The sequence below is a fragment of the Trachurus trachurus genome (genome assembly GCF_905171665.1).
Source record: "Trachurus trachurus genome assembly, chromosome: 13".
In the NCBI taxonomy this organism is placed as follows: domain Eukaryota; kingdom Metazoa; phylum Chordata; class Actinopteri; order Carangiformes; family Carangidae; genus Trachurus; species Trachurus trachurus.
Window position 1 is genome coordinate 24,352,052 of NC_139892.1, and position 260,515 is coordinate 24,612,566.

General features: G+C 42.4%; 15 protein-coding genes and 1 pseudogene across 22 annotated transcripts; 7 read left to right on the top strand and 9 right to left on the bottom strand.

The window, feature by feature from the left end:
• Positions 1 to 2,934: 2,934 nt before the first annotated feature.
• On the top strand, positions 2,935 to 3,603 carry LOC310996002 (claudin-4; the record flags this gene model as incomplete). Its single annotated transcript, XM_083985249.1, has 1 exon — positions 2,935 to 3,603. The coding sequence occupies one exon, from the start codon at positions 2,935 to 2,937 to the stop codon at positions 3,601 to 3,603; it is 669 nt and encodes a 222-aa protein (XP_083841375.1).
• A 2,752-nt stretch (positions 3,604 to 6,355) lies between these two features.
• Positions 6,356 to 7,455, top strand: LOC310996003 (claudin-3-like). The gene has a single exon (XM_083985250.1). The coding sequence runs from the start codon at positions 6,401 to 6,403 to the stop codon at positions 7,055 to 7,057; it is 657 nt and encodes a 218-aa protein (XP_083841376.1). The 5' UTR covers positions 6,356 to 6,400; the 3' UTR covers positions 7,058 to 7,455.
• A 1,467-nt stretch (positions 7,456 to 8,922) lies between these two features.
• Positions 8,923 to 9,570, top strand: LOC310996004 (claudin-3-like; the record flags this gene model as incomplete). Its single annotated transcript, XM_083985251.1, has 1 exon — positions 8,923 to 9,570. The coding sequence occupies one exon, from the start codon at positions 8,923 to 8,925 to the stop codon at positions 9,568 to 9,570; it is 648 nt and encodes a 215-aa protein (XP_083841377.1).
• Positions 9,571 to 16,161: 6,591 nt separating this feature from the next.
• On the bottom strand, positions 16,162 to 21,638 carry LOC310995997 (THAP domain-containing protein 5-like). The gene is made up of 5 exons (XM_083985242.1): positions 21,478 to 21,638; positions 18,550 to 18,733; positions 17,336 to 18,135; positions 16,934 to 17,120; positions 16,162 to 16,833 (listed from the first exon to the last, which is right to left on the bottom strand). The coding sequence occupies exons 1-5, from the start codon at positions 21,549 to 21,551 to the stop codon at positions 16,714 to 16,716; spliced, it is 1,365 nt and encodes a 454-aa protein (XP_083841368.1). The 5' UTR covers positions 21,552 to 21,638; the 3' UTR covers positions 16,162 to 16,713.
• Positions 21,639 to 22,011: 373 nt separating this feature from the next.
• ppp5c (protein phosphatase 5, catalytic subunit) lies at positions 22,012 to 29,180 on the bottom strand (the record flags this gene model as incomplete). The annotated part of the gene is made up of 13 exons (XM_083985241.1): positions 22,012 to 23,126; positions 23,360 to 23,441; positions 23,538 to 23,716; positions 23,850 to 23,890; positions 23,994 to 24,081; positions 24,773 to 24,915; positions 25,127 to 25,232; positions 25,393 to 25,491; positions 25,668 to 25,733; positions 25,824 to 25,945; positions 26,107 to 26,254; positions 27,009 to 27,250; positions 29,084 to 29,180. 13 exons carry the CDS (start codon positions 29,178 to 29,180, stop codon positions 23,064 to 23,066), a joined length of 1,476 nt encoding a protein of 491 aa, XP_083841367.1. The 3' UTR covers positions 22,012 to 23,063.
• A 12,609-nt stretch (positions 29,181 to 41,789) lies between these two features.
• tgfb1a (transforming growth factor, beta 1a) lies at positions 41,790 to 52,043 on the bottom strand. Its single transcript, XM_083985243.1, has 6 exons — positions 49,929 to 52,043; positions 45,407 to 45,691; positions 45,054 to 45,291; positions 44,246 to 44,396; positions 43,042 to 43,152; positions 41,790 to 42,943 (listed from the first exon to the last, which is right to left on the bottom strand). Exons 1-6 carry the CDS (start codon positions 50,254 to 50,256, stop codon positions 42,896 to 42,898), a joined length of 1,161 nt encoding a protein of 386 aa, XP_083841369.1. The 5' UTR covers positions 50,257 to 52,043; the 3' UTR covers positions 41,790 to 42,895.
• Positions 52,044 to 55,069: 3,026 nt separating this feature from the next.
• Positions 55,070 to 59,325, top strand: LOC310995999 (cyclin-dependent kinase-like 1; the record flags this gene model as incomplete). Of its 2 annotated transcripts, none has more annotated exons than XM_083985244.1 (9): positions 55,070 to 55,237; positions 55,499 to 55,620; positions 56,570 to 56,642; positions 57,309 to 57,399; positions 57,754 to 57,954; positions 58,157 to 58,239; positions 58,338 to 58,394; positions 58,596 to 58,751; positions 59,230 to 59,325. In XM_083985244.1, 9 exons carry the CDS (start codon positions 55,070 to 55,072, stop codon positions 59,323 to 59,325), a joined length of 1,047 nt encoding a protein of 348 aa, XP_083841370.1. The 2 variants fall into 2 exon arrangements, with proteins under 2 accessions (XP_083841370.1, XP_083841371.1); XM_083985245.1 differs by having other exon boundaries at positions 58,599 to 58,751.
• A 1,613-nt stretch (positions 59,326 to 60,938) lies between these two features.
• LOC310996290 lies at positions 60,939 to 71,357 on the bottom strand (annotated as a pseudogene). The gene is made up of 17 exons (XR_014596510.1): positions 71,136 to 71,357; positions 70,842 to 71,004; positions 70,576 to 70,725; positions 69,587 to 69,747; positions 69,230 to 69,406; positions 68,856 to 68,997; positions 68,301 to 68,718; positions 67,945 to 68,124; positions 65,234 to 65,448; positions 64,640 to 64,802; positions 64,110 to 64,259; positions 63,075 to 63,235; positions 62,396 to 62,572; positions 62,076 to 62,217; positions 61,505 to 61,692; positions 61,284 to 61,425; positions 60,939 to 61,120 (listed from the first exon to the last, which is right to left on the bottom strand). The product of XR_014596510.1 is annotated as an uncharacterized misc_RNA (transcript).
• A 1,926-nt stretch (positions 71,358 to 73,283) lies between these two features.
• LOC310996009 (uncharacterized protein) lies at positions 73,284 to 75,328 on the bottom strand. Its single transcript, XM_083985257.1, has 3 exons — positions 75,280 to 75,328; positions 74,969 to 75,155; positions 73,284 to 74,047 (listed from the first exon to the last, which is right to left on the bottom strand). The coding sequence occupies exons 2-3, from the start codon at positions 75,147 to 75,149 to the stop codon at positions 73,692 to 73,694; spliced, it is 537 nt and encodes a 178-aa protein (XP_083841383.1). The 5' UTR covers positions 75,150 to 75,155; positions 75,280 to 75,328; the 3' UTR covers positions 73,284 to 73,691.
• Positions 75,329 to 84,245: 8,917 nt separating this feature from the next.
• On the top strand, positions 84,246 to 111,514 carry axl (AXL receptor tyrosine kinase). Its single transcript, XM_083985239.1, has 20 exons — positions 84,246 to 84,843; positions 88,535 to 88,745; positions 89,148 to 89,248; positions 89,358 to 89,540; positions 93,210 to 93,290; positions 93,405 to 93,520; positions 95,570 to 95,765; positions 100,549 to 100,688; positions 100,777 to 100,921; positions 101,247 to 101,264; positions 102,201 to 102,330; positions 102,599 to 102,690; positions 104,616 to 104,711; positions 105,075 to 105,152; positions 105,679 to 105,771; positions 106,192 to 106,313; positions 106,891 to 107,000; positions 107,415 to 107,574; positions 108,263 to 108,399; positions 108,732 to 111,514. The coding sequence occupies exons 1-20, from the start codon at positions 84,681 to 84,683 to the stop codon at positions 109,189 to 109,191; spliced, it is 2,832 nt and encodes a 943-aa protein (XP_083841365.1). The 5' UTR covers positions 84,246 to 84,680; the 3' UTR covers positions 109,192 to 111,514.
• A 107-nt stretch (positions 111,515 to 111,621) lies between these two features.
• LOC310996291 (galectin-4-like) lies at positions 111,622 to 116,532 on the bottom strand (the record flags this gene model as incomplete). The annotated part of the gene is made up of 14 exons (XM_083985667.1): positions 111,622 to 111,765; positions 111,811 to 112,012; positions 112,109 to 112,274; positions 112,372 to 112,460; positions 112,777 to 112,806; positions 112,918 to 112,944; positions 113,058 to 113,093; positions 113,217 to 113,246; positions 113,644 to 113,679; positions 114,098 to 114,139; positions 114,261 to 114,374; positions 114,754 to 114,958; positions 115,447 to 115,535; positions 116,488 to 116,532. 13 exons carry the CDS (start codon positions 116,530 to 116,532, stop codon positions 111,866 to 111,868), a joined length of 1,056 nt encoding a protein of 351 aa, XP_083841793.1. The 3' UTR covers positions 111,622 to 111,765; positions 111,811 to 111,865.
• Positions 116,533 to 117,985: 1,453 nt separating this feature from the next.
• On the bottom strand, positions 117,986 to 183,334 carry ryr1b (ryanodine receptor 1b (skeletal)). Of its 3 annotated transcripts, XM_083984344.1 has the most exons (105): positions 182,970 to 183,334; positions 169,804 to 169,923; positions 169,605 to 169,706; positions 165,527 to 165,601; positions 165,340 to 165,418; positions 165,051 to 165,163; positions 164,841 to 164,940; positions 164,541 to 164,637; positions 164,375 to 164,449; positions 164,123 to 164,279; positions 163,815 to 163,979; positions 163,533 to 163,654; positions 163,174 to 163,360; positions 162,572 to 162,707; positions 162,366 to 162,461; positions 161,568 to 161,686; positions 161,210 to 161,343; positions 160,416 to 160,657; positions 160,124 to 160,316; positions 158,866 to 159,082; positions 158,676 to 158,780; positions 158,208 to 158,311; positions 158,009 to 158,092; positions 157,758 to 157,917; positions 157,230 to 157,377; positions 156,909 to 157,114; positions 156,348 to 156,522; positions 155,999 to 156,207; positions 155,575 to 155,921; positions 154,963 to 155,101; positions 154,652 to 154,812; positions 154,304 to 154,466; positions 154,106 to 154,192; positions 153,352 to 153,578; positions 152,784 to 153,228; positions 152,128 to 152,697; positions 151,823 to 152,023; positions 151,579 to 151,690; positions 151,320 to 151,463; positions 150,388 to 150,661; positions 150,052 to 150,169; positions 149,802 to 149,934; positions 149,495 to 149,589; positions 149,268 to 149,403; positions 148,981 to 149,164; positions 148,685 to 148,796; positions 148,441 to 148,561; positions 148,177 to 148,346; positions 147,848 to 148,068; positions 147,616 to 147,706; positions 147,262 to 147,402; positions 147,000 to 147,163; positions 146,477 to 146,555; positions 146,279 to 146,368; positions 145,981 to 146,133; positions 145,640 to 145,717; positions 145,476 to 145,551; positions 145,262 to 145,385; positions 144,835 to 144,950; positions 144,665 to 144,732; positions 144,265 to 144,386; positions 143,952 to 144,001; positions 143,001 to 143,061; positions 142,748 to 142,874; positions 142,545 to 142,653; positions 142,377 to 142,458; positions 141,964 to 142,094; positions 141,517 to 141,837; positions 141,123 to 141,363; positions 140,377 to 140,464; positions 140,178 to 140,270; positions 139,781 to 139,795; positions 137,865 to 138,035; positions 137,646 to 137,705; positions 137,420 to 137,554; positions 137,192 to 137,304; positions 137,009 to 137,105; positions 136,800 to 136,906; positions 136,664 to 136,715; positions 136,318 to 136,398; positions 133,536 to 133,635; positions 132,960 to 133,039; positions 132,750 to 132,826; positions 132,508 to 132,581; positions 129,847 to 129,927; positions 129,415 to 129,503; positions 128,897 to 129,025; positions 128,681 to 128,785; positions 125,790 to 125,871; positions 124,388 to 125,697; positions 124,218 to 124,300; positions 123,766 to 123,952; positions 123,368 to 123,454; positions 122,970 to 123,224; positions 122,741 to 122,871; positions 122,059 to 122,101; positions 121,839 to 121,972; positions 121,687 to 121,747; positions 121,453 to 121,599; positions 121,216 to 121,350; positions 120,922 to 121,078; positions 120,427 to 120,491; positions 120,207 to 120,307; positions 119,869 to 119,920; positions 117,986 to 119,748 (listed from the first exon to the last, which is right to left on the bottom strand). In XM_083984344.1, exons 1-105 carry the CDS (start codon positions 183,015 to 183,017, stop codon positions 119,653 to 119,655), a joined length of 15,225 nt encoding a protein of 5,074 aa, XP_083840470.1. In that variant the 5' UTR covers positions 183,018 to 183,334; the 3' UTR covers positions 117,986 to 119,652. The 3 variants fall into 3 exon arrangements, with proteins under 3 accessions (XP_083840470.1, XP_083840471.1, XP_083840469.1); XM_083984345.1 differs by lacking the exon at positions 139,781 to 139,795 and having other exon boundaries at positions 136,336 to 136,398; positions 140,163 to 140,270; XM_083984343.1 differs by lacking the exon at positions 139,781 to 139,795 and having other exon boundaries at positions 140,163 to 140,270.
• Positions 183,335 to 187,297: 3,963 nt separating this feature from the next.
• rasgrp4 (RAS guanyl releasing protein 4) lies at positions 187,298 to 201,644 on the top strand. Of its 2 annotated transcripts, none has more exons than XM_083984605.1 (17): positions 187,298 to 187,765; positions 192,746 to 192,942; positions 194,063 to 194,174; positions 194,386 to 194,448; positions 194,562 to 194,693; positions 194,808 to 194,949; positions 195,396 to 195,569; positions 195,732 to 195,848; positions 196,405 to 196,680; positions 196,778 to 196,858; positions 197,147 to 197,251; positions 197,379 to 197,488; positions 197,651 to 197,801; positions 197,899 to 197,935; positions 198,237 to 198,368; positions 198,477 to 198,679; positions 201,392 to 201,644. In XM_083984605.1, exons 1-17 carry the CDS (start codon positions 187,749 to 187,751, stop codon positions 201,500 to 201,502), a joined length of 2,160 nt encoding a protein of 719 aa, XP_083840731.1. In that variant the 5' UTR covers positions 187,298 to 187,748; the 3' UTR covers positions 201,503 to 201,644. The 2 variants fall into 2 exon arrangements, with proteins under 2 accessions (XP_083840731.1, XP_083840732.1); XM_083984606.1 differs by having other exon boundaries at positions 198,237 to 198,350.
• A 1,922-nt stretch (positions 201,645 to 203,566) lies between these two features.
• On the bottom strand, positions 203,567 to 215,514 carry hnrnpul1 (heterogeneous nuclear ribonucleoprotein U-like 1). Its single transcript, XM_083984604.1, has 16 exons — positions 215,440 to 215,514; positions 214,624 to 214,939; positions 213,943 to 214,287; positions 212,619 to 212,838; positions 212,425 to 212,498; positions 212,096 to 212,235; positions 211,827 to 211,926; positions 211,594 to 211,706; positions 211,186 to 211,452; positions 209,112 to 209,234; positions 208,897 to 209,025; positions 206,565 to 206,733; positions 205,546 to 205,809; positions 205,181 to 205,350; positions 204,804 to 205,082; positions 203,567 to 204,427 (listed from the first exon to the last, which is right to left on the bottom strand). The coding sequence occupies exons 2-16, from the start codon at positions 214,901 to 214,903 to the stop codon at positions 204,311 to 204,313; spliced, it is 2,790 nt and encodes a 929-aa protein (XP_083840730.1). The 5' UTR covers positions 214,904 to 214,939; positions 215,440 to 215,514; the 3' UTR covers positions 203,567 to 204,310.
• A 226-nt stretch (positions 215,515 to 215,740) lies between these two features.
• Positions 215,741 to 217,700, bottom strand: opa3 (outer mitochondrial membrane lipid metabolism regulator OPA3). Its single transcript, XM_083985374.1, has 2 exons — positions 217,421 to 217,700; positions 215,741 to 216,678 (listed from the first exon to the last, which is right to left on the bottom strand). The coding sequence occupies exons 1-2, from the start codon at positions 217,560 to 217,562 to the stop codon at positions 216,350 to 216,352; spliced, it is 471 nt and encodes a 156-aa protein (XP_083841500.1). The 5' UTR covers positions 217,563 to 217,700; the 3' UTR covers positions 215,741 to 216,349.
• ppp1r13l (protein phosphatase 1, regulatory subunit 13 like) lies at positions 217,674 to 232,013 on the top strand. Of its 3 annotated transcripts, none has more exons than XM_083985369.1 (13): positions 217,674 to 217,789; positions 224,809 to 224,871; positions 224,983 to 225,104; positions 225,585 to 226,146; positions 226,592 to 226,681; positions 226,810 to 226,895; positions 227,409 to 227,778; positions 227,876 to 228,342; positions 228,482 to 228,619; positions 229,398 to 229,531; positions 229,757 to 229,923; positions 230,435 to 230,628; positions 230,751 to 232,013. In XM_083985369.1, exons 1-13 carry the CDS (start codon positions 217,684 to 217,686, stop codon positions 230,784 to 230,786), a joined length of 2,535 nt encoding a protein of 844 aa, XP_083841495.1. In that variant the 5' UTR covers positions 217,674 to 217,683; the 3' UTR covers positions 230,787 to 232,013. The 3 variants fall into 3 exon arrangements, with proteins under 3 accessions (XP_083841495.1, XP_083841496.1, XP_083841497.1); XM_083985370.1 differs by having other exon boundaries at positions 225,588 to 226,146; XM_083985371.1 differs by lacking the exon at positions 217,674 to 217,789 and adding an exon at positions 218,342 to 218,505.
• Positions 232,014 to 260,515: the final 28,502 nt, after the last annotated feature.

Sequence of the window (260,515 nt, forward strand, 5' to 3'; positions counted from 1 at the left end):
TTACATTAAGGAACCTCCCAATACTTTTTACTGCAGGTAAATCTAATGTCATAAAGTCACATGAGCATCCTGACAGACAATAATGAAATGATAATAAAGCTTAAAAGTCCAACCTTACAGCCACACAAGGTGCAACACAAATCTAGGTGTAATATTTAAAGTTTGTGTGAAAAATCTCATAGTGAAGTATGTGTGGAGCGTTTCAGTCTTTGAACCTAAAGTGAATCACTCTGTCTGTGCCATTCAAAAGAGTAAATGTCAGATTATCAGTGTTTTTGTAATTATTATTTTTCCATTGCAACATCCAAACTTCTGAGCTCAGGCTGAGCTGAACAACACACTAATTGTTTTGCACATAGAATATTTGTATTAAATGTATCATGTATGTGAGGTTTACTACTACTTCTGCCTGCTTTATTTAAAATTCTCCTCCGGTCCATACTGTGTTTACTGCTTTACATTTCTTACCATTCACAGCAGGATATTTGCTTTTGCATTCGTATTTAAGTAGTGGAAACGCTATCAGGGTGAGAAAATGCATGTTCAGTTAACCACTCCTGCAAAAAAAAAAAAAAAAACAGTGTATGCTTGTAGAAACACCAAGTCAGTCACTCATGTGGACTCAAGCTCTATTTTCTTTCTGGTTGTATCTGGTTCTCCATAGAGTTACACCATGCTCCACCGGGAGGGCTGCCAAATATTTTTCCTAGGAAGTAGTAACTCCCAAACACTAACACTTGCACTCCTTGTACAGGGACTACTGCCAGATTCAAATAGGTAGAAAACAACATTTAATTTATTTCACATATAACTGAAGAAATTAATAGAATTTGAAAAGTCAACAGAAGCCTGGCATGTGTAAAATGGCTTTGAAAATGATATCCCCTTAAGTATTAGTTCAACTGTTAATGCTTACTAGCTGTAATAGCACTTAATAATAGTTTATCAATTGTGCACTTTTCAAAAGGTAATAATAAATAAACTGAACTGATAAACAAACTTTTGTAGTGATTTAAAGTGCTGTAAAAATCTGACATACTGATCAACACTAAGGTGCAGAAGATGTGTTAAAATCCTGATGCAGGGCGTTTCCCTCAAATCGAAACAAACATGATCAACACAACGAAGATGTGATGCAATTGTGGCTCCCCCTGCCTGTAAAAACATACATTTACAGTACACACACATAAACGGTGGCATCATCCTATGACACAATTGTTTGAAGTCTAATCTAGCGTGTTTCTGAACAGATGTGTAATTTTTTTCTTTCCACTTCTTCAACTAAGCTATATTTTTCTTCTTCATTGGTTTAATCTAACATTGAATCCTCATGTTGGGTATTTATCTGTGACACAACCACATTCTCTGAACTTAGTTTTTCATACTGAAACTAATTATCATCATGTGTTTTGCAACTTAAATGATCCATGATGCTTCAGTTCCTTTCATGTGTGTGTTTGTGTGTCTACATTTGTGTGTACAAGTCTGTGGAAGAGGTCAACCACAAGATAGCAGAGATGTTCACTCTGACCACTGACCCCAGGTGACCTCTGTTAATTAGAGAAAAGCCTGTAATGACAGTGAGTTCACCTCAATGGCCATGTTGTCTAACAAAAGAACTATCCTTGATACATTCACTGGCATGACTGTCTTTTTTAAATTTGTGTGTTTTATTTTTCCTTTTAACAGGGCTGGAGTTTAAATATTAAAGTTTACTATTTCCACCTGCTGAGGCATCTTTTTGATTCATCAAGTAGTCATTGTGATAATGGGCTGCTAAGGATGCAGATGCAGACAAAATAATTGTGATATACTGATATGTGAATGCTGAAGAGACAATGCACACATATTCTTTTCAAAGAGCTGCTTTTTGATTACGTTTTCAGTCAAGTTCTTTTAATTGACACACTCAAAAAGAATTGTCTTAGCCTAAAACTAAATGTGCTTTTTGTGTGTTACAGCCCCACGATAACTGATCATACACCAAGGGGATATTTACTGAGGGGATTAGTTCCACACATGACACACTGTTAGGTCACAGGTATGTAGGCTATTTATGGTTTAACGTTAGCCACAGTGTTTCTCATGGAGATTCAAAACAGTATTACCTGCTCTTGAGGCCAGAGACTATTGACTTTTCAGTGCTTTTAGCTTTTTGAATAAAAACGTATCCCCTCAGTTTTCAGAAAAACTCCTCAAGCATGCAGACTGATAACGAGTCCTGTTAACTCATACCCAGTGCCCCCCCTCCCAGGTATATAGCTGACCACCAAAAACAAGGCCTGTCATTGTTGCCTTTTCTTCCTGAATGGAGATCTCATTCAGATGGTGATTCAGCATTTTTTTCTTCCCCCCAATGTTGTCACGTGTCACAGATACAGAGATACATACTTTCTCAAATTCAAAGGATATGAAAGGGATGCTGGTCAATTAGTGATTATAATCAGAACTGAATACATTGACAATTTTTGTGAGCATTATATTGTTGAGTGTGGTTTGGATTAAACACACACAACACTTTTATTTTTTTAAAAACATATTCATTTAAGATTTCTTTGTTGTCTAAAGCTCCACAGGAACTTGAAAATAAATTTTCAGCAAGAAACGTGATTTTCATGAATTTTCAGTCCGACTCAATTTCATTTTAATGCATTTTACTAAAAATCAAAGTCAAAGTACCCCCATATGCAGGAGTCATTTGAAGGTAAACAGTCACTTTAAGCTGACTCCACCTTCAGTCGTCTAAGCTCTATAAAGAAGGTAGAATCTGTTTCCCCCTCTCTCTTTCTCTCTCGCTAAAAGTCTTACGCAGGACTTTTGAGACAACGAGATCCGATATCACCTTCATCTCAGGAGGGTTGAGCCTGCGGACACAGAAGGCCTTCTATCCACACAGAGTCTTGCTCAGCTCCCTCTTCATCCCCTGCACCAGCCATGTACTCTGCAGGCGTGGAGATCCTTGGGATGATCCTGGCCGTGGCTGGATGGCTGGGGGTGATGGTGGCCTGCGGCCTGCCCATGTGGCGAGTGGCTGCCTACATCGGTCAGAACATTGTCATCTCCCAGGTGATCTGGGAAGGCTTGTGGATGAACTGTTCGGTGCAGAGCACGGGTCAGATGCACTGCAAGGTGCACGACTCCATGCTGGGGCTACCAGTAGACCTGCAGGCGGCTCGTGCCTTGGTCATCGTCTCCATGGTGCTGTGCATTGTGGGCATCGGTCTGTCGGTGGCTGGTGCCAAGTGCACCAACTGTAGCGGGGATGTGAGCAGTAAACCACGGCTGGTGGTGGCTGCTGGAGTGACCTTTGTGGTGGCTGGACTGATGCTGCTGGTGGCTGTGTCCTGGACAGCTCACGCCATCGTCCTGGGCTTCTACGACCCGATGCTGGAGGAGACAGGGAAGAGGGAGTTTGGTAATGCTCTGTATTTCGGCTGGGCTGCCTCTTGTCTACTGATTCTAGGGGGAATCCTGCTCTGTTGCTCCTGTCCCCCAAGATCAGCTACAGCACCCAGTGCTGGTGGCTCTGTGCCACACCGGGCCGACTACTCAGCTGTCAAAACCATGTCAGTCAATGGATACACCAGGAGAGACTATGTATGAACATGTGACATGCAAGTATGGATGGAGATACACAGACCAGCGTTAATAATTTTGTGGTCAGAGGATGACATGGATTTACTGCAGCATATTGGACTTGTACATTGAGTATGCATGCTTATAATGATATGTTTTTACTATGACTGTTTTTCTGTAGTGGTGGACTATTGCTTTTAATGTTTCATTTCAAATATTATTACATTTTTATTTGTAGATTTAGGCTTTTTGTAAATTAAGATGTATTTGATGTTGAGAAATCCACATGTCTATCTGGGTCATTCCAGACTAAAGAAAGTTTTTAAATAAAAATCAAACTTTCAAGCCTTCTTTGTAGAGGAAATGTTATTTGTAACTCAGCCTTTCAATGCCACAGCGTCAGAAACTGATGCATTAATTAAATGTAACACAACCACCATCTCTGTTCAAGCTCTTCAGTATGCAGAAACAGTTGCGTAAGCCAGCTGTAGGGCTTAGCAGAGTCTGACCAATAAGAGCTGTACTGGTGCTCACTGAAATTAGGTATTTAATTTCAATGTGAGGGGAGGGTGGGAACAATGCAGGGCTTGTTTTAGAAGAGCACCTTATGCTTCCCCTCCATTGTAGCCTGTCCTCCATTTGAGAGAGTGAAACTGAGTCAGAGATAAAAGACTCTGTCTGCAAAGGGGATCTGGACTGGAACTGAGTCCAAACTGAGACACAATGACCCTGTTAAAAAGGCTCTGGTTTGCAACTGTTTACTTTGCTTCCCAAATAGGATTCACCAGAGAACGTGTTTCAAAATGCTTTACTGGAGTTACTGCAGAATCTAAACAAAGGCAGGTACCAAGAAAAAGTATGTCACATGATTGAAACCAAAAATGATAAAGGTTTGCTAGACGCTTGTGCTATTCACCTTGTCATGTCAATATTTTGTCAGTCTGGTTGATTCTATTTTAGCAACTTAGTTACACAACATTGATAATGACAAAGGGAGCTTGTTCAAGACTTCTCAAAATATTTTGTTCGGCTAGCATTTTACCAGGTACAACCACTTTCACATCCATATAAAGTTATTGTATAAAGACAATGACTAGTTCATAAAGAAAAGGAACAATCTCTAACATATTTAATTACAAGTGTGTATGTGTGATATACTGTTGTTGTGTGTGGGGCTTCAGTTTGTCTGCCCTACAAAGGGAAGTTTAACAAACTCACAGCAGCACTGTCAAATGTTACAGTCTTTTGGGGTTAGAAGTTTTTATCCTAAAAGGTTCACATTTTGACTTTGAGTAACTATCAGAAACTTTACAGTATGAGAAATCTTGAGTTATTTATACCATCATTAAATACTCAACAGATGATTACAGGCTAAAGTTTTTGACTACAATCACCGCGTGATGTTGTTTAGGTAATTTCCTGTGTAGATGCTGTGGAGGATTCAAAATGTGAAAATAGGAAGAGGGAATCTGGTTCAGCTGCAGGAGGCCAGAGTGTATATTTAGTAGCATCTTTTTTTTCCTGCGGCACGTGCAGCAGTTAAGCTAAGGTTGAAACCCTTGATGCACTATGTGACCTTCAGAACAAGGACACTGATAACACCCCCCTCCCCATTCATCCACTCCCCTATCCATGTGTACACGCACTCAGACAATTGTTCCAGCTTCCAACACACTGGTCCACCCTCACTTTGTGTTAGATATGCCCGTTTCCTGAATGAATGAATGAAAAATACATACTGTGTGTTATCTGTCCTGTGTACCTTCCACATATTTCAAGGGGGTTTGTTTTATCTGTTCTGCAGTTCCTGCTTGTATACCCTACTATGGTAACCAGTGAGACGGATTAATCAACTGAAAATACAGTGTCGATGCAACGGAGTGAAGCTGTTTGTCATCACAGCTCAGCACACACTCCAACATTATGACATAATATTTAATCATGTATGTTGCTCTAAGATCTGCACCATCTGTTTGGCCCAAGACGGAAAAGAAAAAAAAAGTTTTACTGGAAACTATCTCTATTTAAGGATAGTGTATCAAAAAAATGCTAAAACGGTTGGTCAGGAATTGGTACTGAAAACATTTTGGGCAGAACTGCTTATCTGGAAGAACTTCTCTGTAACTCCTCATCATCACTCTTCAACATTTCCCCTACAAATCTGCAGAAAAAACACACACACTGGTGTAAGCTAATTACAGTAAATGAGAACGTACTGGCCAAGTTTGATCAAATTTGTTGGAAGGATACACAGGACAGATATGACCGCTCCCACTGGTTTCTAAAGAGCTTTCACCACCTCCACTATGCCCTCGCTCTCCTCAGCTTCAGCTTCAGTTAATGTAGTTCATACAAACAAGGCATAATTAAAGCACAATATAATTCACAGCCATTTAATTTTACACACCGACTCATCTGCCACACACAAGCACAATGAGAAACCTGCAGCAGTTGATATAGTGTCGTCCACTTTCATCATTCATCTACAGATCTTTACCATGTCTGTTATCCTTTAACTACTCCGGGCCTAAGATACAAACCCCCTGTTTACTCTCCCCTCACCCAAACAGGTGGGAGCGCTACCGGGGGCCGAGCAAGTTGAATGATTAATCTGAGGCCGTTTGCATGCCAAGGCTGGGTTTTGGTCATTCAAACGAGGTGGGATAGAAGATGATTTGAACACCTCTGTAACCAAGTAACTCCACCTCCTGCTCGATAAATGCACTGTATAAATATGAGCAATCAGCTCACCAGTGCACACTCACTCAATCAGCTTCCATCTAGAGAGGACGTCTGTGCACACGGACTCATACACAGCTCAGTCATGCCTTCAGTGGGACTGGAGATACTTGGAGTGACTCTGGCCGTTCTGGGATGGATCTCGGCCATCGTGTCCTGTGCCTTGCCCATGTGGAAAGTATCGGCTTTCATTGGGGTGAACATAGTCACGGCAGAGACCACCTGGGAGGGCATCTGGATGAGCTGTGTGGTCCGGAGCACAGGTCAGATGCAGTGTAAAATCTACGACTCCATGTTGGCTCTAAGCGCTGACATTCAGGCCGCGCGCGCCCTCACCATCATCACCATCGTGGTTGGCATCGTGGGAGTCCTGGTGGCTATCATGGGGGCCAAGTGCACCAACTGCGTGGACGAAGAGACGGCCAAGGCTCGGGTGATGATAGCTGCTGGGCTAGCCTTTATCTTGGCTTCTCTGACCCAGCTGATTCCTGTCTCATGGTCTGCTAATACTATCGTCATGGAGTTCTACAATCCAATCATCCCTGAGGCCCAGAAGAGGGAGATCGGTGGAGCTCTCTACCTGGGCTGGGCTGCAGCAGCGTTTCTGCTCATTGGTGGGTGCATCCTTTGTTCCAGTTGCCCCCCACAACCTGAAAAAAGGTACGGGCCTCCGTCAAAGATGATGTACTCACCAACCAGGTCAGCTGCACCAAGTGGCTACAACCAGAGAGACTATGTCTGAACTTGCACCTGCTGTTTTCTCACACCCTCTGCTACCATGGAAAAGACTGATCAAAGAGAACAAGAGACAATAGTCGTTTTTTTTAAAAGAACATGGAGGAAAAGCTGATGTTCATGTCACCATATGTTCTTTTAAACATAGCCTACATTAAACTTCCTTTGTTAATTTTATTGTGTGAAACTTTGTCACTGCTGGAAGCCCTGAGGTGTGTAACTGTATGTCATGTTGTTCTTTACATTTTATACCAAACCAAATTATTTGTAGCCTATACATTGTTGTTGTTGTTGTTGTTTTATTTTTATTTTTACAAAACTTAAAGAATAAGTGATTCTGCAAACTGTACTTTTTTGTAAGTTGACTGTGTATGTGTTTCATAAAGAACCTTCATATTTGATTAAGAGGTTTACCACATGACGTTTTGTTTGTTATACATTTGACGCTTGATTAGGGTTAGGGTCCATTTGTAAATTACTTATAGTTGAGAGGCTGAAATTTTATTAATATCAAATTCGGAAGAAAAAAAATCAAATTAGGTCATGCATATAAGTCACTTTTTAGATACAGGCTACATAGTGCCTATAAATGAAACCAAACCACTGCTCCACGCTGTACGTGTTAAAGAAGATCAGATTTTCATAACAAAACTAAGCTAGCTAATAGAGAAGTTGAAGCAAACAAAAACCACACCCACGACGATGTTTGATCTTCATATGAACAGGAGAAAGAAAATGTCTGGATACCCTGCATACCCGGCCATTAGTGTGAGACAATTGGAGCACCTATTCACCTGGCTGTCTCCCATATGTCTGTTGGGGCTATGATAACAAGAACCATTGCTTTGTCAGCTTCCCCACACTCAACTATCTGCACTGCCCTCTCAAACAATGGACCCATTTCATGTCAGAGGGGGAGACTGGGTGGGGTGAGTGGTAGAGAGGGGGGGTGGGGTGTCAACACTGGGGCCACAGAATGCTAAAGGAGGCAGGGGCATTTCAAGGGAGACAGTCGCAGCCTCAAAGAATTTCAAGGGCATTCTGCAGACAGAGTCATTAGGGCCTATCAGTGTGTAACAGGTCAGGTGTATGCTGGGAGCCTTATAACCCCATATGTTAAGTTTGACTCCGTGAAGAGGAGTTTGTTTTCCTGTGGAGTTTAAGAGAGTTCCCTTATCCTTTTATGTATTTTGGAGATGCAACGTTAGCACCACACAGCACTGATAACACAGTGAGGAGGCTCTCTTACTGATAAATGGAGGATACATTCTTCATTTATTAGTCATTAGAAAAAGAAACATCATCAGAGTCCTGAGCTCATTACGAGGGAGTGGATGAGCACTGCACCACAGGTTACTTTAGTTTTTCAGCGATTACCGTAATACGTTCTGGTCCTGATGAGGAGATTCCATGTACACCCGTTTAACTAGCAGGACGAACAAAAAAGTTTACGTGAAATAAACAAAGATAAAGCATAAACACAACATCCATGTTTTTTTAATCACACAATAAGAGAATTGTTGGTTTTGGTACAACAACACATGCAGAGCTCGGTGCCTCCTCAGCCGTACAGGGCCTCTTTGTGGCCAGGCCCATTGTGAAGCTGACCATGTAAGCTGATAGCAGAGACTTCAGAGAGTGTCCTGGTCCTTCCTCCCCTGTGGTGATGTCAGCTCCTTCAAGGACTCCACCCCCACACCTGATCTGCCTTATAAAGCATACTGGTGAAGTCCAGGCAACAGATCATCAAACTCTCACAGGTACGAAGCCTGAAATTAACTTAATTAGTAGTCTCTGGTTGACTCTTCCGCTCAGCAGGTCTCCTCACAGGTCTGACACACATTCAGCAGCAGAGGAGGAAGACGTGTCAGTATGTCTATAGGGCTGGAGTTAATAGGCATCTCTCTGTGCATTTTGGGATGGATTATTGCCATCGTGGCGTGCGCCCTCCCCATGTGGAGGGTGACGGCCTTCATTGGGAGCAACATTGTGACAGCTCAGATCATCTGGGAGGGTTTGTGGATGACCTGCGTGGTCCAGAGCACGGGCCAGATGCAGTGTAAGGTCTACGACTCCATGCTTGCTCTCTCCCAGGACCTCCAGGCCGCCCGCGCCCTCACCGTCATCTCCATCCTGCTAGCCATCCTGGCTGTGCTCATCGCCATCGCCGGGGCCAAGTGCACCAACTGCATTGATGACGAGGCATCCAAGGCCAAGGTGGTGATCATCTCTGGGGTTTTCTTCATTGTGTCCGGGGTCATGCAGCTCATTCCTGTCTCCTGGTCAGCCAACACCATCATCAGGGACTTCTACAACCCTTTACTTCCCGACGCCCAACGGAGAGAGCTGGGGGCCGCACTGTACATCGGCTGGGCAGCTGCAGCTCTCCTGGTGCTTGGTGGCGGACTCCTCTGCTGCTCCTGTCCACCACGTGAGGCAAGATACAACCCTTCAAGAATGGCCTACTCTGCCCCACGGTCTGCAGGTGGGCCAGGGTTGGAAAGGAAAGACTATGTATGATCAAAGAGGGAAAGACAATGACTGAATCTCAAAACTGCTCTACACCAAACTGAAGGTGAACTGAGAAAAAAACAAGACTCCACAATGAAGGATGTGTTTGAATTTTCCTTTAACGTTAAGTATCTGAATTAGGCTCCTTGCTTTATGGAGACTGAAAAAGACATTTCGCATTTGAGTGGATTTTTTGTTGTTGTTGTTGTTTAGTAACGAAAAACAAAAAATGTCCTCAGTGCTCTGACTTTTTTTTAGATTAACATACTAAATGTAATGGTCATTGTACAATCATATATTTTTATACAGTCATTGCTTCTCAATGTTTACAAGTTAAAAAAACGCCATCACTGCTTCCTGTGTCACCTTCATGATAAGGCACTTCTATGTTATGTGTTAAATGGAACAACAGCATTACCATTAGGTCTATGTGCTGTAATACTGTATTTAATATCGGTGGTCACCTTCCACATTCAAAACAGATAGTAACTGTATGTAACGCAGCTTTTGGTGCAGTGTGTTAAGGGGCGGTGGTGAAGTGGCAGTGTGTGCTGAGGAAGCACAACAATGATTATCTTTGTGTCTTATATACAACTGCTGTACATGTATTTCACAAATGTTTTTAATAAACATGATTTTTTTTTAAAGATACTGCATTATTTGTTTTTTCTTTTCTTTTCAACAGTAAATTATCCCTTAATTCTCCCCTGCTTTAAAATAATGGTCTGACTCCTGTTTTATAACAGTGTAGTCGACCACAGAATGAGTCAGTAAACCAGTAACAAAAATGACGGAGTGTGTTCTAGCCAGGTGCCTTTGTAAGATTACCCTGACATTTAAGCCGGCTATGTTACCTCCAACTGGCAATTAGGCCACACACGCGCTGAGCAATTAGCCACAGGATCGGTTAACGGGCAGAGGTGATAAGTGTGAAGGCCTAGGAGCAGAAGTCCTGCCAGGAAGTTACATGATTTATTTGTATGTGCAGCCTTCAGACTTTGGTTATCATTGTATGCTTGGCTGAGCTCTTTAACACCCTGCCACATACACACACATTAATTTGCAGAAGCTCCTCTATATCAACACACATCCTGCTGTTGACTGAACAGGATGTATGTGCTAGTGAAGCATTTCCAATCCAAATGATCCCAACCCAAAGCCTACTGGCATATTCCCAGATGTTATGTCCCTCTACTTTTCCACTGTCCCATTGTACATACTTCCTTTGATGAGGAGTTGCAGCCAGGCAGCACATTACCTAGAATATTAAAAGAAAAAAACAGCCAGAGTCTCCACGACAGACGTGAGTCAGGCTTTTCCGTCTTGTTTCGAAAACCTATGCGGTCACACCTGATGAAGGCAGCAACTTAAAAAATTCATGACCATCTCATAGTAAATATGGGAGTGGTCCCTCTGTGCTGTATCACATTACTTTCCAACAGTTGTCTCTTACTCCAATATCAGTGTCATCTCTCACAAAGGACAAGGAACTGCTTGACATCTGGTAATGATTACTGTAACTACAGAGCAGAGCTCATTTAAAATTATCATGAGCATTCAACAAGTTTACATTTTAGGCATATATTGCCAAGCATTACAGGATTTAGAAAGACATTTTAGGACAATATCACAAGTGAGGAAACAGCCTTAATTTTGGTCATTTGACAAAGCAAGCACATGTTAGATTTATGTTCAGGTGAAGCTAAAATGTATGCCATGGTAAATGCATGCAATGATGAGAGTGTGACTTTGCTGAAGAATGAAATGAATTAAATTACAGCATCCTTTAAATGTATTACTAGTCTACAATGGCAATTATCTACCAACTGACTGAAATGCAACTTTACTAAAATGATGGGAATTAATCAATGCTTCCTTCCAAATGTTTTTCTGTTGTCTTTGTTGGGAGTGTTCAGATTTTCATGTTTTGAAAAGAATTGTCAATCATGTACCAACAAAACTATTTAGTAACCTAGAAGACCCTGAGGCTACGATGATACTCAATCTCATCAAATACCTAAACCTGGGTGACTGAGGAAAAAGGCTTTCTGTGAGTCTCTCTGGTCATGCTCCACTGGCTTTGGCCAACTCTGGTCACATGACCGATACTGGGGAATGTGAAGGGCAGAGAGGTTGGCTGGCACCTGAAGTCAGAAAGAAAAAGCCCCCACTCACCTTCCCTCCCCACCTCCCTGAAAATAACACAGGCTCACTGTTTTCACTCAGTGGGAACTGAGGGTTCTTACCTGTGACGGCAAGAAACCTGAATCCAAATCTAAACAGATACAAAGACGACCTGATCCAACAAATTCAACAAGAATGCTTCTGCAAGCATGTTATTTTACATGGTCTCACACACACACACACACACACACACACACACACACACACACACACACACACACACACACACACACACACACACACACACACAACACACACACACACACACACACACACACACACACACACACACCTGCATCACTCAAATTGTTCTCTTGAAAATACTTCTGATGAAAAACAACTGTTCTTTTTTTATTTAAGTTGTTTAGTGGAATACATTTAATCCTACATTTGATAAAATTATTAATAAAAATAATACAATTATTCATGAAACAGACAGGAATGTCAGATTATCAATTGGTATGTTTTTTTAGTCATTTTAAGATGTCAAATTAAGATGTGTTTTTCTAGAGCTTCAAAATACACAATTTGCGAATGACTGCAACAACTACACAACAACTGAAAATGGACACTTTTGAACAAAGGTGGAACTGTATTACTCTCTATTTGGAGGACTAATGGAGGAATATGGGTTATTATAAGGCTGTCATGTATCTCTAGGATTGATATTGTACTGCTGTTACTCCCTTTGGTGCAAATATCTATTCTCCGTGCGATTTCTCTTTATGGTATTTTTACTGCATTTTATTTACTTGTGTTTCAATTCATAGGGTCCTATAACAGTGAATGTTTTGTTTTCTTTTGTGGAAAAAGTAAAAAAAAAAAAAAAAAAATACACAATTTGAAAGTGTAAGCCCATTAAAGTAACCATGATTAAATTTTATCAAGATACTTTGATGAAGTTAGGGGCTGTTCAGGGAGGTGTGTGCCATAGTATTAGGTCAGGTTGTGCTGGCAAAATCTGCGTGTGTGTCAGCCTATTAGCTCATGGCAGAAGCGAGCAAATGTACTTGCTAATAAATCCAGCTCCCTCCCTTACATTCCAGCAGAGTGTTTGTCCAGCTGTGCATAGATAAGAAATACTCACTCTCACCACTGCTCAGGTTTGTGGTACAGTAAATAAGGTCACAGCTTGTTTGGTGAGGCAGTAGCTTAACGAGAAAACAGGTGAATACATAAGGTTGTTGGAGAAAACTCTACCATAACACGCTCAGAGAGAGGGGACTGAAAGATCAATATGAGTTTCGACTCAGCTTCACTGGCCAAGAGGATTTGAGTGAGGGAGCTGAAAATGAAATTATTATTGTGACTATTGTATCAAAAGATAGACATGATCCAAATAATACACGCTTCAATCAATGGAGGTTGATCAAAAAACTCCTCCTCAATCAGATTTGAAGGTGATCGAGTTACAATTCAAAGGAGCAACTTTAAATCATCTTGAATTGAAAAATTATCAAAACAGGAAAATGTATAATAAAACCTTTACCTGTCATAGTAATGCACGTGAGAGATACAGTATTTGCCCAGAAACAGAAACATTATTCTGCCGCCCTCAGGTGGTCACACTAAAGATCTGCGATAGGATTCAATGTGCCGATCATGATGCATCAGGGACACAGAGCCGACGTTAACACTTGTGATGTCCATCTTGGTATATCAAACTATACATTTACCAGTGTTGTAGAGTCTTCATAGGTAATGTTGACATAGTTGAAAATACTGTACAGATCATGATATGGCCATATAAAGGAAAACGGCTGTACGTTCACATTACACACAGGCAATAATACACTTGCAGACAACCGCTGTATCTTACTTAATTTCAGATAGCCTACACTATTTTAAAGTGAGACACTTTTTACATTTGCTCCCCTCTAAGCGAGCTAAATTGATTTATCAGTAAAATTTACACATTTCCCATTAATTCAGGATGTTTCCTAGCAATGGAAATTATCAGAATGTATTTAGGACAAAGGGCAGTGAAAATATGATAGTTTAAAAAAAAAAGTGGTCTCAGCTCAGGGGTAAACTGAGACAAACCAGAGAAATCAATGGGGTAAACTGATACACTTACTTTTCCCACTCTGAAACTACCATAACAACACATGTTGTAACAGTTAGAATCCTGACAGCTAGCTTGACAACCACACTTTCCAGAACTAATGTCGGACTAGTAGCAGAATCATGGGGATTGGACAATTAAGCACTTTTTTTTCCTCAACACAAAGTGACGCAAGAACAAAATCAAATACAACACAAAATGTTTTAATTAACATTCAAATGACAGATAGAACCAGTTAGTCTGGGGTCAGATTGTAGGCCCCGACAATCGTGACCATTTTGATCAAAAGTCCTCTTGTGTGTCGGGGAGCCGACAAAGTGGAATAGGACTAAAATTGAATTGAAATTGAATATTAAGCGAGCTGACTGAAGAGCACATCATAACAAAGCAGTTTGGCTACAGATCATGTTTGATCACGCGAGATTTCTGGCTTGGGGGACGAGATTCTAGTGTAAATCTTTGTGTATGGTGTGCTCACAGTGTCTCACTCATGGATTTATTATAATACATCCATGGCCTCACTTTACCCCGCAGCATTTCTCTCACTTAACCCCAACACCCCCATTTTAGAAAAAACGACCTCTCTTAGAAATTCAGGCAAATTTTCAGCCAGCATCATCACATGGTTTTATGTGTTGGTAGTTCATCATCATGTATCATATACGTTTTTCTACCTGAATCAATTTGCTTTGGCACAACAGTTGATTAAGTTGACAGCAAGAAAATTTACTTTTACATGCAAAAATTATATTTTTGTGAAAAAAAACATGCTTTCCACAGCATCATGAGGTCCTCTACTTCATAGCCATGGGGAAATGGAAGGGGCTTGAAAACATAATGGTCACATGACCAAAAATGTGTTCCGTTTTCTAGATACAGGGGGCATCTCACATTACCCGGTGTCTCACATTACCCCACTCTCCCCTACTATTTATTATTTTTTCTGTGACTAAAAATTGTTGTTTTTTAATCAGTGGTGTCAGGGATTTGCAGGAACTGGACCCAAATGCCGAGTTAGACAAGGGCAGGGATGGTGGAGTAACGAAAAAATATTTATTGCCTTACAAAAGAAACGCGGGAACTCACTGGGGAACACGGAAGAAACAGGAACACTCAGCACGAGGTAAGAGCACAGATTGACCATATAAGGGCAAAGGGACACAGGTGGGGCAATCAAACACAGGTGAGACACATGCGGTAATCACAGGAGGGCGAGCACAGGAAGACAGGACATGGAACTTCAAAATAAAACAGGACATGAACAGGTAACAGGAAACAAACCATGACAAATGGCCTGTAAATAAAGGGATAATTAGGTAGTATTTCTTTATATTGAATCAATAATTAATTATATATTCCTAATATACTATGAATATTCTACAAATAGATATTGCACAATAGACTGGATGCAACTGAGCCTATCATCACCCAGGTAGCCTATATCAATTTACTGTATCATCAACTATAGTCTCTCTCACAGGCACACACACGTCAGTAAAAGTCATGGCAACAGAGCAGTGACGCCTGACCGAGGTGACGTCAGTGCTGCAGTCCTGTGCAGTTTCTCTGTATGTTCTGTTACACCCCAGAACTTTGTTGGCCCGGAGGGGCATAACAATGGACCCAACCAATGACCCCAAACCAAACACAAAGACGCTAATTTAACTAAAAGAGGATTTAATCCACAACATAAAGGTACAAACAAGATAAACACACGCTAACACAAACAAAAGCCATGATGGGAGGCAGGCAAGCCCAGCAGTCCCCAGCACTGCCCCCCCTCTTCCAGTGTCAGCGGCAGGGTATTTAGCTCAGTGGACCAGGTGAGCCTCGTTTCGCTGATTGGGACCTGGGTGGAGCTGTGGGGGAACAAGGAGGGGGAGACACACACAAGGCCGAACCCCTTCCGGCCGTAACAGTTCTCACTAACCATTTATTATTGCCTCTGTCTACTAGGTGACTCTGAGACAGAGAGTGACTCGGTCTACTGTGATTACAGTCTTCTCCTGTTGTCACATGAGATTTACCGGGTGACGCAGCCACTTTTCCTGCCACTCAGTGGAGAAACAGAAACAAGCATCAGAGGAAAGGCATCTGATCTAAGGAATCAATAAGCATGTGTAATTTTGGACAAATTTGCTGAGTCCAGAACCAACGCAGTGAACGACAAATTAACCAAGAAATTTGGTCTTAGACCTCAAAGCCATTCTTACTCCTTTCTTTGAACAGAATAAATTCTGGAGCCAGTTGTACCACTATGCAGATTGCATCATTGCTGAAACACCTCACAAATTCCTCAGCACACAGTGAACCTGATGAGCATGAATCTGTACTGACAGCTGCACTGAAAGTGTCTCCACCCTGTCACCGTTGAACCAAACCATTATGCCCAAATGATGATGCATTTACCTTCACGACAAAGTTAGGAGTTAGGAAGTTGTCAGTAATTAGATCAAACTGTTTCTCATGCACCTGTGCTTGGTTGTATTATCTTTTTCTCTTTTAATAACTACAGCATTTCATAGCAGAAATAGAAACGAGGCACAAACCTAACAGATTATTTTAAAAGTTATTTTTTTAATTTGGTATGTTCATTATCACAAACAAAAATACTTTAATAAGTCAAACATAAATTGGAAGAGGCATATCCCTTACAAAACACATTCAACTTTGTCCCACATATGTGCATAGCTGAAAACAGAGCCAAACCTACCACCACATTTCATACACAGATCTCGGTTTGTTGAGAGAAAACTACAGAGCAAAACAAACAAAAATGCACACACAGACACAGACACACAATTAGGTAGCACTTTGTTTTCAATAGCATTGGCCACGTCATTTCATTTTTGGCACATGGTCAGCAGACAGAGAGAGGTGGGAGGCCCACAGTCACCTGGGCTTCACAGCTTTTCCTCTGTGTTATTCAGTGGAGTGTACAAGTACGCAGCATCGTCCTCCTCATAGATGATGGCCACAGTCTCGCCAGCATCTGTCACTGCCACACTCGTCTGTATGTAGGCCTATGGGAAGGGGTTGATGAACAGAGACTCTGATATTATTCAACATATCCAGTGAAGTAATAGAATTCAGCAACAGCTAAAAAGAAAATCTTATCAGTACCCTCTCGAGCAGTTGTAGTCGCTCTTCATTCAGCAGGTTGCTTTGCCTCAGCTGGCTAACTGTGTTCTCCAGACCCAGAAGCTTCTCCAGGTGCCGACGGTGTCGCTGCTGCAGCACTTTGACCTTCTTCTGCAGCTCGGCCACAATCGCCTCCAGCTGCTCCTTGCTCAGGCTGTTCCTATGGTAGCTGTTTGTGCAAACAAGGTAAACAAACTGTCAAAGGGGCAGTGAGATAGATAAGCATCGATATTTGAACTTTTCTTCAACAAAAATGTTAATAATCTTTTGTTGAGATTTAGTTGTGACTCTGCTCTTATTTTAAACCCTACACCACTTTGCCATCAACAAAAACACAATTTGGGTCAAATCTTCACAGCCTTGAAACTGAGAGTCAGTGCTCACCAGTGCTCCTCCAGCTGGTGATCCTGCCGCTCAAGGCTATCCTCCTCCGACTTGCCGTCATCTACCTCTCCATCTGTGTCCAATCTTTCCATAGTGAGAACCAGTGAAGTGGGGGAAGGTGGCACGTGTTTGGACACTATAGGAAGTGTAGATGGGATGGGCTTGGAGCTCAGAGCAGACGACAGCACCGTATCCGGGGAGAAGGTGAACTGTGTGGAGGTTTCACAGGGGAAAACGTTTGGTATCGTCTCAAAGTAGGCGATGACTTGAGTTTCCTGGCCTTCTTGGACATCCAGGAAGTCCTCTGTGGTACAAGTCACATCTTCAACACTGAGGGAGGCGACGACCTCATCTGTGCAGCCAAGTGTGGACTCGCTAGCGACCAGCCCGTGGCCCTGAGTTAAAATGGCAGCAGCGATTCCATTGACAAGCTCATCTTGGCTTTCATCAGCAGTGCACTCAGACATCACTACCACCTCTGTATCCTCTCCACCATTACTTAGATCATCTACTGTCTGGAATAAAGTTAAAGGGAAATTTGCCCCCGTTTCAGATCCGTCCACCGACGCCAGCGCAGTCACATCTGTCCTGAGGGAAGAATCGGATTCTACAGCGTCGCTCGACGCCACCAGACTGGTGTCGCCCTGCTGCAACGGGTCGACGGTGATCTCAAACAAGTGTACTGTGTGCAATGTACTTTCCATCTCGACCATCCTATCATCTGATGCCATTGTGCTGTGATTAGTGTTAGCGCGAAGGCGTTTTGGCTTCTTCTCACTTTGATCCGTGGCTTTCCGTTTCTAGAAAGAAGCAGAAATGCGTGTCAAAAACAACATGATAGTGTTTATGGCGTAGCCTGGAGGGACGCTTTCTAGGCTTCATAGAATTTATTTTATACATGTAAATATCATTTTATGTGCCTAGTAGTAAATACACTTGACAACAGGCAGCCAATTTACTGTTATTTTTTTCCATGCTGCATGAAGCTTCAAATACATCAGACAGGTAATTTCTGATCCTCTGGCCAATAAATTAAAGACAAGATAAGATAGGATAAGATAAAATAATCCTTTAATTGTCCCACAAGGGAAATTTACAAACATTTAACTTTAAATGAAATTAAACTTTAAAAAAAACAACTTTTTCATTCAGCATAATAACAGCAACATAATTACTTGCAAATGTGGTAGTGCCCTAATATTTCCGTGTTTTACCTGAGCCTCCAGAAAGACTGTGGGCACAGCATCGCTCTCCAGGTAACGAATCCCCCATCGCACCTTGAAGCACGAAGGTGCAAAGTGTTCGTGGCAAATGTACTGATGTCGAGAGGGAGTCCAGTTCTCACGTCCCATGTTCCTCAGCCACTGCTGCAGTCGGACCGGGTCCTGTAGAGGGAACCTAAAGTATGATAAAGACAACAAAATGTGATACACTGGTCCCACTTCAGCCCCCTCCACTGAAATATGGTGAAATGTTTGGAAAACTGAGCGTTACAACTGATCAGGACACTGACTGACTCTGTGGACTCATCGCATTTTGGCTTGTGATATTACACCACAGCGTGTAACACAATCCAACTCTTGTAGTTTTTGAGGCAGCTGCACTTTTTTTTTTTTTAAGTATATTTTTTGGCTTTTTACCTTTATTTGATAGCCCACAGTAGAGATAGACAGGAAAGGGGGAGGCAGAGAGAGGGGGTATGACCGTTACAATGTTTGTCATGTTTGTCGTTCATGCAGTGCTTTGTTACTCTGTTGCTTTTTATTTAATTGAATTACCGTCCTAGACGATTGGTGAAGTCCATGTTGTCCTGCTGACAAGATTACTGTAACACTTTCTGATAAGCACTCCATCTCTGTGTCCCTCTGCTTGCATATTCCCACAACAAAATGAGTGGCTGTAATCCACTGTACAATTCACTTTTGTGATCTACTGTATCCTGTGCACACATCATGAGCATCTGTCCTGTACTGGATCGCTCCCCCTGAGGTTTCCTCCATTTGACACTGTAAAGAGTTGTGGGAAGCTATTCCTGATTCGAGGGAGAACAGAAGGGTTTGTGTGACGCTCTATAAATTGTTTCACTTGAGGCCAATTTGTGATATTAGCCTATATAGGTACATTTCACCTGGTTTTGGATGTTGTCAACAGGCAGAGATGGGGACTCGAGTCACTGTGACTTGGACTCGAGTCGACTCGAGTCGCTATTTTGACGCGACTTGACTTGACTTGACAAAAAATAAAAGACTTGCGACTTGACTCGGACTTGGAGGTTAAAGACTCGGGACTTGACTTGACTTGAGACACGATGACTTGAATGACTTGAATGACCAGCCGCCACCGCTGAATTTTTCACCGGCACGGCACCAGCTCAGTCGGTGTGTTTTTTTTTTTTCCCCCTCCGGACTTTTTATGCACTTATTTTGAAAGGACCGCTGGAGAGAGAGAGGGAGGGGGAGAGAGTGAGAGGGGGGTTTGATACGGAGGGGCCTCCAGGGTCACTGCAGCGGGCGTGCTACATGGATCTAGGCTATAATATAATACATCCATGGCGTGCTATGACGCTCGCAGCTCAGTGTTTTATTTCGGAGATTTCATCCGGAGTTTTAGTGACGGTGAGCGGCCTGACGCTGCTTCATTAACGCCGCATCGCCGCCGCTGTTCAGAGACGGGCCAGACTCACAGTAACCAATATTAACAGTCACCTGTTACCAGCGTTACCATAGCGAGGAGCTAACGTGTCCTTTTTTTTTTTTTTTTTTAATTTTTTTTTATAAATCTCCTCTCCTTCAGCCTCACGTTCTCACTGCTGCAGAATCTGCAGTGACTACACAGCTGTTTGCCTGTCACTCATAGCATCCAGGAATGTTTCAATGGTACACATTCTTTGACTTTTGAATATAAAATATCAAATTAATATCTAAAACTACTCTGTATTGCAGGCTGAGAATGGTGTTGTCATGATAGAGTAGAACAGATTTTCTATTCTATTCTATTGATGTAGTTGGAGTTGACCTTTTGTGATCAGATCAGGTATGAAGAGGCTCATTAATGCATTAAGACATGCTAGATTTTCTATTCTATTCTATTATAATATATTGTCTTCACTTTATTTAGATTAGATTCTGCGGGTGAAATTGCAATAATAAGGTGACTTGACTTGGACTTGACTTGACCTATGCAGGACTTGACTTGGACTTGACTTGACATAACCTGTGACTTGACTTGACTTGACTTGCCCAAAGTGAAATGACTTGGGACTTACTTGAGACTTGAAGGTTAAGACTTGAGACTTACTTGAGACTTGCACATGTGTGACTTGGTCCCATCTCTGTCAACAGGACACTTTGATTAAAGTTTTAAAGGGTTTCCAGTGTTTAGAAATAAAGCAATTTGTTGTGTTGTCGCCTAACTTCCAGCTTCCAGCTCCAGGATTAAATGATGACATCATTGCAGTCTGTCTCCTGATCGATAAACAGGCTCAGGTGACCCCTGTGGCGTGTCATGAGGTAAACCCTGATAGTCACTTTGTGTTGAAGAGATTTAGCTGTCATATGTTGTGAACTGTGGAGCTGTTCAGGTGTAAAACATTACAGAGGTGTTGGATTTCGCCAAATTGGGGTGGACATAATAATAAATTGTACTTCAAGGTAACTGGACTTCTGTTCACTTCCAAACGATTTCGAGAGGTGAAAAGAAGTCCAGTTGCCTGCCATGACATCGATGACTCATTAGCTACACAGGTAAAAAGATAAATCCCTGCCGAATCCCAGCTGAACCAACACATTTCTAAAGCAGTTTCAGAAAAACCTGACAATGTGAAGATGTAGCCCGTAGCCGGGCTAATGAACAGCCACCCAAAGCGTTTTTATCTACAGGTGAATTAGACTACAGTCGTGATTCAATCAAGACTCTAAAAGACCTAAACCTGAGCGATATATCCATGCACACATGATATGCACTCTCCTCTCTCTACAATGACTCATATCTTCGCTTCAACCAGCGGACATATTGTCCGAGGCGACGCTGTGACAGTTTCTTAAAGTTAGATGACGCGCCCAGCGGCAGCACCTGAGCAGCAGATCTAGCTGTAGCTCCAACACTCGTCTTCCTATTTTATATTTTAAACTCGGTGATCTTACTTGTAGAAGCTCCTCCTGTCGCCGCCGCTCCCGGAGTCATTCTTACAGTTTGGCACCGAACAATATTTCGGCATCTCAGGTCGGTGTCGCTCCGTGTCCAGCTGGGTTCACAACAAGGTGAAACTCGTGCTGTGTTGTCAACTCGTGGCGCATGGTTGACGACTGACGATCAGCTGTTCAGACCCGTGACGTCAAATACATGCGTCTAAAAGGCAACGCGGTTCCGACAATAATACATCCATGTAATACATCCATGCGCGGTTCTCGCTGTTTCAGTAACATGCTCAGTTTTTAAAGTATAATTTGTTTTTGAAATTATTCTGTTTGTAAGACTTGGATTACTAATAAGGAATTTAAAAAGGGGAAAGTAACATGCAGTAAACTATGGTATCATTTTAAAATGATTTTCATTGGTGGGGGGGGGGGGGAGAAACCCCAAAAGGACAATATTGACTGACACAAAGAAAGAAATCATCTTATTTCTAAAATCACAGGACTTGTTTTTTTTTTTAATTCAATAATTTTCTCCAAACATTACACGGAATCTTTAAATGATACAGTATATATATACATACACGTCAGTGTATTATTTCATTTTTTTTATCTAAAAAGTTGAGGGCCGTTGGACAATGCAGCTGTGCGTTTCAAGACGGGTTGCATTTGGACGTTTGTGTACTGAAGACATCCACATGGGGGGGAGAGAGGGGGTAATAAGTCACCAGTAATCAAGTGCCATCAGTGTTTGCCTTACACCAAAGCTAGTTTGGAGAGTAGACTGTGCGGGAGCTGCCGGGTAAGTGGCACAATGACGGTCAAGGATGAAAACATGGAGAGCAGCAGCGTCTTCCCTGACAGGAAGCAGTGCAGCAGTGCAAAATAAATGTTACCAGCTACATGAATGAACCAGCTAAATACACCACTAATGGCAAACAGCACCTTGGAGTGTACCCAGAGACAATCCGCCTCTTTTTTTTGGACTGGGGTCATAACATGTAATCGTATTTTGTATTCCTGCAAAATGAACAAATCGACTGATATACTAGGATGGTTTGAGAAACACTGTTTAGACATGCTGCTCTTAACCCAGTTAACAATGCTCTTCGCTGTGTACACAAGCCAACAGTACAATGCTAGGTTTCAGAGTCACAAGATGCAACTTGTAAAAACTGAACAATCATTTTCATCACAGATCTTTGGTACATACCATCTGCTGAGTATAACAAACATTTAAAAAACCAAGCAGCTCCGAGGAGACTTGTCTGAAATTCTCAGGGTTGGTTTCTTTACCCAGTGATGGAACACATGAGCGGGCAACAGGAGAATAGAAATGGGATTTTTTTTTCCAGTTTTAACTGATAATATGGAAGGATGTGTCCAGTTTTAAACTGGGCTGGTCTGGTCTAGGTGATCTCTTCCCATTTCAACTACACCACCCGTTTCCTGCATACAGCTAGTGGAAGTTGGTCGGGGGAGAGGGATCCCTTAGGGTAAGCGTGAATGAAAGCATGTCCAAGCGCTGGAGGGAGTGAGGTGGCGGGATGGTTCAGGTCAGATGGGAGGTCATCAGTGTCAGATTAGCGTGGCCTCTACATCATCCCCAGCTGCATTAGCGTGTTCGCATATGCCATGGGTTTGACATTCGGATGAGGCTGTAAAGGAAAATGTAAAGGAGAAACATTAGATCACACTTCAACATGCCTTTTAAAGATTTATTGGTCGAGCCCATGTTTCAAATCTGCACAACTAAACTCTGGGATAAATCTGACACAAATCATGCAAGGGGTTAGGGTTAGAAGTAAAGGTAGCAAAGGTAGTTTTTTAAATCAGAAATTTCAAATTGCCAAACATTGTGCACTACACACAACGAGAAGAGCATACTGACCACAGCAGTGAACTGGTGAAATTCTGGCTTGAGATCTGATGCCCTGAGGTGAATATACGCTCCTTTGTTCCCCATCTGATCACTGGGGGGAGGCAGAATACAGCACACAACAGTTAGAGTGAATAGCCACAGAAACAGCCGGCTCAGCGCTTTTAAGTTAGCGTGCATGATCACATACCAGTAGTTGGGTGCTGAGAACACGGTGATGCACTTCCCTGAGTGAGTGACCTCGTAGCCCTCAGCTTTGACCTCATGACTACGCACGATGAAGTCCAGCTTGTTCTGTTCCAGGAAGCGCTCTGTCACATCTGGCCCGAACTGACAACTCACGCCTCGCTTGCTGATCGACCGGCCGTTCTGCAGGAGGGAGAGAGAAGTGAACGAGCGAAAACAAGATAGAGGGCGGACTCAGTGTTGGTCTAACATCAACTACTGAACACTCTCAATCACATCTAAAACCAAAATATATATTGGGTGGGTGAGAACTGACCTGCGGCTGTGGATCTGACCAGAGAAGGTCACACATGGGACCTGAGGAAAAAGTGGACAAGGATGTTGAACTGTGCCTGTTTTCCTTTCTTGAGATGATTTCTTTAAAGTTTCTACTAATGATTCCTTTGGAGTCTGACCCTACCTGAGTCCGGAGGCTGTCTGTTCCTGTCAATCTTCCTGAGGTCCTCCAATGTGACACCATCTTCACTGAACAGCCCTCCGTGCATTACCTGAAATGAATATTGCAATAGGATCATGTGTGCAACAGAAAATATCAAACCACTACTGCAAAAAGCAAATAACAGCTTCAGGTAAATCCATTATACAAAAAGTAGCTCACACTGAAATTTAATTTAAGGGTGATTGTAATTGAAGATAAGAATGGTCAGTCTCCATCTTTCCTACAACAAATAGAAAGATGAATCCTCTGGCTTTACACTATTCTGGGATCTTTACTTAAAAACAACTGCAGCTCAACTAGCTCCCGACTTCTAGTGTCAATCAGAGCCTCGACAGGAGTCTTGTTCAAACGTGGCTGAACTGCTTCAGGCTTATGTGCTGTTAACAGGCTTCAAGTTCATTCTAATCCAGTTAAATTGCTTATTTGATAAGGGCTGATTTGTTGAACCTGGATTAAGTTATCTAGTGATCAAAAAATGTTTCCACACTTCACATCACTAACAGTATGAACTTACTTTGAAAATGAAAACTTTCTAAAATCTTAAAAGTAGTTGTCCCAAATTACCATTTTAATGGGGAAAAAAGTGATCTGAACCTTTTGTTCTTAGTTTTTCTTTCTTTTCAACTGGCTCTCCAAATTAATATGGACACATATTTTGTTAAACTGTACATTTTATCACATAAAATCTAGGTAATTCAATTGTGATCTTTATAGCAACAAGTAACAGTGACATTGCTTACCAGTACTTTGCTATTAATACACTGTGCTAGAGGCAGCCACTGGAAGACCTCACTGAACAGCTGGAACATCTGGGCTGTGTACTTGGCCTTGACCTCCCCTTCAAATCCATACATCTGGTTCATGTTGTCTGTCTCATGGTTGCCTGCAGCGAAAAGCTTGGTTATTATAAATCACATAATCTCGTTTAAACAATTTGGTTAATACAGAAATCTGTATGTAATCTGGAAAAAAACAAATAGCCAACGAATCACCGTCAGGACTGTTCTTAGTGACTGCACCAATGTATTAAGTGTCACACATTATGACACACACGGCAACATCTGCCCTCACAGGCACACAGTGAGTGTTCTCACCCCTCAGCAAGTGGAAGTTGTCGGGGCAGAGCAGCTTGAAGCCAAAGAGGGTAAGGATGACTTCAACAGAGAAAGAGCCGCGATCCACAAAGTCACCATTGAAGAGCTGAATTCTGTGGTTAAGCACTATGACGCACAAGTTCTGCAATTGAGGCTTTTGGCTGTTGTTGTCGTATTAGAAACAGAAGAGCTCAAACAAGTGGGGTCACAACATTCAGCACCGACTTAAAACCTGATGTGTGACCATCTGCAAGGACAAAGGATACATAAGGGTTGGTCTCCGAGGGTAAGCCGTTCAACTTGAAGATGTTGAGGAGATCGTAGTACTGCCCATGGGTGTCACCACAAATTGTTATTTTTTCTGTCTGTAGCAAAGAAAGGCAGAAGACGTTAAATTAATCTCAAGCAGAGAATAAATGAGAAATAATTTCACATGGATGTTCTACTTTATTCACTGTTGTTCGGTTTCTGTAGTCCTATTAGAGACTGAACACTATGTAATCAAGTTCTACTACTAATTCACTAGTGATGAAGTCTTTACCTCTTTTAATGTGATCTCAACGAGACTTGGTAGTTTCGATAGAAGATCTTTGACTTGCACCAAAATCTGAAAAAGTACAGGAACACATTTGATTACAGATACAATCAGATTTCCCACAGTGAGGGTGCTGTGTTTCACTTGAGTGAGCATGTTTACCTGATAAGCACACTTTCTGTGCAGCTTATTCTGGTCTTTGAACCAATCCATCATCTCATTCATGAACTTCAATGTGACCTTTCCATCTTCAAGTTGGGGGCCATCGTAGTCATCCTCAATCGCTGCAATACAAGATTTGTTTTTTTAATCAGATGCATTATCACAAAGTAACAAATCAATCAGTGCATGTTTTGTTTGTTATCCTTAGCTACTGCTTTCAATCACTGTCATTACAGGGGGCAAAATTATTTGTAAATTTTCCCAATAAAAAAATTCAACTCACTCATGTTTTCAATGTCCAGTGAGTCAACAACAGATTTTTTTATCTCGTCGCTGGCGATGGCTCTCTCAAAAGCCTTCTGTTTCACAATCTTGTTACATTCCTGATACTTCATCCTTGCATCCTTGTCATTTGGTCGAACTCTTACTACCTATTACCAGAACAGAGAGGAGACAAGAAAAATAAAAGACACTGGCTCATTATGAACAGGCTTTCAAGCAGACATAAAAACATTCACTCAATGCAGAGAACAAACGTTAATGGTAACAAAACTAAATCAAGCATTCAACTTCTTAATTATGCAAACTGTTTCTTCTGGTTGAATAAAAAAATTGCTGAGTGGTACAGTCACTGTGCAACAATTAAACTACCCACAGTCACACACTGTTACTCCCTGTACGTTTAAGAATGTATGGAATCTATATTGCATTCTTAGTTTCAGTGACAGTCTATAAATACATATAAATCTAGTTCCAACCTCTCGCAGCTTCATGAGGATTAACACTCTGTTGTCATGGTGCGCTGTCTAGTTGGTACAATAAATTGCTGCGGGTATGGCTGAGCTTTAGAGGTCTTTGTTGTCTCAGCCCTGGTATACATTTACATTGCTTGTTATGAGCAACACAAACAACAATAGGCACTAAATTAGCAGTGTCTTTACACTGGATCTAATTGGCATCATGACTGGATTAAAGGATAATCCCTATTTTGGGCTGTTAAGGTAACAGGAAGAGCCTAACTCAAGGTGACAGATCAACAGATGGAACTCGATAGCTCTTTCTTTTGGGAAAATTTAGCAAAAAAACAGTTATGTATATGTGTGAATATGCTTCGTGTCCTGTATATTCAGTTCACATTGCAAGGCAGCTGCAAGTCTGATCCTAACAGTCGAGGATGCTCCTTACCGTCTCGTAGTCCTTAAGTGCAGCCTTGAATTTGCCCAGTGCCATGTTGGAGGTGGCACGGCGATAATACCCCTTAATGTAGTTTTTGTCTATCTCCAGGGCCTTCGTGGCATCTGCCAGGGCATAGCCATAGCACTCTGTGCGTAGGTATGCCAGGCTTCGGTTGCTGAAGTAGATGGCATTGGATGGGTTGAGCTCCAGGGCCTCTGTGTAGTACTTGATAGCATTTTCATAGTCTTTCTCTGAAAAACAAATGTCACATCTTCAGTGGACAAGCACTGAGTTTGTGGCTCTGCAAAGTCCCAGTAGAAATATCAGACACACTGGGAATGTTACACATTTTTACTTCCTATACTACTGGAGTGAGAACACTGCTGAACAAAAGTGTCAAAATAAAACTGGTCAAATGATTAGTTAACCAACAGATAATTGAAAACACAGACATTCAGGCTGTTAATTGTTCATTTTTTGCTTTTTTATCTTTTCCAACTACAATTTGGGTGGGGTTGGGTTTTGGTAAATTAAACACAATGACAGTTTGGGCTCTGGTAATTTGTGTCCAGCATTCTATGTTTGATCACATGAACATCAATGCAACAACAGAGGGGAAGTTATGAGACACAAAATCATCCTTTAATCCAATTAGTGAGCATACTGTAAGGAGGTCTACTGCTGCTAGTGCTAACCCAGTGCACTTGTGCTAAACAGCCACATGCAGTAGTCTGTTGCGTGACCTGCTGTAGCTATGTGAAGACAATATCACCCCCATGATACATGCTATTCTTCTTCCCACTGAGTATTGGCCACGACTCCATGGCAAACTTAATCACTAAACATAACAATTGCTCTTGTGTACACGATTCAGAATGAGACTTTTATTGGTTCAAGAGCATGTTTGTAAAGTCATCACACAGCTAATATGATAAAGCACTTATCTCAGTGAAGTGTCACTGTCTGAAAAACATTTGCAAAGCTTGTTTCTACCTTCTTGGCCATGCTTGATTGTACTTGTTAATCTAATCTTGCTACAATAACTTTACAGACAGGTAATAAACCCGATTTTAACATTAGAGGACAAACTACATCAGGTTTTTTATAATATTTGAAAACGAGCAAGCACCACGTGACTGGCACATTTCTTTTTTAGCTTGGCATGATAATCTGGAGGTTATAGGTTTTATACTGGGATGGGTAATAGCACACGATCTGCAATGCCTCGGCGTGATTATGACTTCATATCTAACCTGATCCTGTTTATTCTTTTATGAAATAGGCATTAATCGCGGCCATCCTACAACAGACAGACTACATCTGCTCTGACTCATCACGATGTCAGCCCTGGTAATGCCCGGGCCTCTGGAAACCGCAAACAAAGGAAGTTTGCACTGTCAAAAAAGGCAGACAGTATAACATAACACGGCATGGAGTCTCCAGTATACTACCACGGATGAGTACAGCTCAGTAACAGAGCACAAACGACAGAAGTTGACTTTCATTTTCGATGCTGCTCCGTCAAACTAAACAGTTTCTTGCCCGACCACCAGACTCCATCCTAGCTATTCGTATTCAATACCTCATCTAAATCAACTAAGAATAGATAAATCTAAGTTTTAACGTTGAAATAGATTTTTAAAAAGAAAAAAGGCAGCCATTCAACACCGAAAGCATTGCTGCCTTGCTGCCTGCTGCTGCGGATCACATGCGTTGCTAGCGAACAGAAAATTCAAGTTGTTGTATCTGAACCTAGGATAAAACTACATAACAATCAGATAACACGGCTGGATGAAAACACAAGGCGGTCATTGTCGTGCACAACGTGGAAGATAACAAATCTCAGCAAGTGACACAAGTGTGAGACACGGGTGCTTTAGCCTTTAGCTGAACCGGCTAATCCAATGAATGGGGTTTACAACTAGCATGCTTTCTGAGCGACGTTAGCTTAGCTTCACGTTAGCCACCGGCTCCGCTTGGAGCGTGTTGCAGCACATTGGTGTCTTCCTGTTTTTAATAGTGACACCTTGATCTGTTACAAACCGCACAAAGCAGCCACCGACTTGCCAGGTCTGCCAAATTACCTTTGAAGTGCTTATTCGCCTTCTCCTTGAGTAGCTCTGCATCATTACCTCCCTCCGCCATCTTCTCCTCACTGCCGTAAACTGACTCGTGCGCCATTGAGTCAACAGTCGCAAAGGTCGCAAACTGTGAGTTTAACTCATGGATGAATCTATTCCATGGTTTAACTTTACCGGATTAAAAAAAACGGTATGTGCCTGGTGGAGGAAACCCCCCAATATATGGTGGACACAAAGGTATTTTTTATCCTTAAGAAAATTGTATATTGTATGTTATATCCTAACATTATTTCATTGTAGCCTTCTGCTAGTGATAACCAGTAATTCATTGCAACGGTGAGTTTTATTGTTTTAAAAAATAGACTTTAGCCAAATTCATTTTAATACGACGACAAAAAACGAAGACAGCTGAGTGTTTCTCACTGAGTGAGCATTTTTGCAAAAGTAGCCTACCGTAGGCTAATAACACCAGTTTAAATTAGGCTACATCTTCCTGTGTAGTGTCTGAAACTGCTGTAGGGGTTTTCCATTTTGACTGTGGCTATATTTTATCCAATAATTAGCCTATTTTGTGTCTCATCCAGCCAATATGATGTATGAGAGAGACACTGACAATGCCATCTGAAAACTAAAAGTAAAGCAGTAGGCCTAATCCTCATGAATTCTCTCAATCAACCAGCAGGGGTCAGTGTAGACCTTCCCTGAACCAGTAAAGAGACCGGGCACCATATCCATTTGGATTTGTAAGCAACAATGAGGCTGTTGATAGAGGGATCTGTGCTCATGTTAAGTTAACCAAAAATATGCAGATCATGCGTAATGAGTAACAAATCAGTCATTAGTTGAAGATTAGATAAACCACCCAGGAGGCCAGAGTTGTGGCTTGTATGGAATTATGATTTAAATTTTTAGAAAGAGCCTGTCCTCAAGTCTCTGCCTCTCTCACAGCAGAAATAAATTTCCATAAAATTAAAATGTTGGCTTGTCTGACAGAAACCTAATACAGATTCTTATTGGTCCTTCTCCAGATGCCTCCAGGCAAGTTTCCTGCCATCTGAGAAAAGCAGCGTCGGCCCCCGGAAAACCACAGCTACAGCAGCGAGGGGACAAATGTGGCACAGGTGCACATCTCCACAACTTTACTCACTCACACATGGCATCTGACGCACCCCAGCATCACATAACTGGTTTGCAAAAACATCACGCAACCTTAAGCGAAAACATCCAAGCTGAAACACCTTTCCTGTACCAGAGTCTCTGCTCTGTCTGTGGTCAAAAAGGGCAGTCAGGAGAGTGACCTTGTGTCTTGTGTACCAGAAAGGAAAAGTCCACCCTTTGAGAAACTGGTTTGTGGTTCGGTCTGTTTGGGTTTTAGATGATTAGGGTTAGAAGTTCAACAGAATAAGAGACGCTCAAGGGAAGCATGTGACATAGAGGATACAGCCCAGTCCAGTCTGCTGCCCTGACTCACAAACGACATCCCGCGGTGAAGAGTAAGAGGCCAACCAGCCGGGTGACTCACCATGACCCCTGTCGAGCACTTACTAACCCCAGAGTGTGAGTTCACTTTCTCTTAGCAAGATTACCTATGACTCGCCTCTTTGTCTGCACCGTAACACGTCTTCCTCCTGATGATTTTAGTAGTGCTGGTGGGAGGGGAAAAAAAGAAAATAAAACTATGAGATTGACTGAGAACGAGCTGACGTTACAGCCTCAGCCCCACATGAGAGTAAACGCAGACAGTGAGTGGGAGAGACAGTGTAGGAGGGAGAGAGGCAGAGAAAATCTGGCTGGCTAGGAGGACGGAGGAGGGAAATTGCTGTCCTCTTGGGTGTACGATGCATGAGCGTGGGCTCTGAAGGGGTCCTGAGAAAGTTAAAACAAACACAAATGGAGGAGCGCAGAGATATACGAGCAACCAGAGAAAGAGACAGATGAAGGTCAGGGAGAATGTGAGTGACATTCCAGGGCCGTGAGCCAATGAATGATGAGGCCTCAGCGTGAGTGGAGTATATGTTACATAGGCCTGATCCAGGCCCTCTTACTATTTATCATCCTGTAGCATGTAAGACCATTGCACAGTGATTTGAACATCCCCTTTCAGTCTTTTCCTCCACCCCTTTAACTGTCATGCTAGTGTTTTGTGGACGACGAAATTGCAACAGATTCTCGTTTCCCCTCCCCTCCGCTGCTCTGTCCAAATAATTCACTAATGAGAGCTTGACTTCAGGGGGTCTGTGGGGGGTCGCACTTATATGAACCACATGTTTTTCTAGTGGGCAGGGCAAAGGACTTCAAGCAAAATTAAAGATAAATTAAGAAAAAAACTCATCCTCTCGAGCTCCACCCTTCCTCCTTTCTCTTATTTCCCATTATCTCGTTCATTCTCGGTTTAGATCTGGTTCCAGTGTAAGCTGGCATTTTGTTTCTGATTGTCTTTGAGTCATGTACAAATCGAAAGGATTGCTCACGTTATATGGAATCTGCATCCCAGTGGAACCTCCTGTTGATCGGTATAGCCATCTGCCAGTGTGTAAATCAACATCCTGTAATGACACATCACATGTTCACTAAAGTTATTTGCGCTACAGGGGAATGAGAAGTCGGAAATTTCATGTAAATGGAAAAAGAAATGTGATGCATACCTGCTTAAAAAGTCTTCTGCTGGATTTACCTTTCCACATTAAAACTCCCTCTGTTTCCTCTTGTGTTTCTTGGACTTGTAACCAGGGTGGTAAGGGGTGGGGACTGGAGGAGGGTATAGAAAGCAATTGTGTTTATGTTTTGCTGAGCATCTGTTTACATTTCTCGTAGGGCTGCTTCAAGTTTATAGCAAGGCTTTTACCGTCATGCTTTCCCTGAAAAGTGAAAGTCCTGGTGAACAGATATGATATACAGTATAAGACTCCAGATATACAAAATATAATTTTATATTAGCTTTTAAAATTTCCCCCCCAATTTTCTAATTTACACATTTTAGACAACTATGAAGTTATTCAGTACAACCCTAAATAACCTTGCCCATAAGTAGAGAAGAAGACTATTTATTATCAGTGAGTGGCAATGTTCTGTTTGTTCTAAGATAAAAACCCGACACACTGCTGGAATATTTGTGCACGCTGCCACTGTCTACTAGAGTAGATCCTGAATAACAGGTCCTATAATGACAAAAAAATACAAGTTTTGCTGATACTTATCTATTTCTTGATAAAACTGTGGCTGTTGCAGAGGGCCTGTTTCTGTTGACCTGTTGTTTCTCCTGTAAAACTAGGAAAAAGTGATGCTTGTTTTTATAAAGACAAACTTGATTGTTTATTCCACTCATAAAAACCTTTTGGCTATTAACAATGGAGCAAATTTGTACTTTTTAATTACCTGTCTCAAATGACTCCCATCATTATTTATCTTGCTTTTAATTTTAGCACAGTCACTTCAATAACTAAAAGCAGCATTCCTTTTTGCCACATTTGCTAGTAGACCAGACTGTGAGTGTGCACTGGCATAATGACTTATTTATAGAGGATTTTCCAATCAAATAGGAAGTTTTGACTCATGAACTAATACAATAAGAATAGTCACATTAGCCACTGAAACGACGGCTCCATACCTGAGTACGAGCCCGCGCACAGCATGAGTGGAGTCAATTGTTGATGTTGGAAATGTGAGGCAGACTATGAGTTGTTGTGATTTTTTTATGGCACATACCAAGCAGCCCCCTCCTGATGGACTGGCACCACAGCCTTGTTAAAGGGAATTTAGAAAATGACCGACTAAACAGATAATTAGAATAAATAAAAACAAATTGCTATGGGAAGTGCGAAAAGGTCCAGATAACTAACTTGAATAAGATTAGGAGGAAAAACCATTTTGCAGTATGAACTCAGTGTTTGGCATGAGTGTGGCCTTATTTGGCTATATCTGTGGACATTATTATAATTAACCACTTTGTATTTCCTACTTTGTTTTCCTCTGGTTTTCACTGTGTCATCAGTCAGGATTTTCCCTTCCACTGTCCTCACATGTTCAGCCCGACTGTCCCCACACACACACACCTTTACCCCAGCCATTCGTGTCTTCTCTTCCCATCATTCATTCCCTCAGTTGTACGTTTCTCTGTGCATCCTCCTGTCTGTCTCCATTTCTCATTTCATTTTGAGCAGCGCTAGTGTTTGATGTTTGCTGGGCACGAGAACAAGGGATCGGATACACACCCCAAACAGGAAATGAGAAATTCAAGCAAATAGACCCATGTCTGTGTGCCTCGGAGAGAAAGACAGAAACTCGCAGGGAAGAATGTGAATAGATAGAGCAGAGCAGACGATGGAGGATGTCAAATAGACACAGAAGTGTCTGTACATTTTCAAGGTGAAAAGGTTGTTTCATGTTATGTGTGAGCAGGAGGGAGGAGAGAGGAGCACCCCGGGTATATTTATAGACAGTGACCACCCTAGACAGTGTCCTACTACATCACCCTATGACATCAACCATCCTACTGAACCACCTAGAGTGACAAACACTTCCTTTTAACGCTACGTGTGATTCATAGTATTTATTTATTTATTTTTCAGCTACTTTTCAGTGCTAATTTCAGGCTGGGGAGGACACTTGGAATCACACAGTGCAGCATTAGTTTTCTCATCCGGTGACACCATTGTGACAGATAGGTTCGACATCATCAGAAGCCAGTGTGCACGGCAGCAGCCAAGAAGAAGAAGAACGAACGAAGACTATCTATCAAAGTGACTGTGGTGCACAAACAGAGCAGCTGTGTGAGTTTGCTGAAGCCCTTTCATCTGGATGTGTGGTTGTTGTTGTTGTCACACTAGTTAACGGTAGCGACGACATGTTTTGGCGGGCTGGTTTATTTTACACAGTCTACACTCCTACTGTTTATGAGCAACGAGCGACCGAGCACCAGCGACACATGGTCAAGATTTCCCACAGAGAGGAACCCACATCATGAGTGACTCAGGATGTCTGGGTGCACACACTCTGACCATGAGATGACTATAAGACTTGAAAGGGAAGTCAGACATAAGGCTGAAAAGAGGGAAAGCTTGTTGAGAAAACTGGCCCAGCTTCTTCCAGCGGCACCGATTTATCTCGAGTAGCATGGGATAGCTGAGATCTGATGTGGCAAGACAACAATAACAAACAAGCAAAAGCAGCAGACAGACCGTCATGTCTTTGTTCAAGACAAACTGTAAATATCTGTCACTGTTACAACATTGCTTTCCCAACCGCTGCGTATAGTAGATGGATTCACACAAGCTGGAACGCAGATGCTTCTTAACGTTTCTAATGAGACACTTAAACTTTGCCATGTCAGTACCAGCTGTGGAGCACAAACACAGACTCAGATACCCTGTGCAGAGTCTGAAAATATCCAGTCACACATAGGCAGGCCATCCAGGATGTTGTGGGGGAGAGTTTCCTCATCCTGTTGCTCTTACTGTTGGACTTTCCTGTCAGTTAGCATTAACTACTGACAGACCTTTGGGTGCCTTCCAGACTCATCTCCGAGTTTTTTTTTTTTTTTTTTTTTTTTTTTTATCTCTAGGGAGTAAAAATTCCTTACTGTAAAGTATTAGTTCACATCCTGTACACTTGGGTGGCCAGGCAGAAGAGGCAGCGTCAGATCTAGGTGCTCTGTGGAGCAGCCAGCCTCTTTGCACCTCTTTGCAGTGCAGAGACCAGAGGGTATATCTTAGGAGGAGAAAATAAGGACCACACTCTGCAGCAAAGTCACACATGTTCATCAGGTGGTGTGAACCAAAAAAACAGATATACTAAACTCCAAGCTCTCACTGGAGCTCAGTGGAAGGTGGTAGACTTTTCCTTATCATCGCTGTGGTCACAAAACATTGACATGGGATTGCTCAGATGCCACTAGGGAAAGCGTTTGTGCGTGGAGCTGTCTGCAGTTCCACTCAAATGGACTTAAGCCTTTGTGATTCAGCAAGTGTCAGTGGCATGGACTCTGCTTCAGATGCAGAGATAGACTGCCTTGACTTACTGCCCAGTTCTGAAGTCTGATTTCTGTTATACCTGCCCGCCACTTTCCTTTTTTGTCCATGTCGAGCATATGCTACCATTTATAAGTGTGTGTATGCGTGAGCGTGTTTGCCAAGTCTAATTTATTTATTTGGCACCTTAAAACAGAAGGCAGGGGGTGCAGGAAGAGAAGCAGAGACATCAGGATTACAAGCAGTGCTGGAAAAAGTGTTTAGATGCTTTAAGTACGATTTTAAGTGAAAGTAGGAATACCACAAAGTCAGAGTACTCCCATTACCATTACAGAAATCAATTTAACTGTCAAAGTAGTGGTCATTGTACTGTGTTATTAATGGGTTAACATTTTACTGTTGCATTAATGAAGAAACATCATTTTAATGTAGCTGGTTAAGACGGAGATAGTATTACTCAATATTGTTTTACTGTTTAAAATCCTCAAACTTTAGTTTAGTTTAGATCATATACAGTATATGAAGTATATTCTTGATATAGAATGCTCTACGTGAAGTGTAGATACCTCTATCTGTGTTATACATCGTTTTCTTGTCTGTATACAACATCTATTGCACGTCTGTCCGTCCTGGGTGAGGGGTCCCTCCTCTGTTGCTCACCCTGAGGTTTCTCCAAATTGTTCCCTGTTAAGAGGGTTTTCCTGGGAGTTTTTCCTCAGTCGATGTGAGGGTCTAAGGGCAGAGGATGTTGTTATGACGCTGTGTGAAGCCCTTTGAGACATACTGTTTGTAAAAATGGGATATACAAATAAAATTGCCTTGCCTTGCCTCAACAATGTACAACATAATATGGATGAAGTGCTAGGGTGTAGAGACAGCACAGTTTGAAAATCCACTCAAAGTTCATATTCTCCCCCTCTTCAAATGTATAGGTGCCATTATAGGTATGAGCTCATGTATATGCATGATCATGTGTGTGCATATATAAACTGAACATTTATGCAAGAGTGTGTTTCAATCGTGGGTGTACATGTATAATGTGATAGCGTGTGAGAGTGCACTGAATGGGAGGAGAAATGAGGAAGCATTGCATAAACCAAACACATAATTTCACAGTGCTGCCCACTCCCAAAGTGCCCCAATCACAGGAAATGGGTGTAAAGGAATGACTCAGCTGGCTTTGACCTCCACCAACCCCCCGGCTCCCTAACACCCCCACCCTCTCCTTCAGGGCTGCTTTAATTAGAAAAAGCAACTTGTTTGTTTTTCTTTGTCTCAACACCAAGTCTAGCCCCTCTCGATCTCTGCCTTTTAAAATGAGCGCATCCCAAGTTTGGTGATGACTCATAGCTTTCTCCTCCACCCATCGCTCTCATGCTCTCTGCCTGTCTCTGCGTAATTCGATTGGCCTAGATTCCACGTTTGGTGCAGGGATGTGAAAAACAGCTGTCACACAGATGTATGGCCTTATCATACCTGTTCAGGTGCGTCCGATCTCCAGAGTGCTCACAACACACACACACACCAACTTTGACAGTGTCATGCTGAAGTGTTTATGTATTCACCACGCTCAGTTGCTCAAGGCCAATGCTCACACACACATTTGTGCAATCCTGCACACACACATACACAACACTCACCATGCTGCTTCAAAGGATGGCGTGTCATAAACAGAGGGACTGGGGAGGAGGAATGTGTTGTTCATTGGGGAATTCAGAGTCAGTGGGGAGAGGGAGGAGGGGTGGGGGCACGCTGACCTAATGTCCCTCTTCAGTGGAGGCAATGAAGGAGCTGGCTGCCGAGTGTTTCTCTCTGCTGTCATAACCCTTGTACAGCCATCAATACAACCGAGAGCCCCAGTGACACAAGAGGCCACAGATCATGGCTGACTAATCTGAAACAGGCCCAGTACCTAGCTACCCTTGAAAACTTAACACCTCCCTAACCTCCCATTCATCCAAGAAGAAGAGTCGGGTTACCATGTGATACATGTGACAGGCTGTGTGTGCGTGTAGTTTTGGGAATAGGAAGATGATATTTCTTTCTGTCCACTGTGTCAGTTTAACACCGATGTGTGTGCGTGATTTGTGACTTTAGTCACACCTCTCTTAATTTGAGTCAGCAGCCTTGCCCCTGTTTTTTTTTTACTATGTGTGTGTGTGTGTGTGTGTGTGTGTGTGGCTGTGGGATGAGTGATAGAGTGTGATTAAACTTAAGATTCAGTTCAGTTCAGCTAAACTCAGTAAGGAGTTTACAGGGCTGAAGCCCCGCCCCCTCTCCCAGCGGCTCCTGTAACTCCGCAGCCTTGTCCAAAATAATTCGCCAGCTGCATAGTGCACTATACAGTGTACACTATAGTTCACTGTGTATCCCATTACATTCTGGGTAAAATGTGATTGAATTAATGATTTTCCTACATTGGACATTTCGACATGGAGAGGCCAGGATCGAACCCACTCTGCCTGCTGAGCCACAGCAGCAAACATGTAGCTAAATAGTGGGATATTATTCCCATCAACTGGTGAAGTACAACACATAGTAGAGCCAGCAGGATAGTGGATGTTAAACGTTTATAAACAGGCTTTAAGACTTGAAGAATGACTCTCTACCCAAGATACCAAAGCAAAAGCAAATTCTGCACATTTATTCTTTTACTGGTGTATAACAGTAGATAGACATTTAGGTTTTATATGGACATAAAACCCTACAAAGATATCCAGAGTCTACAAAAAGAAAGAAACTCTTATTGAGTTACAGATGTTAATGTAATATAGACCAGTGAGGGTCTGTATAGGGCTAACCAATCTCTAACCTCAACCCCTACCAATGCTCCCCTCCCACCATCAGCATCACCCACTGGGGTTTGTTCCCATGGGATTAAATGGCTATTTTGGGGGTTGACTCTCCTCTGGGTGAATAGGTCCTATGGAGGTTGTTGTCTTAACGGACCCCAGAGTAAGCTCTATCCCTCTGTTTATTACCCAGGGAGATAGTGGCTGTTTATAGTGGCTGATTTGTCCCTCTGCACCCAGAGAGAGAGGGAGAGAGAGAGAGTCTAAGAAGGAAGGAAATGGAGGGGCGGTACCGTGAGAAGGAGCCAGTCCAGAGATGTAATTGGTACCTTTCCTTTTTTAGAAAACATTTCTTACTTACTGAGGTCCAGCAAATGAGTCAGGGCGCAGCGTGCTTTATAGCCACACTCAGTCTCTCTCACATGGTTTATCATACTTTCCCTTTGTAGTCCTCTCTTTGAAGAGGGTTTGAGTTTCCCCTCTGTCTTTGATCCTCTGTGTATTACTCTATGATGTTAGCTACTGGTTATGTGTATGGCAATAGAGCACATCTGGTGAGCAGGAAAAGAAAGATTCGCACTTGTAAATTTCTTGTTTTTCCCCAAGTTGATTTTTATTTCAGAGTAATTTATGCCAAAACATTTTTATCTGAATGCCTAACAAACAGAACAGTGTGTGGTCTTTTCTTCTACCTCTCCCTCATTCATTCACTCGCTCAGGCACATCAGTTTTCTTCCCCTATCACATGCCACGTTGTTTAGTTCAGGTGATACCTCAAAACGACCAGGGGAGTCTTCAAAGAGCTGACAGGGAGTTAACAAAAAGATGAGAGAGGAAACGAGAGAAAAGAGGCTGAGTCAGACTGCGATAACCATCTTGGCTTGACATGCAGGTGTGAAGGGAGAGAGATGGCAGTAAAGACAGGACAGGTGGAGAGAGGGGAACCTGTCAACTCACCACCAACTCTTTGTGTATTCAGCAGCGCTGCCTTCCTGAAATCATTTCGGTTCATCTGCAGATGCTGTACTGATTTTCTCTGACCTTGACAGTGTGGACGTTTTTACTACTCCTTGGCCCGCAAAATGTCAGAGTGTTAGAATAGAAAAATGTGAGACCACAGTTGATTTTACTTTTCAATGTGGTTATGGCTCCCACTGAAACAAATTCAGATGGAATTAGATAATATAAAGTAAACCTATGAATTAAGTACAATAACAGATAAGGAGCTATTTGTATGTTATTGGGTATGTTATCAGGTTAGCATTATCTCAGGTGGGAGAGAAGGAGCTCTTGGTGAGGAAATGAATTAAGTTTGATTGTGAAATTTCAGCATTTGTCCTACCAGTAAGAAACATGTATAGTTAGTGAACGCATATTGTAATAATGTAAGATAATGAAGATGTGATTAAAGAAAATTCTCTAATTGAAATAATGAAAAAAATCTTAATGTAAGGTGAAATGACAGCCTTTCATCAACATTTAAATTAAGACAGAAAACAATAAAATCAAAACACTGTTATAACTGGGAGTAGGAAGGCATGTTTGTTGATGTGTGTGTATTTGTGTGTGCATGTTCACACAGATTCGGCACCTGGAGCAACAATGGCTTTGAGCAGCTGTGTGTTTGTGAAACAGAGCTGAGCAGCAGCAGGACACCAGGGTGTGTTATTAAGGTCATAGTCAGCTCCGTCTGAGTCCACAAGAATTACACCAGGCCGCTTCACTGCCCCACTTTTAATGACCAGTTGTTGTGGCAAAAGATCAGTGGATGTATAATTGCAAATGTCATAGATGTTGTAATAAGACAGGACCCAAAATAACATTTCTAGACCGACGTCGTGGCAAATCAGCTTACATCGAGCAAATCCATCAGTTTTCGCCGTGAACTTGTAAAAGTGGCACAAAGAGAAAAATGTACATGAAAATACGGGGACTTTCATTTTTGCAGATTAAAGACGGTGAAGCACAGCACATGGGTGCAATTAAAGGGCCAATTATGTTAAAATGGAATGACTTACTTGATCTGATAAAGTGCAACAGCAGAGCAATTTTCTGGTTACTCATGCAGTCGTATAAATGCGGCACGTGGGTTGCGTTAGTGGTAAAGAACACCTGCTTGACCTGGAAATGCCGCAGGCATCCATCTTCAAGCTTTCTCTTGCATAACATTCATATGAATTCAAGTGCCCCCCCTGTTTTGTTTTGTTTTTCTCTGTGGATGGAGCGTTTCTCGGATGTGCTCCGGTCGGTGGCAGGAGGTGTCAGCAGTTTGTTTCAGTCCCGTAAAAAGCCTGAGGGCTCAAGAGGAAGCAGCTGCTGAGAAATGAACATTGGTTAGAAGGACAAGCCTACTTGAGTTTGACTTCCCTCTGGGACTGTTCCATTAACACCATGATAGATTTATGGGCCTCTTGACATTCATACCCTTTCTTTGGTCATTACAGGGAAAGTAAAACAGGTGGAAGTGCTGGCATTTTAGAAAGACATTTTAATGATCTTGTCTCCTCCAACGAATCTCATGTTTTGCTTGTTTATTTTCAGTAATGGTTGTGTTTTCTAGGAGAGAAAAAACCTTTTAACATTCCAATTATATTTGCACTGCCAAGACAACACAGGACATATTGTGCTTGAGCAGCATTAAAAATGAATACCTGGCATGAGATCTGTCTGAATCATTTCGAGAGGTGAGACAAAGGGGGATTTAATTATGCTGATCATGTTTCATTTTACTTTGTTTATGTGCCTTTGATGAGCACTTCTCAAACAAGCATTCTCTGTGTTGGCTTGCAGGAGAAAAATTCCTGCACTTTCCAAAGGAACCCTGGGTAACATGACCAGCTTTGGAACAAGACAGCACAGATCACTGTCACCTTGTTAGCAGCACAAGCATCCCCCTACTCTCAAGCACAAAGCTTATGTAAGGCATTTGACGTTGATGTGCGAGCCATGGCTGTGTGTCAGTGGGTTCAGTGTTTTCATGTGCATGTGTACAGTATGTGTGTTTAATTTTCCATGTAGTCACTGCCCTTAAGTCTGGGACTTACCAACGGGTCTGGACCTGCTCTCCTCATTCCCAATTCAGCCTCATGGGCTGCCAGTAATCCCCTGAGTACTGAAGGAGAGGGGTGTGGCTGGCAGAGTGGGGGTGGATGAGGTGCACACAGATAGTAAAGAAAACATGGTGTGCATCCCTCCAGGTGAAGGCAGTACCACGACGGGGCCGTGCGCCTGGGATTTCTGGTGTTGGCTCAGCAGGATCTGTGAAGCCCAGCAGGGTTTGCTGCTCGTCTTCAGTCAGTCTACAGTCGTCCAGTGTAAACAGGCATCCGGTGGTTGCCCAGAAATAGACCACACACACCTGGCATACGCCACGCTTTTCCACTGGTAGGTCTCTCCTCTGACGCTGGACAGTCAGTGCTAACGGCACAACCTGCTTTTGTAAAAATGTAGCATCATGTGTGTTCTGTGCATGCTGGGAGAGGTAATGAGAGACATCTCAGTAGAAATGACTTTATACTGAAAAAGTGGAACAGGAGGTGTGTGCATGCAGGTGGGGGCCCCACTCTGCAGCAAAGGCTGGTGTAGGCTGAACAACAGCCAACTCTCAGTTTCCATGTCTCATGCTCATTTCTCAATTTTATACATATTAAAGTTACATTATGAGCAAAGGTTTTTTACCTAGGCTAATCATAATGCACTGTAAATCAGTTTCCGGGTATTATTCACAATTTTATGTGCGTGCTCATTTCGTCAAATGACAACAACACACACATTATGCATGAACTGACAAGTGCAATACACACACATACTTACTCAACACAGTCCTCCGACAAGTGGAAACATAGCTTGCGGTTTTATATTGCTCACAAAATCTTCCACTCTGACATGATAATTTAACATCAATGTTTATTTCAGATTTTGAAAATATTTACAGTTACAAATTTTAAAAGGTAAGTGCACTATAAAATATGGTAAACTGAAAAAAGGGGTTGGTTTCATTGCTAAAACAAATCAAGCGAAAATTAATTTGTTGTGCAAAAAGCATTACACTTCAGATAAAAGTAAACACTTGTCCTGAAATACAAGGCACTAGATTGCCCCTAATTCACTATGGTAAAAAAAAAAAAAAAGAGAGAGGGAAAAGAACAGCAAACATGTGTAAAACCAACACCACAACCACATCCCCTGACCCTCACCATCTAAAGGCTGGCTGTAAATCCCAAGACGGAGAAAAACATGGTGTCATCGCTTTTACAACCACTAATATTACTCATGGCTTTAACAGCTCGAGGACAAGCTGACATTCAATTATGATGAACACAAACACAGGCATTGTAAAATATCGTGTGGGTTGAACAAACAAACAAAGCAAGTGAAACTGATGGACGGTTCCTGTGATATGTTCGTCAGCTGGAGGGCAGTTCCAGCCTCAACGTCAGAGGGAATTTCCCCAGGTCGGACTGTCCCTGTGATTTTCTGCTGTCCTTATAGGTGGAGCTCTCTCCAAAAACACCTGCAGCATTATTGTCCAGGAAAACCCCACAGCCTCTGTTTTCATTCCTGGGATTTAGCACCGTTGACTATGACCTCTCTAGGAAGATGATGTGGTAAGCAGAAATGTCCCAGACATTCATCTGTAAAAACACATATGTTCTTCCATCGAAGTCATTTTGGTCCTCATGTCCTTTTCCATTGTCAAACTGACACACTTTTACATGTGTATCACCTCTTTAGATATCTGTCCATCCAACAAATAAATTAATTCATTTCAAGACAGATTTTAATACAAGGAAAAATTATATACACATAAAATTATTATCTGTCTATATAAAGAAGTCAATGGTTGGATGCACCTCCAACGTTATAATGGCAGAGTTCACTGGGGGAAAGCTCGACCACAAAGATCATAAAAACGTTGAATATTTTGTTCCCCTCGTCCACATGAATTGTCGTCCTCTGTATCTCTTTCAAATGCTCCTCTCTGTGGTCTCAAATATGACTTCTTCCATCTCTGTGCATGTTTGAGGGGAGGCAGAGCAGTGTGCCGTGTTGTATCTTTAGCTACACTTGCAGGACTTCACAATCATATTGGACAGCTGCTCCACCTGAAGTAAAAAAAGCATCTGTGAGTGTTGCCGTCACGTAAAATGTTGTGTAAACATTTCACCTCACGGTAGAGGTTACTTGGCTGCAGTGTAGGTACCTTGTGTTGCCTGCCCACGTAGTAGAGGATTGGCAGTGGCTCCAGTGCCTCTGGGACACAGCAGGGTTGGGCAGAAGCTCCTGGATTGTGATGCTTGTACAGCGCCAAAATCTGTAAACCATTAATATGAAGGGAAATACAAGAAAACAAAAAAGTTAGCTTAGAATTTCAACACCAACATGACACATGCCAAAGCAACTGTGGACCACCAGTTTGATAAAAATCCGGACGGTAGCCATTTTATTATTTATATTATTATTTAATTGATTATTAACATTGTTAACACTAACATGCACACTGTTTACCAGAGTTTCTCTTACAGATGAATAGTTGCTGTGAATAGTTTTGCCAAGTGATACTTAAAAGGCCATTCCACTGCAATAAGACTAACAATCCAAGATAAGCATGTATTCCAGTAAAACTGTCAAATACATGATATTAATGTATGACTTCAACTGAACAACCACCGACTTCACACTAGCGGCCACTGTGAGGCTTTTGAGCTAAATTCAGTTAGTGCCGATATTTCTCTGGTATATTTATCATGTTAATTCCTTTTGTTAGCAAGCTAACAGCAGACTGGTAAGTGTCACTAAACACTTACGTAGTGCAGCTGAGGCTGCTGGGAAATTTTCATTAGTTGTGCAAGTTTTGGTCATAAACCAAAGTGATAGACAAGTTAACATTTTGACCTGATCGTAGCAATAAAACAGAAAGTTAAGGGGCTCATCAAGGTGATTATAATTATCCCTGAGGGGGATATGACTGTTTGATGTTATAGTAATCCATCCATTCTTGATAGCTAGCGTCGCGCCTGAAATTAATCATGTGATACTAAATATGCCATTATTGAGATACTTTTCTGGTATAATCAATTGTTACATCTATTTAAGTTCCAGGAAACTGAACAATTCTAATCTCAATTCCCAAGAGCCCAAGGTCTTCCAGTTGTGACTGACTAACAGATTGATGTTTCAGCACTAGTTTAAATGCACTTAACAAGCCCTCACTCTCCCATTCAACACAGACATCACCACTTGATGTTTTCCAAGAGTGAATCAAAACAGTCAGTTCAGTAAGCAGAGAACCCGAGCAAATCAATTTGAGAGAGGGCTTTTGATCTGAGCTGAAAAACCACTCTTCTTATCCAGCCATGTAATCAGATGTAGATCATTGCACACTGCACTGAGGTGTTGCACTTTACCTGAGAGTATTTGTTTTCAGCATTCCAGATGTAGGTGCAGGATCCCATGCAGTAGTTGGCATGGTATCCTGTGGGCTTATGTATCCACTTCCAACCCAGATCTTTCCTGAAGTCAATGTACAAGCTCCGCACACAGCAGGTCTCCGTCTGGCTGCATAGGAGAAAACAGCAGAACGTCTTCTGTTAAATGTGATATGTGACGAGATGCTGTTGAGAATTTAAGAGCCTGGCCGCTGTAGGAGGTGCAATTTCGAAATCAGTTTGCCTTGAGGATAGTTTTTATGTACGAACTCACACAACCCGTCAGTGTGCTCATTTCAGCTGCACTGGAGAAGTCTTCCCATCCTACACAAGGCCACTGAGAGTTAGGTATTCACTTAAATGAAAGTTTGTTCGAGCCCAGCCACCTCTTTGTCTGAGGAAAGTGACCGATCAAAGATTCAAGTGTCAGTCCAGCACTGGTGCTCCAGTGCAGCTGTTGGAGTTTAAACCCCCTGATCCTCCTGTCCTGTCCATTTGAGTAAGTAAGATCCTGATGGCCTGGTCATCTGCTTTGCATTGCGGCTTTGGTTTGTGCTAGTGTGTTGGGAGGCCAATTGCAATATGTTTTGTCCCACTAAGGTTAGGGTTAGGGTAGTATGTAATATTATGTAGTTTTTAAAATTATTTCATGGGGATAAACTCGATTTTGCTTGTCACTGCCAATGATGGTGAATCATGGCAATGAGCTATGTTGCCAGGTGCAGCTTTAAAAGTACCAGTGAAATAAAATACAACAGAACAATATGGTATGTGTCGGATCTCTTACGCTGTACACACGTCCGCTGTCACGGAGCGTCTTTTGCGTGTGGTGTGGTGGCTGCTGAAGTTCTGAGGGATGGACATGGTCAGGATGTAGGGTGGCTGCTGCGTCATGAGTTCCATCGGCCCTCCGTCTCCCCTGCCATTTTGGAACCCAGAGATTTCAAAACTGAAGCCGGCGGCGTCAACAATTGGGTCATTCCTGCATCCACAGAACAGACGCAGTTCGAAACCCTGTTCGTCCTCTGGTGAGACAGAAATGTACAACTTACAACAATGGCTCCTTTAGATGTGAAGGTAAATATCATTTGAATTTGGGATGGGTCAAAGTAAATACGAAGAGAAGTCATTATTACTCACCAGGCCCTTGAATCCATTTCTGCAGGGTCTCAGTGACATCAAAGGACAACCACTTGTCTTTCAACTTGTTTTCAACAAAGCGGGAAGCGAGGTACTTGGCCGAGGTCCCCAGACCCTGGTACAGCTCCACCCTCTGCTCACCATTTATTGCGGGTTTCTTGATGAGCATCCGCAGCTCTGCACTGGTCAGCAGGCGGTAATTCCCCACTTTCTGCCGCATCTCAGAGATGTTGAAGAGCATGGTGGCGTTTTTGGAATTTTTGATATTGCCTGTGCCATTGTTAACTGTGTGAGAAAAAACAACTATTTTAGACAAGCGTGTTGTATAAATGCATAAAGGAGAGACACATGGAAAACATACTTGTTCTATGAGCTGATCTGCCTGTTAATTATAATTAATATATTATATCTAATCACTTCCTGATCATTTGTGTACTCCACACTGGCTGTCAATCCATTTTTCTCAAACCAACCTTGAAAAAAAGATGAGGAACCACTTTTACAGAGCAATTGTGATTCAAATGTTCATTGTAGTGTGAACATACTGGTCTGTGGTCCAGTTTTTCAGAATTTCTTGTTTTGTTCTCTAAGCTGTAGAAAGATTATGTCAGAAAATAAAGACACTGGATCAGGACTCTACATGTTACACTCAAACAAACTTCACTTGACTATGCTGTTTCTCTCCTCTCCCTTTATTCTCTGATTTCATGAAAACAATATGAGAGGGACAGAATTTTTTTTTTTTTTTTCTGTGGCCATGCTAGGGCGGTGGAGCTTGTGATCATGGAGCTCTGGTGTGTTTTTGATCGTTGGAAAACCACAATTATAGTCTATACTGTAAACTTACCCTTCACACTAAAACATACTCTTGGCAAAAGAGAGTAGGACTTTTTTAACTAATGAAACATGGAAGTGGGACAAATGGGGAATAGTTCATGAAAACGGGAGTCAACGAGTTTTTTAAACCAGTTAAGATTCTTTTAGCTATTTCTATAATAGGCTACACTTACTTATAGTCTTTATGTTTGCATACTTGGTACACACTACACTGTAATTCATTACACAAAGTACTACTTTTTTGAAAGTTAACTACATGAGAAGATATGAAAATCTTTCAAACTTGATTTTCATATTGCATTACACTGCATACACATAAATGAAATGGAACAGCCATGTTCACAGGGTTACTCAATAATCTCAACTGCAGCCAAACATTCATGTATTCCAGCTGCTGTAAAGTTGACCATAGAGAGTGTTTTGTGTTCTTTCAGTATTGCTGCCCATATTTGCAACTTTTATTCCTCAGCCTGCCCATATCAAGACAGCAGGAACATTCCCCACGCAGAGCTCGACAGAACGCAGAGCCGAGCTACTGAAGGCTTTAACACCATAAATCTAGCAGCGCTACATTACAAAGGATTAAGTCAGGCGGAGACGTGCAGAGATAAGCACAGGAAGGTGGATGATCGAGAGTGAAACACTCTGTAGAAAGGGAGACCGAGAGAAGGTGGGGGGTGTAACTGGGCAAATGCAAAGAAAACAGCAAAGTGAATACAACTTGCAGTTGTGAGGGGTGGAGGAGGAAGGGGTAGAGTGAGTGGGGGTGCAAAGAAATTGGAGATGTGTATCAACAGAGCCTGGGGTCCACTGACAGTCTACTGTGCCTGAGCCTGCCAAAGCCACTCTCAAGTCCAGGAATTACTCTTTGACAGCAGCTCCAACCCTGCCTCACATACTTGTGTTGTATAGAGGATCCCGGCTGTGTCAGGATCATCCATGTCATGGCTGCTTGTGTATCATTTACCACTATGACCATCTGTGTTGTTGCTTAGGTAGTGTTTCACCCCTTGTATTGAAGCCAAAGTGAAACTGAAAAGAGCTGGTGTCGAGTGCAAGGGGAAATGAGATGACATTTTAGTGGTCCCACCCAGAGCAGAGTCAAATGTTTGGGTGTAAGAGCATGAATGGAAACACAGGGAGTCACAAATGTGTATAGTATGTGGAGAACAGTGAAGTGGCACTGATGTACCAAGCAACAACAAGCACGGAAAGTCACCGTCTCCAGCTAGTTTAAGTGAACTCAGATAAATGTGTGAAGGGTTATAGAGAAGTGTTTACGAAACAGGAAATGATGTCACTTCCCCTAAGAAGTATATTGGCTGTAGCACCACAATTACTCTGAAGCTTTATCCTCATTTCTACTTTCCAATTAAGACAGCTTGTATCGTCTCTGGCAGATGATTTCTGAACTGTTCATGTGACTGAATTACAAAAAAAAGTGTGAAAATCTCTTCAAAAGAAGATAAGGTCTCGCTCTTCCAGACAGGGGTAAAGGTAGCACCCTAGTTTGGTGTACTAACATGGGTGTGGGTTGGATTTGTGTGTTGAATCAGGGCCTATCTGCAGGTAAGCTGGGGACAGCTGTTGTGACAGGTAGAGAGACAGCCCTGTAATTACCAGTGGGAGGAACCAGATTCCAGCAACAGGCTAAATACCTGCCTCCTTCATATGCTCAGCTCCACCTTCCAACATCCCACTTGTTCGATGTCTTGTTTCCCCACCTTACCCTGTTCTACACATGGTCTCTGACCCATGATGCTACTCTTCTTCTCCAGAGATATAGCAGCTTCATTACCATGTGAATATGATATCTGGCGTAGCTTCCAAAGGAGCAATGACTTCCCTCTATAAAACAAGCTAAACCATGTTTAATGCAAGAGGTGAATCTGTGTGGGCTTTACTGCTAACCAGCTCAAGGAATTTAGCCTAATGCCCCACACAATTACCATAATGGAGACTGAAACTATTAAGTTATAAATGCTCTGCACACAAATATGCATCCCTGTAGGCTAAAGAGGGGAATCAGTAAAGTCTGAGTCATGCAGTAAAAAGAACCACAAACTAAAACGACCAATAGGATTGTTATTAATTATTGAAAAAAGACATGGGATTCTATTTTAATTACTTCGTTCAAACATGGAGCATCTAACACACACCCTTACATGACTGTGTTTGCAAAACAGTTTGAGCGTAGGCTAGGCCTCCACATGTCCACTTGACATTCACCTTCGTGTGGTGGTTGGCCCTTTTTTCAAGGAGCTACACTGCGGGTTAAGACAGTGGTGTTCTCTGGCATACCACAGAGGTAGGAAACACATGCTCCCCATGGGCACCGCTTGTACCGGACCTGAGTCACTCAAGATCTCAGTGGCCATCAGTCTGTCTTCCTTCCTGCTAAGCTGCCCTGTCACAAACATGCTGCAAACACACTGATAATAGGCTCAGGAAACCCAGCAGAGAGAAGCAAGAGGGGAGGAGAGAGAGAGAGAGAGAGAAAGAGAGAGAGAGACAGATAATCAAGGGCAGAGTCATGAAAATTGAATGGGAAATGATGAGGACGAAAGAGAAAGAGACATGGAGAACAGGTGACAAAATTAGCAACGGGAGAATCCAATGCTCAAGTTACAGGAACCCTCCAGTCCCTGTGACAGACAGACAGAGAGAGAGAGAGAGAGAAATAGAAAATGAAAGAGAGAAGGAAACAGGGTGAGGGTGAAGGAGTATACATTGCATGTCTTCTCTAATCTCATTTTTCTATTTTCCCTCCTGTTCTTTGGTTTTCATCTAAGCAGAACAAAATCATGCCCTTCATTCCCAAAGTTCTTTTGTTCTCCCTGTGCTGTTGCAGTCTCCTGAGCAGGGTCCATCCACTCAAGTCCTCCTTTTGAAGTGCGGGATAAAAGAGGGATAGTGTGGATGCCTGCCTGATGGGGTGAGGAGTATGGGCATGTAGAGAACAATGGAGTAAAGAAACAAAACCCAGAAAATATGTTTATCATAATAGTTTGAGAGTCATTGCATAATTAAAGCCAAAAAACTATTTGGCTGAACAAGCAGCTTTTGCACGCTAGCCAAACAAACAGCGCTAATAAAGCTGTAAAAATGCCGTAGATACCACGAAAGCAACATAGAGCATTAGACCAGATGCAACTCACAGTGCTGCTAACTTGTAACGCCTGTGATCTCTGAACTCTCAAGCTGCCTGAAGATGTTGGGTGGAGATCAGAAGAGGTACACATGTTGAGGGAATTTATGGACAAGATTGGAATTGACACCAGCCATCGGGCAAATGGTGATTAATTTGGGCAGGAGCCGCCAGGTTGGTGCATATCAGCGACTAAGATAGGGCTAACTTATGGACAATATGGGCCAACAAAATGATGTTGTTACCAAGTGGATTAAAACAACACTATCTCAGATGTTTTGTTTTTGATACAATTATGTTTCAGAGTTCTCATTCAAAAGGACACCTGTTGATGTGTGTGTGTGTGTGTGTGTGTGTGTCTTGAGCAGTGTGCCTTACGTGCCTGTATATGTAGGAGCGTAAATCAGTCATACCATTACTTAACATTCTTAGTGCTGTAGTAAAGCCATCAGCAGCTGCCTCTGTTCTTGACAATGAGTGTTCATGTGTGTACAGTGCATGACTTATTGCTGCTCTAAGTCTGAGTCCGGTACTCACAAATGCTGAACTTGTGCAGCACCTTGGCGAAGTACTCCTCCTCCTCTTGTTCTGTGACGAAGTCAGTCTGGACCTCAGTCTGCTGCTCCTTTAGCATCTCCTTTGTGCTGTTGTAGAGGGACAACAGAGTGGAAGGGATGTCCTCGTCGTCCCCAGTCTGATCAGGCTGAGGCTCTTTTGGCAAGCGCAGTTTGCTGAGGATCTGGCTCCTGATCGCCTCAATGCGCTTTTTCTTCACCATCTCCAAGTCCACTGTCTTACATGTAGACATACCACTTACGTTGCCTACCAGGTACCAAACCATAAGCGTCAGCAGTGCCAGCTTCATGGTACCAAACTGACTGTAACCACTTCTGTGCTTTGGTTTTCGGCAAATCCTCACCTCACTTCGTCTTTCACTGCCTGACTCCAGCCAGGGATGCTTAGCAAATAATGATTCACTCTGGGAAGAGTTGTGACTGACGCAAGGTATTAACACACCACAGAACAATTAAAGCAATGTGGAAAGTCCTGAAGCTTCTGGACTATGTGCGCCACTGCTGTCACTACTGCTGTGAAAACCACCTACGTTTTCTGACTTCCTTACATAGAAGCAGGTGGAGAGACAAACAGTGGGCAGACAGACATCGAGTGATGAACCAGCCTCTGACTCAGCCACACAGGTAACACAATGATGTCTCAGACACTGAAGTTACTCCACAGCAGAGCTGTCAAATCCTCATCCAAACCGGCACACAGACAGGGCCTCCAAGACTCAGAAGACCTCTCCGGTACCCATCAGTCCAAAACAAGCTGCCAACAGTAAAACAACAATACTACACAGAGCTGGTTCTGTACTCACAGACCCACTTGTGATTGATATTTACCAGCCTCTACTTGCAATATTGACATGAAACCAGTCTAACTGTATGCAAGTTTACCTCCACTTATCAGCTCAGTGCCGTACTGGTCAGCAGGCAGTCTCTCTCTACATGTCCCCTGAGACAAGATAATCTGAAGCAAGTTGTTCAACAGTAAATTAATGAGTGGTGTTGGCAACTTGTTTACATCCGAAACTAAAGCTTTACAATGGACACGGCTTCCTGTCCTCTTTGACCCACAAGGGCTCTTCAAAGGTCTTTCAGGACTATTCTGTAAATATATAGTGTCTAATGCCTCTGTTAATGTCTCTACAGAAGGCACACTAGCAATTATATGTCCTCTGCTGAAAGTGTAAAAATGGCCTTCCTATTTCTCTGTTTTTGAAGTTTGATCAGATGACCTCTGGCTTCCTTCACAGCCCAGATAAAACTCTCAGGGGCTTTGAGTGAACTCAGCGCTGATCAACTACCCACAGTGAGGGAAAAGAAAGTATAATGTACTATTTAAACTTCTCACTTACATCAACTTTCTACAGCAGTTAGAAATCTATATAGCCAAGCCATTAAAATTATTCCCTACAGAAAACATTTAACAAACTTGTATCGCTCTCTTCTGACTACCTCTTTTTAGCACTAATAGCATGTGATCTGTGTACAGCTGCAGTTCACCAGAAATTGCTTTCAACGCCTCCGACTCATGCCTACTTCACAGAGAGAGCAGCTGTCTCTGTGTCTTCACTCTCAAACAAATTTCAAAGGAGGTTAAATCGAAAGCCTACGCTCAAACAAAATAATACGACAGTGTAACGGCTACTATGACATAAAACAGCGAAACTCTCTGCCTGTCAGTGACAAACTGTCCTCCTGTAACATAAGATTAAGTTTGACAAACCTCCTCTTTAAATGAGTGTACCATCCAGACACAGCAGCAGTACCGACAGCAGTAGCAAATGTAACAGTCCTTCTAAGCTCACGCTGTGTTGGGAATCAGATTGCTGTCTCGCCTGGGTCCTCTCTCCTCTCTATCCATCCATCGGTATCACCTCGTTTATGCCCTCTACAGCTCCTTCACACCTCCCCTCTCGAGCCTCCTCTGACACAACTCCCTATTCACACCTTTGTATAACTCCCTGCCTCTCTCCTCGTGAGCTCCCTCTTTCCTAGTGCTTGTCAGAGCTTGCTGGTGACAAAGTGATTTGTGGGAGCTCTGAGCTCAGCTAACTTTTCTCTGCCTCTTTCTCTCTCTCGCTCTCTCTCTCCCTCTAACTCTTCTTTTTTTCAGGTTCCTGTTACTCGTCTATTAGAGCGAGGAGCTCTCCGCCCAGGAAATGAGGGTAACGGCCGCAGTGTAAAACATCTGCTGTTTAACAGAGTTGTGTTGCCTGCCTCTTGTCCACATCAGGAAGCCATGAGCTGAACACACTGAATTACAGATTTTTAGAAGGACCAGCTCTCTCTCTCTCACACACACACACACACTCTCTGGCCTGTCTGAGATCGGGGCAATGATGACTGACAATGTCAACAAGCCCTGCATGGCACTAGTGTCTCGCCAACCGACCGCCACATTTACCTGGTGGCTGTGAAGGTGAATGTCTGCCAGGCCGAAGAACTGAGGCACTTATGGGACAAGCTGGTCTAAAAGTAGAAGGGTGAATTTCAAGGGATGGAAAGCCAACAGGGCAGGACCGTGTGGTGCACTGCCCTTGGTCTGAATGTTTTTTAGAGGTTGGATTGTGTATTTTCAAAGGGAAGGCAGACTAAAACAAACCGGTGATGGTTTCAATCATCTTGTTTCTGTCTGAAGGATGATTCAAAGGGAAGAAATAAAGATAGTAAATTGCCATTGTAGTCTTTGGTCTTGTTTTTTTTTAGATTTTCCCCAAATGTCTTTCCCATGGATGTCTATTGTCCTCCATTCACTGGTACAGTTATAAAGAATGAGCTATTCATCTATCAGTGGAAATACAGGGTGACATTTGACATGAGGAAACTCAAGGCAAAAATCCCCTAGAACAACAGCTAACCTGTAATAAGAAACAGAAAACAATGTACTGTTCAACAGTGAGAACTGCACTTTATCTCTGATTACCACCATGACAATATTGACATTAAAATGAGGGTAGCGATCAAATGTCAACAGCCAGTACTGTAACTTGACTTGTTGTATGGCTCCATAGGATCTTTGATTGGTAAGTACTGCCACCTGATGGTCAAAGATGATATGGTATTTATAGAAGCACAAATGCTTTACCTTTTGTGGTTGACATCTGTCTTCAACCTCAAGACTTATGTTAAATATTTTGTTTATTTTTTTTTATCTGTGTTTATATTTCCATCTATATGTATTTTTTTCTTACATTAACTAAATGTGTGGTATCATTGCATTGATGGGGGAGATAACTGTCATAACAAACAGATCATAACATACAGATCTTCTCCTTGCATCATCTGAGAAATAAAATGACCACAGTAAAAAAGAAAAAAAGAAAAGAAAAATGTTGACCCCCCCCCCCAGATCAAAGCTGTATTAGCTTAGTATTGTGAACTGTTACATTCTTTTTTAACAACATATTTCAAGTAGCTACATAGTCTGACCCCTTTCTACAGGTCTTTTAACAGCAGTCTCTGAACATAACAACCACCACCATGCCTTACTGACTCTGTATAACCAACAGGTCTCACCAGTCTGCCATGGGGCATTTCATACCCTTCACCACAAGGCCTTGATGCCAGCATCTCGAGGTGTCTGTGAGTCTCCGAGCACAAAAGTGCAACAAGGGCTGCTTTCCCATCATTCACTGTGAAGTCCTAAATCGTGTGATTCTGCAGAGGATCCCACAGAGCTGTGGCAAGCCCCAAAGTCTTGGAGCCAGACGGGCCGAGGGAGGATGCTGGGAGAAAAAATATTCACAGTCAACAGAGAGATCAGTAACAGTCTATAACTCCTGTCACCACATGAGAGCACCACACATTTCACATGGCTCAAAGCAGGAATAAACACTCCAAAAGTAAAAGTTCTACATTGAAAAGCTTATAAAAGTAAAAGTGCAGATGTGTTATAGGATTGTCATCAGTGGTAATATGATCATATAATCTTGGATTATGTTTGCTTTTTAATTAACGCTGACTCATTATATCAGTAGGCTAGTAGGCTAAAAGCGACCGCTCTCTGGCCTGTCAGGCATCTGAAGAATCAAATGAATCCTTTTTGTCCCCTTTTTGCTGCTGTAACTTCCTCACTGTAGTGTAGTAGCCTATTAGAAATTATCTGAATGTATAGGCCAAACAATTGAGTGTCTTAAAAAATATAAGAAAATACGTTTTCACACAAACAGCACTGTACCGGTGTAATTTCTAACATAGTCTGTTATTTAGTTTATCTTACTAGTACTTAATACACTAGTCAGTAGAAATAGAAAACGGTCGGTCTGTTTAACCACCTCACCTGTCCCCCCATGGTCGGCCCCCCTGTCTCCATGGATACCACGCACGTGTACTCGCCTGCGTGTTTTAACAAACGTAGCCAGCTCTGTGAATTGGTGTCCTGCGCCGCATCGCGTCGTGTCGTGTCGTTGTTGCCCTTCTCTGCTTAATTTGTAAAGGGTAAGTTAAACAAGGTTATTGCGCAGAGGATTGTTTTTGTGTTTGTGAATGTAGGAGACAGGCTCAAAACAGAAGTAAGATAGAAATGAAGAGTTAAGAGTGAGTGGACTGTGGTGGAGGTAAATCGTTGCTAAGGGAGTGACGTGACAACGCACAGGACGAGGAGACAGCGGAGGGAGCGAGTAAAACAGAGACAGTGGGGGACCTCGGCAACAATAATCCCCACTGAAGTTTTTTGTTTTTTGCTGCGATATGTAGCTATGCGGACTTTTGGTGTACTTAAATCATCCGCAGAGTCGATGCTGACTTGTCCATGAAGACCCTGTCCGTTTCTGGTGGACAGGTGAGTGAGCGCCTCAGCCTGTAGGTTGTGGTTGTGGCACACAAAAAGAAAACTGCTCCTGTAGATTTTTTCTGTATAACAACACAGGTCCTTTGGACTTTGGTATTACCTATAGGTTAAGACCTTTCTAAGGTGATTCATGATAAATAAATAAAAAATCCTTGAACCACTTTTGAAAGATGAAGGAAATACCATAGATGTGCATGATGTTGCTCTATTTGGGTAGTGATGAAAATCAACAGAGAGAACTCATGTGTTCACTTGAGGTAGTGACGTAATAACCTTAAAGAGCTGATTTTGTCTTTTGACAGGTGACAAATGCTGATTGCCCAATGGAGAAATATGAAAAGCAGGGCAAAATTGGTGAGGGCTCCTATGGCGTGGTGTTCAAATGCAGACATAGAGATACTGGCCAGATCGTGGCCATCAAGAAGTTTGTGGAATCTGAAGACGACCCGGTCATCAAGAAGATAGCACTGAGAGAAATACGTATGCTGAAGGTGAGAGGAGATTAGGATCACCCACTAGTATCAAGTTTAATCAGACTGCAGGTGGATTTGCACAGACACACATGCACTCAATAAGTTATATGAGGTGTATTTTAAAACGATTCAAATAAAAGGAAATTGTGCTAAAAGAAAAGATAAAAGCCATAAGCACTATGTTCTGTGTAATTAAACATTTAATTAAAGAATGTGTCCATATTTTGGGCTGTGAAGTGCTGACACCTATTCTCTCCATATTCTGTGTTTGTCCTGCAGCAGCTGAAACATGTGAATTTGGTCAACCTGCTGGAGGTCTTCAGGAGGAAAAGACGGCTCCACTTGGTGTTTGAGTTCTGTGAACAGACGGTCCTCAATGAGCTGGACAAACACCCTCGAGGGTAGGTCAGGGGCAGCACTGTGGCTCAGACATCCAACAAACTGTCTTCAGAGGTCTTTTGTGTAACCACTTTTAGGATCCATGACAAAATTGCAGAGGCAGAGAGTAAGTAAGTGCGTTTCCACAAGGTCTGTGATACATTTCTGAGGTATCTGTGTTTATTATAAGATAACTATCCAGAAATCTGTTTTGAAAAAAATGTCATTATATGAACAACGAGTAGAATTAGAATTTACTAAAGCAGTTTTTCCCCCTCCTTCCTTTAATCATTCCTTATCTGTACAGAAGCGCCGTTTGAACACATGATTTTAGTTTTAATGTTGTTTCTTTTACATTGTGGTATGGTCACTTGCTTACAAAAGGTCAAGGACCTACTGTAAACAATTCTGCAAAAGGTGGGAGACATTTGTTTACCATGCAGTTTAGGTTATACCACAGTGTGTGAATTTATTTATTAAGAGCACTGCTTTAGAGAGTGGAGGTAGAAAGGAGCATGACAAATTACAAAGAGGGAGTGAATACTGTTGCCAAGAGATTTCAGACGTAGAAATGCCAGCAGCAAAGTCTGGGAGGAGTAGTTTAGACTAAAGCAAAAGATTAAAGTATTTAGGGTTCTTCCCTTCTCTCCGTGCTTTGAGCACTCCTCATTCCATCTATGGCCACATCATAAAATTGTAGTTTCATTTTTTCATGTCCAAGTTTAAGCTACAATAGCTGCTGTCTGTCCATTTCTCCTTTTCTCACAAGGCTGTGCAGCAGAAACTCTAGCTGCTCCTGAAAACAAAGGCCCTGTTGCTGTAGAGACAGGCCTAAGGTTACCCGGGTGACAAGAGGGCCATGAGAAGCACCTCTTCTTTTCTTAAATTGTGGAAGTAATAGATGAAGAAAACTTGTGTTTGTTTCTCTGAGTCTACAACAATCAGTATTCCTTTGTCTGTTGCTGTCTGCAGGGTGCCTGAAGCTCAGCTGAAAAGTATAGTGTGGCAGACTCTGCAGGCTGTCAACTTCTGCCACAAACACAATGTCAGTACATATTTCATTTAATAACCTGTGTAGCTTTCATATGTTTTCTTTCAGTGTTTGTGTTTGTGTAGTAAAGGATTAGTTGTAGCGTTTTCAAGACTGATGATACTTTAATGCCATTTGTGCCATTTGTGCGTTAACGGCCTCTGCAATCACTTCCTTCTCTCCATACTGTTATCCACAAAGTTATCCATTCCTAGTGTGACTACAGGGTAAAAGAAAGGAGACAAAGTCCACAACTTCATGTTAGCTCAGGTTGATTGTAAAATGTATCCATAGTAAAACACACACTGGGTTTTTTGTCCCATGTATCAGTTGTTCATATGGCATCTGATTATTGTTTTGGTGAATCGACTCATCAGCTGAATCAATCAAGCTATTATTTCATGTAAATTCTTTGGTTAAGTAGTTAAGTTGCTTGAAATATATTTCCCTGTGATAAAATTTTACTCAATTCCTGAATATTTGCATGGAAAGCCTCTGAGAACTGATTGAAGCTGCCCATAGGTTTCAGCATTACAATTAGTATAGTTTTATCATCTCTTGCTATTGTTCCTCCACACTAATTCCTATTCTGTCGACCTTAATATAAGCCTCTTTCAGTGTCACAAGGAGTCTGTGTATCATGTTGCCTAAATCCCTGATCCCTGTGCGTTTATGTTCCAGTGCATCCACCGTGATGTGAAGCCAGAGAACATCCTCCTGACCAAAACCGGAGTCATCAAGCTCTGCGACTTTGGCTTCGCCCGCATTCTGAGTACGTCATCCAGACAGCCAGTGCTTTTATGTGCATTTAGTGTTACTGCACCTCTACTGACTTATTCAGCACCAAACCTTTATCATCTCCTCCTCACTTTCAGTGTTTCAATAAATGCATTGCAAAGGGGGAGCATCAGGCCAGTTAGTTCGTCTTTGTGCACTGTGTCTCTGTTTACCCTTCCTGCCTAAGGTTTCAGTGTCAAGTTACCATACATTAACATGCAGTCCATCAGCATGCCTTGTAATCCCTGCCTCTACAATGTACGTGTTATTTAGTGTTCATTATTCAGTATCTTAAGTGTGTTTCTATTCAAGTCATCTACATCTCTGTGTGTGTTGCTGCTACACTCAGCGGGACCAGAGGATGACTACACGGACTACGTAGCGACCCGCTGGTACCGGGCCCCTGAACTGCTTGTTGGAGACACTCAGTACGGACCTCCTGTCGATGTGTGGGCTCTGGGCTGTGTCTTCGCTGAGCTGCTTCATGGGAATCCACTCTGGCCGGGGAAGTCTGACGTTGACCAGCTCTACCTCATCCGAAAAACCCTAGGTACACTGTGAAGGGGTCATATCATCTGTACAGATGCTTAAAGAAAATTATCTATCTCAAGATATACTAAAACTTGCTTGCATAAAACCTGACGCTCACTATGTTTTGCTTCAGCATCTGCCTAACCATTTACCCAATGCAACCACTGATGTGAATTTGGGAAGCGGATGAAGATTGATGATTATCTTGTTTCTGATCTCAGGTGACCTGATCCCTCGTCACCAGCAGGTCTTCCGCTCTAACGTTTTCTTCAGTGGAGTCAGTATTCCTGAACCTGACACAATGGTACAAACCCCACTGTTAGCATGTTGAAGGCATATGTTGTTAATGTGATGGCGTTAGTGGTTTAGGTGTAGTTTTTCACCATTTATTTGTGCTCCTAGGAGCCCTTGGAAAAGCGCTTCCATGGAGTGCCCCCTCATGCCCTCCAGGTTATGAAGGTATGTTTGCAGGTATACATTACAATACTGTATGTTGGCCAATAAGTAGCAAGCACAGAAATGCTGCAGCATGTTTGAGGTAGACACTGTCCGTCACAATTCTTTAATCAACCAAATGAAGTTATCCTTTTTGAAAAATATTGAAGTTATAATTTTAGGTTGATAAATGGATATCTGAATATTGTATCATCTCTGTGTGAGCAGTTATGCCTGGTGATGGACCCTTCTCTCCGGTTGTCATGTGAAGAGCTGCTTGAGCTGCCCTACTTCCAGGAAGAAGGAGGAGTCAACTGGGGCCGCGAGAGTGAGCGCCCAGGAAGACGACATGATAAAGGGACCCGACGGAGACAGGCAGGGGTTAGTATGGAGCATGGTGTCTTATGGTGGAATAAATTCTATCCATCTGATCTTGAAAGAAATAATTCCCATAACCCTGAACATCTGACTGTGCTACCCTGCTACGGCCAAGCACCTAACCTCTACCTCCTGTAAATCTGGACCATCCCGTTAGAGTCCACCAAAACTGTGTCAATACTAAAAATATGATAAAATATGATATAGAGCTTATATTTTCCTGTCCATATGAGGGCTGCTTCCAGCAAATTACTTATTTGCCATAGATTGTCACTTGTATGAATTTAGAATGACCACAGATGCTGATTTCCAAAGGAATAAACTAGCAGTTTTAAACACCCACAAGGACAAAGACAATCCCTCTTACCTTACACTATGAGCCACCCTGTTGAAGCATCATCTTAATAATTAAAAATGTTTGAGTTGTGTACAGGAGATAGTGGGGTTTACTCGGAGGATCTCTCTCTCTCTCTCTCTCTAGGCACAGTACCTGCCTCAGTTACCAAACAGCAACATCTCACCAGCACCAGATGTCAAGAAACAGGTGAAGCATAAATATCACCTGCCCAACATTTAGCCAAGCCACAAAGTGCTTCATAAGTTTGTGGCTGAACTGGGAAACATGGAACATGGACCTGTGCAATTATCTGAATACAGTTCAATTTTAAAATATGTGCATTCGTGGTATGTGAGAAAGACTATTTTTTACTTCTGTGACCACTTTCACTCACCCTCGGACATTATCTGATAATTCTTTGTTGGTTAGGGCATTTGTATCAGTTGCAGGTTAGGCAACACACCTATGTTACCATCACCAAAGAATGCACACTCCATGTGTCAATGCTGAAGACACTTTGCACACAATGGGCACTGCATTTTAACAGCTCTATAAAATCACATTAAATGTCTTAGTAAAATCACTGGTGTGCCATCATCATCATCACTTGGACATAAGTATCAAGGTGTTCTTGTTTTCTCTTACTACACATTGGGTTAATCTATTTAACGAGTTAGTCAATAAAGCAGGAGCATTCAGTTGTATGCTGATATATTTTATTAGAAAAATACAATTTACAATTTTACAATTTTCTTTTGGTTCATGAAGCATGTTGTACATTTTATATTATAAAACAGCCTGATGTGTAATTTCCTGACACAGTCTTTTTAAGGTTTAAAAAAAGCTGCCAGGACAGCTGATACCCTCAGTCATTTAATTGATTCTTAACATATTTCAGCCTGAGTCTTTGCCGCGTTTCCACTACATGGTACCGGCTCGACTCGGCTCGGCTCTGGTACCAGGTACTATTCTAGAGAAGAGCGGAAAAGCGACCAGACTTGCATAGTTTGTTCATTTTAAAACATTTATTTATTGAAATGTGGTGATATCTGATGACCCGCGGCCGCTGGTGACGACTCTCTGACCACTCTCTGACCAATCAGCGGTCCGCAATGTTTACACGTCACATTTTAGTACCGCTTCAGCTGTTTTGGAACCGCGGCCGAGCAGGTACTAAAAAAATAGTACCGGGTACCAGATTCCAGGTACTTTTACGTAGTGGAAACGCAAAAAGGCCGAGTCGAGTCGAGCTGGTACCATGTAGTGGAAACACGATCCCCAAAGTCTGACAAGGACCTTCACCTTTCTCAGACACAAGACAGCGATACACTGAAACATGCATTGACACACTGACAGCCTGACACACTGCTTGACTGATCACCTGACCTTGAACTTATCAAATTACTGACCCAACTCCTTGTTATACCTCGCTGTGCTAAGGGGCTGTAAACCAGCAGGTTATAGGGGCCCTACAACTGGTCTCAACATAATCTCTGGAACTGAAATAGAACATGAAGTATTTCCCCTTTAAAATAAATAACTGTAGAGTTATCTGCATGTTAATAGCAATTCAGGAAGTAACTATTCAAGAAAAACAGTCAAGTCCATGAGCCCTGTGTGTTCTGGGGGGGAACTGCCCTTATGACATTATGCAAGGTGTGTGAGGTAACTTTTGCTTAAAAAAAAAAAAATGGTAAAGCTTTTTAATAATATAACATGGTCAGATAAGACCATTTTGGCAAAGTCTCTGCAAATGTGAATATAACAGGCACAGAAGAATTAGGTCATGGCATGGAATTAGGTCACTTGATACACTTTTTTGAGTTTTAGGGTCAGCTGAAAAGACTGTGCCGTCATCGAGGTGTGGCAATTATGTTGTACCTGCGAGGCAAATTGGCAAAGCCGCTGCACTCAGGAGTGAGGTCCACACTCTCAGGTCCACCAGGGCAAGAAAAAGTGAAACGCTGCAGAAGTGATACCATGAAGAGGAAGAGCTCCATGCGAGCAAGGGATTCTCCGACACAAGATCTCTTTCCTGAGAGATAACCACAAACAAGTATAAATACATGTATCCAAGATAAATTAAAAATAACTGCTGGAACTGGGTTTATACAGTAATTGGCCTTTTAAACTCAGAAAGGAGCATGACACCACTAAAACAAGTAAAAACCCAAGAACATTTACTTAAGATAATTTACCTGCTGAAAATGGGAGAAATGCAGGATTTTTCTTAAAATTGCCATTTTGGTCCAGGAAGTGCTGGGGGTTGAAGGACCAGGGGGTTTCCCATTGTTTTTCCTCTTTGAGGACAGAGTGCAGCAAGGCAATAATCACTGTATCCTGTTGAGACAAGACATTATATCAGATGGAACATTTTGTATTTTCTGTATCAATAACACTAGTGATGAAACCAGAATACCTTGGGAATTGTGTAACCCCTGAAAGAGATGTCCTGGAGGGTGTAGCGAGGGGCACCCAAGGGAACAATATCCATTAGACGCTGAATTTCATGGAGAACTGCATCTGTAAAGGGGAGGGACTTCCTGTCCTCCATAAAAGGATAACGCTCCCATCCGATCACAGTGTCAATCTCCTGCTGCATGTCCTCTTCAGAAAGAGGAAACCACAGCTTTTTTAACTAGGGAAGAAACACTTGCCAAATGGATCAGTCAGCAAATATTGTATGTTCTCATTAATTTTTCAAGTGATTCATACAGAAAGAAATTTACTGATTCCAGCTTTTAGATTTTACTCATGCTTGACATTAATTTCTAATGCACAGTGAAATTAGCATTAATCAACATTACCAATTGCAACCAATGACAAGGCACCAGGCAGGAGCTACAGTGCCCTGAGTCTGCTGAAGAATATATATTATAATGTATAATCCAGATGTGTGCAAAAGAAATGTAAAAATGTATTTAATGTAGACGTCATTAGACTAGTTTCTAGATTTTCTTTTTGGCAGGTTTCCACCTGTCGAGACTTACCCTGTATTTTGGGGTATTTGACCAGTACAGTGAGTGCAAATCTGATGGTGGAGCTGCTGGTTTCTGTCCCTGCCATGTACAAATTCAGCACTGTCGACACCAAGTTGTCATAGTGAAACTCGGTTGTGGGAATGTTCTTTTCCTTTAAGGACAAAACAACTCACTGTTACAACAATACATTCTGCAGGACCAAAATTCAGGATGTTAAAAGACACTTGAGTTCATCTACAGTATTACTCAAAATAAGTTAGTATCCTGAACATGGTCAGAGTAAACAAAACAACCTTGTAATTCACAGACACGAATGAACTCTGTCGTACCTGACTGAGTCTCATGAGGAAACAGTCGATGTAATCTCTGGGTGAGCTGGGGTCCAGTGTGTCCTCGTGTTCTTGGATCTTTTTCATGATAAACTCTCTCACCTCTTCAGCTCTGGCAAACACCTTGTGATGTCGACCCGGCACCCATTCCATCAGCCGAGGGAAGATATTATACATCTGTGATGGGGGGGTGGAGAGGACTCACTGAGCAATGTGTTGGCTGAGAAAAAGTACCTGCCAACCTTTGGTATTTGAGGTGTTAGGCAGATATGCACTGACCTTCACTGCATGCAAACCTCAAATTATTCCCTATAGGTCTAACTGAAAATACATCTACACTAAAAAAAAAAAAAGGATAGTTTCCGAACGATGGCAACTATACTTTTGCACGTGAAAATGAACTTAACAAGGGGTTAAAGAAACAGACAGACAGAACATAACCAAATGAAGCAAGCAAGTTAAATCACATAGTTGCACATTTGGGCTTCATTCTGCATGTTCTTTTCCACTGCAACAATAGAGAAGTGAACAGTGGATAAATTCAAACAGATTCACATAGAGATCGTTTATTGCTCATATCATGCTGGAAGATCCTGCTCAAAAGCCTTCAGCTGAGCAAGGATCTTTCCCTGATCAACCAACCACAGTGCTTCCGGTTTTCTGCACCTCCTCCTCTTACCTGACCCCAGGGACTGCCGATGAATTTCAGGAGGTCTGAGATTGTCTGCAGAAGGTACAGGAAGTGGTCATCTTCATAACTGAAGCGCTGACCAAACACCATGCAGCAAATGACATTGGACACGGTACAGCTCAAGAAGTAGGTTGGGTCAAAAGGAGTGGCTGGGGAGAAGAAAAAAAGGATTAGAAAAGAGCATCATCAAAATCATTTTACTGCCGATGAACACATTTTGAAATCAATGTCATATTGTTAACATAGCAGATACGTTAGACTTAATGTTATGAGTACTGACATCGTTAGGAAGAAAATCTATTGCAACTGATTTGATTATTCAGTCTTACCCTATATTATAGAAAATTGACAGCTAATTGACACATATTGAATATGTTCATGTGTTCTACACACTTTCAGTCGGAATATCACATGTCACTATCAGCATCCCAGAATGAATGTGTGTTTCACTTTACAATGTAATGACATCAGCTTGGAAAACATCAAACCATCAACCATCAAAATACTTTATACTTTTAATTATTGCTTGAAAGCTATGGGACTGATACTAAATGGACTTTAACAAATTAAATTTCAGTCCCAGCTAAATGAAAGTTGCTCTCAATACAAAATTTTGTAAATATAACAATTTAGTATGACTCAGCATCTATCACTAAGCCCAATTCACCTCGCCTTATCACAACATGCAAATCAGTTTGATTTGATTTAGAGGTATTCCTTCAGATTTCTGTTGGCACTTCAGTACAGAGCGAGTGAATAAAATGTTGTGTTTCCTTTTAAAACAAATCTCCTTAGGATAATGCGCCAACCTCTCGGTGAGCAGTTTTTAGTTTGAATGACTTTCCTTTAAATTGAAGGTCACAGAGTTTGAGCAACATGAGCTTGTTCGCAGTTCAGTTTTGGGCGTTAAAATAGAGAGATATTTGTTATTGCATTTTAAAATCTGTATTTCCAGGTTAAAAAAATACACAAAAAGGCAAACACATGGAGGCACTCTTGTCATTCTCACACATTCACACATACCGTTGGTACCGTTTATGCGAGATACCAGATGTTTGCTTTCTTCCTGGATCCACTTTTCCATCCCCTTACGGCCCATTCCAAAATCTCTAAGGGTTGTGAGGGTGAAACGTCTCAACTGCTGCCAACGCTCTCCATTACTGATTGCCAGACCTTTGAAAAGTTTAAAACTTGTGATAAATCTGGCCTCCACCTCCAAGAGAAACAAGATGGAAGCTTCTGAGGTGCACTAAAACAGCAAAGTGAAAAGTTTGTGGTAATAAAAAAAGGGAAGAGAAAATTGAAAATTAAAACGTGGCTTAAATACATGAAGTTTTTCAAAAAAGTGCAGGAGATATTGTAGATAATTTCACATAAGCAGTTGGGATTGTTTCAATAGTTAAGGACACTAAGTCAGAGTCAGAGTCTGCTCTGATATACAAACACTTATACTGGCCAGAGATCAAGGATTTGCAGCTTGGTGTTAATGACAGTGACATTCCTACTCCAGCACTCAACACAGTACGCCTATCATAACAGAAATCCCATATTACCATAGCCCTTGGTGATTCTGATCAGGAAAGGAAGAGGTACTCTGCCAGTGAAGTCATCTGCCTGGTCCACCAGTGCCTCCTTCACAGCATCATAGCCCACCAGGACCACAGCCCGCTGTGGGCCCATGTATACAGTCATCACAGGGCCATAGGTTTCACTGAGCTGGAGATAAACAAAGCAATGGACATGGGCTGCATTGTTGACCAGGCATGTCAGGAGCAACACAAAGGCTACAACACACCCAGGCTACACTGCAGAGAGCAAAGTTTTTAGCAAACACAAAAACACTGACATGCAGTGTCATTCAACGATGCAACTGTAGTAAGAGCTAGTGAGGAGGGAAAAATAGAAAATGTGAGTTGGCAAAACTGTTTCCAAGATTTCATTGAGAATTAAAGGTACGTAGGCCTATGCAGTCAGGGCAGTGCAATTGCATTTGCAGTGGCCAGCATAAACATAGGCTACAGGACGTAACACATTCAACATACTCAAGCCAATCCAGGGGCAGAAAAGCCTGACATCACAATGTGCAGTGCAGACAAATGGGTCAGAGCACAGAGTGCAAAAAAAAGTTATTGTCAAGTGGCTCTCACCTTCAGCAGAGTTTTAAACGGAGCACTTTTGTCCAGCTGTGGCAGGTTTCCTATGACAGGCAGGCCTGAAGGTCCAGGGGGTAAAAACAGCTGTCTGCGGCTCTTCAGGCTCAGCAGCCACAGCAAAGCAATGATCAGCCCTGCTAAGACCAACGTGCCTGCAGACAGCTCCATAATATCACAGTCAGGCTGTGTCCCCAAACAGGAAGCTCTGACTTGTGGAGATCAACACATTGCGTAACTGCTGCTGCAGCCAAACCTTCACCCAATGCAACAAAAACACACAAGTAGGCCAAGTTTTTTTTTTTTTGAAAACTTTATTTACACAATGGAACTGCCAACAGGTTTACAATTCCAGCAACAAATTACAATGCAGATCATCATAAGAATATTAAGAAAAAACAATCCAAAAATCATTAAGTGAAATCATAGAAAATAAAAATCTAATTCATTATGCTGTCATTTTCACTTTGTTAATGTTTTGTTTGTGTGTTCAGATTTGCACCTGTTTACACTTAAAACATTTTCGAACACACATTTTAGAAACTTGAAGTTATTTCCCTGAGCCCTTTCACTTTCTACCATGTTTAGGTGGGCTACTCATTTACTAGGTTATTAGTATAACAGAACAGGGAGGCTCAGTAGAGTGTATGATGGCACTCCCATGAATGGACAAGTTCAGATAAGACTACTGCCAGTTATTTAAACAGATACCAGGGAACAAGGACTGATACAGAGGGTACTGACTGGATAATTAGAAACTTAGAGGTGTAAATGCACAGTGAAGCAGGTGATTAGGAAAATGGGAAAGAGGATATACTGTCCTGACAGACAGAAGTCTGACATCTGGTGGGCAGATGGAGTATGACAGGTGACTATATCAGAGGGAAAGGGAGTAGAAAAGGGGACAAGTCATGACAGTGGTCCTAGTTTTTGGGGATATTAAAAATGGTTAAATTAAAAAGAATTCAATTTAAACATTTGCCCCCTTTCTTTAGTCCTATTTTGACAACATATATTCAATATATCAATACAATGGCTTTATGGTCTGTCATGATTCATAGATTAACCAGAAACCTACTCCAGTCACACATGTTTTACAAGGTAAACTCCAGAGTTTCTCTCATTAAGATACATGAGAATGCAGAGTCTATTATCCATCTTGAGTGAGGATGATTCTCAGCGAATTTTTATGCTTTTGCCTAGTGTTTCCATGAAAATTCCTCTCCAGCTGTGATTGTAGTCCTCATCAGTCCTCATTGTAATGGTAAACCTTGAGAATTAATTGAATACGGGCCTGCAACTCTAACCCTCATTAAATAGAACTGTCAATAAAACATGAAAGCTGCTGTAGCTGAACTTATAGCTGAATCAGGTGGTGTCTCTTCTTGTTATTCTCAAAGGCTCTATCTGTCTCTCAATTTTCACACAGTTCTCTGGAGTAACATCCTCCTTGAGATTTCTTTGCTAGTATCCAGTGCTTCCTGACCACGTCAGAAAAGTGTCTCGTACACTGAGGGATGACATTGCAGACTTGTGCTTTGGCTGGCTGCCAAACCTGAGCATACAAAAATCACTCCCAGATTTCTCTTTATAGAGCCATGTTTTGACATTTAAAGGTCGGGATTTCTCGCCTCCTCTTCTTAAGACAGACCACATGGGCACAGATCCCAACTTTTAGCATGCCAACTCCAAAACTTTGTTTTCCAGACTTACTCTTTTCTTTGGCATCCCATTCTTTCCAGTGTGTGTTGTACTGTGCCTTTCATGTAAGTAGAGAAAGTTCATGTTAGCTTTGAGCCTTTCAGTAGATGATAGTTAGCTTGATGCCCTTTAATGACATTTCAGTTCCAAACTGTGAGGAATAAAGAAGCCAATGACATAGTTGAGATCATCACTTTGTCGTGATATATTATCACCCAGTGCAAAAACTATATAAAAGATTGGAGGGGGAAAAAGATATAAAGTTCTTCACTGACTCATTTCACCCTTATAAGTTATTTTACTATTTAGGTGATTCCTGTGATCCCTGAATGATCTGCTTTGCCAGACATTACAGGGAATGAAGCAGACCCCTGCAGGGGATCATAGAGACAGAGCCCACAAGTGGATGCTGTGGAGGAGGTGGGTTTCCAAAACCTCATGGGCAGCAGCAGCAGCAACATGATGTATGCAGAAGCAGCAGCAGCAAAGGCAGCAGAGCAGAAAATAACAGCAGCAGCATAGCCAGGGATGAGCAGGTAAGCTGGGGGGTTTAAGTAGCCCACCCTATTTGAATGAGGAGGGCATGTGACTGATCAGCTGATCGGGAAAGGCACCGCTTGAGTTGAGTTGTCTGCCTGAACTCACTCCGCAGGCTTTGCAGCATAAAGATGTATTTGTGGGTAATACAAGCAGTAACAAGAAAGGGAAAAAACAATACATTCTTATAGAATTCATATTTTTATTTTTGTTGTGTGCAAAAAAAACTGTTTAAACCACCTTTCAAAATTCCCCTTGCTGAGATTCAAACCTTATGTTCTAAGTCTAATATCACAGAGGTGCCTACAAATATTGACATCACAGTATCACAATAGACTAGAGCCATGTGGTTTTATTTATTTAGCGAATGCAAAGTCTTTCAGCCAAGCATGTATGTGGTATAGAGATTCTTATGAATGACACAGGGTGCTTAAGTATTGATAGATGCTCTGAGTAGAGCTCCTCTTCTCACCGCGGCGTGGCGATTATCTCATACCTGCGAGGCAAATTGGCGAAGCTGCTGAACTCTGGGACGAGGTTTATGCTGTCCGGGCCCTCAGAGCAGGATAAGGTGAAATTCTGCAGCAGTGACACTATGAAGATAAAGAGCTCCATACGAGCCAGAGACTCACCAACACAGGCTCTCTTCCCTGTGAAGACACAGTCACAAATAAAGCTGGCTATAAAAAAAAAACATTCCTTGTGATTGTGAAGGATCAGTGAGTGAAACACTATGCAGCACAAGATAACTAGGTCAACATGGTTGTTAACATGCTTGACCAGTCTGTTGACTGGTGATTTATCAGCAAACTGTACTTTGTTTTACCTGCAGAAAAGGGCATGAATGCAGGATGTTTCTTGAAGTTGCCATTCTGGTCCAGGAAGTGCTCGGGGTTAAAGGACCCAGGAGTTGTCCATTGCTTTTTCTCTTTCAGCACAGAGTGCAACAAGGGAATGATCACGGTGTCCTGTAGAGACAAAATACCAAGCATTTCATCTAATCTGTGTCATGTTAATCCATGCTGTGCTGCGGGATATAGACATTGATGCCTATACCTTGGGAATTGTGTAACCCCTAAAGGTGATGTCGTGGAGTGCGTAGTGAGGGAGGCTGAAGGGGACGATGTCCAGACAACGCTGCACCTCATGAATGACAGCATCTGTGAAAGGGAGGGATTTCCTGTCCTCCATGTTGGGGCAGCGTTCTCGTCCAACCACATTCTCAATCTCCTGCTGCATTTTCTCTAGACATGGCAAAGCAAACATGTGATCTCTGCTCAAGTGTTACAAATGCTAGATTTTGAGCAGGTTTATCCAGCTCCTGACCACAGTGTGTTTACTGTCAGAATAGGACTTCTGTGTGTGCTGTGTGGGAACCTACCTTGTATTTTGGGATATTTTATCAACACACTCATGGCATATCTGATGGTGGAGCTGGTGGTTTCGGTTCCTGCCAGGAACAGATTCAACACTGTTGACACCAAGTTGTCGTACTGGAACTCAGTTGTGGGAAGGTGCTTCTCCTGGGAGGACAAAGTGGTAACAGAGTTATGAGCCAAAGCTGAGAATACTAAAATGTAGTTCAAGCAGCAGGCAACAGAAACCCACTTGAGCTTTTGTTTTCTTGAAATTGGATCGTTTGAATAATTAAACAGTGAAATCACTCACAGCTACACCAAGAAAACAACTGTTAGTGCCCAAGATAATATTAATGGATACAGAAATTTTTTGAATGATCCTCAAGTTCTTTCCAACCTGATCCATTCGGGTGAGGAAGCAGTCAATGAAATCTCGTGGGGAGTTGGGGTCCAGTGTTTCCTTGTGCTCCTGAATCTTAGTCTCGATAAACTCCCTCACCTCCTCAATCTGAGCAAAAACTGTGTGCTGGTGGCCGGGTAGACGCTCCATTAGCCAGGGAAAGATGTTGTACATCTGTGAGGGGGAGGTCCACAGCACACTTCAGCTTTTTTTGTCAGGAAATAATGATGTAAGATTGGCCATAACTAATTTAATTTTGGAAAGTATCACAGAACGCTCTACCAGTATATCATGAGGATGCCATATGCATACTAGAACCGAAGCACTGGAAATGAAGGACATTCAACTGCTTACCTGACCCAGAGGGCTACTACCAAACTTTAAAATCCCAGATATGATGTCGAGGAGGTGTAGGAACTGCTTGTCTTCATAACTGAAGCGTTGGCTGAACACCAGGCAACAGATCACATTGGATACAGTCCGGCTCAACAAAAATGTCGGGTCAAATGGTGTGGCTGGTGTGTGGGGGGGTGGGGGGGGATACAAAATTCAATGAAAGCATCATGGACATGTTTTTCAAATGCTAAAGGCTTTTCTGTCACAGTAGCAGTCCCAAACCTCCAGATGTCCTCCCAGCTCACTGAACATTTTAACAACCGGCTGTAATCAGTTTCACAGCTATCTGTGAACTGGGAGGAAATTTTGCATCTAAATTATAAAATATGTTTTTTTTTTCTCCAGTTAAACTTGGATTTGCCAGGTCAAAGTCTCTCAAAGCATTTAACTTGAAAGCACAAGAACTGGCCTGCTTGTGATTGCTCTGTGGCTGCCTTTCAATTTTTACTCATTTTTTTCAGTCATTAACCCTTATTGATTAATATTAAACTCCAAACTTAAAAACATCAATAAAGTGTGTAAACTCAATTTACCACATGTCCCTGTTTGTTGTCTTTGTAAATCAAGGCTTTGACTGAAGCCTCAATGGTTTAGCTGGTTATGTAACATACTCAGTGCTTACTTTGCTCAGATACAAGGATTAAAGAGTGCAGAGAGAAAAATACTCAGGACAGCCCAACAAAGCTTGCACACTCTCAGTTGTTGACCAATTATTTAATGTGTCATCTACTTTTCTTTTTTTTTCTTTTTTTGCCTGTTTCAGCTTTTCAGCAGATCTGTTTTGCCAATAGATATAAACACTTTCATTCATTCATCAACTATTTTTTGTGTTGTCACTTAGACTTTAGTTTACAAAAGAAATTGTGCTTGATGGATTATGCAATAATCATCCTCCCAATCAGTCCTGTATGAAATGTTTGCTTTTGCACCAACAGCTGAACACACACCTTTGAATGTTTCTATGCGAGCTGTCATGTGTTTGCTCTCTTCTTGGATCCACTCCTCCATGCCCTTGCGTCCCATCCCAAAATCTCTCAGGGTTGTCAGTGTGAAACGGCGCAGCTGGCGCCAACGTTCCCCGTTACTGATCCCCAAACCTGACAGAAGGAAATGTGTGTGATGTCCAACTGGAGCCATGGCAGTGACATGTAGGCATGACATCACTGATAAGCCGCCGGGACAGAGACAACAGATTTGAAGTGTCATGTGTTACCGTAGCCCCTGGTAGCTTTCATCAGAAATGGCAGCGGCCCTCTGCCTGTGAAGTCATCTGCGTGGTCCACCAGAGCTTCCTTCACTGCATCATATCCCACCAGAACAACCGTGCGCTGCCAGCCCAGGTACAGCGTGATCACAGGACCATATGTTTCACTGAACTAGACAAAGGTGTGATTTATGAGGTCAGTAAACACTTATCCAAACTGATCGTTTCCATGCAAGTCAAAAGTCAGATTCAGTAATTACTCAGCATCTGCTCTGTTAATCAAAGTGAAGAAAGCTGCCTCACCTTGAGAAAGCTTTTGAAGGGAGCATGTTTGTCCAGTTGTGGCAGGTTTCCTATGAGAGGAAGAGCAGTGGGTCCTGGAGGCAAACGATACTTTCTACTGTTTTTTACACTAGTAATCCACAATAGAGCTAAAATCAGCCCTGCCAGTATCAGTGTTGAAGTCCAGTCCATAATGTTCTGCTTCTGTCCCTTCAGCAGATCTCCTACTCTGTCGCTCTGTGACCGTCTCGGTTGAATGTTTGTCTTTATACATGACAGGAAGCTGGGAGGAATGCTGCATTGCGCCACAGGTGAACCGTGAGTCCTGAGTACACTTTAGTACACTTTCACCTGGTAGTTGTTTTTCACTGGCTCAAAGCCAGAGAGCAGGCAACCTGACAAAGCAGAGAGTTTCAACATTTGACCTAGAACTGAATTGATTTACTTGAATTGTCCAGAAGCCTCAAGTTGTCATGCTGACATTATTTCACAAATAAGAAACTTGCAATGTTAAGACTAAACACACAACACACACACACACTTGATTTTATTATGTAAAGTAAATAGTCTTTAGGTTGAACCTCTGCATGTTAAAATCAGCAGACTGTGATCCAGTTGGTTTATGGGTGAAACTAGACGTCTGCATGTCCTCCTGGTTCTGTTTATTAGAAAATCTAGCAAATGACTGCACTTGGCCAATTACAGCTCTTAGAGAGATATTGATCCTATAATCTGTTCTTCAAAAGCAGATGTGTGTGACAATGTTTGTTATATTTGTCCTGGCTAACAGGCAGAAACTTAATTTCCCTGTCATATATGTGTTGGTAAATTTATCATGAACAGGCATTGAGCTGCTAACTAAAGCCAAAAGCTCACGCCTGCAGCTGTGTTGCTTGTGGCTGCACGTGCATGTGCATGTGAGGGATGAGCTGCAGGAGAGTGGCTGTGTTGTCAAATTCTGGCATTTTTTGTTTGTTTTATTTTTGTTTCATCTTGTTTTGTTTTTGTTTATATATATATATATATACCTACTATTATCATTATTACACAACCCTTTTTGAAGTGCTTGTAAGAGACAACCTCTGACCCTTGTGTATGGTTAATGTTTTTCAGAGTCATTTGTCTGTTTTTAACAACCACAACAAAACTAACTTCACTCCTCCGCACTCCCTGGTAATTACAGAAAATTCCCTCCATGCACTATATGTATTCTTGTGCTCTCCTATCAGTCTACCCTTTGTTTATATTTAACAGGAAATTGGCAGGAGCACAGCATTTTGCGGTGAGAGGTGAATTGACGTGAAATAGTAATAGCATGTCTCTTAATCAAAATTAGATTTTAAAAAAATATACAGACTACCAACTTTAAAAAAAAAAAAAAAAAAAAAAAAAGCTCTTAAAGCTTAATTTAAAGTATTATGCCCAACAGCTGATACTGTGCTCCAGTAGTAGTGCATTTATATGAACATGTAACTATAAACTATATAAACCAACAGTCTGTTACTGTCAGGGGCAGGGCACCAGAGTAGTTGACTGTTTTGTCTGGTTGGCAGTCATGTAAATATTGAGCAATAAGGCTTTGGGGTATTGTATAACATTCATAATAAGAAAAATGTGTGCTGTGTGTGTTTACAAGGGGGAAGGAAGAAAGACTCATATTTTACCAATTATTTATTTTCATCCGAGTGAAAAATTAACATCATGACATCAGTCAATTGAGTCCCTCTTATACAGTATGTGACAAAAGAAACATTATGCTGTTGTTCCATAAGGCTTTCCGGTGCTAGATGTTGATCTCAGCACATAGAGCCCATCCTAGTGCAAACACAGTCCACATCCAGCTCATGAGCTTATTTTAGCTGTGAGACAGAATCTCAGATAAGCACACACGGCCATTCACACTCAGCATTTCCCCCCATCATTTCCAAATCTGCTCCTTTCCCTCCTCTTTCATCCTTGGCCTGCTGTCTGCACTGCTGCTCCATGCCAGCCAACAAAACAGCAGATGGATCTAGAGAGAAAGACGCACAGTCATGGTGACAGCAGGATTTATTTTAGGAGTTCACCTCTGGACTGCATTTCACCTAGTGTATCCAGATGTTTGATGATGGGGCGATTTCTGAAAGCAGGGCAAAAGGAAATCAAGCAACAAAAGTGACATGGGGACAATGTGGACGGGGAGAAAATATTCATAGAGATCAACTTTTTAAAAAAGTATAAAATGAACACAGTGATGAGACAAACAGTTGAGAAGCGCTACTGTCATAATTTAGAGACTAGTTTCCTCATGTCTACATGACTGTGTGGAACTATTATACTCGTCAACCCTCACAAGCCCAAGGGCATGGAAAGAGTGATACAACATAGAGTGATCAGAGGAGTCAGGATCATGAATGATTTACCTGAGGAACATGGGCATATAGCCAGGAAGAACACCTTCATTCATTTATAAATTAGACGTATAGATAGCCCAACAAGTGATTACTTAATAACAATGCCTTTATATTATAAAGGAGCAGGCTACCAACACAGGGATCTTGATTAGAATAAAACATCTGTGACCGTTTCTTGTCACAACTAAAAAGCAAATCCCCCACAGTCAAACGCATCAAAGTCAGAGTCCCCTTCAAAGTCGAAGCTGTTGAAGTGTGGAGAGTCCACATCCTGGCTGCAGGCGTGGAAGGAGCCTCCTGCAGAAAGGTCAGAGAAGCCTCCTGCGCCGTGAGCAAGTTCTGGGGCTCTGCTGGCCAGAGGAGAGGAGGGGGAGCAGGAGCTGAGGTAGCCCAGGGCGGAGGAGGCAGCTGCCCCTCCCATCAGCAGGCACACCGCCCTCACCGCCCGGGCGTCGCTGCTGTTGCCGTGGCGAAGACAATCCGAGACCCGATGAGGGGGGGCCACAGAAGCACTACGTAGAGGCTGGCGAGGTCCGCCGGCTGCAGAGGCCAGATGAATAACAATATAAACAATATGAAACAATATAGGATGATAATATAAGGTAGCCCACATACAAAATGTATTATTTAGGTTACATTAAGCATCTATGCTAATTTGTTTAAAACTCCACCATTATTTTCAAAATAAACCATTGAATGTATTTGTAGGTTAAAGGACAATTCTGGGCAAATTCAACTTGGGGCTGTATTTTCCTGTCCCCGCATCGCCACGGCAGCGATGAATGGGAGCAGATGGAAGTTCCGCTGCTTAGGCTGTTTACATCCCTCAAAGCCGCTGCCATGGCGATGCCGGGACAGACTGGGACAGACACAACTACCGCAAAACAGGAGCAATTAAACCGAAAATCTTCAGATTCCTTCTTTTAGACTTAAGATATTAGGAAAATACAGCCCCGAGTTGAATTTGCCTGGAATTGTCAAGTTTGTGAAGCAGTTTGTGTGTGTGTGTGTGTGTGTGTGTGTGTGTGTGTGTGTGTGTGTGTGTGTGTGTGTGTGTGTGTGTGTGTGTGTGTGTGTGTGTGTGTGTGTGTGTGTGTGTGTGTGTGTGTGTGAGAGAGAGAGAGAGAGAGAGAGAGAGAGAGAGAGAGAGAGAGAGAGAGAGAGAGCAGACAGCTGCTTGCTAATACGTTTATATCCAGCCTTGATTCTGGGTCTTTATACTTATCATCTCACTACGCTGAAACCTTATGACAACACAAACAAGATTAAGTGAGTGTGGTGAACAACTGTGATCCACATCACTGATTAGGGGAAAGGGGCACTGCCACAAGTGCCTGAAAATCACCAGATGTCTTTGTTTGTCGCTGCTCTCAGCCGTCATATTAGCCTATATTCCCTGATGCTGTTCAGCTTGGGACTTGCTACATCCCTCACGTAACTACAGATGACCTGATAGCTGACCTTGGTTCTGGCCTCTGTCTCTGAAGGAGCCTCCCCGTTCAATGACTTGAGACATAGGAGGAGTGCCCTCACTGATCCTGGGTGACCCTGGGTCTTTGTCACTGGAGGAATCGGGCAGGGGGTCTCTGTCGGTGATGCAGGGAGTGATGCTGCGCTGTCTCTGAAGGGTCAGGGGTGACATAACACCCTAAATAATGAGACAAGGATATCACAGAGGTTAAGTGTTGTTATATTTTTCATGTTTGCAGATGATCTTGCCTCTACAAGATGAGGACATGGAAACAGGCCTGAGCACAACAAGAGTGACTCACCTCTCTCACTTTTCTGATCAACTTCAGCCAAAGACTGAAAGATAAACATGACAAGGGATTATATTTGACAGATGCAGACTTACACGCACCTAAAACAACATGAAAAAAAAAGCACAGTACACTGTCCAAATCTGATTCCCTAAAAACCTGTTACTGTAAACAAGCCTGATAGTATGTGGGACAAAGGCGACCTAAATTCACCATGTGTAGTGAACATCTGATAAAGAGTGGGCCAAAGGACATTTGAAACCCGCTGTGTGTATGTGTGTGTGTGTGTGCATGTGAGAGAGAGAGAGATGCACCTGCAGTCATCAGGATTGTCTGTCAGTAACAGCAGGAACTTGTTCTGGGGTAGGATGAGGGCAAAGCAGCAGTCCCTCCTGCCCCCTGGAGGCAACTTGGGTAGGTCGAGGATTTCTCTCCCCTCCACAATGGACTCGCAGTTGGTCTGTAGAGCTACCACCTGATCGGGAGGGGACTCTGCATCACGACACACCAGCAGGCTTCCCTCCATGGTCAGCACAAGGTACTTCTCCTTCCACTGTTTGAACATGAAGCCCCCTGCAGACACACAGAGGCACGTAGGTAGGAGGTGGTCCAGTGGTTCATTTGTATAATAGAATATAATTGTAGAATAACTTAGCTGGAGAAAACACTAGTAAATGAAATGAGAGCATATGAATCCAAAAATTGAGAAAATTAGGACAATGATGGGGGAGTTTCTTTTGTTTAGTTAAGACCAACAATCTTGATTTTACATCAGTCTGTATTGTTTCAGCACAGTGGAGGGCAACTGTTTCCACTTCACACTGAATGTGAAGCTTGTCACCCTTTCTGCTCTATTAATATTTAAATCCACTGTGTCATCTCCCATTAATCATCACAGTGAAGTGACCAAAAAAAACATGTTGAAATGATAAGTCACCCTCCAACAACACTCCACTGAAATGTGTTTTCATTTCAGTATTGTGTCCAACTTGGTGACTTAATCTGATTAATATTATCATTAAATATTATTACAAACATACAAAGTGCATCAATGCAATGTTATTCACTACATCAGCAACAAACTACAGCCTTGAGAAATCACTTCTCTGTCAACTACAATAAGTGATACACACTGCAAATATAATCTATAGCAGCTGAACTGAAGGTTGAATGGCATAGCCCAAGAGGAAATTCTCTCCCAGCAAACCAGCAGTACTAGACATGTCTCTTGAAATGTAATTTCTAATCCATGTCCCTTAAGAGGACATCATATGAACTCAGGGCTGTACTAAAGCTGCATATAACACAATGCCAAAAACAGTAGGAAAACAGTTACATTACAACAACAGTTACAACGATTACCTATGGTCTAAAAATCACTAGAAAAATATTAACTAGATGTGTGAACCTAACCCATACCTCTACATGTCTGCCCAAATCAACATTAACCTTTGACTTGTAGAAAAAAAAGCAAAAGCTCCTGTTTGTGGAGCAAACTCAGAGTTTTTCGGGACAGGGCACGCATGACAGCACTAGACTGTAAGTGTCCCAGACAGCCGTCCATTGTGTAATAATGATAATAGATGCAGATCACATGTTGATGGATGGTGAAGACTTGCTCTATTTCTCCATACAGAGGATTAAAGATGAACAGGTGGATTTTGCCGTGGAGAGAGAGAGAGAGAGAGAGAGAGAGAGAGAGAGAGAGAGAGAGAGAGAGAGAGATAGGTATGGCAGTTTAGATGGACTACCTGGTCATGGGAGCATTGATGTGCTCATTACTGTACAGACTGGACTTAATATAGTTCTTAGTTCACACAGTCAAGAGAGAAACTAAAGCAGCAACTGAATGTGATGTGCTGACATTGCTAGTTAATGGTGTCCTCTGCCTCGTTCCCCTGGGCTACTATCAAATAAAATCGATGGAGATACAAAACAGATGTAACATAAGCACAAAGACATGAGATATTGGCTGAGTCCTCAGCGATGGCTTGGCAAGTAGAAAGTGAACATCTCATCATTCTGTAAAAACACATCTGGCAGCAATTATATCACACAGAGTGACTCTCAGATTGATGTCACTCATCTTGGAGTTGGATTGCTGATCTCTGCAGCTTCAGCAGTGCTTCTGCTCTTAGAGGAATAAATATTCAGACTTTATCATACCGCAAACAGGAGGGCATCACTTGGTCAAATAAGTTCAAATGATGTGCTCTCATTCGTATTTTTCTGTCATTTTCAAAACATTTTTGTTTTTCTGCACAGCTCGAATGGTCAGCATTCTTCACACGGACTAAAGAACAACAACAACTCTGCTCAGACACACAAACAGCATGGCATAAACTAATGACAGATTGCACTGTAGTCAAACACAGGAGAGCAAATAACAGTGCATCAACATCAAACAACCTACATTTGCTGCAAAGAAATCTCCATAATGCCCTCCCTGGCCCCTGACATAAACTATGTACCCGACCTTTGATTTATCCACACAAATAGATACATATCTGATATTTTGCATACTGATGAGGAAGCCCAAGCAGGCCTACCATATTTCCTGAGGAAGCCTCTGTGAATGCCCGCGGTGCTCATGCCTGTGGTCATCACAGCAACAGTGACTGAAATGAGACGTAGGGTGTCTGATACAGAAAAATAGGGTAAGAGAGATTGATAGAGAGAGAGGGAGAGAGAGAGAGAGAGAGAGAGAGAGAGAGAGAGAGAGAGAGAGAGAGAGAGAGAGAGAGAGAGAGAGAGAATAATCCGTACGATTTAGGCCTTCCTTCCTTAAACCCATGCTGTCATGAGTGGAATTGGAGCCTAGTCGCTGCTTATGTGCAGAAACATCATATGAGCGTAAGAGGCCCAAATAATCATAACGGTGATGGATAAATCCCACCAGACATATCCTATGATTTTCATCATGACCATCACCAGATGTCATACTGGACTTTCCCATACTGCTCCTCTCCTGGGAACACGAACACAGATTTAAGCCTCTGTGTGCAGCGCTGCACACAGCATATGGGCAATTCATAATAGCTTATCATTAAACTGTCATCAAACCAGTTCCTCGTGTATCTCTGCATCCTTGGATGGCCTGCGAGCCAGGGCTTGGGTCACCTCCCGCTCACGCAGATTAAAACAGAGGGATTATTATTCTTGCACAGCTGGAAGCCTGTTGATGCAGTGCTGTATAGGCCCAACCAAGATTTCAATCTGCACAGACCTGGGATACCCCCCTCCACCCCTTCTCAAAGCGACAACCTCCAAGATATTTTCTGTTTTTCAATGTCATATATCCTCGCAGGATTAAAGACCAGCCATTGTCCCACCAGAGCAAGCTTATCACAATTACAACGACATTATATAACAGGATGGATCTCTGAGACACAGCTGCACCAAATAAACACATCCCATATACAGTACACATAGATGGTGACGGCCTGAAAGACAGAGGGAGTCAAGTACAGTAGTATTCAGCCGGAGGGGTGAAGTCACATATACTCAACAGAGACAAAAGGGTAAGAAATACACACATTAATATGCATAAGCAGTTATTTATAGAAAGCTCCATTTCACTTTGCCCTTAATCAGGGAGGTCAAAGGTCATGCTGAACATAAAGATCCATCGTCCAGCTAGAATCAGTTCAGTGACTTGTAGCGTGTGGCCAAGGAAAGTTTTGGTTTTCTTTTCACGCCCATGTTCACAGGTTGGAGCAGATACACTGGCTGCATGATCGTTTCACACCTTGCAGCTGCATCATGTGATCGACTGTAGAGATTCAGCATCTCACCTACTTTTCACACTAGGCAGAAAAAAGACCTGCTAATGTCATATAACATCACACCAATCTGAACTGACACCTTCCACTGTGGGTGTGGCTGAGTCTGAATAAAACTATACACGCATTTATGTGTTTTTAACCATTTTAGCAGTTACATTTGGAGACAGTGACATTTTCAGTAAAAAAATGAACAAGAAGTAAATTTATAGTGACAAGAAATCCAACTTCTGGCTGTAGCAGAGATGCAGCTGGTGTCAATACACACGTGTGCAACAACAACACCGCACACGCTACCACAGCCAGGGCGTTCCCAGTGCTAGGTTATGGCGGGCAGTGGAGGCATAGCATTCAGTTTTACACTATGGGATGGGCGCTTACCACCACTGTTATAAGCATAACAACTGAGTCAGTCCTGGCCAATTCAGGAGTGGAAAACATCTTAGAGGAGAGGTTTCTGAAAAACATGCTAACATCCCATAATAAGCCTCTGTGCTCTGTGCTCTATCATTGCACTTCCAAACAGGTCATCTGTTGGACAGAGTGGTGTGGTGACAGTCTGGGATATCTTAACAGGAAAGGCCATGGTGCAGTTTAAGGTCACTCTGGCTCAGCATGTTGGGCTCTGTGCCATCACTTGATGAAACACAGTTCAGTGTCCCAGGATGAGAAAGTGAGGTGGCGGAGCTTAAATGGTGGAGCAGACAGTCACAAGAGTCGCTCTTCTTGTGACTGTGCCAAGAGAGATGACAGGTTTCATCTGCATAAACACCAGGATGTTTGCCTCAGGAAGAAACTCCAAGCTCACGTTCAACCTTGATTTGGATTGAACATTCGTGGGAAAAACAATTCTCTGATTCAAATAAAATCTTTATTTGAATAATGTGATTTTGATTCATCAAATCCCATTTTTCAATACATCTTTTATAGGCCCCCGCTGATGTTTCAAGCTGTAACCTTGTCCGTCTTCCATGGCCAGCCCTCTCATGCAACGAGATCTCATCAAGCGAGAGACAAATCGAGGACAGACATAGCTCAGTTCATGGTACCAGCAGACTAAAGGCAGATGTGTTGTTGCATTTCAATGAGGTTGTGCCTTATAAAGATGGCGAAGAGCTGGACTAAAGCAAAGCTACATGAGAGAGGAGGGTGACTGAATAAGACACCTTGTTTACCTCCTCATACACACTGTTGTCAGTGCACTGGAGTCCTTTGGCAACATATATTACTTACTGACCTATTATGTCTTGAGATATGTGTTCAAACTACTCAATGAATGTACCTGCTTTGATGTCCATAGAGGTTTTATATACCTGCCAGTGCATTGTGGATGAAAAATGACATTTGTTTTTCTTTTCTTCATGCATCATTCCAAATGTGTATACAATTTAAAAATCTATATACAGCATTACAATCTCAGTCATATGAAAGCCAAATTGATACTGTAATTAAAATATTTCTAACATAATTTACATTATGAAGAACACTGATTTGAATTATACTAGGATTTATAATTCCCAGGACTATTCTATTCAATGTTGACAGGGTTTGAACTTGATTTTTTTTTTTTTTTTTAATGTTCAATTGACAGAGTTGCTATTATCAAATTCAGTTTGCTATTATCAAATTCAAACTCTGTCAATCAGAAATTGACCTACTCGGGCAATCAGTGACAATACCCAGCCCTAGAAACAACATCTTTCCCACATGGATGTGCGTGATGACTGGTTGATGACACTGGTTACCATCTCTAGTAATAGAAATATGGTTATCTTGGGCATCTCTACTGGCTTGATGCCAATGAGGGTCCTTGAACAAACATGCAGATAAACATGCTTGAAGCCGGACTGAGAGTCTGGTTGTTCAGAAGATGTCAGCAAGTGTCTGAGACTCAGAGAAGTCTGACTGAGAAATATATGTGATGTGATTATCAGTCCCTTAATAAGGGAGGTTTGTTCAGGGCTGTGACTGACACCATGTCAGTAGATGTAAATCAACAGATGGTGAACAGCACCAGAGGGATTATTTGTGGGACAGTCAGGGATTTAGGTTTAAAAACAGGTGAACAATGAGCCATAAAGAGTCATTTTAGGACACAAAGTGTGCCAATGTGTCCACCTCCACTGTTGGGAAGTGGGTGCTGAGTGTTGTACATGATCCTGATCAATTGTGCCCAATTGTGACTTTTAAACACTTCCTGGGCCACAGGATATTAAGATGGCCTTAACTTAATTATGAAATAATATTGGAACAACTTGCTGTGTGAGTGTGCAGTACTGTTCCTTCTTAATGGCCCAGAACACCCTCAAGTTATAAATGTCTAACATTGGTGAATAAAAAATAAAAAATAAAAAAACATTTTTCCAAGGGGGGCTTTGCCTTGAGCAATGTTGACTCAGATCCTATGGTATTTGTTTACGCAACACAAACTATAATTATGAATATCTGGTGCATATTTGTGTATAATTAGAAAGAATTTAAAAAATGATAATGTGCAGCAGGAGAGATTGTTGTTGTCCTTGTGGAGAAGATGGCTAGCATAGCTGGTACTTAGTTTGCCCATGTGGATAACATTAATGTTAATTCTTGGACTCTGCATTTTTGCCCCCTTAATCCTGTTGAATATTAAAAAATACATTTTTTCAAAGATTCAAAAGGACAACCAATTCAAGTTGTCCTCAGTTCAACTTCTCTAAGTCAGGGCTTGTCCCAATGAGGCACAAAGACCGACTGGGCACCTAGAAACATACACACACTCAGGAACAGTCCGACCGGTGTGATTATCCAAAAGCTGTCCAAGTAATTTGTGTAGAATAATTCCAAGCTACAACCTGAGCTGCTCTGTCAGATGATGAAGAGAGGATGTTGTGTGTGTGTGTGTGTGTGGGGGGGGGGGGGGGGGGGGGGGGGCTACAAATGTTTGTCCTACCCCAGTCCATATTACAGTAACTAATGCCCAGCCTGAGCACCCAGTACACATATCTACATGCATTTCCAACAATTTATACACTAGGCTTAATTGGTTTTAATCTAATATCTTACCATCACACTCTGCATTTACTTTAAATTAAATTACTGAAATTTCTCAACAACATGTATTTGTTGTTCCCATTAACAGATTGAGGTCATTGCGTTAAGTATCAGCAGGGGGCAGTAGAGTCTATGCAAACTTCAAGCAGTCACGTGTTACTCAGCCCCTGTTGATGTATGATCAGGTTGGGGGAAGCACTTTATCTTTGGTTGCATCCAGGCTGAAGAAAGAGGATGAACTAAGAGAAAGAAAAGGCTAGCTCAGCCCCGGGTGGCCCTGTAGCTGCGGCCAAGCGGTAGAAAGGTGTTTCCCATGTCTTGCAGCCAATATGCACTCTCCTTTGAAACAGGAGCCCAGCGAGGATATTAGTGCTGTGCTGTAGTGGTGCTGTGTAGTGAATGCCTTTGTTAGGGAACATAATAACTGGTATCCATGTAACTTATTTTGCTTGTGCAAGTGGCTTTGGAGCTGGAAGTATGTGCTTTCATCTCTGTTAATCCGCTTCATCTAACATTCCCTAAATCTATAAGTCTTGGTGTTTGGTGAATCAGGTTTGCAGGATTTTGGTGTTGCTTAAACCCAAACACTGCTTCCTGGACCTAATGCCCACCCCCTCGGAAACTAAACATTCACTCCTTCCAGGTCCATCCAGCCCCCAAACCTTGTGTTTTTGAGTAGAACACCCCTCTTTCTTGTACAGGACCCCCTCAGTGACCCTCCACCCTCCCCTCCCTGCCTCTCTCTCTGTGCTTCTATCTGGGAGCAGTGAGAGCACCATTGCTCAAGCTCCTATTGAAAAGAAAGCATATACAATGGGGTCTTTCTCAGTCCCTCTCTGTCTCCATTAAAGACCCTGGGAACACAACACTGTCCACAGAGCCACTCTTAAAGGGCCAGTGGGACGCAGGTCTCCGCAACCTGAGTCCCAGCACCTCCCATCATTTTCATGGGAAAAGAGGGGAAAAAAAGAAATCTATGCAGCAAATCAATTATTCATGAATGGTATGTGAACTCTGCGGGGCCATCTCTCAGGCAGGGAGCACCAGCATCACCTCTCCAAATCAACACTCCACCTCAGACACTGCAGTCTACAACAACACAATAAAGCTGCTCTGAAGCTCCCCCATACGTCTGATGAGAATCAGGGACAGCAGCATTTGTTTAGACTGCAGCTGATGATGCTCTCTTCTGTTTTGACTGAAACGGTATGTTCAAGCAAATTCCCAGACCCAGACACTCTGATGACATAACCCTGGTTATGTGGAGTAGAAATAGACACACAAACACAATAATAAACACTCAATGTTATTACTGTTGCTTTGCTACATTTTTATCCTCATGGCTGGTTGTCATTATAAATAAGACTTTACTGTAATATGTCTTATAAATATCTGAAACACTGAGCAGAAAGCTAATGAAATTCACATTGTAATGTGACCAATGACAAAACTAATCAGAGGGTTTTTCAAGAAGATTTATTGAAGACTAAATGTTTACATAAATAATGAATAGAAATGAATGACTTGTAGCGTTATTGGGGCTGTGTGAGTTTAACTTTGCTGGCCTAAGATTTTGTTAAGAATACCACAAAAGCAGGGAAATCATGCAAAAGAACATTTATGAGCATCAAGATTAAAAAAAAAAAAAAATCAAACATGTGTTTAAACACACTATAGTATGAGAGCAGGCAAGTAAAACTGACATTACGTAATGTAACTAATGTGAGAACTGATTTAATAACCAAGCAAAGTAAGTTACAGCTCTTCTCTTCTACAACAATGAAGTCATGTTTTAATTCTCTGTGTCGCATGTATGTATCTATAAGTAAACACACCGACCATCTGTGCGCTGTCTGAGCGCTGCACAGCTCGGGTCTGTTGTTCGCCACAGACTGTCAGTGTTTCAAGCGGGAAACGGATAATTTACTGGGCTATTTACAACTTCTGGTGATCGGTGTGTAATTAAAAAGCGAATGGGGGATTGTGTTAAGACAATCAGCATGCCGCAGGGTTTCTCACATCCTCTGAGAAAAGGGGGGAGACTCGGGGGGAGGAGGTGGACGAGGAGGAGGAGGAGGAGGAGGAGGGTGGAAAAAAGTTGAGTTGAGGAATTTGAATCCTGTTTGAAGGGGGAGAGAGGGAGAAGAAAAAGCAGTGGGGGGAATGTCTGAGTGAGTCTGAGGAACCGGTGAGCAGGAGCTCGGGAGACTTTGGACGACAGGCTGCAGGAAACACTGGTGTAAAAATACTCCCCCTGTCTCTAGAAATAGACTCCGCTTTGGACAACTTAATCTGCTGCGTAAAAGTCTGGAGCGGCTTTTCGCTGTGCGCTCTCTCTGCTGACTAAAAAAGTTTGGCGGCCACTTCTCCGTGCTGCGATCGACCAAAACAACAGCACAAGAGGAAAAGGCAACAAGAGTTTTTTTTTCTCTCTCCCTCTTGACGGTCTGTCTCCTTAAAAAAAAGGGAACTGAAACGATCGGATTCGCTTTGCTTTGGTCCCATCTGCGGATAATCACTTTTTCACTGTATCTGCTGGAGCAGAACTTTCCCCCCCCAGTGCACAACAACTTTGGATGTGTGGGCAGTTGAGATGCGGTGATGGAGTCCGGTGATGTTTCCGAGATGACTGCTCCTCTCCCGAAGCTGGTTCTCAGAGGTGATCTCAGTTCAACAACAGCCATGAGTGGCTTTAAATGGTCACTTGTGCTGCTCATCGTTGTTTTCTCTGCGTGGAGGCCGGTAACCGCCGGCACGCTCACAGGTAAGACCCGCAGGCAGCCGAGAAGCAGCGGCTGGTTAATCCAATCTCACTGTTGTTTGCCAACTTCACTGCGAGGAAAACATCGTAATGAGCAATTAGCCCAGTCAGCTCTCTGCTTCTAACTCATTACATTAATTTGCTCTGGAGAAGAGAGTGTAACCACAGCTGCAAGTGCCTCCAACATCTGGCCAACATGAAGGAATTCATTACACCCATAAAAAGGGCCTTTAAAACGAGATTATCAAAGAAAACAAATAAAAGAGCACTTTTATTGGTTCTATCAGACTGAGGATTTTAGTACTGAGGATTAAAATTCTGCTGATGGGCAGACAGTGACAGCAGGTAAACTGTGCTGGAGGCCTGCTCTACATTTGTTCCACAGAGCTGTTTTCCTACACTGGCATTCAAGAGTTAGGAATAATCATGTTTGAGATCAGGTGCAGCAACAACAACCTTTCTGCCCACCTTCTCCAGAGCAGATATCCAGACTAAGATCACAAACAGTCATGGTCATTTCAGGAAAGTGGGAGATGGTGGTGATGATACCAGGCAGGCAGGCAGGGAAAGAGTAAGTCAATAACTCCTGTCTGGACGAGAGAGAAAATTACTTAAAGCATAAAGCAGAGGATAAAAATAGAAGTCGTTCAGGGGTTCTTATCTCTTTGAAAAATCAACGTAAGATTTCTGACTCCATTAGCCACTGCAGCCAGTGGATAAAAACATGGAGTCCCTGCAGTGGCCTCCACCTGTCAGCTCATGTGTTTTGACCATTATGGTTACGCTGTGTCTCTGGGAGCTGTACTCTGGCCTCAGTAGATGTATGAGCAGGAGGGACAGAGATTACTAGACACTGCTGTGATTTATAAGCTCAGACTGATGGTTTCAAAGGAGAATTTTTCCCGATGTCTCAGTTCCTATTTGGATGTAGGTATGGCTGGGGCCCAGGAGTAAGGGGATGTGAGGGATGAGGAGGGGTTCACAGGGCCGAATGCTTTGGTTTATGAGTCAGAGTCTGACTCAGACTCCAGCAGTGGGATGATGGATGGGGTAGGGGGCAAGAGTGGAGGAGAAAGAGTTTGGAGGGGAGGTGGCAAAATGTGTAGCGATGAATCCAAAGAATGGCATGAAAAGGAAGCTAAATGAGAGAAGGGCAGAGGCGCAGCAGTGAATGGAGGGGCTGAATTATGTAGCGTTGAAAAAGGCAGAAAGATAATGGGGGGAGTGAGAAGGAGGATAAATGCAGGGACTGTGTTGGGTATTTTTGGTATGTGCATGTCCACTGACATTTAACATCTGAGCGCTTTCTAGAGAGAGAGTAGGAGTAGAGAGTGTGGAACAGAGGCAGAAAGGCAAAAAGTGTGGGACCTCGAGCGAATTTAGGGGCAAATAGGGAGGAGATAAGCACAAATGAATCCGTGGAGACAGGCCACACACACAGGACACAGTTTGACCGTGGCCTGCTCTCTCTGTCTACCTCTGTGTTCTCATAAAAGGTTTACGAGGGTATTATTTCATGAATGCAGCACAAAGAGACAGAGAAAGAAAGTAGGGCTGTTTTTGTCCAATATGACACTTAAAAAAAAACAAGTCAAGGCCATGTAGATTCTTGAAAAGGTTCAGCCAAGCTTAAAAATAAAGGGAGGGATGACTTTTAACGCCAAAAAGCACACAGAGACAGAGAGGCAGTGGAGCAGAGACCCAGCGGGGCCCTTCATTTATTGCACACTCCCAGAACACGCTACTTGGATGCTGTGTTTGTGTGTGTGTGTGTGTGTGTGTGTGTGTGTGTGTGTGTGTGTGTGTGTGTGTGTGTGTGTGTGTGTGTGTGTGTGTGTGTGTGTGTGGATTACATACGTTCAAAGAATCAAGGGCACGTTCTACATATGAGTAAAATTAGATCTGCCAGTTTGAGCCTCTTGACTTTACAGATGTGTTTTCAGTAGCTGAATGATGTGCGTTGTGTGAGGCGGGTTGCAGTGGAGTCCTCTGGGGTCACAGTGAAAGGGTCAAAGGTTGAAGGTTCGCCGTGAAGTAGACGAGGAGGGCGGGTTGACAAGCTTGAGAAAATCTTTACGTGCATCACTCAGTGAAACAAGTGTGATTTATTCTTGAGTCCTGAGATTCAACAACCCCAGGCTGAGTTGGAACATTGTCAGATGATTTCATCTCTTATCTCTTTTATCAAGTGCAGGAGTGAGCGCTCCTGCCTCACCATGGCCAGCTCCATGCATGGTTAGCATTTTTATTCGATGCCTCAGAAGAAAGGAAAGGAATCCATGTGCCCACTGCATGCCTGCGTCCTCGCCAGCTTTGGGTTTTAATGGAGCTCAAGGAGCGTCCTCCTATCTTTCAAATAGCATTACTTTCCCTTAGCATCATCAGAAGGGAGTCGTCATCTCATGTCTGTTGAATGTCTTGAAAGTAAGAACAGCCAGAGAAGTTTATAATCATCATATTTATGGTGATTCTCCCTGTGTCACTTTTTTGGATGTTGAACAGATTCACAGAGATCTTGGCAGACTAACTGCAGGCCTATCATTGCAGTTTGAGAGAAACCCTGAATATGTTTAATGTTTGTGTTGAGCTCTCTGTGCTCTGTCGGAGCAGCCGTCCTCTAACAAGGACTCTTTTGTTCAGTATCAGCTCTGTCCTTCTCAGGTCAACTCATCTATCAGTGAGAGAGACAAGATAACCAGACTGACTGAGAAGCCGGTGCAGTGGAGAAGCCCTGACTTTACCTGATATGATCATATCTCAGCATTGGCAAAATCAAGCACATCCAGCATAAAGGAACATATTTATTATAGCTGGCTCACGGCCAAATAAAGCTTTAAGTGGTGAAAAAATTAGCTGATTAATTGATATGTCATTTGTGATTAAGTGTATTAAGTAAATTTATTAAACCAAACATTGCTGGTTTGTTAATCCTTCTTTATTATTCAGTAATGAAAGTAATCATTTGTTTATGAGTCATTAACATAATAGGGCTGTAGGTAGATTGAGCTTGACTTTTCTTTATTTGCCTTTATGTAATGATACTTTCAGTTTTTGTTGAGTTTACAAGAGCAGTGTTGAATAATTTAGTTTTTTAAGGCATTTCTATTCCTATTTATGATACGGAAATATAACCAAAATAATTAATTTTAGTTAGTCACTTTGACCTTTAAAGGTTGCATACATTTTCCTGTTTTACTTGAAACTGATGTGATCCTCTCTTCTGATTGGCTGACTGTTCTCTGAGTGATCCAATAAAATATAGCAGATTTCAGATAAACACACAGTGACACCAATTACTGCTCTGTTGGATGAGCTCAAGGGTGGTAACTGCTTTTTGTGACATTACAAAGTTACAGAGGTTCTGACAGCTGGTTTTAAGGCTCAGTTTCTGAATACAGTCTGTGTGCATTTCTCTATGGACTGAGGCTTTGATATTTCCACAGAATTGATACAGAACCTAAACCTGATTAATAATCAAAAAGGACACAAGGCTCTCATAATGCATAATAACAGATTTAAACCATTTTAAAGCTGGTATAATGTATACTTGTTTCATTTTCTGGAGAGCATAACACAGAGAAGCTTGAGTTTTCAGTTTTCTTGTTGCGAAAAACTTTATTGTGTTGTAAATCTGTGTTAGGTGTTACGTGTGATAGAAACACTGACTCTTGGTTCCTCCCTCTCTTAATCAAAGAATTGGAGTTTGAGCGGAGTCCTGCCACTATCATCTCCTCCCTGGGCAAACCTGTCACGATGCAGTGCACCCTGAAGGGCACGGGGGGCGAGGAGGAAGACCCCCCTGATGTGCTCTGGCTGAGAGACGGTGTGCCTCTCCAGTACGCCGACACCAACCAGTTTCAGGTTCACACTGGCAGCAACAGTTGGACGATTATGAGCACATTGAGGTAAGCTCCAGTCTTTTCTGTGACACATATCAGTTGCTTTTGTTGAGTTATTGCATTCGATAATAATAAGAATAATGAAGAATATTGTGAGGCGGCCACACCTGGCCTAAATATGTCAGTTGTGATTGTATTTTGTTTCCTTGTTCTCCTCGTCATCCTCTCACCTAGCCTAACCAGTTATGTTGCTGTATTACGTCACCATGTTTACTCTCAGCGACAGTGGAGCACTTTGAAATTAAGTTGTAATAGTAAATGATATAGCCCAAGCAAAATCCCATGTGCCTCTCCTGCTGTTTAATCCCAGTGTGATTGGATGGCAAAACCTGCCTTTCTGTCTCCATGTGTTTGTCGTTGGTTGATCTTTATAAATCCTGTCAAATCTTATCATTTCATGCACAACAGTATCGAGAAGGTCCAGCTTCCTGACATGGGCTCCTATCGATGTGCTGTTCTATCAGAGAGCCACCAGATTTTGTCTGATGAGGGGAGCATTCAGCTAGAGGGTGAGTGCGTCTCCAGCTCCCTGACAGACCAAAATACAATCACACTTCATCTGAGCTTTACAGTCTGTTTTAGTTGGTTTAGGTCTAATTGATCTGATTTCTTTCTCAGGCCTTCCTCATTTCTCTGTGGAGCCCCATCACATGTCTGTAGTGGCCAATTTGTCCCTGAGCCTGAGCTGTGTGGCCCACGGACCTCCAGAGCCGGTCAGCGTCATCTGGCTGCAGGATGGCGTGCCTCTCAACAAACTGACCGACCCAGTGGCCCTGTCACCCTCTACGCTGAACCTCACAGGTATCACCTATGATGAAAACTTAGTGAGACCCATTATGGTTTCGTCCTTAACCTTGTATTTATGTGACCGGTGTTAGCGGGTTTCAACCACACAGACAAAACACATAAGTCAAACACATAAGACAAACAGTGTGCAGTGATTTAAGTTGAGTTTAGTGTAGAACGGTCACTGAGAAAGACAATTAGAAACAGAACATCTTTCTTCTTCAGCTTCTGTCTGGTGCTCCACCTACCTGCCACTTATTGAACAGAGTAGGCGCCAGAGAGAGCACATAACTGGGGACTCTCTTCTAAGTAGCCAAGGTTTGTCCAAAGAATTTGTCACTAGATCTGTCACTGGGTGTTTTTTTTAACCTACAGGGTTCCTACGCAAGTATGGAAAGTATGGAAAGTATGGAATTTGATTTTATACATTTCCAGGTCTGGAAAAGTATGGAAAATGGAAATTATTGTATGGAAATATATTTATATATTTATCTTATCTGGGTTTGGTCTTATCTGAAGTTATCTGGGTTAATTATTTTTGTATGTGCTACCTATAGCTAAAATATCCTGGAAATTATTTGGTTACATAATGGCATACACATTCAGAATACAAATGAAAACAAATGATTAATTGCATAATGGCATACACATTAAGAATACAAATGAAAACAAATGATTAATTGCATGATTTTTTTTTATATAATGCACAACTATTTACTCAAATATCACAAATTATTTGAATTTTTTACCAAGAAATCTGGAAATTAGGGTCTGGAAAAAGTATGGAATTTGGAAATTTCAAATGTGTAGGAACCCTGAACCTAAATCAAGTGACAAATGTGCTAAGTTGGCAACAGTGCAGTGTGTAAAGACCCTGAAACCTGAGAAACGATCAGTGGATAAACTCCATTTTAGTCACTTGGCATTTGATTGATCAATGGTGGAACTATGACCACTCAACTCTATTACTCAGTCAGTCAGTCATGGACATAGAGCTGTTGTAGTCCAGCCAACAAAATAGCAACTCTTCTCATTTGAAAAGCTTGAAACCAGAAAATGCCTGGCGTCGCTGACCAGCTGACTGGTAAATCGACTTTTTCCTCACTTTTCAGCTCTGTATTAGTCAAGGAAGAAGTTGCTTTCAGTCTGTGACTCAAGTAGCAACGTTTTAAATGACTATAAACAAGACAATTTGAAAATCCTCGGTTTTCATTTAATCCATTTAGGCTGATTATAGCGCACTCCTTCCAAAGCTACACAGCAACCATCTTCTATAGTTTCAAAGACCAACCCCCCCCCTTCATGGCTTAAACAAAACCACCAAATAACCACCCTCCCCAGTGAGAGCAGGCTGCCTGGCACGGTGCCAGTGGACCCATTGAGGATGTACTGTCCCTTGTGGTTGTGTGGGTTTGATGGGTAGAGGCAGAGCAGCATGCACAAGATGGACTACTGGGAGATGGAAAATAAATGGGCAGAGGGCATAGAGAGATAAAAGAAAAGAGTATAAAAAGGGGGAGGGGTCTGTTACTGCCTGAATGCAAACCACAGCTGCGTGCCAGATAGCTGGCCTGTATTAAGGCCAGTAGTAGGAGGACAGGCAGAGCAGGCTGAGTCAGACTGAAGGAGGGAGAGACGGGCGGCAGTGGTTGGTTGAAAGGATCTGGTTTGAATCATCAGAGCAGACAGCTTGGTGCTGACCAGCACCCGTTTGACGGTAACCTACACTCACATCTCTGGAATGGACAGCTGCTCTGGCAGACCACAGGTCCGAACCAAGGAGAGCACAAATAATCCTTCAATAGGCCCGTAAGAAGAAATGGCATGAACCAGTGAGGAATTGAGAACAACACTTGTCCTTATAACTTCATGTTTAGTTTCTATCCTATTATTCCTAGTTCCAGTTTTAGGGAGGGAAGTTATGGACATAAACCTAAAGAGAGTCGTCATAAACTGTTTCAGATTTTTTCCTTTTGGCCGCAAAATCCCCGAGATCCAGTTTGACTGCACGTTTACGATCACTGTCCGACTGAAGTCAGCACTTTTAACCTCATAGTTTCATTTCAAGTCCAATGAGTGCTGAAATGTTTGCGTCATTCGTCAAACAGAATGTGGAAACATTCACTGACTCCTTCTCTTATCGGACGATTTGATACATGTCTCTGTCTCATATCTTGAAAACTGAATATCTTTGCAAGCACTGTTTGAAAACGTAACCTCCTGAACATTTGAATGGGTATTTTTCACCACTTTGTGACATGTACCAGCTTAATGTTTATTGAAGATATCATGAAATTAGCACCTTAATCAGTGAAAGCAAAACTTAAATCCACTGGAACACATGAACAGCTATGAAAAGCAAAGGCTGAATACCTTCTGACTGCATGGCGCATGTGAGCCAGGAGAGAAAGCTTTAGCACAGCACTGTGTCACTCCCAGCTGTCAGTTACAGTTTTGGTCGGTGCTGTGATGCCCGTGAGCTCAGGAGTTCTTCCTGTTGACCGACATTTTCAGCCATTCAGGGGATGTTGTGATGCAGTTCGCCGATGGGGAAGGAAAGAGACGGAGGGGTGTGTGGCGCAATCTCGAGATGGCCTGATGAGCAGTTCATTCACCCAACACAGCCAGCGATCATCCCTCCCTCCCTCCCTCCTTTTCCTCTCTCACAACCCACTGCTTCACCCAGCGAGGATCGTACCCCCTGTTCTTTTTCCGGCCGCAGCACAATGGAAGCATGGTGCCGTCAGTGCAGGGCAACACACTGCGTGATTCTGTGTTTGTGGCCGATGGACAATGTTGGGGTGTTAGATAACAGTGATAAAACTTGAATGTCACATGTTTCAGTGTGAGTGTGTGTATGTAAGCCTGTGTTGTCCTGTGGAAAGACTTGAGTGTGTGAGCACACTGTGAGTCACTCTGTGTGAGGAGGACGCATTCACTGTTGAATGTCAGAATGTGTCACAGTGTTTTGCACTCTTCAGAGGAGCCTCGGCTCCTTGAAGGCAGCAGCTCGGCCCTTTACACCTGGACCTCCACAGGTGTAAAAGATTTTTCTTCTGCGTCACTATCGACACACCTTGCTGTAGCTTGACTGAGAAATGTTATCGGTATGTGTCTATCGGAAATCTAAAAATTGTAGACAGTTGGTTTCATTTCAACACAATGGGATGTTTGCAAGTATTGTTCTTGTTTGACAAGGAGCTGTAATCAAAAGTCAAGTGTGTCTAAGTCTGACACGTTGTGGGATTTTAACAAGATGAATTTGTGTTGGATGGACTGGCACTGAACTTTACCTTTATATGGCCACAGCTGTTCGTCTGATTTAGAGAAATGTAGCAGAAAGATGCTTGACTCCGATTGTCAAGAGGCTTTTGTTCTCATTTCTCTGAGACCCGTTTTTATTTCTTTGGCAAAAACTATGATTTTCACTTCACTTAAAAACTCACACTCTCATCAACAAGCACACACGAAACCCAAAAACCAATCATGATTTTGTTGTTGACAAAGTGATCACGTTACCTTATGGAAAATGTTACCCTCACACTTCTCACACTTTGTTCTCACTTCACTTTGAACTTTCACAACATTTCACACATCAACATTATATCCCAGTCAGCATGCTGAGCCCTTGGTTTCAGAAAGTTCCTGCTTTACACATACGTGTGGTTCCTTTTGTCTTCCCAGGTCTGAACAGGACCAGCACCTTTTCCTGTGAGGCTCATAACCGCAAAGGTGTGGCCACGTCCGGATCTGGTACCATCACAGGTAGGTGTCACATTTTTTGCAAAACAGCCCTCGTCATTCGATTTGGATGTACTGTTCTGTTTTTAAAAAATGCATTCACCCTTTCTTTTTTGTGTCTTTCTTTATTGTCTTCAGTTCTTCCATCACAGCCTTACAATCTGAATGCTGTGGAGATCACTCAGACCAGTCTTCGTGTATCATGGCAGCCTGGTTTCGGGGGCGACTACCCAATAATCCGCTGCTCTGTTCAGGTGAGACAATGTTGGATACACGTGAGAGGAGATTATCACAACTAGCTGAGAAAACTGGCCTGGAAAAATCAATGTGCAACACTTGACCTGCATGTTAAACAAACCTACCACTCGCTCTCTGTTTGTGGGACTGTGTAGAGCAGTCTTACCTTTCCTAAGCCTGATTTAAAAGAAAAGAGAACTTGCTTTTCTTTTCTTCTCTTAACTCATCCTCTACCCCTCCCTGCTTTATTCATGTACCCGTGGATCAGGTTTCACTCTGGGAAAGTGGCCTCCTGGACCAGTCTTATGCAGCACCACTCCCTCCCTCTCTCTCTCTCTTTCTCTCTCTGTCAGTGCCTCTCCACCACTACCCTGCTCTGTGGCCATTACAGCTCCAAGCTGAGAGGAGGAACATTTTCTCCTGGAGAAGGGAGTAGTGCAGCACCACCCCTAAACGTCTGGTTCTAATAAAGCTGCCCCTCATACCTCTTGCTGTTCTTGCCCCCACCCCTCTCCTCAGTCCTCGCTCCCCCCCCCCCCCCCCCCCCCCCCCCCACCCCCTCTCCCCCACAAGGGAACAAGGCGAGGGGCCGGCCTCAGCAGAATGGGGCAAAAATCTGAATTCAACGGTTAATTTGTGAAGCGAAGAGAAACATGAAAACGGAGCTACAGTGTAGAGAGCGGAAAGAAAGAAAGAAACAACTGGAAAGAAATACAGTAGAAAGTCAGCTTAAGAAAACAGGAAGAGGCAGTGACAGCAGGTATTGTGTGTGTGAGACATGCGAGGAGAATGCAGGCTGAAGTGTGACTCAGGGCTGAGTCGTACAATTAGATTAAATACACTTGTTTACAGGCTGGACGATGATTCATCCTGACAGCACTGACTCTCTCTCTCTCTGACTCACTCACAAGCATTTACACACTCCTCATTCATACCACTTAATATTCCTTGAAATCAAACCACCAAGGGGAAAAACAATCCACCCAGCTTCTTATAAGAAATCTGAATGCTCCTCTTGTTTTTAAACCCATACGTTCATAACAGTGCCTACACACAGGCACAGATCCAATCTTTTTAGCAGCTCATCTAATTATTATTGTCAGGATTGATGCATCTTCAGCTCTGACTGTACAGTTTACTGTGTGAACTGCAGCCAGTAGCCTGAAGGAGTCACTTGATAATGAGCAACGCAGCAGAGAACAATAGTCTAGAGGACCAACTTTAATGTGGTTTTAAAGATTGCTGCAATGAAGGATTTTTCTGCCTTGTGTTCCTCTTTAAATGTGTTTACCACAGTGGGTTTGCAGAGACAGCAGGTTTCTGCCTGTGATTTTTGGTTAATGACTTCTGCTTTCAGTGCACCTTGCTGAGCCCTGGTTACAGTCAAAAACACCAATGAAGCTCATTTTGAACCATTTTTGATCATTTGCACATGATGATCCTCCCACCAGCATCACCACCACCCACAGACTCTGACCTCCTGACTTATTTTACACAATAACCCAACCATCTGTGACATTTACTGTGAGAGAGAAATAACTGTAGAAAAACAACTTAACAAATATAACTATGTTGTATAAACTTAAATGACTTCTATTTAGAAGCTGTAGCATAGTTTCTTTTACAGAAGAAATCACTCAGAGTAACAGAAACTTTGTAAAAAAAAAAAAAACATTACAGATTGGTTGTAAATGCATTTTCCTTGTTTTAGTCTTCTTCTTGTGTTATTAAGAGTTACTTCACGAGTATCGGCCTGTTGGTAATTTCATAAAGAGTATATTTGCCATTTGCTGTCACAAGACTCAGATGGTTGTTTTTAGCTCGATTTGAAATTATGAATGTCAGAGGCAACTTCTCCATCAGGTTTTCAGTTCTTCTTCTATTCTACCATTGCAAAAAAAACTTTGGCTTTTGTTGTGTTTGCGGTGGAGGAGCGGCGTCCTCTTCCTGTTTGTGCCATAAAACACACTGCACACAGATGTGACCGGACAACTGGAAATCCACTGTAAAAGCACAAAAAGCACGAGGATGTAGCAAATAAAAAGTTTGGTATCTTTATGTTCCAGGCCAAACATTCAGGAGAGTCCTTCACAGCTGGCCCAGACAAAATGATCCACAACCAGAACGTGAACATCCCACCCGCCACGCACCTCATCGGGGACCTGGAGCCCCACAGCCGCTACACTGTGAGGGTGGCCTGTCACAGCAGCCAGGGCCCGTCTGACTGGTCACCCTGGGTGGAGCTGCGCACCAAAGAAGGAGGTGAGTCTTTCAAGTGAGGAGATGTTTGTTTTCACCCTGTCTTGTGTGTGTGGGGTCGCCTCCTCTGAAGTGAGTCAAGGTCAGGGCCGTGTTATCTGGCTACTGACTGAGGTTCAAGTCCAAGTCCCCTCCCATTCCCGCTGTGCGCTGTAGCAGTGCGTAACAAGTGCTACACAACAGCAGGCAGTCAGGTGTTTTGTTCTGTGTTATTTGGTTCAGAAGAAGCTCCCACACACTGTCTCACTCTCAATTACTTTATTAAAGCAACGTTTCGGTCAGGAATATGACCTTCATCAGGCATAGGCCTATATCATATATCATATAGCTTCTTCTGAACTCTGTAATTTGGGTTATGCCCTCCTCCTACGCACCTGCATCTTCAGGTGTGCTGAGACCCTTCACTTGCTCTTGGGTTCTGTGTTATTTAAAATATTTCAAATAACCAAGTCAAGACAAGTCCAGGTTATGTCAAAAGTCTTTCAGGCCACTGACAGTTGGAAGGATGCAGCTTTTGAAGATTAATATAATTACAGGTTTGATATTTGATATTGAACTATTTTTGCTCAGGATATTTAATGTCTCTCTGTGTGTGTATGAGAGAGAGAGAGAGAGAGCTGTGTTCTGGTGTCATGCTTTGGGCCGTCCCCTGAGGGACTGAGCAGTGGATTAGACAGTTTAAAGAAAGGTGAAATGTTTAAAGGGATACTCTTAATTATCAGAGTAACTTGGAGCCTCTGTTGTTCGCCCCATGACACATTTGTTTGAGCTTGTTTTTATCTCAATTTAATTCACTGCGGGTCTGTTGACTATTCTGTTTTATTCTGAGTGAGTCAAGACGGGGAACATAATGTATGATAACAAGGAGTCAGAGAATCAAGTTACGGTGAACTGTTAGTCATAATATCCCTTCCTGTGCCCCCCTAACTGAGTCTGTGTTTATGGAGAACAGCAGACTCGAGGCCCTGCACCTCTGTGAACCCTGCTCCAAATGTAAACTGTTGAGGTAGGAGGCAGACTGGTATTGAAGGGACAGAGTAGGTGGGGACGGAGACGGTGGAAAAGGGAGGGAGGCTGGACGTTAAATTCTGCTGAAAGGCTTCAGTTAGAATCGCAGCGATCCGTCCAGACTGTAATGTTAGGCTGGTGTGTGTGTGTGTTTGAGTTTAAACGGAGGTGGGATTTTCCATGCCAGCTCATGCTGCATCTATCCCTGCATGAAAAGGAGTGGAAATAGCGCACACTAGGAGGAGAGATATGCCACAAGAGGAAAGATGGGGGCTTTCCGTGATGGAAGCTGTTCACAGGCTGAAAACTCTGTAGTGCAGCATTTCTCATGAACACAAGAAGAGAGAAGTAGCACTTTGTGAAACGCCACAGTAATGGAGAAGGATGAAGAGTGTTTTTTAGATGCCTTCATTGGATTTCTCAAGTTTCAATTCTTCATTTAACAGAGTTTGTGTCTTTGTTTCGTTTCAATGGAAAAATCCTCTGTTTTGCCAAATTATATAATTTCCCTTTGGATGAAATCTTTCTTTTTCTCTCTACACGCCTCGCGAGGCAGAGCATGAAAAAACAACAACCAGAAAACAAGATTCAGCTGGTGGTCAAATATAGTCCAGTAAGGCATCACAGGTCAAAGAGTGAATGAAGGGGAGCGGTCGACTGCTCTGTGATAAATCTCCCATGAAGCTTTGTTGTTGTAGAGTCTTTGTTTGAGTCTCTCTCTTCCATTTGTTTCTCATTATTAAGTTGTGCGAATACAGTATGTGTGACACTACAGTATGTCATGTGTCATCCAGCCACATATGCTCCCACACGCTGCTCCTCTGCCTCCTCATTAACTCTTCCATTTCTCAGCTCATTACAGACTCTCCACCCTCTCCTCCAGCATCGAGCTAACTCGCTTTCATTTTGTTACAATTCTCTTTTCCTGCCTCCAATCTTACAAACACTGCAGAGGAATTTATTTCCTGCATTTCAACCAAGCTGAACAAGTTTTTTCCTCTCTGATTCCAGTCTTTCAACTTCTCTCCTTCATCTCTCATTTCCCCCCTTTTTTTGACCTCGGACGACCTGTGACTTCTCTCGGCAGAGCACACAGCTAGGCACTGTGGGAAAAATCTAAAAAAAAAAAAAAAAAAGGGTTGCTGATGGGAGTAGGCAAAGGATGGATGGAAGAGCAGGGAAACGGGGGAAGGGGGCGCTTTGAGAAAACACTAATTTTGCTATTTTCCCAAAGCCCACTTTTTTCCCCGGAGGATGAGAGCACAGAAAGAGAGGGGGGAGGGGATTGGTCGGTGGGAGAGGAAGCGGGGCGACCCTTGTGTCACCCTCCTAAACCTAAAGTTGCTATGAGATTATGTTTTACATCCATTCTGTAAATGCATTTTCCTTGTGCTTCCTCCAGCAATGCTTTTTTCCAAAATAAACTGAATAAACTATGAATGAGTGTAACAATGGGGTTTTAAAATACATACAAAAAAAATGTTAGGCTAGTAGAGGTATGAGACACCAAAACTAGTCGAGGTGAGTGCTGATGATATGGCATAGTTTATACTTCTGTTTAACACTACCGCTAGTACTGTAAATATGCCATTTCTTTTTAAAGTTTTGATTTCCGTAAAAAGTTAGACACCAAGCTCTGAGCCTCTCCTCTGATTGGCTGTCTGTTAGTTAAATAAAAATAGGCTACAGCAGATTTCAGGTAAACACTCAGAGAAACTGAACCCTGAAAGGTTGGACAGTGGGTGCAGGTGTTCAGGTTCTTGGGACATGGCTGACTGCTTTGTTGTGACATCAACAAGTTACATTAACCCTGGTGGCTTGTTCCTCAGCACAGTTCATGAATACAGGCAGAGCGCATCTTGATAATCTAGAAACTAGATCTGCTTAATAATATTAAAAAGTATAGTAAGTAAGTTAAAGTATAATATTAGACTCAGTTTGTTGAAAATAGAAAACAGCCTTTTCCTCTACAAAAACTGACATGAGTCGGATGTCAATAAAAGTTTTGAAATTTCTGATGACACAAACATTTGTCTGGGAAACATGTTTCCTGTGAAGAGCTGTGTTTGTTTTCATTTATGGGGAACAGACTCCAGATCCCAGGGTTGTGAGTCAGTATTTGGCTGGAGGATGACCCTTTTCCATCCCCGTGCTGACCCATGCAGAGGCTAAGCAGACTGAGGGGACGAGATGTAGCAGCAGTAACAGCCGTGCCCCGTTGATTATCCAACACTACCTCCCCAATAACAGCATGCAGCACGATGTGAAACGGTAGTCTGCCATGGGTGCAGATGTGAACCTTTACTGTTGTGAACTAATTGTGGCTCAGAAGTGTTTGTTTCTCGGCCTATTGCCGAGCCAGGGCTGCTTTCATGTGGAAAACAAAGAAACAACACGAGGCATTTTTTTTCAGTTGTGTAGTTTCAGCATTTCAGAAAACAACACCAGCTCACAGCTGCTTTTGTTCCTTCAGAGGCTTTCCAAATTAAGCAACTAAAGTTATTTTTTATTTTTTCAACTGAGACTATTTTTTTTTCTCCTCCAGAAAGTTTTACATCAACAATTAACATCTCTGTTCACTTGAACTTGAACTGAAAGAGAGAGGCATTACCACAGAGAGGGCAATGAGGGAGAAGAAAACTTGGAAAGAAGGAGATGGAATCATGTTGGATGGGAGACAGGGAGAGAGAAAGAAATGATGATGGGGGAGGGGGAGAAAAAAGATGAGTGGGTAGGCAACTGAGAGGCGGAGAAGGAGGCAGAGAAGATGACGGAGCATAGGTGGAGACCGAGTGCTGGAACAAACTTGACTTGAAGGTTGTTTTTGTTGCCGCTGGAAGGCAGAACAGGGACCACATGTGGAAACAATCACCCGCCAAACGCTTCCTGATAACATCATCCATAGGCCGGGCCATGTTTCCCAAACTCACACTGACTTGGTGCATGAGTCTGTGTGTGAGTCTGTGTGTGTGTGTGTGTGTGTGTGTGTGTGTGTGTGTGTGCGCGCTAGTGTGGGCGTGTGTGTGGGTGTCCAGGCATTTTGTGTGACTGTAAGCCTGAAGACTGAGTGAGAAGCAAAGACAAAGAACCTCAATTCAGACACCAAAAAAGAAAATAAGCACCATCACCTCCTAGTGAAAAGGTTCTTCGATTTCTGTGCTATGAAGAGCGTCACACACACACACACACACACACACACACACACATACATGCACAAATTCCTCATACTATTTCTAGCATGTTATTCAGCTAGATTTTCTCTCCATTGGGTATTTTCTTTTCACTCTGTGCTTCAGAGAGCCAGGAAAGAAAAAGACAGGCAAGAGGGAACAAAGCAGAAACTTGGATGGAGTTGGGACAGCATGAAGGAAGGAGACACAGGCCTCAGCATGTGTCCATCTGAGTCCGTCCAACCATGCTGACACAGAGAGAGCACACTGGCTTCTGAAAACAGCTAATCGCCCCTGTCTGTGGTGCCCTTAGCCTTTTTTAGTCCTAATAAAGCTGAATTCTCCACATTCTCTGACATCTTCTTCTCCTTCCAGCTGTTGTAGTCATCCACACCCTAGAGGCTCCAGCCTGTCAAAACAACACACGCCTGGCTAAACCCCCGGCCTACACTGAGCCAATGCTGACACTCCTCATTCATAACCCCCCTCCCAAAAAAAAAAATCTTGTGGTTTTTGCTCTCCTAACCTTTCAACCTCTCTGTAGATAAAGATGTAACTGTGTGAGGAGTGAAACAAGTCGTCATGTCCTGCTTTGGTTTGCGTTTCAGTGCCAGAAAACCCGCCTGTGAACGTGACGGCGGTGCTGAACGGGACAGAGGTGCTGATGACGTGGGAGGGGCCTGTGGGGAAGCTGAACGGAGACCTACAGGGCTACATGGTGGAGTACAGCACGCCTGCCAGCCAGCAGGTCAGTCAGGGACACACACACACACACTGTGGTACAGAAGAAAACCTGCTTCATCACACCGACACTGTCCCGCTTCTTCTGTCAACAGTTGGTTGTGGACACTGGATTGGACAATGAGCTCTCGATCAATCTGTCTGTCCCACTGTCCAATGTGTCGTTTCGAGTGTGTGCCTACACAGGAGCAGGGCAAGGACCATGGACCCCCACACAGACCCTGACTCTTATTGCTCCTGGTGAGTGAAACTCATAACTACTAATATATATATATATATTATATACATTACTATTAAAACAACATTTCAACATTGAAATTCTAGCTTGGACTTAAGTAAAACACTATTCTCCTCAACACCTCTGTCATTTTGTAAATAGTTTTCTTCAGGTGAATTTCATGACAATCCCAAACCATTTTTACAAGAAGTCTCAGATGTTCCAAAATAAAGACATTCTTTAAGCAGAACCATGTGTTATTTTCCGTTTCACGGAACAAATGGGGATGTTTTTCTCCTGAAAGCCAAAATATTGACACAGGCTCTGTTGTTTTTTTTGTTCCCACAGAAATGGAGGAATTCAGAGGTGAGTAATGAGCAGCTTTACACATGCAAACCTATCAGCACGCTCTACTGTGACCTCTCGCAGTGGCACGTAATGACACAGTGACTGTAGAAGTGAGCTCATGGTGTTTGTTCTGCCACTGCACTTCTCTCTCTCATTCTCTGTCACTGGGTTCCTTCATCACAGTTCCTTCCTGTGAGTTTCAGAGAAAAAAGGAAGGAAGAGAAAAAAAGGAGAAGAGAGGATCTCAGAAGGATGGGAAAGGGGAAGAGGGGTGTTGGGAGGGGGGTGAATGGGGAGACGCATCATAAATATTTATAACAGGCAGGAACAGTGTAGCATCTCTGTTTGCTTAGTCTAATAGAGCCAGACAGACAATTCAAACAACAAGAATGGCAGATTAAAAAAAAAAAAAAAAAAGACAAGAAAGAGGCAGGGAAAGTTGGGGGAGGATGAGTGTGAATGGGAGGAAAAGCTGAAAACAGTGGGAGGGTGGAGGTTGGGAGTGTTTGCAGGGGAGGTTGGGAGTGAATTTCATGTGAAAGATGGGACAGAAAGACAGAAAGAACTTATATTGAGTAAGAGAATAAATATTTAGCTTTAGCTCAACAAATACAGAGGCAGGACTGAGGTGAAACATACGTATTTTTACCCATAATACCTATGTTTGGGTATGAGCTTAACTTTCACTGTGGGACAATGCAAAAGGAAAAACTATAGAAAAGCAGTGAAATGTAATGCCATAATTGTACATTTGTATACATGTATAATTATATTATACACAGCATGTCCATTACGACAACACACCCCAAAGCAGTAATGAGTTATTTGGCCAGTGTAACTACAGCTGACATGGTCTAAAACTAAATGACGCCATAATCTCTAAATGTTAACTTCACGGTAAAAGACTCACATTAGTGAACTCTCCTTTGTCTGTGTCCACACCCCTTCCCTCAGGTCCGTCGTCGCCCCCGGCCTTTTCTTGGCACTGGTGGTATGTGGTGATGGCGATCGCCGGCGCCGTGTCCATAGCTGTGCTCATGGCTGTTTACGTGGCCAAGCTGCGGCGCAAGGAGACGCGCTTTGGGTGCGTAGGCTCGTGGGCAGAAGGGAGGAACTTGGTAGCTTTGCCAAACCCAAAAAGGATTTTTCCCCCCACTGTCTTGACTTGGTTAAGTCACTTGTGCATGTATTCTGAAGTATTTGGATGGAGTAGAAGGACATCTGTTAAAAAAAATAAAAACAGTCATTCTCAGTGACTTATGGAGCCATGCCAGGGTTTCAGCTGTGTTTACGTATCCACTGCACCGACCTCTCACTGTGTTCTGCTCTGTGTTTTGTGTGTGCATGTACAGAGAGGCGTTTGAACCCATGATGGAGAGCGGGGAGCTGGTGGTCAGGTACCGTGCCCGCCGCACCTACAGCCGCAGGACTACCGAAGCAACATGTGAGTTCCTCTCTCTGCCCCAGCACGCCCCTCAACAAAGACAACACTCGACTTTACACTGCACCTATAGCAGGAGGGGATGCTGTAAATAGCATGCCCAAACCTGCCTCTGTCCTCAGGATAGATAACAACACCCAATATAGCATAATAGCACCTCCCCTCATGTCCTGGGACAGAAATCCTCGGCTGTCAAGACGCACTGTTGACAGCCATTCTCCGCAATCACCTCCTTGGATTGTTTGGTTGATAAAAGGCAGGACAGCGAACGAGAACGGGTTAATGACAGCCGAGGAAAGATCAGTCAGCTGACAGAGCCCACAACAACACTGTGTGCCCTATACTACTTGATAAAATCTTTTTCTAACAGTATCGATTAGGTGTGTGGTGAATCTGCCCGTGAAGTCATTCCCCGTGCAGTCATGTAAACAGCAGAATGAATTGACTTCATTTAAGGTATTTAAGTGACAAGGCAAAGGGGGAAGTGACATGGCAGGTGATACCTAAAGATGTAGGGAAGGGAATAGTTACATCAGGAAATGAGGGACTTGATGAACCTGTGCTGTGACTTCAGAGTTGAGATGAAAGCAGCCTGCAACAGCTGACGAGGTGTCACTCAACATGTCTGAGGAGGTTATTTTGCCTTAGGGGAATAAATAGGTGTTTGTGGTTTCATCCAGGCGGAGTGATGACCTCGTAGTGGAGGCGCACAAAGCGGTGGTTTGCAGTTTCCTCTGAGTGTCCTCGTGATTACAGACGGAGATACGTACCTGTAAACACAGCATACGGACTCAAATTTCACACAGCTGGGTCTCATTCAAACCCTTACATTGTCCCTGGCGTACGCACAACATTTGTGTAGAGTTCATACACAAGTCTCAGCTTGCCACATGCACAGAGGCCAGGGGAAAGGTACAGAGCCAAAAAATGGATTCAGTGAGTAAAACGAGAGGAGCCAAGAGAAAGAGATGTGGAGATAATGTGCACTGAGTGAATGGTGGAACGCGTTATGGGAATAAAGGAAGGGGTCAGATTGGAGGGATTTGGGCGGGATTTACATCGCTGATGTTGACTTGTAATTTTGGCCAATTCTCAGGACAAAGTCAGACCCCGGGGCTGTGGATATTGCATGCATTGGTTAATAGCTGGTCACAGCAGCATGTGTTGCAACATGCCTGTGGACTGAGCACATTGTTGTCTGACGGAGACAGCAGATTGATAGTGTAGTAGCAGCTGGAGGGGGATCTCTGAGCGTGTCGCAGCCTTGTCGTATCCTGGCCCAGATGTGAAAGCGGAGCTAACGTCTGTGGCACAGTCTGCTCACTAGCGTGCACCTTAGTGACAGCCAGCTGGTCCAAAGGGACTCGGAAAGGCTAAAACCAGCTTAAATCCTCTGACCTCATCTTCTCACCCCAACCTGATCCCTGCAGGATCACATGGTCCCACCTGAAAAAATGGCCTGAGAGGACAGAGAGTATCAGATTCTTTCTGCATAGTGGGCTGCACATGTTCTAGTTTTGTTTTTGTATATGAAACTTTTCCATTTTGTAAAATGTTAAATTCATTCAAGGTGTAATGACAGACATGTGGAACAATGGTTTAGAATATTTTTGTGTATAAAAACAGATCCCAAATATTTATTGCATGAACAACTTTAATAATGTAACACTAAGGCAGCTTAGAATGTTTCTTTTTCGATTCATGTCCTTTTTTTTTTTTACGAGTTTTACACGTAGACAGGGGTTGTTTTAGTTCAGTTTCAGTCAAACACTGTTTATTAACACTTTGTTTTTGGCTCAGTGTTGTTAATTGTGGTTTTGGAAAGGGGAGGCTGCTGGGTACAATCTGCCTGTTTTTCTCTCTTTACTGTTCATTAAAGTGCTTTAGGCTCCAAACATCATTAAAATGCCATGTTTTTTCCTCCTCAGTGAACAGCCTGGGCATCAGTGACGAGCTGAAGCAGAAGCTCCAGGATGTGATGGTGGACAGACATAAACTAACCCTGGGGAAAACCCTGGGAGAAGGTACTGCACTGTTTTCTTTTTTCTTTTCTGACAGCCTGTTAATAATCACAGGGGGGAAAGCGTGACAAATGGCAAGGTGAAACGGGCATCTGCAAACACTTTCCTATCAGGGCTGGTACACGGTACAAAGACACTTATCACTTACCACTGCTTGTTGGTCACTTATCTCCAGACATCTCCTGTGACATGAATACGTTTTGACCCAGTATTATAACAGTTTGCAGTGTGATCTGCTTACAGTTCAGTCAACTGCACACTCAGGAAAATCACCACTCTTCACTGCTGAATAAGACATGTAATGTATTTGCAACGAAAACTGCATCTGAACTGGGCGTTTGTTTGTGTTTTAATTTCTTTCTTCAGGGGAGTTTGGCTCGGTGATGGAGGGGCTGCTGACTCAGGAGGAGTCTGTTCTCAAAGTTGCTGTCAAGACTATGAAGAGTGAGTAGACAGTAAAAGTACTCAGCTATCACCACAATGAATCCCTTCATGTTGGGAACACAGGCCATTTGATCGACAGTCCCCCCCCCTCCGGGTCAAAAAGTTGTGTTGGATGCAAAAAATCTCACGTTTTGATCAGAAAATGGACAAAGACACAGCTTGTAAAAAATATTGGCAGAAGAGAAAGTTGACCCCAAACATACTGTAGTGCCAAAGTAAAGACAATTGTATGAAAGCTCCAAAGTTGAGGGGAAAAGATGAATTTTGGACAGACTAAGAATTAGGGGAAAAACAGCACCATCCATTTCTGTCAGATTTCTGTTTCAAACTGTGGTGAAGTAGTTCAAACAAACATAGTGGTAAAAACTGCTACCATGTATAAATTCAGAGTTTAATAAACCCATGAGCCAACACGTCCTCTTACCCTGGCAACCTCTCAACCTGGCAGTGTCAGTGCCACTGTATGTGTTTCCCACTTAACTACACAAAACCACTTTGTCTCACCTCTGTACCATCTCCTCTCCAGTTGCCATCTGTACCCGCTCAGAGATGGAAGATTTTCTCCGTGAGGCTGCCTGCATGAAGGAGTTTGACCACCCCAATGTCATGAGGCTTCTAGGTGAGGGTCAGCCTGTTCGGATTACCAAAAAGTTGTTTGTCTCTTACTCCTCACTCATGAGTTTCTTTTGATATAGAAACAGTAGAGGTGAATAAATACAAGATTAGAAACTATATTTAAATAATCAAAACAGCACAGTTCAAGTATATTAGGACAATCCTCAAATCAGTTTTCGTTAGAACTACTTATGACCAAACAAACAGTTCCTGCATTCCCTGATAAAACTAGATGGTTTTGTGGTGAACGCAAAAATTCCTGAAGTCTAATGTCTCAAAACAATTTCCATGTCTGAATAACACTAAAACTAAGTGAGGACGGAAAAGTCACTGAGTTTTGAGGAGATATTGTATGTGCGCCGTTGAGTACATTCAACGTGCACACAGTCTATGTGTTCAATACTGAGCCGAGGTGTTTTCACAGGTGTGTGTCTGCAGACTGTGGAGAGTGAAGGCTACCCCTCCCCTGTGGTTATCCTGCCCTATATGAAACACGGGGATCTGCACAGCTATCTGCTGTACTCCAGGCTGGGAGACTGTCCAGTGGTTAGTATGATTGCGAAAAAATGAAATCACCAAGTCAGGCGCTCCATACGCACACATGCAGTCCTACACATTTTAACAGCTTAATAGGTTCGGGGTTAAGAGGTTCACATGAGTGTCTGTCAGCAAAACAGGATCCAAAGTTCAGCAGAGATTTGAAATAACTCAGTCCCCACCCACACTGTATTGGCAGCATGTGGATTCTGAGATCATGAAAACACAAGATAAGAGTCAATCGTTACTCTGTGCAGTTTTATTTATTAATGGATGAAGCGGTTTTTGGATTTGTTGACTGAATACGCAATAAGTCCCTGTAGATCATCAGGAGCCTAATCAAAACAAGATCTCCACAGAATGTTGAAATATCCATGAGTTCAGCAAACACTCAAAAAACAGTGGTGCTGAATCCTTTTTTTTTTTCCAGAGGAGGCTGTTAGTATGTGGAGCAGGGAGCACTCAGTTCAGACCATCACACGTCTTTAAAGAGATGAACTCTACTGCCCCCTACTGTGCAGAAAATAAACATCGTCTTTGTTGGATGTGCGAGTGAAACAGTTTATCCCCCTCTTATGTCCTGCAGTACCTCCCGTCTCAGATGCTGGTGAAGTTCATGACTGACATTGCCCGAGGGATGGAGTACCTCAGCAGCAAGAACTTCATCCACAGAGACCTCGCCGCCCGCAACTGCATGTAAGCACAATTTCTGCTTCTGTTTTTTACTCTCTCGGTTCCTGTATGTGTCCTCCTTCCCCCTGCGTCCATCCGTTCGCTTTCCTTTTTTAACCTGCCTGCAATGCTGAGGACAATCTGTAAGAAGAACTAAGAGTAGACCAAAAGGTTGTTTGGAAGAGGCGAAGCCCAAAATATGTGCAGAAGTTAAAAAAAAAAACAATAACAAAAAAAACAGATCAACCTGATGCAAGAAAAGCGTGACAGATACAGAAACAACTGAAAAATGTAGACACATTGCATCTCAGCCTATTGTTTGTTTTGCATGAAATATAAAAAAAAACAAATACTCAAGTTAAGTAAATGCGCCTGTGAACTATACAACATTAATGCAAGACTACACAGCATCACATTAACACTGTTTCTGTGCCTCAGGCTCAATGAGAACATGAACGTGTGCGTTGCTGACTTCGGCCTCTCCAAAAAGATCTACAATGGCGACTACTACAGACAGGGCCGGATCTCAAAGATGCCGGTCAAATGGATCGCCATCGAAAGCTTGGCGGACCGGGTGTACACCACAAAAAGCGACGTGGTAAGTGCGCTTATCTTTGAGCTGACTCTCCTCTCTTCCAGGGGCAAAACAGTGGTCTCCAGGGCAACACAGTATTTTAAGGTTAAGACTTGAGGCTTTTGCTTTAGATTAAATAAGTGAGAACCCACCAGAATCTGTATTTTAGAAAGCAAGAGACTTAAAAAGACACTCAAGTATCATAACTTCAACAAAAACCTCTTGGAGCAGTATAATCCTGTTTGTTACTGAATATTTTTATTTGTTGGCCCAGTTTTTTCACTATCAAACTGCTTTTGAGAGTTTTGATTTTATTCTAATTGTTCTCTACTAAGGAATAAAATAGTGCAAGCTCTAAATAATGGTAAAGCAAAGGAAGGCCCAAAGTTAGTTATGTTGCGTATAATGTAAATTTAGAAAGTGAATGTTAATCACTACAATGTCGTCACAAGTCAAGTTTAATGTATTGACCTACATGTCTAATACAGTTTGTCATATCAGTGATGTGTATTCTTTAGTACCTAACTTGTGCATGACATACAGGAACAAACACTTTGTTACCTCTAGAGACCGTGTTTGATAAGAACACACATCCATGTTTGAGCAGTGTGTGACCAGGTGTGTGAGACCTGAAGGAATTCATATAACACTTCCCTCCTCTCTGTCTATCTGTGTGTGTCTCTGTCTCTCTCTGTCTCTCTCTCTCTCTCAGTGGTCATTTGGGGTCACCATGTGGGAGATCGCCACGCGGGGCCAGACTCCGTACCCTGGGGTTGAAAACAGTGAGATTTATGATTACTTAAGGCAGGGAAACCGTCTCAAACAACCTCCAGACTGCCTGGACAGCATGTGAGTGTTGCCTCCTTCGCTGCACATTCCTCACAAAACACACTCAGCTGATGATCAAGTACCTATTGAAACATTTCCCTCCTGATTGCAAATGCCTGTTTTCCATAAAGCAATCAGGACTAGAGGCTAAAAACAGTCCCAGTCAATCAGCTTTTCAAGCGGCACAGTTGATGCTTTGAATCTCTTCCACATTTCTTGAAGAATCCCTGATAAACACATTATCAATGACCCATTTTGTTCCACGATTTAAAAATCCCCAATTTGTAAAGCTGGCTCACTTCCTGGTGTGTATTTTTAGGTTTTTTCTCATTACACTCGTTTGCTCTCTCCAGCTATTCCCTGATGTTCTCCTGCTGGCTGCTGAGTCCCAAGGATCGTCCGTCCTTTGAGTCCCTGCGCTGCGAGCTGGAAAAAGCCCTCGAGGACCTGCCAGACCCCCAGGACCCTGACGAGATCCTGTACGTCAACATGGACGAGTCGTCAATGGAGCTTGGGGCCGTCGGAGGCCGTGACCCCATTGGGGGGCCGTCCCCTCTGTGCCTGAAGGGCCTTGACTCTGTGACCACAGTGGAGGTCCATCAGCCCAACCGCTACGTCCTCTGTCCCCAACATGAGACAAACCGAGCCCTCTCTGACTCCATGGAGAGCCTGGACATGCCGGTGTCGTCTTCCACTGCCACGTTGCCTCTACAGCCGTCCTGCCACTCCACCCCCAACGCCACCCCGGCTCCCACACCAACTGTGGAGCTGCTGGAGGACAGGGAAGCGTCCAGAAAAATGCCCTGGCAGTGATGGCTTCACTCTAAAATAAAGACTAGTCACTGCCATAGTGTGCCATCCTTTTAGCCCCGTCCAAGAACGAGATAAAGCCTCTTGCTACTGACTGTAAGAAACCTTATGTGGCCCTACAAATACGTTTTGCACAGATACACACACAGCCGAAGGCATTCCAAGGATGTCAAAGATCAGGATTATTTCCTTTGCTGACTCCCCTCTTTTCTAAAATGAGCACAATTCCAAGTGAGTGCAAACATCAACATGTGATCGCTGAGGAACACTGTTAACACCTGTAAACAGTGGATGAACAAGTTCAGAGCACATGTTGTTGCCCACACGCACTGCAGCACAATCAGAGAAATCCATTTACAGGAAACAAAGCAATAAAATACCAGACCTACACAACTACCTGTACAGAGCAGAGCGATCTCCTCCACCTGATTAAGCTAAAAAAATAAAAATAAAATAAAAAAAGTAAGCGTCTCCTTGAAACCAGCTCAGACACTGCCAGACTGAATCTACAACTGAACAAACTCAGGAGCTTCAACTTTCCGGCTAGTAAGCACCAACATGGAGGACTCGCATCAACCCGAGAAAACTGTTCCTCTGATGGAGAGAAACCTCAGCCATTCCTGCTCCTGAGGAGGATCAGAGGGGAAACAGAGGAAGCAGCAGGTGTCTCGCTCATCTACTGTCTGCTTTAAGGTTATATCAAGAGTTTTAGCTTCAAATCAGCATCAGTGTTGTTGTGGAGTGAATCTGTGTTCGATGGACATCGCAGCTTCACGTGTCATAGCTCACACATGACGCCTCTTACCCAACAGCAACAAATATGAGTTTGAAAAAATCTAATTTGAAAAAAGAGAAAATGAATTCCACTGTGTTCTTTAGAGACTTGTATGTGAAGCTGCATCGTATACACCAGAAAACCTGCAGTAGTTTGTATTGCAGCCTAATGTAGCGCGCTAACAAACCCCTGCTTCTTCTCACAGGGTTTTACTGCTAGTTGTGCACTCAGCACTGTGAGCCGTGTGTAGTTCACACTCTCTCCTCACTGACAAGGCCTGATTCAACTCGTCTACACATCTATGTAATAACTCAGGAACCTGAGACTTGGCTCTACAGGGACAGAGGTACTAGTCAAATCAAGAGGGTACAGACAATAAAAAAGAGTGCGGTCTGAGGGTACTAGGTAGGTACAGACATGGTGGAGATACCCGAGGCAAATGGCAGGATAAGCTTCTCACCTTTGCTTTAGGCACAAGCACAGTGTTATTACACTTTTTTTTTTTGATGCTGATCTTTGTTTTTCTACAACTTTGCACTAATGTTTTTGTATGTATGTCCATGATTTGTATATCTTTTAAGCCTTTTTTTATTTTAATTACTTTTTGTATATTCTCAGTCCTTCTGTAGATACTTCTCATCCATTCTCTTCACATATAACAACCTGAGGGCAGAGAAGAGGCCCAGTGAAAGCGTTACGGTGCTGGACTCCCATAAGCGGAGTTGTTTTCTGTAAATGAGCACAGACTGGGAAACATGACTAACCTCGTCATCTGACATCACGCTGCCTCTCTTTTATTTGGGGGTATTTTTGGTTCTCGAGGTTTAGCACTGTAAATAGAAGTCTGTTACCAGCAGGGAGGAAGAGGAGGAGGAGGAGGAGGAGGAGGAGGAGACAGAAAGCAGCAGCTCAGAACTGAATGGAAGTAAAGGTCTCATCCAAACCTCGGCTTTAAGGACGTTCAGCTGCAACTTGGCATCATGCATGCACTTATTTTTTTATACGCTTTAGTCCATTATTCTGTCAGTGGAACAGACTTGACCATATTCCAACACACATTTCGGGAGAACAGTCAAAGGTACTTATATATGGGACAGTATACAGCAGAATCTATACCTGTAGCATTACTGAACTCCTTGAGAAAGTGTACATTTCTCATGTGTATTTCCTTTGGTACTGTATACTTAGTGAGCAATAGTCCTACTTTGTTTGTGAAGCAGAGAAAGTACTAAGAGTGCTAAAACTGAGGCACTGGTCTAATTGGGTCTGTATGAAGATTTCACCAATTTGAATGCAGGTACACCCACTGTTTTAAAAGTGTCTGTGGACAGAAAGAATATGTTTGGGTTTTGGTAACTTAAACTCTTGCTTTGTGATCACACAACTTTACCAAGTGCCTTCACAGAGCCAGTATTTGAATTTCTGTGTGGATTGTGATTCTGCTGGTGTGTTGAATTGGGAGAAGACTGTACTATAATTGCCTTTATTTTGTTACTGTCCCGATTTGTTAACAAATTTTTATACAGTACATACAGTATTTTGTATAAGAAATAAATGTGTCCATTTATGAATGTTGTCGTTAATCGCTCTCACATCAAAAGTGTTAGTGACATACTTATCAAATCAGTTGACAGTACAGCAGATGATGAGGTAACTTCGTCTTAGATTTATTGTTACACAGCAGGAATGATGGGATGAACAACATGATCGCTCATGTGTCCAACAGTTGAGAGAAAGATTTACTCCTGAAGTGCTAGATTTGAAGGCAGCTGGACTTCTTTCCTGTTCTTGAAGATTTTCACCTCTCTTCTTGAGTCCAGGTCATGACTACCATGACTTACCAAGACCTTGATCACTGAGATCCTACACAGACGTCTAGGATTTAAAGCTCAGCGTGTGGGCTCAGAAGTGGATGTAGGAGATCTGCACGTTGCCATCGATCTCAAGCTTGTCGATCTCACTGAAGGACTGCATGCGGTGGAAGAAGTCGAACAAGTGCTGCCCGTTCACAAACACCTTAAACCTCTGGTTCCCACAGCGAATGGACATCTGAGGAAGACAGACAGTAGAGAATCACGTCAAACACAATTGGATCACATTATTATTGACGCCTATTATACAGAATAAACAATAGACACTACTTACATCAAAGTACTGTCCCTCCATGAAAGGGTTCAGGCTGAGCTCTCTTTCCTCCTTGCCCCAACTGCCTCCGATCATGCTGTTTCTCACAACAACCCCGTCCCTCACCCGGGGGTTCATGTGGAAAGCGATGTCCCGGGATCTGCTCACCACGAAGTTGATGCTAATGCTACAGCACACAGAGCCAGGGGGAGAATTAGCGTCTATGAACATTCACGTAGTGCACTGTTGCCACCTTTACAGGTTGAGCACTCACAAACACACACCTGCTTGCTCCATAGGGCACCATGCCTCTGATGATGACGGTCCTCTTAGGAAACATCCCTCCTGGGATCACGTTGGAGAAGGGCACAGGCTTGAAACATACAAACAAGTTTTAGTGATGGTGTGGGGTTTTATGTTGTTAAATAACACTATCTTCATTGCTATGATTGTCTTTATTCATATACCTAAAGATTATGAACAATCAGTATTAGCCACTGCATCTATTTCAGTAAGAAATGCAGGGTCTGACTGTGACTGCCGAGGATCAATTATCACGATCATGATCAAATTTGTAGGTGACTCGCATCAAAGTGGAAAAAACAAATGACCAATGCAGAAGATATCACATCCAGAAGCTGCTTCATTCTGAGTGTAAAGCTCATGAGTGTGAAATGACTTTGACTTACAGGGTTGTAGACTGGTTGCCCACCCATACTCTACAATCAGATCAACAGAGACATAATTTTAACATTGCATCAGCATCATCAACAAAAGTAAGAGAATGTAATAATAAAGCACATGTTGACTTTATGATGCAGTTTTCTTACCGGCAGGTGTGATCCTGGACATTCTCCCTGACAGAAGACAAAGATCACTAAATGCAGTCCACTAGTTTACAATAAATTAATAACATGTGAAAATAACACTGAAGGAAAACAGAATTTATTATAATACGATTATTTCCTACCCCCATACCACCGCCCGGGCCTCCTGGGTATCCACCCTGTGTAAAAACGTATTGAGTGATTTACTATTTATATTTGACACCTTTATTACAAACACTACATTCATCCATTCATTTCAATGTGAGGATTGATGAGGATTATAAATCAAAGTATTTATTCACCCCCATGCCACCTCCTGGGTATCCTCCCTGCTGAAAAGAAAATGTTAAAACTGTTCAGTGCTGTATTTAGTTACATCTTCATAAAAATGTCCATCATCCTATCTCAAATAAAGGCCTAATAAATATACTTACATCCACGCATCCACCCATTCCTCCTGGGTATCCACCCTGGATATCAATAAGAAGAAGCAAAGGTTATAATTTCAACATATATAATGTAGACTGTCTAATACTACTACTACTACTACTACTACTACTACTACTACTACTACTAATAATAATAATAATAACAATAATAATAATAATAATAATAATAATAATAATAATAATAATAATAATAATAATAATAATAATAATAATATATAAATATATTTATATACAAATATTGAATTTAATTTTTACACTTGATTAGTGACCAGACACTTACTCCCATTCCTCCACCCATGCCTCCTCCCATTCCTCCCTGAAAGACCAAATAAAATGTAAAACTGAGCAGGCAACAAACAGTTGTTTGATATGCTAAAGAAGCTGCAAATGTACAGTGAGTGTTGTATTAAGGACACCAGTCATTTACCACAGCACAGCAGATGATGTTGTTTATATACACTTAATAAAATCATAGCTAATGCCACTATGTTCTGCGACTGGTAGCAGCACAGTGTATTGAGAGATGTGTAACAACAACATCACAGTAATACTATGTGTAATGAAAACTGAATAACAGGTAATCCAGCAGTAACAAGGAGATATGCTTGGAGACAATTAAGGCAAATTAAAAATCTGTTACTTCATTTTATCTTAGGCTAAAACAGTTAAATGCAGCAAACAAAGCAAGCGCCAGCACTTTCTACATGCAATACAACATTTACAATTTTACTCACTCCCATTCCTCCAGGATACCTATTCATTCCACCTCCAGCACCCTGGCACAGAAGCAGACGGCATTAGCTGTTCATGATCTATTATTTGAAATTCTGTATAATTCCTTTGCCCCAGCAAAGCCCAAAGCATTAAGCTGAAAGCCTCAGGGACTGGCGGTCTCACCCCTATGACATTAATCGTCTGGATAGAAACATCTCCTGCAATCTGCATCGCACACACTCTCTCCACAGGCATACGGTGCTCGAAGGTGTGGAAGTCATTTCCATTCACTTTGATCTGCAACAGAAAATGACAGTGTCAAATCATCATATATGTCATAGGCCATTATGGTAATAAATAATGAAAATCTCTATAATTTAATCATCCCGAATTGAATAGCCCTCCTCTGGTAGAAGAAAAGACATCTAAGAAGGGGGAGCAACATGATGATGTCATTAAAAGAGCACCATTCAAACCGCAAAAAGACATAGTGATGGAAACATTGCTGTTAGTTTCATCCAGCTGTTTTTATACAGATGAATAGAACCAGTTCTAACGATTATGCAACTAATTGTGGTCAGCTCAAATCATTTCAATTATGTAATAATTGTGGCAGGCCTAGTAGTGATTACGATGTTGAATATCTGGGATTAAAGAAGTGTGTGTGGACTTCTACCTGGAAGCCTTGTGAAGTGACCATGATGACCATCTCAAAGGACTGACCCTTGCAGAAGGGCATACTACGAATCTTCTCCTCCGACCCCCAGGAGCCATTCTGACAGGTGTTGAAGACCACTTTGTCCCAACCGTCGAATCGAGGGTTGAAGTGCAGGGCGATGTCGCTGGACTCAGACTCTCCACAGAACAGGTTCACAAAGAATCTGCCAAAAGCAACAGCCAAGAGTCATAAGACACATCACAGAGTGACTGTTCAGTTAGTTTAGTGAAGGAAACACAGAAGAAGTGCAAACAGTGCAGGTGGGGCAGAGTTAAGAAAAACCCAGGGATCTCCCCTCACAGGTATGCACAGTGTTTACTCTGCCTGCTAATGGGCTGTAAAGGTACTATTGAGAAGTCACATATTATTTTGAAATGGGAGGGGCCACATGATAAAGGTTTTGCTGTATGACATGTGTGCTTTGATATCCCACAATGCAAAGAAACCTGCTCCACCCATTAGACAAGCTGTTACCCCAGTTTGTGTTAGAGATTAAAAAGTGGATGTAACACAGTTACCTACTTGGAAACTTGTTTTGTAGTATGAATTGATCCTACACCTAAGGATTTCACTCATAGGCAGACACTGATGCTCTTCAAGATCAACAATGAAATGTTAGAGATGTTACAGATTCGTGCTTTCTGAAGTCACCTGGTAATTTCTTCAGGAACAGACCCCTGCAGGTAGATAGACGACCCCTCCCTCAGGCCTCCATAGATGGGCCCCATGTAGGGGATTCTCTGTCCAGTGCAAAAAAAAACAAAAAAAAAACACTCAACATCCTCAAGTGCTGGTTATAGTAAACATCATTCAGCAAATGTGGCAGCCTCCACAAACAGTAAAGCAATGTTTTAATTCCATTATTTGTTGTGTGAAGATGGAATGGAAAGTGTTGCACAAGTTTTATACCGACATATATAGTACTTTTTTTTTTTTTTTACATTATTTGACAGGTATTAGTTAGTTTGTATTTGTCACTGATTAAGCGAATATTAAACTTTATGACTGTGTCTTGTTGTCCTCTACTGATTTCTAAACATCTCACACTGTTTTGTTTTTAACTCTTTGCGGAAACTTTTTCACAAAAAGAGCAAACAAAAGAAACTTGGATTGAAAATGAATTCTGTTTTGTTTGTTAAAGTAGTATAAACTATTAGTTTTACACCAGGCACTGATGCATCATTGTTAGCATTGTGTAACAAATGATAATATCTCAAATGAAAGGTCAGTTTTCTGTGTCCCTTTCTTTTCATATACGGTATTTAGCTGATTATATTGTCTTCTAATTCTTTAATTAGTGTAGCATCTAAAATCTAAAATATTATCTTGTTCTGCTTCCTTCACCAGTCGGATGTTATTATATTAACAAAAAAAAATCATTATAGCTCATATTGCCCTGACATCATATTGAAACTCCTAGGAAAAACAAAACAAACAAAAAATAACACAAGATGTAAATCACAATATGAGCCCACAGTCCAGTCCAAAATCTTTAAGTTCAAAGAAACATGAAACCCACTTGAGATAATTGTCCAGTCTGTAATATGATAACATATGTCACACTCACATATTTTTTTAGCATAGGTGGTTTTACTGGTTATTAATCCGCTTAGTGCATAACACACCAAGGGACACATACACACGTGAACGTCATTCCTTAATAGTTGAGCAGCAGCCAGTGTAGATACTCACAGGACCATAGATGGGCTGATAGCCAGGAGGAGCAACAAACGTCATGGTAGCGGTCAGTGAGGAGCACAGGCGGATGCAAAACAAGAACGTTTCGCCAGACACTGATCCGTGCTGGAAGCCTGGTTTTATACGAGTGATGAGGGAGGGGCAGAGCAGGGTACCAAACCCAGGCCTGCATCACCATGTTTACTTTGCACATGAACCTTTGACCGAGCTGAGGAGTGGTACATTATAACAAAAGAAAAAAAGAGTGTGTATGCATAATAATAAGAAAAAGAAACATAACTGAAAAATGTAGCTGCATTTTAAAACTTCTAATATCTATTCTACTGAGGGGGAGGGCTCAGATTCTTCATGTAAGTCCTGCAGACAAAATCATTTCAGAATTAAAAAAAATATATTTTACTTTTATATCACTGGATATTTGTTGCTGATGCATTCAAGTATAAGAAGCATTTTATTGTTGTAAGTGGTCGGATAGGGGTGGTTTTATCAATTTTATATAATTCTGTTCCATTCATATTCAGGATACATGATCTCAATATTGAATGAAACTGCTGTGCTACAACATTAAAATGGAAATTGTCCTTTTGGTTTCTAGAAAACACAGCAAAGTCAAAATCTACATCATGATCTCAGATCACCACATAACAATTTTAAGTTTTATATCACCAGAGATTAGAAGAAACAAGGGTGTGTGTACATGATTCAACATTTTCAGACAAGCCTGTCTGCCAAAGGCAAACACAAGTAACTCTTATCTACCACTCTGGTCACTCTGGTATAGTAACAACGTAAACATACAAGCTGCTCACATGCACACACACATTAATGTACAGACACACACAGAACAAAAGCTGTTATAGTGACACATGGGTGTTTCCAGACAAGTCTAATGTGCAACCATGCCATTTTGGATATCTGATCTGAAAGCCACCATGAAACTCAAACACAGTCAATCAAGAGGGAAACTTTTATTTCATTAACTATAAAATAAGCGCCAGGAGTCCCCTACAAAGAATAAAGCCCAATAATATCTCAATAATCAACTAAAAGCCTAAAAGAAATAATCTTGATACAGGTGTTATAAAGAGAAAGTAATACATCATAATCTGCTCAGAGCTCATTATGCATCATGCATCCTAACCTCTCAGCTGGGTCACATCAAACTGTATCTCAAGTCTCAATTTCCAACACTAGGCACTTGATTTGTCTTGTATGTCATCATGATCTCCATGACAACACACCTCTAGGTTGTTTCATTAAATTTAAGAAGTAAATATGTTATAGATTAGTGCAGAAATGCATCAAAATCAAATCAGATCATACAGTAGACTCCATATGTGAACCAGTATGATGACAGGACATCCAGCACAAACAGTCCTCACAAGAAATAGTCCTCACAGAAGTAGAGCAACAGCGTGCACACACAGACACACATAGACACGCACACACACACATTAAGCAGATTGCATGTAAATGAGGACACACGTTGGAGTTCTCCTTAAAATAATCTGTTTATTCTGTATTGAAACACAGGGTTCAGTCAGAGGACACTCAGTCCAGTGGAAAGTAGTGATCTCCATTCAGCTCCATACCATCAACCGCCTCACTGAGGACCACAGCAGCAAATGCACACATCAGAGTCGTCAGCAAACAAAAACACTGCTCTGTCTCTGACCAAGTGAGTTGTAACATTGAACACAAGATGGAGAGATCGTGAGTTGGCACGTGTTCTGAAAGAGGCGAAGTGATACAGAACTGTCTGAGATCAACGCATCACACATGACTTTTCTTTGATTGAGAAAAATAACTGATATGCTGGATTCCTAAAAATATCTATCATAAAAACCTAACTAGCAAAAACAAAAGCTGATTGTTCTCTTCTGACTGGAAACTGGGCGTTTACTTCAGCATGAGACACATTTTCTTCACCATCGTGGATTTCACAAACAGGATGCATGACAATGTTCATGTCCAACAAAGTAGCATGGATTGTTGAAATTCTTCAAAGCCCTAAAGAAAAATAAATATATGTATCTATGATTTATGTAAAATATGTCTCTTCATCAAAAGGCCTTTACGCATCCTAGTCCTTCCTCAGTTATACAGATGTCACTTTGGCCAAAATGTATACACTAAATACATTCATTACTTATTTTAATGCACTGACAAAAACTTATTTGTGCATAAAGTGTCATAAAACAGACTGTTGGCCAGAAATACAGACGGGCTAAAACGGTCGTCTTCAGAAGATTTGATCTGCATATAAACAATAAATAAATACCCTTGGCATCCTCTTGTATGTGAGTGTACATCACCACTACCTTATATGGCACAGAGACACCAGTGGGGATATGGGACCACATACATCTCAGGGACGCGTTGTAAGACTTCAGAGTGCAAACTGGGTTTGTGTATGCAGCTGATTCACACTGTTAGGTGTCACATACGCAGGCGATAACCTGCCTATTACTTTGATGAGTCGGTTCAACAGGAGTTTTCCGTACATGATCGCTTGTTTGAAGTCAAGTCTGTGAGTCTTAGGGAAGGAAGAAAAGGAGTGAGGGGGGTGGGCTAAAATGTTCACAGCTCCCTCAGGGATCTCAGAGGTACGACTGTGAGCTGCTGAATCATTTCTTTCCAACACGCTCTCTCACTGAAACACCAGAAACCTGAAATCAAATACTAGATGGCAGCGGCCACATACAAAAAAATCCTCAACCTTACAAACAATATAAATAAAACATATACACTCTACGTGTTAAAGCTAAAAATCTAAACTATTTGATCGCTAAAGCAGTGACATTGGTATAGGCACTGTAATGTTTACAGCAGTAGCGACTGAAACAGCCCATTGTGTATATTCTACACAAAGAAAGGCCATGTAGTGTATTCATAGCGGAATAAAAAGGCCCCTGGCTTCTTGTGTCTTTTTATGCCTCTCTGATATAATTATTCTGATCTTCACAAATCTAACCCATCGACATTCTGCAGGTGGTACAATAGTGCAGTCAAAGTGTGCATAGCTTCAACGGAGGAGAGAAATGTGCAGATAAAGGACAAAACTAAGACGTAGATGTGTTCGATCTCTCTAATCTCTCCTCACTCTGAATTTCCCTCTCCTCTTTTTCTCCATCAGATGCGCGTTCACAATGCAGGAAGTTATCCGAGCTGATCCTCATACTGCTTCCTGAAGCAGTCTCCAGCAGGGTAGAAGTCCCAGCATCGCTCTTGATACATCTTCCACACATACGACTCCTGACAGACAGAAGAGAAGATGGTTGAAGAGGAACCATTTTGGATATAATTGAAGACAGAAAGGTCTTTATATGTTGTATGTGACACTCAATCATGACAATAAAACAAACTGCTACTGACCTGTCCTGTGTGTTCTGTTTCATCTTTATTGATGAGATACATCAGGAAGAACCTGAATGGGAAAAGGGAATTAGAGTAAAAAAAAATGAAACGACATAATAACAGTGAATCTTGTTTGATGAAATTCAATTCATTCAAACCTGCTACAGTAAGGATAAGGAAAATCATTCTTTCTAATCACAAATTAAAGCTGAATGTTAACAGTGCAGATATCTGAGATGAGAGGTGACATACTCAATGATTAACAACATAAGCATAATGAAACAATCACAATAAATGAACACATACAGTAGTGCCTTTAATGAATTGTCACATCTGTGCTTTAAAATGTCACTCACATGTAGTTGGCTAAGTTATGTTCTTCTAAGGTGTGCGTCTCGAAGCCGTGCGGCGTCGTGTCAAAGTAGTCACTTCCTATTCCACAGATGAAGCACTTTGTCTAGCGGGAGGAAGGACAGCTCAGATTAAACACGTCGTTCTTGTTTTGGGAGTGAAGGAGAACTGAAGGTGGATTACATAAAGTGTCCAGTTAAATCTCTTAGAAACTCATTATCCTACCTCCATGTCCTCTCTGACCTGCTCCTGCTGGTCTCTCAGCTCTCCAAAGGCATCAATGATCAAACCTGAAACACAGACATAGCATTATTATTCTCACTAGACTGAAGCCCAGAGCGATTCACAACAGAGTTATTGTTGGTTGAGGAAGTTGAAGGTGATTTCTTTGACAGCTTTTCCCAGCTGGTCTAGAATTCAAAACTGCAACCTTTTTCTTTCTGACCTTTAAAATGTCTTCCTCTATTATTCCTATCTCCCTTTTGTTCCCTCAAGTGTTTATCCACTTAATTGCTCACTTAATTCTATATAGTGTTGCACTTTGTATTATCATTGCAGTAATGTTTGTATAATTAGCTGCTGAATTTGCGCTGCATAGTGCCAGATGTGAAATTACCACTTTAAATTACAAGCAGTTTTCTGACTTGTGACTTGTATCTACGGGCATTTTTACACAATGCAAGTGCATAGTAATGGTCTGATGGTCAGGACTGTTCATACCCTGGATGATGGCCAACAGGATGACAATGACAAAGAAGAAGAAGGTGATGTCAAAGACGACTCGGTAGAGTTCATATTCATCCCCGGCTGGGTCCTCAATTTCATCTCCTATGCCACCGCCAGCACGCACACCGACGTACATGTGGAACAGATAACACTGTGGGAGGAAGTGGGCACAGAGGTCAGCTTAGAGAAATATGTTTTACCACACATTACAATAATCAGCCCAAAGGAAAGTCGACCTTCCCTCAATCATGCTCCGTAAGTGTGAACATGCATTTGCCCTCCACTCACAGTCATCATGTCATCACACTTCATATCTGGCTCGTCCTCGTCCTCACTCATGTTGTAAAACTTGCGGAAGAAGTTGAAGGCCACCACGGTATACAGGTACACCACTACAGCCAGCAATCCCACTGTCATCATCAGCTGCAAGACACAGACAGGTGGGTCATTGGCACAAGGTCAGTTCTCAAGAAACAGGTGTGCATAAAGACTTGTGACGCATCACTGACGTGGAAATGTGCAGACCTGTTTGCCGTTGTGAGTAACGGAGGACAGGATAGTGCGCAGGGTTTTGACACCCATGGCGATGTCCAGGAGATGAGCAGCGAAGAAGAAGTTGTTGTAGTGTCCGAGCAGAGACATCAACATGTACCAAACCAGGTAGAGGAAGGTCTAAAAGATGGAACACTGCTGTTAGTAACACCATACATGGATTCTTTTACTGTGAAAATGATACCACAAACTGTTTCCTTAACTCACATTGTCAGTGAACACAACACCAAACTTCCAGATCTGGTACTTGATGTCAATAGATGTTATCCTACAGACAGAGGGACAAGTTTGTTCTGGAGTATTTTGGATAATAAACGTCTTAATGAAATTTGCTGATGCAAAGAATAAATAGTGCATACCAGCTGAACATTGAGGTGTCTGGTTCAGGCTTCTTTTCATGCGTCATGGCACTGACATCTAGAGAAGCCAGGTCCATACCTAGCAACTCTGCAATCCTCTCTCTGCCATAGATGTCACCGTACTTATCCAGCACCTGTATATCACACACAGATATCGTTTTACTGCGAGATATATAAAACATGGCTGACATTTTGAACCAAAGCTCTCTGAATAACTTACCTTTCTCTTCACAAACTTGTCCCAGTAATTGTTGGGGAAAGAGCTGTATTAAAAGAGGAACATTTCACTGACAGTTATTCTCCATTTCTCATGCTATAAATTAGAGGTCTGCAGTATGATTAGCAAGTTCAAGCCTAATTCTCATATGGATACTATGGGTTATAGGGTCAGGGTCAGGTCTAACATTAAATATTCAATTAATATCAATATTAAAATGATGAAGATTTGAATTATGGAAGGATAAGATGTAGGCCTACCATATGCACCACTCTGACGCACATGCCACCTGATTCATTTCAAGACATCATGATTTTCCACAATTACCATTAGTTATTATTGAACAGCGAATATTTAAGGAACTCTATTGCTACATAGCTAACATTAGCATAACATGAGGGCTCTAATTTCGTACTAGGTGCCTCGCTTGCGCCTTAGGGAATTAGAGCCCTAGCAATCTACAAGAAACATTGCAAGTTCAGCATCAAACTTAATTCCTTTACTTGTTAAGAGCTATCTCAATGATATGAGTGGTAGGCAACGACAATGCTGTCCCAGTGTTTTGCTTCTGTTGCTATCGCATAATCAAGTTAGCATGCTACATAGCTAGCTCTGGCCAGGTTCATCAATGAAACAATGGATTTTCAGGCCTGTTCCTCCTGTGATAATTTAACGTGAGGCTTACGGAGTGTTGAGCACCAGTCTGTCCCATTGGCCCTTGATGTCGTCGTCCTCTGGCTGCTCAGTGACATAGAGTCCATCAAACTCCAGCTTTCTGGCCAGCTCCTTCTCCCTCTTGAAGATAACCAGAGGGACCTGAAAATACAGGGATCACAAAGGTTTCAGACCATCAGCATGAAACTTCTTTTGTGCAGCAAAACACAGCAAACACCACATAGCCTACTGTACAGTACCTTGAGGCAGTTGTAGCCGATGATGCAAAGGAACGAAATGATGGTGTGGACAATTCCGAAGAAAGCCATGGCTGGTTCCATGTAACCCGTGCTCTCCTCTAAGAAGTAGTACATTGGACCCTCCTCCTCCTCATCTTCTCCTCCGTCATCTAATCCAGACCCATCCTCCTCAGCACCAGAGCCTTCAAATAAGCCAGAGCCCTCGAACAGACCAGAACCTTCAAAGTCCTCCTCGCCTGGAGGACTGTCAGACACCTGGACACATCAGACACAACATAAATCCTGAGAATCTTGTTCTGACATTTGTGAAAAGTTTATTATTGAGGCATAAAACCAAATTCCAGAGTTGATACTGTACCGTATGTGTATGTTTTATCAAAGGGTACAAATGCACAAACCTTGTAGAAGAGCAGGATGAAATTGAGAGCGAAGGCGATGAACAGGGCCAAGAAACGAAGGTTGTAGAAGTTACGAGAAAGGTAGTTCTGGTAGGTAAGAATTAGAGAAGTCAGTACAGCTTGAGGATCACTGCAGCAGAGTACAAAAGCCCCATTTTACAACTCTGTGAAACTTTAAATTGATTAGGTAAGAAACAGCACTGTGTTAGGCAGATGCTGATTATATTTCTTGCTGCCATGTAGTTTCCGAATAACTATGCTGTTATCCCAGCATAGTATATAATAAGGCCATTGTAACAGAGAATTTTACAACAACAGTGTTGCATGTAACTAACACTATTTCCAGTTAACTGACAACATACATTCATTAATTTGTGCTGTAACAGTGAACTGCTTACCATGAATTTAATCCTCTGAATCTCCAGCTCATTCCACAGCTCAAAGCCCTGCCCAGGTTTCTTATCCTTCTTCGCCTTGGCCTTCACCTTCTTTTCCTCAAACACCACCTCCTCTTCCTCCACTGGTTCAGGTTCAGGTTCAGGTTCAGGTTTCTCTGCCTTCTCTGCTTTCTCTCCATTCTCGGCACTGGAAAAGACAGAAAAGGAGAGAAACGTGTGCTTTATCTCTCTGAAAACATAAAAGACATTCTCTGGATGCTGTAATCAGCAAAGTATAAACACATTTTTGTATCATTTAAATATCCAACTTACGTTTAAGTCAGCAAATGATGATTCATAATCACTTGTGTATAAATTGAGCTGAGAGGGGTTCACTATGAAACTTGAGGACAATTTGACTTTATCAGAGGCTGCTCAGTTTTGATGTTGATCCCAACAGGCAGACAACTTACTCTGCTTTCTCAGTCTCCTGAGGAGCCTCTTCTGCAGGTTCAGCAATTGCTTCCTCCCCTGGTCCTTCCCCTGCAGCCTCCAACTGTTTTGATGACAGTTTGCAGTTAACTAATTCATGAATGGAGAGCATGTTACACAACAATCCAACACTATGAAATCAACATCTCACCAGTTTCCTCTTCAGCAGTGGCGTGCCCTCTGGAGTTGGAGGCTCTTCAGTTGTCGTCTCACCAAAGTCTCCAAGGCCCCCAGGAGTATTGAAACCAGGCAGTCGTCCACCTTCCCTGTCCTCACCGTCCTCCTCTTCCTCCTCTCCACCGATGGCATCTAAATGTTCTGCTGATCCATCCGCATCTTGATCCTCTCGAGCTCCCGGTTCAGGTGGAAGGTCCCCGTGAACTTCATCTTGTGTTGGATCTGGCATACTTGCAAGGATCTCCGTCACGGTTATCTTCTTGGCGCCCTCCACTAAGCCTCCACCAAACAGCACCTTCCATATGAACGTGAAGAAGCCCTTGCATATGCTATAGACAAACATCAGGATACCCATTACGACAGTGTATATAAACGTAGCTAGGCCGACCACCATCTCCTTCACTGTCATTTTTCTAAATTTGCGGTAGCGCCGCCGCAGGTTACGGAAGGTGAACATGTTGAAGAAGTTAAGCACGCTCTTCAGGAAGTCTGCAAAGGCTGAGGTTGACTCTGGAGCTTCGCCCCCATTGCCCTCCTCACCGTCTCCAGACTCGATTGCTTCGTCTCCTCCACCCTCCTCTTCTTCCTCATCGTCTTCCTCTTCTCCACCATCTCCCTCAGGCTCAGAGATAGATGCGGCAATGTTCATCTCAAAGATGGTGTCCTCACAGAAGTTCACAAACATCTCCATCTTCTCACTTTCCCCACCCTCATTGACCACATCAAAGATGAACTGGCGTTTGGACTCCCTAACTTGTGGCATTTCCCATTGGTTGCGGTTCTCCTCACTGATCTCAAAGTAAATGCGCTCAATCTTCCGGCTAGCTCCCATGATCTCGATGCGGCCAAGGAAAGGGCGGAAGTAGTTGAGCACACTTTCGGCCTGTTCCAGGAAGTTCTGCAGGCGAGTATCATGAGGTACGTGCTCTGACAAGTTTGTGAGCAGAACAGCGATATTGAAACCGATGTCTTTAGCGGGCTCCTGGAAACGACTCGCAAATTCCTCAAAATTGATCATCTCATTCTCATCAGCCTCTGAGCAGGAGAGGAGGAATTGGATTTCTGAGGGGGAGTATTGCTTCTGGCTGTCCATTGCCTTGGAGAAGTCTTTCTTGGAGATAAGCCCGCGGGGGTCGGTCACATAATCCCGGAAGGCATCAGATGCCACGATGTCCTTAAGCTTGAGGAACATATCGAAGAATTTAAGGATCATCTCCACGTTGCTGGAGGACTCCACCAGCATGTCAACCATCTGCCTCGCAATAGTACCGTTCACCACATTGCCTAGAGAAGAACATAGTGATGGGGTTGAGGAAAATATAGAAAGTATGTGACAGGAAGAGCTGCGCATGACAAGACCGAGGAGGAAATCATACCTTCAAGCAAGGACAGAAGCATCACTACCATGTCTTTCTGTAGATCCAACAGTTCCTTCAACAGTCCAATTTGACTGGAGTCCTGCAACAAGACCAAACACAGCAAGACACAAACAGACAGTAGAGAAGACAATATTCTTAAAATGTGTGCTGACATAAAATTTAAATTCATAACATCACAGTTAAATTTGAGAGGATATTTACTTCTTTCTGAGACATAAAACGTGGGAGACGCTACCTCAGAGTGTGCTCTACTCCAAAAATGATCCTGGGTTTGCATTTTTAAATAAAGAATATGCATTTTTAACATCAGAAATAGTACACACAGTTTGATGGAAAGCAAGACAGACACTGGGAGACAGGTATAAGAGAAACACCGCCTTTCCCCTTTATCTGAGAGAGTGGCTGCAGCATGGAAGCAAGAAAGACATAGTATTTAAATACGCTGCTCTTAGCATTCCTGAAGACCTGCACCAGCAGATAAAGAGAGCCACAAATATTACAGACGGTCTAAAGTGGTTGTTAGGCTGGTGGAGATCGAGAGGAAAAGGATGTCAGGATAGGAAAACACCAACCACCAGTGAAATCACAGTGGTACTGGTACCTTCTAATACCTCAACAACACAAGTATACAAACACACAAAATACAGCTAAACAAACAAAAGCAAAGCAAGATATTCAGAAGCGTTGGGGGATAGCATTAAAAAATCAATAGATAATCTTTTGAGTAAAAAGTGAAAGTCCAGCAGTTCAACTGTATTAAATCTTCAGATACTGTACGTATTCACAGAGGACTTGATGTAAAATAGAAGACAAAATGTCATTTGATTTTTTTTTCACATTTAATAGAATAGTTAAGAATAGACAATAGAAGAATAAGAACTAGATGAAATAGAGGAAAATGTCACAAATTCTGCAGTTTCATACTCGAATTATCTTTTCCTTGTCACCATTTACTTTTAAGCTCTGAGTGGACAGGAGGTGTCTGTCCCAGCTCTACACTGTCTCTGTATTCCAGGACAACATAGAGAAAGCATAGAGAAAAGAAAAACATTAATTGCTGCAGATGGAGTTACACAAAAAGCAGAATGACGCATGTTGTTAAACGCATAATAAAAAAATGTGGTGAAGCGTGGGATCTTTAAAAAAAGCATGGGGGGCGAGTATATGAAATGGCATTCGCAGAGAGACACAGATTCTTACGCCATTCCGTTGTCCGGGATCAGGGTGCATCTAACAGGGTTACACATGGAAATAAAAATGTTATCAATCAACATTTTTACTTCATTTTTGTATCTGTTTTGTACTTGCGGTAAATATTACTTTGATAATTTAAGTGTAAGCTACAGCTGCTGACATAAATTATAATTATCAGACGTATACCTACTAATGTTTTTCTTTTAAGATTTTTGAATTAATAGGCATTGATTTTTATTATCCAGTAAAAAACATATGACAGATAGAAGATAGATATTTTAAAAGCATATATGATTTATGCTTTTTGTAAATGTATGTTTTTTGTATTTTGTTATTATTTGTGTGAAACTTGGACGTCATGGGACGCAAGACAAATTTCAGAGTGATCTGACAATAAAGTATAATCTTATCTTATCTTATCTTATGTAAGATTAAATTCTTTGTGTAAACACAGGGTGTCTGGAAGCCTAAATGTGACCATAATGTATCTTTGAGTACCACTGCAAAACCTATCGTGTCTCGCTTTGTTAAAACAGGACAAACAAACCCTGATCATCCCTGATAACATCAAAAAGATAAATACAAAAATGCATTTTATACAGCAGCGTCAGTAACACTCAACACTGTCACACAGAGTTAGGCTGGGTAGGAAACACTGCAGCTCCTTGTTAGCTCAAAGCAGACACATTATTCAAAGCAGACACACACACGTTTGTCTAAAGCACAATCAAACTCTAAGCACTGGTCAGTATGAAATGAATAAAGAGTCAGATTAGACAAGGTGGATTAACTGTATTATACAGAATCAGCAAATGTAACGTGAGAGAGAACATCAAAGGAAGTGAAAGGAAAAGTCAAAGGAACAGTTTGTTCTCAAATTATTTCTGCCATCCTTACTTAGGCTCATGTTGACAAACTGCATCATAACTCAACGACTGACTGGTAAATTGATTCAATTAGCTTTTGTGCTACTGTGTAACAGTAACCAAAAAAGACCTCTCTGAATGTTGTCTGGGAATCTGAAATCTAAAAAGTCAAAATAGATTTAAAATCAATTGTAAAAGTCTAAAAAAAAACATCTGATTATAGTATATACATATATTTCTATATGTATATACAAATTGCACAACTCTATTATTAATTACTTGATAATTACTATGAGATTTAATTGAAATGTGAAATATGGTTGAATATGGTCTAATCTAAATGATCTAACAGAGGAACATAACCCATAGACAGTCACAGGATATTTAAACTTCAAACTGTACAAGATATCGTGATCTTTGTAAAACTGAATGCTATAAACCCCAATACTGTGAAGTGGCTCAGTAAAGAGGCGGAAACAATCTGACAAAGAAAGTGGGGGAAAGCTGGTTAAGATTTAAGAACAGTTGATTAACAAGAGTATAATCAAATAAATACATACTTTACTCTGCAGGAACCATGAGAGAGACAGTTCACAAAATTAGTATACTCAAAGTGGACTTTTTTTTTTTCAATGGTTCATTTTATTTCAAAATTGTATTGACATTTTGATCAGCTGCACAACAATACTGAGAAAATGTTTAATTAATATTACAGCTTTCTATGTTCTCCACAGAAATGATCCCTGAGATCAAATAAGCAAATAAATGGGGAAATAAATTCTCAGTATGGCTAGGGTTAATGAATATATGGATGAGGAGACCTCTTACCTGAGCAAGCTTCATCATCATATGAGCAAAGACGTGCAGGAAGCCAACAACAGCGTCCCACAACCTGCTGTGGGCCAGAGACTGCTGGTTACCAGTACAGGGACCCTGACAGAGACACAAAGAGGAAAATTACAATAACAGCCAACAGAAATCAAGCCTTGTATTCAAGATACAAAAATTCACATTTAGTGTGTCTTTCTGTCTGTCCATTCTTACCTGGATGTACTCTGTCAAGCTGTTGAAGACCTGCTTGGCCACAGTCATTGCTTTGGAGAAATTCCTTTTACCAGGCTCATCAATGATGTCTTTTCCTGAGTAGTACCAGTAAAAGTCACTGATCGACTCCTGCAAACAGAGAGAAGGTGAAACACTACAGTATAATGTTATTGTAATGTGTTTCTCCCATTGTGCTATTGCATTGCCTCAAGTAAAAGATTTGAAATTTTACCGTACAGACTTATATCTATGACTTTTGTTCTTCTTCCATGTACTTTCATACATGAAACTTCATATATTTAACGATAAATGTTTACATTTCTGAGAGAATGTTGTGCTGGTTGACTTAACTAAAAACAATCACACTATTGCTTGGCGACTATTTCAAATCTGTTTTGTCTTTACAGGTGTCTGCCGTGGGGATTACAATCAAATGCTAAATCTGTGCAGAAAGGGCAATAGGGTCTGAGGTCAGTGTGAGAAGGACCAGAGTAACAGGATCAGTAAATCAGAGGGACCTGCAGACGAAGCAGGTAGTCCACAGTGCAGATGATGATGTTGATGGTAGTGGTGCTGCCTGTCTGAGTTCTCAGGTAGTTCTGGAAATCTAAACAAAGGAAACAAAACAAGTTACATTTTTATTGTGTTTTTTGACCTTTGAAATTCCATATATTCTTCCAATCTACTCTTGTCCCAAAACTGTCAAAATCTACCGTTTGGCAAACCAGGTGGAGGATAATGAATGAGGTGTTTGTACAGAGGAACTGTACCTCATTAGATTGTACAAAAAGCGCTGAGCTGACAATTTTATGTACAGTGTAATAATATCAAAGACAGTTTAGTGCAGTCAGCAGGACATTGTAAAGGGGTGAATGAGCACTGTCATTGCAGGAGATTCAGCTGGAAACAAGCCCAAAGTTTGGAGAAGACACAGTTCTTCATTGACTTACCGTTATTATGGCCCTCACACAGAAGTTGCAAGAAGCGGAAGAGGTCACATGTAAACTCATCGTCTGCCATCACTTTCTCATCTGGGCAAAAGAAGAAAGGAAATGCAAATTAATCTGTTTCAACATCCCAGTGCACAAAATAAGACAACTTTTTAATTTGGCAGTGTTACTTTATTAGAACTGGAAATTGATTAAATATATTACAGGAAAATACCAGTGTATTTTTAACACAACTCTTCATTCCATTCCTATTTAATATTTTCTCTTGCACCACGGTGCTCATGAAATCTGAGCGTTGGTTTCTTATTATCATGGAAGATAACTTTATTATGTTATTAACTAACATTACCTTGTAGGAATGAATTATCATTTACAATTCCTGAAAATGGAATATAATACACTGGTACCAATCATAGTAATCTTAACAAGTCATCAATCTATAGAGTCATCAAATTAGATCAACTGTGTTAATTAAGAATAAGTATTGGTGAAATAGTGATAATGATAAACCAGTCTCACATTACACATACAATACTAACACAATTAACACAGTAAACACTGCAAAATGCTCCTGTGCAGAGCCAGATTTAGTGGTAAATATAAATGATGAGCAAAGATGTGTAGATTAGAGTGAAGCACCATGTGTGTGTGTTGTTGTTGTGTATTATTATTGGATGTATGTTATTTAAGCATGTCCACATGAAAAGTCCAGAAAGAGTAAGTAATAGTGAGTAAAAACACTTCATACCACTCACTGCTGTCATTAGAACATGTTAGTGAAAACCACAAACACCTCTGAGTCCCTGTCCATCTGTCTGAAAGACAGGGAGGCCGAGGCTCCACTCTGTTTTACCTTTGTCTACTTCTCCAAATACAGTGAAACATGTATTCAATAAAACTCAAATAGGCTGTGGGTCACATCACATTCATATGGGCATGAAACACATAGATAAATGAAGACAGGATACCATCAAACAACAGATACATTCAAACACAACTGAGGAAACACTTGTGACACAAATGTGAGAGTGAACACAAAAATAAAGCGACAACTTCATGGCACACTGTCATGCAGGACAGATCTACTGAACTCTGCAAACTCTAATAAGCTATGAGTATGAATGTTGAGGGGGGAAGGGGCGACACTCAATCCACATTAATGTACTGTATATCTTATGCTGGAAAGTGCAGAATTGGCAAGTTAGTGCCTGTAGTTGTCAAACTGGAGCTAATCCTCTCACAGGAAGCTCCTCTCACTTTGTCATATTTCGAATCCCAACAAAATGCACAGTTCATGTATCTCTATTAGCATTCCATCAGAGAGTGGCTACTTTAAACACATGTCAAAATTGCACAAGCATGCTCAAATTTAATCAGGGCGGTACATGAACAAGAAAAGAAATAGAACCAAGGGTGAAAAACTGTAACTGTAGCGACTACTGTTAATAATCCCATATCTGTGGCAAGCAAAGAGGTGGGACCACATACAACAGAGTTGACATGTTATGAGTACAGAATACATAGTTACAGTGTAAGTGATTTAGCCACAGCTATTGGTGGGAAAGCTTGTGTTCTCATTATACTTTTAGCAGTTTGCTCTACTATGTCGCACATTATGAGAAGGGAACATTTTACAGAATGTCAGAATTTATATGCAGTGGCTTTCCAGATGGTCTCAGTGAGCGGATCGATCACTTGACGGTTTGCTAATAAGAGACATGCGGAGCTGAGAGAGTTCCAACTCCCGCTGCAATTCATTTCAGAGTTTCTAGGACACAGGGTCAGCACGGTTCTCTATGATCTACTTGAGCAAAATAAGTGGGAGAGGAAGAAGGAGGCTATTGCCTTTCCTTCCCATCGGTCAGTCACAAGACCGAGCTGTCAGAGTTACAGTAGATCTGTGGTAAAACACTCAAGGGTGAAAAGTAAACTTCACAATCACTTCAAGAGGAAATGTCACGAGACACGCTGCATCAGTATGGCTACAGCTGCATGTGTGTCATCGTGAGCTTTCCATTATAATGTGAGAAAGTGACAGTAAAGCTTAATTTCACTGATTCTTTGAGTGTGAAATGAAATGCATATTAAGGTCACAGCAAAGGAAAAAAGACTAGTCAGGTGATTCACAGCTAAAAGAGATAGAGGACAGAAAGGATGGAAAGAAAGAAAGAAAATATATGACGGCAAAGTTTCATTTACCACGTTCTAGCTTCATATCTGAGAACCGCGAGAGCAGCAAATTGATGAGTGGGAAAGACATGGGTATGAAGGGTAAAGGGTGAAAACGGTGAAGTGAACGAGGTGTGGGGGAGAGAGAGACAGAGAGACGCAGTGAGTCCAAAAATCTCATGGCTGTCAGTGGACGATAAACAGTTTTCATACATCAACAGTCAAAATGCTGTGGTGGATCTCCACATGATCACCACACTTACGTACGTGGAAAACATACCTGCAACCAGCATCCATGAAAAAAGGCACACTCAGACACACACACAGGTGCACACAAAAGGAGACTAGACAGAACAACTACAACGATGACAATTACATCACAAACCAATGCAAAAACAAGTAGGACGTGTGAGATGTGTGGGATGTGTGTGAGGTGTGTGTACATGTAAATGTCTGTCACAGTGCATCCAGATCCTGTGATGTGATACTCACTGGTGCCTTCCTCTGAAACCATTCCAAGTCCTTCAGCTTTGTTCTGTCTCTCAAAAGCATTCAGATCCAAAACGCTGTCAACATCAAACATTTAGTCGGTTAAACGACATGTACAGCCCGACACACTTTGCTTCCACTTACACCTTCTCAAAATAATGTTTATAGTAGAAGAAAACCTCAGCTGTAAAGATCAAAAGAGGTGATCAACAAAATGTTGCATATGGACTGGATTCATTACAGACCTGCAGGTCTGCATCAGAGCCTGAACGCTAAGGAAGAATCCCACATCCTTTTTGTCCTTCAGATAGTCCAACATTCTCTGCACACAGACAACAAGACAGAAAAACAAAACTTTCCTGTCAACAGAAACCTGCTGAAAAGGATGTTGTTAAACTGAGAGACAAAAGTATAACTTTCTAAATTTGTTTAAAACTCTCATAGGCTCTGTTTACCTGCTGTACATCACTGTTGCCTCCATTGAGGATGGAGATTCCCAGTTTGAGTGTGGAAGAAACCATGACTCCTGGTTCACCTGAAATAAGCCGCGACATCAGAGGTGTGTGCACAAAAGTCAACAGCGTGGTCAGAGCAGAGAAAATCGTCTCTGGCATCACTATATACTGTATATTTCTTTTCATGAACGCATCACTGCGTCTCATTGCTCTTCACTGCCAAGTGAACTGCATTACAACATTACAGCATTTATTAGCACTATTAACATCCAGCAAAACTTAAGGAACGATCTTTCCAATGTGTTTCATATACTTGCTCATGTTCATAATTACACACCCAAGGCAAGAGTGTGTTGTTCTATATCTCAAATCTCAATCTGGGTCCTAGCATTAAATGTTACATGAACTGGCCCAGACAGCACTATAATGGATTAGTTCCTTAATAGAATCAAGGTGTTTCTATGAATTTATTTCTAATCTATGCTATTGATATTATTTATGTTATTGGGTATATCATCACAAGTGACAAATAGTATGTGTGTGTGTGTGTGTTCTGTCCCAGAATATAGCCGCTACCTTTACAGGCGCTGATCATCTGCAGCACCATCTCTGCAGCCCCGCGGTCGTGTAGACGTGACTGCTGGTACAGAAGCCTCTGTTTCTCCATCTCCTTTTCCTATGGAGCAGAGCAGGAAGGACACAGCTGTAACCCTGCCAACACACATTGCACTGCCCCCCGCACTCACTCACTCACTAACTCACTCACTCAGACAGACACACACAGTCGCACAATCAGCTAAGTAAGATGACATAAAATAACTCATAAACCTCTCATTTTACTCGTGTTGCATGTTTACAGCATTATAAATGTGATGTTTTATCACAGTCACATTTCTGTTGTGTGTTAGCTTAGCTTGGCACAGACTAGAAACAAACTAGTGTATATCTTCAGCCCAGAATCGAGAAAATAAGTTGTAATAGCTCTTTCCAGTGCTTCAAACAGACTGCATTACTGCATCTGTCATTATGCTAATAATGCTAAGCAAAATCACCACTGTATTTGGCCAAATGTTAAGCTTTATCATTCAATATCAACTTTCAATTAATCTGATGTTTAAAAATACATTCATGTCTCAGACACAGGCCCACACACTCTCACATGGGAACACAGTGTATATTAGTGATGGTAATTATTCCAGCTGTTGATCTTCCACAGACAGCAAACATTCGATGGCGGCAAACATTTCTTCCCAGAGCATAACACACACTTCACACGCTCTTCTGAGCAAGCAACAGTAGTTGTCTGAGTAACACTTACAGCATGCAACTCCTACTTCTAACAGTGCAACTTCATGTTGCTCTATCTCATGGCCTGCAGCAGCAGTATCATGTGTTCCCTGGCTGCTTTAAGTTAAACTATAAGACACGGGGGAAGACATTTACTTGAGTTGACTGGAAGTATTCCTTTGTATTTTAGCACTGGACCTTTGGGAAGTCCAGTGCAACTGCAATATAATTTAATTAAAATTACTATGAATTATTCAGTTGCAAGAAAAAAAAAAATTCCTGAAAAAAATCTGTTTCAACTACTTAAAATAAATAATATCATATTATTTAATGTGTTTCAAAGTGTTTGATATTGTTTACTCATGTAACAACAAACACATTTATACCTTCAGTATAGTGTAATACTTAATTGCTGTTTCATAATGCAATGCTCTAATTCACTGTTATGCAATTTTGCTGTACAGTCGTGAGTAACAATTGTATTACCGTACAATACATTACTTGCCTTTGTTACAATGACACAGTATAGCTGCTATGAACAAGCATCCTGTTGACAAAAGAGGTTAGATTTGACCCTCCCACTGCACACCATGCATAAAGCCCCACCCAAACTGAATCTACCCTTCCCTCCGCCCCCCCTCCCTCGTAAGCCTGACTGTTATGGAGCAACTTTCCTCTGATTACAGAGGCTCTGGTTATCTTTTCAGAAAACTGTGTGCATATTTTGTGTGTAAAAAAGGCTGTGTTTGATTATGAAATTGAGTGTGTGGGATGTGTATCTGTGAGTTAATGTTTGCATGAGTGTGTGTTTGGGACAGTGTGTATGCACGGCTGACTGTGCAGGCTTTTACTGCAGTCCTTGGTGAGCACAGAGAGGGAGACTTGTTTACATTGTCCAATTCAAAGTAAAGACAAACAAAATCAGTTACTTGTCAGTTGTTAGATTTTGAACGAGAGTTATCAGGTGAGTCCTTGTGGGTGAACACATCCCAATTAGCAGGTGAGTATTAGGAGTGTAAGTGAGGAAAAGGTGGTGCAAGTCCGGGAGAGAATGACCACAGACACAAAAGATCAGCACAAGAGAGCTGGATCTACTCTGTGGAAATCTGCTGCGAGGTTTGGCTTCATAACTGTTATCAAAGTTTACAGGAACAGCTGCTCAATTCAGTCTTGAATGTCAGCATCACATTGCTGTGCAAATATCACATACCTTCTCTAAAAGGATGAGTAATGGTATTAAAACATATTAATTACATTTTGACAGGATTCTTTCACAGCTGTAAGTAATGTAATAGGAAAGACCACGGGACCAAAACTGAGACGAAAATAAATATTGGGAGATTAATCCAAACTACCACTGTTACTAGGGAGCTGATTTATTAATTATACTTACTATTTTTAGGTGCTGATTCACTGTTGCGTTTATATTCTTAGGAGGCACCTGGCTGGCAGTGATAGCTAATCAGCACTCACAATTGCTTGTTTGTGCATTGAACGTTATAGAACATGTTTACAGCAGCATTTTGAAGTGACGTAAGTGTATATTTCATTTTTGCAAACTTAATAAATGTACAGTACACATTTATTATAGTGCCACTGTAAGTCTTTAGTAGTTATGTTAAACCATGCTGGTCATTTGACCAAGTCAATCAACCCCTTTCAAAAATTCAGAAGCACATTGGGTTTGGAAATTGTGATTCTGAAAAAAAAAAAAAACAGCTGGCAAAAACTTGTTTGACCCTAGTTTCATTTTGTTGTCTTTAGCTGCACCATCTCTCTGCACTCCAGTCATGCAATTTAGGACATAAAACAAATGGAGTCTGCAACATCAGGACGACTGGTGGTCCGAATTCAGCAAAGGCATGCACAGGTCAGTCCACCATAGCAGGAAATACACAAGTGGTGTGAGTGAATGAGAGAAACGCCAGGAAGAGGAAACATGAGAAATGTTGTAACATAGGTGGCTTGGGGGGGGGTGTGCCAAGTGTGATGACGTGGTGTGGTCACTCAGTGCGTGGGGAGTTGCTTCTCCGCTGACTCCCCTGTCTCCCTCCCCCTGGTCCCCCCATACCATCTCTGTCTGTCGCACCTCAAAGGAAGACTCATCCCCCTCCTGTTCTCCCCCTTCGTCCTCCTCACCAATGTGGCAGCTCTGGAGGGAGAACACAGCAAGTCAGCGACAACGCATGGATTAGATTTAGAAACCTCACTCCATGCAACAGCTTCATGAGAGTTTGTTGAATAACAGAGAAGTCAGAAATATGAATTTATATTGTACATAAGATTCACAGGTTTCTTCTTAAAAATGGTCTAAAAACAGACTGAGCTGTAATTTTCCATTTTATAGATCTCTTGTGCACAAAGGTTAGATATGAGAAACTCGATGATTCTGATCAACGACCATCCATACGTCTTACCTTTGCCATAATATCAGCGTATGACATATAAAGGTGGTCAACGTCAAGCTTACTGTAACGAGAGAATGTACGACAGGGATCAATCACACTGTTACAGTCACAAAGTTGATCTGCACAAGGAGCTGAAGGCTCTTACGTCTTTTCTGTAAGAGCTGTCCGGCTGAAATGAAGAATCAGCTGATGAAGGGGGTCAGGCTTCGTCTCGGTCTCTTCCTCCTCTTCCTCTTCTTCCTCCATGGCTTTCTAATTAGTGGAGACAAAATGAATTGTGACAAAAGCCTTAGTATACACTGCAGACAATATGTTTCTACTGGTGTTCTTATAAATAAGGAGAGCATGACTTACAGACAAGTCATCAATCATCTTGTCCTCAAATGAGTAACCCTCGGTCTCTAACCAGTTTCGCTTGTATGCATCCAGGAACATGTTGGTTGCCCTGTGCCTGTGAGACAAGTGATCAGTGAGTGTTAGTAAGTGTTGCGATGTAAAACCTTCTATATTATTTTTGAGTATGACAGATCTTATTACGTGGGGATGTTGTAGAGAGGCGTCATCCTGAAGCAGGCCACCACTGCCCTGCGACGCTGCTTGGACAGCAGCTTGTGCCACACCATTTTCTTTGACTTGAAGGGATGCTCAGTCTGAAGCAAGGAAAACATGTAAACAACTAGGTTGTCTAACAAACAATGGCTTCATCTTTTATGTGCAAGTCATCTGTGTCTGCTACGAAGGACTTGAGCTTGAGTCTACACTCACCACTTCAATGTGGTAAAGGACAGCAGACACTTCTTGTACCCTCTTAACCACCTTCTCAGGATCCTCAGCATCTTCAGCCTTTCCAGACATCTCCTTATAAAGAGACATCTGCCAGCGCATAGCTGGGTCCTCCACCTTGAAAAACATGGAAAGTCCATTGGAGACATTTTCGAGATAAAATGTATATTCATTCTTATTTTGTAAAACAATTAAAAAGTTGACTTACCTTGCCTTGAAGGTGCAGATTGTTGGTCAAGAACTCCCTCACTTCTTCATCTGTGTCTTTCTACAACAGAAAACAACAACTAATTAATTCTTTTTTTTTTCAATTAATTCAAGACAATCAAAATACCTTAAAAAATATTTAGCAGTGAACTTAGATGTAAATGACACATTTCTTGATAGACTTCTTGATAGTGAGTTGGTTTCAAACACATCAAAGTACCAGTGAGTATCTGATTTTGGCAAGATTGATGAGCTCCTGGTCTGCAGGAGAGCACATATTGAGGCCGATGGGAAGCATCTTCTTTAATGCAGCTACGATAAGGGAGGTCTGCACAGAATAGCGATCCCCCCGACGCTTCTTCTTGGTGCGCTCCTGCTCTGAGCCGCCAGACTAAAGAGAGAAAGAAAAGTTCAGACCAATTCATCTCTCTCTGTATCCAGCCCCAACACTTCACACACCAACGTCTCCTGCTCAGACAATATTCTATGACATCAGAGGCTTTTGAGAAGATTTAACATAAAAGTGATTAATAGGAACTAGTTCTAACCCAGAATAAAAACTGATTCAATGTTTCAATGAGATAGCAGGAACCAGCTGCCAGTTACATTTTACAAAATGACATGCTGATAGGCTGATACAGTGAATTGACAACCGAGTGAAATCAATTATACCTCAGCTGAAGACAAACCAACAATGTTGTAAACATCAACCTTTGTTGAGGTTTCAGGGGGCGTCACTGCTGCATCAGCTACGGTTGTTACGCACAATGCAGTCTCACTGTTAGTAGTGCAGTGGCCAGACAGGGCACATCCTGTCTACTGGAGAGCACATAGAGCAGCACAAGTCTATATGGGACCAGCTCCATCGCCCTGGAGCTCTTCTCACACACTCCTGTCCTGGAGCTGCCAATGCTCATGACTGACTGTTGTCTGGCCTCACAGCAGCCTCTCTGCCCCTCAGTCTGCATGCTGCCTGAGCATGTGAGTAAATAATTTGGGCAGGGAGAGATGTTGTGATGATCAGATAACAGAGGCTCTCTTCAGTGATGCCCATCTGATAGCCAAGGAGAGGAGGTTTTCTAATTTATCTTAGAGCAACCATGTAAAACAGCAATCAAACAGTGATTACATAATGATTTAACAATTATATGGCGTCAATAAATTAGACATGGAGTGGCGAGTCCAGTTAGTAAATATGATGTCAGCCATCTGGTGATGTCGAGCTAGCTTTACAGTAGTTTCCCCGACAGTCCCAGGTAGCTGCGTATGCTACAGATGGACAAAGCAAATGTAATGGTAACAGCAAGAGATAGTATGGCTTTTTGATGTAAAAAGGTAGTGAACACTGAGCCAATGATAATATTGAAAAAGAGAAGAGTCCCCCGGCACAGGAATCTTTACCATAAAAGCTGAAAGAAATCCAAGCGTCAATAACATTTCAACATCACAGATGGCACGGTAGCACGACCGTAACCCACGGGGACAATATGAAAACAAACTGTTTATTAATCAAACAAAAACAGAGTGATGGCGCTCGGCTGCAGGAGTGCACACCACAAATAAGATGCACAACTGTTCAACCGAGCGCCATGAAACCTCTCAGGCTGCTACGATCTACTGCAAAGACCTTTCATCAAGCCGCTCCAGACCCCTACTCACACATATGAAAACAAACATAGAAACACTGAAGGATGTCACGAACACACACACACACACACACACACACACACACACACACACACACACACACACACACACACACACACACACACACACACACACACACACACACACACACACACACACACACACACACACACACACACACACACACACACACACACACACACACACACTCATTCAACATCACTACTATAATTGCAAATATCTCCCATTCACAGAAAATATTCTTAACATTTAATCTAAATCATATACATTTCAACTATAGATATGCATTATTATACTGTAACAGTGATACAACCCTCTGAGTGTGTGTTTGTCTGCACTGTATGTGTATGGATGTCGGGGTCTGTGTGTAAGAAGTGTGGTAGTCCGCAGTTGAGCTTGATGAAATGCCTCCCCAAACTCAGGGTGCCATGCGATCAGCACAGCGCTCGTGCACAAACACAGTCTAACCTCTCCATCTCCGGCCTAGTGGCCCAGCGTCCAACACCCGACACAGGATATAAGGAGAAAACACAGTTAGGGACACTCCTACTACTACCTTAATGCAATGTACTGCCACTTACATTGTCCTGGAAAAGGAAGTTATTAGTTATGCAATAGGCTTTTACAATAACATTTATCTAAAAAGAAAATCTTATTATTGACAGGAAAGTCATTCTTATCCATAGCAACTTCAGGAAAAGAAAGGAAAATGTCGCTGAGAATAGGGTGGTGTTAGTGACATATTAATTATTAGAGTTTAGTTTCTTAATGAGTTACAGCTCAATATATATAGCAAATGATTAAAACATCTTATCAAATAGCAGGCTATGTTTAACTTGGCCACTTATACAGTGTGTTCTCTCACCTTGCTCATCTTGCTCTTACTGTCAGCGGTCAGGAACGACATGTTGTTGATCTCATTCATGACCACAAAGTTCTGCTCCTCTCGTTTAAAGTTCTGCAATAAATAACACAACAAGGTTACGTGGCAAAAAAGAGACAGGAATCACAGAATAGCAACAACAAAACAACAACAACAACAACACAGAAACTGGAAAACTCACGTGGGATTTGGACCAGAAAATGAAAACCTCTCCCACCATCCTGAACAGTTCCTCCGCATCTGGATCTGGGCAGGTCAGCCACCTCGCCCTACAGACAGAAAGAGCAGTGACAGAAATAGATTAAAGCAGATATCAGCTTCACGGCCATTTCGGCTAATGCTGCGTTCAAGGCAGGCTTTTGAAACCGTAAGTTACAGCTTCAAGTCACAACTACGACTTGGTAGCGTTCCAGGTAACCCGTAGCTCGTGTTTTTACCATCCTGTTGTCTGTGAAAGTTCCCTATAACGGCCACTCGTAACTTCCGACCCGTGAACTCGTACCAGATCACAGGAAGGAAAAACACAAAGTACGAGTTTCCTTGAACGCACCATGAGTTAGCAGCCCCCGCCCTTGTCAGGCATCAATTGGTCCTCGTGCTACGTCACCACATTCACGCGCATCCCTTGGCTGCACACACAGCCCTTCATGCCGTTCTCTCTCCTCATTGGATAACACTTGTATCCCAGAAGAAATGTTTTCTCCTCGGGTTACAGCAGAGCAGAGTGACGGAGAGACTCGTGTTCCGGTCGAAACACTCTATGTAAGTGATTGCTGACGGAAAATATGACTAATTAGGACTTATATTAACAAAAACATTTCACTGATATCTCCTTTAAGTCTGATACCAAAATCGCATCACAAGCTTCACTGCAATGTACTGTACATGTACTTTATCACTGACACATCTTTTACACCAAAAGGTTACCTGTTATTGTCCACGTAGCGGATCAGCAGAGGGTACAGAGCATACAGGTCCCGACAAAGCACAGCAAACTCATCTCGGATGGTCCCGTTTTCACTGTCCAACTCCATCTTGCCCTCCATGCGCAGGTGATCCTCCTCAGCCACTACTTTTCCTGAGCGCTTCTTCAGCTTCTCCATGGTAGGGATGAAGTGAGATTTGAGCATCTCTGGTTTAGCCCTGCTCACAATTGGCTGGGCGAACACTGGAGAAGGGGTACAGAGGAAGCAATAGTCAGTCGTACTAACAGTGAACATAGTTTTCTCCAAATATTACATAATAAAACGTGAAAATGTGAAATGAGCCATTCACTGAGCTCTCACTCAGGATGACTATACTACAACTTCTGCTCACTCACCTGCCAATCTCTTCATCCAGGAGGCCTCATCAATACCCAGGTTATTAACTACAATTTTCATGATGCTACCCAAAAGCTGGTTGAGCTGCTCGGAGGTGACATCCGTGCAGATCTGGCCCTCCTGCTCGGGGAAATTCTCTGGGCCCCTCTCCCACCATCGTGGGAGATAGTTACACAGCATGGGCAGTGTGATCTCAATCACATGCGGCATTTCTGTGTAGCGAGCCCCAGATTCAGCCAGGTCATGAATATCCTTCATCAGTATCTCCAGCTCTGGGATGTCAGGGCACAGTTCCTCCACTTGGTTAGGCAGACCCAATACTGAGGACAGAGATGATGAGACAATTAATTTAATACTCTAATAATAAGACTAATTCAACACATGTAAAATGAAAATTTAATAGAAATTGCTAAGGAGAACAAGGTGATAAAAAGCTAAAAACCTACTGGATCTCTCTCTGGGAGTCTTGGTGGTGTAAACAGAGAATGTGTTGAACTCATTCAGCACTGGCTCAAGGAAGGCTACCGGCATTGCAGCTGCTAAGTGGGCCAAACACTCGCCGAGAGCTGGTCGCTGTCTGCACAGGAGAAAAACACCACACAATCTTTATAAAACCCCTACAGTACATACAGCCAAGTCAAAATCAACTCACAACCAATCTTTGACAGCATAGGTTTTATTTAATGTAGTTTTTCACCTGAACCAAAGGTCTAAGGATAGAGGGTGTTCTATAATGTAGAAACTTCTGATTCTGCACTGTAGAAACTGATTTGACTTTAAGTCACATAAAAATGGATGAATGTAACTCGTTCACAAATAGTTTTTCAACTCTCATAGATCCAGAAGAGTCTTGACTCACTTCTCAACATGTGGTGTCTTCACAGTGCCCAAAGAGTAGATACTGCACATTAAGCGATAGCAGGATATTTGCAAGTCGTCCACTGAGAATGTAGAGAAGAGCTTTGAGTCAGTTCTTTGAAGGGAAATGTTGAACAAGTAACTGAGTGGAGAGAAGCACTTCACTCACGGATCACATCATCTCCGAACTGGTGCTGGGCAATATGGTCAAACAATGAGGTAAGGACTGGCAGCAGAGCAGTGGTGGTGTAGTTAATGTTCTGGGACACACCCTTCACCTACAGAAACATTCACATACACAAATAAAGGTATCAGCTCACAGGATGAATGAACACCAGTGTGAAAATAAAAGCACGTGTTGCAGTCACTGACCTGATTTCTACTGGACACTTTGCCCAGTTTTAGATTCTCAACCATCTTCTCAATGTCATCAGCAGCACTCTCAAAGAACTGACGCAGAACAGCCTTCACAATCTCAGGGCCTGATTTCATAACAGTCCTTGAAAAGGTGAACACAAAAGAATGGCCCAAAAAAAAAAAAAAAACATAATGTCAGATGGTTTGTTTCTATTTTTCTCTGCCCAGGGAGGTGTTGGTGCTGTGATATGAATAGATCGTGAGATACCTGGCGTCCAGTGATCGTGAGAGAATGTGCAGACAGTTTACCACTGCACCGGCATCCGTTCCTGAAAAGAAAGATGTGTTGTCAGTTTCTGTACACATCCACTTCCAAAAATTCAATCTACTGTAAAGGTCGGATTTATTTTAAGAGGAATACCTATTGCAAGATCCATTTTAAAAAACAGAAAACAGAGCATACAGTTACAGTGTGTTAGAAATCATTCATACTGAAACGTGTAAACTAATAACTCATACTGTTTAATAACTGAGACTTAAACGTGTTGTTATGGTTCAGGTGGACATTGTGCTGATACCAACATTTTGCAGTTTGACATAGGAACCTTTCAAGCTAAGCTCAGTTACAGTGGTGCACTACTACTGAGCCAAGCTGAAGGGCACAGACTCAGTGTGTAGAGCTTGTCAGTGTCCAGTGACCACTGGATAAATAAGAGTGAGTGACTATTAAAGACATGTGGTGGTGAAAGGAGAGGAGAATGGCGATAAAGCGTACAGTGCCTCGTACAGTATAAGCCAGGCTGTGAGAACACATCACAGAGCTGCAATACAACGCCATCTGTGGATACCTGACACCAGTACAGACATTCATGCTCAAACACCTCTCTGCTTGTAGTACAAATCTGAGTCTAGGCCTTAAATGCAACTAAGGCAACTTTTAAAACACCAGAAGGAGAAGAAAACATCAAAGCCAAGCAGAAGCTGATCTTAGAAGAGAGAAGCGTTAGACAAGGAGACCCAGTGAGGAGGGCAGAGAGAGTAAGAGCGTGGGAGGATAGACTCAATGTGTGATACAACTCTGATTAGTATTTAAATGAGAAGGGAGGGAGGAAGAGGAAGCAAATAAGATCTGGACAAATAAAAAGGAATTAGACAGGAAAACAGATACAGAGGAACAGAGATGGTGACTGGGCATAATGCCACCATGCAGATTCCTTACCAAAAAGAGATACTCTGTGCCTCACCAAAGCAGCCAACTTACAGAAGATACTGAGGTAGGAGGAGAAAAGAAGAAAGGGCAGGAGAGGGAGGGAGTACGGTCAGGGAAAACAGGGAAGGAAAGATGTTTGAAGTGACACAGAAAGCAAAAGGGAAGTCACAGGAATAAAGGATATTACACAGTAGGAGAGAGATGAAGAGACATGGAGAAGGAGAGGACAGACACTATCACATGAAAATACTGTATGTAAGGAAAGGTACATGGTAAGGTAAGAGAAGAATCCAGTTGTTTGAATAAGCTTTTACTTGCACACCTTGCAATCATCTCCTTCTCCTTATTGGAGGAATGGCCTCCACTACCCAAGACCTTTGCAGGAGTGGAGAGGAAGTACAGGCAGTGGTTCTTGAAGTACTGATTTATCAGCGGCAAGAGAATCTGAAAAAAAAAAAATCAAGATTAATTATTAATTACCCCAAATAATGACTTTCCTAATAAACACACCACCTTGCCAACAACCAGCCTCCTCCAAGTGAGCTCATAAACAGCAGCAGAGGTATGAAAAAATGATGACTGATGATTCCATAAACCAATTTTTGGTTTCAATTCCCAGTGCTGAAATGTAATATGTTCCCCACCAACTCTGAGGTGAAGTTCTGTTACAGTCCATTACCACCATGTTGAAAACAAGCAAGAAAAAAACCCAAGTAGCTGACCTTGGCAAAGAATTTGATCTCTTGTTCATGTGGTGACTTCTCCACTCTCCCACTGCTAACCACAGCCTCTGTTAAAAAAATAGAAAAAGGAAAAAATTGGTCAGGCCCAAGTCAAATTATATTATATAGGAGCATCGTGAATTACAACTGGAATATTGGTACTACAGTACCGAGATGAGCAATGAACTCCTGAGCAATGTCCATCCATTTAAGAAGCTTCTGGAGGAAGCCATAGGCAAAACGCTTCTCAATAGAGGAAATGTCCTGCTCCATGTCCTTCAGACCCCTGAGGATGGGGACAAGAGGGAGTAAAAATGAAAGAGAGAAATGAGCAGGCGGGGTTGGCTTATGGTCTATTGTCTAGACATGTGCTTCAGAAAGCAAGTCTGAGGGTCTGCACCTTTTTCAGACAATCTCTCCAGGTAGACATTTATGGTGTGACATTCATACTGTACACATGAAATGTTTATAAAAAGTTGGACAGAGACTCCTCTGAGCTGATATTAAGATGTGGGGGAAGGGGTCTTTGACGCTGTCTGTGTATAAAACCACCTGAATCCTGAACCTTACAAAGAAATGGTATAATACCCTGCCTACCTTGTCGTTGCGTATCCATTGAGCTGGAGGAACTTGAGAAGGTCCTGAGCTTTCTCCCTGTCCCTGGCCTTCTCCTTGGCCGTCAGGGTGTCATAAGGAACGAGCAGAGGATGGGTGCCACCGCCTGACGGGAGCACAAATCAATTTTTGACAATCAAAAGAACTGCAGACTCGAAACAGAAACGCAAAGTTGTGTGAGAGAAACCCCTCGTACCTTTGGCCTGCAGCTCTAACTTCTTCTTCCTGCCCCAGGTGTTATGGTAGTTTTCTGCCAGCTGTTCAGCCATAGACTGCAAAACCAAAATCAATCTATTAACCAAAATATGAGATCTATCAGTGCTGTGGCAGAGCACTGGTAAGTGAGAGAAAGACACATACCTGCAACTCTCTGGATAGAGCCATCGCTGAGATGTCTATTGGCTGAGGGCTGTAGCCATGACTGGGATCATAGGTGGCCTGAAAATTTAAAAAACGGTAGAACAATGACTCTCCTTGTGAGATTTAGGGACCTTAAACGATCCCAGAGGGTTCTCAAAGACAGTGGACAGCTTTTATTTTCATGTAGTTTCATCCATTTAAGACAAATCAATCGAATATTGTGTCACTCTAGAATAGTAAGAGACCCATCTCAGCTTCTGGTAGCACTTTGCACAAACAGACAAAATGGCATCCAACTTTTTGCACAATACTGACTGTTTCTTCACTGCTTTCTCTTGTACCTGAGCAGTTTGGGAGATTTTGCGAGTGGTGGTGGTGGCAGCAGCTTTCTTTTCAACCTCTCCCTCCCCGTCCCTGGCTTTCTCCAAAGTCCACTCCCAAGCCAGCATGGCTTTGATGGATTCTTTGATGGGCCAACGATAGATCTCCTTGTCCTGAAAAATAGAGATGAGAAGTTCATGCTTTAGGGATTGCTTGTTCGGCAGTGCTGGCCTCCTCAGATAGAAAGCTTTGTTACAGTTTAGAGTTTGCATGTGGGCTTTCAGGTTTCAGACCAGTCTGAAGGTGACACATGATTACCTTTTCAGAGAAGGTTTTGTACGGTCGGAGCATTGGATGAGTCTTGGCATTCTCATCTAACACCTCCCCATAGGTCCAGTTGTTCTGAATCTGTAAATTGATTTAACCATTGAGACAATCATTACCATGCAGTGACACTTTAAAACTCAAAACATAGCCTTGATTTATATCTGATGAGGTGCAGGTTTCATAACTGACCTTTTCAAAGGCCCATTTGTCGTGAGTGTGCTCTGCGTACTTGTTGATGAAAACGTCCAGCCTCTCTGGGATGATGGTGCTGTCAATAAATAAACTCATATTTAACAAATTCCACCTTACTTCCACTTGGCTTAATGCTTTTGAATGCCGTTATTAGTTTATAATAGCTGTTTGAATAGAAATTGGTTTGGTAGGTAATAGTGAATATCTATTAAAAAAAACGTCTTTACAGTTAGTTTAGAGTTATTGTTTATTTTCTAATTAAAAAACTGGATACTAAAGCAAATTCATGACAGAATAACTTTAGAATACCAAAGCAAGAAGCTTAAGATAACTCTGATCTTAAATCTTAAAAGAACTGTAATTCTAACATAATGTCAAATCTGATGTTGAAGTATTGTTTCATTTTTTTTTTTGCTGTTGTCTGTTTTTGTGAATTTAAAATCATATATACAGTTTTGTTTTGTAGGTCACTGTGTGAACTATTTTTATAATGGACCTAAATGTTCCACTATGCGCTCACTTGGTGGTCTCCACTGGCTTTGGATCAAAGTTGCCTTCAGCATCAACAGAGGCCTTTTTCTCAGTGTGAGAGGAATAAGTGGCATCCACATAGTCAGGAGGGATGGCTCCTGCTATGGCACAGAGGCAGGGCATGGCGATCTTGAAGAGCTCTGCGTCATATTTCTACATTGTAGATATCGCAAGAAAAGTCAAATTAATAATGGCTTGAGTTTTTATCTCCTGTAACACTGTATGAGGAAACCAAGAGATTCATTGCCCACCTTGTGCGCTAAAGATTCAAAGATTCCCCAGAAGAGTTTACGGGAAAGATGCAGCTCTTCCTCTGAAGTCACCCCAAAGTTAGCCCATCCATTAGGCAAGCAGTAATACTTCCAGCAGCGCTCATAATGGTTGGTCAACAGCTGAAATATTCAAATTGCAGAGGTAAACATTTGCCAAAAATAATAATAATAATTAATATTTGCAATCAAAATCAATTAACAATCAAGATCATTTACTGCCCATAATTAACCCAGATACTCCTGTGTATGTACAGTATGTTTCCCTTTATTTTGTAAGATAAAATAAAAATGCAACAATTTAACTGAATAGATATAATTAAAAAGCAAACAAACCTTGAGAGGCATCTTTGCATATTCATTGAGGATGGGCACATCAAATACAAGCCGTCTAAGCAGATGCTGCAGCATGGAGGGTCGAAGGTACCTGTGAATCAATCACAAGGAATGATACAGCTTTTTTCCCTAGGTCTTTTTTCAATGTGAATGTGTGTGCTGTCAAGTTTACTGTTTTAGTAAAGTAAAAGACATCATGCATCTAAGAGACCAGTTTAGTTTGAGTACTGACTTGCAGAGCGACATGAGGCACTCCTCAATGACATCCCTCTGAGCCTTGGTAAGGGCTCGGCCACGGGACAGACGGTAGATGGTGTGGAGCATGGAGTCGATCATGATGGCCCTGTGGTCTGTCCCAGCAAACAGGGGGGCACACTTGGTAAGCAGAGGCAGGACAGCCGAACAGAGGTAGCGGTTTAGTGCCAAGGCCATTTCAGTTGTACTGAAAGCCACCTGTAGTCAAATAGAAAGACAAAAAAGGGATTTATACTGAGTGCAACACATAATGGAGACTTCTAGATTTTACATCTTTAAGGCTGTCTTGTGGCGTTCCCTACTCACCGTGTCCAGGGAGGCTGAAGCTCTCATGTCAGGCAGGAAGCCGACCTCCAGCACATGAAGCAGGAAGTCCTGGTTATCAATACCATAGACTCTGTCAAGGAACAGGACCATGGAGGCCTTGTGGTCTGGCACAAAACTGGCTGACATCTTGGGCTCAACAATCTGACCATCTGGGGTTTGGACAAACAAAATCACAGATATAGGAAGATGCCACTGCATTTTATGAAAACTGTGTTTATACACGGTCCCAACATTGTATCTAACCTTTGCCGTGGGCTGGGATGTGCAGAGGCAAGCTGATGACTCCCACCAGGTCCTCGATAGGCACCAGAGATCTCAGGATGGCCCTGATTCTGAGAGCTTCACCCTTTCCTGCTTGAATCAGCTGTGGATATAAACATTTAAGACATACAGTATGAAACTAACCCCTGATCCTTAACCACTTACTCGACCACTGCTCCAGTAGGCTTAAGAGAAATGAAGTGTTATGAAAAGCCGTTTGACTCACATGCATCTCGGGGGCACAGCGACCCAGCAGATCGATAAGGGCTGAGTAGAAAGACATGATGGCATTTCCCAGATGCACACGGTTCTCCTCCTGCTGTTCTTCTCCACCAAACCTGCCAATTAAGAAAACATGTTCATCTATGATTGTTTGTGCCTCAATGTGATCATGTTATAAAGCAATACAATACTTGACTTGGCTGATTCTTCAGTTGTTATTTATTGAGTCAAATAGTGCAGCTTGATCAAATTAGTACACAGATATATCCATCACACCTACAGTACTGTGCAATCACTTACATGAAGCGTCTGTCTTTTTTGACAGTGGGTCCATCCCTTGCTGGATCTTCAGAGATCTTGATGGCCTCCTCCATGGCAGCCAGCAGACCATTCCCACCCTCTCCTCTCAGTGCAGGGCCAAAGCACTCGGGTCGACGGATGAGCAGACGGACCACAACATTGGCGTTCTCCTCCACACTTTCTCCTGTGAAGGGTGGATGTACAAATGTTAGTGGAAGTTACCTCAACTCAACACAGCCCAGGACTATAAATGTCATCATTGCATGGGGGGGAGGGGCGGGATTTACCATTAACAAAGACAGCAAAGCGAAGGAAATCCAGGTATCGCTCTCCTCCACACGGGTTCCAGCTGATGTCAGGGTAGCCCTTAGACAGAAGCATTGGGCACATTTGCAGTCCGCAGCCCGCCAAGTACGTCACCACCTATATCACCGAGACACATTATAAGGTAATAAATCCACTGTTCCATGTCATGCGTTTTTGTCTTGTCTTGTCATTTTTTATTTTCTCAAACCATTTCCAGGTCCTGCTCTTGCAAAGCCAAGGCTAGCTCATTGTTGTCAATGCAGGAAGCAGCAGCCACATCCAGAGGAGTAGATCCACGCATGCCTGAAATTGTAAAATTCACAGTCAGACTACGTTTATTTGCTCTTTGCCTAATATACAAGCTTCATTATTCTAGACCTTAGTTTACTTTGTTTGATATTTATAACTCAACCTGCCTTAGAATATTCAAATGATATACTCATATGTCCACGTTTTAAAATAAAACCTGAAGAAAGATTGCCAGATCAAACTGTACACAGGTGGCCAACACTGACCCAAGCCAATGCCACTGTTCTGAAGCAGGTAGCTCAAATGGTCAAACATGGAGCGCTGGTTCTGTCGGCTGATACGACAGAAGTAACACAGGAAGCGACAGCAGTTGGTCACCATTTGAGGGAACCGGATCTCCTGTAGGGAAAAAGTAAAAAGATACAGTGATGTCTACTGGGATATGCACTGTGGAAGTCAACTCTTTAACACCCCCTCAGATAGACTGATCGGTAACAACTCTATCCCCACAGTTACCTTGGAGTCTCCTCCTCCACCCAGCACATTGACCATCACCTCCATGACAGTCTCGTGCATACCCAGAGCTCTCATCAGATTGGGGTGTTGGTAGAACACCTTGTTGTTCATGATGTTCCTGGATTTTGAAATAACACATGATTACTCAGGTTACTTTGAATAATACGTGAACACAAAACAGTTATAGATGCAATAAGGTTTAATACATCTCCATAGCTGAAGAGTTACAGCACTGTAGTCACATTAACGAAATAATTGAAAGGGCCAATGACTAATGTATTATTCACAGAAAAATAGTACATCAAAATATCAATATCCCACCACCCACACACTGACCCGATGCTCTGGATCATGAGCCGCTCTTCCTCCGGACCCATCTGGACAATAAGCAGAGAGCGAATCTGCCCCAAACACTCCAGCAGGTCCATCGTGTCCTGAACAGACACGGCATTGATGGCGTAGGCTTTGGGCAACGCTCGGATCAGCTCTCCCAGGCCATCGTACATCCGGTGGAGCAGGCTGAACATCAGACGCACCAGCTCAGGGTTCTGGATGAAGGACTCCTGGGCCCAGTGGATCATGGTGTGGGAGATAAGCTCCTGAAGGGTGCCTTGTTGAAGTGGACAAAGAGTATTATTGACTTATAATCAACTGTTATGAATTTTTAAATGCTTTTCTTGAGTTAAGTTACTGGTGGTCTATCTTCTGCACAGTAAAGGGATATCTATTGTCCCCTTACATTTTCCAAATTACACAAAATCTGTCTCATTACTTTAGGGTGTAAAAGACTAAACCATGGCATCCAATACTATACTGCACAAGCTGCAGTGATTAAATTGTTTTAATGATACAGAATGCGAGCATAGGCCATTAAGTGGGGCAACAGTGGCTGAGGAGGTACAGTGGGTCGTCCAATAGCCCGGTTGGCGGTTTGACTCCCGCTCCATCCCAGTCACTGTCTGTCCTTGGGCAAGACACCTTACCCAGTTTGCCTCGTATGATTGTTTGGTGCTGGTTGGAGGGGCTGTTTGCTACACATTGGCAGCCATGCTTCTGTCAGTCTGCCCCAGGGTTAGGGTTAGCTTACCACAACCACACTGTACAGCACTTTGGGTGCCATGAAAAGCACTATATAAATCCAAGCCATTATTTAGTTTGACCTGATATAAATTAATGAAAGTTAACTTTAAAAGAACAAAGGTTATTTATGAAAAATTACGGTCAAGTAAAATCAAATATTTCATAGTTATTTTGGCTGTTAATCTTACTGGGTTTGAGCTCCTCCTCAACTTCTGGCTTCTCCTCCTCTTCCTTCTTGCGCAAGCTCTTGACTTTGTCCACCAGACTTAAGAGTCTTCCCCTCAGTGAGGTGTCCACCTCCTCCTCTTCTGCTTCCTCCTCAACATGTATTCCTATGTGTAAAATGGAAATATTATTAAAAACCCAGGTAAAAAACTAAACAAAACAAACGTAAACATAAACACGCAGAGTAAAAAGAACACACAGGATTGGTACAAAACTTCTCACCGCAGTGAAGCAAGATGTCATTGTGGAAATCTCCCAGAGTGTCTCGTACGTCCTCAGGTACAGGACACTCCTCAACCTCTGGACCATGCTTAAAATTGGTCAGCAACAGGACCTTGAATAGGAGCACAATCACATGAACTATAAGCATAGAGTGTCTATCTTCTCCTTGTCTTTATACTGTACATGAGCCATTTGCATTAACTTCCTGAGGTTTCCTATGGTGCCTGGTTGAAGTAATTAGTACCTGGTCTTGCGGCGGTGAACGGAACTCGCGGGTCCTGCGTGCAGTCTCTGCAGCCGACATGGTGAAGGCCCTCATCAACAGGTTGTAACGAATACGTTGGTTGCCCTGAATATTGTTGACAAACTGGTCTGAATAGGCCACGATGGCTTCCACTCTGTGCCGCAGCTCGCAGTCGCAAAAGTATTGCAGGAGTGTGCACATCTGAGAGAGGGAGGTAACATTGCAAAAAAAATATTTTATGTATCAGAATTTTAAATAAATATCGAAATCAGTTTTATAAATCAGCATTTCATCGTCAGACTGACCTGCAGTTTGACGGACTCTGGCAGCTTCATCTGGAGTAAGCCTTCCTCCAGACCCTCCTCCTCCTCTTTTAGTTCTGCCTCCCCTGCCTCTGCCTCCTTCTCCTCCTCTGCCTTCTCTCCATCCACTTTTTCTACTTTGGCCTCTCCCTCCTTGTCCCCCTCTTCTTCCTCCTTCGGCTCAGCCTCTCCCTCCTCATCGTCGGCTTTCACCACAGCTTTCAGTTCCTCCTCCTCCTCGTCACCAACCCCTTCATCCTCAAGCTCAGTCTCGGATGCCTCATCTGCTTCCTCCTCCTTAGCATCCTCACCTTTTCCTTCAGCACCCTCCTCAGCTTTCTCTCCTTCCTCCTCCTCCTCCTCTTCCTTTCCACTGAAAACATTGGGGTCGATCATCTTGAGGATGTGCTTGGTGTCCTCATCATTGAAGATGCCCATGATAAGCAATGTGCTGATGAGTTTGAGGATTGGGACAAAATGGAACTCCACACTGCCTCCGACTGGATCCCGCATGGCCTGGCTACCATCCAGCACGGCTTCTGTTAGCATGCTAATCGCCTTGGTCTTCAGCTCCTGTGGAGGAAAGACAAAAATGAGCAAAAGGGAAATGAAATGTAATGGCATATTTGCACACCAACACAGTCGGTCTTGTTTCTCACTTGTAGAGGGAAGATGGGACTGAGGGTATACAGATCAGCGTCAGTGCCGACAAAGTTTATGTGTGAGAAATGCAGCTTGGGCCGTAAGCAGGTGGTGAGGCCGACACCAGGGAGAGAGTGGGCCTTCTTTGCATCAGGATAGAGATGGATGCTGAGAGTCTGTTCAGTCATGGGGACGATAAACTCCCTGTTTGTTCCTAAGCGTGCCCGTTTAGCCGACTCCAGGTGGATGCTGATGAGCAGGTCGTAGTAGCCGCTGCGGAGAGGTCCAGGCAGGTAGGTGTTCTCGATGGCGTAGAAAAGCTGGGATTCATCCACGTGGCTGCACAGGGCATGGGCTACTCTGTTGTTACCCAGAGCACACACTGCACAGTAAAGCATGAGGGTGTGATAGTGGAACTTCATCAGATCCTGACGCTCCGACAGCTCCAGGATGTCAATACACCTGAGGGAAAAAAAACACAGTCTCATACAGTTTTAAAAAGATGTGACCAAAACAGATTACTTGTAATGCACTCCAGGGAATGCTGGGAAGTGCCTGCTGGGGGCTTTCGTCTCTATTCTCTACCTGTTCTCCTCTGGGATGTGCAGGGCCATCATGATAAGAGGTTCAGTGCACTCCACCATCCAGCCCAACCTCTCACTCACTCTGCCCACCTCTGGGTTGAGGAAGTGATTGGGCATGCGACTCCAGATGACTGGGGTCAAAATCTGGACATCCAGCCTCGGAGGGCACTGGGGGACTGGATTGTTACGCTCGCTGCGGAACATGGCTGCTGATATGGGCATGATGTTCTGATATGAGAGAGAGAGGAGAGAGAGGTTTTAATATTCACAGAGGAAAGTCAAGCAGACAGTTGGATTTGAAAGAGAATGCAATAGATTGTGACTAGCAGTGAAGCACACATACAGTATAGCACACCATTGGTTTTCTTACATCAGATCCAGATTATTATCTGCACCAAATTGATCAATCAGTCATAGATCGTAACTGAATACATCACATTTTTACAGCAAGGCCCAAAAAGGTATGAAAATGTGGAATCCGAAGAAAAGTGACCTTTAACTGAATCAGCCCCAAGTTTAATGGATTCTGTCCTGGCCTATTTCAGTCCCTCCGCATTTTGTCTTGGTTGCTGACATGTGCTGACTTTACCTCCTCCACCTCTCTGTGTGTCTTTGAGTTACCATCCAGCTGGGCAACATCTGCCCCACTTTTTAGAAAAGGTAAGTTGAGTCAGAATGAATAGTAGAGTATGACTTCAACCTACATTATGGCCTGAAGGAAACAGGGAGCAAAAGATGCCAAAGAAGTTTCTGACCTTGAGTTTGCCCAGCTCCAGCTGCACCATGTTCTGATTGGAGGGCTGAATAAAGACGGCAGGGAACAGCTTGGTGTTGGGCTCCACCTGAAATAAACACTTTGACTTTACTGCTCCACAGTAACATAAGTCATTTGAAATTCAGCCTGGAAAACACACATACAACCTATAAACAACATTTCCTGCGACCACATGTACCTGGTAGAATGTGTTTATCTCTTTTCCATTGGCTGTAAAGGTCATGAGACCCGTTGCCAGGTCAACCAGGCAGCCAACCACCATGTCCTCCTGGCTGAAGCGGGTCTGCTGATTGCTGACCAGATCCCCTCCCCAAACCATGTAACAGTTACTGTGCTTCATACTGCAAAGAAACAGCAAACACTTTTTTTTAATATAGCGGTTAAACACTGCAATATGTAGCTGGTCAATACTGATTTAGATCATAGAGAGACAATAAAAAACGTATTTCTCATTTCTTACATTTTAAACTAGGAGAAAAATAAATACATTTACTTGCAATACTTAGTATTGCACTGACAGACTAACCTGTCGTGTATGTTGCCTTTGTCATCTCCAACAGTAACAGTGACACTGCGGACTTTGGAGAGGTCAAAGGTTGGATCAAACTGGTGGTAGTCAGGAGTGACCCAGCCGATCCACACACCTGAGGGCTCCTGCCCAGCAAATATCCTCACAGAATAAAAATACTGAAAATAGAAAAAGCACAATAAACCCAACAGGCTTACTCAGCATATCATGCCAGCTTGATTCCTGGATTTTTTTTTTTTGTTATGTTGGAGGTGTGTTGATTTTGACAATGTAAATAAAGCATCAGCAGAAAACAATGTTCAGCTCACAGTGGTGGTATTTTGGATGATCTCAGGGTCATCTCTGTCATCGGGCACCACATCTTCCACCAAACGTGGCACCGTAGGAGGAGCAGGAGTAGGCCCAAGAGGTGTCATCATGGCAGCCTTCTTAGCCTTGGAGAAAAATCTGATGTACACAGAGGACAACCAAAAAGATGGCCAGTCAAATATTTAGGATGAGCCCATCAACTTTGCTCACCACTAACGTATAATGACATAATCTTCGAGGCGCTGAAACCACATCATGTTAATAAACTGCATGTACTGCAAGCATTTTTTACAAAAGCAAAGAAAAACAAATCTACGGGAGAAAAAAAAGCAGTTTATTTCTAAAAAATTAGTCTAGCTGTGGAAGAGACAGCTTGTAATTCAATCTCAAGTTTTAAATTACTACTCCTAGCAGGCTGAAAAAATAATCAGAACTGACAGCAAACTGAGCAACAATACGGGGTCTCAGTTAGTGGAGCTGGGAATGCTCTTCTCTGACCGATAATTTGTTTCGCATCGAGAGGATGCATGAATTATTTACATACTAATCTGCACCTTTAACCCTCTGCTGGCTTATTCCTCTCTTCTCAGGGTAAATCCTGCCATGCTTACCCTATCTTCTTGCCCTTTTCTGACACTGTGTCTTTCTCATTTTCCACAGAGATCTCCTTAGGCACAGACGTTTCCTTCTTTTCCTCCTCCTGTTCCTTGCGGCTGGCAGACTTCTTCAGAACTTCAAACTCTGAGTCCGGCTCCACCACTATCACCTCGTCTTCTGGGATGGTGAGGGCACGGGTGAGAGGGGTGGTGCCTGCTGTGATCTTAAAGGTCTCGTGGAACTGGACTGGCATGCTGAGTCTGAGGAACATCATGTCGGTATTGGCGTTCTGTGAGCCAAAGGTCCTATGGGTCAGCTTCAGACACGGGGCGCTGTCCACAGTTCCATCCACACGGGAGACCTGAGAGACGGACGGCATGTTTGAATGTTTAAATGTTCCAGCTTCATCAAACGTTATAGGTGTCAATGAGGACTCACCTCAATATGATTGTGATCCACAGGGACAGGCCCAAACTGGGGCAAACTTTTGCTGAACCACATGGTGATGTCTCTCTTCATATTGATGGCAAATGGTTCAAACCCTTCCTGTAGGCCACAGATGGCAAAGTAGCGCAGGCTGCTGACGTTCTGACCAAGATTAATCCTTCCGACCTGAGACAAGCCCAGAGCACACACTGGGATAAAACCTGAGGGGCAAAACCAAAGGAAAGAAATTGGTAAAAATATTATTTCACACAAGTTTTTGTGCCAAGAGATTATTTATGTTACTGCAACAAATACTGATCCAGGTACTGTAAGTTAGTACAGTAAAGCCATAACTTCTTACCTTCTCCAATTTCAATGTCTTTGAAAGCCATCTCTGAGCCTGAATCGCTGATCAACATCTCTCCATTGAGTGTGAACATAATGTTCATTTCAGTCAGGTCAATCATACAACCGACCACATCACCAGATAGCCACTGGCGACCAAATGGCTCATTGCCGATGTGCCATCTTTGAGCCTGGAAAGAGTTTCATCAATCAATTACCAACAAAATACAACTTCAGATTCAATAAATCATTTGTAAAATACAACTAACTTTCAAAAATAAAACCAGTCAGCTAATAGCGCAGTCTTGTGATCATTCCTGACTTGTGTCGGATATATGGCTCTCTCATAAGCAGATTTGTCTCGGTGTAACTGAACTCAATGTTTGGTTCATTTTAAAAACAAATCCAGAAACCATGTGTTCATACTCAAAACATTTGACAATTTGACCCATTTTTTCAAGACTTATTTTCTTACTTATCTTTTCCTACAGCTGTAAACCTACAGTATTTTGATTAGCACTTGATTAAACTGGACAGGTGTTGATTCACCTACAGTAAGAACCAAATGATGACTGACCTTATTGCCATTAAAGACGTACGCCAGTTCATCTGCTCCCAGTTCGGTGTCAGAGCGGACATTAGGACGTGCCCAGCCCACTCTCATCTCCCCTGTGGTTACTGCCTCAAACTCAAAGTACCACTTTCCTTGAGTGATAGCGTACGACTTCTCTGCCCTGAAGATTCGTACCTTGTCCCCCCGAATGTTCTCAAGGCCATGGCCAGCTGCAGGGAAAAAGGAAAAGCATGACAGATAAGATTAAGAGCACTAGAGACATCACTCTGGGTTATAAGCCTGAAATTGCATTCAGCACATGTTAGCATGATGAAGATGACTTACTGCTCTCCTGATCTGGAGGCTCGATGTTGTAGCCATAGCCAATGAGTGTACGGACAGCATTGTTAACACTGTCTCGGTTGGTTTTCTTAGTTCTCTCATCCAGCAGGTTGTAAGGTACCAGACGAGGGTTTCGCTTATTTAAGATGTCCTGTGAATACAAATTGATTAAAATTAGACAGATTAAGGTTAAAAAGTATTTTGAGTTATTTTCTTGGGCATATTTGCCTTTATTCAGATAGGATAGTGAAATGAAAGACCAAAGTACAGTATTGGGGGGGCGACCAGGCGACCCCCAGATTAAGGTACAAAAACAAAGACGAAAATGTACAAAGGGTGTGACTATTTATCAATAAATTATCTATCCATTATTGTCCATTATCAAACAATGTTATTTGGTTAAAATATTTCACTAATAGAAATTAACTGAATTCAGCCAACAAGATTCTACCACTAAAAAATAATAAAATGAAAATAAAGGAGGAAATAAAGAATGTATTAAGTATTAGAAAAGGATTAGAAAATGCATACCTGCACAATACTGTAGGTCCATCCCTGTCGTACCCGGTCCCTTGCCCAGACATTATGCCCATTTTCTGCCAATTTTTCAACAAGCTGGTTCTGATTTGGTGTCAATTTAACATGGCTGAGGTCAAGGGGGGCAGGCTTGTAAGCATTGGTCATCACATAGCTAAAGAAGAGACCAAATACCATATTTAGATATATGTAAAGATAATGCAGAAAGTTGGTTTAGACAGACAGAAATATCACGGTTGACGTACGTCTTCGGTAGCTTGATCTTCTTGAGATTCTCTTCTGCTTTCTCATCACCCATACCAACATGGCAACCCAGTGCCAGGAGAGTCCTGTGAGAGAACAAGTATAAAGGCATCACTATCAGTGTTTGAGGGAATAAAATTCCTCCTCTGACGCTCGTATCTCTAAATCAGAACCCTCTACAGAACTTTGTTAATGACTCACTTCAGTGTCTCGCCAGACATCTGCAGGTTGTAATTCCTCTCTGGTTCAGGGAGACTCTGGAAGTCCACCAGGCACGGATGGAGTTTCTTGTTGTCATCTCTGAACTGTAGAGAAATGTGATGGTAGGTTACTCACTGGTGAAAAAATAATTCACCAATTAATTTATGCTTTTCTTTTCTTCAACAAACATTCAAATGTCACTTTCCAAGAACAGTTCACAGGGATTAGAGTTCTTTTCATAGTCATGTTGTATTTCTCAGTTTAATAGAAATAATGGCGTAAATTTAGGAATAATTGATAGAACATAGTGGTAACTTTAAATTACACCCTGGACTTTATTTCATTTCAAAATAACATATAGCATTCTTGAAATATTTCTAACATTACTCAAGAGCTCCAAATCATCTAACTCGGAGGTTGTCAAATCAATATTCCTATACCGTGTTTCAGTGCTGACTCCATACTCACAGTCCCGTAGGTCCAGCCCTGCTCAATACGAGTGACGGCCCAGAGCTCGTGAATATTCTCCGCCAGCTTCTCTCGGATACGCTCCAAGTGGGGGGGCAACACGATCTATAAAGCAAAGGAAAGTCAGTGAAACAAAAATTAACAAACACAGCAAATGCCTCTATGACACGTTCACAATCTGAGCATTTACCTGAATGGTGTCCACGGGGCAGGGGGTGAAGGAGGTGTGGGTGAGGGACTGGGTGGGACCCAGCAGGTTGCGGACGCCGCTGAAGTCGTGCTTGTACTCCTTGATGGGTTCGATGCGCATCCTCTCTCTCGGCAGCAGAGCCTCGTAGCACGGGGCGTAGCCTGGTGGGGGCATGAACTTGAAGTCTCCATGACGACCACCCAAGAGGAACCGAGCCCTGAGGTGACAGAAATGGAGTCGGTCCCATTATCAGTTCCTTTATCTCTTTGGCAAGAGATCTTTAAATACCACTGAAGCACTTTATGGAAACAGAGTCTTGGTCTTTATAGGACTCATAATAAAGAAAACATTGATTTAATTTCTGTGCCAGTCCCTGAGCCTGCGTTTCCCTCCTTGCTCTCATCAGTCACTGTAAGCCCTATCTCAGAGAAACCAGTCAGAAACTATTACACAGAGGAGCTGTGAAATCTCTTTTGAGGGACAAGACACTAGGTTTTAGTGGGATTACTTAATGGTTTAAAAGGATTTAAACACATTTATAGAATAAGAAATGAAAGAATTAACCATGTAAATTAAATTACACAGATATTCAAGCATAATCTGAATTATAACACTAGGGCCGGATCTACTAATCTCTCAAACAGAGCAATTCTTTGGGGCAATATTAAAGCAGAAGTAAGTGATATATTTGTGTTAATATAAGTCTTAAATAGTTATATCTTCCGACAGCAATCACTTACATAGAGTGTTTGGACCGAAACACGAGTCTGTCAGTCACTCTGCTCTGCTCTGAGCCGAGGAGAAAACATTTATCGTATCCTACAGTTTTTATCCAATGAGGAGAGAGAACGGCATGCAGGGCTGTGTGTGCAGCCAAGGGACGCCGTGAATGTGGTGACGTAGGGACGAGGACTGTTATGGTGCGTTCAAGGCAGCCCGTAACTCGTGTTTTTCCGACCTGTGAAGTCGTACCAGTTCGATCTGGTACGAGTTCACGGGTCGAAAGTTACGAGTGGCCGTTATAGTGACTTTCACCGGTAAAACAGGTCGGAAAAACACGAGTGGGTTGCCTGGAACGCTACAACTTGAAGCGACTTGAAGCTGTAATTTACGGTTTCAAAAGCCTGCCTGGAACGCAGCATTAGCCAAAACGACCGGATCGCTTACTTCTGCTTTAACATACCCACTGGTTAAAGAGATAAAAGAGATTTAAAAAAATATGTACATACATACGCACATTTATATTTATTACACTTACTTGACTCCAGCAGAGAAGCTGATGACAGGGAAGAAGAGGCCATCCACATTGAAATTTTCAAACATGCCCTGAACTGGGTGGCCATTGATACGGAAGGAGATACTGGGCACGCTCAGATCCAGACAGCAGCTGACAACATCATCAGCATCCAGGGTGTGTGCACTGGGCGAAGCCACCTGCCGGGCTACAGTGCCTGAACGGCAGAGCAGAGAGCAAGGAAGCCATGTAACAGGACATAGAGCATCATGGTGAGTAGAGTGCACTAAACACGTTCAGGGAGGAGTCATCTTACCTGACCATAGATGTAGTCCATCAAAGCCGTAAGAGTACAAATCATCTCCAACACCATTTCCTCCCCAGCCCTCTCCTCCTCCAGGGTAGGGGCTGTAGCCCTCGGTCATGGCCCAGCCCACGCGCAGGTGGGTGGCCTGTGCCATCACAAAGGGTTCCACATGGTCGACCATCATCTCATAGTACCACTTCTTATACTGTGTGGATCCCTCACATGTTCCCAGGAAGATGTTGGGCCTTACACTGAAGACAGAACACACATGAAATCAAAATTAAACGTACAGTCATTTATAATAAAAAAACTCTACCTATATCAAACTTTTCTTAACAAAGTTAGAAAGTGCTTCACAGACAGATACAACCAGATAAAAGAGAAAGTTATAAAAAAGGAGGACAATTTAATTTAATTTAATTAGTGTTTTGTTGTTGTTGTTTTGTATGTTCTGTTGTTGATTCTGTATGGTGTTGTTTGTTGTGTTTTATGTTTGGTGTTATACTAGGGCAGCAATTATGTATTTAGCTTGCTTGTGTACTGTATGTGGGTGTATTTTGTTTTGACTGTCTGGAATTTACAAAAAAGAGAGAGAGTTAAAAATAAATAAATAAATAAAGGAGCAGAGCAACATTAATTTAAAAAACAAACAAACACAATATATCAACATTATAATAAAGGATTAGAGTGATTAATGACTTTGAAGAATTGTACATTTTCTTTAATTGAACAAGATAACAGATGCTGGCATCTACAAGTCAGTACCCTCTGCACTGCAGAACAACTTAACAACAGTTCAGTACCTGGTGACGTAGTTTACAATATTAGTCTGCAGCAAGAGCTCCCGACCAGGAAGCAGGTTTTCAGTGATGAGGTTCTGGTTGGACCTCACAGCTACACCATTACACACGCAGAGAGAGCGCAAGACATCCAGGACCTAAAGGCGAGAGCGAGACAGACATTTCAATTATCTTTACATTTAAATATGGCAGAGCAGACAAGTGACATTTTCATCCACTGGCTACAATCTCTGATGGAATAATAAAACAAAAATGTTATTGTTTGGGCAAAAGTGGGAAAACCTGTCAGCCGAAGCCCATTCATTTGCTGCCAGGTAATGTTACTCCTCAACTCTGTCTCTGTCACTGAGAACAGACAAACCTTGTGGTTTCTTCCATGCTTGTCCAGCAGAGATATGATGGATTTAATGTGGTTTTCCTGGATGATGTTCAGGACCTCAGGGCTTTCAATTAGCACACAGTACAGCACCTCAAGAATGCCTGAAGGTAAAAAGGAGAAATAAGACAAATCCTTTCTTTTTAAGAGGTTATGCATGAATAGGAGAAAACATAAGGAAAATACAATAATTGAGAATCATCTCTCTGACACGACTCTTCTGTGCCAAACGTATCCCTTGAGCCAGACCATAATTCCAGCCTTTCCTGGCTCATCCTTGGCCAGACTACACCTAAAACCTCAGTCTTCAGCGTGACGCCAACCCACCTCTCCCCAACAGCCAGCCCGTCTATATGTGTGCCCTTCAACATCCTTTCACCCCATTCAACAACATTTGTCCTGCTATAAATATTGCCAATGCACCAGTCTTGTCTTGTGACTGCCGCTGGGCCCTACTATTACCTGAACTGCCATAATTTCATTATCAAGAATACAAGGAAAAAATTAGCTTAAAAATAGACTACTACACAAAACATCAACAATTTAAACCAATGCAAAAAGGTTTGTCCTCCTATTTAAATCATGATGTTTGAGACTAGACAACCGCTGACATACGCCAGAGTATCTCATAATCTCACAAGAGTACAAATGTTACGGCTTTAACAAATACCTAGACTAGATTCACCCTGACCTTTCACAGCAATCAGTCAATTCTAAAGAAAAAAACTGCTCTAATTTGAGGTTAATAGATGTATCAGTGAATGGGTGAGGTTTATCAGATACCAGAGGAGGCCTCCAGACGGTCCAGCTTGCTGACCAGCCAGTCCAGGTTGTCACAGAACAAGGCGCAATTAGAGCGGTTCCCCCTGATTAGAGAAGCTGTTCAGTGGAGAAACGGGGAGTGAAATAATGTTACTTCAATTAGTAAGTATCACAGTTAATTTTATAGTACTGCATTCTATATACAGAGTTCATAGAAAATATTTTACCCAGCAGCTCATAAAGAAGGTTCACAATCTCCTTCCAGGACTCTGCAGCTTCCTCGCCAGCAAATTCAGAAAAGTGGGCAGCAGTGTTGTACACATTCAGGCGGTCGATGCACTCCAGTACAATGGTGATCATTCCCTGAGAATCAAAACAGAGACACAAAGATCAGAAAGATGGTACATACATTATTATTCAGTTTTTTGTGCTTTCTCTTTCTGAATGAAGAGCTGAACTGTTACTGCACTGGTGGTGCAGGTCAATGAAATGCTACAAGAAGAAAGAAAACACTTTCTGGGTTAAGACTTGGGATATGGCCAAAGTTAACTCATGGTTACAGTTTGGGCTTTGCTTGGCAGGTCAGGTAGCCTTTATTGTGGTAAACTGACAGGAAATAAAGGTAATTAAGCACAAGTAATAAAAACAAGTGCATGCATTTATATGTGCATGAGATGTGTGTGAGGTCATAAAAGTCCTCAGCAGTCTCCAAAGTGCAAGCTCGCCTTTGCAACGTAAATTTATTTCAGTCACAGGAACAGACAGTAAAAATCAATAAATATAGAGAGTCTGAGGGTGTGTGAGGTTGTGCAGGCTGCATGCAGATTACCTCCTCTTGGAAGAGGTTCTGCCGGTTGCGAAGGGAGCGGAGCTTGGTCTGTTTCTCTTCATGCTCCAGTTCTTCCTCAGGTGGACGAAAGTAGAAGATAAGATCCTGAAGAGAGAGGATGACCCCCTCCAGAGGGAGCGACACAGGTCCTGGTGATTTGTTTTTCCCACTCAGAGAGTCCAAACCCCTGGATGAAATGAGCAAATTGACAAAAAAATAAATACACTTTATTCAGGATCACATTACAATGCTGTACCACAAGCAAGATCATAGTGAAGACAACTTCAGGTTCATCAAAAGCAATGCATCCTGTCACTGAGAGGATTTTTCTTACCTCTCCACATTTAAAATATACTTACTTGATGAACTGTCGAAAGAGGCCTGTAGTGCTGTAAATCATTCTAGCAGCCTGAGACTCCTCAGTCTGGGAGCGGGACACAGTGAGGGCATCATCCATATGACCCTCCTGGTGCAGAATGGTCTGGAGACATACACATAAATAATCATATACAGATTATATCACAGTTCTCTCCTTCCTCCTCCTTTTCTAATACATTATACATCTACTGTATGTTAATCTTGTCCATGAGGTTTTTGAGAAGCTTTAAGAGATTACTATGTATTCATCTCTTTTCAAATACCTTTCTCTTCATCATTCCCAAACGAGCAGCTTTGGCATCCAGGGCTGCGTACGTGAGCCACAGGCCTGTGGACACATGCTGGACGAAGCACATGGACTCTCCATACTTTATCTCTGGAATGCCCATGCCTTCAACATCACGCTTCTGAGCCACCTCTGACTTCTCCTGCTCAGGGGAACCAGGGCAAACAGAGGGGTGGGAGAAAATAATAAAGAATTCAGTTAATGAGGAAATGCATGATCATAATGCATGACAATAATAACAGATGGACAGAATCGAGAGGCAAGAGACACTCAGTACGCTCTGACCTTCGAAGCGCGGAAGCAGAAAGCAGACAGTTTGGTGTTGGCCCTCTCTGGGTCGACCACCAACAGGCCCTTTTCTTCATCCAGACACAGGTACCGGCCTGTGGTGATATGGCGAATACGGAAAGACTGCCCCCACTTCATGTGGCTACCGCTCCAGCTGCAATCAAAAAAGCAGAAAAGAAACATACAATAAAAAAGTTATGAGACACAAATTCTATATTTATTATGTGTATGACCTAAGGGGACAATCACCTGATTCTGAGGGGCTCCAACCTCCACAGGGATCTAGCCTGGCTGCAAACAGTACCGCCTTCATAGTGAGCCATCCTGTAGCAGACAGGGAAGACACACGGACACAGAGCAACGTGAGCAACGTGTTTTATATCTTAAACTCATCTTTATGTCATCTTTTCCTCACCTGCGCTTTTCCTCTCCTTCCTCTGGTGTGGATATGGCCAGACACTCGTCCATGTGCCCATGGAAAAGCCTTAGAACATGACCTCCTGTCAGAAACCCTGAGAAGAGAATCACACATAGCAATAAGTGTGAATACTGTGATGAACTGTCAGGGAATCTGTAAGTAAAGTGTGCAATATGATCCCAAAAATGCCTTCTTCTGAATGTTATTGGCAGTTGGCATCTTGAAATACAACTGTAAAATGTGCAGGTTATCTAATAAACATATTCAGTACGTGTGTCTTAAAAATCAGGGTTGTACCTTCAGCAAGCTCACACCCTGAACTGATCGGGTTCATGTTCCACAGAGTCTGCATGAATGAGGCGTCTACCATCAGATCTCCACTGGCATAGGACAGGTGCTGAGGAAAGAGACCAGGAAAACCAGAAGAAAGGATTTAGTGTAGCAAAGGTTACCTTATGTCTAAATCCTCCATTGAGCAGCAGTTGAGTGGAGTATGTGTAGTCTTACCAGGTATCTCTCAGAGGACACACTGACAAGGATCAGGTCGTCACCCACCCTGACCTTCTCACCTTCTGACCTCTGTTTCGATGCAGGATGAATGGTCCACCAACATGCCTCACCTGCAAGAACAGGAGCGGATGTTTTTTCCGCAGAGATAGACAAAGGCTGTTCACTTATAAAACACTATTGCCACACAAATAATTAAAAATGTTTGACTTATAACAGATAATCTATGTATTTCTTGTATAATATGTTTAAAAATATGTTTAAAAAGAATCTAAGAGTTTGGCTCTACCAGTGGAATCTTCTTGTAAGCCCACGTCAAAGGCCAGCTTGTCTGTGAGTGAGCGAGATGTAGTCAAACAGCTCAGGTACTGGGAAAGAAAGTTTTTAATCAAAACGGGAACAGCACTTTGCCGAAAGATTTTTTTTTAAATGTATCTTTTAACGCCAGTAAACCAGCTGGAAATAGTCAGTCTTACCATGCTTGAGTGGTAATGTCTCAGAAGGATTGCATGACCATACAGTAGGGTACGATGACCTCCGCCTTGAGACGACTAGAGAGGTGGAAGACAGAAAAATACTTAATGTACCAGCCTGGTATGACTGAGTATAGATTTCAAATATACCACGATCATAAAGGAAAGATAATTTAAAGGTCCAGAGGTTAGATGAAGACATTCAGATGTAACTGTAAATGACTGGATCACAACAAGTCATCATCAACTTCTGTTGACACCGGGTTATTCTATAGTATAGTAATAGTTGATAGCTTCACAGGACAAAACAGTGGCTTTTTTCCCCCAAAAAAGATTCTAATTCACAACATGTTGGGTCAGTTCTTACACAAAGAATAAAAACAGAAGGAGAAAACACAAAAGAACCACATCATTAACAAAGCAGGGATGAGAAACACTGGTGAAACTGAGACAATACTTTCCTGTAAATCACAACTTTTAGTGAAGATACCACAGTGATGTTCGACACAATACACAACTAACTTAAAACTTTGAATCAAGTCATTACTGATTACAATCTCACACAGAGGCAAACACATTAAGCCATCCTACCTTTTCTCAACATCCAGCAAGGATGCAACAAGAAAACACAATTACTGGTGGCAGTTGTAGATATGTTAGCCAAAAGATTTAGTACAGCCAACAGGAAGATAACGTTTAGCCTCTGTGTACTCATCATATACTGTGACAAGTCAGGGGCAGGACCATCAAGGAGTTTACATTACACTAACCGTAGTCCTTCTTAGCACTAGGCCTGATTAAAGCATAGGAGGCAGTAGCGTGTGTGTGTGTGTGTCTGTCTTGTGTCTGTGTGTGTTAAAGAGGCCTGTCCAGGGACCTGGGGGTATCCAGTTTCCCCATCCACCCCTGACAGTGGTGGGTGGTGGGACCCTCCGCTGGGCTGAATGCCATGCTATTCTCATCCTCTTGCTCACCATTGGAAAGGTCTGGCTCACCCACATCTCCCATCTCCTGCAGGCTGGCCAAACCAGCCACAATAATGCGGCTAATAAAAAGCTGCAATAGACAGCCTCTCTTAAAGTGAGCCTTAGTTCCAACGTCAGCCAAATGAGGTTTCATTCATCTGTATTTAAAAAAAAAAAAAAACTGAAATATGATACCAATATTTTCTTTAACTACCACATGTGCTAACAAATTACTAAAATGTAACTGCTGCCAGAGTTTATCTAGAGTATAGACAACCTGAGAATTGAAAGCTAGAAGAGCAGAAGTTGGAAGAAGAAACTTATATAAATGTGTATATATAAACCTCTCTATATCCTTCTATTCATTCCTTCCTTTTATCATTCCTTTCATTATTACATTTCTTCAATGTACAGTCCCTGAACCGCATTACGAAAATATCCCAGACAACCTGAGAGGGTGGGCTTTTGTTGTTTTTCTATTAACTATGGGAGGAGAGGGCAGTGATTAAGACACCATTACAGTATATTGAGAGAAGTGACTTACACTGAAAACATAATAGGACTTGTGCATTTGTCTTGTACCTTACACTCTGTTGAGCTGCAGGTGCTGTGTGTTGGTAAATTGATGAATATGCTCTAATGTGTTCTTTCTTCCTTAGATGGACTTTTCACTATACAATTGCTGAGTATTGTTGAGAAAATTGAGAGCCTACAAAACTTGGCAGCTGTCTCAGAAGAACTAACATTGTGAGACTGGAAGTCTCAAGTAACTTGGCTTGTGAAAACACAGTTTGTCTCAAACAGGAAACAGATCTTAAAGGGATAGTTCAACATTTTGGCAAATTGGCCCATTGCCATAATTGCTATAGTCATAGCAGTAGGTTCGTTACCTTTAATTGTAGGTGTAAGCTATTTTTAGTACAGCGGAGCGCAGCAGCAGGCTGCTCAGAGCTACGCTATGGAGGCTAAGGGAATTTCTTGGTTTCCCTCATCAAACTCATCAAATACAAAATCCCAAAACTCCACAGCGCTTTTGTAGACAAGTTGTGAGCTGCACAACCACCACGCTATGAGATAATGACGGAACGATACGAAACGGAGCCGTTTTCGAGGTAAATTCATACAAAACCGCTGATGCGCGTTGCGTTCAGGGACAGTTTTTCAGCAAGCAGTCTCCGTATTTACCCTGTATTTACCTCGAAAACGGCTCCGTTTCGTATCGTTCCGTCATTATCTCATAGCGTGGTGGTTGTGCAGCTCACAACTTGTCTACAAAAGCGCTGTGGAGTTTTGGGATGTTGAATTTGATGAGTTAAATGAGGGAAACCAAGAAATTCCCTTAGCCTCCATAGCGTAGCTCTGAGCAGCCAGCTGCTGCGCTCCGCCGTACTGAAAATAGCTTACACCTACAATTAAAGGTAATGAACCTACTGCTATGACTATAGCGATTATGGCAATGGGCCAATTTGCCAAAATGTTGAACTATCCCTTTAACATCATCAAAGACAAACAAAGAACAATGTGCCAAAAGAAAAGGGACATCAAGCAAGGCAGGGTAATATTCATGACAAGGGCAGAGAGGCTGTGGTATTTCTGCATGAAATGCAAATGAATAATGCATTGTGACGCATGGCTAGGTCTGATATTCTAGGCTTGCTGATTCAGAACAGGCACAGCTGTAATTTTAGAAAAAACTATTTAGAGAAAACTATCACAATGGTATGAGTCAAATCAATCAAATATTTTTTTTTGCTTTTTTTTCCACTTTTGGCTACTAAAGGAAAAAACTCAGCATTTTTACAAAAAAATGATTAACACGTGTAGAAAACCATTGTCACCTTAATGTTAGGACTAAACAGATGTGAACTGAAACATTTGAATGATACATCATCACTATTTCATTCAGTAGAACATCCAGTGGGCAACAGGACAGGAACGAGGACAGTTGCCAGGTTGGTTGGGACACATGTTACAGGAAACAAGACGTGTTAACAGACATACCCATTTGTCCAAATCGACTGTCTGCAGCGAGCACGAGGGGAGGGGGAAGGGGAGGGGGTGTCAGACAGCAAGTAAAAAATCATAGTAAAATAAAAGCAAAGTATAAGTCCATCTATGTTGCTCACATAGTCTGAAGGATAGTGATGCACCCTATGCAGTGTGCAAAGTAAACCTCAAGGCTTGATTTGGTATTGATATTTAAAAACCAAATGTGTGATGTATATAAAGAAAGACGCAGCCCCATCAAAACAAGTTAGAACTGTAACCTGATATCAAACCCAAATGAACAGACAAATCTTAAAACATGGACTCATACTAGACAGGTACTTCATGTTTTGGATGTGTTGCAGCAGTGTTAATGAGTCTAATTGTAAAAAACAAGTATATATTTTCAAATACGATCTACTGTGAAACAAACAGAATGCTTATTTATCATCTGCAAAGCATAATCTTCAATTTCTTATAATTAAGAAATAGAAAATGTGTTACAACAGAGCTATATGAGCTGCATAGCTGGGTTAAGCAGATTAAAGCTGATAAAGAAAAAAAAAGTTGATCTTTAAGGAAATGCTTTGTTTCCCTTTTACCAACAGTCACATGAGAGAATCAACAGCAAATGTTGGAAATAGCTCCAAAGTGTGGGTTAGTTGTTATTTAAACATGTCTTTAATACTAGAAGGACAGTTTGGGGAGCCATGAACCGTGGCTCAACACCTCTTTGCAAGATACAGGGGTCAATCCTAAAGTGACTCTGAGAAGGACAGCAAACATACATATTTCCATAAAAGGCATGGAGGAATACTTAACATAAAGAAAACAATATGCCTTAACAAAGTATCAAATCTACACAGGAAATTGAAGAATTCTATCCAGTGACAACGAGACAGACAAGAGACAGGAGCCGCAGAAAACTGCAGAAAACCGCAGAAAAAAGAACAGATACATTTTTAATCAATCCAAAAGAAGGGGGAAATCTCTCTCCTGAACTCCATGTCTCTACAGTTTCCCATTCATAAACCATAATCCTCTCAACAACCCACTCAATCTCTCGCATCTCTTGCCTTTCCATGGATTCCTCTATTACTCATTCCTTTCAGTGTGATTTGGATGCCTACCTCGGTCATCTCCACCGTGTTGGCCAGCATCTCCTGCAGAGCACGAACTGACAGGGACTGCTCCAGAATGAAGGTACATATGGCCAAGTCCGGGGGCACATTCTGCAAACGTGCACACAACGGAGAGGTGAAACAAAGTTATTAAAAGTGACATGCCGAACAAACAGAAGGGGAGAAGGGGACCAGGCCAGCATTTCACCTGAGCGTTGGATGTGGTTTCCAGGAAGCAGAGACGGTTCCCAAAGCCCTCGCAGGACAGACATAGCTTGATCGTCTCCTTCAGGACGGAGGCAGTGCACTGCAGAACGACCTGGTCATCCTGCTCCCAACAGACAAAGAGTTACACACACAAATTAACCCACTTACAAAGAATTATTTACAATACATTTTTTCTGCTGGCTGATCCTGCTGTAACTGTGTGTTTTTTTTTTCATATTTTAGTAAAAAAGTTTCCTAAAGCGTCAAATAAAACTTGACATTTGGTGCAGCCATTGTTATTTACAAAACTTTTTATTGACTAAGCTGACATGCTTTGTAAGTGGGAAAGAGGAAAACTTGCCTGCAGCACATTTTTAAAAAGGACACTTGCTACACTCAGTGACTAAACTGTTGTGTTTATGTGCAAACAAGACATTATTACACATGATAAACGCAAACAAGACATTATTACACATGATAAATTTGACCAATGATTTTGTATTTTTTTTTTCCCTTTAGTTACAAATCATAAAACATACAACACTGACGTTTTTGTGAATGACATTTTGCATTTGAATACTTTACTTTTCAGATCACCATTGGCTTTCATTACTTCTCATACACTTTAAACAACTTTTCAGATCACCATTGGCTTTCATTACTTCTCATACACATTAAAACAGTGGCAACCATTTAAATTAACTTCCATATATACAACTCTATTGTATGACAATACAACTGGACTGCTATACAATAAAGCAAGAGTCTCCAAATTAATGCTTATGTCATACCTAAGTGCATAAGAACTAATGGCATTTTGAAACATGCAAATACTACATATTGGAAGCAGTAATATACTATTTAAACAATTTACAGTCAAGTAGCAACAGATTAAATCACTGACATGGTCTTTGAATGGGCAGCTGAGAAGGCTGCTCTACAGTAAGTGAGGGGTGGCACAATAGATACACACAACTTCTTTCTACCAGCAGAATACTAACAGGCAGTAATTTGCTGTTCCTTGTCAATGCCTGAACCCTCTAGAGACTGGTGTAAATACGGCAATAAACACCCCCCTCCCCTGCGAAACCCACACCTGACACTTGGCATTCTCAGCTGCTCCTTCTACTCAGTCATTATGCAAGTGGATCCATCACTTAACCTGACTGATATTCCCCTCTACATTTCTGGGCAGATTCCTGACTTTTCTAACCTCTTGTTTAACAACTAATAAATCATTCTTGACCTGCTTACAGGCCTCGCCCTGGTGATTTTGCGCCACCAATGTGCCAGGACTTACAGTAGTGTTTAGGGATGACAGGCAGGCACTTAAAAGAGACGGAGAGAGCAGCACAGGAATTTGCATGGCTGTGTTTATGGCACATTGCAGGAACATAGAAAGTGATGCAGACCAGTGACCTCATAATATCTACTCTACTCTTCCGCCCACAGGCCTCTAGTGTTTCTTTGGCTGAAGAGTGTCCCCTCTTCCTTTGGCTGGGCGATCATCTATCTCGCCTCAGCCTAGAAATGTCTCCTCTGTCCTGTCCTCGTGTTCCCTACTTTGCACTCCAAAAAGTGGAGCAACGTGCCCTCTCTCCTTCACTGCAGACATGAGCAACACCACTCAATATGAAACTCAAGCTGTACATAAACAATAACAACACTACTTTTAAGCTAAATAAGTCTCAGAGGAAATGCAAATAACAAAGTTATATTGAAACAAAATGGTGGGATATCCTTTTCACTTCCTTTATAGGAAAATAATATCTCCAACTCACACACATTCAAATCTGAGCTCCATACCAATAGCTATATGCACAACGTTGATCTTTGTTTACCACTCCTTAGTATAGATTACAACTGAACCCCAACGTCACTGCAGAGAAGTCATAAAGTCAAAGAAAAAGCTATGCTGAAATGGGATAATCAAGGGCAAAACGGGCTCAACCGGCCTGTTTTGAGGACAGTGCTTACAGACTGAGAGCACAGTCCCCATTTAGGAAAAAGGGCTGAGCTTGTGTGTGTCTAAAAGCAGACTGCAGGAACCTAGTGACTCGTTGCTGTGGGGCAAGATGTGTGATCGAATGGCAACCGTAGACGACGTATGCCTCAACATTATACAGCAGTCCTATCCGGTGGCTTCCATACATTCTACTGTCATAAGTCGTACATAGCAGACTTAATGTGCTTCATCACTCTACCCCTATCGGCAATATCAAAAAGGCACAGGAGCCACTGCAGGACTGCACTCATCTCATAACTGCTGTCTTCATCTATTTTATTTGAAAATGTGTCAAAGCATTTTATTAACATATTCATGAATGTGCCAATTACATAAGGGTGCATCAGTATTGGTACAATAATAATAATAAAGTGGTGAAATAACCAAAAATAATGGCTTTGTGGAAGCCATACATAGAGAAAAGGGGGATATTGTGTCTCAATAGATAACATACAAAAATATTGTTGATGTAAGGAAGACAAGAAACCACAGACCTAAAGAACTAAATCCTTTTTTTACAGTTTTAACCTGCATGTTTGATATGATGCATAATGGATGGGATACCTGCCAAACTGGCAAGTAAAGCAGACAAACACATGAGCCTCAGACAGCTTATGATGATCAGACCTGTTGTTCCACAGTCTCAGTGTTTGGGCACTCAGACTTATAATAGTAGTCTATCAAGTGCATTAGCAACTAGAGAGCTGTGTCCTTCTGAGAGTCACACAGTGTGAATCATCTTCAATGTGACCATGTGAAAAGCTGATTTAGACACTACGCAAACCCCTGGGCTTAACTCGGCCTTTTAGGCTTTCAGTATGTGCAATTGGCGCTTAATTATAGGCCAAGCACAACAACTGATTATTTGTTAATCTCACACAACCTTATTTGATGGAGCCGAGACAGGTGGGGGACTTTGAGTGACATCCAGGATGTGCTGGTTATCACCCACCTGACCCACTGAACTTCTACCTGGGTTGTGGGCAAAGACATGTTAATGAAACTCATTTGATGTCCCATCAATGAGGTGGGTGTAGAGTAACAGCCAAGCCATGTTTGGACTTGGCAGCTGAAGCATCTGGGTTATGTGGATGCTCGGGGTCAGAGGGAGAAGTAGAGACAATTGGATGTAAACTGACAGTTACACAAACAAACACACTGGTGTGCACAAATAGAGGTGTGTAATGCAGCACAGATTTACAGCCAGAGGCATAGATAGCGCCTGAAAGCAGACACCTTTGTATATTCTCTAGGGCCATCTGATGGTGCACTTGCAGACAGAGGGTAGCCAGGGTTCCCCAGACAAGCAGGCATGGTGCCTGCCCGACACAGGAAGCAAACAAGAAAACAGATGCAGAATGGTGAGAGATATGTGCCCCCTACGATCCTCCCATGCTCTCCTAAATTATGGAGTAGGACAGGATGGGCACCAAGGTCTCATTCTACAAGAATGGCTGATACCCTTTTTGCTGTGGGAAAAAAGTGTGATTGTTCAGTTTATATTGTAATTTAGTACCTTTTCTGCTGTACACTATATTCTTTCTACACTTAACACCAGCATCTAGCTAAGTGCTGATAAATCTTTAAATGTATTTGGGAGATTAACTTCTCCATAAGCGGGTTGGTTACATCAAGGATGACAGGAACACTGTGAGGACCTGGTGGCCTTACTGTATAATACCGTGATTCCATTGCTGCAATGTCCAAAAAATTAACTTGCGTTCCTGACCTTCAACGGTGCATAAGCAATCTTCAAATTATTGGGACATGTTAAACCTATGTATTCATACCATAAAAAACATGAACAAAAAGTATCTGTGATCAGTTGACACAAAAGTTATGTTATCATCTGATTTCAGTTTTTTTATTTTTGATGTGGACAATAATATTATACTGTATATCTATAGCAGCATTATCTTGACAATGTCACTAGTCACTAAAAGTCACTAGTCGCAGCCATTAAAGCCATAAGTATACCACTGTGATACAACAGACGCATCCCAGCATAATTATTTTTGTTTGGTGAAAATAAAATGCAAAAAACTACCGTTCCAGCTGAAATCATGACTCATGTTGCAATTTTAACAATATACCAAAACAGCTGCAATAGGGTTTTCTCAGCTGAGGTTCAGCCTTACTCAATTAGCAATTTAACGGGGTATATTCAGTGCACTTTGGCCTTCTCCACTATGATTTGTTTAGATCTTGCACTTCACAATTTGGGATATTTTCATGTGAATATTGGTAGTCATCCAATATTCAGATGAAAATATTGGTAGTCTGCCACATCCATGGCATAAGGCCACTGAAAACCTGCTCAGTGATCAAATCACCCTTATCAAATGAATAACACATCAATTCTTTATTTACAGTTCCAGATTTCTGCCTGATTGTCTGATCAGAGTGTGCTGATGCAGGCCACCCCAGGACATTGATTATGTTTCTGCAGACATAAAAAGGCTGAGGGCCTGCACATTGCACAGTATGTGGGTGGAGGAGAGAAACAGCTCAGTAATGTAGAGGGGAGAGTGATGATGGGGTTTCCTTCTAGTTGAAAACTAGAAGAGATCATACAGGTGCATTATCAGCAACTTCAATCACGGACTGCAGTCTGGGAGCCCCTGCATGTGACACTCCCACTCCCATAATTCATGCCCTCTCGCTTGTTTCTCCACTTTCTTTCACTCCACTCTCTTGGAATCAAACTAGTGAAACATCTTTCTTCTTTTCACCCTGTCTCTGTTCGTTTTGTAAAAATGTGGCATCATCATTCTGTTGTAAAATTTTTATCAAGTTTTTTTTTTTCCAGAATCAAAGCATTTTAAGATTTTTCCATGATCTTGATAAAGCATCCACCCCATCATCACATCAGACCGAGGGGTTATGGGTATATATATAATATAAAGGTCTGACTAACCATTCGGATTATATACAGTGCAGTACAGGCCTAAAAACCAAAATAGCCGAGCCATCTCCTTAACTCACCAGTGTCAACAAATACAGATATAGCACCGGACAAGTCACAAGTTTTTCTTTCAGATAACTAATTCTATCATTCAAAACAGGCTTTATCATCATGACAGACATATTGAGGGTGAACGGATAGATGGTTAAGAAGCACCCCTGTTTTGATTTCTTCCATTCAACATTCACGTGTTAATTGGGCTTCATGACAAGCCAATACAAGTACAGAGAGGATCTCAATTTGTAGAGAAACAGTTCAGCCAAAGTCTTGGGAAATCTTTTCTCTCTTCTCTTCTCTTCACTTATCACCTTCTTTCTCTCTCCTACAGCTTATCTTGAACAACACAGACATTTCCTAACTCTCTTCGGTGAGTCATACAATATTGTGGTGGTAGCATTTTCCAAGTCCACTGAGTAATTTGCAAATTGCAAGTTGCATCAAAAGTAAAGCTTCTTTCCCTCTGCCTCAGCAGCATACAACACCATTATTTAAATCCTACTCAGTAATGTGTAAATCTCAAACTTGTAAGTTTTCATCTTTCTGGTAAACATGTTAATGAATTGTATTCAGCCTCAGGCTTCAGGCTGCAACATTAGAGAGTGCAGAGTGTAAGATTAGTGACAGAAGCTGCTCACTTCTGTAGAAAATCATCAGCAAAATGGCAAAAATATTTGCCTCTGCTGCAGTAATACAGGAGTCATTTCAGTCATGTGAGTATATCTGTGCGTGGGTACCTCTACTCTGAGTTACATGTCTAATGTGGCACGTCCGACTGGGTTTATTTAGCTTCTAGGTAGCTATTGGTAGCATGAGACAGAAAAGCTTTTTTCTGTCTCTTCACCCTGCTCACTCTGGATTCACACTTTCTCCTTTCCTTGTCCACATTTTCTCTTGGTACACTTATTATTTAATTGCCGTCCTCTTTTCTCTCCCTTTTTCCATTACCTTCACTACTCTGCTCTGGGCCTTCCCCCTCCACTCCTCTCCTATTTTAGGTGGCTGCACCTGTCACTATCCCATTCCCTCCTTCTGCTGACCAGCAGATACTTAGAGGTCTCACTTGAAGAGTGAGCCAACAGAGACTCTTGCTCACAGGAAAGGCATTGAGCACAGGAAAACTGGTTGATACCTTCTACTTGTTATGAGCAAAAAGCACTGTCAATAAAATCTAAATAAACAGAATCAACCACTCATGACCCCAAAAGGTATTTTACATTTGAGTTACTGATGTAAGGAAAATTAAAGAACAGGTATTATAGTTAACCACACAGAAGTCAATAGGGTATACTGCAGTTACAACAACTCTGATAACACAGTTAAGACAATAATACAAACAAAAAATATAAACTCTTTGTTGATAAAGCTTCTAAATATGTAGGGTTTAAAATCTAAGAAATTGCATGAACATGATATCTTACCCAATCTTGTGTATTGATTTTCTGTTAGAACTAAACCTTTGGGGTGTCTAGACATAAACATGACAATTCATCAATTCACTTTCAGAGAAAGAATTTCATTGACACATGGGGTTTTGACATCCTGCACACAGTGGCTTCGTTCCCTTCTGGCTCAGTTAAACTGCTACAAACTACCAGACATCAAACATTAAACAGCCTCTGCCCTTTGAAAGACGATAAGTCTGGCAGACAGCAGCAATTGAAAGAAAAACACTGTTATAAATAAATTATTTTAGCTGGCATAAATCCAAAATCCATCCTTCCAAAAATTCAATTTGCCTTTAGAGTAAGCAAAGTACTTTCCTGATCAGCAGGCCCGCACAAGACCATGTGTAATCTAAAGATTGAATATAGGAGTGAGTTAAGGCTCAGACAGAGATTTATTTTGAAGTACAAGCTCCATCCCATAGTCCAAATGAAAATATGGCCTAATGGGTTGGGAAAATAGAAAACTGGAATATGTAATATCGCACTGGGCCAAACACAAAGAAAACCTCAAATCTCAATCTATGAAAGACAGAATTAAACGTTCAACCACATATATCGTTGACCCCTCACTTGATGCTCACAAAGCATATGAAGTTAATCTCAATGGTTTTATTAGTTGATAAGAAGTTCTGAAAAAAATATTGTCAGATTTCTCCAGACAGCATCTGCAGCATAATCCTCAAGCCAAATGACGGCACTGTGGGTCCAAAACAGACTAATATTTACCTCACCCTCCCCAGACATTTCTCTCTGACAAAACACTGACTGATCCCACATTATGGAAGATTCAGGCATCTTAAAACAAAACATTTTCACTGCACAAGATGGAAGTAAACATAGGGCATCTGGACTTGTTTAGTTACAAAACACTCAATGCTGCATTTGATTCTTCAAGGCTGTACAGACACAGACAGCACATTGACTTATCATCACGTCCAGCCATTTGAAGCCCTTGCTACTGTGTCAGAAAGCTGATTTCCATTCAAGATGCAAAAAATATAGTATTATCAGTAAGTTTTTTTTAGTTTTTACTAATTTTTTAGTTTTTAGAAACTTCTTGCTGTAATATTTCAAATTAACATTGTGTTTGCCAGAGTAACATTATGGTGAGAAGAAACAGTGCAGACCTTTACCAAGTACTAAGTAATGATAATGTGATAGTGACACAAACTGTGCTGCATTACTCAATAATGAAGCATCAACTTCCTGCTGATCGATGTACATACCATTTTAATCCTTGAATGGAAACCAATGCTGCTAGATTAATACTATCAAGAGTTTGAAACTGATTTACATATATTCATGTTAAGTCTCCCCGATGTAGAACCCTCAGTAGATCAAGATTTATTGGACCAATTTAAAGAAGAAGAGAATACATATGGTACAGTATGTCATTGTGTATGTACTGCAATGCTGTTTGTTTGGACGTTTCTGAGATGGTGGAAAGACATATTTTTATGAGTTTGTTCCAAAGATCAATTTAAATAAGAGCTGAGCTTCTTCATACTGCAAAAGTAATTCTGTAATGTCTGCAATCTAATTTACTTGGACGTCTTTCAACTATGTGTGGACAGAAATGATTCCTGGATCTTTTTATCTGCAAGGTGACAGAAGTAATCACTGAGCCTCTGCACACATGTGCACACACACACACACACACAGCAGTTTACATAACACTAGTGTCACTTTGCAACTCTCTCTCTCTCTCTTCCCTCTCTCTCTCTCTCTCTCTCTCTCTTTCTGTCTGTCTGTTTCTATCTCGTGCATGACAGAGAAGCTCAGACCACCTGTTTATTGTGTAAACTGCTGTGACCGAGGCAGGCAGACTAACAGGTGCTGTGTGTGTGTGTATGTTTTGCTGTCCTGCTGTGGATGTGTTCATCTCCTGGGCTCAGCACTTCTAAAGCCCTGCTTTGCTCACTCCCTCCTCACCTCCCTCACCCTCACCCTCACCCATCATCTGCTGCTATCCCCCCAAATCCTCTGCTACTGTAGCTCACTGATGTACAGTCTGTGTGTGTGTTTGTGTGAGGGTAAAATATAGCAACAGAGAGAGAAGGGGACAAAAACTACTAGGATGAAAAACGGAGAGAGACTCTATTTCTCTGTACAAACAAACAGCATTGCAGTGATATAATATATGTCATAGTTTTGGGTTCCATGGTCAGTCTAATCTCAACTGAAGAAATCGAAATGAGGAATCCAGCCTGATCTTACAGAGAAAACAAGGAGTATAGATTTGATATGGGATAGAGAAAACAGTAATAAGTCTAAAAGAAGAGAGAAAGGCAGGGAAAGCATGGAGTAAGACGATGAAGAGCAATGGGTTCAATGTTTTTGCAGAATTTGGTTATGGATCCCAGTAGGACAGTGATGTAGAGGGCTACATTTGCACTGCATGTACGTACAATAGTGCCGTCCCCTTTTCTGGTTTAGTTGGCCTTTAATGAAGGCAGGTGAGGGTTTGATGGAGGCTCTGCTCCTCTAAATCCAGTTGAATTTCACAGCTAAAAAGTCCCCAGTCCAGTCGAGAATTTTGTTAAATCCCTTTCTCTCTTTTCCTCCTTGCATCTTTTGTCTGTATCTCTATATGTATCAAATAAAGGCAAAATTTCAACATCAGGTTTTAACAGCACCACAGTGTAAATAAAGTCTTCAACTCCTGCACAGGCCACCAAAAAACATTAACCATTCAGTAAGGAATGAGTTGTATGTACGCAGGTCAAAAGATGTCAAGGTTTCCAAACTTAGTTGAAAATTTGAAGACCTTCAGCTTGCGAATTAGTAATATTTCCACTGCATTTCAAACTCTTCATTTCAATGTGTGTTAGAAACCTCTTTGACATTGAAATATAGTTGTTTAAAAGTTTGTATTTAGCCTGGTTTTAACCAGGACATCAGCTACCTTTTGACCTAAAATCAGTGCTTTCTGCATGGGTGAGTTTGGATGAGATTTCTGGCAAAACCATGACGGAGTTTAGCCCACAAATGTCACATATGACTGTAACAACAATGAACAAGATCTCTGTTCACTTGACACACACACACAAAGCCGTGCACGTTCAAATCTACACATACACACACCATATCTCCCAAAGGATGCTGGCAAGTAGGACACTGAATCCTCTGGTTTCTCTCTCCAGAGTGTGTGCACTTATAGTGGCACACTATAAAAAGACATTTCTGTTATAGGCTGGAACTCAAATACCCCTTCAAACTCGCTTGCCTGTGTGATTCACACCACAAAGGTGGCATCGTGAAACAGTGACACATCTTTTACCATCGCCAGTAGAGGAAAATGTCCATCACATGAACTCTTTGTTACCTAATGTCGACTCTCGTGTGTTTGTAGTGCAGTGAGACATTTCAACAGGCCGCGGCTGTTGTTCCAGGTTTTTCTAAAGAGGAAAGGAGAGACTGCTAGCTATTGCAAGCCAAGCCAATCTCCTGACAGCAAATGTGGGGGCTGAATGCTGGCAGGGTGTTTTTTTTAGGTAGGAGGTTGAATACTAGACAGCGGCGGTTCAACAGAGGGCGTCCACTTTGTTTGAGTGGAGAGAGAATTCAAGTAACCTGCTACTGTACAGCAGGTGGCATGGCTAAGCCCCACTAGCGAGTGTAGACTGTACAACTATTCAAGCCATACTGTGATCACTCAGCGCTCTATGAGTCACAGGCCCGGGCCATATTACAATAACACAATAATACCTAGAATAGAATAGAGCAGCACTGCTGAGTGTGTGTGGCCTTTTGTTATGGGAAAATGATCACTGGAGATATGTTGAAGACGCCCAGGATGCATAACATTTTCTTGCGTTCCCATCTGTCACACCGAGCAGCATTCAGCATTTAAAGGATTAAATCTCCTCTTCCTTAACTCCTATTATTATACAAAACCCCTCTCTGTAAAAAAAAAAAAAACAACACTATAAGCAGCAGCACTGCATTACCTTATTCCCAAACTCACACCCCCACAGCTTTTCTTCATTTTTGGATGGATCCCAGCAGGGGTGAAACACAACAGAGAAAATCTCAAAAGTGATGGGACACAGTTTTTCTTCTTTTTTTCAGTCCCTTCCTCAAATAGACAACAACCAGCTTCTCAGTTTGCAGGAGCACCTACATACTCCTGTTACTTTCACAAGACAGGAGGAAAGCCAGAATAACACACTGTGGTGTTTGTCTGTTGCGTGCATGCACCATCATCATTACTGTATACAGTGAGACCGTCATGATGGACATGAGGAGAACATTTGTAAACTTTAAAAAAAAATATAGTATCATATTTATTACTGATTCCATTCATTATGCGCAAGACCAGTTAATCTATATACAGTTACATCTACAGACAAGTAGAGCCGGCATCACTAGGAAATATAACGCAAATTTATCTTAATAACAGCTTCCATGAACGTTATGGCCAACACTCAACCTTTCTCCTTGGTCTTGTGTCATGCAAGGCCTTCTTTAAAGATTGACCATCTAATGTCAAGTACAACACATTAATTATCCTAAATGGCATTTCTTTTAACCTGAAAAGCAAGATTTGCTCACATGTATTCCAATGCCCTTCTAAATTGCTGTCAGACAATGGGATGGGCTATAGAAATAGAAAGCCCTCCTGCTGAAAAGTGAGCCTTGGCACACAGGCTGTGAACCTGCATGGCAGGTTATGTAACTATAAAAAGATTATATCAGGTAAATATATGACTTCTATCTCCTGCCCTAGCTGGCCCAGGTAACAATTCCTCAGTGCACATGCTCCACTTGCATCACACCTCCCACCTCCAATATAACCCAGGGAAAAAAACCCAAGCTGGGAGAAACAGCTGACTCACACAATGCCTCCCATCACTAGCCTCTAATTAAAAGAGAAAGGACCATTTGGTGAATGCTTTAATCCAAAGAGCCTTACAGCTCCATGAGCACTTACATTTTTAGCCCTGTATCCCGCGAGGGGATTGAACCCCTGACCCCAACAGTGTTCGTGTCAAAGAGAAACCTATTGAAGTCCATGAGACATTAATAATTCAGATAGAGCTGCGTTGTTTTTTCTATTTGAAGTGATGGAGTCTAATAGTTTCCTCATAACTGACCACTCAAACCAAAGGACAAACCCACCAAAGGCATCCAAACTCTCTGGCATTTGTTTTTCACAACTCAACTGCCAGTTTCTGAAGAAAATTTAAAAAAAAAAAAAAAAAAAAAAAAGCTTTGTTTATAGTTGTGTAATAGAAGCAACAGCTGTGTTGCTCCGTAATGCTAGCTTGCGGTTATTATGAGCTGACACCACAAGCTTGACAGGAATCCTGTCCATCATTGTGAATTAGCTTGAAGTCTTTCTGTTCGCTGCTGTCTGGGTTCTTTTGTACTTTAACTGTTACTTTACAGTTAAATAAACAGTGCACCAACAGTAGTGGTGGAGACGCACATAAACAGGAACAAATTTCCCTGTCTGCTGTGCCGGGAATATGGTTGATGCTCTGTTTAAAGGCAAACTATAGTCAGCTGGGATGTGTCTCTCATTTGAGAATATTTCAACATCTCACATAACATGACACAAAGAATATTAAATATTATTATATCAACTGGTTTATAAATGTATCATATTATCACCAACAGTATTTTTGTCTTCACAAATGTGAATCATTTTTCAAAATCAGCACAATTAGTATTTCATCTGCAAAATGACTAATGAACTTCTTGATGTAGAAGAATCTATCATCATCCATGTATTGATTCCATATCAATATTCATTTCCACCATAATGTGTATCTCTAGATGGAAACACAGAGTGAATCTATGATTTTCCAGGTAATTACTGCTAACAGTTACTGAGTTTCTCAAATGTTTTTCCTGGTTAACTTTTTGGGTGTAAAAGTTGGTCATTCATGTGCATGGTAACAAAAACTTAATATATTTGACTTGTTATTTTCCTCATATACTATATCCTTCTCGCTCTATCTCTTCAGCTTTGGAAATCATTTCAAGAACCCAGCTGTTTAAGGTTAATTCCAGGGCCTTTCCCACTGTGTTTGCTACTGTAAAGTGGATCTCTCCACACTATATAACTGTGTGTGAGCTTCTCCGAGGAAGACATGCAGCCTTTGGCCAGCTGTCCCCTGTAGGCTCTGGGTTGCTTGTTGCTCTGCCTCCTCACCCCACACTGACAGGCTCTACTTTCCTCAGATATAAATAGATAACGATGCTAACAGATGCACCAGCCACTGTCTATCTATCTATGCTCACACACACACACACACACAAACTGATACCCACTTATTCTTAAGCCAAGAACACTCTGGAAGTAATACGCAAGAGGTGACAATGCAGTGCATTTTGAAAAGATCAAAATATGATCACGTAATGTAGGTTAACGACCTGAGATCTGTGCACTCAGAAGAGGTTAAAGAAATCAATTACCAAGTTTAAAGAGAGCAACTAATAAGCAGGTCATGGCACATTCAGGACGCTGCAAAAATAGTCAACTATATACAGACGCAGGCCTTGGCTCTGACAACTGCAACTTCAGATTTGACTTAAATATCCAATGCCAGCGAGGCAAGATACTGAGCGAGAGATAAAGTTGATGTGGGAGATCATGAGTCAGTTGTAGGTCGCGATTAAAGAGTATTAATTAGTTTCCTTTCTCACACCTCCCCGTCTCTTTCTACAGCCCCGAACCTCCCAAACTCCTCTCCAGCAGTCAATGCAGGTTTGCCCTGTTGAAAAGGAAAGTAAGCAGGACTCACCGTTCGCAGGAACTGAATCTCCTCCTCTCCCTCTCCCCCTTCTGCCATCCTTCACCGAGGGTTATTCGCAGCTCCTCGGGAGAAAAGAGAAAATCCTTCAGTTTTCTCTCTTCAGGATCTGGATTTTTTTTTCTTATCTCCTTTGCTTTGTCCCTCCCTCTCTCACCGTCCTTTCTTGTGTCTGTACCCCTCTTGCTCTCTCTCTCTCTCTCACTCCCTCTCTCTCTGTCGGTGTCTCTCGCTCTCGGTGCTAGTGTGTGTGGGTGTGCTGGAGGACAGCGTGAGTCCTGTGGCTCTCACGCTGTTGTGAGAGAGAGTGACGGGAGGCGAGGCTCTCCCTGGCTCCTCTCTCCTCTCGCCTTGCATCCCCCAACCACAGATGAGGGAGGGAGGGATGGTGGATGGGTAAGGGAGGGGCAGGCACCTTGTTACACATTTACATCACTCCCATCCCACTGTGCCACCATGTTTGTAGAAGTGGGCCACTCCTTCACACAGGCTGCTCCCCCCCCTCCACCACACACACACACACACACACACACCCCTCCCCTCCTTCCACATGTCTGAGGCTATAAAAGGAAAGGGGGGTGAGGACTAGCCTTTGGGGAGTGTGCAGTAGGGGCAGATGCACTCAACACACTCACACAAACACACACCTTAACTCTTCAAAGTGAATAAGTTAGCTACATTGTACCTTCAAACCTTCAGAACCAGGCCATTGACACTGCATTGGCTGCACTCAAATGGAGCTGGAAAAATCTGATCTCAGTCTGTGTGACCCGACAGGCAGCTGACGGGGGAGTACCCACACAACAGCTACTTAGTTTACTTAGGGCTAATTGTTAAATAGATTGATTAAAGCTTGATTGGCAGTCAAACTGGCAAATTGATCAGTGCATGGGAGTACTTGACCTCACCTTTCATCCAACACAGCCCCCCATTAAACTGACTTTAACCCAGGGGGACACAACAATAATATAAAAATCTGTTATGTAACTGTGTTCATGGCCACATCATCATTAGTGACTAGCTTATTAATAAAAAAAAAAAAAATTAAAAGGATATATCAATAATTCAAATGTCAGGAATTAATCATAAATGTCACCTGTTTTCGGAGCTCTACTTTATGCCTGCAGACATGTTATGATGTCAGAACAACAGATTAACATTTTAGGGTACAGGGATTGATTTGATTTGGGGGGATTTCCAATTGCCTAAAACAGATAGTGGTAAATGTGGTTACCCATGTTCTTCGCAAATTGATCAGATAATCCTTACTTTATAACTTCCTATATCCAGAAGTAATCTAAAAACTGTTTGATCAAAGCCAAACTCAATCTACATCTCTACATATACAGTTCAGTGAATGCTACTGATGTCTTCTTACAGTCGAACAACCTCGAGTCCGATCAATAGAAGCTTTGCACAGACATTATGTCAGGCTCTTAATTAGCTCTGTGCACTTTCACACTTTCCCATAAATTTTAAACAGATAGAATAGATAGATTTTAACCTTCAGTATTAGCAAAGGTCTTAGTTGCACTGAGAACAGTAATTAATCAAGAGCCCCTATTTTTTTAACATTCACGTCTTGTCTTTCTTGTTCATCCAAAAAATGTCATTAAACTGAAATACTTTACCAAAAAGAAATTATCTTAATGATCTCTTAGTTAGCTGCACTTGCCTATTCATTCATTTCCTATAATAATATCAGAAATGATTCTTCCTCCCCTTCTTTCATTATGGTAAGGTGAAAATGATTAATGACTAATCAACAAAAAATTCATATTCTTTCAATTATTGATAGCGTACATTTTCACGTCAAGGACCACTACACTGACACAAATTCTTCCTCAGATCCCCATCTGATAAGACTTTTGTTACTGGGTCTTTAATTAGGAGGCCTTTTTAGATCCATGATGAAAACTGTTAAACAATCATACTGTGATAATAAAATATTCCCCTTTTTGCTGCAGATCCTTGGGAAACTCCTGAAGGATCCCTGGGACCCCCCAGAATCCACTTTGTGAACCGCCTTTGTGAATCACTCCTCAGGCAAATGTAGGATCAAATGTAAAGATTTTACCTGTAGTTGTCTGGAGCCATAGTTACATAACATTCAATTTAATCTAAGTGTAATCCAGCCTCCCTGTCAGGGTCCTGACAGCCACAGTCCTTTGGCTCTAGAAATAACCTAGACTCAAAACAGCCAATTGAATTAACAATGTGCCAGATTTTTATTTTATTTTATTTTTTGCAATAACGCGTCAGATGTCAGACATGAAGTGCTATCGTGTGACAGCACCAACAACCAATAGCTCTAGGTAGCCGGATACACTATAGGGAAGCAAAACTGTGGATCTGCATGAGTGTGAGGGGCACACCCCTCCTGGTCTCACCAGGCAGCGGGGATGCACCAGACAGTGAAGCTGGAAATCTGAGCGGAAAAAGCGCATCACACACACAAAACGATGGTCAGCCTTTAGACGGTTTGCACACACACACACACACACACACACACACACACACACACACACACACACACACACACACACACACGTCCTTACCTCTCCAGTCTCCATCTGGCATCCTTCGCCATGCTCTCCCTCTCGCCCATCTCCCACTGCAAAGGCAGCTGGCAGCTGATAAAGCTGTTTTGGGACGCTGCTCGCCGGGATACAACTCTGTCCTGTGGGGAAAACGGAGAGGAGAGGAGTGGGCGGGGGCGGTAGTGGTGGTGGTGGTACGCCACTGAGGCAGAACTACCATGAATTCTGGGAGTGTGAGTCCTGATAATAAGAAGTGACCTGCTGCTGTCTGTTGTGGTTTTTGCCAACTCATGAATCCGCCTCCTTTTACCTGCAGTTGCTGAGTCTCACCTGAAGGTGGCGACATTGCACCGACAATTAAACTCAGTGCCCGCACAATTGACTGCAGACGACCAAGAATTTAGCAGGTCTAACAAAGGTGAGTCTGACTGACAGTGAAATGCAGCACCCTCAAACTGAATTAACTCGAGAAATATAAGTATGAGCTCCAAGATGCCGTAAAATAACGCTAACGTTACAATAGGCCACATTGCCAACAACGACAGAAAGCAAATGAACTCTACGAAACAGAATAGCCGTCATATTCCTTAATGAGAGGTTTTTGCTCTCCCATGTCGTGTAATTTCAGCCAAAAACTACAAACTCTGTAAATTGACGTTTCGTTTAGCTGTCGTTAACATGGCACAACGTTTTACATGACCAGGAGACTTCCGTTTTTACGAGAAGCAACAAAATAAAAGCCTGAAAACGAAATTCATTAAATTGAATAAAGTGCATAACCTACCACGGTGCCAGTGCAAAAGCTGGAATTTATAATGAAGATAATTGACTATTATCTCAGCCCGTGTCAAATATGTTGATTTACCAGCTGAGTTGATTGCAACTCTTCCTGTTGCTTAAGATTACGGTAAGATTACCACATTGCTTGTTTTCCCCTTTGACATTTCTAATAAAAGTCCTTCAGTGATCTTCTCTCTAATGCAAATTCAGTGCATTATTAGGTGTTTCAAACTTAGCATGCAAGGACTGCAGGAGCCCTGCTCTGTGCATCTTTCCCTGCTTTTGAATGCCATATCACCCACTCTCTCTGCCAGCCACTCAGCTTCCTGCAGAAAAGAAGCCACCTCTGCAGACTTAAGGACATTAATGTCCCCTGTTTGATCGCCTCTTCCTTTTGGTGTGTTAAAACAAGGATGCCTTTGAGTCACTCTGTCCAGCTGCACAGCCACATTCACAAGCACAAACACTACCTCCCTGTGTAATCTTGCTACCCTGAGAAATGACAGAGTGGGTTAAAAAAAAAAAGAAGAAGAGGAAGAAAAGGAAGAAATCAGGATGATAAACGTGATTCAGGGAACTCTGGAGACTCTGGATGAACAAATCTAGTAAGGATATGCGTGCCATTATTCAATAATGTTATCAGACACCGAACTATTTATTTTCAGGAAGTGTTTTTGTTGCCAAGTTCATGCGATGCTCCAGAAGACTGTATCAAAAAAAGTGACATTTAGGTGTGGCGCATTTCTTTCTATGTTGATACTCTTAAAAAGAGCCACAGATGTCGCTTCCTGGAGTACACTGATGGTGCTCAGATGATTGCTCATCACTATCTCTCTCTCTCTCCCTCCCTCTCTCTCTCTTTCTCTCTCCCTCCCTCTCTCTCTCTCTCTCTCTCTCCCTCGCCTCTCCCCTCCCCCTTGTGCGCACACACTCACACACACGCACACACACACAGAAACTAATGTGAGTTCCCCTATCTGTCAGAGCCAGTTCCTCCATTTAAGATGCTGACTTGTTTATGTTGAAGGGGCAAGTGGATAACTTTAGTTAGCTCTTGCACTCCGCTTTGAAGCTTGTTTGAGGCTTTTTCTCTCAGCACGTCTGCTTTGTTGCAGGCACAGGGCGCAAAAAGTCTGTTTTGATGCTGATTTGTGGTTGATGGATATCTTCAGATAGCAAAGAGAGAGCGGCTGAGTGACACGCAGAGCGGTTTGATAAGCAGAGCTTAGGCGTTGAGTTTAGTCTAGTCTCTCTGACTGGAAGGTGAGCAGCCCCCAGCAGCTCTCTGTCCTGTGCCTGCTCTCGCTGTCCTGGGCACATAAACACATACAGGACACAGAAGAGGAGGAGGAGGAGGAGTAGGGTCAACCATGGAGCTGTAGAGACACGCTCAGATGCCCGTGTGGTTCACCAGTGGAGGAGGAGTGCTGCCGAGGAGAAGAGCTCTACAATGAACAAGACCAAGAGGTAATTCAAAAGAAAAGAAGAGGGTACATCAAAACTGAGAGTCTGGTGGAGTCAGATCCACGAACAGCTCAGTGTCTTAGCAAGTCTAAGTCTGAGTATGTGTCAGCAGCATGTGTTTCATTTGCAGCCGAGACGTGTGAACCTTGAGGTTGTGTTTGAGATGCAGTGTGGTTTGTGCAAAGTGCTTGACGAGCTGAGAAGAAAAGGAGGGCATTTACTTTTATTTTTCATTTGGTGTGCGTGTGTGTGCACATGTTTCCTGCCATTTAGCCTATTTGAACCTGACAATGTGCAGTTGAGAGAATAATAGCCTTTTTGAAAAAAAAAGAAAAGAAAGAAAGAAACATTGCAGACACATATCACACATAACACAGTCACAGCTACTGTCTCTGGCTTGAGTATCAGTGAGGACTATCAACTTCTCAAATTATTTGTGTGTACTGCACACAAGCGAGCCCTGACATTCAACTTTGTGTCTGTGCATGTTGAGTGTTGTCTTCTCACCTTTCCATGGAAATGTGTTCTGTTTTTTTTTCTATTCTGCCCAGCTAATTTACATATCAGTTAGGGGTCGTCTGTTTTTGCATTCGATCTTAGATACTGTAGAGAAACAGCGTGTTTTGGAGGTTGTGTTTTCAGTGGCACTTTTTTTTTCTACCAGTGTAGTTGTGACCGCAGCTCTTATCAGATTGCCTGGAATGAAAGGATCGTGTGTCAAATGTTACAGTAGTCAAATGTGTGTTGTGTGTGATTTAGCGACTTGAGTTTAAGGTGGACTGATGGAGTGGCCTTCAGTGGTATCTTAAATCCCTAGTTAGAATGAAGACACACTGTCACAAGTAACACAAATGTAGTAGCACTGTTTGAATGACACTTAAAATCTTTGTGGGTCCAAAAAATAAAAATGTATCTACACGTTATCAATTAGAAAAGAGAGAGAGAGTGTGTGTATAGTTGCAAAGGTATGATTTCATAGCTGGACAGATTCATGGCCACAGTCTGAAACACTTGACACTTCTAATTCCTCACCACAGATGAAAAACTTGATGGATATTCGCTGTAGATTCTTCGCTGCTAAATACAATGGATGGTGCAGTAGCTTATGGAATAGTAACTTGAAGTCGACCTGATGACTGAATCGCTCCTCGCAGTAGATGCATCTCCTTGACGCAGAGGGAACAAGAATACAGGTTGTGGAGAGGGAAGAGCAAGAGAAAAAGAGCAGCTCACAAACAAGGCCTTCAAAGGGCCCTGGCTTCAATTAATCAATTAAGGAAAGAAAGAGAGGAATTTGCATATCCCCCTGCTAGTGTGAGAGCGAGAGAGGGAGGAAAAAAAAGGGGAGGTGGGGGGAATTGGATCCGCAGCCAGGAGTCCTGACACGGATAGGAAGGGGAGTTAGAGGGGTTTTTCCAAAGAAAATAAGGAGAAGCTGTTTCCTGAATGGTTTGAATAGAGCAAGGATGAAGGAAGAGGAAAAAAGTGAAGGAGGAGTCCTGGAGAAAATGTAGGTGTGGGAGGTCCTCTGAAAACTAAATCAGTAATATGATGGACCCAGTCTGAGGCTCATTAATTACAACATGGGCTTTTGTTCCTCATTTTTGTGCACATGAAGATTTTCTGTTTCACCATCAAGTTTGGGGAGTCATGAGTTTCTATGGAGGCACTGTCAATAGAGGTGTGATTATTATATTTAGCCTAGCCCTGCTGTGTAGCTCACTCTCAGGGAAAGGCGAGTGCAAATGCACAAACAGTAACTTCAGTTGTGTTCAAATTTGCATGGGAGCTCATCATGAGCCGACTCTATTTACCAACAGCACTCGGACTCTCCAGGCTCGTTACACAGGCGAGAGATGACTGACTGACTGCTGCACTGTATGTGTTACCTGCTCAGCACTCTGTGGGAAATTCCCTGACAAACGTCATGACATCAATAGCATTTCCCCATCAGCACTTCTGTTAGTAGTAGCGATCGTGTCTCCTCCATTAGTGTGACACGCAGAGCTGGATTCACTTTGAGTCAAAGAGAGAGAGAGAGATGAAAAGTTGTAAAGGGCACTGAGATAAGAAAGCCATCGCTCAGAAGACAGAAACGTTACTTTTTCAATTTTAGCTTATTTCTCCATTACTTTACAGATAAATGGCAAAAATCTAAAAGAGGAGGTTTTACTGTAAGTTTTATAGGACACAAAAAAGAAATTAAATAGCAAAAGCAAAATGCAAAGCACACTCTTGTTCTAGCCTCTAAAGTGAGGGAATTTGTTATTTTTTCATTATTGTAAACTACTTCACACTTCTGGATTTTGTACTGTTTGTGACATAAAACAACCTTGGGAACATAAGCACTTTCACAATTTATTGATAGCCTACTATTGATCAAAAACAAAATCAGCCCAATAGATAATTCTGTATTTGAAATGAGACCTACAGTCATATAATGTTTAGAGGCCAGTTTGGTCCACAGGGCACTAATGGATAAGGTACTACCCTCCATAGCAGAGGATTGTGGGTAGCAGTCACACCAAAGGGTCTTGTATGTCAGCTGACTTAAAGTTTGTACTTTTTTTCTGACCATAATATTGTAACACATCTCATCACGGAGCATGTTCTCATCATGTTGAGAACATGAGATGTAACGGCCTGACTGGAACATCTTGCAGGAGTGTAATGTGTGACTCGGGTGATGAATCCAGGCACCTTGATCGTGACCTTGTTTGCTTTGTCTACGTGTGTTGTCTTACTTCGATTTAATGTAATACTGTTCACAGTGTACATGCTGTGCTGTTTAGTGTTAGTGTTTTGAGTTCAGTAGCCAGCTGGTGTAATGAGGCGAAGAGGAGGAGATGGAGGAGGAGGGGGGGGAGGTTTGTTGTCTAGCAGGTCTGGGACCAGCCGTCTGGAGCTGGACTACCAGGATCCAGAGAGACTGGGGTCGTCACTGACATCTCTCCATCAGGGTGTCTGATGGAGAGAGAGAGGGGGGGGGGGGGCTAAGCAGCTTGTGGTATGAATAGATCAGTGAATGTCACCCCGTATGCCTGTATTAAAATGTGCATCCAAGAGTGTCCATTCATGTGTTGTATATAAAGACAGACAGGCGTGCAAGTGTATGTTGAGTAATGCATTGTGTGTGTGTGTGTGTGTGTGTGTGTGTGTGAGTTTTGCGAGTGTGAGTGGGCCGAGGAAATTAACTGCACAAACAAACAGAGGTTAAGCGAAGGGGATGTAAGTCTGGTCATTCAGGGAACTTGTCGCCAGTTCTCTGAACTCACAGTGCTTCCTGGTAATGTCATAACATTAGCTGCAGTATAGAGACCAACAGTTTCGCCACGCTACATGGTGTACAATTTATGTACAAACGCACGAGTGCAAAATTTGAAACACCACTGCACAAAATGACACGTTTTTTTTTTTTTTTTTTTTCAAGGAAACATGCACAAAGACTTTTCTCCATTTAAAGTTTGGCTAAATTCCAGGTTTGGAGGACTGTAGCTCATTTGCAGAACAGAAGTATTGAACAGTCTAAAGGTAAAATAGCATAAGAACAACCAGTTACTAGTTATTGTGAAATACAGTCAGATGTTGCTAAACTGAGTCCCGGATCCGAAGAGGAAGCTTTAATCACATACTGTAGGAAACATAGGAGTCTCATTTTTCTTTTCATGTGGCAGGCAGCTGAACAGCCCTTCAGTAGTATCTCTCACTATGATGCTGCAAGAATAGGTGTTGCTTATGGACGCCCCCCCTCAGTGGAAAGTTGTTCTACACCTCTGACCACACTCATCATCACCCCAGCTCCACCAAAGGGTGTGGCCAATGCTGCAGTCTATATGCTGTACAACCAAAAGTAAAATCCCTTAAACCCATGTTTCTAGCTACCATGAAAAGTCAAGGGAAACACAATTATCAGTGACGCTGTCCTACATCCCCAAAAACAAAGTCACGTCTCTTCTCAGTGTGTCTATGACATGTGAAGTTTGATCTTTCATTGATTGCATTTATTATTATTTTTATTCTAAATGCAAATGATGGTATGCAAGTTTTAAAAAGCCTGAAAACATGTTGTTAATGTACATGGCCTCATTCTATTGATTTGTGCAGCAGACAGTGCCCCTCCTCTCCATCGTGCTGCGTCTAACACCCCCAGTAAATAACATCACGTATGCTACAAACTGCTACTTTTTATGAACCCACGTCAGGTGTTTTCTGAAGAAATGCTAAGGAATTAGAATGACTTGCACATCAGTATTGCTGTACACGTGTGGCATGTTGTATTACTGACCTCATACATATGTGATGTAATGATGTACTTTTTCAGCCTGACTTTCAGATTTCAGGATACTGTGGCCACCGTTTAAAGGCGGGTCTTAACACTACAAAGGTGAAGTCCAAGTATTAGTAACCTACACTTGAAATTCTGCTGTTCTCAAAATTTGCATTGAAAAGACACTTTTACACACATAAACAAAGCGGTTTCGCTTTTTTTTTAATTTTAATTAATGCAAAGAGTTGTTGTAGTCACATGCATCATTAACTAAAACCATGTTGATACTCTCTCCATATAAAACAGGACTGAAGCCAAAAAGCACAGTGCATCTGTTTGTAACTGGGCCAGTTCTTTCTGTGAGAACCTGTGACTGTCATTTCCAACTAGAGACAAGATGTCAGTATGAAAAAAGCCCCAACCACTTTAAGTCTGTGACCTATCTGACAAATAATGAACATTTTCTGGACTACTCCGCCATTATCTATCTCCACGGTGGCTTTGTGAAGAAAAACACATTAAGCTGTGTAGTTGTTTGCAGCTCCTCTGCCTGTGCATGATGGTTCAAACAGCTGCAGCACTGTAGCACAGTTTATCAGATGTGGGGAGCTGCATTTCCTCAGATGCTGACCTGCACTTCACCACACTTTGCTCTACTTATTTCTAGGCTACTTATACACACGCTGTGCGTTTCTCTCTCTCTCTATTCTTCTCAGGAAACCCAGTGAGAGCCCTGGTGTGCTGAAGAGCACAAAGCTGGTCCCACGGAGGAGGAATACATGTCCCAGTCCTCAGGACATCTCCCGGGCCCTGCAGAGCCCCAGCTCTGCTTCCAGCGCCAGCCACAGCTCTGCTCCCAGTGCCAGTGCTGCCAGCCTGGATGACCTCATACAGCGCTGCCTGAACTGCTTTGGTCAGTCTCTGTCTCTATGTGTTTGCATGCATTCCCAAGGTTTGTCATTTGTCTTTGCTCTTTATCACAACCAGGTTATATAAATGAGGGACGAGGGAGAGTGAGGGGGGAATCCAGGGTGAGAGAGGCTGACAGGGGAGGGAGGGAGCAAAACAAAGGGCAGTCTCATACAATCAAGCTTTGTTCTGCCGGGCTGCAGAGGCCAGCTAACTATTCCCATGCACTGTTAAACGACACAAGTCTCTCTCCTCTCCCTCTCTTTCAGTGGTCTCACACTCCTCATTGGTCAGTTCTTCCAAATCACAATAAGCATGTCTAAACTATCCTACCATGCCTATTGGTATTTAGCTTTCACATAGTTTGTAAATTGTTCAGAGTCCTGCTGCTATCACGGTCATAGTGAACAGAATTTACAAGACTCAGCAGCGACAGGTCCAAACAGAAACTATGTTCTGGGTAATCAGCTTTTTCCACTGCCATTTTTTCCATCAAAGGTTAAAATACTAATGAACACCAACAGTGAACAAAAGGAAACAAACAAGTACGCCCAAAATATCTGAATATACAAAAAGACTGCAGGAGGAAGTGGAATGTATTTCTCTGTTTTACTGGGTGGTGTTCTGATTGTACTTAAATGCATCAGGGCTTTTGTATCAAAAGCGAACATAGTGCTTGGGTATGAAATATTAAATATTTCAGAGTCAGTAGTTGCTGCTGTGATCCACTGTGATTTACACAGATCACATGCATGCACATTAAACAGAAAGAGAAAGTGCTGCTTCAGGCGAACACATTTTTTCTCTATCTTTTGGTATGAAGAGGATCCAGAGCTGGTATCTATTGTGCTGCACCTCTGGTGCTTGTTTGATTTGATTTGGTGAGAAGTAGTGACGCCTACCTCAACTCAGCCTTGTTTTTGGCATCTGTTTCGTTTTACCAGAAACCTTAAATAACCCTTTGTGACACAATGACAATGACATTGGGTGGCACTGTTCATGTCCCATGGCCGGCCCTGCAGACTGGTTTATGACTGACCACTAAGCCATGCTGCTGCAGCGCAGTTTCTGTTGTTGTTGTTGTTTATCTCTGTGTGAAACGTGCTGCTGTGTTTTGGTTGCAGATTCGGAGGGGAAGGTTTCCAGCGCCAAAGGATCTCAGCTCGTCCACATGACGCTGATGATGCACAGCTGGGTCGTGCCATCCGAGACCTTTGCCCAGAAACTTCTCATCCTATATCCTCCACTGTCGCTCAGCGCAAAACACACATGGTCCCGCCAGTGCACTGCTCCCAATCACATGTCCACAGTAATTAATCAGATCAGGAAACACACGTGGCTTTGTTTTACACTCAGTGTGGGCAAAGCAGATTTGTAGTGTAACAGCGTATCCCTGCTGCTGGTGTCTACTGTGATGTTGTGTGCTGAGATCCTTGACTCTTCTCACTTATAAGGATTGTCCATCGGACAGGAGAGGGATGAGACGGACACAGATCTGCCATCTTGTCAGGTGAGTAAGGGACAGCGGGAACATGACCGTGTTGTGTGGCAGTGTGACAGAACTGGTTATACTGCTCTATTTGTGGGTAGTAAACATATTCTCTGCCCCTGTGCCGTGGCAAGGCAGTGGATCGGCCAGTTTCCGGCAGTATTCGAGGGAGGCCCCCTCCTGGAGCAGACCATGGGGGACCTGTTGGCACTGGTTCGGTCAGACAGAGAGGAGACGCACTCACAGCACACCGACCACCACTGCTTGTGAGCCACGCTTTGTAATTATTACCACTATAGTTTGCTCAACTCAAACACGTTTGTCTATAAATAGCAGGGGAAAAAAAGAACTCCATTTCACTTAGTTTTTTCTTTTCCTAGAAACCCCCATGTGAACATATCCCAGGCACCCTCACCCTCCGTGAAGAAGAGGAAGGTGTCACTGATCTTTGACCACATGGAGCCAGATGAGATGGCCGAGCATCTCAGCTACCTGGAATTCAAGAACTTTTGTAACATTTCGGTGAGTTCAGTCAACAACTTGTCACTATTTGCTGTTCTTTGCTTAATTCTGCCTCATGACATGCACAGATATCCAGCGGAAAATGATGCTTGATATACGACACTGTGGAATCAGCTTAGAGATAACATCATTTTACCTGACAGCCTAACATGTTTAAGGTAGTGATCATGATCAGTGATGAATAGCTTTCAAGGGTTTGGTAGGATTTAGAGGATAATATATGGGGGACTTATGACTTCATTATTGTTGGTATCGGTGACCTTTTGGTTTTGAAGATTGTAAGCAATTGCTTGTATAACCTCCTGCAGTGCAGAATAACTTACTTTTATCTTAAGTTCAAGCACGTTATCTGCAAGATTCAGGGGAGAGTGAACAGTTATTGTTTACACTGCTGAACTGACCGTGTTGTTTCCTGAGCTTGACCACCTCCCCGTCTGATCTGCCAGTTCCTGGACTACCGCAGCTACGTGGATCAAGGTTCGGTGAGGGACAACCCTGCCCTGGAGCGGTCGGTCATGATGTGTAACGGCGTCTCCCAGTGGGTCCAGCTGATGATCCTCAGCAGACACACAGCCCAGCAGAGAGCCCAGGTCTTCACCAAGTTCATTCACGTGGCTCAGGTAAACGGGCCAAGGGATCAAACATCACTCAACCTGGCTAAGAGGCTTTGGAGGATTTTTGTTCAGCTTCCAAGAGCTTTTATTTGTCTGGGTTATGATTTTGAGGGGAAAAAGGACTGTTGTTTTGTACCATGCTGACTTTCACTCTGTTTACCTCTGTAGAAGCTTCGGACTCTGCAAAACTTCAACACTCTAATGGCAGTAACTGGAGGCCTCTGCCACAGCTCAATCTCCCGCCTCAAAGACACCTCTAACCTGCTGCCTCCTGACATCACTAAGGTATTTTAAATATTACAAAAACCATGAGTCAGTCTCTGGATGATGGATGACTAGCTCACCACAAGCCCAAGATGATGAAATGTTTCTGTCTTGAATTAATCTCCTTCCTGAGCTTCTTTTTTTCCACCTATTAACAATGTTTTGTCAACATGACTGTGAAAATGATGAGACATACTGGTTTCCGTATCTTTAAGCAAGAGGATGATGCGTTCAGGTGTCACAGTATCTTGGAAAGTTTTTTGGGATGGGTCAACTCCCCTCTTACGGTTTCTTTGTTCTATATTATTGCTTTAGTATTATATATAGTTTAAATCAAGGCTGTGGTATGTCGACAAACAGCTGATGCTACATTAAAGATCATTGGAGACTAACATTAACTGCGCGTACAAAGAGCTATACATCACTGTTTACAGACTGTTTTTATGTTTACTTACTAAAAACGACTTACTTAACTGTTCTCATGTTCTCATTTAGCTAACAAATATCAAATAAGTAACTGCAGGAACACACGTCAGGCTCATTCATCAATCATCTCTTGATCTTTTCCCTCTTTAAGGCCCTGAGCGAGATGACGGAGCTGCTCTCCTCACGCAGCAACTACAGCAACTACCGGCGGGTTTACAACGAGTGCAGCGGCTTCAAGGTGCCCATCCTGGGCGTCCACCTGAAGGATCTGATCTCGCTGAATGAAGTCCTGCCAAACTACATCGAGGAGGACAAGATCAACCTGAGCAAGCTGCAGCACCTGTACAGCAACATCAACGACCTGCTGGCCATCCACAGCTGCGCGCCACCCTTCGAGGCCAACAAAGACCTTCTGCACCTGCTCACGGTATGAGACGGACACAAGGAGGCGACTTTCAGGAATTGAAATTTTAAAAAAAGATTCCACAAAGAACGTCTTATATTATGTTCTTTTAATGCTTCAGCTCTCTCTAGATTTATACTACACCGAGGATGAGATATATGAACTTTCGTACACCAAGGAGCCCAAGAACCCCAAGATCCAGGTCAGTGGAGATGCATACCCGTCTTTGAAGGAGAGGCTAATCTAACGCCATCAGGCTCACACTTGCTTTAACCTCTTTTCACAAGAGAGATATTTGTGCTCTTTCTGTGGGTGTAACGTCTTCTTCAAAACAAAAGCACAGACTTCGTGCTGAAATACATCAAAGTCAGCCACATCAAAGTGCTACACGTTAGGGAAGCGTGTTATGTGGTGGGTGTGCTCTTTCTTTTTTTCTTGTTTTCTCGTATGCAGTCCTTCGTGTCTCATCACTGCATCTGTCCATCCACAGCCTGTAGCTCCAGTTAAAGCACCAGTAGTGGCAGAATGGGGATCAGGAGTCGCCCCCAGGCTGGACCCAGACACCATATCTAAACACGTCAAACAAATGGTGGATGTGAGTATGTGACTCTGCAACAACCTCCTGCCTTTCACTTCCTTATTACTTGGCAACACTAAGCAGAACTAACCAAAACTGCTCTGAAGAGCGTGTGGAGATCTGATTGCTCTGTTGCCCCCTGCAGTCCATAATGAAAAACTACGACCAGAACCAAGATGGCTACATTTCACTGGAGGACTTTGAAAAAATAGCAGCCAACTTCCCCTTCTCCTTCTGCACTCACGAAACTGACAGGTGAGGAAGCTGCAGCACGCACAAAGGCCTCTCACCATGACGTGGCTGCTGCACGACAGAGAGAACATGAAACATCATGAGTTGTTGAATGGATTGTAAAAAAAAAAAAAAAAAAAAAAAAAACTCACTTTTGTGTTGCACTTTGGATAATTTTCTGTCCAGGGAGGGACAAATCAGCCGTGAAGAAATCACCTCTTACTTCATGAGGGGAATGTCTATATGTGCCAAGTTGGGCTACAACTTCAGAGACGCACATAACTTCCATGAAACCACATACAAACGGCCAACGTTCTGTGACACATGTGGAGGCTTTGTTAGTATCCATTGTTTTTTTTTTATGTTTGTGGTTTTATGTTTCTTTTGGTCAGTCAGACAGTAACATGACATATCGTGTCTGCCCCCCCTTGTAGCTGTTGGGAGTCATCAAGAAGGGCTACCACTGTAAAGGTAAGATCATAAAGTGAACATCTAAAATGACAGCCCATGTCATGTCATCATTCAGAAAATAGTACTTCAGCCTCATCAGGACAAGAGTTTGTCTGATACACAGTAAAATAAGTTGAAGATTCAGGTGAAAAGAAAGATGTTCTTACCAACCTTCAGTTACATCATATCAGGTTCAGGTTGGTTTTAAAACTTCTGCAGCCGTATGCATGTAAAGTGAAAGTCATTTGGTTTTTAATATGCAGAGCTATTATGATTAAGGTAGAGGTGCTTCTATTAAAATCTGAATATTTTTCTCTCTCAGACTGTGGGATAAACTGTCACAGACACTGTCGAGATCTGGTCGGGATGGAGTGCGTGAAGAAACACAAAAACACAACAGGGTCCTGCCCGTGCACACCTGCCCCAGACTTAAGAGGCAAGGGCAACAGCGGGAGTGCGTCTTTTCTCTGTCATATACAGTGCACAAGACACACATGTAAAATTCCCATAATGTAATATGACCTGAAACACAAAGCATTAACATTGTGTCACTCCCCGCCAGGCTCAGAGGAGGAGACCTTCGTTTTCCCCCAAAGTAACGACACAGAGCACAACAGGGGCAGTCCCATCTGGAGAAACAACATGGGTGATTCAACGCTGTCGGACCGCTCCACTCAGACAGATCCTGGAGTGTGGACACCTGAGAAAAAGGACAAGAGGCGAAACCACCACAACTCTGACGTATATGGCACCTCACTTAGAAAGGTGAGACAGGACACAGGTCCATGCAACGTGATAGCTAATGCTGGATTTAATTATGTTTTCTGTTGTTATTTTTTTATTCTTTGTACATAAGTGTGCATGTCTAAATCATTGGATTTTGTGTGCTAGAACAACAACATAACACTATGAGCTTCCAGCAGTGATACACGTTCATCTACTACCACAGTTGCAAATAGATGAAATCAGTCACCAATGCTTTCTGCTTGCTATGCCCCAAAGTCCAACAACAACCACAGAGCCTCTACAGCACTAATTATGAAAGAATATAGTCATATTTGCATCAAATTAAACAGCAGAAGCTGGTCTACAACGTGTAAAAACCATGTTTATATGACCCAAACACAGCCCAAACACTACTCAAACAAACAACTAGGCTAAACATCAAACTTCATGAAGCACCTCTGTGTGGACCCAGTCGCCACATTTCTGGCTCGTATACTACTGTGCATTATGCAAAACACATCAGCTAACGTTACCCCTCTGAAAGAGCCGGCTACAAAGATTGGAACGATACATAGCACCCGCGGCTACACAGAAGCTACACAGCAGCACGGCAGAGAGAGAAGACAAAAACGAGCAAAGTCGAGCAAACACAGACACTGCTTGGCCAAAACATGGTTGTAAATTCCCTCTTACCTTTGCTGTTTTGCCGTGAAAAGTTTGTTTTATGGGTAAATCCAGAGATGTTCTAGTAAATCCCATAGACTGTAAAAAAAAAAATATATATATATATATTAATATATATACCACAATATTTCCAGTTTGAACTTTGACCGGTGTTACATCTAAATCGGTCCGGACGGGCTTTAGGAGCGGTGGAACCTTTGTGAGCGCCGCACACAACAGCCTGCGCGTCACACATTTCAGGATTTGGCTGCTTCTGATTGGCTGGCAGTATAGGGTTAGTGGGTATAGCCTCATTCTATTGGCTCTAACGGTTCGAATGAGCTGTCAATCACTTGATTTAACCAATCCGCTGCAGAGATAGAGCCAGGCATAACTGCACGCAGCGGGACACAGAGGGCCTAGAAATAGTTGTTATTAAGTCCCGGTTGATTCTTTTTCAGTTAGTTTATGCAAATTGTGTGAAAATAAAGATCAAACAATGGTTTATAGTGGCAGGTGGTTAAGCTGTGCCAAAAATGGACATTTTGGAAAGCTCGCCTGAATATTTTGTAGTAAAATCTCAATAATTTTGTACTGCTTCACTTTATCAGAATCAACCACTGCAGAGATAATGTCCATACATATTGTACAATCATTTGATAGAGGTTTTGAGCTTTATTAGCATCATTCTGAAGGACACTCATCTAAAATATGATTTTTTTTTTGGGGGGGGGGGGGGGGGGGGGGGGGGGGGGCAAATATTAATTTTATTTAATTTTTTCTGTGTGCCATCTTCATTTACTCTTCACACATATACTGAAATTTACACTTAGTAATTTCTAATTTTTTCCCCTTTACTATGGATATGCAATTTTCGAGAAAAGGCCTAAATAGGCTTGGTTTTTAACATGTTAAATTTACTACTTGAAATGACTCTTGGCAGTAATTTCCTTGTAAATGTCTGGTAGACACTAAAATCTGTAGTTTAAATTCCACTGGAGAACCTTGACTTACTAAGTAGCAGACACATGAATCACATAAATCCTCTGTGCTTATTATTTCAAATGATTTCACCTGTAGAAACAATTCAAAGCAACATTTCTGTCAAACTCAGAACGTTGAAGCGATTTAAATTCTATACACTGGGGTAGCCTAATCATTGATGAGATGACAGATTAAGTACACAAAAACACAAAATATAGTGTAAGTCAATGTAAGGGCTGTATTACTACCTTTAGTATAGAAAACTCTTTATGTCAAAGTCATATGTCTGAACCAATTCTTTGTGAACAGCTGATACAAGCCCAAAATGCTGTGCACAGATCAAATCAGCAGACTTAGACCATTGAAATCATCTACTGTAATCAGTCGAGTCTGTGTGAAGATTGAGTCGTGCCACCAAGGCCAGGGGTTACACAACTCAGTAAAATTACACCAATAAATTGTGTCCGTGTCCTTTGTGAAAGTAAGCTGTTTCATTTACAATAGAGAACTGAGAAATGCAGCTATAGCCAAATCACCCTACCACCCAACCTTGCCAGCCCATAGTTTTGGTTTTCTTTCTTCTCTTTTTTTTTTGGCAAATATAACAGAATCGAAGAATTATATTTGACAAATGTAATACTAATGTTTCTCCATAAACCGTGTCCCTTTGACTATTGATACCCCCCACGTGTTGTACATCTGGTGTATTGTGGCAGCTGTGGCTCAGGAGGTAGAGTCGGTCGTTCATTAACTAGAAGTTCGTTTGATTCCCGGCTCCTCCAGTCCGCATATCGAAGTGTCCTTGGGCAAGACACTGAACCCACACTTGCCCTCCTATGTGTCATCTGATGTATATGGATCAGTGTGAATGATTAGCCCCCAGAAAAGCCTGTCTGCAAACAGAGCTGTATGAATTTACTATCAGCAGTGTTCAAGGGGTATTGAAAAGTTCCCTTTACTTTCTTTCCCAAGACCTACCAAGAGTTTGTGGGTAAAACAAAAAGCTTTGCATGGCTCTAAATCCCTGGAGTGAGATTTCTTTTCTGTTGGATTATGGGTGAATTTGCCCTTATGTAATTTTCTTGATTGGTTTCTGTTTTGTAGGTCAACACGATGCCTCCAAGAACCCGAGGTTGCTCAGTGCCTGTTACCTTCCTGCCAGAGAAGCTGGAGGAGCTGCATCTCTACAAAGACAAGAGCAGAGAGCCGGACTGAGCACGCTACTGTCCAATTTCCCCACATGGACAAAGACATTAAGACACCACCTCGCTTCTGACAGAGCTGTGTCTGACTGGTGTTGAACTGATGACTGATTTACCCGCCATTCACTAAAGAATGCCAGCAATTATCAATGGACTCCTTCACATTCAAGTGTGGCCTGTGACCTGTTTTTATTTTATTTTTGTCAGCCTTATTAGTTTGGCTTACTGCAGGGCCGGTTTTAGCTATGGGCAATATGGGCGACCGCCCAGGGCGCAATCTTTGTGAGGGCGCATGAGCGCTCTCCAAAAAAAAAAAAAAAAAAAGACAAAACAAAACTCGCCGTCAAGTTAGTGGAGTGGTCGCTGGGGCGCCCCTATGTCACGTCAACTTGCTGCTGAGAGTCATGTACTACTACAGGTTCTGTGTGTGTCAGGAGAGGAGGGGTGAGGGGTGAGGGGGGCGGGGGGGGATCAACTCGCGACTGCTGAGGTCTCACGTCGGACGCTCCGCCGGCCCAGAGGGCTCTCATGCGGGGAAAGAAAACTCCTCGCCCTGAAGTTGGCTTCATTTTGGTAATGTTGCTATCGGGATGCCCAGCAATATTCCCCTTCTCCCTCTTCAATGTCCGGTCTCTGGTAAACAACATGAATGAACTGCGACAGGATCATGTGTTAAAAAGGATCCTGGACTGTCATGATGTTTCTAATGAGCTGGTTTAACAGCAACGTCACGCTGTTTCCAAAACCACACCAACTTCAGCAGAGAAGTGAGTTTAAGCCATGGACTGTAAAAAGAAGGTTTAAGCACATTTTTAGTTTAGCCTACAGATGGAACAGTGGTTCCTTCCTGTCATATATTCAAAATATCATCATGTTGCTGGCCCTACGCTCACAAACAAAAACTATTTTAAATTGTGTATTTTTTTTAGAGGTTCAGAGGCTGTAGTCAAGCTGCTCAGTTTTAATATCGCCTAAGCCTATAATTTTATCTGATTGGCTATTTTAAAAAATCATTTAAATGTGGCTGGATGATCAATAACAAATTAAACTGTGGTTTGACAAATTCAAACACATTTATTGATGATTTAATTTAGAGGAACCACGGTAGCCTATAAGATCATGTGTAAGATCAAATTCAGTGGTGATTTTGAAATACGCTAAAAGTAATCCAGAAAGTATTCAGAATATATTACTTTACTTGAGTAATCGAAATGCATTACAGATTACAGATTTTGGGACATGTAATCAGTAATCTGTAGGGGAATACATTTTAAAAGAACCGCCCCGAACACTTATTATAATGTATTCTTGTGTTTGTCCGTTGGTGGGGCACCAAGGGATGGTTTCGCCCAGGGCGTAAAACTAGCCAGGACCGCCTCTGGCTTACTGTTTAGGCTTTGAACATTGATTCTGCTGTAATTTATAAACACCTCGTTTTGTCTCTAGAACACGTGCCTTGGTTCTCTGGTGCTATTATTCACAACCTCAATCCACAATGTGTCCTGATCAAATACACACACATTACAAATGCAGGGGGGGGAATTAACACTAACCTCAGCATAATTCTGGTTAATTTTAACTTTGGCAGCTACCATATACGACAACTTTGCTTATGATTTTGCAAAGTAGGCAGATAAAGAAAATATAAATTTATATATATTTGGTTTTGCATTGGGTGATGTGATGGTTGCTAATTTCCTGAAAACATCCATCAAAAATTATACTGCGATTGCATACGATGGAAATTGTGTAGAATGTGACAAAAGACTGTTGATATCACCCACCCCTAATTTGGTTGGTCAACAGCGATGGGAGCTTGTGAAGGCATGGTAACTAGCAGAAATTGTTTATTTCCTGCCCTGACAACATTTGACTTTCAAATTTCGACAGAAGTTCATTTAAGGTTCAGCAGGACTGCACTGGAACTGTATGTACGCTCCAAATATGTTATATTTCAACTAAATCCTTGCTTGTTTTGTCCTTTGTGATTTCAAGTTTGTTAAAAATGAGAAATGTACACCAACAGTGAGATATCATGCAGTATGTGGTTGTTTTTGAAAAAAGGATCATCTCCAGGCGTATACAATCATATTTATTGTATAAAGACAAGAACACAGCTTGGGTAACTGGTCATAATCAGATTTTCATTGTCAGGTAGAAAAAAATGGGTTTGACAGTACAGGTTTTTAACTACGGGACTCAATGAACAACCACCACAATGTGATTTAAAAAAAAAAAAAAGCACATACAACTACTCAGCTAGAGTGGCAAAATATTCTTCTCAAAGACGGGATTAACGCTTAAATACTACATTATCACCACCTATAAAAAAAATGTTCCATAATGCAATGTTGAATTCTATCAGAGTAAATAAAAGGTTCTCATTCGGAAACTGAAAAATAAAAAGCAAGACAAAAAAGAGGGTCATGAGGGTAAAAAGCATGCATTTTGTTCTTTGTTAAGCTTCTCAAAACACGTCAAATTATTCAGGCTTTGCTGTATTTTTCCTACCCTGTAACTTTTCCCACACTTAGCATCCTAGAAATATACAATAACCTCTTCAACATGTAGGAAATGTGGAGTGCAGTTCAACAGACATCCACATTCAATATTCATTAAATGTTTTGATACCTATCATCTACCACCTCACGGTCACTGTTTAGAGTAAGACTTCATTCAGTAAAAAAATGAAAAGACGTTAAACTGTATACAGTTTAAGTGGTTGATGACTTAAGGTGGAACTGTACAAAATTCAATTCCTTGCAGAGGTCAGAGGCGTTCAGGACACACGTGGATGCAGGTGCAGATGGGTAAGGTCAAGCTACTGGGAACCAGAAGACGAGCCCTGGCTGCCCTGTCCAGGGTAGCTGCCATACTGGCTGTAGTACTGGTTCCACTGGTTCTGGTTCTGGTAGTACTGCTGCCACTGCTGAGCATACTAGATGGGAGAAACAGAAAGAAGGCACTTTTTTCATTTTTGCTGAGCTGTTTCTGCATCTTTATTTTGCACGTTCGTTAGACACAGCAAGTGATTTTCAGCGTTAAGTATAGTCCACCCAAAATCCAATGAGTCCTGCAGACTTAAAACTTCAGGTGGCTTCAGACAGCTTGTGTTTTTTTGTTTGTGTGGAGAGCATGGCTGCGGCAGATTTCTGTCTGCATTGTCTTGTGATCATCAATCAGAAAGCTATACTGCAGTGGTTTGGATAAACTATTAACTCTACTATGAAAACTAAAATAAATCTAAAAATATATCTACTGCAACTACAGAAAATCCATGATGTCTATGAACATGTCAATTGCTTGTCACTTACCTGCTGATATTGCTGGTTGTAGCTCTGTTGTTGTTGTTGTTGCTGTTGCTGTTGTTGCTGCTGCTGCTGCTGCGCCTGCTGCTGCTGCTGCTGTTGTTGCTGCTGCGGTTGCTGCTGCGCCTGCTGCTGTGGCTGTTGCTGGTGGTGGTTGTATGTCTGCGCAGTGGCAGGTGTCTGGCTGTAGCTCTGGCTGTATCCAGGATACTGACTGTAGTTGCTGTAGTAACTCTGGTTGTAGCTGCCTTGGTTGTACCCTGGGTTGTAGCTCTGGCTGTAGCTCTGATGGTGAACGTTCAGGAGATTAGATTGAGTGACTTCATTTTTAAAAATTCAATTTAATTTCTAAAAGAGTATAAATCAAAGGTCATGCTCAATACCTGGCTGTATCCTCCTCCCTTGTAAGGAGCTGAGCGATTATAGCTTCCTCCTGACTGCTGGTTACGGTTATATCCACCGCGTGAATCGGAGCCTCCATCCCGGTAGCTGCTGTAGCTGCTGCCGCTGCTGCTGCCCCAGCGGTTCTGGTTATAGCTGCCACGGTTGTAGCCTGCCAGACAAACAAAGATAGTGTTGCAATAACAATGCATTCAGCAGTTCAGCTGTAAACTGACACTCGGGTAAAACAGCTTAAAGAACCCCCCCCCCCCGTCAAAAGACTTTGGCAACTCATTTTATAACTTAAACTAACATATTATACAGTGAGAACAAATATGGTGTCAAGTATAACAACTGTTTCACTCACCTCCTCTGTATCCACTGCTATCTCCACTGCGGTTCTGGTAGCCACCACGGGACCCATCACGATTGTCGTATCGCTGGAAGCTACCGCCGCCGCCGCGACCGCGGAACCCGCCCTGCCTGTTGTCGAAGCGTTTCTCAGGGGGCGGGCCAGCCTTGCGGCCCTCCTCATTGTACTGCTTCAACAGCTTTTCAGCCTCGTCTTGCTGCAGCTCAGCGAATGCCACGCCCTCCAGGAAGTCGCAAGCCTCAGGGATAGTAAAGTTGGCTTCGAGATTGACAGAGGTGACCACAGGAGGAGAGAGAGACAGTCCATCCAGCAAGAGACGGATGGAGAGACAGAGAGAGAGAGGGGTAGGGGGTTGTAGTGAAGACCAGAGCAGTCACACCACCGGAAAACAAAAAGAAAAATAATTACTACCATACAGAGGCAGAGGAAATCATAGAGAAACTAAGAGCAGATAGATGAAAGCAGAGGGCAGGGTAAAGGGGACAAACATTACCTCCAGGGGAACATGGAGGAAACATTTGTTTAAGCAGACACAGGGGAGGGAGGAGACTTCAGTAGAGGTGGGGAGGGGGACAAAAAGGACAACTAGAAGGTTGGTGAGAAGAGGAAACAGCACTGCAAACCAAGGACAGATGATGTAATGCTATTACAAATTTACTTCTAACAACCTGAGCATGTGACTGCTTGTAAGCTTGTCGTTTGGAAACACAATCTTCCAGGAAGCCAATTGTGCAATAATGGTTCTACAGTGACATGGGCTCACCAAGGCCCAACTCTCAGTTTGCAGTGCATTAGAAGAAAGCTGAATGGCAAGTGGCAAATAGAGGGCAAAAATAAGGAAGAATCAAATTCATGTGGACTGTTAAAATATGTCCAAGTCTGATATCTGGCCAAAGGCTATGATAGGGGAAGGGGGGAGGGGGCATCTTCCAAGTTTGATTTTAGAGACAACACATAGAAAAAGTAAAAAAGTAGATCTGGTGTTTTATTTGTTGTTTCCACAGCGTTCCTACCTTTCATTTCTAAAACAGCATGATCGGGCACATCCTTCCCCTGCTCATTGGTTTGCTTTAATGTTCGTTCTTTTAAATCCTCGTCCGTGGGACAAATTACAATAGCCTTGCGTTGAAAACCTTCAAAAGGACGCATTTTTCGTCTCCTTGCTGATCCATATACATTTGTCTAGCAATGGTGACAAGAAAGAAGTAGAAGCTTGTTTGTTATTGTTTACTTGTAATGGCTTTCCACTGGAAGGAAGCTGGAACCCTGCAATAATGAAGTGAGAGAGGTTTGGCTTGGATGTCAGTCTACGTTTTTTACTCAAGTGCTAGAGGCCTCTCGTCACTCCACAGACTTACCTCGGACTGCGCATCCAGGTACCCAGTGACTGCGGATGAACGGTGATTATTGACATAGAGGGACCCCAGATGTGTCTAACCAGATCTACATGTTAGATGTGTGCTTACATCAGGCAAGCATAAAAACTGATACTGAAATAGCTTCCTCAATTGTCTCTTCGGTGACAACTAGCTGCGATGTGAGGATATGTTTTTTAATGTTGTATTTATTACTTGAGGTGTGCTCTCTGTCAAAGGCTACATCACTAACCATAACCCAAGTTCTTACACCCTTTCAGAAAAAAACAAGCATAAATGCAAAGTGATAGAACATGTCATGTCTTGAAAAGGTGCCTGCAGTACCTACACATTACCATTACTCTTAATCAAAGTTTGTTACCTATTTGGGTAAGGACAATTGGCATTCCATGACTATTGCTTGGAAATTGTGAAACATATTTTGCCTTGATTTACATTAAACTTAATTTAGCTGAATATCTGTAGCATTGTGAAAACTGCCATACCATGTTAATGTGCTTCATCATTTGGCACACTGTTTCCTCCATACTTGCATGAAATTGCATGTAAGCATTAAAAATTCAACATCTTGATCTGTCACTGCTGCTGCTTGTGAAGCTTGGCCACATTTCAAAACACCAACTAATCCAGAAACATGTGACCTCTGATATTCAGAAGGTCCACACTTCAGTTTAACAACGTGACTGGTGGATTCAAAACATTCAACATATCTCCGAGTGCCCACAACGCACAACTCCTTCCATCAGAATTTAACTAGCCGCAGACTTACACACATGCCGATGATAATAGAGTGAGCATCACGGTGAATCATGTTTTTCAAATAGTGGATGTGCTGTTGCCAGCAGTTACACACCTCACATAAGAGAATAGCTTCAAAGAGGGCAAACAACAGAAGTCCCAGCTACAATGAAAAAACCCTGTTCACTCAACAGTAACCACTGCCCTTTACTCTGACCAGCAACACCACAACACTTCATTTTACTGCAAGTTATCTCACACTAATTTAATACGACAACGCCAACACTTCCTCTATTGGAACCCTAACCCTCACCATTTAGTCATTAACGGCATTTGCAACTTAACTGTGAAGGTTATTTGTTGTTGTACCAACACTATAAAAGATCTTAAGACATATAGCATATATTTAATTTAGCTGACTTTTATGCCACAAATTATCACCGTCTACAAAATCAACTGAACATGCGTGACAATACTTGATGACAACAATACTCTTTCTCTCTGAAGAGCCAGTTATACCACCAAATCTGATCCAGTACAATAACAGCTTCCTGCTCTAACGGGTCCCTCCGAACTTACCTTGACTTACCTCATCTTCAATCGGATTCTAGTCCCACTCAAGACAACAACAGACAGATATAACCTACCTGCATGTACTCACAGAATCCAATGCAAAGATCCACCAGACCCACCTACCTTTTTCTAATTTTTGCTGAGCACAAGGATCTGAAAATCTAAAACCTGTTAGTCATTACTTACCTTCAGGGTAAATTTATTAAAAAACACACTCAAAAGCTCCATGTATCTCACTTCAAAATAGCTTTTAAAAAAGCTATCAACTCTGTCTTATTAAATTAGCAACAGAAGGTGTTTTTCTTACTCACCAGTCAGAGCTTACTTGTTTCTCAACATCTTTACATAGTCATGGTTTACTTGTACATTGTTGGATTCACAAGACAAACAATACTGTATTATGACAAGAAATAGCAAGTGCAAATATACTGAGGAATGAAAACATGAAATATTCTGCCACTTATGAGAGCCATTAATCATTTTCTTTAACAATGCATGACAAGCAAGTGACAACAGGGTGATCAATGCTTCTTCTACTCTATAATACACAGAGCCACCCTGAAAGATAAATAGATAGTCCATTAGAGAGATTGATCATCAGGGCACATTGACTGACTGTGGCGATAATCAGAGCAGAGTGTGGGTGAGAGGGCAGTACCTGGTCCAGGATGTAGTTGCGTCTCTTGCGGGCAGCGATCTCAATCAGCCTGTTCAGACACTGGGTGGCCTGCTGTATCAGAATATCCCAGCGCCCGGCATAGTTCCTCTGGCGCCGAAGACCCATCACCTGCAGAATAATCAGTCAAACAACAAAATTAGGGGCTGTAAAACCAGTTGTGTATAAAGGGGGGTTGGGGGTCGGTCCAAACCAACCTTCATCTTGTCCATGATAGCATTTGTGCCCAGGATGTTGTACTTCTTCTCAGGGTTAGTCTCTGCGTGCTTTATGGCCCAGGTGGTCTTTCCGCAGGCCGGCAGGCCGACCATCATCAGGATCTGAAACACATTAACAAAGAAAACAAATCATATAAACCTTTTTTCAGCTTCATACATTGTGTAAAATGAAGCACTCTCTGCATTTCTTTATAGGTACTATCTTATTTGTGAATTAATTCTTTGTAACAAGGGGTAGACAATATAAGTTCACTTCTTTCTGCCCCCTTTCATTCAAGAGTTACAGTATTGTCATTGGGTTTTTTATGAGTTTTATTTTATTTTTTGTTTTTATGCTCAATAAATGAATGAAATAACTAAACTAAATTATATCTAAACATACTGTACATTTATATCTTCAAATTTGAATATATTGATTAAAAGAGCTATTTATAGCTAATAGAGCTATTTGTTATTGCTACATGGCCTTCAGAACATCAGCTTGCAATGCATTTACTGTGCCAGAGATTATAATTTGACAGGACAGACTTGATGCTATGATGGCTCCTGCTGGGCTGGGACTAGCTGATGAGGCCTCAACACTGGTGTTGCTTTTCACCGCTGGAGACAGCTCTTGTATAGTCAAGGAGCAAAGAACTTGCAGTGTTTCTTGACTGGGAAGTAAACAGTAGAGGTCGACCGATTAATCGTTTTGGCCGATTAATCGGCGCCGATAGGACATTTTACAAACTATCGGAATCAGCTGAACTTGGCTCCGATAGTGGCCGATGGCTGCAGTTTTTTCCACAGCGCCATAAACTGCTTCTTCCCTGCCGCTCTCTGTCTCTCTGATCACTGAGGGGCGGGGCTGCTCTTCACACACACACAGAGCATGGGAGAGAGAGAGACAGGGCGAGTGCAGCAGCAGCAGCGGAGAAGTGACCCAGGTGAGGGAAGGTGCGGTGCGACCGCAGTAAGAGAGAGGCGGCAGGTGGAGGGGCTGAACACTGTAGTATTTTCTCTTAATCATATAAGGGTTCCTGCATAGATAATGTGGTGGCGGCTGCCACGCTAAATATGTCACCGCCACCAGCTCACGAGTCAGTGTTTTTTTTTTTTTCCCCCTCCGGCTTTTTGTGCTTTTATTTTGAAAGGACAGCTAGAGAGCGACAGGAAGAAGGAAGAGAGAGCTCCGCTACAGCTTCAGAGTTGGGGCAGACGCACAATAATGGCTCTTTACACTACAAAGTTGGGCTCTATGGGCTCTACTCGACTTGGTTTAGGTCCTGTTCCATAACAGCGAGTTCCTCCTCCGCGGGGACGGTGTCGTCATATCACGGCCGCTACGTGCGTCTCGCGCGTCTCGCTCTCTTTTTTCTCTCCTCCCGTCAGCTCCAAACACACTTGTTCAACTCGATCACGATCATTACAGCGTGGTTTTTCTTTTTACAGTCTATGGGTTTTCCACACAGTAGCCTAGGCTAATTGTAGTGAAACAGTCACCTGTTAATGTACGGTGTAACCACACCACGAGCTAACGTCCTGTTTAGTTACAGTCTCCTCTCCTGCAGCGTCACGTCCTCACTACAGCTGTTCTGATGTAAACAAACTCGTGTGGAGTTCGGCTGTTCGTCACTCACAGGGTCCAGGGATGATTCAGTGTCCCACATCCTTTAGTTTTACACTAGCTAATAGCTATATATTATTATAAAAAAAAAAAAATTAAATAAAAAAAAAATAATTAATATATAAAAAAAAAAAATCGTGGGGGGGGGGGGGATATCGGCCGATTAATCGGCTATCGGCTTTTTCCTGCTCCAAACTATCGTTATTATATCGGAATTTAAAAATCCACTATCGGTCGACCTCTAGTAAACAGTTAATGCTGTTAATCTGTGATAAACAAAATTCTAATAATATTCTCTATAATTATTGATATAAAACATAAAAACACAATAAAATGGGTCCATTTTACAGAGGCTGTGCATCATTCACTTTTGGACTGGTTATAACAGTCAGTTACATATTTGAGGGGCAGAAATGTCATACACTTTTCATTTCAGTGCTGCCTTACCTCGCACTCAGACTTGCTCGCAGGTCCCTTAGTGCCTCTGATCTTGTCCTCCATCCCCAGATTGTGGATGTATGTGTATCCCTCTGGTGGGGGGAAGTAAGGCTCCTGCTTCTGTCCAAAGTTGAACTCAACGGCACAATTCTTCACCAGCACATGAGGGAACAGGGCACGGCCTGCCAGTGCCTCCTTGGTTGTCCGGAAAGCCACGCCCAGCGACACGCCATTCTTAGAATAGCCCATCTCCACTTCATCACCACTGTCAAAGTCCTGAAATAACAGTATGGAGGCACACAATGCATCTTGAGTTTAACTAGGTAATTGTATACTATCAACCACATGGATTATAAACAAGATCCTTAGATTAAAATAATATAATTAAATCACTGTTGCACCGTTTCCGAAACTTACAATGTAACAGCCGATGACGTCATTTTCACCGAACTTCTCCCCAAAGTCTGCGAACTTACAGTCAGATGATTTCTTTCCTGTTCCTCCATATCCAAAGGAGAAGGGCTCCTCGCCTACAACAAGAAAGGAAGAAGTGCATTGTTTCTGTTAAAGACCACAGCTCTCTGGTGCAGCAAACACTCATTCATGACAAACAGGGTTAGGGTTAGGGTTCACACAGATGTTCCTCTCACCAAGCTGAGTGCCGCAGTGGTTCAGGGACCATCCAATTCTGACCACGTGGGGATCTGGCTCGCTACTGGGCAGGTGCTTCACTGGGATTTCTTCATTGATCTAAACAGCGGTGAGACAGACCAGGTTAAAAAGAAACCGTGAGAAGACTTATTAAATATTTGTTTGAAAATCTTCCCAACCCTCTTAAGTTTCCAGCAGCTGCCATAATGCAAAGACACAACGTGTTCACACACTGTTTAAATGTAACTACATATTCTGTGTGTATTACCTTCATCTCATAACACACGCGACCCTGAGTGACACCATGTGAGGCTCTTGCTCCAGCCCAGAGGTAGGCAAAGCCTTCGATGGTCAGTGGATAACCGCTGTAGCGATCGCGGGACACTTTGAAGTGCAGATCGCAGTTGTCTGAAAAAGAGCCCAAACACACAGACAATGTAAATGTATTTCAGGCACTAGACAAATAAACATAAACAACAAGGACAGTTGGTCAGTGTCACTTTCACAAGTTTTGACCTTGAAATGGCTGTTGAAACATTTTCGTCAAGTCGTCTGTGTCTGGGCTGAGACTAATTTTATTCTGTGTATCTTACTTACATGTGTCAATTGTGACAAGAGTGTCATCTATGTTCTCTTCCTCGTCTTCAGCAGGCGGTTGTGGCGTGCGAGATCTGTATAGTATCAAGAAAGTAGAAGGTTATCAGCCCTTAAAGCAACCATCACTGACAATGCCATCACACTACTGTTGGTGTGCTGTACTGTTGTAATGTCACAATTTAAAATGAGCATACCTCTTGTCCTCACGATGTTCATAATAGCCGTAGCTCCTGTTCTCCTCATATGGTCTCTTACGGCTGTGGTGCCCGGCCCTGTCAGCTTCCGCTTTGACTTGTTCACCCTGAGCTGCGCCATCTTGTCCACGCTGTTCTTCTGCCTTCTGAGAATCCTCCGTTGTTTCTTCAGCAGCCTCAGGAACGGCATCTTCTTCCATTTTGACCTCCACTTTTATTTCTGCATGACAAATGAATAACTAGTGAGCTACATGTTCGGCGTTACAACAGTGCCATCAGTGAAAAGTAATCACTGAGAGCATGTCTATAAAAATTATTCTATGGTGGTGTAATGAAGAAATGTTTTAATATTCTGTTCTTGTGTTTTTTCCCCCAGGCGGGACGGGACAAACCATCACCAACTACTACTAACCACTACGTTTTATAAACTATTGTAACGCAGAAGTTAGGTTGTGCAGCCCCTTGAAAAGCAGATTTTTTAACATTATTGTGTTTGAACTGTTTTAATCAGATCTGTATGTTTGAGAGGAAAAGATCTCTGCCACTCAGTAAAAAAAAAAAAGCATATTTCCCCAAACTCTGCACCCAGTCAGCAGAATCTGTCCAACCTTGCTGTGTCTCGTGCTGTGTGTGTAAGCACTGCACACAAACGCGTATAGCGTTGGTTTGACACAGTTTAGATTCCTGTTGGTTAACAGAGAGCCAGTTGTATGTTGTGGAACCAGCGGCTGTGACTGTGAACAGACAGAAGATAAAATGCCTCGGTTCTACGTGCTTGTGGTTCTGCAGGTTGATCAGGTGTGTTGATGAAGTTCGGGCTTTTGACTAGCAAAGGTTGTATTGTGCTTCTTAACAGTAACTATGATTGTGTGAGCTCTATTTGACTTCACCACTCTGCAAATGAAGTCATCTTTACCTCTGTGTGCAGATCTGGTGCAATGATGTGATATAGCTGACTCTGCCACAGGAGAGAGGCTGCCTTCAGAGAACTTCTGCATTAACAATAGTTTATACGATGTCCTAACATACAATGTCCCCCTCTAACTTGCAGATTTGTTTTTATTTATAAATGGACTCAATCAGTTCAAACACAGTCTTTGGTTGCTCTCACACCCGTCGAACATATTTGTCATTCTCACTTTCCTGATTGTGATTTTTTTTCATGGCATAAAGATCGTATCAAACCATCTTCTTTAGTCAAATCACTAAAACTCTAAGTGCTCACAAATGAACAAATGTCCAAAATTAAACCATTGACAAAACATTTTGACTACAGAGTATCTTAGTGTTTCACAATGCATGCTGATAAACTTCTGAAATTCACCTGGTTTGCTCTCAGCCTCCCGTGGCTGTGTCTGTGGCTGTGTCTGTGTCTGTGGCTCCGGCTGTGGCTCCAGCGCAGGCTTGGTCTGTTCCTCTGCCATGTCAGACTTGGATATATCTACATCGGCTGTGAAGTCTGGCATGCTGTGGCCCGAGTCCGAAGCGGGCTGACTCTCATATGGCTCAGCCTCTTGCTCCTCCTCCTCGTAGTAACCACCTGAATCTCTGCCCTCATCCTCCTCTTCAGGGAGATCTCCTTCTCCTTCTCCCTCATCTTCACCTTGACCTCCAGCTTCAGCTTCAGCTTCACCATCCCCAGTATCATCACCAAAATCATCAACTGCTTCTGCAAATGATAAAATTAAGATGAACATATTTTAGTTTTCACTCAAGAGTGTAAAAGAGACAAATGAACACACTTGTGGAACATAATAAGTGCATTCAAGCTTATTAAAATGAAGTGGGGACATTTTTTAAATGTAACAATGCAAACTTTTGTTATCACATCGCCTTTGTCTAGCAAATCAGTTATATCTCAAGTATGGATCCCAAAGACTATAGAGTGTTGAAGTACACATGTAAAACCACGCACAGATTGCAAGAACTAATGTCACACATATTTAAAGTCTAGTCTGGTGAGAAAGCAAAAAAAAAAAATCTATATGAAGAAACAAAGCAACACCTTGCTGCGCTTCAACATCCTCTACATCTTCTCCATCCCCATCATCTCCATCTCCATCATCTTCTTCTTCTTCGTTGTCTTTTTGGTCCTGGCTGTAGTCCTCCTCTTCCCCCTGCTGCTGCTGCTCCCCTGGCTCTGTAACATCCGCCTCAGTCTCTGACTCCAGAGCAGTTTTCAGTCTCTCCACCAAGTCTGCTTTCAGGCCTCGGGTGTCCAGGCCGCGGCGCTGGAGCTCCTCTTTTAGTTCGTTTACTTTCAGTTTCTTCACGTCAACACTCATTGTGTTTTCCGGTGTTTTTGTGTGCTTATTCGTTTACTGAAACACACGGGAAGTAGAATATAGTCAAGTACAGCTCACAACACTTAACTTCTGCTAAGTTTCAAATCGATATCTGTTGCGCGGCAGTATCAGCCTAACAGCCTACTTTAGCTGGTTAGCCAAGCTAGCAGCGGAGGATGCAATAGTGCATGAAAACCTCGCTACACTACTGGGTCTATAACCCGTGCAGTCCCTGTTTTATTAAAACTTTGACTAACCGTTGCCTGTGCAACTGCCCGTAAGAGAAAACTACAACTAAAACATCTATAAATTGTTATTAGCTTCAGGTTGCCGCTATGTGGCTAACGCTGGTTAGCATAACGGTAGCTAATGTCCCGCCAAACCGTGCAGGACAAAGTAACTTTAAACTCTCAGAATATGCCACCTGCAAACCATACTCCGCCTTTGCACGGATATTACATAATCAATGCATTGTTCTTTCAGTTTGTAACATAGTTATGATGCTAAATACGTTTAAAAATAACGTTGAGGCCTACCTCTTCTCACGCTAGTTGCGCGGGTCAGCAGCGGCGAAGGATTGAAAGACTCACGACTGCTCCCTGGCGACCGACACCTGAACCGGATGTTTGAAACGCTCCAAAGCAGGAAGTGTGCTGTTTACGTTGAGGGCATTATGGGTAATGTAGTGTTATAAACATGCCCACTTAATCCCTGCAGCTGACACTTGGGAAGGGGGCTCCATACAGTTTTCTTTTTGTTTATGACCTGATGAGTAAAGTGGGAATGATCATATGATTGTGTGCAATTTGACACAAACTCCATTAATTAACAGACAGCGTACAATTTTATTGAACATCTTCCTTTTACCATTGTCATCACATCCAATATACATGAACCAGAAGAGGGACTTGCAATGTTAACACAATATGGCATGTCTATGAAAATGTGTTATTGTCAGACATTATGTAGCCAGGCGTTTTGTTTCTTTTTTGAGTGGCATTATATAACTTAGTCACTCACCACTGAAGCCAATGTAGCATGAAAATCAGTTTCAATGGTGATCAAGTCCATGAGGACTGCTAAAATAAAAAGTAAGATGTTGTAGCTGTTATCAAATATATTTACTTTCAAGTCTAACCCCATGTTTATTTATGTATATATAGTCAAATCTTGTAATGAATGAAGATGAACCACAGAAATGTACTATGAATATCATAGCAATCCCCCTTTACAACTACGTATTTGCTCAAAACATGAGCTAATGATAGCACCCAAATTCATAGTGCACTGATATGCTCTTGTCCACCTCTTCCACCCAAATGGGTTCAGGGTGTGTGAAGGAGGGTTGTCATCTGGGTGTACATGGCGGCACTATGTTGGTCCACTCTTATTCCTTCACACAGATCAACAAACAGCGCCATGCCACATAGCAAAGAACTTATTTCATCACTTTTGAGTGGGAGTAGGAAAGGATAGCAGAAGCCTGTTGACCTCTTTCAGCCGAGCATCTAGAGTCTCTGTAGTAAGTGTTAGTTCAGCGATTTGGGTATGTAGGCTTGTCATGGTCTCATTCAACTCCTCCTCTTTGCGGCGTGCGTTGGAGGCCTGCCTGCTGTACTCCAGCACCATACATCCACCACCGATGAGAAAGATGATCGCCTCTCCCAGCAACTCTGCGCCCAGCTCTGCGGCTGCGTCTTCGTTCAATGGCTTAATGGTGGCACCCCGAAAGCCCATGACCCTCATCTTCGTTTTCATCTCAACCCAGTGGTAGACTGCGAGGACAACATACAACACACAAGCACATGAAAATCAGGCTTTTCAATTTACAATTTTACTTTTTGACTGATAGCTGATTTTTAAGGGCTAATGGAATAACAATAGTTAGAGCAGGAAAATGTTGATGGCCAATTGTAACCTACAACTAAATATATTTGGTTCTCAATGAACAATCTTTTTTAAAACTGAACAACTTATTCAATTAATAAAAAGAAAATATATAGATATAGTCAGTTGGAGGACATTAAACTATTGATGTTTTTCATTATGTTTTACTAGGTCAAAAGATTTTGAAGATGAAAAATATGAATTCGAATTAATAGCCTACTTATGAGAAAAAGTTTTCTGGCACAACAGCACAATATTTGACATCACTTTGGCCTGATATTGTGTTGAACGACTTCTGAATTTCTAAATAACAGAGCACTCAAATACTTCGACCTGATATTGTAATATGAACAACAGGGACTCCAGAAAAGAAAAGAAAAACACACAATAGTCCTGTCAAAAGGAAAGCAACGGCTTCATAGTGTAACCCGTTCAATGACAGACGAGACCCGCCCTCTTCGAGCGTCCCTGGCTGCTATTGGTCGATCACGTTAACCCGTGAAAATGATTGGCTGAGCGGTCTTGACTGACGCAATCTCATTGGTTGTTGTAGCCTTCCCCGCCTCACCTACCGTCCGGTTGTCTGACACTGAAATCTAGCGGTCATTGTAGCCGTTGGCTTGTACTCACTCTGTGCCGGGGGCAGACAGATATAGGTTTTGAAGAACTCGCTTCTCCGAGCTCCCGCTTTTATCCGGTTCGCCACAGGCTTGCTCATTTGCCTCACTCCTAGGTAGAGGAGCTTGGCGATGGGGAAGGCACCGACAACCATCTTGGCGGAAACGCTCCACCAGCGTGGGGTGGAGTCATGGATGTATTATATTAACGGGTGGAGTACGTATAGCGTACGCAGTGACGTTTTTGTCTGCGTGACATGATTGACGTTAGAATAGATGACTAACAATCCCGCCCTGGTTCACCCATGTACATCCATGGGTTCACCTGGAAACCGACTGAAACCAGTCGATCTGGGTAGATTTCACAATCCGCATCCGCAACGTAAGACTGAACAGTAATGTAACATGACATTATATGGATATGATGGATATTATCTTAATTATTGTAGCTGAAAATAATTACTCACTTGTGTAGGCTATTGCTTCCTTTAGCCTACATAAACTTAAACTTTAAACTTTATTCATATAGGCCTAGCACATTTCATACAGACTGTAACACAAAGTGCTTCACAGATATGCCTATTCATAATTGTAGGCCCGTAAGAAAATAGACTAACCTACTCGAATTATGTTTTGTTTGTTTGTTTTTACTGTAAATGTACGTATTGGCATATCCTACAGGTGACAATCGTTCACCTATTTGTCCCCCTTTTTTTATCTCGTTGTAATGCACTGCACTAGCATACAATGAAAGTTTGTTCAAGGCTTCCTGTAGCATTCAACTTCAAAGAAAACGACAATTGAAAATGTGAGCTCAAAATCTGGGGCTTGTATAGCTAATACCTGGGCCAGCTGTGGCAGAAACACCTGGCTCGGGTTACAGTAGCTCACAGGGAGACATCAGAGGGGCTGGACTAGAGTCTAAATAACTCCAGTCAGTTCAGTCGGCTGCGCAGCTATGACTAAATGTCTGGAGCCACCGCCACAAGAGGCAAACACAGTGTAGGAGAGCAGACTTCAGGAAGACCAGAAACTCTGAGCAGGGCTCAGCTTTTCTTTTTACTCCCGGACAAAAGAACAAAGGACTTCATTGTTGAGGTGAGAAACTTTTTTTTTTATTCGCCACGCACCTCGGTGTGGGATTAAAATTTATGAATAGAAGACTCTCGATTAAGTAGCCTATGTTGTGTAATATGTTTGTGTCGTAGGCTACGACTTGTGCATCGTTTGTAAAGTTTTTTGGGTCTATTCGTAGCGCCCCTTGTTGGGAAAACGCATATTTCCCTGAGGCCAGTCGTTTCCACGGACTCCTCGGTCATTGTGAGGGGTCTTGCGCGCGAGGAGGAGCTTCTTAAACTAATGGAAATCAGATGTTGGGCTGCCATCCCTGCCTGGCATGGCTCTCTCAGCACGGTCACATAGTGGCACTACAACATCCAGCTGGACACTGACAGACTGACTATACCTATAGCCTACTACAAGTCATAATACAGCTGTTGACAACACATCAGGCCTTTCAATCTATTTTAAGGGGTCTCTAATGATTATATCAATAGTAGCCTAAATGATGGTAGCCCATCCACCACCTTTATGATCTTTTATGTTGGATCATATTATTGCTGGATGCATACCCTGCTCTGACCTGTTACAACAAAAAACATCAATGATAGGCTACATTCAGAGTTCCCTTCATGTCCATTCTTGCTGTATTACCTGCCCATATATGTCCTGGAGGGGCTGCTTGCAGAGGCACGTGGACTAGCACAATCACAATTAGCACAATTGAAGGAGTGTAAAATATATATATCCACACATAGGCCTACACTTATTGATGTGCTATGATGTATAAATGCAAAGGAAGAGCTGCAGAGGTTATGATGATGACAATGATAGTAATAATGTGATTGTGAATGATGATATTTGTGCAGCATATCTAATGTAAATGTTGGTGCCAGTTGAACAGTGGTAATTCATTTGTCAAAGTCAATAGCCAGACTGATTGTTACACAACTGTAACTTGTGAACAAACTAAACCTTCCTGTCAGAGGAGGATTTAGTTGGCATTCGTTCACTCTGTGTGATGTGCTGCCTTGGCTTTCTATTCAAACCAGCTGGACTGCATTGTGTCACACACTGGCTGTAGCCTGTTACCTGAGAAATGGTTTGAACACCATCCAGAACACCAAATTTACAACTTGCATGTACACACATGCAAGTTGGCAGACAGTGTTTGTCATCTCTTGGTAATGGTGGCCATGCTTTGTCCTCTTCTTTACTCCTCGGCATGAACATGCCACATAGTTAGCATTACATTGGCAATATAACCTGCCAGAAATGTCTGTCATGTTGTGTAGCACTGAGAGATTCCTGAATCACATGCTGTGTGAGGAGGCAAAAAACTTTGCCCTGGCGAGGAATAAGAAACAGCAGAGGCCCACAGAGGTTTTGAGAATTTATTACAATCCTTCCTCTAACCAAAGGGAACAACCAGTAACGATCATAAAAATAAAGACAGTCTTACTATTCGGCCGAATAGGGTGCAGCCTCTCTCAACCACAAAGGTCTGAAGAGTCTGAACATCCACTGTCAGAATGACTGAGCCTTAAATACAAGATAGTTACAGATAAACAAACAGTTCAAAGTAGGCTACATATAAATACCATTGTCATTCCAAAAGACATTCCAAAGTGACTGTCAACATCAACTATAACTCAGAGTAGCAGCTGACCCTTATTGATTCAACAGTCATTCCTGTTTCTAAGATAATTAAACAGATCAAAACCAAAATGTCCCCTTACACTGTGCAGAACACTATGTGAAGAGGATAGCGAGCAAAGTGCCAGAAGCCACTTTGCCAAAGGAGAGTCTGCAGCATCATGAAGCAAAAGAGGAGCGAAGGCAGGTTGCACCACGGTCGGGAATTCATCTCAGAAATATTTTTTGGTCGTGGTCCTTGTCTAGGCATGCTCTATGACGATATTATAAATAGGGCTTCATTATGTGTGTATTTTTGGCAATAACAGTTGCATTGATGTGTTAAATGTGCCGCACTCTTGTTTGTGTATTTTTTCAGGGAGACAGGTTAAGCATTTCAGTGACTAAGTGGGTCAGAGATGTGGGTGTCAGCATTGTAAAAAAAAAAAAAAAAAAAAAACTTTGGGTGGAGTTTTGTATCCGAGAAGCTTTCAGTTGATGAAATCTGGGAGTAGAAGATATGATTAATCCTTGAGCTATTTATGGAAGTTCATATGTCAGCATGGACGCATTATTAAAGAAAACTCAAAGGTGTATAGCAGGAGAAAAAAATAATCAGTTTAGCTTTATGTGATTCAGTTGAGTATAGTTTCATAAATAAAACCTGAGGTGAGGTGCCACGGATAAACCTTTCTGGGGAACTTACCCTATGGCAAATTACTGAAGATGAAAATCACAAACGCACGGGCTGATCTCCTGCCTAGAATGCTATGACACAAGTTCCTGATTTGGATGCAGTAATTACACAATAGTGGCCACCTGCAATTTGCATTCGCACAATTAGCTTTGGCTTCAATCTTTAGCCAGAATCCCTAAATATCAACAGCTCAAATCAAAGGACTCCCATTATATAGATAGTGTTGACCCAGGGCAAACTTTACAGTGGTTTTTATCTTTGACGTTGGACTTTTGCCATGAAAATATTGTCACGTGACTGCATATCGATTATATTCATGTAGAATCAAGTTCTGTGCAAGAATAGCTGAGAAAGCTTGTGAAAATAAGATTTGAATAGCAGGGTTTATGTTTTCCCTGAGAGCTCAAGAGAGTGTATCACCACAGCCCTGTGAAATCACAACTGTGGGGATCGGCAGCAGGTTTATCCACCAGTGGTACTTAAGTGGTAATTTAGTTTATTTTTTGAGTGGTACAAGACACAGCCAGGATTAGAGTTTAGTACTCCTTGACAAAGAAAAAAGAAAAGTAAATCACAAAGGGAAGCTTCAAGTCATATCACAGGAATTCTTTTGTTGTTCGGATTCAGCCAAGTTCCCTACCAAGAGTGAACTAAGACAAAGCCAGACAGCAGGTCTGCAGGAAGGATATGAAATTGTGTAACAGGAGAGGGAGGAAGCTTACAAACGCCTGAATGGAAATCAGGAGTTGAGCAGAAACTAGAAAATCAGTTTGATGTGTAATCATGGATCATTGGTGAAGTAGAAGGAAAGGGAAAAGAGGAGGGACGGCATCTTGGTCAGACACACCCTGGCATTCTTCAGAACTAATGATTATTGTCTTTAATCTTTGAACCTCCCCTCTGCTTTCCACAGTATCATATGCTTTTCTGAGCGTCTGTGAGCAAAGTTTCTGAGCTGCCAAGTTAAGGAGTTTAGCACTCATTCGGGGCTTTCATCTTGACTTTACCACTCCAGAGAGCTAATTGAGGAATGTTAAAATGGTCGAAACCAGCTGACATTGTAATGTAAGCACTGGGAAAGAACTGGAGAGAAAATGGTTATGAGGTTTTTCAAGAAACATCTCTTTTGAGAAAGCAGCTCAAGTGCAGCAGTAGGTCAGCGAACCCAGTCCAGAGGGCAGCACCACTGCAGCAACCACAAGCTGTGAGTCCACCTTAAATTTTCACATGTTTTTTTTTCTTCAGTGCTTTAAGAAGAAGTTCACCCTAGAAAACTATTTAACCTTATACACAATAGCAAAATATGTTGATAAGAGACGAGGAAAAGGGAAGTCAAGATGCAAATCCCTGACACCTTCATACAAAACAGAACCTAGGAGATTTTGAATAAATCCAATTGATTCAAAACCACCAAATGACAACAAGAAAACCTACAAAGACACAAGCCAATCCAGAATGGACTGAACATGGTGGTAAAAATACACAGAGATGTTTAAAGTCATGAGGTAAAACCTTTAAGCTGTGTATAAACATGTGTATTAACTTCTAACAGTACATTGACAGTAACAATTACATGCTGTCACAAGGGCTTTATCCTCATTAAGTAATTAACTTCATATTTACTTGGGTGTTCAGACATGTTAATACAGAAGAACAACGCTTAAGTAATGAGAAAGATAAACCTCTTAAACAAACACAAAGTGATTGTTGAAATCCAAATATGAAATTATATGAACTTAGTTTTAGGGAAGTGATAGTGGTAGAGAAAACTAAAGAGTGCCACCCACACTGAAGAGTGTCAGAGGGAGGACAGGGTGGGGTGAGTGAATTGTAGGGCAGGAAGAGAGAGAGTTGTGTGAGTGAGTGATCGACCTGACCTTTGTGAGTCAGTGAGAGTGTAATCTCATTTTGTGTGAGCTGCTCTCGACGGCGATAAGAGTCCCAGACACTGTGAGGTGAATGCCTCACTGGGAGGAGTGGTGAGGAATGTGAGCCTGTCACCAGAACAGCAAGTCCCAGCTCCAAGTACAGCGCGGCACACATTGTGAACAACATTATGGCCGTGAAATGTGTGTTTCAATTTGATGTCTTCACACGTTCTTCTTTCCTGAGGCTAATGTCTGACTCCGGGGAATGACAGGGAAGTGCCAGAGATTGATTAAGGTTGGTCTAGCTATAAAGGTGCTTACGATCTTTCACTACAAACAGCTTTTGTATCAGGCCTAATGACAATGAAATTAAGATAACTACCACCACTACCGCCCTCTCTCTGTGAAAGATTTGCAGAGATGATAAAAAACATGCTGTATACAAAAAGTCTAAGAAAGAGGGCACACTCCAACATCTGTTATAAGTAAGAAAATTCTCTCAGAACTTCAAATCAGTGTTACATGAACCAGATCTTGTTTTCTGTTTCGGTATAACCTGGCAAGATACAACTTGAGGAGACAGATTTGGAGATATTCTAAGATTTATTTTTTCTCTGGGAAAAAGGTAGATTCAATAACAGAAGATTTCCATGGAAAAGGTAGGGTAATTCTTACCGAATAACATCTTGACAGGTTATGTCAGGAGCAGCAACAACAGGTACAAGAAGAAACAAACACACTTGTTGTAATACTCTAAATAAAGCAAATTGATGACATAATATAGTGTAAGTGTGGCCCCAGTTAGTTTTTTGAAGTGGGAACTGTACCAAATTAGCCCAGAGTGATGGTAAGTGGTCACACAGCAGGCCAAGCTGCTGAATCATCAGGGACAGAGGGTTCCTTGTTTTTCCACAGTCAGAAAAACAGACCTCACTTTCTGTCTGTTACCAAACTTTCATGGCATAATTTGTTAAAGCAACGCTGTAAATGGGAGACAGGTGTGGGAGGATGGTGCAATATACTGTGATAAACATTTGATTTAATGACAATACATGGATATTTTACTGGCCTAAAAATGCACATATTTACTATCTAATGGAAACAACAGATTAATTACATTTTTATTTTATCTAGATATTGCCCATTTATGAACAAAAGTTTCTGTACATTATTAAATGTCCTATATAACTAAGGCCCTGAGACTCTCTTCTGACTTGCTGACTTTTTTCTGAGCGATGTAATAAAAACAACGCAGATTTCAGCTAAAACACTCTGAGAAATCAAATCCTGCAAGGTTGGATGGTGGGTCCAGGTGGTCCCCCTCGCTGCCTTCAGCAGTTGGTTTTCCAGAAGTCTTTTGACGACTGTTTTTTTAGACTTCGTTTCTATACAGGCTGTGTGCGTTTTTTCTTTGGACTGGGGCTTTGATACTTTCACACTGTTAATGTAGGACCTTGAATTGCTTTTTTCTCTTATTCTTTTATTTCAACAAAGTCTTACAAAGTATACATTATCTCTCTTGTGACATAGGCTATAGATTATATGGATGAGCAGAGATCCAAGAGATAGATGACACACTGGCTGGGTATCATTTTGCTCCCAGGCTTGACAAGTGACGTGCTGGGATACGTAATTGTCTGGAGTAGTGGTATAATCTGTAATATGTCATCCACTTACGCAGACATTTAGACAGACTAGTCATGTGTGCTGTCAGCTGGAACACCTGGTGTCTCAGAGATTGTGTTTGAGTCAGCATGCAGGACAGACAGCCACCATATTCACAGAAATCAATTGCCTATAAGTATGTATGTCTCTTTGCAGTTGATATATAACTCTAACTTGTTTTGACATGAAGAATATTCAAGTTGTGTGTTCACAAATAGTTGGCTCTCTGTCAAGTGCCTAAGGGGATGGCATAAGGTTTGACACAGCAAGACCAAACCTAGATCAAAGTTGGAGAACCCAGCTTGTTCGTGAGTATCTTTGTGCTGTTGCGTTTTATCCTAGGGAGGAGCCGAGCGAGAGTCCTGTAAAGTGTCTACGCTGAATGCACATACAGCTCACACTTTTGTAAAAACATTGTTAGTCGAAAATGGTTCAAGGATTTTCCTTCCTAAAAGCTGTGGTGGTTATGTCTTCCAGGAGCAGAACCCTGCTTTCTCACAGCCATGAGTTCTCAGACAAGCTATGGCACCAACATGCTGTGTAAGTTTCCACAAACCTCTGATTTGTCCTGTTGGCTCACTGTTTAATTTGTTCACATGGGTGTTATATCCTTTGCTAACTGTCTGTGGTATGCATGTGGTTTATGTTCAGTCCAGAGCATAAACGATGACCTAAACGCATCGCTGGCTGCAGCAGATGAGTTATCCAGAGAGTTTAATGACATGCTGAAGGAGGCCTCCACCGACAACAACAATACAAATTCTGGGCCCCAGGTACGCACACATGCAGACAGACTAACATACACAGACCATGAGCACTGGTTTCTCCTTTTAATGGTTTATTTGCAGACGTTTTGAATCATATTCCTCATAGTACTTGCAATGTACATGTGAGAGTGTCTCTTGACTAACTCCTGCACCCCGTCCTAGCTCGACCCTCATGCCACCAGCATCTGGTTTTTCCATTTGAAGGTTTCTTTCATCATCTTCCTCAAAAAGCTAAAATGGGTTCCTGAGGTTCATCTGCCCATGTTCTTCCTGAAATGATCCACTACTTTACCCACAGTCAATTAATAACAACATCATATCCCATCTGTCCCAGCCTTTGGCTGCTGTGAAAAACCCATGGATGTAGAATTGTTTTAATACAAACATAATAATCTTGATCTTAATTAAAATGATATAATGCTCAAATGTCACGATCCAATACTGTAGCCACTTTACACGTTTTAACAGTTTATAACCTTTTCCCAGCAGATCAGCTTTTCAGTCACCACAGAGACGCCTCAGTCCAGCAACAACTTCGTCACTTCACGGCTGTCAAGCAGCAGCAGTAATGGCAGCTCCAGCTCTGCTCCTTTCTCCCCGGGGTCAACATCCTCCCGTCCCCTGGACTCCACCATCTACAGCAATCAAAGCGTCCCATCGTCCCCTGTCTTCACAACCAACCCAATCTCATCCCCCAAGACAGCCCGCTCTTCACATTCTCAAACCGGATCCGACAGCTACTCGACATACAGCCAGAGGAGCCCCAGAGGCTCACCCCACACGCCGAGACGCAATTCCCCCTCTCGTTACAACAGGAGCCCACGAGGTTCAACCAGCAGTTACAAAGAGAGAAGCCCATCTCCCAGCCACAAACATTTTGACCAGCCACCTCGCTCTCCTTTACTGCACTCCCCCATGAAACTGCTGAGTCCTTATGACAACAGCCAGAGGGGTCGCAGGTCGCCTCGGCCGGACAGAAGCCCCTCTCCACTGGCTTTCAGTCCAATGTCCAACACGCTCCCAAAAAATTTTGGCTTCAGGCAATCTGGTGAGTGGCTGTAGTTATCCAGCAGTAATATAGTAAGATGTGGGCCAATCAAAAATCTCCATATTTGCATTGTTGTCATCCTGAATGTTTAGACGCAGGGAGATGATCAGTAAAGATATTAGTCACATGCAAATAAAATAGTATCAATGGGCTTCATAGAAGTACAGGTTAATGGTCCAGTTTGTCAAACTAAAATAAATAAATACATTGTAAATAGTTAATTTTTGCCACTTGTCAAACATTAAAACAAAAAAACATTGTAAATACAGTTCAACCTACCAGTGAAAAAATGAGGAGTGCTTTGTGTCACTCTGCCAACCCTCCTAGAATAATTTATATATTACATTTATGAGTTTGATGTTTCAGTACTCTTAAGGGATTGTCTCTGTCTCTCCTTCTTTCTTCTTTTCATCCTCTATCTGATTCATGTCTCTCTCTCTCTCAGACGACAGTCTGCCAAAAAAAAGTCCAAGTAGGTGGAATGAGACAGATCTGGATGTGTCCTATGAGAGAAAACCTCACCACACCTATGACAGTAGGCAGATTTCTGTTACTTTTCTGTTGTTTTGTTTTGGGTGCCAAGTCATGGAACAAGTTCAAGTATTTATGTTCTGACCTTAAGAGCACTGGTTCTCTGCCTTCACTCTGCATTTCCTGTTGCAGAGACAGAGTGGAGACAAACTGTGCCAAATAGCAGCTGGATGGAATCCAACCTTGATGGACCTCCTCCAGTATCAAGCCCCAAAAAGGTGGGTGTTGTTGTTAAAAGAGATATGCAGATATCTTTGGCCATTCCACCTCGCTCTTGAGAAGCCACAAATGTGTGTCCAGGGCGAGTAGCCAAACATTTCATCTGATATTGTTGTTCACAGGTTAAATCAGGGTGAACAAACTGTAGATGGAGATAAGAATTGTCATGTTTAGTGAACACCCACCTCTTGTGCTCGAACTTCAAATCAAGCTGAAATTATAGTGTCTCTTTTAAAGGTATATTAACCTCTGTGGGACAGAAGATCATTGTGTTTTGTCAGGAAATAGCTGCCTCCCAGCAGACACAAGTCAAGTGTTCCTTATTGTTTCACTCTGTTCTACAATTTGGTGCTGACCAGATTAATCACAGCCTGTTGCTGCTAGCAGCTGACATGTGCATAGCTGCAGAATTAACTGTGTGGTTTGAAACCACCAGAGACCTCTCACATTGTATCTGATTCATTGGATAGGCATTAGCAAGAATTCATTTCTCTTTATTTTTTACTTTCCAGGATCCTCGCTCTCAAACTCTCCCCTATTCTCCAGGTTCTCTTCCGCGTAACGCACGCATAACAGTACCTCCAGAGTTATCATCTCCAGTCCACTCCCCTTACTACCCTCAGCCCATCATCTCCCGCATTTCAATTCCCCCCACTTCTATTCAGTCCCGTCAGCGCAGACCCATCCCACTCTCCGTCATCATGCGCCTCCAAAACCCTCATTGGGGAGCAATGGCGACACACCACCCCAGAGTCCTGGGAGGAGAAGGGGACATGGGGCCGTACCAACCTCTACCAGTCCTGAGGGAATTCTTTCACCCACCTGTGCACCATCCTCAGCAACACCCAGCTGAGCTGAGACAGCCAGCCATATACAGCGATGGTAAAACACATTAAATATCTCCACACTCTCTAGGCTCACAGGATCTGTGTTCAGCTATCTTTGTAATGCAAATGCGGTGTGATATCGATCTTCACAGTGCTGAACGCTGGAGATATAGATGCAGAGTTAGAGCGGCTGGACATGGTTCATCACATCCCAGTGATCCCTGAGAGCCCCAGCATGCCGGTGCCAGTGGGCGGTATGGAGCAGGGCATGCCGCGTGCTCCCCGACCCCTGAGCCCCACCAGGCTGCAGCCGGTCGTGGCCCCCGAGTCCCAGGTCCAGGAGATCCCTAGCCTGGAGGAGCTGCTACGTATCCGATCTGAAATCCCTCGGGCCCTGAAGAGACGGGGCTCCGTGGATCAGTCGCAGCCCCTGAAGAGAGCCTCGCACTATCAGCCGAACCAGTACAAAAGTCTCATCAACAAGCTTTTCCAGAGGAAGGCTCGAGGCCATAAGGGCGAACAAGGCAGTGAGACCAGCAGCTCCTCTGATGGAGAGGATGCTGCCACACCACCGGCCCCTCTGCCCCAGACATCGTCACTGATTCCCCACGACTTCAGAGTAAGACACTCACAGCAAATGATGATGTCATTATCATAAGCAGAAATACAGTGTTATTAAAGATCCTATAACTTTGGATTATTTGCAGTAGTTAGTGTTTGACTTGAACTAGAACTGAGCATCCTTTTTGTCCCTTCAGAGCTACCATTCTATTCTGCGGCGGTCCAATCGGGAGCGCAGAGGTACTGGGAATCGAGCTCGGCTCAGTCCACTGGTCCTGCTGCTCGATGGAGCGCTGGTCGGAGAACTGGAGACAGTGCAGAAAGCAGTGCAGGAGGTGTGTGTTTGTGAATGTGTGTGTGTGTGTGTGTGTGTGTGTGTGTGTGTGTGTGTGTGTGTGTGTGTGTGTGTGTGTGTGTGTGTGTGTGTGTGTGTGTGTGTGTGTGTGTGTGTGTGTGTGTGTGTGTGTGTGTGTGTGTGTGTGTGTGTGTGTGTGTGTGTGTACAGTATCTGCCACTACTTCAACTACTGCACAACCACCACAACTGCTGCTCCTTCTACTTGGACTAATAGTAAACCTTAAATACAAACCCATAAATCCATAAAGCTTTGATTCAGTAAGCAAAGCAAATATCATAAAGCAGGCATGTATCTGGGGTCCAATCCATTTAAAGAAATCCAATAATAATGTGAATAGTAAATAATAATGCTTCACACTTTAAATTGAGGCAATAATGGGCTATGCATTTTTCATTTTGGTTACGATGTTTACCTTACTTATCCTCAGCACTAACTATACATATCTATAGTGAGACAGAAAAGCCTTGTTCCAAACTTATAGTGAGAAGCAGTAAAATATATGTTATATTTAACTCACATTGTCCTGGGGCAGGAATGTTGAGCATGCAGTCCAATGTTTGTTCAGCACAACTCTGCTTCTTCCTTGCCTGAATGTTCCTCAGTACAGCAGCCTCTATTTCCATCCAGGAGCAAATTATAATAGAAACATATCTTTGTTTAGCACCACATAACCTGATGTGTAAGGATACTTGAGGGATGATGGTAATATATTTAATTTCAGCGAATCAATTAATTCACTCATATGTTTTCCATAGATGAACGATCCCAGCCAACCCAATGACGAAGGAATCACCGCCCTTCACAATGCCATCTGCGGAGGCCATTACAATGTGGTGGATTTCCTTGTTCGCATTGGAGCCAATGTCAGCGCACCAGATAGCCATGGCTGGTAAATATTTACATACTGTTTTACATCTTTATACTCTCTCTTATTGACTTTGACCTCTGGGGGAAGTTTGTGTAAACCAGCAGTGAAGGTGGCATGACACGTTTTTAAAGGTTCTTTAAAGCTTTTCTCATAGCCCAGTGAAGGTCACAATAAATCTTGGATATTTTTAGCACTTTACCTCGTGTCCATGATGTATTTAATTTCAGTTGTTTTGTGGGCCCACAGGACTCCACTGCACTGTGCAGCCTCCTGCAACGATCGTCCTCTGTGTGAGTTTTTGGTGAGGAATGGAGCTGCCGTCATGGCCATGACGGAGAGCGATGGCGCAATTGCCTCCCAGAAGTGTGATCCTTACGCCGTTGGCTTTGAGGAGTGCGAGAGTTTCCTGAAGGGTGAGGCAACTGCACCTACAAATGCATCACACATGCACACACACACACACACACACACCCAATGACTCTGTAATATTAACATCTAAACATCAGCCATAATAGGATGACTCATGAGATGACACATGTGACAGTTGGTGTCATCTGCCACACTTCATATGATCATGTTTTTAAGCTTAGTCTCCTATTTCTCATTTAATACATTTCATACATAACATAGCATGTAATACAGCTAATGCTAAAATGAAAACAATAAGTTTACGTACAATATACCCTCTTTGTTTAGATTCTCATCCAGAGTGAGAACAAATGGGAACAGAGACGGTTCTGGACATGCTGTCCTGGCAAAATAGTGTTTATTCATTACTGAATCCACATTTTTACATTCTAACACTTGATAGCACTTGTAAAGAATCTATCACGCTAAAACTTTACATGTTTTTTCTGGTTGTTGAAGGTTTTTCTGTCAGAAAATGAAGCCACAACACACCTATTGTATTCTTTGTGATAACAGGTGTGGAGGAGGCCATGGGGGCGGAGAACAGCGGGGTGCTGTATGCTCTGTGGAGTTACCCTGCTCAGGCAGCTGATGAGCTGAGCTTCAAAGAGGGAGACATGGTCACTATCCTGCAGAAACCTGAGGGGTCACCCTGGTGGTGGGCCTCGCTCTGCGGCAGGGAGGGGTTGGTTCCAAACAACTACTTTGGGGTAAGATGTCAGTTCCTCATGAACAGTGTTGCCTTCACTGACTTCATTTGTTTTTGGTACAGTGCTGTTCGTAGTAAAGAAAAATTGAATGATTATGAATGTTTTTTGTTTTGTTTTTTCAGCTTTTCCCAAAGGTTCGGCCAAAATCTCTCTGCTGAGTGGTCTCCTGATGATCAGCTTTAGTCAAACTCTTGCAGAGGACTGTCTCAGATAATCTGTGTGTGTCACACTGTTGTTTGAAAGGAGTGTGCCTGTGCGATTATGAAAAGGCTGCGATGCTGCAAGGCATGAGAAATGTTTTTGATCTGTCATTCAAGGAGAGTTGAAGGAGATGTCTCCGTATTCATTTTAGCGTTACTGACAAAGATAAATCTTTATAGACGACACTCAAGCTGGCTCTGCTGTAGGATATTTTGTCTCATAAAGCTCCAATGCTGTACCGTGTTAATCTGTTGAGCTGTGTGTGTGTGTGTGTGTGTGTGTCCAAAGGTTAGAAAAGGGCCATTTTCCCCGTTGTTCCAGTTAGTCATTGCTGGTCACTAATGAGAACACAAACAGTGGTTGTTGCTGTTCGGTCCATTCATCAGAAAGGTCAATATAGCTGCATGCTGTCGACAACATGACATGACACACAATTGCTTAATTTAGAAAGGACAGCTTCAATAATAGCAAAATCAACCCAGTTATTATGGGAACGGGAGTACACTCGTTATGGAGCTCGATTTGAAGCTTTCATTCTGTTAGAAGTGTCTTTGTCGCTCAATATAGGTAAATGGGATGCAGCTACTGTAATTTTACCAGCCTGTTAAGATGTTTGAAGAGTGACTTTTACTTACCAGTGTGCCTGCAGAGTTTCTATGGTTATTAAATCAGCCCACATTTGGCTTATTTCCACTTGGTTTTTAACTCACTATTGGCCCTATGGTATATTTTTTATGCTGCCTGTGCGAATTAATCCCATTTGAATGAGAACATTTGTGTTTTCTATAATAATGAAACTGGTCATTCTGTGGATGTGTTTATATTTACTGTGGTTGAATGAGTATTTGATGATGGATTTGTCTTGTCTTTTTTTTATGTTGTTCAGTGCAACGCACAGGGGCACACGGTGACCAAATGTTTAAGAATTCATTCAATAAATGAGTTACATGTTTTCTGGGTTCCACTGCAAAGGTTTTTTTTCCCATTAATGCTTTTGTGGCCAAAAAAAAAATGAGACTGTGAAATGCTCTTTACTGGCCAGCAGATGACACTGTATAGTCAAGTATAAATTCAGCACCATCACAGGAATTTACATTTTACAATACTAGCAGCAAATGAAAACTAATATACAGTGAAATGGCATTTATCAAAAGTGTTTTGTGCAGTCTTATTCCTGTGTTGTACATTGTTATTAAATCTTCACAGCACTTTGTTCACAACTCCTTGAAGTTATATTTTGTTCTCACAGTTTTTCTCCCTCTCTTCATCTATTAGACCACAGAGCACCCAAGCGACTGCTGTGATTCTTAATGAATCAATTAGCTTTACTATTATGCATAAGTGTAATTACTAAAAGAAAAGACTACACACATGATTCATATTTTTTAATTAGGTCTGAGTCAAGCCTTTTGAGCTGCACACTATCTGGACCCCACTGGTGTTAAGAAAACACCAACACGTGTGTTTCATCACAATCCCTGAGGAAGATTAGTGCAGCGTTGTTTGAAGCTGACTCCCCTCAAATGTCTTTCTTTGAATTTTATTTCATGTAGATCACAAAAACAAATGATGATGTACACAGAGACACAGACACGCATCAAAGATTTACACACACTGTGGTGAGTAGCTGTGGCGAGCTAATGTGGTGTTTTAGATTTTCTGGTGAATAATTCAGGAGATTTAAGCGAACTGAACTGTCCACTGGCCTGTGGCAGCATACATAATGTTCAGCTGAAACAGATCGGCCTGGAGTGCCCTGGTGTGGAAAAGGAGCGAACACTGCAAAAATGTCCACGTTAAGTTGAATCTTTTTTCATACAACATCATATTTTTTGATCCAAGTCAACAGCTAACCAAGCAAGTAGATGTAAAATAAAGTGATTGCATAGATTATTATTTTTTTGGCACGGAAAGAAAAACATTTTGTTCATCATAACCTATTCTTTTTTTTTAAGTATATTTTTTTGGCGTTTTTGCCTTTATTTGATAGCACACAGTATAGATAGACAGGAAAGGGAGAGGCAGAGAGAGGGGGAATGACATGCAGGAAAGGTCTGCCCGACGCGGGATTCGAACCGGGGACGCCTGCGTTGAGGACTGTAGCCTCTACATGGGGCCGCCGCCGTAACCACTGCGCCATGCACCGCCCCATCATAACCTATTCTATAAAGTAATACTTTGGTCTATTATGACATAAGAGAAAAATATCTAGGATGATCATGAGATTCTAAAAACAACAACAACATATTTCTGCTTTATAGATTACACTCACTGACACAGTTGTTATCATTTTATTGTGAGAAATGTTAGCTTCCTCACACCTCGAACAGCTACTCAGAGAAAAGGAAACTTCCTATGGAGTCTTGGCAAATCATTATGTCAGTGTAAAGGGTCACAAGACAAACTGTTTAGGCTCCAGTGTTTAATTACTGCAGCCACTGCTATCAGTATACTTCCAGTGCAACTGTAACGACTACATTTCTGAGAGGTGTATGAGGACCGTGACAATCAAACATTGCATCTCTCTCATAGATACATACATAATCTCTCTGCTATACAGTGTGGATAGGAGTTTCTGGCTTCACTGATTCTCGGACTGGTCTGAAACTGCGAATGCACATTTTCATTGTGGCCACGTGTGCACAAACACTCTGTCATGCTGAAGGCACTTCTTTCTCAGTGTTGCTCTTTGACACTGCTGCACTAGAGAAAGAACTGTGCCTGCAGCAGCGAGGGGTTTTGCACCAAACAGTGATTTTGTTCGAGCAGAACTCATTTGATGCCTCATTGAAACCCCATTATAACCACGATGGAGCAAAATGAACTGTTATTGACGTGGTCTGCAGCCAGCTGGTTCAGGATGGCGGGGGAGTGCGGTTGCTCGCCCAGTCTGCGGCATGGTTGCACATTTTTATTTTTGTCTCGTTCTCATTCTCCTCACTGCATTCACTTCAGTCTCCCTGCTCCCACTCCCCACCTTCCCACCTACACACAAACACACTGTGATTTCAGACATGCCGGTCATTATCGGAGCCAGGCTCTTTGGCCCATCAGGGTCTGAACCCCACTTGACACGACAGGCCGTCCCTCGACTGCTGCTTTCAAATAAACACGTCAGAGCACGAAGAGCAGATGGGCTTTAAGTGCCATAAAGTTAAGAGCAGGAATGTGGAGGGTGCACAGAGAAATGGGGAACCTGTGACAATGACATAGCAGGATAGGAAAATTGAATGAAGAGAAATAAAGAGTGTGATCGAGGGAATGGAATGCCTTTCTGAGAGCACGGCACAATTTTCTTTTTGATGGGATACCTGCCAGAGGAATGCAATGATAATCTATAAACTGCTCAACCATGTCAAATGTGCTCTATTATACCTGTCCTGACTGACAGCAAGTAGCGCTTACAGTACAATCTGAATTCTGTGGTGATCATGAAGGAACATACATTACAGAGGGATTCGTTTCATATTTTTTGTTTGTGAATATGTAGCTTTTTTTTAAAAATGGCAACAAACTTGTATCCTTACACACAGACATTGTTGTAGACATGACTGGGATATATGATGCCTCTGTAAGATGGCAACCCAGGGACCCACTGGTCATCAATGTTGTATGTTTTTGCTTTTAAAGTATTGAACAGATGGCCCTCTCAGTTGTACTTCTGAAGAGATTGGTTCTGTCAGACCAGCAGCAGGAAAGTATCTTATAATGTGATCTCAACAAGAGCTACGGTTCATTATTCAGACACATCAAACGTGTGTATGTGTCTGTCTCTGTGGCTCTACATGGCTGCGACAACAGTTGGGTGATGGACGCAGTCACAGTGTATACCATGTCAATGCAGGCCAGAGCTGGACTGATGTCTCCCTGTATTTGTGAGTATTGCACATGACAGCCAGCAAACTGCCTTGGAGCGGGACCCGGTGCGTGTGTGTGTGTGTGTGGTGGGGGTCTGCATTTCTGCATGCATGCTCCACATTCACTCAGACACTGAGGTGAGCAGACAACACAGAGAGCTTCACTGAGCCCAACCTGCCCTGCATGAAGGACGCACACTAAGAACCAAAAACAACCTAAATATAATTTTACCAGAACTGGATCAAACACTCTTCAAAATATGCCCAGTCCACTTCTGTGTCTTCTTTTCTTTCTTACTATCTGTCTGTCTTTCTTTCCCTACCTCGGCTATTCTAGCCATTCTCCCACTCTGTGGAGTAATGAATAATAGAGGAGTGCTTGTCCTCCCTCGTTCCCCTAGTTAATCAGAACTTGCCTGGCTGCCCTCTCCTCTGCCACTCCTCGCTTTAATAAATCATTCAGGCCTTCAGGACGACAAGTCCGTCAGCACAGGCTAAGCAAGGGCCATCCTGGTAAAAAAAACCTTGCCATCTTTTCTCACTACAACCTCTCCGTCTACCCCTAAACTACTCCTTTCTCTGTCCATCCTGCTACTCTGTGTCTTTCACCTTTTTTTAGTTCCCCCCATTACTTGCATCTGCCTCTTGCTCTTTTTTCTTCTCAGAAGACTACCCAGACTGCCACGAGTCCCTGTCCATTTCCCTCCCACCTCTCTGCCTGTCTCCCATGGGGAACCATTTCACTTAAGCTCTCACTCTACCAGGGGTCGACCCAAAGTGTAATGTTCTCATCCCTCATCCCTTTCCTATTTCTCCTCCTTTCCGCCTCCGGTGTCTCTCTGCCCACAGGTTCCTGTTGGGGATGACGTCACATGCATGTGTTCCCAATGGATGCTGCTGCACTGAGGTATTACTGTAAGGGATGGATACTAAAAAAAACATTACAGTATGTGCTGAGATTAATTCCCCACTTAACAGTTTGGACATACTCAGTAGCTTCTTTTGCACTTACTTTTAGAGAAAAGACCAGATTTAGGCTGTTGTGAGTTTGACTCATCGGCTGTCAGGAGGAATGTGTAGGTGCCTAAAATGGGTGCCAGTGCAAAACTGAAAATTAAAAAACAGAGCAAACAACATGTTGATGTTTTGATGTGAAGATACAGCTCCATAGGTTGAGATCATGGTTGAGATTAGGTAAGTTATAAGTGTGCAAAGAAGGGGACCAGTTTTGACCACAGTGTGGTGTTATAGCTTCAGACAGAGGTCTCGTCTCTGTACTTGTACTTTTGGACCTCAGTGCTGCATTCGACACCATCGACCACAGCATCCTGCTGCAGAGACCAGATCATGAAATTGGGATTAAAGGACCTGCCCTAAAATGGTTTAAGTCATACTTATCTGACAGGTTTCAATTTGTTAATGTTAATAACGACCATTCAGAGTATAGCAGAGTTACGTATGGTGTACCGCAGGGTTCAGTCTTAGGGCCAATCCTCTTCATTCTTTACATGCTCCCATTAGGTGGCATCATCCAGAAGCACTCAATCAATTTTCACTGTTATGCGGATGATACGCAACTCTACTTGTCCATGGAGCCAGATGACAGAAGCCGCCTCATCAATCTGCAAGACTGTCTGAAAGACATTAGATCCTGGATGTCCTCTAACTTCTTGCTACTGAATTCAGATAAAACTGAGGTCATTGTGTTTGGACCTAAACATCTCAGGGACACTTTCTCTAATCAGATCGCTACTCTAGATGGCATCACCCTGACCCCGAGTACAACCGCGAGGAACCTTGGAGTCATTTTTGACCAGGACCTTTCCTTTAGCTCCCACATAAAACACATGACTAGGACCGCCTTCTTCCATCTGCGCAGTATCACTAAGATTAGGAATATCCTCTCCCAGAGTGATGCTGAGAAACTAGTGCATGCATTTATCACTTCTAGGCTAGACTACTGCAACTCTCTCCTGTCAGGATGTCCGAAAAACTCTCTAAAGAGTCTCCAGCTGGTCCAGAATGCCGCAGCGAGGGATTGACAGGAGTTAGGAAGAGAGAGCACATCTCTCCCACTTTAGCTTCTCTCCACTGGCTTCCTGTAGGATCTAGAATAGACTTCAAAATCCTTCTGCTGACTTATAAGGCTCTTAATGATAAAGCTTCAACCTATCTGAAAGAACTAATCATTCCTTGCTGTCCTACCAGAGCACTCCGCTCCCAGAACGCAGGTCTGTTAGTGACTCCCAGTATCTCTAAAAACAGACTGGGAGGTAGAGCCTTCAGTTACCAGGCTCCTTTACTGTGGAACCAGCTCTCTCCATGGGTCAGAGAGGCAGACACTCTAGCTACATTTAAGTCTAGACTTAAGACCATCCTCTATGACAGGGCTTTTAGTTAGGGCTGGTTCAGGTAGCTCTGAACCATTTTATAGCTACGCTGCTATAGGCTTAGACTGCTGGGGGACACATCTGGTTACACAGAGCCCTCTCCTTTCCCCTCCTCTCCTCTCCTCTCCTCTCCTCTCCTCTCCTCTCCTCTCCTCTCCTCTCCTCTCCTCTCCTCTCCTCTCCTCTCCTCTCCTCTCCTCTCCCCTCCTCTCCTCTCCTCTCCTCTCCTCTCCTCTCCTCTCCTCCCCTCTCCACTCACCCCACCCCTCCTCTCCTCTCCTCTCCTTAGTATATTTTTGAACAGTCATTTTCTGTTGTACTTTGTAGTTTGGCCTTGGTGTCTCGCACTCTCTCTGTGTTTCTGCAGATCCACCGGAGCTCCATCTCTCTGCACCAGCCGCCGCCTGCATCGCACCCCCTCCCACCCTTTCCCCTGCTGCTAGACCGGCCTCCCCTCCCTTCCCATGGACCAGTCTACCACCCAGTCCTCCCATCGAGCTGGCCAGCTCTCCCTGCCCCCCCCCCCCCCCCCCCCCCTCACCTCACCAGAGACTGCCTTCATCAACTCCTGCTAACATTTCCATATTTCGCACATTCTGTGACAAACTGTAAACTGTTTTCTTGTCTGTAACAACATCTATTGCACGTCTGTCCGTCCTGGGTGAGGGATCCCTCCTCTGTTGCTCACCCTGAGGTTTCTCCGATTTTTCCCTGTTAAAAGGGTTTTCCATGGAGTTTTTCCTCAGTCGATGTGAGGGTCTAAGGACAGAGGATGTTGCTACGATGCCATGTAAAGCCCTTTGAGACAAACTGTTTGTAAAAACGGGCTATACAAATAAAATTGCCTTGCCTTGCCTTGTATGAACTAATTGTCCCTAAAACCTCAGTGTTACAGTCTCTGTGCTATGCTAGCATGGATGATGTGAGTTGGAGACTGCAGACAAGCACATTTCCCCAAAATGTTAGCCTCAAATTTTATCGAGGAGCTGTAGCCTACTCAGCTTCTGGATCAGGTTTTCATCAAAAGGACGCTGAAGGACAAATATCAGAATGGATTTGTTGGGGGGGGGGGGGGGTTTAAAGCTTTTTGAAAAGCCTTTGTTTGCGCCTTATTGAAAATGCTTTGTCACTTTATGTTGTTCTCTCCACTCTTCCCCTCTCCATCTACTTTCCCTGCACCCCCACCTCCTTCAGTATCCTCTCTAGGCATCATTGCTTTGTGCAAACAACCTCTGCATTTAACTCCTCTCCTCTCTGGGTGTTTTCAGCCTCTTTGAGTCCTTTACAGACAGACTTCCCAAGCAGCAATTATTCTTAATCTGGCTCCATTAACCAAGCAACCCCCCCCCACCCCCACATCCACCACCTCCTTGGCAGGAGGGTATTAATCACTTTAATTGCCAAAAAGCCTGAGACCCTCATCCCATCCTTCATCTTTCATCCTCTTTGGATGTTTCTCCCTCTCCCTCTCTCACTATGTTACACGAATGACTCAACTTGAGCTTTTTATTCATCAAGGCTCCCCTCTCACTTTGCACATCTAATCCCCTTAAATGACCACTTAAGCATTTATTTCATTATTTACCACAATTTTATTACAGTCATCAAAAACCCAGCAGAAATTTTCAAGAGTAGTGTATGTTCGTGTGTGTGTGTGTGTGTGTGTGTGTGTGTGTGTGTGTGTGTGTGTGTGTGTGTGTGTGTGTGTGTGTGTGTGTGTGTGTGTGTGTGTGTGTGTGTGTGTGTGTGTACTGTATGTGTGCGGTGCATGCATAGTCACGGTATCATTCACATTGTGGGGACATAAATCTGTTTCTAGAGTCACATTATGGGGACTTGTCTTTCTGGGTGTCAAGAAGTAAATGACCTGAGTAAATCATTAAATGTTAAGGTGAAGGTTAAAGGCTGAGAGTTAGGGTTAAACAAATGACGGCTATGGTTAAGGTCGTATTTCAAGTCTCCAGGAGATTAATGCAAGTCAATGTAATGTCCTCTGAAGTGATGGAAACGTGTGTGTGTGTGTGTGTGTGTGTGTGCGTGTGTGCGTGTGTGTGTGTGTGTGTGTGTGTGTGTGTGTGTGTGTGTGTGTGTGTGTGTGTGTGTGTGTGTGTGTGTGTGTGTGTGTGTGTGTGTGTGTGTGTGTGTGTGTGTGTGTGTGTGTGTGTGAATATGCCCTGGCATGTGTGAACGCTCTGGTATTTTCTTGCTGTCTGATCTGATTAGTGGCTGTTCCACCATCCCTTTCAAATGTTTCTAACGAGGTGCTGTTTCAGTGCACTGTGAGGTTAATGAACAAAAGAAGGAGGATGAGGGAAAATTTGCTGCATCTGGGAAAAAAAATATTACATGGTAAATTAGGGAGCGAGCCAGGACAATGAACTGTCGAGTGCAGAGGAGAGTTGTGTAATATCATCATTTTGTGGCGGTGACCTCAGTTATACAGGGAAGTCTGTTAATGTGAAGTACCCTGCACCAGAAAACTCTTCCGTCCTTTACAGTCCACTTTGCTAAACTATGTGTTTGTAATATAGTTTACCTGCTACAGAAAACAAGTTCGGCTCAGACTGATGATGGAAAAGATTGTATTTATAGAAACAAGGCTGGGAGTCTTGAGCCAGTGGCAGTTCTGACAGCCTGCTGGGGGACTGATCTGAGCTATCGGCATGTTAACAGTTAGCTTGCAGCAGATGTAATGCTTACCATTATACAGTATGTTAGCATGCTGACTTAATGTGCATTTAACACAAAGAACAGCTGATGTTGATGGACATGTCTACATTTTGAAGAGGATCATTAAAGTTATTATATTATTATTATTATTATTATTATTATTATTATTATTATTATTATTATTATTATTATTATTATTATAGGTTAAGTCAAGTCATAGTGGTGGCTCTGTGGGAAAAGTCATCCAAGTCCATATGATTCATTCTCTGGAGAACTTGAGTATCGGGGTAAAGTTTCATGGTAATCCAGCTCACAGACCAACATAGTCGTCCACTGAGCCGCATCACTGTAGCTAAGAAAAATAATTATTCCAAAGGCTATGTGAAAGGCTTTGTGAAAGGCTCTACTCTCTGGTAAGTGCCAATTTGCTTATATTGTTTAGTGTATTAAAATGTATTACCATACACTTATTGTAAGAAAACTTCTCTCTTTAGCACAACCATAGATCAACATTTCTAAATGGGATTTCAAAAAATCAAATGCAATACAAGATTGAGACCCTAAAACATGGCTGGACTTGATGTTGGTAAAATTATTTTCTTCATGGAAAATTATTTCTAAACAACTGTCTAGGCAGCCCCTCAGTTGTTTAAAATAATGCAAACACTCTAAAACATTTACATAAACATTAGACATTAGGAAACAAAGTTTAGTGCCACACAGTGATAATGCCTCTGTTTATAATTATGTGTTTTGTTTGTTATAAGGAAAAAAGCACATCACTTGCGTATTTGTAGTCCATTAAATTTACGCGTTTACCTTATCCCCATAAGCTTATTTTTCAACTAAGTGTCGTCCACCCACCATCTGGCTGAAGCCTGTTCCAGGTTGGTGTGTTGTCTGCTCTCACATTCCTCATGAGGATGGATGTTAGGGAGGAATGAAACCGACTGTGACTATGCCAAAAAGACGGAGGACAGATGAATAATCCTCTGGAAGCCCAGTCCTATTTCAACAGGACTGAGCTACTGAACCAATCACAGTTGGGCGAGCCAGGGGTGGCGTCCCATCAATAAAGTGGACAGGACTGTTACTCTTTGGGTGGTCACTTTCATGAACACCCTTCATATCTCTTCCTCTGTCTTGTTCTCTATCACTCTCTCAGTCTTTCTGTTGCCCAGCTATTAAAGTGATACCCAGCCCAAAATCTGTCTTTTACATATCACACACCCCTTGAAAGTGTGGTTATAAAACGTTGCAGTTTTGTTCCTCAGCAAGATGTTGCAGCTGTACTTGAATTATCTCACACAATAAAATTCAACTTTTCAAAAGTTTTGCTTCTTTGACCAGTGCTGCACGACCCAGTCATTGTTCGACCACAGCATAACTAGTGACATTGTTTTGTTGCCTTGCCAGTGTTGCTCCTGTTTTGTGCCTGTAGGATCAAATTTGAATTACATATTTATATATATAGCCTATATATAAAACTTCAGAGGATGCTTTTTCAAGGTCAAGGTTAGGGAGGCTTCAACTGTCTCCTGCAGGAGAAAACAAATGGTGCTGGATCAGAGAATGGATTTGAAATGAAAATATAAAAATATAGTTATTTGTTGTGTTGAGAAGATTTACATCACTCTATGTCTGTGTGGTTAAAAATGCAGCTGAAGTCAGCAACCCTGGAAACAAGCTACGCTCCTCCACAGCTCAGTAATGTACAGTACTATACAGGCCTATGCTATATGCATAAATACAGTATGTACATGGAAAATGTGACAGTACTCCTGTATAGAAACAGGCACACAAAAAATAAATAAACAAATTATAATTAAAAAGAATACACAAGGGGCGGTGCGTGGCGCAGTGGGTAGAGCGGCCGTCCCATGTAGAGGCTACAGTCCTCGCCGCAGGCGTCCCCGGTTCGAGTCCCGCGTCGGGCAGACCTTTCCTGCGTGTCATTCCCCCTCTCTCTGCCTCCCCGTTTCCTGTCTATCTCTACTGTCATCACTATCAAATAAAAGCAAAAAGCCGAAAAAAATATACTTAAAAAAAAAAAGAATACACAAAATCAGCTGTACATATATCAAACACATTTCAATATCAATCAGTTTCCTTTAAAATCAGTGTTGCAGAACTCAAATGTTATACAATCCAGTTTTTTTCCCATCTCATGTGGTGCAGAAAACAGGATTTGATGGCCACTTTCTATCTAAAGATCTTCCGCATGCCATGGAAGCTGCCACAGGTGTCATGTTGATGAAACCACGATCCCACTGGACGTGTTTACATCACAACAAGCTGCTGTTTTGACTTGTTGGTCCCCAAACTCTCCCACTCAACGGTGAATCCTTTCTCCTAGCTGTATAATCTATTTACTGGTACATTAATCTCCCCCCTCCTGAGAAAACATCTCTCTCTCTCTCTCTCTCTCTCTCTCTCTCTCTCTCTCTCTCTCTCTCTCTCTCTCTCTGTCTCTCTGTCTTCCCTGAGGTCTCTCTCCCCTGTTAACTCAAGCAGACCAACACTCCAAACACAGAAAACCAACGCTTACTCTGAGGATGTAAATTATGACACTTTTCAGGCATCTGTGATCACTGAACCATGCATCCATATTCTAACTCCCTTGCTCTCTGTATGTGTGTGCATATAAACATACCTTTGTGTGTGTGTGGGTTGGGGCTGAACATGTGAGAGTGTGTGGGTGTGTTTGTGTGTACAATGCTGAGCTCTCTCCATTTTGATTTTTCTTTAGCAATTCTTTCCTTATGTAAGATAAATAATTCAGGCCTCAAAAGGCAGAAAACATTCATGGAAAAAAACAAATGAAAGAGTCATGAGCCCCGACTTTCTCCATGAATTGTCTTTAAGGGAGGACTGCATCTCCTCTGTGGTGGCGCGTAAAAGCCCCCCTTGTACTGCAGAGTGCGCTCACGCAAATCACCGCCCTTCAGCTGTGTGCAGCCCAGGAAATTGAGCTGCTTGCACTTGCATTTTCCCCAAAGTGCTTGGCACACAAACAGGATCTCTGTTAGCCCTGCTCAGTAACAAGGATAATAGATTACATCTTGCTCAAATATCGATATGTCCCCCAGCGCTGGTTCATGGAAAAAAGACACAACAGCAGGATGCTCCCTGTGAGAGAGCAGCATCCTGGACACAGGCACTGGGATTTTTTTTTTTTTTTTTAAATACCGGTACTAAATAAATGGAATCTAATGGAATAAGCCAACCACATAGATTGAACTAACAATAATTATGCTTTAAAGGTCCAAAGTGATTTTGTTACACCTCCTCAGAGAGTATTGGATTAGCTGTGTTTTCCCTGTTGAGCTACTTACCACCTCAGGCTTTCTGCTAATACCACAGCCCCCATTCTCTCCCTCATTCATCCTCCCCTACAGGGCTGCTGAGGTGGCCACTCAGGTAAGAGATGTTGCTGCCACTGCGATCTAGAAGGAAAAACACAAGTTTACTTGTAATGTCAAGCCCTGCTCTTTTTAAATTTAATCAAGCACTTAAGGTCTAATTGCACTATGTGCTAAAGAAAGACCCCCCTGTATGTGCAGATCTGCTGCTGCATGATAGCTGTAAGGTGGCCATTGCCTTTTCACCTAGAAGTTGTCTCAATCCCTTGTTAGCTCATTATTCTTGAGTCGGCTTGCAGCAAATGATTGACAGGTTGGTAGGTAAGAGTCTTATTCTCACCTTAGTGATATGTCCCTCAACATCAGACAGTAGCCAGCAACACATAAACACACAGCAAGAGCCACAGGTTCAAAGTCGGGGTGAAGGGTGATGACAATGCAAAGAGGAGGACGCCTCAGGAATTCAGTAATATGTGGGATGAGGAATGAGCTCCTCCATAGATTTGTAGTCCTTTTATCATTGGACTACACAATATGTATTTTATCAGCCATGGTTACTGGTATCTGATATTCTATAACCAATCTTCTAAAATCTTTACCCTTTGCATGTCAAATTATTTTAAAATAGACTGAAAATTAAGACAGACTGTTGAGGTCCAGGTTGTGTAATCGTGTTGTACTATAGGATTATCATACTTGAGGAGTACATAGCACTTTACATAATGTAATAATATTGTTGAACAGAGCATTCATCATGCAGTCTTCACTACTGTCCTTGTTTTACTCCTTCAATCGAAGAATCCTGCCATCTCCTTCCCTGTCCTTTACTCTCCATGCTTCAGCCAATCAGGCAAAACAAGGCAAGGCAGTTTTATTTGTATAGCCCATTTTTACAAACAGTTTGTCTCAAAGGGCTTTACATGGCATCATAACAACATCCTCTGTCCTTAGACCCTCACATCGACTGAGGAAAAACTCCATAGAAAACCCTTTTACTGTAACAGGGAAAAATTGGGTGAGCAACAGGGGAGGGATCCCTCACCCAGGACAGGCAGACGTGCAATAGACGTTGTATACAGATAAGAAAACAGTTTACAACATGGAATATGGCAAAACTTTGAAATGGTCAACAAGAGCTGATGAAGGAGGCTTCTGGAGAGAGGAAAGACAGGGAGAGCAGGCCAGCTTAATGGGAGTACTGGATGGTAGACTGGTTCGTGAGAAGGGAGGGCTGGTCAGTTTAACAGCATGGGAAAGGGCAGAAGGGGGCAATGATCGGAGAAATCGGTGGATCTGTTGAAACAAAGAGTGCGAGACACCAAGGCCAAACTACAAAGTACAACAGATAATGATAATTTAGTTTAAAATAGTTCAAAATGTGCGGGAGGAGAGGAGGGGAGAGGAGAGGAGAGGGCTCCATGTAACCAGATGTGCCCCCCAGCAGTCTGGTTACCTGAACCAGCCCTAACTAAAAGCTCTGTCATAAAGGAAGGTCTTAAGCATGAACTTAAATGTAGTTAGAGTGTCTGCCTCTTTGACCCATGGAGAGAGCTGGTTCCACAGTAAAGGAGCCCGGTAACTGAAGGCTCTACCTCCCAGTCTGTTTTTAGAGATACTGGGAGTCACTAACAGACCTGCATTCTGGGAGCAGAGTGCTCTGGTAGGACAGTAAGGAATGATGAGGTCTTTCAGATGAGATGGAGCTTTGTCATCAAGAGCCTTATAAGTCAGCAGAAGGATTTTGATATTCTGAATCTTACAGGAAGCCAATGGAGTGAAGCTAAAATGGGAGAGATGTGTTCTCTCTTCCTAACTCCTGTCAAAACCCTCGCTGCAGCGTTCTGGACCAGCTGGAGACTCTTTAGAGAGTTTTTCGGACATCCTGACAAGAAAGCAGAGACATGAAGGTGGAGAAATATGATGGGACAAATAAAGAGAGGGGGAGATGTGAGGACAGTGTGAGAAAGAGATGGAGAACTACAGGAGGAAGGGGAGGGTGTGAGTGAAAGGGGGAAAAAAGAGAAGGAAAATAGAGTGATGGGGAGGATGTGCTCAGACTAAGGAGAATGTATTGATCCCTGCATCATGATGGACTGAGTGGCCCCTTGTCACAGTGACAGCCACAGACAAATGTAGCATCAGCTTTGCAGCTGTGCCGACCAGATGGAAAGAACCAAACAACAACAACGGCAACATAAACAAAAACAAAAAACACAGCCCAAAGGTTAAACCATATCTGGGGGGAAGGGGATTCTCACTAAGAGCAGTGTGCACCTCATGATATACTCAGCGTAAGCCCTGTGGATTTCATTGATTGCTGATGTCCAGTAATGCCCGAGCTTTATCTTGCACAGCCTCCCCCCCTGGAAGAGGCAAACTGAGCGTGAGCCTGAAGCGGGGACGATTGTTTTTGCAAATTGAGTCATTTCTGATTGGAGAGCCTAATGTGGGCTGGCCTGTGCAGCCAAAGTGGGTCATAGTGTAAAGTGGACATCACAGGCCTGACACAAAGTGGAGTCATCCACGCTGGGGGGCATCTCACTACCTCCACCCTGGAATGACACGTACACTCACAAGGCTGCTGCAGAACACACTCGTCCCCCACCCCCACACCTCTTTTCTCCACCTCCCCCAGCTTTTGTTTTCCCACCTCTTTTTTTTTTTTTGCTGCCTCTGTTCATTTATGTTTGCAATATGCAGCAGGGAGATTTTCATCTCTCATTTCTTTCTGCATGCTGCGGAAATTGCATTTGCAGCTTGTTCACATAGTCCAAAGACCCACTGGCATCCCGAAACACACACACACACACATTTGTGTGTTGCAAAGGCTAACCTTAAACCTCTCTGCTACATCCCTATCTTAACCCCATTCCTAATTCCAACCCAGAATCGAGTCCCGATCCTTAATCCTCTTAAAGAAGTAAGAAAGGGCTAAATGTCCTCACTTTGCGTGGGTGGTGTTGTTTCTATCCCTGTGAGGACCGCCAGAGCAATCCCAACTGGAAACATACATGGTCAAACCAAAGGAGACCAACAGGCGTTAGGACCCAGTGTCTCCGCTGTAATAAGGTAGCAGAGCTGAGGAAAGGCAAAGGGGGGGAGAGAGAGAGGGAGGGGGCGGGGGGGCGATGGGATGGAGAGAGCTGTATTTTGGGAAGTCAGAGGAAAGCTGAGAGTGGCAGGAGAAAGTTGACATGGTGTGAGATGGTGAGGATTAATGAAAGGGCTCCGGTCTTTGGAGGAGGAGACAGCGGGGCGCGAGAGGAGATGCTGAGCTGGAGAGGAAGGAGCGCGTGTGACGGAGCGCGCACATGAGCGCGGCGAGGCTGAACAGGTGTAACGGGCTTCCTCCTGCATCCACAGCCGCATCAGCACCACAGCTCCACACAGGTGGGGGTGGGGGGAGACCGCAACTTTGGCTCCTGATCTGGTACTGTAAAGCTCTCTCATGCAAACACGTGTAGTGGGACACGTACAACAGACACGCAGAGGCCACAGCGCGCACACACACAGTTTGTTCACATGCCCACGCTGCCAGTGAGCGAAAACACCGCGCTAGCAGTGTGTAGAGGCAGTCATTCCTGTGGATGCTTACAACCGGGGCGCTGGACTCCCTCGTTTCGTCTCGGAGGACTCATCCCAGGGACAGGACGGCAGGACAGGACGGAGGACGGAGGACGGCGTGTCCAAGTTTACAGTGTGAAGGTGAGAGAATATCAAACACTTAAAAGAAACTATGTGTTACTTTGATGTAAGTATATATTTTTAAAGATAGAGAACAAAAGAAATCCCTGAATGATGTTCTGCTTGATTCTCATTTGACATTAACATTTTATCGCTCTCTCTCTCTCTGATCATGTCTTCTTTGTTATGTTTTTATCACTCCCTCTTCTCCATGTGTGGAACAGCATTTGCACATCTGTGAATGTTAAAGCATTGCTGTAATATTAGCTGTTACACACCTACTAGTCATAACCCACACCAGGCTGCTGACTCTTCAGTCAAAGGGTTTCACCATCTAGAATAACTTGTTAATATTCAAGTTATATTTCCATGTCAGGAGTAGTTTGTCCGGGATTTTAACTGAATCTCTGTGATGACACAAAACCTTTTAATTACTGATTCAGAGCTAATAGGCTGTTTGAGAGGGATGATTTATTAATTATGACGATGGCTCTGATGTCCTAATTCTTGACATCAGAGTGAGGAAGGTTTTGTATGATTGTAGTGTTGATGATACTGCTCTCTCTCTCTTCCGAAGTGAGATCTCAGTATCTATCGTTCAATAGAGCAGCAGCTTTGTCCTGTGTGTGTTTGTGCATGTACAAGAGAGGACGTGCTGTGTTAGAGTGGAAACCCAACAACAACAGGACATCCTCCCATTACAAACACACACACAGCTCTATCCCATTGTTTATGTTTGTATAGCTCTACTGCTGTATGACAAGCCTGGTGTGCAGTAATATATAAAACCACTAAACCAACCAGCACGCTCATGCAGTATTACTGAGACATCAACAACCTTACTGACACTCCTGCATCGCTTTGTATTTAGTTGAGGGATACATTTTTGATACACTTGATAATAATGATGATGATGATGAGACCATGTACTACATCATGGCTCATGTAAAGATCTGTGAGAGGCTAATTACCTCATTCAGCTGCACACAATCCCAAACAAACGCCTTTCAGTCACTTATGAGGACCACTGCATTATTCTTGTTGCTTTACCTGTTTTTTTTTTTTTCATTTTGTCCATACACAAAGGAAAATCCGCTGAGAACAGATATTTGTCACTACATTGAGATTAATACTGCCACACACACACACACACACACACACACACACACACACACACACACACACACACACACACACACACACACACACACACACACACACACACACACACACACACACACACACACACACACACACACAGGCATGCACTGGTCTTTACAGTGCAATATGGCCGATGTAAACACAGTCTATATGTGCTGTATTCATGTAGTAGGCCCACACGTTACGTTTTTACAACTCATGTTGTCACATATTTGTCCTGGCTTTGCCAATAACAAAACGTATACATTTAATTGATAAAAGGGTGGATTTAGACACAACATTCATTGGGGTTTTTAATGGTAAGTGTACTGTATAATTTTGGATTTCATGGGATTTCATAATCTCACCTGCACAGTCTATATTTGAATTCGTGTTTGTTGCTTTGTATAAATACAGTAAAACAATCAACAATCCAATTTCATAATTTTTTTTTAAACAAACAATCCAATTTAATTTACGCCAAAAATGAAAATACAATTTATGGAACAAAAAAAAACAAAAAAACAAAAGAGACATTAGATATTGTCTGTCCACTGAAACATATTTATTTTTATCAGCCTTTTCTGTAGGATTCAGTAACATGTAAACCCTGGAGAATATGGCAAACTGAGTTAAGGCAGCTGTAGAAGGCACTGAAGCACAAGTGACAAATGAACAAACGCACAGTAAGAGAGGGAGCGAAAGAGAGAGAAAGAGAGAGATAGTACTGCGTGTCCCACAATGCTCACAGATGCATGTAACATTACACTGTGTACAACATACCGCACACTCTATAGAGATGCTGGAGCCATTTGCAGCATATTGCAGATTGGTAACTTCTCACTCCTCAGGCCTCATTGCACAGAAGCACCAGCTGTGCCAGTGCAGTGTGCATGTGAGTGATTGTATGCACGAGTGTGTGTCTGCGACGTGTGTAGTTATGTATGTGCAGCTTGAGGCCGATCATAGACGTCTTCTGAGGGTGTTTACCATGTTTGAAAGGTGAATGATACAAAGACTGCAAAAGACTGGATATGTCTGTGAGAGTGTATGTGGGGGGAACAGAATGACTGTATGTGTGTGTGTGTGTGTGTGTGTGTGTGTGTATGTGTATGTGTGTGTGTGTGTGTGTGTGTATCTGGGGTTAGACCAGGACATACCATGGACTGATTAATGAGCTCACGCTGTCATACACACATTCTGCACAGGGGGGTTCAAGTAAACCCAGCTCCTGGCATGACTGCGCTCATTTGTTATTGTAGAGTAATTCTGTGGAAATGATCCATCCTTTGCAGTCTAATGTGACAGTAACACATCCTCACTGGAAGGCACGGCTGCGCTGGAATTATCCCATCCAGTTATTATCAAGCCGAGCAGAGGAACAGTACTGAAATGGCAAATTAGCCTCTGCTTCATTTATCCTGCAGTGAACACTGCACTGCATGGTGAATGTGTTTCCATAGGAACATGGTGTTACTTTGAGCTTCACGAGCTGTGCAATGCTCTCTACATTGCCACCTGTTTTTGTTTTTTTCTGCTTATCTTTTCTGTTCAGTTTCCTCTCTGCTCTCGTCGGTTACTCCACACACAAATCAAGAAAGAGAGACAGAGCGTGAAAATGGCTTGGAAATGAAATCAATAGTGCTATTTAACCACCACTTGGGTTTTTCATATTTTTGTTTGGCATATCTCGAAGCTAGCTCTGTTCTTATCAGCCTGGCATCGTTGTTCTTCAAGATGTCTTTTTATTAGAGACTGCAGGCGATTACAGCTCCCATCCTCAACAGCCATGTGTGCCCTTTCTTTTCTATGAGTGTGTTCACTGTATCTGCATTTCCTCGATCTGTATCAGCTGAAATATTACAGCAATTACTCCAAGCTCTGTGCATGTGTGTGTGTCTCTGTGTGTATCGTGAGATAGAGAATCAGTGTGAGTCAAAAAGACTGCAGAGTTGCTGAAAATCAGTACAAGAGTCAGCAGCAACAGGGTTTAAAGCAATATTTCACTTTGGATGCGCATTTCTATGTTTTAAGAACAGGCTTTTTTTTCATGCAGCAAGCAGAAATTGTACCAAGTAAGACAAGTTTTAAGTTTTGTACAGTGGCTTTGCCAACAGTATTAGTCAGATCAAAAGCAAAAAAAAAAAAAAAAGGAAAAAAGGAGTAGAAGTGATGGCGGCAGCTGAGTAGATGTGTGGTTGTGTATGTGTATGACAGAGCACCAGACTAGAAACGAGAGAGATAGGGAGCGAGAGAAGAGGAGCTCTTGTAAAAGTGTCAGTGGTGATTTGCAGTGGCGTCCTTGCAACCTTCCCTCTACCTGACTGGATGTTTTATGAGCGTTGCAGAATCAGAAAAGGAGGCAGGCTTATAATACAGCTGACAGAAGTCTTTTTATGGTGGATGGGCAGAGGTGAAGGGGGGGAGGGGTGTAATAAAGCTGAGTGCATCTCTCCTGGAATGAAGCTGCAGCGATTAGGAGGGGAGCAGAAGAGACAGGGAAGGCTGGTGATACAAATAGTGTAGTGTGTGAGCAAGCATGTGTGCGCAATATGCACCGTATGTCCAGATGTGTGTGTGTGTGTGTGTGTGTGTGTGTGTGTGTGTGTGTGTGTGTGTGTGTGTGTGTGTGTGTGTGTGTGTGTGTGTGTGTGTGTGTGTGTGTGTGTGTGTGTAATGAGGGGGAGGCAGTTCACTCTGAGCTGTTGCTGACGTCAGTGTGTTGAACGATCACTCAGCTTGTTCAGCATGAGAGGTACTAGCCCTCCATAAAGGACTGGGTGAAGAGGAGGGGAGCAGAGGGGGTTTGCACATCGAAGCAGTATCAGCGCTCAGAGCAGAAAACAGCCCTCAGCGCCACTTCAGCCCAAAGACACCCAATTATTCCAGTTTTATTTTTCTGTGCCGTGCAGTGAAGCATGCAACAACAAGTCACTGAATTGATCTGGAGCCAGTGAAGCACTCTGCCATGCAGAGTGAATACCTACTGATGAGATATTATGTAGTTTGTTGAAACGACACTTTCTTATTCTACCAGGAATGAAAGGTCCCTGAACACACAATACAAAGACTTTTTTTTTTCTAAAATCCCTTCTCACTTGTTAGCTTACAGCAGCATCTCTCCTCCACTCACTTATGTGCTAATTTTAGATGTTCTTTCTTTTGAGCACATGAAGTCACTCTCATGTGAACTGAACTTCATTTGACACCACTGGGTGATGTCTTAAGTCTCTAATAGCAGCATGCATGAGAGACACCCCAAATATGCCAAATTTCCCATAGTATTTACACATTGAGATGGCTAAATGTGTTGACAGGTTATTTTTGTTGAAAAAAAAAAAAAAAACGCCCACAGACAATACAAAGACGAACAAAACTGTCCTATTTCAGTCAGCAAACAAAAGACCTTTGCATTTAAAACAAAGCAGTGCATGGGATAGACAGCCTGATTACTCTACTGAGTCTCAGGCAGCTGATTACACTTTTTGTCTGCACTCTCTTTTCTATTTTGATACAAACAAACTCAACCAAACTTAGTTGTTCTTGTTTACATCATTTTTTGTCTCCTGCTGTGAACAAGTACAAAACAGTGACACAGTGTTTCAGTCTATTATTAGAGCTTCCTTTTAAAGAATGAAATGATTCAAGTTGCTTTTTTTCAAGGGCTCATAAAAGTAGAAGTAGCTGTCAGTGCCTTTTTTGATTATAAAACCTAGGCCTGGGTTCTATATTGATACTGTGAAATTATCAAACTGCTCAGCTCGAAAAGAAATCCTGAATTCAGAAACTGAGCCTTAAAATGGGCCGTCAGAACTTCTGTTACTTTGTGATGTCACAAAGACCATTGACCATTTAACACTTGTAGGATTTGGTTTGGGGTGTTAAACTCAAAATCTGCTCGTAGAGATGCTCAGCCTACTCTCTTTCGATTGGTTCACTGAGCTAGTGTTACTACGTAAAACTACCCCAAAACTGCAAATACATGTTCTCATGCATCAACACTTCAATTAAAACACAGATAAAGTGCAGAAACTGGACCACTCAGGTAACTGGGTGTAGCCGATGTCATATCTGGCCCTCTGTGTTGTGTTTCTCACGGCCTGCCCTAGGTGGGGTTCGATTCCACGACCTCCTGCACCGGAGGCGACGATGCTAACCTCTTCGCCAAGAGGTTGATAACCGCTTGGCAGGTTGGTTAGCACGTCTTTTATGGGTGGAGTGAGTGCACATCCGCTACATGGGCCGCGGCGCATGAACAGCTTTTCTTTGTTGATCAATGCGCTCTGTCCCCCGTAAAATAAACGAAATAAATAGAGTAAAGTAATTGTGACTGTGCCTCATAAATACAACCTGTTAATTAGGCAAATGATAGATCTTGCACTGCTGCACTGCTTGTTATGTCGATTCAATCATGAAGTTATGATTGTGGATGCATTGCAGAATGCATAAATACAGCTTAATGACAACAGATGTAGTTGTTTATAACGACATTTAAAGAGAATGACCCCAGAGAACATTAGAGCCGACAGAGAGAGAGAGTGTCTTCTGCCACAATGGCTCCTGATCATGGTATCTGCTTATGTTAGTTGACAAGGAGATCTATTCTCCCTGTCCATGGTGAAGCAAATGTTTCAAATAAGAAAAATCGGCAGCTTAGTGTGGATGGTGGATCAAATTACAGAGAACATGCATCTGCCAAGTGTGAACTCATTATTTCACTTATAAATCAGTCAAAAGATTTCCATTGTAAACATAAGAAATAGAGTCTCTCAGCAGCTACAGTGTAGAAAAACAAATGTTAAAAAATTGCATCTGAAATTGTACCTTGCCTATACTCCTACACAGTTGGGTGTTTTCAATGGATCATTTTAAAACAGTGCAGCAAGACAGTGCAGAGGTACATTGTGTCCATGCTCAGTGTCCCTGTCTGCTCTGAGCTGAATGCATGTGTATCCATCAGATATATAGTATACATAGTGCTGAGTTAGAAGATTTCCCCTGAAACACACTGAGTCTACAGCTACTACACCTCAGGCACAGTGGTAACTCTTTTATTACACTGTACTTCACCATTTTGCACCGTGTATCATGGTGCTATTGTAACCTTGAGGATTGTCTAGCACACAGGGGCTTCAATTAAGGAGGCCACAACGGTCAGTGTGGGTCAATCATAACATGCCATTTATTTACAATAAATCAAATTCTAAAATAACACAGTCAATGAAGAACAAGAAGACAGACAGTCATATCACGGCTGGGGGACCAACCACCCACTGCCTAGGACACTGGGAGTAAACTAAATATCAAAAAGAAATATAAACCCAACACACTTCAAATAAAGACACCACACTAATAAAATGTGCAACCACAAACCATATCACCATCTAAAGTGAACTCCCAGCATCTCAACCACACTGGTGAATGGAGGACCCCACCAGCCGCAACACTAGAAACAGAAGAGGACAGAATGTTAAAATCCTAAAACTAAGCAAACTCTAATTTAAAATAATAAAAGACAATAAAATCAATATGGCTAAAATATAAAATACTAAACTAAAATAAACGGCAGTCAGTGCTGAGCCTAAAAGCAAAAGAAAGCACTGTTAATTTAAGTTTGTAGGACATAAAAATACGAGGTTTAAATGATGTTTTTGCATACCTCTGTATTTTAAAACAGTCAAGGTTTCAGTCCTACAAACAAATGATAGACCCACAATTAAGATCATTAAAACACAGATACCTCAGGGTGCACGAATGCACCCCTACGTTACCCTAACAATTAAAATACTACCCTGATAAAACAATTCTAAAAACCCCAAAAGTCTCTTACCAGAGCAGAGAGTCAACAGCCACAGCCACACAAAGGATTTGGAGAGAGTGACTCCTGGAGTCACACCTGCTATTAATCAGCTCTCCTCAGTTCCTGTCTGTCCTCTGATTGGTCTCTGCTCTCTGCTGCTTCTCGTGACCTACTGCTACAATCTGCCCCCATGAACTGAATCGACGTCCCGTCGATGGGCTTCAAAGCCAAGGCCTGTGAAATCCTTGCCAAGGGGCAATAATTTGATTCACTTGGTGCAGGGTTCATGCAGGGTTGTGGTTGATCTTGGGAGATGATGGGGGTTTCGGTGCCGTCCGGCCGTGGTCCTACGAGGACGCTGCGATTCCCCTTGTTCTGCACCAGGCCTCTCCACAACATCTGGCTGTGGTGGAGGTGTGTCATCCTGCTCCACCACATCAGTTACACGTCTCTGGGAAAACTCAACAACAAATGGTGGTTGAGAGATGTCATCATAATCATTAACCATTAGTAGATCTTCAGGAAGACCTGGGTCATAATTTATTGGTAAATCAATCTGTTTACCTGCAGCTGGACGTAGCTCTGACCGATGTATTTGTTTCAGGGGTCCCTCTGCCTCCACTGGGCTGATGGTGTACACTGGCCCTCCATTTTGTGGACACCGCACAATCTTGTACGGCACAGAGCTCCAGTGGTCCTGTATCTTATGCCGTCCTCTGTGGCTGTGGTCCCGGCAGTAGACTAGTTGTCCAGGCTGCAAAGTATCCGTTTTAACCTTGTTGTTGTGTTGTTTTGCTCGTCGGTCAGCAGCTACTTGAAGCCGCTGCCTCGCTCCCAGGTAAATGCAGGCCAAGTTGTCCTGATGGTCGGCGGTCCACTCGTCCGCTGTCAGCGACTCCGGCTGTCCTGTGAGACTTAACACACAATCAATAGGCAGCCGTGGTTCTTGTCCAAACATTAACATATGTGGTGAATATCCTGTGGATTGGTGTTTTGTGGTGTTATAAGCAAATATTACTTGAGGCAGGTGCACTGTCCACTGTCTTTTCTTTTCCTGAGGCAGGGTCCGGAGCAGGTCATGCAGGGTCCTGTTAAACCGTTCGCATTGGCCATTACCTTGAGGTCTGTATGGTGTCGTCCTAGTTTTTGTGATGTTGTAAATACGACACAACTCCTGTATTACTTTACCCTCGAAACAACGTCCTTGGTCAGAATGTATTTGGCGAGGGACTCCAAAAACATAGAACCAGTGTTTAACCAAAGCTGCAGCTACTGCTACTGCTGTTTGGTTTCTCGTTGGAATGGCCTGTACATATTTTGAAAACACATCTGTCATGATTAGGATGTTTTCCCGTCCATCAGATGCGGGCTCTAGAACAGTAAAATCTATAGCCAAAATGTCATTAGGCTTAGAGGCTGTCAGGTGGCCCATAAAGCTCCGTGGTTGAGTATGAACATCTTTGGACAATGTACAGCGTTCACAAGCTCTGCAGTATTCCTCTATTGTATTGTTCATACCTGGCCAGTAGCATCTCCTCCTAATGAGATCTGTTGTCCGTTCCACACCTTGGTGGCCATGGTTGTCATGAAGACTGAGGAGGACATCCTCTTGCAGTTTTTGTGGCAATAACAGCTGATTCCAAGTTGGTCCCCCTTCCGGTGACTCCACCTGTCGAAAAAGAATACCATCTTTTTCAATTACCCGGTCCCATTGCTTCAAGAGCTTCAGGAGCATGGGTGATGCCTTCTTCCTCTCATCCTTATTTGGTCGTTGTCGTCTGTCCCAGAAGAAACGAAAGTCCCGGATCAGTGGGTCTTCTGCCTGCAACACAGCAAGGTTAGCTCCAGCCTCCCAGGGAGACACCATTACAGCCTGTGATACACAATGTTGAGATGTCAATACACCATGCTGCTTTTGCACTGCACACCTCAGTTCCTCTGAAAGGGCAGATGTAGGAGCAAGGGTTAGCATATGCTCCAGATTCGCATTTTGCCTGGACAAAGCATCTGCATTTGTGTTTGTTCTTCCTGGTTTGTATTTGATGTCTATGTTGAAGTTTGCCAATTCTGAGGCCCACCTCTGTTCAACTGCTCCCAATTTGGCTGTCTGCAGATGGCTTAGAGGATTGTTATCAGTGTAGACTGTGCATTTTTGGCCCACCAAGTATTCTCTGAATTTTTCTGCAACAGCCCATTTAAGGGCTAAGAATTCCAATTTCATGGAACTGTAATTTTGCATATTTCTTTCAGTTCTTCTCAGACTGCGGCTGGCGAAAGCAATGGGTCGAACTTTGCCCTCCCACTCTTGCGACAGGACTGCCCCCAACCCATCATGGCTAGCATCTACATCCAGGATAAATGGTTTGTTAAAATCAGCATAAGCTAGTACTGGGGCTGTGGTGAGTTTCTGTTTGAGTGTCTGGAAGGCTGCATGACATGTCTCGGTCCAGTGGGGTTTGATTGAATTTTTGACTCTCTTGTCTTTACTAGTCAGTTTTGCAGCCAGGGAGTTTAATGGGGAGGCAATTTGAGAAAAGCCAGAAACAAATCGCCGATAATAGCTGGCAAAGCCAAGGAATGATTTTAGTTCTTTAACAGTCTCTGGGCATTTCCACTGGGCTACTGCAGCGATTTTATCTGGATCAGTGGCGACCCCGTCCTCAGACACCACATGGCCCAGATACTTGACTTGTTTTTGGAAGAAGCAACACTTGCTCAACTTGACCTTTAAGTTCTCTTTTTGCAGACGCTGTAACACCAGCTCCAATCTTTGCAAATGTTGTTCTACAGAGGTTGAAAAGACTACTACATCATCCAAATACAGAAGCAGGGACTGCAAGCTTTGATCTCCAAATATCCTTTCCATTAATCTTTGGAAAGTACTAGGTGCATTACACAACCCAAAAGCCATTCGGTTGAATTCAAACAGGCCGAATGGTGTGCAAAAAGCTGTTTTCTGCTTATCTGCTTCAGCTACAGGGACCTGATTGTATCCACTGGCAAGGTCTAGTGTAGAGAACCATTTAGCACCGGTCAGAGCGTCTAATGATTCTTCGATTCTGGGCAATGGATAGGCATCTCTTCGTGTTTTTGCATTGAGTTGCCTGTAGTCTACACACATCCTCAGGGAACCGTCCTTTTTCTGAACTAAAACCAAGGGTGCAGCATAGGGACTGCAACTCTCTCTTATGACTTGAGCCTGTAGTAGCTGTTTAATGTGAGCTTTCACTATTTCAAATTGAGATGGAGGGATACGACGGTAACGTTGTCTAGTCGGAATGTCATCTGTCAGTGGAATGTTATGTTCAATGAGTGTTGTACAGCCCAGGTCACCATCCCCTGTTGAAAATACATCCCTGTACTTTCCAAGCAAATCTTTTGCTTTCAGTTGCTCTTGGTGGCTCAATTTAGACAGATCAAGTGACTGTAGATCTAAACCCTGAGAAGGGCTAACAGAGGCTTGAGAGCACATTACAGTTACTGTGCCTTGAGCATCAGTCTCTTCATTGAACACAATTGTGGAACCATTAGCCTCCACTACATGGACTGAATGCAGCAAACCTAATGGGGTTCGTGGCTGAAGGTAGGCTACTTCACTGTTCACGTTTGTAACTGGAACATAGGCCAGTCCGTCTTTTAGTGTGGCTAGAGCTGTGGACACCAGTAGGCCTGCAGAAATGTGGTTTGCACTATTATCGGGTTCCAACAGGAATGTGAGTGAGTTGTACTGGTTACCTTTTGGACCTGTGGCTGGAATCATCACTGTGGTACCTGCAGGGATCTGGACAGGGTTCTCAGCATGCACTCGTAGTGTACCGAGTCCTTCTTCACTGTGCTCGTTCTCCATCAAATGACACATTTGTAGTGCTTCCCTCCAACCAGGTGCGGCCTGTGTAACCTGAGGGATAGAGAACATGGCGGAACCATATTCCTCATAGAGATCAGTATACAATTGACTTATGATGTTCATTCCCAACAGCCCAGGCACTTTTTCCTTCTGTTTCTGTAATGATGTGAAACTGGGTGGGTCTTCAACAATTAGGACACCACAATCATGAAGCACTCGACCTAAGACAGTGACCTCCACCTCTACATACCCCAAATATGGGATGGCAAGCCCATTGGCAGCAGAGAGGTTTAGCCACTTACAGTTGTGAATTTTAGGCTGGTCTGAATGAAAATGTGACATGAAACAACTCTTTGTTAGTGTGGTAACATTTGAACCAGTGTCCAATAATGAAGGTACATTGATCCCATTCATGGTAAGTTGCACTACGGTGCATGGACCCACCAACTGTTTCAAAAGTTCTGGAGAGACTGGGTTAGAGTCAGACTCGGTTAGATCTGTTACCTGGTGAGAGACAAAAGTTGGCTCCATCACTGGGTGCTCCACTTGCACTGTCTGGACACTCGGGTTGGGATTCGTTCTCAAGGTAGTGGGCATGGCCTGGCGACAATATCGAGCAATATGACCTTGTTTATTGCAACGTAGGCACCTCCGTTCCCCTTTAAATTTGGCTGTGGTCTGCTCAAACATTGACTGCAGAGACTGAAACTGTTGTGTTAAAGAGGAGATTTGAGTCTGTTGATTCTTTATTAGTTCTGTGATGGCCAGAAACTCTGGAGACTGTTTTGACTCTTGCACTGAAGTGGCAGTTGTTATGTTGGCTCGTGTAACATTGCACTGGGAGGAATGGGAATTGCGCCCTCTATCAAAATCCTCACCCCATCTAATGGCTTCTTCTCTGATATCGATCAGTGACATTCTGGGTTTACCTCTCACCACTTCCCTCAGGTGGTGCCGTAGCGTTCCATCCCGGACACGTTCCACAAACTGGTCTCTCAGGGCTACCTCTGAGTTTGGGACTGCATCTGGATTTTTCTCAAGAACAGCATCCATTAGTGACATTAATGCATGAGAAAACTGTCTCAGTGACTCCCCCTCCTGCTGTCTACGTTCATAGAACCGTTGCTGCAGTACAACCAATGGCTTTTTACCACCATACAGTAATTTTAAAATGTCAATGATCTTTTGAGGATCCTCTCTTTCTCTATGTGGCCTGTGCTTGATCTCACTCCGTGGTTCACCTCCCAGATGATCAAGGAGGAAAATAGCTTTTTCTTTGTTAGAGAATTGGCGCCCTTCCAGACAGGCTTCAACTTCCTCCATCCAATCCTCCAAACCAATGCTATCAGGTGAGTCTTGATCACCATAAAACTTTGGGCACCTCCTTTCACGTGGAACATAAACAGTTCTGTCAATTCTTGGGGCAGAAGCAGAGGCACTAGAGGCGTGAGAGTTACTGGCAGCTTGTTTTAAAAGTTCATTTTCAGCCTGGAGTGCTCTGAACTGCTCACGCAGGGCTGCTAATTGATCCTCAGATTCACTCATATTTAAACCACTTTTTACAACCCAAGGAAGAAGTGGGATTACAGCATCTTCTGCGCCTTGGGGTGATGAACCAGCCTTGATGACCCTTTCAGTCTTCTGCACTGACTGCCGTTTAGTATTTTATCATCAAACAACAAAAAAAAAGCTAAACTATGACATGTACCACACACTGACCGTTTCTCAATCCTGCCAACAACGCCAAATGTAACCTTGAGGATTGTCTAGCACACAGGGGCTTCAATTAAGGAGGCCACAACGGTCAGTGTGGGTCAATCATAACATGCCATTTATTTACAATAAATCAAATTCTAAAATAACACAGTCAATGAAGAACAAGAAGACAGACAGTCATATCACGGCTGGGGGACCAACCACCCACTGCCTAGGACACTGGGAGTAAACTAAATATCAAAAAGAAATATAAACCCAACACACTTCAAATAAAGACACCACACTAATAAAATGTGCAACCACAAACCATATCACCATCTAAAGTGAACTCCCAGCATCTCAACCACACTGGTGAATGGAGGACCCCACCAGCCGCAACACTAGAAACAGAAGAGGACAGAATGTTAAAATCCTAAAACTAAGCAAACTCTAATTTAAAATAATAAAAGACAATAAAATCAATATGGCTAAAATATAAAATACTAAACTAAAATAAACGGCAGTCAGTGCTGAGCCTAAAAGCAAAAGAAAGCACTGTTAATTTAAGTTTGTAGGACATAAAAATACGAGGTTTAAATGATGTTTTTGCATACCTCTGTATTTTAAAACAGTCAAGGTTTCAGTCCTACAAACAAATGATAGACCCACAATTAAGATCATTAAAACACAGATACCTCAGGGTGCACGAATGCACCCCTACGTTACCCTAACAATTAAAATACTACCCTGATAAAACAATTCTAAAAACCCCAAAAGTCTCTTACCAGAGCAGAGAGTCAACAGCCACAGCCACACAAAGGATTTGGAGAGAGTGACTCCTGGAGTCACACCTGCTATTAATCAGCTCTCCTCAGTTCCTGTCTGTCCTCTGATTGGTCTCTGCTCTCTGCTGCTTCTCGTGACCTACTGCTACACTATTATACAGCTTCTGCTCACTGATGTATTCTCTGTGTGACTGAACTATTGTTGTGATGTTCGTATATAATTTGTTCCCAAATGAGATTCTAAATAAATAAAACTTAACAATCAACCTATTACCATGTATTGATTGATATTATGTAAAAAAGCATACCTATCTATGAGTGTATGTGTAATATTAGAGCCTCATTCTGCTTGAGGTGTTCAGCGAGTTAGAGGACTTTGCGTTGCTGCAGCAGAAATAGATCAGTGGTTTTTTAAAAAAGGAAAAAGGTAGCTGATGAAGGAAAAACTGGTTTGGT

Bases quoted from the DNA above. Each gene is read 5' to 3' on its own strand.
- LOC310996003 (XM_083985250.1), top strand. From the start codon at position 6,401: ATGCCTTCAGTGGGACTGGAGATACTTGGAGTGACTCTGGCCGTTCTG.
- LOC310995997 (XM_083985242.1), bottom strand. From the start codon at position 21,551: ATGCCGAAATATTGTTCGGTGCCAAACTGTAAGAATGACTCCGGGAGC. The intron at 18,734-21,477 runs GTAAGATCACCG...ATCATACTTTAG, and splicing joins GACAGGAGGAGCTTCTACAA to GTTCCCTCTACAGGACCCGG. The intron at 17,121-17,335 runs GTGAGCACTGAC...TTGCACAAACAG, and splicing joins CACCAGCTGGAGGAGCACTG to CTACCATAGGAACAGCCTGA.
- tgfb1a (XM_083985243.1), bottom strand. From the start codon at position 50,256: ATGAAGCTGGCACTGCTGACGCTTATGGTTTGGTACCTGGTAGGCAAC. The intron at 45,292-45,406 runs GTGAGTAATAAT...CTGTCTCACCAG, and splicing joins GAAATGGATTCAAGGGCCTG to AGGACGAACAGGGTTTCGAA. The intron at 42,944-43,041 runs GTACCTACACTG...TTTTTACTTCAG, and splicing joins ACGTGGGCAGGCAACACAAG to GTGGAGCAGCTGTCCAATAT.
- LOC310996009 (XM_083985257.1), bottom strand. From the start codon at position 75,149: ATGTCACCCCTGACCCTTCAGAGACAGCGCAGCATCACTCCCTGCATC. The intron at 74,048-74,968 runs GTCAGCTATCAG...TGGCCTCTGCAG, and splicing joins AGACAGAGGCCAGAACCAAG to CCGGCGGACCTCGCCAGCCT.
- axl (XM_083985239.1), top strand. From the start codon at position 84,681: ATGGAGTCCGGTGATGTTTCCGAGATGACTGCTCCTCTCCCGAAGCTG. The intron at 106,314-106,890 runs GTTAGTATGATT...TATGTCCTGCAG, and splicing joins GGCTGGGAGACTGTCCAGTG to TACCTCCCGTCTCAGATGCT. The intron at 107,575-108,262 runs GTAAGTGCGCTT...TCTCTCTCTCAG, and splicing joins ACACCACAAAAAGCGACGTG to TGGTCATTTGGGGTCACCAT.
- ryr1b (XM_083984344.1), bottom strand. From the start codon at position 183,017: ATGGCAGAAGGGGGAGAGGGAGAGGAGGAGATTCAGTTCCTGCGAACG. The intron at 157,378-157,757 runs GTATGCATTTTC...TTGTATTCACAG, and splicing joins GGACCTACAGTATTGTGCAG to GACATCTTAAATAAGCGAAA. The intron at 133,040-133,535 runs GTAGCGGCTATA...GGCTTATTTCAG, and splicing joins GATGATCAGCGCCTGTAAAG to GTGAACCAGGAGTCATGGTT.
- rasgrp4 (XM_083984605.1), top strand. The intron at 195,570-195,731 runs GTAAACGGGCCA...TTACCTCTGTAG, and splicing joins AGTTCATTCACGTGGCTCAG to AAGCTTCGGACTCTGCAAAA. The intron at 197,802-197,898 runs GTTAGTATCCAT...CCCCCCTTGTAG, and splicing joins GTGACACATGTGGAGGCTTT to CTGTTGGGAGTCATCAAGAA.
- hnrnpul1 (XM_083984604.1), bottom strand. From the start codon at position 214,903: ATGAGTGTTGACGTGAAGAAACTGAAAGTAAACGAACTAAAAGAGGAG. The intron at 209,026-209,111 runs GTTGGTTTGGAC...ATTATTCTGCAG, and splicing joins CTATCATGGACAAGATGAAG to GTGATGGGTCTTCGGCGCCA. The intron at 206,734-208,896 runs GTACTGCCCTCT...CACCATTGCTAG, and splicing joins GCAACTACATCCTGGACCAG to ACAAATGTATATGGATCAGC.
- opa3 (XM_083985374.1), bottom strand. From the start codon at position 217,562: ATGGTTGTCGGTGCCTTCCCCATCGCCAAGCTCCTCTACCTAGGAGTG. The intron at 216,679-217,420 runs GTGAGTACAAGC...TTGTCCTCGCAG, and splicing joins CTGTCTGCCCCCGGCACAGA to TCTACCACTGGGTTGAGATG.
- ppp1r13l (XM_083985369.1), top strand. From the start codon at position 217,684: ATGACTAACAATCCCGCCCTGGTTCACCCATGTACATCCATGGGTTCA. The intron at 229,924-230,434 runs GTGAGGCAACTG...TTGTGATAACAG, and splicing joins GTGCGAGAGTTTCCTGAAGG to GTGTGGAGGAGGCCATGGGG. The intron at 230,629-230,750 runs GTAAGATGTCAG...TTGTTTTTTCAG, and splicing joins TTCCAAACAACTACTTTGGG to CTTTTCCCAAAGGTTCGGCC.